The sequence below is a fragment of the Phocoena phocoena genome, chromosome 18 (genome assembly GCF_963924675.1).
Source record: "Phocoena phocoena chromosome 18, mPhoPho1.1, whole genome shotgun sequence".
In the NCBI taxonomy this organism is placed as follows: domain Eukaryota; kingdom Metazoa; phylum Chordata; class Mammalia; order Artiodactyla; family Phocoenidae; genus Phocoena; species Phocoena phocoena.
Window position 1 is genome coordinate 77,853,747 of NC_089236.1, and position 257,173 is coordinate 78,110,919.

The window sequence follows — 257,173 nt, forward strand, 5'->3', positions numbered from 1 at the left end:
TTACTTCCAAAGCCGGAGGTGAGAGAGTAGAGCCTGGGGACCCCAGGGTGTTAGAACTAAGCGGGATACAGGGAGATGAGCCTGGGGGATTCAAAAGGTACTTTTTATTCTCTTCAACACTTTTCCTCCAATTAGCAGGTTGAAGCTCCAGTTTGGATAACATACACATCCCTGTTCCCTCATTCCAACACTTTGGTCTTCAAATCCTCCTTCACCCTCCTTTGCACTGGATTCTCGTCTCAAACAGGAAATAGCCATAAGGATAAGAATTAAGCATTGTGAAAAAATAACGGATGGCTCAGAACATCTTACATGTCTCAGCTACTACAAAGTCCTGAAATGTTCAACAAAGAAAACCATGAGTAGTTCTATATTCACGACAACTACTATTACGGTTGCACATTTGGCCCCTGTCCCGATAAGCAGACCAAGTATGTAAGCAAACAATTCACAAAAGAGGAAACATGCACACGGGTGACAAACATGTAGGAAAATGTTTGCCCTCACTGCACATTAAAATATAGAGATAAGCACTGACTTTTATCTGTAACATCAGAAAAGTTAAGAGAGAGAGATTGCCTTCTGTTGGGAATGCACAGAGTTGTAAATATCTGAAGATTGAAGCCCTCTTGGAGTGCAGTTTTGCAATATATATGGACAGCCTGAAAAAGCCATACATTTTCACTAGTGAATTCTACTTCTGGGAATCTACGCTAAGGAAATAACCCAAAATTCAGAAAAGGTATTATGCAAGAAGATTTCTATCACAGCATGGTTTGCCGTAGCGAAAAATTCAAAACAACTTGCCTAACCAGGGTTAATTCAAATACTACAACCCGTGAGTGATTTTCAGAATATTTCATAGCTGGCTTCTTCAAGTAGGGCATGGCTGTTAGAAAGGATGCCTGGCTGACCAGCATGGACCCCAGCCTGATGCTCTACTGGCGTCCACGCGTAGAGTATCAGATTTGTACCTCTGAGCCTAGGAGTTATAGCTTTTTTTCCCCTTCTTTGTGCCTTATTTTATTTTTCCAATTTTCTATAAATAGAATTATGTTTATAGTCAGAGAGACAAAAATGAATTGGCCTCAGTGGCACAGTTCTAAAATTTCAAATCTCTTCCTTTGTCTGTCCCAGGACGTCCATGGGATACCAACTTCCAGCCTAACCGGAGTGTGTTAATCAATTTTTATGCCTATTGGTGGAACAGTCTGGAAAACATTATACACAGTTAAAATAATCAAGGGCACTGTTTTTACTCTTGTGTTTGATGTCATGATACTGTCCCCCATTGCTGGGCTAACATTTAGATATTTGGAAACTGTATTTAGGAGATGAGGCTAACTTGTTTTTTTTAAATCAAAAATGTTATTGAAATAACCGTAGATTCGCTTGCAGTTGTTACAAATAATGGGGACAGAGCCCCGTACCCTTCCCCCACTGGTAACATCTTTCAAAACTATAGCACAAAATCACAGCCAGGATATTGACACTGACACGATCCACTGATCTTACTCAGATTTCCCCAACTTTACTTGTTTGTGTGCGTACTCGGTTCTATACAATTTATCACATGTGCACGCACGCATATCCACCACCCGTCTAGACACAGAGCCTTCCATCACCTCAAACATAAACATAAAACCAGGTTACCCATTTACATTAAATTATCAACAACATATTTGCCAGAAAATCGACAACTTTGCAAAACTTCTTTTACAAGCTGGAGCTGTGGGCAACCACACAAGCTTATTTATTATGCCTGCAACACAAGGGGTGAGGCATGAGACCTGCCAGGAGAAAGCTCTTCAGAAGGGTCACTGAACGACCTCACCCTCCACTGCTCCCCCCTCACCTGCCCGTTGTGTTTTTTAATCTCAAATGAATCAAAAATTATAGTTCAAGGAGACAACTACCCTAGTTAGTCCAACGTCTCAGTAAGGTAGAAAGCAATGATAAATTGGCAGCCTCCTTGTATGGAGGTGCATGTCCACTTGGTAAGCATCTCAGACCTAGTAACCAATGGGTTCGTGGCAAAGATGTAGAAGACATAAGAGACTTCACCTGCGTGCTTACTACATTCTTGGGGTTCAGTGTCTCTTGTCCTGAGTGTTTGATATCTTTTTTATATAAATTAATTTATTTTATTTATGTTATTTTTGGCTGCGTTGGGTCTTCGTTGCCACGTGCGAGCTTCCTCTAGCTGCGGTGAGCGGGGGCTACTCTTCGTTGTGGTGCGCGGGCTTCTCATTGCAGTGGCTTCTCTTGTTGCGGAGCACGGGCTCTAGGCATGCGGGCTTCAGTAGTCGCAGCACGCGGGCTCAGTAGTTGTGGCTCGCGGGCTCCAGAGTGCAGGCTCAGTAGTTGTGGCGCACAGGCTTGGTTGCTCCGAGGCATGTGGGATCTTCCTGGACCAGGGATTGAACCCTGTCCTCTGCATTGGCAGGAGGATTCTTAACCACTGCGCTACCAGTGAAGACCTGTTTGACCTTATTTTATCACGTATGCCAAACTTCTAACTCAGAAAGATAAGACGTAAGAAGATGATGGTGTTGCTGCTTTGTTCCCCAGACACGTACATTTCCTTTTGCTTCAGAGGAGATTACAGCCTCTCTGGACAGGAGAGAATACACTGCCTGGTGCCCCGAGTACGATTACATGCAACTAAATCGCAGACATTAAAGTAATATATCTTCCTTTGTGTGGAAACCAAACCCATCGCACAGTCGAGGTCCCGAGGAAAGGCAGGGTGCATGGTGGGGATGGGAGGAGGGAAGAAGGAAGGGGGCAGGTTTGATGGACGGGTGTATTTTTTTTTCCCTTCACCAGAAATTAAAGAAAAGAAAGGGAAAAGCCATGAACCTGTTGTTTCCTCTATCGCTCGTCATTGCCAATCATTAAATCCTGTTGTAAAAGTGTGTCCCTGGGGTAAATCTACCTCAAAACTAAAAATTGCCTGGATAAAACCATGCAGATTCAGAGTTTGAAAGATAAAATGCCTAAAATGTGATTTCAGAATTATTGACGACAATCTCCTGCAAAAATGTACATGAAATGAGAAGAAGGGAGAATTTTAATTACTTCACGGACAGTTTATGGCTTGTTTTCTAAAGCCAAAGGTTGGCCTTCGGGTGATGTCATCAAGAAAGGGAAAGGCCCTTCTTGCAATAGAAACCTACTCACTTCATACATATCCTTTCCCCCCCAAAAGACAGACAATAAGTAAACTGAGGTAGAAAATTTCAATAACCCAGCACCAGATATCAAAATTCCAAAATGGAAGCATGCCAACATTAAAATCTAACTCACCACTTTTAGAGAACATGATCAGTGTTGGAATGAATGGCAGCCTCTCTCTGAGGACACTTAAAACATGTTTCAACAGATCGAGGCAGCAGGGAACAGGACGGGACGCCCCTCAAGGCCAGTGCCAGCATGACGGGGGACCTTGCCAAGACCCAAGCTTCATGTGGCAGGCGGCAGGGAGCCTCCCCACCAACAAACTTAACAATTCCCAACAAATGTAACTTCTCAAGAACAGCCCTCCACCATGTTTCCCTGACCCGGAATGTATTCACCTACCACTCATTGTTGCAAATGCATTTTGAGGTTAAACAAAACAAAACACAAATACATACTCGATTTATTGCTTTCCCCAAGGAAAGTCTAAATCCAAATATATTCTCTTGATAATTATTCACTTTCTTTATTCATTATATATAGATAAAGGGAACTTCGCTTTCTAAGTGTCACGTTATGTCAAGAAAAAGAGATTGTTTAGAAAGAAATAAAAAGAAAGGAAAGGAAAAATAAACAGCTAGAGTCTGAGAACTGCTGGTTCAAGATTAAAAGAAGTTAGAACCTTTTCTAAAAATAGCAAGATACTCCGGTTTTGTGATTTCAAGTCAAACAGTTTGACATTGGCCCTTGGCGCTATTAATATTCCACATGCCAAGAAATTTGATAAATGGTGTCCTTTGCTCTTAAGGGGACAGATTTTTTTCTCAGTATATATATTCATCCACATGTAAGCTAGCTGCGGATTTCAAGCCACAATAAATTCAACTCAGTACTTTGAGACATGAAGCACATTCGTCTGAGGTTTCTAGGAATTGAATTTAAATCAAATATTGCATAAACAGCGGCAGAATTTCACTTCAAACCCTTCTCTCATCAAGCTTTATTCTTACAAAGTCAAGTGCAAATATTTACCGCGTTTTATAAAGTTCAAAGGTTCTTGAGTAGAGAGAGACTTCAGATAAACAGTTTTATTTACCTCGCTCAGTTTCATTAGGGGCTACCCCTCTTTGCTACTTCTGTAGGTTGTAAGGTTACTGTGATGGTTAATTTTATGTATCAGTTTGGCTAGGGAATAGCAGTCATTTATTTGATCAATTGCTGTGTGAAGGTATGTTGTAGATGTGCTGTATAGCTACAGGGATTGCTATGTGAAGGTATGTTGTAGATCTGATTGCTCTGTGAAGGTATGTTGTAGATGTGCTGTATAGCTACAGGGATTGCTATGTGAAGGTATGTTGTAGATCTGATTGCTCTGTGAAGGTATGTTGTAGATGTGCTGTATAGCTACAGGGATTGCTATGTGAAGGTATGTTGTAGATCTGATTGCTCTGTGAAGGTATGTTGTAGATGTGCTGTATAGCTACGGGGATTGCTCTGTGAAGGTATGTTGTAGATGTGCTGTATAGGTATGTTATTTCCCCCTGCTCTGATTCTGTGCAAGGGGAATTCAGGTTGGCCAATTAACTGTCTCGTCATTGAATTCGACTTAAAGCACAATTTCCAAGGCTCTAGAGATAAGGCAACCCTACATCTCGGGCCGTCGTGCTGTTGTCCTGGCATCCGTCTGGTTTTGTATGTTGGCTTTCTCCAGAGTGTGCTGGTTTGGAAGGGAATGTCCATGGTTACCCTAGAATACCCACTCGGTGGGACATGGTGGAAATAGAGGGGGAGGAAATTGATCAAATGCAAAAACTCAAAAAACTAACAGCAGTGCCTGAGGGATGCCCAGAGTCTTCCTCTGACGCAGGCATTCACACGAGAGTAAGAAGAGAGGCGAGGCCAGGAGGGCCCAAGCTCTGCAATGGAGAGAGAGCCTGGGAGCCTGGGAGCACGACTTAGCTCCACGAGCAGAGTGACCGACGGTGGATCTAGTTCCTGCTGTGAATTGAAATTGTGCCAACCAACACGATGTTTCCTTCCAGGTCTCCTCCCGTTGACCTGCACACAGAAGATTCCAAGCCCCCCCGAGGAGGCAAGCCCTCCCCAGCTCTGGCCTCTGGAGTCTGACCACAGCGTGTTCTTGGCCTCTGTTTCCTGGACTCCCGGAGCCCCAAGAAGTTTCCAGACATGCGGACTAATCAGGAAAATGATAACGTCCTGGTCAGAGTGACCTGAAGAACATGAGATGAGAACTGTTACCTAAGGACAACTGCAACATCTAACTGGAGCCTTTTTTCAGAGTAGACCCAGAATGATTTTTCTAAATAATATGTAAATAAAACCGACAGATGGGTTTTTACAGCACCTCTAACCGCATACACATGCACACTGCTCTAAATCACTTTTTTCTCATGCAGCTCAATATCAAAAAAAAATCAAACAGGGGCTTCCCTGGTGGCGCAGTGGTTGAGAGTCCGCCTGCCGATGCAGGGGACATGGGTTCGTGCCCCGGTCCGGGAATATCCCACATGCCGCGGAGCGGCTGGACCCGTGAGCCATGGCCGCTGAGCCTGCGCGTCCGGAGCCTGTGTTCCGCAACGGGAGAGGCCACAGCGGTGAGAGGTCCGCGTACCGCAAAAAAAAAAAAAAAAAAAAAGTGCTCAACAGCATCTGGTAATCAAGTAATAGACATTGCAAAGACCTTTACCTCTGCACAACCCTCTCTTCCACCGGGAAGCTCAGCCAACGGTTTGCAAGAAGGTATTGACCACGGAGCAAATTGTCATTCATGTGGCAGTGACGGAATCAAGTGGTTCATGCAAGTGTCCCTCCATGCTGACACTCTGGGCGGGAAACCTAGCCCCTGGATCACTGGAATTTGTCACAGAAGGAATTTGTAGAGTTGTCCCTCCTGTATATTCAGGCCATTTCTCTCCTCCAATATCAGCTTTAATTTACACGCAGGAGTGGTTAACAGTGAGGAATTATGGGGTTAGGGCACTTCTCCTCAGCAGGGCAGCTGCTAGTCAACACGAGCAAGAAATACCAAACCTGTTCTAGAATCAACACTGGAAGTCGCTCCGAAACCCCCGCGCCTGGGCCAGACTTCCCGTGCCTGCAGATCCTTGTCCATGTCTGAGTCATTCAGCTTCTCCAGGAAAACAGGACCTGAGAGATAGACGGTAGATAGATTAGATCGATAGATACATAGATGATAGACAGATAGATAGGTAGATAGGTAGAAGATACATAGATGATAGATGATAGATTAGATAGATAGATACATAGATGATAGATAGGTAGATTAGATAGATACATAGATGACAGATAGATAGGTAGATAAATAGAGATAGATAAATAGGTAGATGATAGGTAGGTAGGTAGGTAGATAGATACGTAGATACATAGATGATAGATTAGATAGATACATAGATGATAGATAGATAGATAGATAGATGATAGATAGATAGATGATAGATAGGTAGATGATAGATAGGTGACAGAGAGTTAAAGGAATTGCTCACGTGACTGTGGGAAGCTGGAATCTGAAATTCATAGCGCAGCCAGCAGGCAGGAGTTAATGCAACAGTACAGAGGCAGATTCTTCTCCTGGGGAAACCATGGGTTTTGCCCTGCGGGCCTTTAACTGTTGAGATGAGATCCACCCACATTATGGAAGCCAATCTCCTTTGCTAAAAGGCAGTGGACTGTAGCTATACAGCACATCTACAACATACCTTCACACAGCAATTGATCAAATAAATGACTGCTATACCCTAGCCAAATTGATACATAAAATTAACCATCACAGTAACCTTACAACCTACAGAAGTGGCAAAGAGGGGTAGCACCTAATAAAATAAATCCAAGGACCATCTTAGGAAATACCAGGAAACAAAATTCAGTTTTCATGCAATTGATAGCATTTGCTAAAATTGTGAGGCCTGCAAACTAAGAGAACTCAGAGAAAATCCATTTAGGAAGATTCCTCACGGGCATGGGGAAATCTTAAGCTTCATCATGAGAAAATGCTAGGACTCAGGGTAAAGTCCTAAGACACTTCCTTTAGATAAAGTGGAGTCTAGGTCAGCATAGAGGCTGGTTCAGGAATAGAGACTTGGATTCTGAGTCTCCAAGAGAATAGAAAAGATCTTGCAAGGGATACTGCCTATTTGACATGATCATTATTCTCAACAGGAGGAAATGGATAATGTTTTCTGGCTACAGGTTTTTTGTAGCATCAATACATGCTTTAAAAGTTCAACAACAGGGCTTCCCTGGTGGCGCAGTGGTTGAGAGCCCGCCTGCCGATGCAGGAGACACAGGTTCGTGCCCCGGTCCGGGAAGATCCCACGTGCCGTGGAGCGGCTGGGCCCGTGAGCCATGGCCGCTGAGCCTGCGCGTCCGGAGCCTGTGCTCTGCAACGGGAGAGGCTGCAACAGTGAGAGGCCCACGTACCGCAAAAAAAAAAAAAAAGTTCAACAACACTTCCAAGTCTGTGATTGCCTTTGTTCCTAGACAAAACCTGTGAGAACGTAACCCTGGTGTGTGTCATGACAGCTGTCGTATCCATGAAGATGTCCCCAACATCATACAGATGTAACTGTGTCGTAGGGACCTGAGCCCATGTCTTCTGAGTCTGCAACCAGCTCTTTCTCTCCTGTGCCCAAAGGATGCATGATGCAGCGCCCACCAGGCAGAGGGTAGGGCATTGCCTAGGCAACAGTCCATATAAACAAGTTTTAAAGGGACTGGCTTTAAGTTTCCTGGCAAGAAATACAAAAGGCCGTTAACATATAAAAAAGCACTTAACCTTGCTGGTCATCAAAGAAACTCGAATTAAAACAAGCTTCCCCTTTTGAAATTGACAAGATGCAGGTCTTTGTCTGGTGTTTATAGGCCCAGTCACTGCCTGGAAAGTCACGTTCAGGACTGTCCATCACTTTTTCCATAACAACATTTCATCCAAAGCTTCTTGCGCTCGTCGTGATTTGGTGTCAAACAAGGCTTATTCCTGCGTCTAAATTCATCTAAAAAAGCAAGGGAGGAAGGGAAGAATTTCAGTCATCTAAAGGGACACAGAACATAATAACCCGAGTTGCAGTTGACCCCCACGCCCCGCCTCCCCGCCCCCCCCACCCCGGACCCCCACACCCCCGCCCCCGCGCCAGTCTCCTGGGAAACATTATCAAAAACAGAACTGTTGTTTTGCTGTCTTCTGATGATGGGGAGACAGGGACCGCAGCACAGCAAGAATGAGAATCTATTCCTCACTCTAACTATTTTTAAGGTTGATATAGTATCACTATTCAGCTAGAAAGAATACATAAAAATGTGCAATTATGTGTGAGCTGTAAACAAGAAGCCAACCTGAAATTGAGGGATCTCGCTGGGTCCCTGAGTTGCAACCTTCCTCCAGCCCCTAACTATGCTGCCCAGGCTCTCTGGTCTGCGATAATATTAATTTGAGGATCCCACCAAGGTAATGATGTCCTTAGCAAACGGAAAACCGATGTCAACCACATCCCACCACTCACAACAGGGCTACCGCACTCCTTAAACTATCCACGGGGAGAGAAAAAAGAAGAAAATGAGCGATGTGTTTGTTGGGGGCTTTTTTTTTGCAAGTAACAAAATATGACCAATATAACAGGGAAAAAAGAGGTGGGAGAACAGAATTAAACTAGCTTTAAAAATATAGTATCAGGGGCTTCCCTGGTGGCACAGTGGTTGAGAGTCCGCCTGCCGATGCAGGGGACACGGGTTCGTGCCCCACTCCGGGAAGATCCCAACTGCTGCGGAGCGGCTGGGCCCGTGAGCCATGGCCGCTGAGCCTGCGCGTCCGGAGCCTGTGCTCTGCAACGGGAAAGGCCACAACGGTGAGAGGCCCACGTACCGCAAAAAAAAAAAAAATACATATATATATATAGACTGACAATAAAATATGTAAAGATTCTAAACATCCTAAAGGAACTTTAAATTGCAATGAGAGGAATTTCAATCTATAATTAAATTTCAATCTATAATTTCAATCTACCAGATTGAAAAAATAAATAGCTTGATAAACGAAATCTTTAGTAAAGCTGGAAATAAACAAACACCTTAATACTTTGGAAGAACTGGCTGCAGTCCCTCTGTTGGGCAATTCACAGCAGCGCTCAACTACAGAAAACGCACATCGCTTTGTCCTAGCAATTCTACTTCCAAAACTACATCAGCTACACGAACAAGTACGTGTATCCACACTCCACGATGATCCTGCGGCATTCTTTGAAACTGGGGAAACAATTTGAAACAGGCTAAGTTCTCATGAATATATGTCTGTTAGATTTATTACAGAATATCCTCCCAAAGAATGTCATTCAGTCTTTTCAAAGGATGAGACATGGAGAACAGTCTAAGTGACATTACATGGGGCGGGGGGAGGCAAATTGCAGAAGAGAATGCATAGTTTAATGACATTTGAGTAAAAATTTCTGGAAGGATGCACCAAAAAATGTCCACAGGGGTTACAGAAAGGGGAAATTTCACTTTTTACTTTGTGCCGTTCAGGAACACTTGGAATTTTGCCCACAAGCATGCATACGTTATTTTACAATAAGAAACTAACTTACTTAAAAATTAGAAAAACTAAACTCAAACAGTAAGATAGTCCTTGTACACTGTTATATTTTAACATTCTGAATTTAGAGAAGTGGCTTGGCTTGGAAAAGATAAAGAGTGAAAGAGCCCATTTGACATGATAATTTTAGGAGAATCCCTTGTTAAATGGGATTTAACTACGCTATAAAGCTGAAGTGTAGTATTTCCCTAACATGCTGTGTTCCACCACACGAGCAAAGCTTTACTTCCCAATTTACGTTAGAGCTCGCTACTACTGCGAAAAGGTGTCTGTCAGTTATCAACTGACAATAAATAACCAAGAACTTATTTTACCACCTTACCTTAAATTTGACATTACCATTCCCCCTTTTAAAAATTGCAGGGCTTCCCTGGTGGCGCAGTGGTTGAGAGTCCGCCTGCCGATGCAGGGGACACGGGTTCGTGCCCCGGTCCGGGAAGATCCCACATGCCGCGGAGCGGCTGGGCCCGTGAGCCATGGCCGCTGAGCCTGCGCGTCCGGAGCCTGTGCTCCGCAACGGGAGAGGCCACGACACTGAGAGGCCCGCGTACCGCAAAAAAAAAAAAAAAAAAAAAAACAGAAAAAAATTTGCAACTCTTCACATTTCTTTTATTTTGTCAAATGCGCATCTTTTATCCAAAGCCAGGTTAGAAGGCAAAGCCGAATTTTCTTCTGTGCAAAGTATATCCAGACGAGCTGAGCAGCTGTCTTGTCGATTTCTGTGATGAGAAGCTAGTTCATTGCTCCTAGACGTGAAGGTCTGTTCCTAAGCTAGTTAGCCCATGACACTGCACTTCTTAAGAAATACGAAGCATTCAAGTGGTGCCTGTGGTTCCTCATAGGAATAGGAGAGCAGCATCTCTTTCAGATAGCTATCCTCTCTTGCGTTTCCTGCTCGTAGCTGGAGCTCACTCCGCAATCCACCCCCTACTTTGAAACTTGGATTAATTCATTATTTATCTTCCCTCCATTTGTCCACTTTTCCATTTCTTCTTTTCAAAATAGAGTTTAAAGCAGAGGAAATGGAAAATAGGAGAAATATCTCCACTGATGACCCAACTCACCTCTTATAAGAAATCAATTACAAATTATTTAGGCAATTAAAAATATGAAACACTATTTTGGCGGTATCCATCAACTATGACTGGCTTGCAAAGTTTTACTGGAGATCGAAGAGCTCAGAGAATGTTCCGTGTGGAGCTCATTAATATGCCCACTGTCCTGTCCCAAGGGAGAAACATCTCCAGGAAAGGGACTCTGAAATGGCCCTCCTTCCCTCCCACACTCCTGCCCCCAGGATGAGAACAATGATAAAAAGCAGTAGGCTACAGGAGTAACACTTCTTTTTAAAGTTGCAGATATCTCATAAAGTAGTTTTAATTATGGGCTTAAAAAGGACTTGGGCACTTATTTTTTTCTCCAGTGATTTGGGGAAATGAAAATATGCTTTTCTATTTGGCAGAGGTACAGAGTGTGAAATGAAGCGTAATTGCTTTGACATTTGAAATTGTATTTGCCTGGGAAGACACAGATGAGAAAGGACAGACCGTTGAGCATGCCCCATGTCAAAGAAACGGGTTCATGAAGCCGAAACACCTCCCGATTCCACGTGAAGTTGGGGGCTGGCAGCATGAGTGCCTCCTGGTCTGGAGCCCAGGAGAGAGGAGCTGTGACAATCCTTTCACAATTCCCCGCAGTGTGGAAAAATATCGTTCAATTTTTACGATAAGGAAAGACCCTTCCCGCTACATTAAATTGGCAAATTTTTCACGCCGTTAAACAAATACTCCTAAAAGCCATGAGCACTTTTGTTATTACTCAGCAGCTCTGAGGGCAGAGCAAGCTTATCTATTCACATGGTCACTTGTTCTATCTCGACCACCTCCCGTGTTAATCTCTTCCTCTCTTTTAGTCCTTCAAGCTTTGATCGTGGTCCTTGGTGATTGCTTTCTTAGTAACTGAAACTCTGCTAACACAGTGGTGCAAGGTATCTCTTTCTTTCTCTCTTCCTGCAAACTCTCGGGGCTTTGCCTGCCCAGTGGACTTGGCTATTCCTCATTGCCTATTCCTCCGTCCTCTTCCAGCACCTCTTCCCTTCTGAAAGGATCTGCAGAAGCCTTCGGTATCCACGTTTCATAAGAGCCAACCCCGTAGTCACCCACAGCAAAGGTTCAGGACCACGAACAGTTACTTTCATCCAGGTGGCAGCCCCTAACCCCCCAACCATACAATTTCCTGCTCCGGAAGTGTGCCCCCCTCCCAGACCTTCAGATGCTCCCCAATAAAGAGTGCTTGGAGATCAAATAAGTATGGGAAACATTCCGTATTACATCCTCCACATTTATTTATTTATTTATTGAAGTATAGTTAATTTACAATGTGTTCATTTCTGGTGTGCCGCTAAGGGACTCAGATATATATGAATACATATATATATTCTTCTCCAGGTAGCTTGTGGTTCCTCTTCCCAGTGGAAAGTCAGAGACAGAGGTCAAGAGGCCAGCATCTTGGAAGAGCTGGTAGTGCAGATCAAGCGGGACCACATTCTTTTATCCCTTCCCTTCTACTCAGGCTACGAGCCTATAAAGATGAGATCTCACTGTCATCCAGCCAAGCGTAGATGGGAAGATGTCCCAGAGAGGGTAGAAAAATCTGAGGTTCCCGAATCCAAGGCCACGAGTCTCCTCACTAGAAGCCCCAGAGCCAGGGAGTGTTCCAGGTGTGCCCGGGCTGGGGGGGGGGGGGGGGGGGGGCGGAGGTGGACTTCCCAGGCGGCAGAGGGCTCCCTGGGAGGAAGCCCAAGGAGGTCCTCTGCTCCCCCAGAGCCGGGGCTCCCGCGGCACTGGCCCCTGAGGGGCTGCAGCAGCGGCCTGGTGCTTGAACAGGCATCTGAGTCCCCTGGAGCCTGGCTGCAACACGGCTCACACGGCCCCGCCCTGGAGTCTCTGCTTCAGGGGGTCGGGGCGGGGCCTGAGGATCTGCATGTCTTACAAGCCCCCGGGGTGCCGATGCGCTGGTCTGGGGACCATGCCTTGGGTGGCCCCGGTGACCCGGTAGCCATGCGTGCCCTTCCCCTTTCCTCACCTCTCTCACCTCCAGGCCAGGCATCCGCCCCCTCCGCTCCACCCTTTTCTTCCACGTGATTTGCTCTCTCCACCCCATTCTGGGCTCGCTGCTGGTGCACTTTCCCGGAAAGCCTTTCCCGACTCCACTAGTGCAGCGGAGGGACCCCCTTCCCTGACCCCCTCCCAGACCGCCCGGCACGCTGGGGGACGCCTGCTCGCTGGTCATTAGAGCTCACGTCGCCCGCTCGCCGCAGCGTCTCCTGCTTCGGCAGGGTCTGTCTGCCACATACGACAGATTCGATAAACATTGGTTGAATCCATGAGCAGATCATCTCGCTGGAGACCACCCCTGAGAAGAGGGCTCAGGGGGTCCTGCTGGAGACCACTCCCCGTGGTCCTGCGGCTTCTCCATTCCCCCCACTGGGGCCCCTCCTAAGACTGATTCCTCACTCTCCCCAGCTGAGCCTCAAAGCTTGCAGCGCAGCCAAACACGGGGCAGTGCAGGCGGGCTGACCTTTGTCTGAATGGGGACACCTCTTAATCATTCATTCCGGGATCGAAGACATACAGCAGGGCCGCCCTCCACCACCTCACTGTTCTACTGTCATCCCCATCGGGCTTCTCTCCACCGAGGGCCTCTTTGGCACAGGTCTCCATCCGTGAAATGGTCAGCTGTGGCCAGGCCAACAGAGCCATGGAGTAGAACACAGTAGCCCATGATGAGGGGAGCGCATGGCCGGGACTCGGGGACCCTGAGCTGGTGTGTAACCAGCACGGGCTGTCTGTCTCCTGTAAAACACACTAGGCTCGCTAACAAGGAGATCAGTTTGGGGAACCACACAGGCTCCATCCAATAAAACTTCCTAGAGTATTGGTGTCTTAGCCCATCGGGGCTCCTATAGCAAAATTCCCAGGCTGGGTGGCTTATAAACAACAGAGATTTATTTCTCACAGTTGTGGAGGCTGGAAATCTCAGATCAGGGTGCCGGCATGGTTGGGGTCTCGGAGCCTCTTCTGGGTTACAGACCTCCGCCTTCTGGGTCCCCGAATGGTGGAAGGGCAGGGAGCTCCCTGGGGTCTCATTTCTAAGGATTCAAATCCCTTCATGAGGGCTGAACCCTCATGAGCCAATCCCCTCCCAAAGGCCCCCCATCTCCTAACACCATCACCCTGCGCGTAAGATTTTCAACCTGTGAATCTGCGGGGAGACTGAAACGTTCAGACCATAGCAGCTGGGAGATCAGGGAGTCAGGGAAGACGGCAGTCCTGAGGGACTCCTCCTGAAAGAGCAGTTGATTTGGAGAACGTCCCTCAGGGAACCCCGAAGAGGGGCTGTCGGAAAGCCTGGGTCTTATGTCACAGCAAAGGGCTTGAGAGTCTAGATTTCGTATGGGGGCAAAACAGTGGCAAACGGGAGTTAAGTGGAGGAAGAAAATGAACCTGCCTTTTCAACACATTGGCTGCATACTTGCCCAGAAATAGGAGAGAGGTTCACCTCACCCATCTGTCTCCTCCTGCACGGAATACCCTCTATCCTAGCACCTATATTGGGACCATTCAAATACACTTGAAAAAGCAGCCTTGGGGCCAAGTCATCTTTTGCTACCTTGTTTGTCTGGGGAAATTTGTTCCAAAGTCCAACCAGCAGACCTGAACGTGAGCTGTGTGTTGTCACCCTCCTGTGAATGGGAGCTGTCTGGGAAGGAGAAAATTGATCTGACCCCCGTGAAGAAAACAATCTGGTCTAGTTCCTTGCAGGCAGCGATCGGAATGGTTAGTGTTTTAAATAAGACAGGGACAAGAATGACTCCATTTAAGACTTCAGAGAAAAGAAAAATGTTTCTTTTCAAGAAACAACAGCCATATGTGCATAATAAATGGTACATACTGATCATTCGACAGGAAAAAAATAAAGACTAAGAAAGTCAGTCCAGAGTTCCCAAGAAAGACTAATTATAGAGACTTTAAGCCATTGAACTCCAGATCAAAGCCCAGAGTCTTCTGATAAGACCGTGTACTTATTAATAGAACACAGTGTCATCCACCTATTTTTAGCTCAGGAACCGGAATACTTTCAGTGTCACGTGATCAGACTGTGACACAGGTGGCCCGAAATTAGGGCAGGTTCTGTTTTCCTCTCCTTGGGAGCAGAGTGCTAGGTTTGCTTGGGAAAAATAAGAGCTCCTCCTTTTGAGCAATGAGTTCTCTTTTTTTTTTCATCTCTGAGACCATATTTTGTGTTGTATATAGACAGCTATGTGTGATTCAACAGGGCCTTCCAAGCTTAAGAATATACACAACTTCTTCACATATGTATTCAAACATAAACTTTCAGACTACAAATGTCAGCACACTGTGTGTTTAGAACGCCCCTGAGTAGATCCGTACTGCTGTTGTAACGAACGCGGTAATTTGTTAGACAGTACAAATTTATTATGTTACAGTTCCAGAACTCAGAAGTTGAAGGTGGGTCTTCCTGGGCTAAAATCAAGGCAGGACCGTGTTCCTTCTAGAAGCGCTAGGCGAGAATCTGCTTCCTGGCCTTATCCAGTTTCTAGAAGCCACCACACTACCTGGGTCCTGCCCCATCCTCTCTTCACAGCAGCCAATCCCCTCTCACGCATCATCTCTCTGGTTCTCTGCCCGTGGGAAAGGTTCTCAGATTTTAAGGAATCCTGGGATCACTTTGTGTCCACCCAGCTCATCCAGAATGATCTCAGACCCTGATGTTAATCACACCTGCGAGGTCCCTTTGCCATGCAGGGTAACGTGCTCACAGGTTACAAGGTTTCAGGTGTAGACATCTGGGGGGGGCATTATTCTACCTAGTGCAGCCACTATAAAATTTCTACTCATGTCCCCCCTCACCAGTCTAAAATGAGCACGTGTTTTCTTTCATTATCGAGGAAACTGTCAAGTTGTCAATGATCTATACTCTGGGAGGAACATATCTAATCCCACTATTGCTCTATTTTTAACAGGAAGGGTTAGGAGTAGTGCCTGTTCAGAGAACTTTAAATTGACAAGAGCCAGGAAGGAAGCCCGTGGCTCCCTTCTTGCGGAATCCAAGAGCCTGCACTGGTGCGCTCCTGTTGCAGGATTTCACACTGGCCAGCAACCCTCTCAGCATTCCCAGGCACGATCCCACTTCGTGAAACCTTGGCCCCCTAACTTCCGTGGCACAAGCCCTTGTGTCTCTTTCATATTGTGCTCCTCCTCTCTCTTCAGGCTCTTTCACCAATGACTGACCCAATGGTTTCAGGAAGACATCACTTGGTCCTACTCAGTCTTGGGCATTTATTTCCCTTGGTGATTCCATCCACCATGTTTCAACTACCGTTGACACGGCGATGACACTTGATCTTCAGCCCATGTCCTCCCTGGATCTCCACACTGAAACGTCACATGTCCTTTTGCTGTACATGCACCCTGACATCTTTCAGGGTCTGATGTTATAGGTCCAAATGGGACTTTTTCTCTACTCCTTACTCAAAAATTTATTCTAGCTTTTGTACTCTCAGTCTTGGCTGGTAATATCACTATCATACAGCAACATACCAGACACAAAAAACTTCCTGTCAACCCAGACCCCTCTCTCTCCTAAAATAAACATTTCTAATAAGTCTGTAAAATCTGCCTGTTCTCTCTGAGAAGTATCTTTCAAATCCAGCCTCTCCTTTCCTTGAAAAGACTCACGACATGAAAAATGGACACATGAAGAAAGCCCTCCTCGTTTCCCAGGTAATGGTCAAGTTCATGACCTGTCCGGAGGCCAGGGTGGAATTCTCTTACGGTTGCTACAAGGCAATTACTTGCCATAATTCTGAAGTTCCACAGAATGAAAATGCCCAAGATATACCAATGCGAATGTGCTATCAGAATGCCATTTCTACTGCCAAGGCATATTTATATCAACAGGAGTCATGATTAGAGCACAGAATGTTTTAAAATAGACTTTAGGAAGAATCAGTTGTAAATGCAGAAGCCGTACAACTACAGTGTAATCCCTACCATCAAAAACACCCATCACCTGGAGTGGGGTTTTTGTTTCTTTGCAAAAATATGCTTACTCGTGAGGCATTTGAAACAGCTCAGTGAATGCAACTCTGCTTTTAGAAATCACGGTGCTTTTCACAGCCGTCCAACAATTAAGTGTCATCAGGCGTTGAGTATTTGGGTCACTAAACTGTGTTCCGGTCAAGCACTCGGCGAACCTGCTGGTGTCACAGAAAGCTTTGGGTCCTCCTTACACTGATGAGCTGTCTGATGTGACAGCTCCATTAGAATTTCCGAATTTCCTGGGCCGTTCTGGGTCTGGTAAACCGTGTTACTGACATCAGCCTGCATTCGCTGCAAATAGGCTCTTATAACCTGATGGGCCACAGTTGTCTCCTCTACATTGAAAACAAAACAAAAACAAGAATGCCTCATTAATGAAGACCGATTTTGACATTTTCTGTACGCATCTTACACAACTTGACAAGAGCTCTTTCATCGACAATTTGGTATCCTATTGCATTCATGTCGGTGTATTGAATAATCTGATAAAATGCTAATTCCATTCTGAGGTCTTATAACAGTTTGTCCTTAGCATCACATCTATTTCATTGTCAACTGGCATGATTTGAAGATATTACTTTGAAAAACCTACACATTAATTCCCAAGAGTTCCAAAACTTGTGATTATTTGATAATGAGATAGATTAGTCCTGTCATCCTAATGATATTTTTTCAATAAGTAAAAAGTCTCCAACTATGCATTTCATTATTTTACTACTTTCTTCAACCTGTTTTCAGATTTATCAGCAACTCTTTTCTACAAAATATTGCAAAGCTAAAGTGGTTTCTGATGCATTTTGTTTCATTTTTTAAAAATCAGGCCTTTTTTTTTTTACAATAAAAGAGATGCCTTGTATGTTGAATTACACTTCTCCACTATAGAACATTCAAAATGAATTGTCTTTATTTAACTATAAAAATAATGCATTCATATGGTTTTGAAAGTACACATTTTTATCTTTCATTTCTTTGGTGCTTTCTATTATAATTTTTTAAACAACACATTTAACTGATGCTTTAGGCAATGTCAATTGGATAATCGCTTTGCTGCTTAATGAGGTTTATATTAGGGTATAATATTTACATTCTACTCTGTAATCTTTGATACATCACTTACACTTTATCTAAAAGACTATGTTAAAACTAAAACACTATAAACAGCATTTGCGATATTAGGGTCATAGAAGCATCGCCTCTGCAGAAATGAATGGGGGGAATCAGACTCTTGGGGCAGGAAGTGTCATCAGTACATCACCAAGCCAATGCCACTTGTCAGAGAAGGACCCATTCACCAAACTTTTGGGGGAACCATCACTTAAATGAATTTATACGCTTGTTTCACTCCTTGGTTTCCTGTCTGTGGAGGGCAGCAGAGCCTCAGTTTTTTTCCCCTTTGGATGGGGTCTCAGTAGGTTGTAACCGACCATGCAGACTCCCCTGGCTGCTGACGGGATGTCAGCAGTGTGGAATTCCCATCCAGGTCACCTCCCCAGAGCGTGGCATGGAAACCTGCAGCCTCTTTCATGGCCACCAGGAGTGACGTAACAAAAGGTGCTCCATCCTGGACGACGTTTTGACTGCGGCTCTTGATCGGGTACTTGTGGATCAGAAACTTCGTAGACCCTCCACAGGAAACTTGACTCTGCCTGTTCACTCAGCACGGTTTGGGTCTTACCCCCTGGCTCTCCCCACTCAGGACACCTGCCTGACCATGACTGAAGTGGTTACTTCAGTAAAAGTGCTGTGGGGTTATCAAGGGTCATTTGTGCTTTCCTGTGAGGAGGAACCAGGCAGCTCCAAGAACAGGACCTCACCGCGGCCACCAGGGACTAGCTAATGTCACCAGCCCCCGGGCAGGGGGCTTGCACCTGGATTCCACCTGGCCGCTCTGTGTGCCCAGAGCAGGGGACGAGCCAGCCGTGTGCCACCGTACGTCCTCCCTCACTGGTACCCGATGCTTCACAATTCCTTCCTCCTTGTATTTACCAAGTTTAAGGTAAAGAACCCCATTCAGATGCCATGAAGTTGAAACATCTGCCCAGCTCCCTTCTGCACAGTCGGGATCCAAGCGAAAACTTCGGGTATTTCCAGGGAAACTAACTCTTATTTCCACGTTTTTCTTCCCCCCAAGTAAAATGAGAAAATGTGCCGTTTGTGATGGGAGAAGTTGAGAAGGACTAAAATCATCACCATCACTAAGAGCCCAGGAGCAACGCTGCCCTAATACCCTAGGTCACGCGCGCTCGACACTGAGCCTGAGCCCCGCCTCTCCCGCACACGCCGTCACAGGACGTAGGAGTCCACGCAGGCCAGTGCCCTTGCCCTTCGGCCTGTCATCTTCCAACCAGAGCAGAGAAGAGTGGTTTGGGTTAGGGTTTTGATAGATTCCTCCTCCCAGAGAAGTTTCTCTCCTCTGGGTCTCCTGGCAGGACCCAGAAAGCTGGGCAATCAGCGCTCCTTTGCAGAGACAGCTGCCCTTGTGGGTGCTTTGCAGACCCATCACGTCACAACTAACAGGTGTCCTTAATGTCTCATCGTGTGGGCCCCCCACCCCGGGGAGCCTTGGCCTCCAGGCCCCCGTGCGAGGCGGCTGGGACGTCCCCCTGCACACAGCTGCTTTGTGTCAGAGCAGTTCCAGGGTCAAGGGCTGATCACTGATGACTCTCACATCTCTCTCTCATCTGTCTGTCGATCTATCTATCTATCTGTCTATCTATCTACCTACCTGTCTACCTCTCTATCTGTCTATCCATCTCTCTGTCTGTTCATCTGTCTATCTATCCATCTGTCTATCTCTACCATCTATCTATCTATCTACCTACCTACCTATCTATCTACCTATCCATCTGTCTATCCATCTCTCTGTCTGTCTGTTCATCCATCTATCTATCCATCTATCTCTACCACCTATCTATTTATCTATCTATATCTATCCATCTCTCTGTCCGTCCATCTATCTATCCATCCATCTATTCATCTATCTATCCGTCCATCTATCTATCTCTACTATCTATCTATTTATCTATCTATCTATCTACCTACCTACCTATCCATCTCTCTGTCTGTCTGTCCATCTATCTATCTATCCATCCATCTATTCATCTCTCTATCTATCCATCTATCTGTCCATCTATCTCTACCATCCATCTATCTATCTCTATCTATTCATCTACTTAATTTCTCACATTCCTTCATTCATGCCACATCTTAGAATTTAATTCTCTTTTACCGATCAACTGAATATCACTTCCAGCCAGTGATGACCAACAGTGTTGCAAACATGATTAGCCATGGACTCATAACTACCCTAATAAAATAAAATAATCTGGCGAAACTAATTTTGCCTTATCCTGACATCTCCAACTCAGCCCAACTCTAGACGGTTCCACAGAAGAACCTCAAAGATGACTAAGGTTTTCTGAGGAGAAATTAGACAATGAGATTAAACTATTTCGTCTGGAAATAAAAGTTATGAGGCTGCTTCATATCTTCAAGCATCATGAAACCTTTTATCTTGGCTTCTGTGGAAGACAGACGCGAGGAAATGAGCTTATGTGGTAGTCTGCAGAGGAGAGCAGTCACAGCGCAGAAGAGGGGGTCAGGACAGAAAGGGCAGTGCCCGGAGAAATTTCTGCTCTCGCTCTGCCTCGTTTCTTTTCACTGGCTAGTTCTAAAACCATGACGTTCATACAGGCTTATATTGTGTATTTTCCAGACACAAACTAATTAATGTGTTTGTGTGTACATGTTACCTCCGTCAACAGACACAATGGCGCTGCATCCTATAATACACTGTTGTGCGGGAGATTTCCCCTTTACCAGCATGACTCGGGTGTCTTTACAGCATACGTAGACCCGCCCCATCACAAGAAAGCTTAGACATTCTCCGTGGGTGTGTCCTCACTGAGTTCACCAGAGCTCCACTGGACCACCCGACCGACGGGGTTTCCATCTCGTATAGAACTCATGCCCATACCACTGCACACATACATGAGTGTGTCCGCGAAATAATTTCCAGAAACGAATCAATTCTTAGGAAGGAACTTGTTGGATAAAAAACAGTGTATTTTTAACCCCTTATGGTTTTGAATAAATACTTACATCTTTGGGCTGATAGTTATCAATAAATAAACAGGCGTGCTCACACTTGAGCGGGCAGCCCACCACGCGGAGGCCTCGTTACACGTGGGTTGCTGGCTCTCAGCTCCTCAGAATTGCTGGTCTGGAAGGTCTGGTCTGGGGCTCTAGAATCTGTGTCCGTAACAAGGTCCCCAGTGACGCTGTTGCTGCTGGTCTGAAGACCACACTTTGCGAACCACCGAATCAAACCATCAACTTGCTTTCGAGAGAAGGGAGACATTGTCTGACCTCTGGGAGCCAGAGTTGGTACCCTTTCTTTTCTGAATGTGCTGGGACCATAACCTGCATCTCAGGCTTCCCTGGACTGTCCCTGCCAGGGTGAACGGGCAGACAGGTCCCTCAGAGAGGCTGGCTAGCCCCCCGTCCACTGCACCGCACCCAGAACTCTTGCCTCCCAAGCCACCCTACCGGCACCTGCCTTTTCAGAGGGCAGCCTCGATGCCGACGGCTTCCAGGGGCATATAGCATGTCCTCTGGGCATTTTCCCTCCCATCATTTTAATGATGCCCAAGACAGATAACGCCAACCTTCACCACCACCAAAGTCTTGCCCTGACACACAGTTATCCTGTTATTTTAGGATGACCTTTCCCTACTATATGGCAGGAAAACTTCACTTAGGGCCCTCTTCAACTTTACATTAAAAGCTCTCTCGGGGGGCTTCCCTGGTGGCGCAGTGGTTGAGAATCTGCCTGCCAATGCAGGAGACACGGGTTCGAGCCCTGGTCTGGGAAGATCCCACATGCCGCGGAGCAACTGGGCCCGTGAGCCACAACTACTGAGCCTGCGCGTCTGGAGCCTGTGCTCCGCAACAAGAGAGATTGCGACAGTGAGAGGCCCGCGCACCGCGATGAAGAGTGGCCCCCACTCGCCACGACTAGAGAAAGCCCTCGCACAGAAATGAAGACCCAACACAGCCAAAAACTTTAAAATAAATAAATAAAATATTTTTAAAAGAGAAAAAAAGCTCTCTCGGGGGTGGCCAGGCATGCAGTCACTACGAGATTAGACTCCACGGTGTACCGGCTTGTTTGCATCTGCTGGATGCTGTGTTTTAAACTGAAGGACCAGAGCTGAGGGGCTGGGGGAAGACATGAGCCCCGTCTCCCGGGACCCAGAGCCTCTGGGGCATTTGCCTCTTAGACACTCACCAGGGTGGGTCAGAGGATGTCAACCCAAAGCAGCTCCATGAAAAAGGTCACAGCTGCTCACACTGACACTTAACGAGAAGAACACGTCCCTGGAATTCAGCTGTTGAGTCCTGGGCTCCAGGCCAGGCTCTGGTCCTTTCCAAGACCTGACTGTGGAGTCCCTTGTGTGATTTCTGCTCAGTTTCTCCAGGTGGCAATCACCGTGGAGCCTGACAAACTTGGAAGGACTTCCGCATGCATGGTTTCCTTCACTCTGTGTCTTAGGAGCACACCAGACCTTGGATTGTTTATCACCAACACTGGAATCATATTTTCGCTCGTGGGAACCTCATGGCACCCTGTGAGAGAGGGACTGTCATTGTCATCCCATTTTAGAGATGCAGTGACTGAAGTTGGAAGAGGTTGGATGACTTTTTTTGAGGAAACTCAGCTGGAAAGCAGAAGAGAATCCTTTCTAAACCCAAGTTCCAGGCTTTTCCGTCACTCTGGTCCATGGGCTTCCTTTATTTCTGTTACTGAGTGAGGTGACTCGTAAGTGGCTGATATTCATTAAGTGCTTCTGTATGCCAGGTGACACGGTAAGAAATTTTACAGAGATTACCTCTGGGTACCAACTTCCAAGACAGGTGCTACTGGTGTTACCATTTTACAGATGACTACACTGAGGCCTGCATGGGGGAACTCACTTGCCTATTGCCATGAAGCTGGCGGTGATGGAACCAAGGTTCCAGACTCAGCAGTCTGTCCTCAGAGGCCCCGTTTTCCGGCAGTTTCAGGTCCTGGGATCGTGAGCTTTATGACAAGTGCTTCTGCGTTCATTACCAGCCCTCTTCCTATCTGCGAGGCTGGCTTTTTTGAGAAAACAGCATTCATTGTCGACACATGATGTCCCTGTCGGTCAGTGGACTTACTGCTCCTGTTCCGTGATTGGGGCTGATCTGTCTCCACCACAGCAATAGTACTTGGCAAACTCATCACAGAAGTGACACCTACATTAAAGATGTCAGGTCAAGAGGAAAGCATGGGGGTGCCAGGTTGTCTGTGGAGTGGTCACCCCAGGGAGAGGATTGAGGGCTGAGGTTGAAAAGAGCAGCCTTTGTTCAAAAATGCTCTGGAGCTTACAGCACAGCTGGGAGTCCGCGCGGGGCGGGAGACTTACCCCCAGCGCCTGACGTCAGGAGGGAGCAGGGATCACATGGCCTCAGCTTTGCCCGACGATGAGGCTCCATCGTGAGGAGACGGGGTGTGCCCAAGAGGCCTCGCTGACTCTGAGGACAGTCTTTGCATTTTGGGGTGCAGAGAGGCTAGGCGGGATTCCTGACCACACTCTTGGAGAGTAAGGCGCTGGGTGCCCTGAGACAAGGGGCTGCAGTGGGATCTGGGCCCTGGGTCAGCTCCCAGAGACAGGCAGCTGACCTCTACGGGGGAAGCAGAGTGACCCCACTTACACCCCTTCAAGCCCTCCTGATGGGATGCCAGACTTCTGAGGGTCTCTGAGAAACTGGAACTGAGCTGGACCCCAAATCAGACTCTATGCCTGGGCAGCAGGAAGCCAGCTGAGGGACTGGGGCTGCTCCAAAGGGGTCTTCCAGCAGCTCAGGAATGTCCTCGGGACCCCAGGGTGCAAGCTGCTGGGCAGCTCCCCAGATAGGATTTCTTTCATTTGTATCATTTATTGCATTATTATTGAACGAAAGCATTGTTCAATAACAGACTGGATAATAATCTTCAGTGATGCATGGGAATTCCCTGGTAGTCCAGTGGTTAAGACTCCACGCTTTCTCTGCCGAGGGCATGGGTTCAATCCCTGGTCAGAGAACTAAGATCCCTCAAGCCACGAGGCTCGACCAAAAAAAAAAAAAAAAAAAAATCAACCTATAAAAAAAAAAGCAGTAATCTTCAGTAATGCATAATCTCTAGGCCTCACAATCTGGCCAGCTTAAGTGTTATTGGTTAAAATGTATCCCCCAAAAAGCAATGCTCAGAGCCCAAACCTGGTTCCGGTGACTGTGACCTTATATGGAAATAGGGTCTTTGCAGAGGTCATCAACCTCAGTGGAAGTCATACTGGATTAGAAAGGACTCTGATCCAGTGACTGGTGGCCTTATTAGGAGAGGGACGCGTGGACACAGACACGGAGACGAGGCCGAGTGATGACAGCAGCAGAGGCTGGAGCGATGCCACCGCTGGCTGAGGAACGCCGAGGTTGCCCGCGCCTGCAGCAGCTGAGAGGCGGGGAAGTCCTTCCCGGCACCTCCCGCGGTGCACGGGCCTGCAGACACCTCGATTTCAGGCTTCTCCCCTCCAGAACCGCAGGACAGTGAAGGTCTCTGGTTTTAAGCTGCCCCTTCTGCGGCCGCGTTTCAGCGGCCCCAGGAAGCTGAGGCAGTGCTATCAGCCTCGTTTTCCGAACGACGACAGTGAGGCCCAGAACATTCGGTCGCTCCGCACAGAGGTGGCCCTGCCAGTCTGGCCCCAAGGCCTTTGTCCCATTGCAGGGCCCTGACTCTGCCGTCCACCCAAGAATGGCCCAGATCCACCAGAGTTTCCTATGCGTCTGTGCCCCCAGGCTGGCTCCCAGCCAGCGCCGAGGGGTCACTCTACCACAGGACCTCAGCCTTCCCAGAGGCAGCTGGAGGTGGCGGGGCCGGGCAGCTCCTGTGTCACTGGGCCCGGCACACCCGCTGCGGGCACTGCAGGGTCAAGGGTGGTGCCACACGCCCTGATTGAGTTGTTGGCATGTCTGGCACCGCAGTGACTCTCTGTGGATACCGGTGAGTCACCAAGGAGGGTGCCCCCCTTCCTGTGTCAGGGTCATGGCCGGGGGCAGGGCAGTGGGTCTCAGTGACAGGGTCCCCTAATCCAGGGCTGGCACCCCGGTCAGCACCCCACGTGGCTCTGACAGGCTGGTGCCCTGCGGCCCGGGCGGGTCGGTCACGAGACGTGAAACCACAGTTGGCACTGACCCGGGGCCCGGGCAGCCCAGAGCTGCCACCCACCGACCTTCAGAGAGAGCGTGGGCCCCCTCAGGGACGGGCCGGACCTGGGGTGTGTGTGTGCGCGCACGTGAGAGAGCGTGTGTGCCTGCACGTGTGTGTGTCTCACTCCACTGGGGCGTCTGAGGGCTCACAAGCCACAGTCCATCGCTCACAGCTTGGAGTCTGCAGGGGCGGGGAGCTCTCGGGGGTCGCTTTGGTAAGAACGTGAGTCCCATCACGGGGCAGGCGCTGGACCCTCACGGCACGTCTCATTTTAATCTCCCCCCAGAGGCCCCGCCTCCAAATGCCGTCCCGCGGGGGTGAGGATTCCAACACGGGAATTTGTGGGCACACAAGCTTCCTTATCCCAATGGTGAGCGTGTTCGTGTGTGCATGTGCACGTGTGTGTGCGTGAGCGCGAGCGTGCGGCGGGGCGGGCCGTGGACGGCAGGGGGACGGGGCAGAAGGCCTGAGCGCCCAGGAGGGCAGTGACCCGCCCGCTCCTCTGCAGAGCCATCCTCCTGGGAAAGGGCCTGTGTTTGGCGGGGACGGTGCCCTGCTTGACTCGGAGTGTGCTGCCACCTAGTGCCTGTCTGGCAGAAGGACAGCCTCCTGAGAGCATCTCCCTCTGACCTGGTGGACGGCCAGCTGGCTCTGGTCCTGAGTGTTTGGTCTCTGGGCTCCGACAAGGAAGGACACATCGCAGCAGGCAGGGGTCGATGGGAGCTGAGAGCCCAAGCCCACCCTCGGAAGCCCCCTCTGTGACATTCATCCCCAAACCAGGGTCCTCAGCCCCCCGCTGTGAGCGGGGCCCTGATGGGTCCAGGCATCAGAGGGCGAGGACCGAGCCCGGCCTCCTTTGCCGTGGGCGTCCCCACTGACCCTCCCGGAGATCGGTTCCCCTCCAGCAACGTCACTTGTCATCAAGAATCCAGCAAATTCTCTGAAAGTCAGTGAAACGTCACTGTGCTGCTTTGTCTGGAGCTGCTGTGTGACATTCTCACCCTCCACAAATGCGCGTGGAAATTACCGGAGCCTTTTATGGGAATAAGGAAGTGTACTAAGCGCCTTCCCCCTAGGGGATCCCCTCGGGGTCCCAGGGCTCTGCCTGCAGACGAGTTCCCCAACCTCTGGGGTCACTCATCCACTTTCTACTTTGCTCCAATTCCAAGCAAATTGCATTGTATCATTTTCAAATCTAATTAATTCCGAAAGCACACTTCTCCATGCCTCCTCAGACAGTGCTTACAATGTCCTTTGATGCCTTATCACTATTATTCTTTGTTTAAAAACAGTCTGTTCAGGTTTTTTTCTTGTATGCCACAGGACAGCATTTAGGACGTCATTGACAGTACGCAGGGTTACACCGTGATCCGAACACGTGGCAGGACTATAGCTGAGTGATTCAGATTCCCAGAGGGGGCTCCGTGGCCGCCGTGAAAGCATCCTTGTCCCTCAGCTCAGTCCTGTGCTCCGGGCCAGCCCCCCGGCCTTCCTTCTTTGGTGGAGACAACCGGTGGACCCCGGCCCTGTCCCGCATGACGGATGAAGCCTGTCAGACACGTGAGGAGGGCTGCGAGGCCAGCCACCAGCCTGCACTTTCCAAGCACAGCAAGCCCCAGTCCAGGGCCCCTGCCAGGCCCTGCTTCCCTAATCGCTACCTTTTCCACACACTGAGTGTCCCCAGCCCCGAGCTCTTAGCTCTGACGCTGGGGTCGGGGCGTCTGATGTCACTAAACTAAATAAGACAAAAACCACAGGGAAGCGAAAAGTCACCAGGTGTTTGGACTCTTCAAACAGATGGGAAAATACTGTGAGGAAGGGACCCTTGTCAATACGAGGTCTTCTTAGTATGACAGTGATAAAACAGAACGCTTTGGAAAAAGAGCAAATAAAATAAGTCAAACCCTCCTTATGTCCTTTTCAAAGTTACAGTCTAAGACTGCAGGGTCTGGGATGTCATGTTAACAGATGGAAGGGTCAGACCTGCCACAAAGACCAGAAGAGTGGAAGGTCCAGGCGGACGTCTCTCTGTCCACAGTCCCTCCCCTCCTCCCTTCCCAAATCCTCCCAGACGTGCCTTTGCTAGTCAAAATTGAACATGTTGCTTTCCTTCTTAAAAAACTATGGTATGTCCCTAATTTCTGAATCTATAGGCCTTCGCAGGCTGTATTAGTTATCAACTGCTGTGTAAAAAATCACAAAACTTACTGCTTCAAACCGCAATCACTTGTTATCTCATGGTTTCCATGGGCCCAGGAATTCAATAAGCTTTTAGCCAGGTGTGGTTTAGAAAGTAGGTGTGTTTTTATTCAGGTTTGGTGAGACCAACAGATCAGGGGGCAACCACCAATGAAAAGATAGTTTGTTACACTCTCAGATCCCAAGAGGAGGGGCACCCCTCACGCTGCCACCAATGGCACTCCACACGGGGCCATGCAGGGAAGCAGCAGGAGGCCCTCCCCAGACACCGGATCTGCTGGCACCTTGATCTTGGACTTCCAGCCTCCAGAACTGTGAGACATAACATTTCTGTTGTTTATAAGCCGCCCAGTCTATATTACGTTATAGTAGCCGAAATGGACTAAGACATCTGCTGTCTCTAGGAATCAGCCGACCCTGGGAAGGGCAGCGTCTCCAGTATCAGCAAGACCCCAGATGTCAAAACATCAAGAAATACAGAAAATAAATGGTAAGATTAATAGGGGTGTTTCTGGCTCACGGCTCAAGGGAGCTGGAGGGCCCTTTTTAATGTCATTCCCACGGCTGTTGGCTGGAGGCCTCAGTTCCCGTCACGTGGGTGTCTCCACAGGGTTGTCTGAGTGTCTTCACAACATACATCTGGCTTCCCCCAGAATGAGTGTCCCAGAGAAAGAGCAGAGAGGAACCATAGGGCCTTTTCATGACCTTGTCTCCCAAATCACACACCATTACTCCCACCTGCTCCTCTATGTCAGAAACAAATCTCGGAGTCCAGCCCACTCTCAAGGGGAGGGTGATTAAACTCCACCTCCTTAAGGGAAGGGCTTCAAAGAACCTGTGGATGTATTTTAAACCCGCCACACAGGCCATTTCTATTCTGTCCCCCTTCCCGACCTTCGACCCCATCCCTTGCTTTTCCACCAAGGGCTCACATCAGAGGCACCTGGGGAGTTTTTCCAAATCCACGTGCCCAGGATGCTCCAGTTCAAACATCCAGAGGAGGGGTCCCGCTAGCCTCCTGGGGAAAGTGCCCACGTGACTTGGATGCACCCCTGACCGTGAAAACTGCCCTGCAGCCTCACGACGTGTCTGCCACTGCCCCACGTGCTGTGCACCCTGGCACTTCCGTGCACTCCAGGGGCAGCTTTCTCGGCCAGCAGACCCTTTGTCCTCGTCTCTCTGGGGAATACTATCCTCGTCCTCACCCAGCTGCAGGGCCATGGGCTACCGGAACCCTTCTCAGAGCCCTCGTCTGGCACAAGGAATTGCTCCCTTATCAATTTTCCCAGATCTCTCTGGACACACCTCCAGTGCGGTCCAGAGCACCGGATGGTAGCATCAGAGTGTGTGTGCTTTTCTTTCCAGCCAGATGGGGGGCTCCTACAGGGACACACATTTATAATCCTGTCCCCAGCATCTGTCCCCTGGGGGTGGCGGAATTATGTTGGGGAAATGAATAATGAAAGGAATAAAGAACGGTCAGTCTCTGAAAGCACCTCTGAGAGGTGTTTGGGGAGCGGCAGCTTCCCTTCCTCGATGGTAGCTGAGTCCTCCAGACACTCAACGTCCTGCAATTACGAGCTTCTGTAAAGATCTGATATAAACTTTCCCAGCGATGGTTTGTTCTGATCCAGGGTGTTTGTTCCCTTGTCCTCAAATGTGCTCGTCTCAATTCTCCTGGCGACTTGCACCCTTTTTGTCTTCCAGCTCGGTCAACCCCCTACTGCCCCCACCAGGCTTACCTTCCCTTAGACATTCTCTGGTCCAGGCCCATGTCGTGAGTCTCTGAAGCCCCACCAGCCGTGGGATGATTTATCCTTCCTTAGGGAGTGTCTCCTATTGCTATCTGGTTGCTTTATGTGCTTGTCTGATTTCCCAACTGTCCCATAAACCCTTGAGAGCAGGGCTGGGTCTTCTACCCATTTTGTCCTCCACACATGCATGTCGGCTTATACTCAGTCTCCAGCAATTGTGTGTGGATTGACGGATGTTTCTAGCAGCTCCACCTCTTAGATAACATCTTCCTGCTGTGTAAAGGGGTGATTCCAACTGCATAGAGTTCCTGCCATTTCTCAATAAAAACGTAGATACAGGTTGTCCTAGGTGTGGCATCCAGGTTGTAGGAAGTGACGGGCTCACTGTGTTCTGAACTGGCTGGACCGCACCCTGAGTCACGCGTTTGGTTCTAGGTGCCATCGGGGAAGGTTAAAGGACCCGAGATAGTTCAGGTAGTGGCTCCCATTTCTCTTTTTAAAAGGAGAACATGTTTTTATGTCCATTATTCCTTCAAGTGCATCCCACCATGAGGCAGGCAGGGCAGGACTATTTCTTCTTTAGCAAATAAAGAGACAGAGTAAGGGGCTTGCTCAGGTCATAACTGGACGCCCCCCTTTGCTTCACTCACAGCGGCCTCTATTTGACCTGAAGAAAAGCTATCAGAAGGAAGACATTTGCGCTGTCCACAGAGACTTGAAGTACATCCTAGAGAACAGACTTGTGGAAGGGGGGTGGGGGAGGGATGGGTTGGGAGTTTGGGATCAGCAGATGCAAATTATTAGCTATAAGGTGGATAAACAACAAAGACCTACTGTAGAGCACAGGGAACTCTATTCAACATCCTGTGATAAACCATAAGGGAAAAGAATATAAAAAAAGAATATATATGTATAACTGAGTCACTTTGCGGTACAGCAGAAATTAACACAACATTGTAAATCAACTATACTTCAATTTTTTAAAAAAGATACTTGAAGGATGTCCAAGTAAACAGTGAGGAACAGGTGTGTCCCGTGTTCCGTAGGGCATAACCAGCATCAGAAAGGTACACGGCCAAGGTTGACCAACAGAAGGAAAACATTCTAAAACCTTGATTTGACTAACGATGAGCTAAGCTGCTTCATAGCCAAGGGAGTTGACTGACATTTTTAGCATTGAAGTAGACGTTACCTTCAGATCACCCATTAGAAGTCCTACAAATGCAATCGAAGAAAAGCAACTGGGTCTCATCCAAATCTTCAATTTTGTGCAAACGGCAGAATGTTTGGAATTCAAGAAGCTTTCCTTCTTTACAGAATCCCGTGGACAACTGAAACAGTTCCTTCCTTTGTATGACGGTTAATTTGTATTAGCATAAAACATGCCTACATACATTTGCTGGTGTCTACTGTACGTTGCATGAACACACATGTTTGTGACAATAAAGTTGACTGTTTTTCCTTTCATGTTTGTTTTCTATTCTGTTTTTTTTATTTTGCGGCGTGTAATTGGAAAAGAGGGGGCAAGCACAAAAGATCTAAGAAAAACTGGGGGCATTTTTAATGAAACATTTTTATCTGTTTCATTTTGTCTTTATGTATTTTTCTGACATCCCCTGATGATTTGTCAGCTGAAAACATGCTCTTTTGTGGACCACAGCTCAGAGCTCTTAAGGCAGGTAGGATCTCAGGTCTCACCCATCACCAGAACCTGTAGTTTTACGGTTTGATCAACAAAGATTCCTTTCTAACTTATAAAGTGGTGATTCTCAAAATATGTCCACAGCCCACCTATAGGCAAAGAATGCCTTTCTGAGAAGCTGAGAACTAACCCTTTCTTTAGTCATTATGGGCAAATGATGCATAGGTATGTAGATACTCTCTTGCCTTAAGACTGAGGACAAATCACCAGTAATCTAACGAGAGGAAATGAAGAGTTACTTCAATGGAAATTCACTAATTAAAGTTCCCACATTTCTAGAGTGCCCTGAAGATACCGCTTCAGCGTTTAACTAAAAATTCTGGGTGTCATGTCATGTTTGACTTGCTTTAGAGTTTAGGCAAATGATAAGGATTCCACCATTTTTCAAAAACGAGGCCCTGTTATGAGTGGTTCAATTGTCGCTATTTTTGCTTTTAAATGATCACATTTCACTTAATTATAGATTTGTTTGTGGGGACTTTTTTAACTCTAGAGTGGTTAGTGATTTGAAGTTGCATTAAAAATATTTTTAGCATATAATTTTCCAATCTGGACAGGACGAATTTAGTTCTTACAGGCTGTATCCACTGGCCTCACTGTGAAAATAGTTGAATATTTCATCGCCCGCCCCACAGAAGCAAAGACAAACACAACAACACTTTGTTATTATCAGCGAAATCCTTTTCTTCTGGAAAATGGAGATGTGCGAATAGGCAAACTGTGTTGAACGTTTTGAGAACAGCTCTCTAGGCTACACCCAACTCTCCCAACCCGCCCCTGTCTGCCCCCAGGTTTACAGTGAAACTTAGTGAAGACTCTCATATGTCCCTGTTCTCCGTGATTCTGTAGAAATGAGGGCAAAATCACAGAACAGTGGAGGATGGTTTTACCATCCATTTCACGTCACACACCGGTGCGTAAGCCTTGCCCGGTGCCGGGTCACCCACCTGCGATGCCCAGCAGTGCTGAAGGATGCTGTACGGAGATGTTGGCACATTGTGACACGGTGTTCCCTTGCTTTCCCAAAAGCAGCGAGCCAGGTCCATGGGCTCTGTGGTGGACAGGATGACGACGTCCACATCCTAGTCCCAGGAACCCATCAACGTGTTCCCTTCCCTACCAAAGGGCTATTAAGATTGAAAAATGCAATTAGGATGACTAACCAGTTGAAGTTAAAATAGGGAGATTATTACAGGGTTATCTTGAGGGGCTCAATGTAATCATAAGGGTTTTTTAAAGTGGAGGAAGGAGACAAGAGGAGAGAGTAGGAAGGAGCTGTGACCACAGCGACAGGACCAGAGTGATGAGATGCAAAACACAAAAACAGAAGAACCCAATGGGCATTGCTGAGAAGTTGGAGGATGGGGTTACAAGCCAGGGAGCGTGGCGGCCTCTAGAGGCTGGAAAGAGCAAGGACACGTATTCCCCACCGGCGCCTCCAGGGAGGTACCAGCCCTGCCTGGACCCGGACCTCAGCCCGGGGAGACCCAGGTATGACCTCTGACCTGCGGGTCTGTAAGATACTAACCTTGTGTTGCTCTAAGCCACTAAGTCTGTGGTGATTTGTTACAGCAGCCGTGGGAAGCTAATACAGGCCCTGGCCGTGGGAAATATTGTTTTCTGAGATCCTTGGTAGACAAAGGGCTTGCAAAACGGGGACGAAAACACACGGAAAGATGGAGCAAATTTTATCAAGATTACCTTGATTTTTTAAATAAGGAAAGCTTGTGTGCACTGAATTAATCCCTTTGTACTCTACTCCCCTATTTCATCCCTGGCTAAGAAAACTCACCTCTGCGTGTGTGTGTGTGTGTGTGTGTGCGTGCACGTGTGTGTGTTCACTCATTCCCTCAACTAGTACACATGTATTTAGAGCAGTCTATGAACACGAAACTGGAGTCAAGGAACTTTTTTAAAACAAAAGATAAGACGGACCCGTTCCTCAAATAATTCATAGTTTAAAGAAGGAGGAAAAGTGATGTGCGTGATAAATGTCACAGTGCGAAGGCAACTGGGGAGTATCACAGCATGACATGCCTGGGGGGTGTCTCAGTGTGATGTGGCTGTGAGTTTAATTTAATTTGAATTTACGTTAAAAACTCTACACACCAAGGTTAAATTAAAAGTTTTTAAACCATAAGAAAAATCAAAGACAAAGCTAAACTAATAAAAATATTTGCAGTTTTTATCCCAGAACTTCTCAAAAATCACCTGAATGAAACAAAAACTAAGCACCCCATAGATAGTTACACAAATGACAAGAACCACTGTTTCAAGAAGAAAAAAAAATCAAAGCATCCTTTAATGTATTAAAAGGTGCTCAACCTCACTCATAACCTCATAATGAGAGAAACGAAAACAGGCACTTTTCACCTGTAGACATTTCTAGAAAGCTTAATCATACATTCGGTTGGAGGCTGAGACATCGTCGTGAGCATCGCTGGCGGGAACTGCAGTCTGGACCCTCGTGAAGGGAAGATTCACACCATCGGGCGGAATTTCGAACACTGGTGCTCTGTGACCCAGAAATCAATTTCTAGGAAGTTACTTTGCGGATATACTTGCCAGGGTTATTTATGGCAGGATTTTTGGTAACAGTAAAGTGTTAGAAAAACAGCCCAAAAGTCCATAAACAGGGGACTAGCTAAAATGAGTGTGACGCCTCCGTATAACGACGTGTGCAACTGTAAGGAAGAACGGAGAGGTCTCCGTGCGGTGGTGCTCCGGGATCGCCAAGGGAATAAACTCATAGTAAAAGAAGCTACGCTCAGAAGTGCGCATACTATGAAAACTCTTGTTTTAAAAAAGAAAGAAAACTATACACATGGTTTTTGTTTTCTTTCCTATGCATACACAAACGCTGGAAGCATATAAGCGGTAATGATAGACTTTTCCTGGGGTGATGGCGAGACAGCAGGAGCAGGATGTGGGAAGATGGGTCAGGAGAGAGGCTCCTCAGTGATTCTCTTTTTATATATTTTTAAATCATGTGAATATGTTACTTATTCAAACATTTACTGAATAGATTTTTTTTTTTTTTGCGGTACGCGGGCCTCTCACTGCCGTGGCCTCTCCCGTTGCGGAGCACGGGCTCCGGACGCGCAGGCTCAGCGGCCATGGCTCACGGGCCCAGCCGCTCCGCGGCATGTGGGATCTTCCCAGACCGGGGCACGAACCCGTGTCTCCTGCACCGGCAGGCGGACTCTCAACCACTGCGCCACCAGGGAAGCCCCTAAATAGATTTTTTAATACAGGTGAAACAAGTTTCTCTAGCTCTCATCCGAGCCCTGCGACCTCTGTAAAGATGGGGCACTCTGTAGCTCTGCTGTTTCCCTGGTGATATGTTAGTAAAAGCAGTGTCCACGGAGCACGTGTTGTGTACCAGGCAGGGGGCCCAGCAGTCTGTGTTATGCCACTTCCTCCATGGTTATTAGATTACATTAGATTAGATTAGATTAGATTAGAATGTCCATTTCACAGGGGAACGTACTGAGGCCTGGACAGGCTGAGAGATGGCCCCAAGCTCACAGCGAGTTAACACAGAGCAGGGGTTCAGACCCAGATCCCCATCACTCCAAGGCCTCATCCACAGGCTGCCGTGGTGCCCCACCTTCCCCCGGATCCCTGGCGCAGTGGGACCCTCCATCAAGGGGGTTTACTGTGCTTTGAGGACGAGTGATCCCCAGAGAAGGTGGCATAGAGGAGACACGTGGCGGTGAGGTGTCTGGGAGATCCACACTCAATCAGCTCCTCTGGAACATTCTAGGTGACGTTTGAGGTTGTTTTTGTGAAAATTAGCAGAAACCCATCTCAGAAAGGCTCTTTCTCCCTGGCATGTTGCCACCAGACTGGGCTCCTTGGAAACTGCTCTGCGTCCCCAAGCATTTGTGGATCACAGAGGACAACAGTCTTCCAGGCAGGGCGGGCGTATTCAATAACCCACATGGGAGTGTTCCAGGGCTGCCGGAACAAAGTTGCACCAACGGGGGCTTCAAACCACAGAACTTGATTCCAGCCTGGTTCTGGCGTCCAGGAGTCTAAAATCAAGGTGTCAGCGGGGCAGTGAGCCCTCCGAGGCTCTAGGTAGGAGCCTTCCTCCCTCTTCCAGCCTCTAGTGGTCGTGGTGTTCCTTGCCTTATAGACGCATCTCGCCACCCTCCGCCTCGTGGTCCCGTGGCGTTCTCCCCGCGTGACTCAGTCCTCACGTGGTGCTTCTTCTTCCAAGGACACCAGTCGTATTAGGCTAGTACCCAGCCTACTCTATTATGACCTCAGCTTATCTCATTACACCTGCAATGACCCTATTCCAGATAAGGTCACAGTCACAGGTAACCAGATTTAGGTTGTGAACATATCTCTATGGGGAGACACTATTCAAGCCATAATAATAGGACATAATCAGGGAGCGGGAAGTTCTGTGCAGCTGTTTTAGACTAGAGTCTGTGAAACTGAGGCATTAAGTTACTGCTTCACTGTCTGTAGTGCTAATTTTCAAGAACATATAGATTGGGTGAGGTATTGGACAAGAAGCCTTCCATCATGCAACTGGCGGGCAAGGATTCAAATTTTCCCCACAAAAGCTGAAAAGAAACTGAACTACAGTTGTGAATCCAATGGCCAGTATAAAGTAGACTCAGGGGAACCAGTAAGTCATGAGGGAGAGAGGCTCGGGCGCCCAGCTAGGGGCGGGAAGGCCACCAGGGCATGTGTCCCCCCAGGCCACTGAGACTCCTGGGAGACCACATTTCCTAAGGAAACTGAAAGGCAAGGGTGAGCTTGACGGTCACAAGGACTCTGCAGGGAGTCTGGCCTTGGACACACACCCTGGCATAACCCACAGTCACACGGTTGGGTCTTAGAGAAAAAAATGCTTCAGTAGAAACTGCAAGAGCTCTGCCAGGAAAGGGTCTGTAAATGCAGGGGACAAACAGCCCAGCGTTGGAGGCCTTCTAAGGAGGCTTTGACTCCTGGAGGCCTCAGGACCTCGGGATGGTGCCTGCTAGGAGACCTTTCATGGATACAGCCTATGCTGGTTGCTATTTAGAATCTCTGACAAAGGGCAGCTGTTTTAAGGTCGACAGCACCTCTTCAGCTTCACCAGATCCCTCCTCGACCAGAAGTTGCTGGTGGGACCCATGAATGCCCAGCTGAGACAGGGGACCCCCCCCTCTCACGCACAGCGGTCCGCCCGTCTGCCCTCTCTCCTCTCAGCAGATGTCGTACAGGGGGCTCGTGCAGGAGCGGGCAGCCAGGAGGGACATGGAAACAAAGGAAGGGGGAGAATGCTCTCCCAGTGTCCCCAGTGGAAGCTGGTAGCTCTTTTCCTGTGGGTAGGACATTTATCAATGACGTGGTTTGTTTCTGGTGTCATCGGGGTGATGCCTCACCCAGCCCATTGTGAGCCTTTCCTGATTCTGTCTGTCAGAGAGGGCGCTTTGCTTTGTGAGTTCCAAGAAAGGGACTTACCAAAACTGTCTTGAAACACAACTCCTCTGTAAGTTTTCTTTGTGTGGTGTCTATGTATCAACCCCCGTGCGTGTTCTCCGGCCTCAGAATCAGGCTTAAAAGGATAGAAACCCATGTCCTCTGGGTAGCATCTCTTTGCTTAGAATGGTGGCCACAGCATGGTGGCCTTCCAAGGTGGTGACACCCACAACAGAGCATCAGGGAGACCCATCTGGGCCTGCCAGGACCTGCGATGGACAAAAATTTCCCAGGAAATTCAGAATTTGTCGCCTGGTTCCCGTGTGCAGGAGTTGGTGAGGTCGGTGATCACCGGAACCTGGGAAAACCACCATCCTGCCTCACAGTTTTCCACGGAGCAGACGTCACCTCCCACAATTCAGGAAAACGCCTTTTGTTGCAACGGACGAGGCTGATTGTGTGGAGACTGCGTGTCTGACAAAGACGTCACGTCTGAGCTGTGTGGGTCCCGGGCCACCCCCATTTCTGGAAGCGTCTCTGAGTACAGATGAATCACTGGGTGCCCGGGAGCGGGGCCGTCCACTTGCCTGGTCCAGGGGCCAAGCTGATCTGCTGAAACCTTTCACAATAGCTGGGCCAGTTGCCCAAATGATGCTGTCAATTCGCTCTTAAGACCCCACTTCAAAGAGGGAGCTCCGATGGGGATAATTGAAAGGGAGAGCCATGTGGGAACGGGGAGGGCTGCTGAGCTGTTGCCCAGAGGATGAGTATTAACAGGGCACCTATCACCCAGACGACAGCACATGACGCTCACACTGGCTCCTTCTGAAAGGAACAATGAGGCATGAGTGTGTGTGTGTGTGTGTGTGTGGTTATTTTCAGCAGCCTCGCAGAAGGAAATGATGAGCCAGGAGCTGGAGCCCCGGCTCCTTGCCTTCTCTGGGGAGCACTCGAACTTGAGGGCCAGTTTCTGCAGCCAGACCCCCTGTTCTAAGGGCCCCACCCCTGAGAACTGAATTCCCACCTTGCTGTCCTGACTCACCCACCCTTTACAGAACAGGCTCACCCAGAACTCCGCTCTGTGCACAGAAAACCCTGTATCAGTCAGTTTGTGCTGTGTAACAAAAGGATTCTAAAAATCTCAGAGGCTTCTACGAGCTCGTTTTCCTTGCTCACGGCCCACAGGGGCCTGAGAGGTTCTACTCCATCGTGGATCAGCTGGGCTGGGTTCAGTCTGATCCACATGGTCAGCATCACTGATGGGCAGCTCCCTGAGTCACCTCTCCTCCTGGCAAAGTCAGGAGAGCAGGAGGGGTGAGCAGAAGCACGAGGTGCCCCTTGAGTCCTTGCTGCAGAGCAGGACGAATACCACCATGAAGGAGGCCCGCCCACTGAAGTGGGAGGGTCCTGCATGGTCCCCAGGGACGCATTTAGTCCAGGGATGGAGTGAGGACTTGGGGGCAGGGATGGAATCAGCCTCATGACAGAGGGAATAAAGGGGAGGGTGCCCTGAATAACCGCGAGAACTTGACCTCCTGCAGACGCCTTCCTCACTAAGGCAACGCCAGCCTGCCAGCTGAGCCTCCCTAGAACCTAGATTCTGCCCTTCAAACCACTTACAGCACAACTGCTTTGGCCCTGAGACGCCTGTGTTTGTCCTATTACCTGAGTTCCTAACACCCTGAGATACGGGGCTGATGAACTCACGTGCAAGGTTCCTTGTGCGCACACGGGTGTGTCCCAGTTCCCTTGAGGGCGTACTTGACACCTGACGCTGTCCTGAGCAGTGCAGAGCCCATGCCAAAGTCCTCCTTACACCCAGACACCCGACCCCGACACCCTGGACTCCCAGACACAAAAAGACATCACTTCTCCTTTGGAGATGCAAACAGGAACATCGGAATTCAGCAGGAAGCCACAGCCACACCAGAAAATCTCGATTCTGTGTCCTCCTCAGTCATTTTAACAAGTAAGCATAGAAACCACCAAGAAAGTGGATAATGAGGTGCATTTTCTTTTTTCTTTTTTTTCTTTCCTCACAAAAGCATCTACCTACTTGTTTGAACAAAATAAGCCATAAGGACAGACAGAAATGGTCACATCTGACTTTATGAAAGTGATTAAGCCTTTAAAACTCTCCCTAGAAAACCACCCAAGCCTTTCAGAATTGCCATCTCCCAGTGTCCACATTCCTGGAGGCCGCCAGCCCCTTGGTTTGAAGCCCCCTTGGGATTTTCTAGTGCCGTCAACAAGCGTCATGGCGGAGGGGCGGCAGGCCAGGCTGGTGGAAGGGCACATTCTCTGTTTAATTAGAACAAGTCAGGACCGTCTCACGGAGGGAACAAGGCTCGGGTTCCCTAAAGCCCCCTCCACATCAGCCTCCTTCTCCCCGAGCGTTCAGTTGCCATTAGCAGAGCCAGACGAGAATAGAAACCTCACAGAGACTCTGTCTTGTTTTGCTGGGACATTTCAGCATATTCTCATGGATCTTTCAAAGGAACACAATTATCTGATCCTTCTTAGGGGCAATTAAACTGTGGAAGGAAGGGCACCTCCTGCCTCAGCCCCCGGAGCCTGTCCTTCTGAATCACATGTTAATCACATGTTATGGTTAAACCGTAAACACACTCCAGGGAACCTTCCCAGGAGCAGCTGTGCCCTGTGCAGTGTGGAAGGGATGACATAGGCCCCCAGCTTCCCCAGCACCCCCTGTCCCTCTGGAGGGGTCTTCTCAATGTATTCCTAGTTGCAAATACAGGAGAAGGTGGGCCACCCCACTCAGGGTTATTTCCCAGTCCTGGAAATGGAAGGGAGCAGAGATGCTGAAACAGTAGCCAAAGACTTGTGGGTCCCCTGAAATGGCCACCAATCCTGGTGAGGGTTGACCCTCCCGAATATGGAGGGTGATCTCACTTTGAATGGCTCCTGGGGTCACAGGGGTCTTTCTTGGGTAGACAACCGGCTTCCTAAAAAAAGGAGGATTGTTTGCACAGAGGGAAGTCATAGTCTTAACACTGTACTCTGTCTGTCTCCCTGGGAAGTCCAAGGAATTGGGCCAAGTCTTCACCTGAGCCGGAAAATGTCAGACCTAATGCCAGGAGATGGATGGTCGGCCCTCAGCACGTGGTTTGCTGGGCGATCTCTGGACCATCTCTTTGCCTCTCTGTAAAGGTGACACAGAGGCCACCATTGACCTGGTTCAGTTGTTGTAAAGCTTAAATGAGATGGTGTAGACAAAACACATATTACGTACCTGTCACGTAGTAGGAACTTGGTAATGCTAGCCATGGAGTACATTGTGATCTGAGAGCTTCCCTTCCCAACACGAAGGCTGAGTTATCCACATTCATCACTCAAGACAGAGCAGAAAGAAATCTAGGCTACTTGTTGAGACTAACCAAGTCTGCTCACAAGGAAAGTCACAATTTGTCCTCAGTCAACAACTCCGTAAATATTATTTCCACAGAGGGTTAAAGTTTGGGTTTGAGGAGTGAGTGGTAGCTTTGCTCATTCAGGTGGCTTTTAAAAAGCAGGATGGGGAAGCAGGCTTCATTCAGCCATATGCTTCTCAAGGACAAACATACCAAGCAGGGCCAAGGAGCCTCCCCTGACGTCCATTCTTCAGACAACAGACAACCAGATAGCTCTCCTGGTAGCATTTTCCAGGCAAGAGTCCCAAGCTTTCCTGGACCTCATTCTCACCCTCCTCAAGGAATCAGGATGGAATTACCTCTTCTTTTCTGGACACTGGCCATCCCCAGCGCCAGCTATAAACAGAAGCAGCCTGTCTGAGGGAAGGGCCCTCTCCTTAAAAACTAAACCACCCCAAATCATAGACCTCTTTTCTAAAACAATAAAAAAAATATAGGCAAGGTCTTGATGGAACTATCCCCCCCACCGCCCACTGAAAAAATAGGACGTTTAACTTCAACGAACAAGAATAACTCTGGTCTCAAGCGGTCACAACATAGAACTTTTATATTTTTTATTTTTCAACTTTCAGTCTGGCCTCTGTGGTTGTGTTGCCTGCAATGCAACCCCGGGGTTAAATCAAAACTCTTGACCTTTCACATAAAGGCAATTGCCATGCTGTCAAAGTGTAACTAATAAATGGAACCATTATTTGGAGGGTTTCCAGTTCTGATGAGCAGCAAGACTGTTTCAGAAAATCTATAGCAGAGACCAGTACAACTGTAACTTAAACTTGTGTGGTGTTCAATACAAAGTCGTCTCCAAAACTATTGCAGTTTTCCAGCAATAACCTACCTCCGATACAGGACTGCCCGCAAGTGGATACACGTATCAGATCTGTTTCCTGTCCAGTGTAGTTTTTAAAAATACACTTGCCAACATTTGAAAGCAGCATAAAGTCCTTCCCAACGGTAAAAACAAAATCATCCATGTCGTTGGGCCAAAGCTTTGACATTTTAAAAATCATTACAGCGAAAAATAAACTCAACCTATAACATGAGCTACTGTTAGAAATCTTGTGCGAAAGATGCGTCAAATAGAGAATGCTAAAGACCACTTGCTAAAATGAAATCGTTTTCCTTGGGCATCAGTATGGCTTGAATTGTATCCCCCCCCAAATTTTATGTTGAAGCCCTAACCCCCGGTACCTCAGAAGGCACCCTTATTTGGAAACGGGGCCGTCGCAGATGTAATTAGTTGACATGAGGTCACCCTGCAGTAGGGTGGCCCTAATTCAAGGGCTGGAACCTTTACAAGAGCAGAAGAACATCCTGGGACAACAGAGGCAGGGATCTGAGTGAGGCACCTACGGGCGAAGGGCAGGCAGCCAGCCCCACAAGTGCGATGAAAGGTCAAGAAGGATTCGTCCAGAACAGCCCCAGACAGAGCACAGCCCTACTGACTCCAACACCTCGATTTCAGACCTCTGGCTTCCAGAACGGTGAGAATGTAAATTCCTGCTGTTTTAAGGTGCCCAATTGCTGTGCTGTGTCCCAGCAGCCCCAGGAAACCAACACAGGCATATACATGGCATCAATATCATGGAAGGCTTGGGTCTCCAGGCTCTAGACATGAACCAGCTCTTAAGTATACTTTCCTGGCGGCGCCCTGGGCACTCTTGGGCTGGGGTGGTTGCAGGGGGGAGGTGCGTCTGCTTCTGCTGCCCCTTCAGCACTTCCTTCTACAACATCTTCTGCCCTCTGAGCATCCTCGCTGCCTTCCCTCTGGGCTCTGACAGAGCGGGCTGGAGTGGTTGACATTTCCGGCTCTGCAGATCTGCCCATCTTCTGAGCAGTCTAAGTCCCAGCAGGACCTGGATTTCCCTTGGTTGGTCCTGAGCTACCCAGGGAGTGTGGTCTCTGCCATTCTCTTTTCCATGTCCCCAAACGGTCACTGTGATGCAGACTGTCCTCCCTCTGCCCTCCTCCCCCTCCCACCAACACACACATGGGGCAACACAGCTGCATTCTACAGGTGTGCTTCTGCATCCCAGGAGCACCTCCGTGAGAGTGAACAGCTCTGTCCCCTATCACTCCCCCCCACTCCCCTTGGTGCTACTTCAAAAGATGTATTGCATTTGCCTGTTTCTACTTGCACGTCATGTGTTCAGGCTGGACACGTTCATACATGAGATACATTTCTACTCTACCATTTTCTCAACCAAACAGGACCAGGCTGAAGTCAACTTTGGCCCATCCATGCCTAATCTTAAGCAAATCCCAGCCGTGAAACAGCTGGTAAGTATATAAGCAAAAACAACTTGTTAAAGGATATTCCAAAAGTGTGCACACATGTGTGCACACACACACACTCCACTGAAGATGATTTAAAACTGGGGGTACAGAGAGACACTTAAAAATTATTAGTACAAGGTAAATTTAGTGGAAAATCTGTAATAAATTCTATACTTAATTTCCTATAGAAACTCAGTATCAAATCTGTGCCCCCTTCCGTGTGCACCTGTACAGAATTGGAGGTGACTCAGCTCCAGCTGCTGTAACAAAGGACCACAGTCTCAGCAGCTTAAATGACAGACGTTGATTTCTCAGGTTCGGAGGCTGGAAGTGCGAGGCCAGGGGCCGGCACAGTTGGGTTCTGGTGAGGGTTCTCCTCCCAGCCTGCAGACGGTCACCTTCTCCCTGTGCTCACAGGCCTCTCCCTGGGCTCAGCTGGCACACAGAGAGTGCTCTCCCTTCCTCTTATAAGGCACCAATCCCGTCGGATCAGGCCCCACCTTGACCTCATTTAATCCTAATACCTTCTTACAGGCCCATGTCCAGCACAATCACATTGGGGTAGGGGCTTTGGCCTAGGAATTTGAGCAGGGACACAGCTCAACCCTCAGCAGGGGATGCCCAGTGTTTTGTGGCCTTTTAAAATTACCCAATTGTTGCTGCTTCTGATGCCCTCCAGCCTTCATTTCAGCCTTTGGTGGTCCCGGGAGATGCAGGCAGACTGATGACCTAAAGGAAGGTTTACCAACGGACTGTTTGCCAGGGAGGGGGCAGTAACATTTAGTGCAATAGATGGGGTCACCGGCCTGAGCACTGGGAACACAGGGAAGGGGGTGGTGCCCACAGTCCTAAAGCAGCCCTAGGGTACGAGAAGGCTGTGGCAGCAGCTGCAAACTTTATAGAGAAATGCAGCCCCCAATGCTCCCTGTTGGGGCTGAGGAGACACTGGCCCTCCTTCTCCCCCTGCCCTCCCATCTCCTGCCTGGCCTGCACTGGCCCACCAACAGAAGCCAGGGCCCGGAGGGTGTGTGTCTGCCGCCCGGGGAACAGAGCAGATGGGAGGCTGGAGATGGTCCACAGGGGCAAACAACGGAATCCTGCAGGGGATGCATTTCTAAAACTCCCCTTATCGTCTGTGGAACGAGGCGATGGCTTAGTAAGCTGAGGGCACTCCAGAAGCACAGTGGGGATTTTTCATTTACTTCTGGAATTTTGAGCATCTCAGGAAAAGTCCACAGTTCATCACCCTGCATATTACTCAGTAACCGCCGGACTCCAGGAAACGACAAAAGAAGGTTAACCATGCATCTGCTGGAAGGAAGACATCCAAGCAAGCCACTCATCATCGCTTCTCCAGACACCGGCTCATGGGTCAGGTGGGGACCAGGGCCTGGAAGCAGCAAGGGAAGGAGCGGCCCCCTTGGGCCTTGGCGGACAGAGAGCTCAGGAGCCTGTCCCTCTCACAGGAGGCAGGCTGTCACCACACAAATAGGAGCAGAGGGAGTGGGGGGGAGGGACCCCCACTTACACCCCCATCCTGCCAATCACTCAGGCCCCGCAGTGCATCCTCTGTCCACTGCGGTGGGGACCCCTTGAGCACCCTGACCCCTCACATCACCCACTCGGGCAGCCCGGAGCACAGGGAGTCTGCATCACCGAGACCCAGAGAGAGAACCCACCCAGTGCAGGAGAGAAGGCCTGGGGGCTGAGACCCCTTGTGTGGGGCTCCTTCCAGGCTCATTGCGAAGCTCATACACAAGATCGCCATTTAAGCAAATACTGGTGTGAGGGATGCACACACCCTCTCACCCACGATGAAAAATACACCCATTTCACATTTAAGGGATCCTCGACCAGGAGCCTTGAGAGATGAGAAGGCTACTTTCTCAGTGTTCCATGAGTTGGCTTTGCTTCTCTTCTGGGTACTTCCAAAAGGTTCAACAACTTATCAGTGACATAGAGGAATGACTGAGGAGAAAACAAGCCAAGGAAAAGAATTCTAAATATTGGGGAAAACTCTTGGGAATTACAATTTCACTCTTATGTCTAAAAATTTAAACAAGTATTTAAAGTGTCAATAATATTGTAAAGGATTAGGATTATATGGTCTTATTTCTCTGTTAGGATTACATGGTCAATCTTAAACAAATTATTACATAAGGATATTACAGCAGTTAAGGAACAGGGCCACAAATTCTTTCACAGCCTCTGCTCTGTGACTTTGCACTCCCTCCCAGGAGGAGGTAGAGTCCGTTGCCCAGACCATGAATCTGGGGTCGGCCCTGTGATTTCCTTTGGCCAAGGTAACACCAGGGTCTAAGTCTGTCTGGGCTGCTATCACAAAATAGCAGAGACTGGCTTAAAAACAACGGACATTTATCTCTCTCAGTTCTGGAGGTGGAGGTCCAAGATCCAGGCGCTGACAGGTTCGGTGTCTGGTGAGGCCCTGCCTGGTTCACAGCCGGCAGCCTTCTCACTGTGTCCTCCCAGGACGGAAGGGGTGAGGGAGCTGCTGCAGACTCTTCTATAAGGGCACTGATCCCATTTGTGGTGGCTCCACCCTCATGTCCTAATCACCTTCCTAAGGCCCGCCTCCTGATACCATCACACTGGGGTTGAGGTTTCAGCACATGGATTTTGGGGAGACACAAATATTTCCCCATAACAATCAGCCAATGGGGCATCAGCAGAGGCTTGATAAGTGCCTGGGTACTGGGATTCTCTCTCTGGATGCTCTTGGGAGCTCTGATTCAACCACGTGAGTGAGTCAAGGCCAGCCATCAGGAAGGAGAGTAACACATACCTCTGTCCCCAGTCAGCACCACCAGCCATAGGCCAGCTGCAGACGCCTGACTGAGCCCTTCACGGAGCCACCTGAGGAGCCTGGCCCAAACTGCCCACCACAGACTTGTCAGCCAACAGACTGGTCCAGGTCATGTTTGGGATGGTTTGTTACTCAGCCAAAGCTAGCTGACACAGCAGCCATTCTCTTGTTTCCTTGGTGATGGAGCACAACCCAGAGCCTGAATAGGAGAATGAAACACCAAAACTAGACTTCCGTTCTTGATTTTCCCTGGGAGGTGCGAGGTGTGGGAACGTTCTGGGAAATGTCAGAAGTTGTCATGGTGATTTGGGAGATCTGTCAGGATGGGCCTCACTGTGAAAATGAGTTCAAATAGGATTGAAAAATGGATTATTTGAAATTGCCTAGTTATCGGTTTGTTAGTAGCAATAAGATTCTTTCCCCATATAATTGTATTCAATTAAATAGAACTGTCCCATTTGGAAAGGACAAAATTGGGATGAGAGGAGCTATCATTGAAATAAAGTAAAACAGAACAAGATAAAGCATGAGGTAAGGGTTCCGTCTCTGGCTTTGGCAACTTCTATGCTGCTGAATGAATGCCTTAGGAAGTGTGAACAGGCCAGCAGGTGGAGGGGGTCTTTGTGTTTTAAGAGAGACATTCTTTAGTATAATTCAATCGAAGACAATTGGGAAAATGGAAAGGCCATGAAGGCTTATTGTTTTTGTCCCATAAATCTTAAGTTATAAAGCTGGACTCTCAAGGGGTTTAAAATGGACAGTGGCTGTGTTGATTACGTTGGAATTATATCACCCCCAGCTCCCGGATACAGCCTGATTAAGGCATGACTTACTCTGCAGAACTTACTAGAGCACTAATAGCTGCTGGCCTATTTAGGAAATTATTTTGTCTTGACGAGGGCTGGCTGTCCTGGGACACCGTGTCATATGAGCCATCGGGGACCACGCAGTGCTGAGAGGATGCACTCACAGCCTTCTATTTATAACCGGCTTGCTTGCAGCCGCCAAGTGGTGAGAAGTAGATCGCCAAGCATGCTGGGAGGTTTGGGGGTCGTGTTGCTTCTTCTTTAAACTGGCAGGTGGATGGGAGGTGAGCTCCACGTGCAGCCCCAGAGGGCATGGAGGAGGGACCAGGGGCTGTCACGCAGGTGCTCGAGCATCTAATGCAGGTCACATGCTGTTCTAAGCACTTCACACAGGTCAGCCAACGTACCCACAACCCCAGGAAGTTCTCCAGAGGAGGAAACAGAGGGCAGAGTGAGTAAGTAGTTGTCCAAGGTCATTCAGAATTCAAACCCAGGCAGTCTCACTTCCAAGCCTGTACATTACTGCTGACCACAAACAAAAATGAACACAATGAAATATAAATCCAATATTTCAAAGTGAACTCAGTTGCAAATGTACACGAGACGTTTTCAGTTTCCCCCATTGGTCCAAAGCGTGCTCAGGTGAGGTCACTTGTCCTACCCCTGATTGGTGACCTAGGCAGATGTGGACCTTCCGGGGTCCCTCAGTAACAAGGGGAGTCCCATCCTTAGTGGGGAAAAGCCGTCCTGCAGCCCCTCGGCAGCCCACCTGCCCCGGGCCCACTGCCAGGCCACCAAGCTTTCTTCCAACCATCCCGAGATGGGGCTCCATAGATCTGAGAACCCACGAACGCAGCTGGGAAAAAAGCACACGTTTATTTTCAGCAGCCGCTGCTGAAGTGCAGCATTTCTTCCAGTTACAACTAAATCCACGAACCGGGGTAGTATAGTATGATCAGTATCTGCAACCTAGTCACCAATAGAAGAAACAGACATTGTCCCCTTATATTACGACCATTTCAGATATTATGAAACATCACTCATGTTCACCAGTACTTCAGGATGTAATCACACCTGCCTCTACATCATTGATTTAATGTAATAATAAAGAAGTATGGGCATGACTATATCAATTTGTTTTACCATTTTGATAGTAAAAATAGCATTTTGATAGCATTCATTATAATCAGTTTCTTTATAATGCCAAGTATTATTTTACTGTATGCATTTCTAAATGAACATTCCTTTGCTGAGAAGTGCTCCAGGGGCCTCACTGGGCCCCCCCAAAGGGTCCAGAGCACGTAAAACAGACAGACCAGCAAACACGAACTGGTCTGGGGGCACTTGAACAGCAGCTGGGTCTTCCTTCTCCCCCTGAGCTTAGGGTCCTGGTCCCCCAGGGAGGGGACGGCAGCCTTCTGCTGAGTTGCTGCCAGCACGGGCTGTGCCTGGCATCTGCTCTGAGCCTCCTGGGGCCCCTGGGCTGGCTCTCCAGGGGCCCGTGGATGAGTTTCTGTAGCTCCCTCCGTCAGACCCTCCGCCTTCCCCGGAGAGCCAGCTCTGGCCTGTCCTCTTCCACTCCGGCTGTTTCTTTCTCCCCACGGGTGTCTCACAGCTTCTCAGGGCTGGCGCCCCATCCCAGAGGTGGCCCCCTTTGGAAAGGGTCAGAAGAGCTGCAGCCAGCTCCCTTCCCCAGGCCCCTCAGCAAAGCTCACAGCTCCAGGCACAGAAACCTGTGGGCGCAGGTGGTGTCCTGCTGCCGCATGTCACGCTCTGCTCCTCCCCTGGCTCCGAGGGCCCCGGTCCCAGGGTACTGGGATCGAGAGAGGCCTGCTCATCTCTGAGAGGGGTCCACCCCATTGGAAAACTCCCCGGTCTCCTGGCTCCAGGGCAGGGTCTTGGCAGGCGCCTTCTCCTCTCCCAGGGGAGGGGAAAGCACGCCGTCCAGGCTGATGGCCCACCCTCCCCCATCATTCTCATTTTCCTTCTCCCTGGACAGGGTGCAAGTCCGGGGAGGGCAGGGGGAAAGTGGTAGTTGAGGGATCCAGGCTGTTTCAGCTGGATGGGATCTGCCCCCAGGGGTCGGCAGCTGTCTTCAGCATCTGTGACACTGGCCGCCTCTCTTTTCTTCAGTTTGGGCCTCCAGTTCCTAGTGAGGGCAGGGGAAGAATCCCACCCACTGAGCATCCCGCAAAGGCTCAGGAAGGCTCTGGGGAGGCGCCCTCTGCCAGACTTCTCCTGGAAGCGATGCTTCTCTTCCTCACATCCCCAACTTCATTAAGGATTCCAGGAACCCTTGCCCGTTGCAGCGGGAGCCAGGCCCCATCATCCCTGTGCTGGCCAGGTGCAGAGAGACGGCCCTTGACCATGACGGGGTGAAAGACACAGGCAATGTGGACAGGATTTCTTTAAGGACCAAGGACGGCTTCTTACGAGGAAACCACCCAACAACAGTGCAACCAACTTCCAACCGTAATTCTTTGAACACGTGCGTTCTCGGTATATTTTTACCATAACAATTCATATTCACAGACGCTGGTGAAAGAGATCATTTTGTGTATTTAGAATTATTCTCCATTCACTTTTCTCCCTACTTAAATTTTTAAAAAAGCATGAGCCTGGCCATGGATTCCAATTAGTACCTGGTGATTTGTTCCAGGGCAACCTCGTGAAATGCTGAGTGAAAAGGGAGGGGGCTCCTGGAAATTTTAGCCCAGCACCCCGTGAGGTGGGGCATTGCAGTGAGAGGCAGGGTGCCCTCTGCTGTTTGTCCTGGGAATTTCTGCTCAGTTGCAAAAGGTCTGGCTGATAAATATACACTGTCACCCTGAATTGGGTAGCAAAGCCAGTTTCCAAAAATTCTGCAGAATTCTCTCATTTGTATCAAAGAAATAAATATCCCCAGGGCAGAGTGTGCAAAGCTTGTCCCAAGCAGCGATTCAAGTAAATCGTGGTGGGAAACGTTTCTGCCCAAAGGAAGCGGGGGCCATCCACAGGGAAAGGGTGATAAACTACAGGACTGAGTTTCAGAAGTCACCTGCTCCGCTTAAAGCTGCAAGTCTAAAACAGGCACTTCCTGATCGTGGCCGAATGACTCAGTTTCACCATGACTCAGCCCAGCTCCCGGTTGCCCAGGGGGTGGAGAGGGAACAGCAGATGCTGTGCAGTTGGGATGCAGAGCCCCCAGAACGGGCGCAGCTATTTCTGGAGGGTAAATGGGGACGGGGGAGCTCATGCAGGTGCTTGCTCAGGAAGTACAAGTGGGGCGTTAATGAGAGGAAACACTCCCCACTGAGAGGCTGGGGATGGTTCAGAGCCTCCATAACCAACCTCTGTAGGCACCGCCACGCGAGGGGAGAGGCGCCCTCCTGCAGGTGATGCAGGGGAGACGCAGGCTGCCAGCAAACCCAGGAGAGCCCTGCGTCGAGGTGACCCGTCCCCCTGTGCACAGGAGCTGGTCCCCTGCAGGGAAGCAGGTCTCTCCAGCGTTCACCAGCTGCTAAAGCAAACTTATCTCCGGACTGTGCTAGGAAATTGTTTCCCTGTCCCAGGGCTGCATTTTCAACGTGGGGAACAAACGTTAAGCTTTAAACAAATCAGTTGCAAACAAATGTGAGATGCCCTGAGTACCAGGGAAACTGTGACCTTGAGATGGGTGGCCCAGAGGCTGCGGGTCAGTGTGGGGAGCTCGGGTGGCTGCCGCTTTCCATCCCACCTCGCCAGGGCCGGCGTAGAGGCGTAAAGGCAGTCCAGCGGAAAAGGTCCTGGAGTCAGCATCACTCCACGACCTGGTCTGGGAAGGGCTGGCTGGGAGGAGGGCGGCCCGGCGGGTAATGCCGAGGCTGTAAATGGAACTAAGGCTGTTTCTGTATCATTTCAAAGCGGGGGAGAGGCCTCCGCTAGTGGCAGGAGGAGAAAGCTCTTTCAAGCAGCATCGTGAACAGTGGGGCATAGACAGGAAAATTCATTTTCAGAAAAAATAGGCTGGTGAAATATTTCTCTCCATGTCTTAAAGGGAACAGTCTCACGTCTCTGGTGCGATCGGGGTGTGGTTTGGAAGTGGGAGAAGAGCAGACTTGAAATCCTGAAGATCACTGCAAACTCGGTCTCCTTCAGAGCCCTAACTATTACGTATTTCCTGTGTATACGTCTTACCTTGTAAGGAGACGTGGGTTTCACGACGTCTCCTCCAGAGGGGTCAGAGGAGTGCCTGGAGAAGCAAGGGCATGCCGAGTAAATGCTTGATTATGACCTTGACCTTCTCAGTGTGCATCATTTCCTTCTATCAAGCCCACAGGGAGACTGAGGGGAATCAGACAGATGTAACTCAAATGATGCAAAGGGTAGGGAGCCTCTTATGACGCGACTTGTAAGCATCTTAAATCTGGAAAGTTGAAGAGGACAAGAGCTCTGGAGTATGATTTTAACAAAATCCCACGTACTCAAAAGTGACCCTGGGGGACACCTTTCAATACTGCAGAGCAGTAATCTCAGATCTAATCAAACTAAATGCTTTTTTTTTTGCATTATACAAATTAAGTGTAGGGAAACTTCTCATGCAAGTCAAAAGGAGGCCGAAGACAGATGTATCCTCAGAATGACTGAGAGGAAGGTGTGATAGGAAGATGAGAGATGGGAAAGGACCCCCCTGCACCCTTCTGAGGAGGGTCTGTGTGCTGACGCCGCCCGCGGCCGGGATGGACGAGTGATTCCCGGGCCCGCAGCTCCTTGTGCACGTTTCTCACTTAATCTCTCTCTTAACCGTCTTCAAGGGAACTCTCATGACCCCCACTTGTAACCCAACCATCAACCCCACCCCTGCCTATCGTAAAACTATAGTTTTCATATCTATAACCTCATTTGACTCAAGTGACAGGTTTCTTCCGCAATAATTTTTTTAACAGAAAATTTCTTAAGGGCTTGATATTCATTTTCATTTATCCTGTACCTCACCTGGTATCTGGAAAATGGGAAGCACACAGTATATGAATGACGAAGAGGTGGATGGATGGATGAATGGATGGGTGGATGGATGGAAGGATAGATGGATGGAAAGACGAATGGATGGAAGGATGGATGGATGGATGGATGAATGGATGGGTGGATAGATGGATGGAAGGATGGATGGATGGATGGATGGATGGATGGATGGATGGATGGATGGAAGGATGGGTGGATGGATGGACGGAAAGATGAATGGATGGAAGGATGGATGGATGAATGGATGGGTGGATGGATAGATGGAAGGATAGATGGAAGGATGGATGGATGGATGGATGAATGGATGGGTGGATGGAAGGATGGATGGATGGATGGATGGATGGATGGATGGATGAATGGATGGGTGGATGGATGGATGGAAGGATGGATGAAAGGATAGATGGATGGAGAGATGAATGGATGGAAGGATGGATGGATGGATGGGTGGATAGATGGATGGAAGGACGGATAGATGGATGGATGGATGGATGTAAGGATGGATGGATGGATGGAAAGATGGATGGATGGATGGATGGATGAGGGCTGCCTGGATGGACAGATGGGAGGGAAGGGGGGGAGGGATGAAGGAGAAGACGATATTTTTTTTCTTTGCAGTAAATTTCTGTAAATTACACCCAGTCTGAGACTCTCATCGGGAAGAACTACAAAATAAATATGATCTAAATTTGCAAAGCTTACACATTTATTAGTGGCTTGTGCAGTAACTTTTCCTTCGATGTTTCTGTGGCAAAACTAGCAACAAATTAATAAAAGCTTAATTTTTATACAAATAGTTTTATTACAAATTTGAATTTTTAAGAAATACACATTTAAAGAAGTTACACAAAAGGCCTTAGTAGTCTTAAAAACGTTTTGGAGACTTTTAGTAAAATGTCGTTTCAGGCATAGTGGTCCAATCCTGCTCTCCTGCAATGCATCCGCTCCCCTGCTGAAGTCTGAACACAACTCACGAAAAACCAAGGAAGCCGCCTGCATGTGCCTACAGGTAAAAATACTGATATTCTGGTTCGACAGAGTTATTTCTCACACCAGGCTGCAGAATGAGGAATACTCATAAAACGAAGGCCTTTTAGGTTTGTTGCTTTTGAAGTCAAGTCATTCAGTTTGTGATTAGTGTTTAAAACCCTGAAGATGTTTCACACAGAATAAAAACAAGAAGCTCAAAGTACACGTTTTCCTGTAATAGACACCACATCCGTGAAGCCGGGTTTGGTTTTGGCAACACACAATTTTTGGTTTGGAGGTGAACAATGAAAACTGGTGTTTCACATTCAATACCCCAGTGTTTAAAAATCTCTGTTAAAGGACAACACAGGCTTTTCAAGGAAGAAACTATGTAAGCTTTATTTTAACAGTGGAAATGAAACTACAACTTGACCTGCCTAATTGCTGACATCTATATAAATTACTAAAATATATATATATTTCATTTCTGCCTACTTTGGGGACCATCTTTATTCCACAGGAAATCCGGGACTTTTGCAGAAGCAGCTGTAGAGTACCAAACAGAGCGGAAAGACGGAAATTTCTCTTTGGTGGGGCGGTCGGAGGACAGGGCTACTAGGCCCCCGTCCTTCCCTTTGGAGGTTCCAACCATCGGCTTAACACGACTATTATTTGTACAGACTGAGGGACCTGAATTCTGAAACAGTTAGACAGTGATATCAACAGACGTTTCACCTGGGGTGTGAAATGGATCTGTTATAATACAAAAATGCAAACGGGCTTCGCCCAGGTTGGAAGGTCCCACAGCCCTCCTAGCACCCTTTGGTTTTTCTGATGGGTCTCACTTCACACATCAGTGCACTGGACTGTAGAACAGACACATTTTTTATTTCATCAGAAGTGCCATTTGGGACTTCACTACGGGCAGCTTATCGTGGTCGTGGATTCTCCTTCAGCAAGTAGAGGCCAACGAAGCAGGGTGTGTTAGCCATGCAGATTCCTATCAGGCACCTTACAGTTTTCATACTGGACAGTGAGGTACACAGGATATATTTCTAGAGTTCGTTGCTGTTAGAAGGAGGGAAGAGGGCGGAGTAGCACCATGTTGTGAAGTAGCTGAGGGCCGGCTTCGTTATGTTCTCCGCATGCACACTTGACAGCGACTGACATGCGTGCGCAGCTCTCCAGCCTTCAAGGTGGACGGCGTGGGCTTCCTGAAAGGCAGCAGAGAAGTCAGTGTCACCGCGTGGCTCAGGCCAGCTCCTCGGCCCTCCCTCCCATCAGAGATCCCCGAGGAACCAGCCTTCACCCTGCCTCTGAGCGGGTACCGCGCTGGGGGCGTCCCACGGCCTCGGTAACGCCTGCGAGTTGTCATCTGCATCCACCCTCGGGCCAAGGGTACAAGGCCAGTGAGGGCACAGCCAGAGTCACCCATGTCTGTCTGACCCCGAAGTCTCAGCCACTCCCCACCACAGACCCTGCCTCTTCAAACTATAGGTTAACCTTTTGTTTCCTCTTCTCAACTCGGTTACAAACACCCCCAGACTAGGAAGATGTTCTTCTCTGAGACACTTCACACACATCCTAAGTGCTCATTAAATCGTTGCTGAATGCCAGAATGAGCAACAGATCTGGAATAATCAACCAGACCTCAAAATACATTCGTAACTTTTGAAAGTTGTTCACGCAGGTGGTCGGATTAGAGGCCGAAGACAGGGGAAGACATTTAGTGTTCCAGATGCTTCCTTTATCCTAGGAATTCTGTTCTTTGACTATTGGAGAAGTGAAGTCTGAACTAAAATGAGTACTAATCAAATCTCATTCAAATTAAAGTAGCCATGTAATAAGAGTACCTCGTCCTAAAATTGAGGTGGCTTACGTTAGCAACTTTGGTGAAAATCCTAGTGCCCCCAAATTATTTAAATTAATGGGATCTTACCTAGTTTTGTTTAAGAAGGCATTTCAGTTCATTGTACCAGGATGCTGGTTCAGAAAAAAACCCCAGAAAACAAAAAGCCCATTGTTACCTGTTAACCCTATAATGGGCAGCCCCGGGGGCTGGCGCTCATTTCGGTAGCTAATGGTCAAATTCTATCTGGAGAGTTGACGTCAAGTTCCCAGTTGCCTAGAAAGTCTCGTGTGAGCTACTAGAAAGGCACCCGGTAGTTTTTTGAGGCTTAGAAATTTACGAGTAGTGAGAATGTTGCTTCACCTTTATGATCTAAACTAGAAAGAGACAGGGTCACAGCAGAGGTCCACAGAATTCTCTCCGAAAAGGCTTATCTCCAGGGCCGAGAAGCACTTATTTGGGGGACTGAACAGTAAGTAATTGTTCAGCCCCATCGGCGCCCGGCGTCCGCTCCAGCAGGGCTGCAGCTGGTACTAAGTACCGGACAGAGGCCTCATTATGTGTTCCCGTCCAGTACAGACTGGGCCCCGCTCCAAACTAACTTCAAGGTCAACGGCCACTTGGGACCGTTGTTTTAAAGGTGAAATTTTGGTAATGGAAACGAAAGAAGAGGTTCTCCGTATCCATTTCGGCGGCATTTGTGCTGAAATTAATTTTCACGCGCAGGCCTGAAAAACGGTCACTGATAACTCGCAGTATGTACATCCAATTCGGCAACACAAACACCATGAAAACCAAGGCTATTCACTTTCTCTCTCCCTGCTGGTTAAAGGTGCAATGCTTTAAAATGCTCTGTTTGCAGATTTTAGTTGTCTTAATGACGCTGCCGTGGATTCATCTTGAAACACTGACAACTGAACTTTTTTCTCTCAGGGCTCTTCAGCAATGAACGAAGGAAGCCTGTCACCTAAGCTCTGCTTTGAACATGGTCTTCATTATCCGCCCACGTAGAACAGAACCAAATATCTGTTCCTATCCTATCCTACCCTATCCTATCCGTGGAAGAAGCCTTCCTAAGGATTGCTGTAGAACCGTCTTTGGGACTTGGCACCGGTGCACGTGTATGGATCATGGATGATGAAAATAAAAGCCACCGGGGGGTGGGGGGAGGGGGCGAGGGGGGCACTTTACTTGAACATCTGGCCTCTTTCTATCGTGGCAAGCCAAAAGCTGTAAGCGTTTGCATAGTAATTGCAAGTCCCGCGGCCGTGGCACTCGATGAATGGGGCGCTTCTGAACTCTTCCAGACAGGACCCAGGGGAGGCCAGGGCTTGGCCAGAACCTTCCGCTCCGGCGCTGGTGTGCTGCGGGGAAACAGGAGCCGTGAGCCAGAGGTGCCCGCCCACCCCGACGGGCTTCCCGGGCCCCAGGGAAGAGCGGGGATGCTCCCTCCCGGAAAGCCGCCCTCTCTGTCTCCCGAGGCCACCGGGGAACACACTGGCAGCCACACCGCCCCATGGCCTCACGCCGGGCACACCCAGTGCCAGGAATCAGCCGACCGCTCCTCCCGGGGTTGGGGGGGGGGGAGGTGACTGGTCCAGCTTCACCAGCATTTCAACAAACGCTGTCCTCACTGTTTTCTTCTTGGAACACTGAAACCTCTTCTAACTTGGGGCGTGAGATGACAGCCAAAATGTGTGGAGGATGCTGGGACCAACTGATGTGACATCAGACTTTCTAAACGAAATTATACGGGATTATCAAAATCCTTTGTTTGCTACATTAGGTAGCAAAATCCTTTATTATTTGCTACATTAGGTAGCAAAAGCCTTTATTTGCTACATCCTTTATCCATTTTCTTTTCTTTAAGAAGAGAAAACTTAAACAAGAGAAAGAGGGAAAAGAAAGCTACTGTGGTAACTGTTTGTTCAGTTGGGTTGAAGTAGGCTCACCTGTCCTCAGAAACCAAGACGTAAAATGAATGACGTACAAATGGAAGATATGGCAAAACCTCTACAGGACGGCTATTACGGACATAAGAAAAGTGAACTCTGGAATTTTAGAGCCATAAGGGACCTCTGAGGACAAAGCTAACGCCCTTGATTCCCAGATGAGGACCCCAGGATCCCAGAACATTCCAGATCACACTTTCCAGGCAAAGCTGAGATGGGAACAGGCCTCTGGAGGCTGTCAGATCTGAGCCCCTCAGCTTCACCACAAAGCCCCCAGGCTCAGCAGTGATGGGATGCCTGTTCTCCAGAACCTCATCATCTTGGTTTGCTCTTGGTTTTGAGAAATTATGGGCAATCGTTGTTCAGATCCTTGTATGACACCAGGACAAGGGACGGGGAAGTGACAGAGTGCTTTCCTCCATTCTTTACTCCTTGGATCAAGGGCCTCTTCTGTCAAACTGAGACTCCATCTAGTACTTCTTATGATAATGGAGTCGAAAGTCCGATCTGTCTCTGAGTCAAAGTTGTATGCTTACATCATTGCAAGCACCTTGATTTCTCTACACCATAGTTCTAACCTTTCTGGCTTTCTTGATAAAGTAGTCGCCAGGCAGTATTTAGAATTATCAAAACGACTTGCTAAATTTTGTTGTTGCAATTTTCTGGGCCTGTTGAAGAGTCTATATGCGGGATCTTCAACCCAGGAAATCCCACCATCCGACTGGTTAGAATCCAATACACAAGCATGTGAAGAACTGCTTTTCTGGAAACTTCTACACTTGGAATAACTTACAGCAGAAAAACACAGTTAAGAGGCCACTTTCCCTGTCAATCAAATAACAAGGCTAATGTTGATTTGGTGGTCACAGGTACGTACGACCTGGCCACACCTGGGAGTGTGAAGATGGGGCTGGGCTTACAGTGGTGACATGGGAAATGTTTGTGGGGGATCGTCTACCGGGAGTGATTCAGGTGTGGCCTGATCGTCCAAGTTCAGAGCTTCTATGTTTTCAACCAGTACTTTAAACTGAGGCAATAAGAAACTACAACGGGATCTCAAAAGGGTGCTGTGTTTCCTGTTCTAATTGGCTTTTGGGAGAAAGGGAGCATTGGGGGTCTGGCATCCGGGGCAGCTGGGCGGTAGGAGAACAGACTCACATGGGAGGGGTGTGGACCCTCGGGCCCCTGACACCGGCCAGTGCCCCCCCTCTCTTCCTGACTCTAGCTTCTGCTTTGGGGCTTGCAAGCATTTTGGTAAATGTGTGCCCACCACGGGCGTGCCCTCCCCTTCCCCCGGGAGGCGCTGACTCGGAATCTCATCAGGTCACCCAGCTACCTAGGCCCAGAACAGCCAGTCCGTGGAAGAGGAGGGCTCTGAGCCGGAGCTGGATCCCCTGCTGTCCTCTCCCAGGGGAGCAGGCCAGGCTCCTGGAGACGCTTTGCAGGGGGCCCCAGGAGCGAGAGAAAAGAGGTGGGGTGATTGTGGGCAGCTCTTTGGGGGAAATACGGAGTTTCCCCAAACACTTACCATCACAAAGGAGTAGCCAATCCAGAGCGAGGACCAGCCGCTGGGGCACTGCGGGATCTGGATCGTTTGGCTGTGCACAGCCATGACCATGGCCGGAGCCTCACACACAGCACACCTGGAAGGCACGGAGCAGAGATGCTCAGCACAGCCGAGCGGGGCCTCCACCGGCTCGCCCCTTTTCCCGTTATCTGCGCTCTGTCTCGCCACTCCATCTTTCTGACCCAGTGATGTGTTTTACCGAATAGATCAGGTGTCCCCTGCTTGGACTCTGAGGCTTAGGGTCTTCTCACTGGTTTGATAAGCCTGCCTCAGTATTCAAACATTAAGCTCAAAACCAGACCCAACACTTGTCATTTAGCCATCTACTCTGTAGCAGGAAGGAAACTGGAAGGCCAGGTTGTAATAGGGACCATCTCCTGAGGCGCTGGGGCTGCAAGAGACTTTTGTGTTCTCCTTTGTGTATTTCAGTGTCTTCCAGTGTTTCAGCAATGAGTGTGGATTTCAGCAAACACGATGAATGCTCCAGAAAAAGGAGATGGTGCAATCCAAGGGCTAGCGCTTGCGGAACACGGCGACTTGTTTTAAGCCCTGAATCATCTTCCGTGTGAGAACATTTAGTGAATTATAGTAACTAAGACAGATAACAAACCCAGGGCTGGCTGTCCATGTGAGCCTCTTCCGGAGACTCTCTCCAGACCTGGAACCAACAGACCAGTGAGGGGGCTCTGCCCCAGGCCGGACTGGACGTTCCCCAAGCCAGGCTGGCTCGTGCGCAGCCACTGGGACTGCACCCAAGAATAAGTGACAGCAACACACAATGTTCTGACTCAGACCTGCTCTACTAAGCGACCCTTTGATGGTGGGATAATGTTTTGTTGAAAAAAAAAAAAAAATTTAAACATCAGCAGTAAAATAATTATATTCAAGTCACAAACTGAACAGAATGCTAACAATGCTGGTAAATGACTATAAATGGTGTTAATAATTACACCTAGTTATGCCGGAGCATCTGCATGGAAATGGATTAGGAATGTGAAGGGGCCGAAATGAGTCATTCGGTTTCCCGTGTGCGTGTGTGTGTGCGCGCGCTCTTCTCTATTTTATTCACACAAATGCAGATGAATTAAGGGGCTCAGCTAGACAACAGTGACTGAAATTGGCCTTCTACATCTGCCGCCATCTGCCTGCCAGACACAGGAGCAGACATACAGCACAGAGGAAAGTGTTTCATGTCAGGCTCTCTCTGGGCTGGCGGATTCAAGCCGCTGCAGAGAAGTGGTCTGGACCCCGTCCCATGGGTGCTAGGGGACAGAAAATCACAGATTTAACGAGCCAGGAGGTCCCTTCAAATCCATACACTCTCATTCCCCATATTACCTATGAGAGTATGAGACCACAGCTAGTTGTGTCAAAAGGCAGAACTAGAACACAGTTAGAAAATTTTGTCAGGATGACAGCAGAAAAGTTGGTACTTTTTCTGCTTAAGAGGAAGGATTTTGTTATTAACTCCTTCTAAAATTAAGCTTTAGGACGTCCCCAAAAGGGAGACCTCAGAAGGAACCTGTGAGTCCTGAGAAGTCGTCAGAAACCACTAGGTTAAAGTAACCGTGGGACCTGGGCGCTCAGAGACCCAGAGGAATGGGCAGCATTATTACAAAAGGGGATGTGAGGTGTGTGTGCTTTCGGAGCAGTGACTTAAAGGATGTGACTTCTGAGGTCACATCAGACACCGTGCATCTGTGGGTCAGTTAACAGGGAGACGTGAAAACCCCAAAATGGGCAGCGCTGGGGCGTTTAAACAACTCATGGTAACGGGTCCACAGAGAAAAGCAAGTCTCAGACTTGAGGCTTCTCCTGGACCTGTTTCTGGAATGTCCTAAACACATCCCAGAGCCCTGTGTCCCAACCAAATCAAGGTCAATGTCAATTTTATCAAGATGGTAAATAGAAGACAAAAACGAATAATCATTTTCTACCTGTTGTCCAAGGAAAGCTAAACAGAAACACAAAGGTGATTAGCGGTTAGTTCCTGTTCTTGTGTACCCAGCATGGTTCTGAGTGAGAAAACGCAGCACAGCTCAGCCCCCAGGGACCCCGACACACGGGAAGGACATCTGCGTTTTGAAAGGTGCCTCTCTGGACGTTACCAATGACTCTTCCCATTTTAAGACCCGTGAGATAAGTTTTCTTACAGCTCAAAAGAAAAATCTTAGAAAGCTGTCAGGAGATATTTTGAGGTAAAGCCATCAAAAACCTGATTTTTCAGGCTTCCCTGGTGGCGCAGTGGCTGAGAGTCCGCCTGCCGATGCAGGGAACACGGGTTCGTGCCCCGGTCCGGGAAGATCCCACATGCCGCGGAGCGGCTGGGCCCGTGAGCCATGGCCGCTGAGCCTGCGCGTCCGGAGCCTGTGCTCCGCGACGGGAGAGGCCACAGCAGCGAGAGGCCCGTGTACCGCAAAAAAACAAAAAACACCTGATTTTTCCAATAGGCATCTCCCAGCCTTTCTGGTCCAGGTCTACGCGGTACATTCTTTTAACAAGACTGTTCTGTAAGGACCAGCCTTCCACACTCTGGAGCTACGGACCCCATAAGTGACCAGTCCACCCCGAAGTAGCTGGTGACCATCCAGTGACGGGTGGTCACCACACGGGGTGCTGGGCTGCTCCAAGCACCCACCCCGTCCCGCCTCCCCTCTGACTCCAGACACCTCTCAGCCCACATCACTAGTCTTTCTTCCTATTCAAAAGCTGCTATTTCTCTAAAGGAAACATAGAAAAGCTTCCATTCTTCCTCACTCTCACTTTCCTAAGGAAAACTTGTCCTGCCTTGTCATTCTTTTCACCCTTCACTATCTTCGCGTGTAAAAGTGAAATTAGAGACTAGCTTCTCAGTCAAACACGTTCACACCTTTGCCACTGTTCTATTTCTTCTGAGTATAGTTAAGGAAGCAACTTTTAATTAGAAGGAAAGAGGCAAAAGTAGGAAAACCGTGTACTTTTCGGTCACAATCATTTCAAGTTCCCATTTTATTTCCTACCAGGAAGACTCTTGGGGACCTGAAAACATACCCCAGACATTAATTAGTGTGGAAAGCACTTAATTTGGGAAGTCGTTCAAACACATGCAGTCTCAGTGGGTACCACATCACCTCAAGAGTGCAAAGACTGGTGGGGTGGAAGAGTGAGAAAAATCTTAGGATGTACACGTTAACGTGCAGGATACATCAGTATCATCTTTCGTATCTAAAGCACAGACATACAGTATGTCCGTGGTGTCATCATTTCCTGGGGGCCGCCTTACACCCACAGTTAAGCGCCACTGAATTGTACACTTAAAAATGGTTAAGGCGGTAAATTTTATGCTATGTGTTATGTTACTTTATGTTATTGTTTTACTACAATTAAAAAATAAAATTTTTTAAAACATTCCTTGGGGGTGATTCCAAAAACTATATCTTAAAAGACTCCTTAGGGAGATAATTATTTAAGAAGGAAAAAAGCTGCCAAGCTGTTCTAAAGTTTGCCGGGGACTCCAGCGACACTGCTGGTTCATGGCAGGGAAGGCAGCCACCCGGTGAGTCACACAAGATAACACGTCTTGTTCCAAAGCCGGGCCTTATCTCACCAAGGGTTTGCACTAAAAATTTTTAAGAAGATAACCGACTTTTACATCCAATTATTTGTATGGCTGATTTCTGTTACAAAACTCAGGTATCGCAATTAGTAAACGGAATGGCAATAGATCAAATGTTTGGGGGAAAATGGAAAAACACAGTAATAATCTCTGTCCTGGCTGTGAGCTGCTTTTCTTCGTCAATTGTATGTGTGCTCCGATGGGCTGCACTCACCTGCTGATGAAGGGCCTGATGCCCTCCCCGGTGATGGGCGCCATGGACATGGGCATAGGCTCCGGGGTGGACAGCCAGTACGAGTAATCATTTCGGGAGGCAAAGTTGCAGACGTTGTTGATGTTACAGAAGAGGAAGGGCATCGTGCTGAACTTGCGCAGACAGCTGCCCGCCGTGCCTGGGGACGCGGGGAGAAGACATTGCTTATCATTCCCAGCCTGCCTCGACACAGAATGCAAGTGAGCTAGCTAATAAAGACACCTACCCTACCCGTCCGAAGAACCTAGGGGTAGGATAGGAATAAAGACGCAGACCTACTGGAGAACGGACTTGAGGATACGGGGAGGGGGAAGGGTGAGTTTTGACAGGGCGAGAGAGAGTCATGGACATATACACACTACCAAACGTAGTAAGGTAGATAGCTGGGGGGAAGCAGCCGCAAGGCACAGGGATATTAGCTCGGGGCTTTGGGACCGCCTGGAGGGGTGGGAGGGGGAGAGTGGGAGGGAGGGAGACGCAAGAGGGAAGACACATGGGAGCACATGTATATGTATAGCTGATTCACTTTGTTGTAAAGCAGAAACTAACACACCATTGTAAAGCAATTATACCCCAATAAAGATGTTTAAAAAATAAATAAATAAATAAAAATGTTTTGCCAATTACAGAAAGAAGGAAATAAATGTACCAAACAGACTAGTATGATTGGAGATGAGCGTTAAATTCAACGGGAAGTGATCCAGGCCAAAGGGAAACCATCAAGAATTAGCAGGATGAACAGAAACAAAGCAGTTCATCGGTAGAGAGAGACCTTTTCCTGCAACTGAATTCTAGAAGGAACTTAACGTGCAGCTCCTTGTACCACAGCTAGTAACTCACTGGGCCGCGTCTTTCATGAAATGCAGAGCTGTCTTTATATGTGTTTGCAACCTCAGGGAAAGTTAGAGGTGTATAACATTAGAACATAATTTGGTGGAGCAGATCCGGAGAGGGTTAAGAGAAGGATGACAAGCACACAACTCTCTATTGATCTAAACTAATAGAAGGACAGAGGAATTTTGGACAGGATAACGTGGACATTTTTAAAAACAGCAACGGTAAAGCTGCTCTATTTTGTGACTATGAATGCAGACTGTTAAGTGCGTACTCCAGGTACCTTGATCCTACTTGATAATTGGAAGAAGACGTCAAAAGTTTTATTAATTTAAAATTTTCAAAGAGTCACAGCCTTTATGTCTGCCTTTATGTCTGGCTTCCCATTAGTAATATGGGGGCTGTCGGTAAGGATGGCCCACTCGGTAAGGATGGAGGGAAACAGGACTCTTTTCCTTGACTGGGTCTCGGTGACACTCCGAAACGCAGGGGACCAGAGCGGGAACACAGCCCGGCACCACCCAGCGCTGGACACGCGACGTGAAATGAACACACCCATCTGTAGATGCCTCACCCAGGTCCTGGCCGTGCGCCCGCTCATTGCCTTGTACGTAGAGCAGAGAGTACCCATGGTAGAGGATTTTGGTCCCAGGAGGACACTGGGGGTCGTCTATTGTCTGACTGTGCCTGGTCACGAGGAAGCCGTGATCAACAGACGGGGTACCCGGGGGACCCATGGATCCCGGCAACCCATCAGGGCCGGGTGGACCCGGGAAGCCTCTTGGACCTGAAAGACAGCAGAGAAATACGCTTCCTCAGTTACAAACAGGCGAGACTCAGTACAACCACCACCTCCCTCGTGCCACCTCAGCTTCTCCCCTCTGCATCCCACCTGGAGATGTTTTATACGCATGGTGCTTGAGGCAAAGCAGAAGCTCATAAAGTCAGTCCAATGAATAAATGAAATACGTGAAAATATAAATATATGAACAAAGGAAGTAAATGACATGACTCCACGCATGTATTGATGCAGCATTTGGGAGCTCCTCTGAGGGAGGATTATTACAGGATGATTAAAACGACCATCTTTTAAGGTAGCTTCCCAGCCTTAGTGGCCCAAAGCCAGCATATGGAATCAAGGGTGGAAGGAAGCTCCCGTGCAGGGCGTCCTCCTGTCCCCTGGGTGACCACGCTGCCTGCAGGATGCCCACAGGCCTCCTGCTGGGCTGGGCGCTCTGTCTACTTAGTTGCACCCTCAGCCTTTGGCATCCCAGCCACGATGGGATCTCTGAGGTCCTGCTTCTTGGGAAGCAGATCAACTTCAGTCCACGCCAGTCAGTGGCCTTCCAGTACCATCATCCGCTCGCCTTGCCCTTCGCTGAAATGGAGTGTCTCAGCTGCAGACTCTTAGAAAACCAGATAGGGCCGTCCCTACTGGCCTTCTTTCAATAACGTCTGGGAGGCACTGAGCTCTGATCAACATGTCTCCCTACACAGAAAAGAATGATGGCAACCCTTAGCTCCTCTGTAAGATCCTGTTTCTCCTAAGAAACAAACTTCTATGCAAATCTTTCAAGAAACACTTCCTTTTGCAGGTTTCCACGTGCCTGGGCCTAAGGCTTCTAACCCGAAGATGCAGATCGAGGGTAGTGAGGTTGGGACAGCACAGCAAACCTACCAGGAGGTCCAAAGGGTCCTGCCTCTCCTTTCTGGCCAGGGGCCCCATCAAACCCGGGAATACCTGGTGGCCCAGGTAAGCCCACAGATCCTGTCACACCTAAAGAGAGGAGAAAGAATTCATGATCCGGTTGTGGAGAGCAATGAATAGGCCGTATCTGCTTCTTCCCTTTTGAAATGTCTTCTTCGGCCCCCTGAGAGGGACGCACAGGGCCTCGGACTACGGGTGGGAAAGCTTTCCCAGAAAGCCAGAAGGTTAACACACACTGTGCAGACCGACACCCACACGGGGCGCCTCACCTCGGAATTCGGGGTTCTCCCCGGCTCCTTCCTGTTCTTGTTCTTGTTCGGCACACAGTTTGGGGAAAGGCAGTCACATGGGGGTAGGGAGAGATCTGATGCCTTTGCATTTTCTCAGGTGTTTCCCCCCTCTCGGCCACGTTCTGGTGTCTCAGATAATGTTTAGGCACCGGGTTTATTGACGTGGGTAGTTTTTTTGTTTTCATGTGTGTGGTTTATTCCTAGGTGGTTAAAACAAATTTTCATGGATGCTACCTTTCTACTCTAAGTGTTTTCATTCTTCCATCCCCACTCCTCAGCAATAGCTTTGGAAGTAAGGAGTGTTTAGCTCCAATAATCAGAAAGATTCTAGCTTAAGGTGTCCGGGAACCACAGGGATTTGCACAGATCTTGGCCACTTGGGTAGAGCTTTGGGGCCGCCGTGGAGAACACCCAGCCCTACAATTCTGGACTGCTGCTTCCTGCAGTCCCCTATCTCCTGGCCGGGAGAGATGCTTTTCCCATTCCTTTGCCCATGTTTTTCTAAGTGAACATAGACGTACTGAGTTGTGTGATGCCCTAGCTTTTCTTGGATTTCTTTTTCTGACCTTGTTAGGCCTCTTCAGAAACTTCACGTGGTTTTGACATACACTGAAGGAAGGTAGAAAGTCATCTTCAAATACGTGTTTACACAGTCACTGCCCAGAGGCCGTTGTGAGACATGCGGGTGAAGAGGAAACGCCGCCCGGGTCAGCTCCCTCCCGCCTCCACAGCCCTCTGCACAGCGCGGTTATTCCTACCTTGTTGTCCTTTGGGGCCTGGAGGTCCCTGAAGCCCTTTCAGACCTGCGGGGCCCTCAGGACCAGGGAGCCCTGGCTCCCCTTTGATGATGTCGTATGGACCCGGGGGGCCCGGGGGACCAGGAAGACCTGTGGGAATCAGGGCAGCCACTGGTCAATTTCACAGTCCACATTCAGGGCAGAAACAGCTTCCGACGTGAAACCCCATCAAACGCAGCGCTTCTCAAAAGGAGAATCACCATCAAAACCACGAGGGACCAGACCCTCACGACGAGACACACGGGCATCTGCGCGTCTCTATTATCTAACCTAGAATCCTGAGTCCTCGGGACTGGAACAGACCTCGGGGTCACCAGTGTCAAATGTCCACTCAGATCTGGAGGCCCTGATGGACCCCTGACCCAAGGGGAAGCTCATCCCCCTCAAGGAACCACCCCTCACGTGGGGAGCTCCACCAGGTGAAATTAGGACTTTTTTCTCGTACGTATCCGAGATCTGCCTTACTGCACACCAGAACCACTGGTCTTAATCTTTCAGCGCTGAGTAAACGTAAACCTCCTCCTGCCTGACGGGCCCTGAAGTACACAGAGCGGCCACGTGAAGCTGGGGGCCTCGGGTCTACCGCAGCCGCCCTTTCCTCCATTTCCTCGCTCCTCCCACGTTTCCCCATTTATTTTCTCCCCGAACAATCCACTTCTCAGTGCATTCTGGTTGCTCACTCCCTCTCTTGAAACACGGTCTTGAAAACTAAACGCAGCCCTCGAAATAAGCTCTGACCTGCAGAGACCAGGATGGGATGCAGACTCCCTCAGACCACTTCCTTCTAAGACCAGCTGTGTCTCTGGAGCCACTCGGCACGTCTGGCTCCCCGTGGAGAAGCCAAGGCAGCCCCTTTCTTAGAAAGAACTCCATACTGTCCAGCCACAGTTTGTTCAGCCTGCAAGACGGACTTCGTTCCTGATTTTTACAGCTGATTTCCGTCTGCCCTCAGAGCCTGTGAGATTTTTTTTTTTTTTTTTTTGCGGTACGCGGGCCTCTCACTGTTGTGGCCCCTCCCGTTGCGGAGCACAGGCTCCGGACGCGCAGGCTCAGAGGCCATGGCTCACGGGCCCAGCCGCTCCGCGGCACGTGGGATCTTCCCGGACCGGGGCACGAACCCACGTCCCCTGCATCGGCAGGCGGATTCTCAACCACCGCGCCACTAGGGAAGCCCCCTGTGAGATTTTGTCTCTCACCCCTTTCCACTGGATTTATCTCAGACACAGACTTAACAAACTTGACTTTCAGGACAAGTCGTTGGTAAAAATGTCAACTAGATTAGCCAAATATAGGAACCCTACCAAGTGGCCAAAGAATTTTCAACTGCTGTTTTCTAATGACCAAATTCTCTTACCTTTAGTTCCAGGGAAACCTTGGTCTCCTTGGTCACCTTTAACTCCCTGAAGGCCAGGGAGGCCTTTCTGCCCTGGAGGAAAGTAAAACACTGTCTTTGCACAGAATTCCAAACAATAACCGTGTGTGTGTGAATACACACAGTATATACATATATGCACATACACGTACACATATGCTTATGTGTACATATACACAGCTACATACATATACACGTATAATACACGCATACACACACACAGTGAACACATTTCCAATTTATGCATGTGGAAGAAAAGAACATTACTTGTAGTCAGCTATGTAAAACTTTTGATGAAACTCTTCTTTCTAAAACCCAGAGGTCACATTTTTCCAAACATGCAGCAAACCATAAAATGGTCACAACCAGTGGAAGAGCACGTGATTCTGTTTTTGGTCACGATCTGGTTCACACGTGTCCCCAACTAGACCACAAGATGCCTGCAAGCTGAGGACTTGTTGTATTCACCTTTCATTCATATGTACCTGATGCTGCAGTAAAAAAAATCAAAGTGCCTGGAAGCTGGTAGGCACCCAATAAATATTTGCTTCAAACATTAAAAAATTAATGCATGGCCCAAATCCATGACTTCTCATTGAGACGCAAATGATCCACTGATTCTTAGTACGAAAATCAGAATGTCTTTATACTGCTATGCATGGGATTCTACAAACGGGGCAGCCCCCCAGAAATGGCATTTTAATTTGAAGAGAACAGGATCTTGTACTGCAATGCTAGGTCTATCAACAGGAAAGCACCAGGGGCTGCGGCTCTGGTGGCAGGTAAATGTGTCTTCAAGCGGCATCTCCCTTATGTCTTACCTTGAAACCCTGGAACTCCTGGAGGTCCCATATCACCCTTAGCACCTGTAGCTCCTGGAGAGCCACCGACCCCCTAGACACACAAAGAGAACGTCAGTCGGGAACGGCTCGGGAGACACAGGTCCCTCAAGCAACTGGTAGTCAGGAAGTTGGGAACAGCCCCTCCATGTTCTGAAGTAGCTCTGTGAACAAATGTTGCCTGTGGTTGCTTAAAGATGTAAAAAGAATGACAAAACCTGTGTGTGTGCTTAAATTAGGGAGCTGGAAATTGTAGCAACTTGCTTCAGTCACTCTGTCCCTTCTGCTTGTCCGCCTGTGTGGTAAATTCCAGGAGCAGGTGTAAATCTTACATCCCACTGTCCCCACCCCATAGCACGATGCCACGAACAGAGTCGAAACTCCCTAAACATCTGTCATGGCAACATCTCAATCTATCAACACCAAAGAACCTTTCTGGATGACTTTACTCCCAACACTCAACCACAGTGATTTTTCTTTAAAATTAGCTTTGCATCTTTTCTTAAAAGTGCTTTTAAATATGGAAAAAAAAACATAAAAAATACTAAAGAAGGATTCCTTTCCTTTATAATACAGTGATATTTTTGTATTTAAAAAATATTATCTTAATTTCTAGATATTTCAACATAGTTGTTCCTTTCTCAGTATACAAAAAGTTGTAATGTTTCTTTGCTTTACCTTATTTTAAAAAGTGCCATAAGCAAAATTACATGCACAAACATATATCTACATATGTGTACATATAATGCACGTATGTATACATAGAGGTAGACAGACACTGAATGGCACTAGGAATAGGGATATATTTCTATGTTACTGAGGCTTTCTTTTTGCATCATTTGTATACAGATTTTTAAACCCAGGCATTGAACTATAATCTCCAGTAGTATAACGTTTCACTTTTGATGGTTTGTGTAAAACTAGATTGTAAAAAGTTTTGTAATGGTTGCCTATCATGATGCCAGTAAAGATGGCTGATTACTTGCCAGAGAGAAGGGGCTGCTTCAGGGAGGATCTGGCAGTGTAACACACATGAATACACACATACCCACACAAGTATTATCTTATGATCCTTTTCAAAAACAAGACCTGCCAAGGGACAACTCACCGGCATGCCCTGGAATCCTGGGTCTCCCTTGGGCCCTGGAGCCCCAGGAGTGCCCGGCCAGCCTGGGTTTCCCTTGTCACCTTTCAGCCCATCAAGCCCAGGGAGCCCTGGAGGCCCCACGGGTCCCGGAAGCCCTAATGGGAGACACAGAAGTCCCACGTTTGAGGTCAGAGGGTGGTTTTATGTGTAAGTGTCACTGGGCTGTGGTCGTCACCACTGCCACCCAACTGTCCCCAACTGTCTACAACAACATGATTTAAGCAGCATGGGCCCTGAAGACATCCAGGCAGGTCCTAGAAGGAAGAATCTCCTCGACAGGCAGTAAACGTCGGTATAAACACCACAGTCTCAGAGTCAAGTGCCCTGTGGTCTCTGTGCTCAGGGGTGGCTGTGCTGTAGGGCAGCCACCTGTTCATGGGGGAACAGGTGTGACAGGAGGTCGTGCTGGTTTTAAACAACCAGCCACACATGGCGTTTGTGCTCCAGGCCTTTTCAGTAATGGCCTTCTCCCTCTCCCTAATTGCTTGTTCCTTGAAAGAAAGAGCACGAGAAAAGCACTGACCCAATGGAGGCCTAGGTAAAAGGGGCCCAACGTCTTAAGCAGTTTCAATGGTAATAAGTGTTGCAAACTTCTAAATAAAAAGCTCATTTGAGAACTTAATTATTCCAATTTCTTTGATACTTGTGTATGTTTGTGCCCCTGTTTCAGTCCCAGCTCTGAACCTAGTGATACACCCTTACCTGGCAGGCCAGGTTGGCCCTGTGGGCCCCGGTCTCCTTTGCGCCCCTCCACCGCGTGGCCCGGGGTGCCTGGCAATCCCGGCTGTCCCTGTGGCCCCGGAGGACCCATGAATCCTTGTTCTCCTTTGGATCCAGGAATTCCTGGGCTCCCAGCTAAGCCTGGGAAACCCACGTCACCCTTTGAACCTAAACAGTAAAGACAGGTTGAGATCACGGTGAAATGCAGGGAAGAAGAGAAATCCAGTCCACCAAAGAGGAGGGAGGGGCTTCCAGAAGGATCCAGGAGGAAACCGGAGCTGGTGCCCTTCTCTCTCCTTTTTATTAAATAACGTGCCAGACACCCGCCATGGCCCACCTGAGGAAGAGAAAGCTTAGGGTACGAAGAAACTGCAACCATTCTTTACACTTTTTAAAGGTGGTGTTCTATGGCAAAGGCATTTGAATATATGTGCAGACAAGCCTGCAAGGTACGGCACTGCTGAAATCAAGGGCTTGTTCTACCAACAGGTGAATGAATAAACAAACTGTGTTACAGCTACACCATGGAACACGACTCGGCAAGAAAAAGGGATAAACCGTTGACACAACGAACAGCACAGGTGACTCAAATTCCTTATGCTGTGCGAATGAAGTCAGGTGAAAACGTACACGCTGTAGGGTTCCGTGAATGTAGAATTCTAGAAAATACAAGCTAACCTACGGTGCCAGAAAGCAGACCAATGGTTGCTTGGGGGGCAGGTCGCGGTGGGGACAGGAAGGAGCGGGGGGGGGGTGACAAGGCAGCCCAGGAAACTTTTGGGGTGACGATGCATTCACTGTCTTGAATGAGCTGATATTTTCATGGGTGTGTACATATAGCAAGATTTGGCAAATTGTACACTTTAAATATATGCAGTTTATCAGATGTCAGTGGTACCTCAATAAAGCTGTTTTAAACAAATTTTTTTAAGTGAGAGCTTGTAGGAAAAAACCCTGCATGTTGTTTTAAACATATTAGCCCAAACTTGCCAACGAAATGACAAAATTCTAGGATTGCTTCAAGGTTATTAAGAAAAAATAAGGGGAGGAAACAGGGTCACCACCTAGAAGGATGGTTGGGCCCTCCCTGGGATTTCCCCCCACCCCACTTCACAAGGCTATGAATCCGAAACACGCACGCCACGCAGTGGTTTGCCACGAGCCAGTAGAAAGTGGCAATTCGACCGCCCCCGACCCATAATCTATCACCCATGTCCACGTGCTTCCTTGTATCTGCTCGCCCTGCTCTGCCAGTGCCACGTGTATCAGCAGTTAGTTGAAAAGGAAGAACACATTTAGCAAATGTGTTACCTTTCTCTCCTTTGGCCCCTGGAAACCCTGGGAATCCTCTTCCGGGTAGACCTACGAGATAAAGGTAAGAAGTCCCGTTTATCTCTCCTAAAACAGCCGAGCTGCAGGAACAGCACAAAGTAATATCCACTCTTTGCACCGATACCATATACTATTTGCGAAACCCAGAGAAATTAGTCCGTTGCACTTTGCAAGTAAAATTATATCACTACAGTTGTTCTAAGATACCCTTGACTGGATATATATATAATTTAGTACATTTTCCCAAGTACCTTTGAGCCCAGAACCATTACAGCATTTAGGAGAAACGATCTGTACAGATGGGTACTCATTTCCCATTAACGTCTGGAGACTCACCAATTGGCTTTTCTCAGATGACTATCCAACTAACAGCTACTCACAAAGGCAGTGCACAGAGCCAGTGATATTTGGGGCAGCAGACACCAGGGAGTCCACAAATGTGAGTAAGGCGCGTAAGGGAAGATTCAAAGGGGGGAAGTAGGTGTGGAGGCATTTCTTACGAACTATTTTTATGGGAAAATGAATGTACATAATATAAACATAAGGCTCATAGAATGAAAGAAATGAACTTTAGGAAGAGACCAACACTAACAGCCATGGATCCCCCTCCATGTTCCTCCCCAGCACTATTTCCCTCCCTCCATCCCCCTGACTGAGGGCAACCTGTTTCAAACTGTCTGTGTGTCACCCTCTTGCTATATACGAATATTATTACGTATGTGATTGTCATCATCGGAGCCCGCAGCTCACACTTTTGCCCAAGTTGCCGTGCCCCCATCAGTAACAGGAGCAGATTCTGGGGACTGAGAATATTCCCAGGACTGTTCCTCTAAAGAGGGAAAGGCCTGGCAGAGAAGGCAGCGGTCTGGGCTTTCTACGGTGTCTCCTTCACTCACACTGAGAGCTCAGGCCATTTTAAGGGTAGACGCCCATAAGTATTTGTGGAATAAATGAACATCCTCTTTCCCCTTTTCTCATCCAATCCTGCCCCACTTGCCCACATTGTTGCTTAAACAGCTGTAAGGATGTCACTTATGCCCAGCTTACACCCAGCTCCGGTCACTTAGCATGGAATGTAAGTCTCTGGGAGATGTTTACTCCAGAGCAGAGTCTCATTCTGAAAGGGAAATGGGAGCCCAACATACCTGGTTCACCCTTCTCTCCTGCCGACCCTGGGAATCCATCACTGCCGGGCTCCCCTTTCTGGCCGGCCGGGCCCGTGAGACCAGGCGTCCCAGGAAGACCTCAAAGAGAAAGGTCAGATCGGTCAGGCATGGAACCTATCACGGCACCGTGATCTGCATGTAAAATGCACCAATCCTGACATTTTTCCAGGGAGCTGTACCTCCCACCCCCTAGCATGCCCAGCTTCCCCGAGGTTACTCCTGACACCCCTTCAGAAGGGACCCTCATGCGGCAGTAACATCACTGCACAGTGACCCCCTAAAGCTGGTGAGAGTGGAGAGAAAGGACGTCCATCTACCATGCCGAACAGGAAAAGTTTCTAGACCCAATTGGAACTAGCTGTAAAACCAGTTCTAGGTCTAACTGGTGGAAAGACCCCAGAAGTCCCCCTAGACTCAGTTTGTTCATCTGGAAATGGAGGTGTGAGCCCAGCTGGTCATTCAGAGGTCACCCAGCCTTGATGCCCCTTGGCCTCTTCTCCACAGGCCCCCACCTGTGTCCTAAAAAGTGGTCTCTACCTGCTTCTCCTTTGATGCCAGGGACGCCATCCAATCCCGGGAGGCCTTTGTCACCTTTTTCTCCAGGCAACCCAGGGCTTCCTAAAGAAAAACCAAAACACCAGAATTCCCATGACTTTGAGTTTCTCTTTGCCATCCTTGAACCCCGAGCTCAGGAGGAGGCCAGCTCACTTACCTGGATAGCCAACACTCCCTGGTGAGCCTTTGGGGCCCGGAGACCCGGGCATCCCTGGGATCCCACTGCTTCCTTTCTCTCCCTTCTCTCCAGGGCTTCCTGGAAAACCTGCTACCCCTTGGTCTCCCTGTGGGTGAAAATTGGGCCCATTAATGTCATATCTGTCCTTGGACATGCGTCTGGAGGTGCTTTCTGTACACATGGGAGTGCAATGACTATCGCATGGCAGAATTCCACTTCCAGCTTTCGAAGGGGAGACTCAAAGCCCTCTGAAAATGGAGGAAAAACTAGAAACCCAGAGCAAAGAGCAGTTGCCTGTTCTGCTTCTCGTGTTCCTTCTCCATTCCTCCCCATGATAACTTGCTACCCAAGCTCTCAACACGTCTCGGATCCTCCTTGGGGACACAGGCCATGAATAGGAGGGGGAGGCAGGGAGACGTAAAATCAACTGGAGAAACCGTTCTGTGTTATGATTCATCTACTGTGTGGAGATGCTCAGTAAACGTTCCTCCAAAGCCTTTCTGCGGGGATGGGTGGGAGGGGCTTCCGCGGGGATGCTGTTACCTTCTCCCCGGGCCGTCCTGGAATCCCAATGCCAGGTAGACCTGCCTGCCCTTTCTCTCCTTTTGCTCCCTTTTCTCCAGGTGAGCCAGGGATGCCCTGCAGGCCAGGGAGGCCAGGCACACCTTTTTCTCCAGGTATTCCTAGAAACACACACAATTGAAACAGAACGTGTGCTTAGCAGGTGCTCACGTTAAAAATAGGAAAGCGTCTCAACTACCGGCCAAGAATGAGACGGAGGAACACGTATCCCCTCATCTCTCAAGCTGTAAGTGATCCAGGCAGGCGCCAGCCCCCCAGACCACATTAGAACCACGCCAGGAAACGTTCCTCCTGTCTTTTAAAGACAACCACGTTACAAAGGGAGAAAAAATACATTAACCGCTGAGCATGCTTCCTTTCCCAACAGCATTAAACACGGCTTCCATGTCTTTCGTTCCGCAGTCAAACCTCATTATCCGAACGAATCAGAGGGGGCGAGAGGCAGGCCATGGAGAGTAAAAGCGTACCTGCTTCTAGGACGGATGTGGGCAGTCAAACTAATTTATAAATAGGTCCCAGGGAAGCAGGCTTATGCCCGGCCCTGTAACTGACCCTCTGCGGCTGCTGGCTTGGTTGTTAGGGGCAGCTGTGAGTCGGTTGGTGATGCTATTGTAAGGAGAACTTGGATATTAAATTGCAGCCAAGGCCTGGGAGATTACTGCAACAAAGGGAACCCTGGTTGTTTTATTGCAACCAGCATCCGCCTAGCGGCCCAAGAGATTCGTTGCAAAAAGAATCTAAGAAGCCTTACTGCAGCCGCCGGGTGTTTATAGCTCAAGCAAAGTGACAACGCTCCTCGCAAAGACTTGGGAGGAGTGAGGGAGACAGGCTGGCTGCCCTGACTTCCTGCTCCGGGCAAGTTCGAGGAAGCAGTAGCACCTGGACCATCGGGGCCTGAGCCTTCCATCTGCTGCCTCTGCTCTGGTCGCTGTCACCGCCGCCAAAGCTGATGGCAAAGCCTGGGAGGCCAGCTCGGGACCAGGGCGGAGGAGCCCAGGGGATTCTTCTGAGCTAACGTCAAAGGGCTTTACAGGCGCGAGCTGCTTGCGCTGACACAACTGAATGGAGAATTAATCACCTCCTCGATGGATCCAAGTAGAAGGATCACTTGGAGCTAACTGAAAGTTCATAGTGCACAGCCCGTGTTTTATTTTATTAAACTGTGACGAGTTTTGTTTGTTTGCTTGTTTAAGCAATGTCTGGAAGGTCAACCAAATGCCACCATCCCTAGGCAAGAGACCACACAGGATTGAAGATGTGAGTCTGTGTCAAAGACACGTCTCCCTGGATCGCGTCCTCCGTGAAGCGGGTCTCACCCGCAGACTCATCCCACAAGCACCACATGTACAAGCACTGGAAAGGGAACTCCTTTCCTAAACCCCACATACCTGGCAGGCCCATTCCACCAACCGATCCTTTGGGTCCAGGAAGTCCCGGAGCACCTGGGGTCCCACTTATGCCCGGATCACCTTTAGGTCCTAGAATCATAAAGAGAAAAACCCAACAGGTCAACGCCCATGAAAACTGCCAGGTAACCTCTCCCCACACGAGCCCCTGCCGAGCTGGCGACCTTGAACTCCCTTCCATACCTGGCTGCCCAGGGTGTCCTGCCTGGCCGTCCTTTCCAGGCACTCCTGGGGTTCCAGGATCTCCCCGGGATCCTTTATCACCAGTTGGGCCGATTTGTCCTGCATGACACACACACAAAAATAGTGACGACCACGTCTGCTTAAAATAAGACAAACTGTAGAAACACAGGTTGGTCTGACATCACGTGTGAAGAACTGAATAACTCGTTAGACACCTTCTCCCCCCTCCGAAGGTAAACTGTCCTCCGCGTTACCTTTTTCTCCTTGGTCTCCCTTCTGGCCTTTCATGCTGCCCATGTCCACTTTATCCATGGAGCCCGGCTTGCCAGGAAGACCCACATCTCCTTTATCACCCTTGAAGCCAGGGTCTCCCCTGGGTCCCGAGCTGCCCGGGAAGCCGTGGTCCCCTGTAGAAAGAAGAGGAGGCACCGAGTGACACGTGGCCAAGGGCCCCCAAGGCAGTGACGAGTGTGCTGTTCTTTCTGGCCAGTAGAAGCAACTGATAAACAACCTATAAAGAACTAATAGTCTGTCCAAAAGTGGCGTTAAATGGCGAGGGTCCGAGTTACCCAGAAGAATGTGACAGCAGGGAAATGAACAAAAAAGCCATTTTCTAGAATTCATTATTTGCTAATAATTCCAACATAGGAGACTTCACTTATTAAATAATTTATATTTTCTCTCCTTCTCAAATACCTTCACGACATCTGCTCAGTGGCCCCTCAATTCTATCCGAAAGAACAGAATTTTCCTGTTCAACTAAACAAATGACCATTTTTATGTCTCACATTTAAAGTCAACTTCTTTTTTAAAAACAGTATCTGAACCAATTTCAAATATCAAGATAAGTAATAAAAAGTAAGACTTGTAAACTTCCCCTGTTTGCTAATTTGATTCCAAAGACTCAGTTGCTGTGACTGAATCTTCGAATGACTAAAAATACCACCATTTCTCAAAACAAAACAAAAAACCCGAAAACTCTACCATGCCAACAAGGAAACCCGGAAACCTGTCTTCTCTCTGACTTTTCGGCAGGGCACAGCCCTTCATCCCCAGGACCCCTGAGCGCCTCCTGGAAGAGGGGGTCTTCCGGACCCTAGCTTGATCTTCTTTCCCAGGCCTCTTGAAATGAACAATGACCTACGACTCTTGGAGAATTTCCCACAAGGCATCGGGACACCGACATGAGATGGGCTTTTCCGGAGTCACGGCTCCCTACCTTTTTCACCCGGCAATCCTGGCACACCCGCTGGTCCTGGCGAGCCGGGCTGCCCGGGGGTCCCCATGACGCCCATCTCTCCCTTGGGACCTGTGGCCGGATGGAAGGACCGTGAACGCTGATGGCAGATGCCGAGCGAGGGTCATGAACAAGACCAGGTGAGGCGTCTCCCCAGCATCCACTTGGGTGGAGTTCACAGGTCATTTACCTGGGAACCCGGGCTGTCCAGGTGTGCCCTGCTGTCCAGGGAGACCAGGCAGTCCCGACTGTCCTGTCAGGCCGGGGAGCCCCTGAGGCCCTTTGTCTCCTTTGGGGCCCGGCATATCCAGGCCTGGGAATCCGGGGAAGCCCTTCTCTCCTTTCACTCCAGGGGGGCCTGAGGTGGGGAAGAGAAAGGGGGCGTCAGCAGGATCGACAGGGTGTCCTGCAGCATCCTGTACCCTGTTTAACTGTTACTTTCTGTAGAAGGTGTGTAGCCGTGCCCACGTCGGGGGTAGAGGGGAACAGCTTCCACCTTCCCAGATAGTGGTGTTTGGGGCCATCGGTGGGCAAATGACGTCCCAAGACAAAGCCCCGCCTACCTGCCGTGAGCGGTCAGCAATTCCCACCCGGGCCCCTCAGTAGTATTCAGACCTAAGCCCAGCTTCTCCACGGTGTCTCTCCCTCACTGTCCTGCCCTGGTCCAACCTCTCTGTCTCACTTCTAGAATGACTATAAAAGGCAAAGGTAGCTTCCAGACATGAACTCATTTTGTTTAAGTTACCTACAACTTACTAAACCTCTTATGGAAAGATAAGATAGAGATACCGATCCTTCTAAATTAAATGTAAAAGGTAAAGAATATACAATATAAAGGGGAGGTGTCTTTGGCACGTAAACCAAGCTCAGAGGGAGGTGAAGAAAGGCGCCTGTGACCTTACGTGTAAGCAAACAACCAAACCTACAGCCACAGAATAGAACCGACTTTTCCCCCTTTTAGTCACAGATTATGAGTTAGGGAAGGGAACATTCTGGAAGAACGTAGTATCACCTGATGACCCTGGGGGTCCCTGTCCTCCAGGGGGTCCCATAGCTCCAGGAGGGCCTATTCCGGGGACTCCAGAAGCTCCTTTGGGGCCTTGCAATCCAGGAGGTCCCGGGTCACCTGGATGGGGAAGAAATCGTGAATGCACCACATGGGGACACAGCGATGTCAGCACCTACCACCCACTCACGCCGCTCGCCAGGAACCCGTCTAGAATTTTCATCATTCATTCAGCAAACGTTTACTGAGCCCTGATAGGTGCTCTGCGGACACACAATAACAGACCCCGTCCCTACCACAAGCTGGATTTGCCCATAGGAAGTTACCTCTGATTCCCTGAAGGCCTGCAGGGCCGATGGCGCCGTGCTCTCCAGGAACGCCTGGTCCCCCGACGTTTCCCTTCTCTCCAGGGGTGCCGGGGATGCCAGGGAGTCCTGGCAGACCTTTGAGTCCCGGCAGACCAACTCCAGGCTCGCCCTGGAAACCATGAAGCACGGAGAAGCCAGTGACCCTCAGAGCCCGCGATTTCATCAGGCCAAGGGCGTACGTGTTAACCGATGCTGCTGGTGCATTTATAAGAACGGTATTTGTCCCACCTTCCAGTTGGCGAAGCTTCTTCACACCTATTGTTGCCTTTCAATCTCACTACAAGCCGAAAGGGAGGTAATTTTTATTATTTTCTTTTCACAAAGGAGGAAAGCCAAGGCTCCCCCGTTTGGACGGCTTGTCCACAGTCAGAGAGGCAGGAGCTCCTTCCGCTGGGTCTCGGCCCCTCGACTCTGCTGCCCTGAGTCTACACAGCGGGAACAACACCCAGCGTGCTGTGTGGCCAGCGAATGGGTATTAAGAGGTGGAAAGTTCCAGGACTGGAACAGAACTCCATTTACTTCGTTTTTTTGATGAAATGGAAGCTCTCATGTCAAATTAAACGTTTAAAACCTTTTCGTGAATCAAAGGGCTTTGACCCACACAGATGATTAAAAATAAAGGCAGTATCTTGAGGGCCTGCAGGAAGGAGCACACCCCAATTTAAGCACCGACGGGCCGTGTGAAGCAAATCGTGCACATCGTGTCACAGCGCCCCCCCCCACCCCCCGCCGCGGCATCTCTGAAGGCAACAACTTCCAGATGACGACCAGGTGGAGGTGAGCGGGCAGAGGTGTCTTATCCACACGGCCCTGCAGTGAAATTTGCAAACTGGAGGGAACTCAGTCCAAGGGATTTTGAAAAAGCTCAGTATTTAAAATCGTAAACCAAATCCTTAATTCCAGTTCCATTCGGCATCTACTAGCTCGTGAGCCAGTGTTGGAGGCGATCTACATACTGCGGTCACTGACTCACTTTCACACCCAGTGCGGGTCATCAGGGGAAGGTGGGGGTGTGTCACATAAAGAAGGCGTCCTTGGGCTTCCCTGGTGGCGCAGTGGTTGAGGGTCCGCCTGCCGATGCGGGGGACGCGGGTTCGTGCCCCGGTCCGGGAAGATCCCACATGCCACGGAGCGGCTGGGCCCGTGAGCCATGGCCGCTGAGCCTGCGCGTCCGGAGCCTGTGCTCCGCGACGGGAGAGGCCACAGCCGCGAGAGGCCCGCGTGCCGCAAACAAAAAAAAAAAGAAAGAAAGCGTCCGAAGGCCACACGCTCCACGCCAGCCACACGGGGCAGGGACACCTCCTTGGGTCAGGCGTTCCTCAGAAGGAACCTTCCCCGGCATCACCGAGGCCAGCTGCCAGTGTGCACCCCCACCCACCCCCAAGGCGAGGGCAGGGGCTCTGTGCTGGCAAAGGCGCATCTCCTGGCCGTGGCCTTTTCCCAGGCAGGGCAGACGCCTTCTGGCAACTTCAGTTCCTTTCCTTATGATCAGAACGGGAGAGGATCTACCCAACAGTCGCCTGTACTTGCCGAGTGTCAGCAAGCAGCAGAGGGGTGCTCGAGGGCAAAGAGAAACCCGATGTCACACTAGTCCCGGGGTCCCCGACCAGGGCCCTTTGCCCCACGGTGACACTGGGTAACGGCGGTCACACTGGGCATGCACGTCGGGGGTCGGGGCCACAGAGGCTGCGAAAGACCCCACGGTATTCAGGGCAGCCCCACCACGAGGAACTATTGGACCCGAATGTCAGTATCACTGAGGCTGCAGCCCACCCTGCTGGGGGCTGTTAGGTCACTCAGGACAGTGGCTTCCAAACGGCTTTCTCCTTCCACTCGTGATATGACACACACTGTACCAGAGATCCAGGACACACACAGGCAAGAGCCCACCCACAAAGCAGGAACAAGTGATTCTCCCCCAAACAGACACGACCACGTGCTACCCCTTGTACTTTGGAACTTTCCCTGTGATGCTATTTCATTCAAACACAAAACACGCCGACCCAACAAACCATATGAGATTAACAGCCCACAATTTATGGGTCCAATTAATCACAAGGATGAGAAAACAGCAATCCAGAGAACGCTCAGTACCCACCTTTTGGCCAGGCGGACCTGGGTTGCCAGGTAAGCCATTGAAACCTTGGCGACCGGGATTTCCAGGAGGTCCAGTGTCTCCAGGTAAGCCGTCAACACCTGTTTGGAAGAGTCAAAAAAAATCATTCATGTAAAAATACCGTTCCCTGCTTTCTCCACTTCTTTTACACCTGCTCAGATGAACCTGAACAGATTTGAGGGCGCCAAAAAGGAAGATGAGACCATCCTGGTCCAGGGGGAGCCTGGGGGCAGGGTGCGCTCGCAGCGCCGGCCGCCCCTTCCTCTTTCTCCCTCACACCCACCCCCTCCCTTCCTTTGCTTCTAAGCGCTTAGAACTTTCCTTTCCTATCCCCTCCCCACAGATGAACCCAACTAAACCCAACCAAACCAGCATGTGCAGACTGGGAATGGCAATTTAAACTCTGCCAACTCCGAGCGTGGCCCAGAGCATCCCTGTCGCCTGGTTAGAAATCCAGCCTGGATATCCCCACGCAGACCCGCATCTTAACAAGACCCTTCGTGATTCCTGGACACGTTCGAGTCTGAGAAGCACCACGTTAGACCACCTGTTCTCCAACTGCACCACACTGGAGGCACGTGGGGACATTTAGAGACTGGGTCCCGCCTCTGATGGGCTTTCTGACAGCTGCCCACGTGGCTATAAACAGCAGCAAGTGTGAGAGCCGTTGGGCTAGGCTCTCTCTGTGTGATGGAAGGTTGGGGACACGCAGTGATCTGCAAGCTTGCAGAAACACGAACCTGAATCGCCCGTGGTGCAGGGCTGCCGTTTCGAGGGGCCTGACAGACAGTGCACATGACTCCAGGCAGCTTCGTGCGACGTGGGCAAAGGGTCTCTGATTAAGGAGGCCTTCCTCAGCTAAATTCTACCTGCCGTGATGGCAGTGGTCTGGTTCTCCCATGGAACACGCAGGAGGCCTGAGCACTGCCCCCGTGATGCTGCAGGGTCACTGGGGGGCCTTCTGCCCCATGAGCCTGGCAGAAGTGGCCATGAGCGCGGCGGGCATCACACGGCTCCTGGAGAAACAGGCCGCCGTCTCCCGTCCCCGAGCGCGAAGGCCTGCAACCTTGAGAGTGGGCGCGATGCAGAGCCCTAGACAAGAAGCCCGGAGGCTGGACAAGTCTTTAAACTAAGTTTTGGTGAAACGGTGGTCAGACTGGGGTCGGGATGTCGGCCCAAAGGGAAAAGACGTGCCCCTCACTGCTCACAGCCCTTCTGGGCTCTGGACCAAAGTCCCTAATGGCCAGCCTGCATATCAGTCTCCCTGAAAAACTAAGAAAGCAGCAACACGGGTGAAGCTGTCCTCTTTACTTCCCTACAATTTTCAGAGAGAAGTACTGGTTCTGGAACGTCCATGCGTGTGAGGGCCTCTCCCCCAAGAGCAAGGCCCCCCTCATATTCACCGCACCATCCCCCCGCCCTTCCCCCGCCTTCCAGACCAGCCTGGCCCAGGTCCCGGCGGGCTGTGTGCTCCCTTCACGGATGAGAGAGAGACCGCCCTGAGGGTAGGTTGAGGCAAACGTGGCATCTGCCAGATCCCCGGGCAGCTTGGGGTCCTTGAGGTCCCAACCCCTTCCCACCAAACCACTCGGCCGGGAGCACACGTCACCCATCACCTCGGTGACCGGAATCACCAGGCTGCACACCGCACAGCTCTTTCGCTAACTCGCACATGGTGTGTTTACGTCCACCGCCTCTTTTCTCCTAGAATTCACGTGAGGATGAGCCCTTGGTGCTAACCAGCCGGGGACGGGCGCCACCATCGGGGCCCACGCAGGCAGTGGCCTGAGCAAGCAGCCCCCCCAAAGCTGCCTTGTCCTGCGGGGTTACCTTTGGGGCCGGGAGGCCCTGGAAAGCCAATCCCAGGCTGGCCGACTGAACCCTTCTCTCCAGAGAGACCCGGCCTTCCCGGGGTTCCAGGAAAACCTCGGTCACCTGCGGTGAGAAAGACCAATGGTCAGCGTGAGAAAAACGTGAGCACATTTCCCCCACCCCAAGCCTCCAGGTGAACGAGACGCTGAGTACCTTGGGGCCCTTGGAACCCGGGGGACCCCGGAAGTCCTGTTGCTCCAGGGGGACCGGGTAAGGGCATGACCTTTCCTTCTTCACCCTTGGGACCTGAGGAAAAAAAGAGCAAAGGACACAGCGTGAGGGCTGCCGCGTCACATCCTTGCCTGCTCGCCTCCATCTCTTCCTTTTCCTTTTCTAGAATCTCTCACAGAGAGCGCCTCTTCTCCCAAAACGTCCAAAATGACCTAGACGTTTGTTTGACACAAGAATTCTTTAAGCGTCCGAAACAAGGGTCACGAAAAGCTAAAAACTCTACAGCAACCAACAGCGAGATGACCCTGGTATCAATTAATCTGCCTCAAAAAGTCAAAGTCTTTTCACCGTTCTCAGTGGCTCAGACAGGACTGGTTCTAAGTTGCTGTGATGCCCACATCTGGTGGGAAGTTACCTTCACGACGTGCCCCGTGGGTGATATCGTTACCCTAACAGTGAGCTGCATGGTTCTGCGGTATCTCCAGCCCAGGAAAGCCACCTTTTCTATCTCCAAACTGGGAGGTGGAGGTGCAGGCGCAGCCCCGGGTGCCCGTGCCTACGAGATCCACTGGGTGTCAGGATTGAGCTGTTACGAAAGGACCTAAGGGCTCATCTCCACTGAACCTTCACGTACCTTAAAGAACTCAGGATCTGAAGGGCCTCCCAGGGACAGCCAACACTTGCTTTAGCTACAGACTGTGGGAAGCACCAGGGCCTGACCCCAACACATCTTTGCTATCAGCTCCAGCCCTGGGAACAAGGCTTTTATGACCATCAGACTAAACACAGCTCTGGCAGATCAAAGAAGTCGGGTTTCTAATCCCAAAGCTGCCGGGGTCTGGATGGCCAAGCAACCCTCCAGAATGTGGACAGCCGACCGACAGCACTGTCAGCATTGCCTCTTTCGGGAACCTTCTTCCCATGCCGTCAAGACGTATCTGTATGCGTCCCACTGGCTTTTCTGATGGTAGTTTCTGGCCGAGAAAAAGAAACCTGATTCCTTTGTACACGCTGCAAGTGTTCAGATTCCGGAAGCACGAAGAACACTTGAGATGGTGATTTGGGAACGAGGAGTGTGGGGTTAGTGATCAGAGGCCCCTTTCCGAGACCCGGGGTGTTTCTAAGTCAAACCCAGCATTTTCCTGCCCCGAAAGGAGTCGTAAGAGAGAGACGTTCCCGGGTTCCTTGCTAATCAAAGAGCACGCATCAGTGGAGTCCTCACTTAGTGAATAACCAGCGACCACCCAACGATCACAAGAGCCCATCCAGTAAGGCACTGTACTTGGGCCTCCGTCAAGGGCTGCTGACGTGTTCTGTATTACGAAGCTGACAAACCCTACACTGGGTCTTCATAAGGAAATAACAGTTCCCAGTGGGGACAGGAACTGACGGAACTTGGGCTGGATACATGGCTCGGGACAGAATCGGCCAATGTGTGAGAACAAGAAGGCCAGACTGTAATCTCTGCTGAGGCCCTCCTGTCGGAAACCTCGATCTTCCAGCTTCTTAGTTACTATGCTTCTCCAGGCTTACTGGCCACACACCTTTAATCACCCCAAGTCATCTTTCATTCATTTCTACAACTCTTAAGCCATCTTAGTCACAGCACACGTCCTTCTGTCCTCTGTGCCCAGGCCGTTCCTGGCCTCTTCTCCTCCAGGTTTCCTAGGCAATGATGTCAATGTTCCACTTCTTCCCGGAATCATCTTCAACTAATAAGTCACTGACAGTCTACTGTGTGCGGGCCTGGGGACCCCCCCCCACTTTCACTTCCGTCCCTGAAGATAAGCCCGTCGTGAGGACGCAGTGGAGCGCATCCGTGGGAAACCCTCACACAGCCCCCTCCCACGTTCTCCACCAAAGCCCGGGCGGTGGGCTCCAGGAGGGCGGGCGGCCTCTGAGTTGCTTCCTCTCTGTTCGCTTAGCTCAGCGCATGGCACACAGAACCACGTGATAAAACAGTCAACAAACGGCTGGAACTACCCCGAAACTCAACAGCCAAGTCAAAGCAGCTGTGGATGTCAGTGTGTGCACATCAGCGGAGGGGTGAAGAGTAAGTATGTGGCTTGGGATACACAGAAGCCAAAAGGGACCGCTCATCGGGGAGAAACAGAAAACGGGCTCAGGCTGGTGTCACTTCCACACAGAAGGCTGACCTTCTCTGCTGCATATGGCGTACTTATTTATAAGGAAATCACCTAGACCTTCAAGTTCCTGTTATCTAGATCCTACACGCCACTGGCCCATCTCGTAAAGGAAGGAACGAGATACAGAAACGCTCAGGAAAGGTTGCTCAGGTCACATCCCCCTCTCCTGGCAGAACTGAAACCAGACCCACGTCCCCATGTCACTGAGCCCAGGGCTCCTGGCACTTGCGTGCGGCACTGGAGGTCCTCAGGCCTCACCTGGCAGGCCTGGGGACCCGGGGTTTCCCGGAAAGCCCATCTGTCCTTTGTCACCAATGGGGCCAATAGGGCCAAACCCTGGAGGCCCAGGAGGGCCGACGTCACCACGGCTGCCGGGGAATCCAACTCCTCCCGGGGGGCCACGTTCTCCTTTTAATCCTACTGAACCCTGAAGCGAAAAGAGAAAAAGACAAGTTATCAGCAGACATACCAGCACTCCACTCCGCGTCGCATTTTTCCACCACCCGCGGTACAAAAGTGCCGAGTTTAACTAGCTGTGCTACTTATTAACTTCAACCCGCCTGCAGAGGTCACCTTGTAGTTAATAAATGAAACCGGCATTCTCTCCTCTAAGCTGAGCAATTGCCCTCCCAACCCACACAGAAGGAGACACTCCAAAGAGGAAGGCACTTATATCTGGAATCTTCTTTGAAAGGGTGACTTGAACGCCGCTAACTTTAAAATTCACCTCCCGGCCGACATATGGAGGTCTTTTCAGTTCCCCCAGATGCATCAGAAGACACTGACCCCTTATCACCTAATCGTGCAAGTCAGGGCTATCACACCTAGGTTTACAGACTAGTTTTTCCAGTGAACGTGAGACAAGTTCGTTTACGACAAGGACCCCCGCCGAGTGAAAACAGGTCGACGGGAGACCAATTACTCCTTCTTCCATTCTTTGCATATCCATCATCTGTCAAGCGCACGTTCAAAGTCTGGGAATCGACATACCGGGGAGCCTTTGGGGCCGGGCAGACCCGGATGGCCGTCTCTTCCGGGAGAGCCTGCTCTCCCTGGCATCCCGGGCTGGCCTGGGAAACCTGGGTCTCCTTTGTCGCCCTTGAGTCGAATATCGAAGTAAATCTCGCCAGGCTCGCCCTTGGCTCCTGGCTGGCCCATCAGCCCTGGCACACCTTGCGGTCCCTGCGAGAACAAAGCCTTGTGAGGCCGCCACCGAAGACGCCCATCCATAGAGCAAACCAGCAGCAGGGAAATCAGGACGCCACCTTGAAAAGCGGGGACGGGTTTAGAGCTCCCTGTTCCCTGTGTAGGAGCAAAAAAAGCCAGCAGCTCTGTGACAGAGCCCTGAGCTGACCTCACTGGTGTGCTGCCCTTAAAAAGCCTCTAGTGATGGAGACGGGGACAGGGCGGGGGAGTGACGGAGGAGCTCCGGGCCCAGCCCGGAGATCAGTCCTCAGGTAACTTCCTTGTCTCTTACAACTGCTGACATTCCCAAGAACAGGTTGGCTACGGTTGGAAGGGGCTAGATGTGCGATTCCCTGGGCCCAGGAACCAGAGATGGAGGCTGAGAACAGCCACGTTACCTAAGTCTGGTCAGTGCTGAAATCACACAGCTTGCCTTTCACGCTCACAGCCCTAATTCCGGAAGAGATGAGGAGGCCCAGAGCACCCGCAAAGAGGAAAGTCGGGGAAGGGAGCCTCAGGCCAGCTCTGTAACTGGGATGTTGAGCCGTCAGCAGAATAGAATTAACTTTCCCAAGAGACACACGGGAACACTTCTCTGTTCCTGGAAAGGGGAATCTTCAAGGAATGCCCACCCCCTAGATGGCTCCCCCTCCAAGTCCCCTTGAGAGTGGGATTCACCAGGAAGAGGCCCAAGGCTTTAAACAACTGTCTCAGTTACCTGTTCTCTGAGAGAGGGATCTCTTCAACCTCCCCGCTCACCTGGCAGAATTTAAACCCTTGCGGAATTCATGTGGTTTGAATTCCTTTTTGTAAACTCTCTTTGAAACGGTTCTTGGATGTAGGTGAACCACAGTGCGCACACACACACACACACACACACACACACACACACACACACACACACACACACCCCTCTCTGTGTACCTATAATATGTATGCCTCAAACTACTGGACACAGTCGGTCGGAGCTGGCCCTGAGCTGGAAGTGCCCCTTGTGACAGAGGACCCTTCATTCAGAGCTACTCGGGGAAGGAAGGGGGAAGGTACTCAATCTATCGTATTTACTCTAGTCCCACTATCTCCACCAGCCACCCGCCAGGAAGTCTAGCAGAGGACATGGAAAATTCATTATCTGGTTGAAAGCTGCTGTGGTATTTTGTAGCTTTTTCTCTCTAGTCAACATTAGCTCCCGTGCCTCCCTAAGGCCCAGAGAATCTTGGAAGCCCTTCCGCATAGGCCCAGGTGGGCTTCTCCCGTGTTTCCTCGGTGTACTGCATGGTCCTCATTGCTCTATTAGGGACATTTCCTTGCCTTCTGTCTCTCCACTAGCCTTTCAGGGCTGTGAGGGCAGGACCAAGGCTTCCTGTCTTCTCAAACCAGAAGCACCCCTTATGTTATTTTATGTGGATTCTTCACCGCTTAGAAGTATAGTATTTTCTGATACTATGAGCACAGGGTGAGAAAAATACAAGTTTTTATTTTCATACTGATGACCGTGTCAGTCATCGTTTTATTTAAGGGAGAAATCTAGGATTTCTTTGAAAATTGACATTTACAACCCTAGGACATCTCATGTGGATTCTTTGCTGATCCTAAGCGATCCAAGGGTCTTTTGATGTACATGCCCTAGGATAAACGTCAGAGAGTCAGACGCTGCCTTGGAAGTTTACCACTGGCTACATAAATTGGAGAAGATCTGACAACTCGGGCAGTCTGCTTCTAGAAAGTGGTGTCACCATGGGAAAAGTTGGGAGAAGTTCGTTTCCATTAACACAGGTCACTCCCAGTGACCCCAGACCTGCCCGGGGGCTGGGCTTCGTCATCTCAGCCTGGAACCCGCCTCTTGTGGTCTGTCCTCCTTTCCCCAAATCGAACCCTCAGCTTTCAGAGGACGTGTCCCAGAAACGCTACCTAAATCAAATGCAGAATCAGAGCTTTCTTCATTGGCATCTACTTTCCAGTTTGCTCCGCTGGTTTGTGGAGCCTCCTCTAGCCTCCAGCCAAATTCGAAATAAGGGTGCCACATTTTTGAGCTAGTTAAACCATGGAGCTATGATATAGCATCTAATAAAAGGAAAATTATTATCTTCTCTTAGGTTATTTACCCACAGAACAATTTTTAGAAGTGTTCTACCTCTACACCAAGAAAGATGCTCCCTGGACGGACAAGGCATGGGGATTTGCATTTTTTGTTGTACATTTTCTTTGTTTTTTTCTTTATCATGACTTCTCCTCAACCATCCTCCTTCCTCTTTTCTCATTCATATTGGATTTGGGGCTGGGGAGGGGGGCGGGTGTCTGGACTGGGTTCCAGGCAGAGTTGAGGCAGGAAGTATTCCAGGAAGGCTGAGTAGATAAAGACCGTGCCCAGACTATGTCTGTTGCCTTCAAAGTTGTTCCCACTTTGATCCCCACCACAGTCAGAGTTCCCAGCTTTGTGAACTTCCAACTTATTTAGAAATATGTTAAACAATTGCGACTTCTAACTTAGCTCCCCAGGCACCGGGGAAGTTCTGGAAAGCAGAAGCCCATGACTTAACTTCAAAAGGAGAAAACTATTGCTGGATTCCAGCTGTTTCATTCCTATTTCAACTCACTTTTGCCCTGACCTGCTTTTACAGAACCTTCCAGAAATATCTTCTTAAATTACAAATGTTAAAGACCTACAAACAAAAAAGAAGTATCTTCTTAAATTACAAATGTTAAAGACCTACAAACAAAATGTTAAAGACCTACAAACAAAAAAGAATAATGCTACAGATCTGACTTTCCATTTACGACAAAAGAAAAGGAAAAAAGGAATGAAAGAAATTGTAGAAACCGGTTAATGCTTAACAGAACTGAGAAGCACAAAGAAAATAGGAGAACAAAGCCCAAAGGCTTAAAAGCTTTAGAAATAGAGCTGATAACGTGCACAAAAAATAACGTCCTTCAATATTTAAGATTATTACTATAATCTGCTATTCAATGGCTTCTTTTAAAACAACGTAGAAAGGTTAAGAAAATGGTGTTCTGTCTAACAGAAAGGTTTCATGTCCTTGTGATCGAGATATTTCATTTATAGATTTGAAAAAGTGTCTTTGCCATAGATGTTGGTGATAGGAGCTTTCAAATTCTGTACCTGTAAGAAGAAGAAGAAGAAAGGAATAGTTCAAGTTCGTAGAGGAAAATCGGCCAGTTCTGCTTCACTGCCATAGACACCATCAGCGCTGAACTTATTCACTGACAAGCTTTAGATTGTCTGGTGTGAGAATAGATGATTGTGTAAAAAGACAACTCAACAGTGTGGCTGCTAGAGGTGACGCTTGGTGGCACCAGAGACCCTGCGGGAAAGTGACCACCGGCACTCGGTCGTGCTGGAAACAGGTAAGTGGCGACTGGATTCTGACCAGGTGAGAAGAAAGGCAAGCTGGGGTGCAGGTTCTGGATACGATGGTCCTACTCATCCTCAGGTCAATCAGTCAGGAGAGACACGGGGAGTGATTCTAACTGCTCGACAAAGTGATCCTTTACCAGCTCCCAAATAAAGCAGGAGTCCACGTGCAAATGCAGAGATACATGCCTTTGCTGGCTTGCTCGGTGGCAACTTCGAATATGTCTAGGAACTCAGACAGGTTTACTTACAGGCAATCCTTCAAGACCATCCCTGCCGGGTAAACCTCTGTCGCCCTTGGCCCCTGGCTGTCCTGGGAAACCTTTCGCGAGAGACAGAGGAAAGATTCAGCACACTGTTGATGAGACACCTTCTAAGAGCTCAAAACATTGTTACCTTTTCAAGATTCAAAAGTGCAAAGATCTTTATACTAAGTGGATGACGTTTGAAGCAGCTCGAGACAGTAATAACAAAAATGCCCAGGACGGGCTCAGAAGGGGGACGAGTGACCCCCAAACACACACAAGTAACACTGACGCAGAATGGCTACAAACCCCTGCCCGCAAGCCCAGGGGCAACTTAAACCAAAGCAGGCAGGTAACCCCCTCTGAGATAAGGAAATTTGCAGAGCTGTGTGAGCCATATGCTGCTATCCTTTGACGAGGAAATCTTTCCGACACTGAATTTGTAAGTCATCTTGATAATTTTCAACAAAATGGACAAATCCTAGACGTGTGGCTTCACATTCTCATCTCGTGTTTTAGTGCTGATGGAGAAAATCAGGTCAGGGAGTAAGATATGCTTCACTGTGAAGGTTCCAACCCATCGAAGCAAATTCTGACCTGGTCCCTTTCACAGTTGGGGCCTTACCTATTTCTCCGGGGGGTCCCTGTGGCCCTGGGGGCCCACGAAGTCCTGTTGAGTCACAGACGAGACAACTATCTCCTTTTTGACCTAAAAAAGGAGACACGGGGTATTACACAGAACAGGTGAGCAGAATCCCCTAGAGCATAGTGACAGCACAGGAAAGGGAAGAGGAGGCCACCATTTACCTAACACCCGCTCCAGACGTGTCCATCTGCCAGTGGCCGCGTATCCCTGACATGGGGCCCACCCTCCGCCCTCAGCATACATCACAGGTAACCACGGGTGCCCTTCTAAGGAATCCCATCCTTCCGCCCTGCCAAGGCACAGGCCCTGCCTCACTAAAAAGTGATCCAGAACTCCATGTGCCCATCAGCCTGAGATGACTCGACTCTATCATTCTGTCTCTAATTCTAAAACTTCCCATCATCTTTCCCTTTGCTTTTGTATCTTTTAGCCACCTGCACATATAACTCCTGGACTTTAAACCTATGTTCCAGGCTGACAAATGACAGATGGGAGTAAGAAGGTACGAAGTCCAGGGCAAAGACCTGACCTGGCATGGAGGACCCAAGAGGAGAGGGACCCCAGCACATGAAAATGGGAGGAAATGCCTTTCTTTGGAAACTCTAACCTCTTACATCTTGATTTTCAAACTAAGCTAAAAGGCCTTCGAGTGTCTTAGATGTGCATGTGTCCTGAACCTTGAATGTCAGGTTTCTAGGCACAGGTACGGCAAACAGAGAGCAGAGCACACGTGGAGGAGCTGTCACTCAGGGGTCACAGAGGCTGGGTTGTGTGCCCCTCGTCCCCTCACCCTGACCGGCACCCCAGTCCCAGGCACACCCCACACCAGGCCCCAGTGTCGGGAACCAGGGCAGGACAGGAGCGCATCAGTAGGAGGGAAGCACTGTTAGTTGCCTAGTAACCCAGCCAAGCTGCAGGTGCTGTGGGATCCACGGGTGTCTGCTCCTGAGGCTGGAAGTGGACGGCGGGGAGACCTCACACTGCAGTCTGGGCAGGGTGACGGCTCCACTGCAGGAGCGTGACGGCACAGGAAGAAAGAGGCTCCTCTTAGGAGCCGGGGGACGGATGAACACGCCTCTCAGTACAAAGAACCTTCTGACCACTGGCTCCATCACAAAATGGAACAGCCTACCTCAGAAAGCACTAAGCAACTGGTAACTAGGGAGATTCATGAAAAACAAGTGACACGCCAACGGGTGACACAATCCTCCCCGCTTGAATTCTAAGATCACTTTTTCATCTAAGGTTCTGCAACTTACACGGCTGTCAAAATTCTAAGACATTTTCCACGCATTTGAGCTTCAGACTTTGGAAGAGCACAAATTCTTTGCGATCCAAAGCCAGAAATGGGACCCACAGGGATCAGTTTTGGGGGGCCGCCCTCTCTTTGTTCTACTCCCTGGGTATTAAGAGACATATACTGAATAAATATTGGAACATCCTTTGTTTACTCCACTCTAAGACGGCACTGTTTGTGCAGTGATAATCCATCGTTCCCAAGATAGTGAAGGATCAGGATGCGTCCTGCGCTGGCATTACAGACGACACTTGAAAAGTTTAAGATAAAACTCAGAGCCAAGGGTGGAGGTGGTGGATTTGTCAGCTTAGATCTGCTTGCACTGATTACGGAAACTGGGATTGAGGGGTGGTGAGCGTTCTGTATACACACTTGCGATCCGGCTTCAAGGAAAGACGTGCATTCTTGGAGAATGCAATCTCTGACTTTGAACCAAAGGATCGCAGGAAGGGATCAATCTGAGAATTGAATCTGCTGACCCCACAGAGGGTAAAGAACGGACTCTGACTTGAGGGCCCGTCTCCCCCTTGTCTCCCAAGTGACAACTGTCTCTTCAACGCCCAATAATCTCAGCAGAGCTGTCGGGAGACACATCTGAGGCATGGATTTTGAGGGGAGCTTCAAATAATGGAAGATACCACCCATGTCCACTCGAAGCCAGTAAGTATGTAGAAATGTATCACACGCCCAAACAGAATCAGCATTTTTTTTTAAATTAAATCTCTTACCTTTTTCTCCAACTTCGCCTGTCAATCCCGGCTGCCCCACACTTCCGGGAGGACCCTGGTCACCTGGCGGCCCGGGCTGGCATTCCACAATTCCATCTGCAATGGATGTTTAACAATTAGAGGGTCACTCCCACCCAACTGAAGCTATAGGTGTTTTCACCCTCTCTTGATTCAATCCATTACAAAACCAAACTTTATTTAGGTTATTTGGCAAGTATTAGAAATCCAGCTGTGGCCGGCTTTGAAACAATCCTAGTACGTTAACTTGTAAAACATGACCAGCGCACGCAGCATCCATCCGTGCCCCGTCACAAGCCGTCAATGCTAAAATTTCTATTTTACAATTCTAACGTTTATTTCAGCTCATCAGCCCTGTCCTGAAACTGATTTCATGTTATCTTGCAAGGTACACACCATCACCCTTACGTCACAGATTAAGAAACTGAGGCTCAAGAACTTAAATGATTTGTCCACAGAGGTAGGAACCTCTGTGAAGTGAACACAGAGACTTCAGCAACTTTATGCCTTTTCTTCCTCCTGAGCAAACTTACAGCGAAGAACCTTTTATTTTAGAGACAGACTGCCCGTGGGAAAACACCTCTAATTGTTTGTTCCTATTCAATTCTGAGCATCACTGAGGTGCAGAAGCATGAAAATGAACTGCAGTGACGCAAACACCATCCGTTGTGGGTTCTAGTAAAAAAAAAGTATTGTTTTCGAATATACACAGTGATAAGAGTTTATATTTCCTCCTCCAATATGTTTGAAGGAAAATGGCAGAGTGCGTGCCATTGAACGTGAGGCTCTGCGGGCACTGGTCACAACCGTAGCCCGGACATTCACGGCGGCAGCTCCTGCAGCCCCCAGCTCACACGTCAGCTCCACAGGGAAGGACAGAGGGTGAGAAGAATCCCCAGCCTTTTGGGCTTTTCACAAGGGATGCTGGGGCAATGGTGGGTGTGCTCTCCCCAAACACAAAGGCCTAAGAAAGAGCCCAAACTTCTCCGTCTGATGACTTTGTTTAGAGCTCAGAGGAAAAAGTTTCAAGTGTGTAAGAAATGAAGTCCAGGGGATTTTTGTTTGCTTGTTGATGATGTCTTCCTGGGAGCTTCTCTGAATAAAGCACAGGTGAGGAGGAACCCTGGGGTGGCCGTATCTCTGCCCTGGGTCCTCTGGCTCCGGCCGGCTCCTTGGTGACCCCATCGGTCTTGAACAGAGTGGAGTCGTTTTTATGCTTCAAAAAGCTTCTCTAAATTCCTTGCCTGGGAAGAACTCATTCCCAGCCCTGCAAGCCGAGGTGGTTGGACTCCCCGATTCTGGAAACAGGTGCGTGAACACTGACAGGCGTAAAATTATTACTTTCCCAGAACACACCTCCTGCCAGCCTCCTCTCCATCAGAATCCCTACACACCCCTGGTAGGAAGGCAAGTTACCATCCTCATCGAAATGCACTTTAAACAATTTTAAGTCTAAGGCAAGAATACAGGGATGTGTCTGAGGAGTTCTGAAGGGCAAGGTCAGGTTCGACGTTCACACGGTCTGCTCAGGGAGGCTCGGCCGTCGAGGGCGGGGAGAGCTGCAGCCACACGGGACCAGAGCCCAGGAGCGGATAGGGCTGCAGGCGGCTCCACGCTCCCTGCGTAATGGGCAATCGAAGGGTCCCAAGGTGGCGACTCGTTAAGATGCAGCCTCTGTAACGTGCACTGTGTGTGCAAAAATGTGTGTAAAAATCTCATCGATAAATGATCACTCGGCACGCTGTGATTGTGAACCACCTAACTGGCACAGACTGGAAAGGGCAACCCGGAAACCCGGAGGGTACCTATCACAACGTATTGAGCAGACACATCCTACACAATTCACAGCAGGGAGAAGTTCAAGCCTTTCCATGAGATTTGTTCGCATTTCAGAACTGGCAAACTGCGAACACGAAAAAAAGGTTCTAGATCTCCCCGGGGTTGGCTCTCTCGCCATGGTCTTTGCCGATCACTCTTTTTTTTTTTTTTTTTTTTTTTTTTTTTTTTTTGCGGCACGCAGGCCTCTCACTGCTGTGGCCTCTCCCGTTGCGGAGCACAGGCTCCGGACGCGCAGGCTCAGCGGCCACGGCTCACGGGCCCAGCCGCTCCGCGGCATGTGGGATCTTCCCGGCCCAGGGCACGAACCCCTGTCCCCTGCATCGGCAGGCAGACTCTCAACCGCTGTGCCACCGGGGAAGCCCTTTGCCGATCACTCTTATTAAAGCTAGAACCCACGCACGGTCCAGAGCTCTGTCCTCCCTTCCCGGCGTCCTTTCCTCCTGTATTTGTCACCTCCTGCTACCACATAATCTACTGATACTTGTTTACTGTCTCAGAATGCACGCCCCAGGAGGACAGAGTTGTTTTGTGGGCCTTGTCACAGGTCTTAGGGCAGCGCCTGGCGTATCGTAGGCACGCCAATGTTTGTTGAATGAGTAAGTGACCAAGGAATGAACAACAGGTCTGAGGAAATTCACGCTGATCTGTTCCCAGTGAAGATTCACATCTGGAATCACTTGTTCCATCCAGTCCATATCTGGCCTCCCTACGTAGCTTCATCCGTGAGAAGTCCTTTCATGGAGATGGGTCTGCATTCCAGCAAATAAGCCACCCGGCACCTACAGCATGGAGACCCCCTTCCCGTAACCCACACAGGACCCGTGCCTCAGACTCTCGGCTGAGTACATGCTGGAGGTCGGAACTTACGCCCACTGGAACGATTAGTTTAAATCCCCTCAAAGTTTCTTTTATTTTGCATTGCGATTATCTTGGAGTCACAGAGCCCCCTTCACTGAATCAAGAGGTTCCTGTTCTGTGCTCAGCTTTGATAGTGGGCAGACGAGAAAAATCCAGGTAAACTACCATTCAGATTTGAAGTCACTTACAGACAACGCAGCCCCTTCTCCATGTGTGTGTGTGTGTGTGTGTGTGTGTGTGTGTCTTAGTACCAGCTTGTGTCTCTAGATGAACAGAATGTGTTCCTTTCCCAGTAAGAACCCTACAACTCAACTGGTTTGCTTTCTAACTTTAGATGCTGGTTAGGTTGGCCCCTATTCCTCTAAACCAGTTGCATTAGTTCACTCTTCCTTTCTGCAGTGACTAACTTTGCAAAGACAACTAAGTGAGATACGAACAATTCATAAGTTGCTGGACACCCAGCCTCTGGCACTACACCTTCCCCAGCCCAGCTTAGCCCTGCCCCCCATCTGTCCTGGACAGGACACCACGCGAAATGGACCCAGAGGGTACTCACTTGTGTGGCCTGGCTGCCCAGGGGGGCCGGGGGGCCCAGGGGGGCCCGGTAGCCCATCCCTTCCACCTGGTCCGGGCAAGGACACGCCTGGCAAGCCCTGGTCGCCTTTCTCTCCTCTTTCACCGGGGAGGCCGGGGGGACCACTCAGCCCTGGTACCGGGAAGCCTGAAACCAGAACAGAACTCATGGACACAGCACAACACCAAGTGTCATGCCGACAGCACACACTGGTTATGGTCAACTCTGTTCACGGGAAAATGACCATGGCTGAAAGGGGAACTGCTTTGGACAAGTGAGAAACTGCATTTGCTTCTCACCACGTAAATGCTGTTGGGCAAAGGCTCCCTACAAAGTAACTGCAAGGAAAAGGGGCTCATTGTGTAGATATTAACCTCTGTGGATCTCCTTCAGTGCAAATAATGTCCCCAACAGGTTAGAGAGAGTACTTTCCATTTCTGCTTAGAGAATAAAGAAAGGCGTAAGAAATGTCCTTAAACGAAGCAGACGTGGACAGGAGGCAAAGTGGGTGGGAAGCGTGCTGGAATCAGCTAAAAAGCAGAGTCAGGACAAGGGAGACAGCCCTGGGGAAGAGCGCAAAGTCAAGGGGGAGACCAGAGCTGCGCACCGGAAGTCGAGTTAAGCCGCTGTGAGTTTGGAGGGGACAAGATCATAGGGCCCTGTGACAGCCGAGAAGGGTTCTGACCTAGTGCTTGAGACACAGCGGTCCAGTAGGCTGCAGGTGAAGTGACTCTGTGCTCCAGAGAGCAGAGAGCTGGCCTCTGGTCCCAGCATCTGGCCGACAGGTGCAGGGGCGTGAAAACACACGGGTGAGGTGACATGGGAAGAGTCAGGGCAGAAGGAGCCCCGAGGAAGGACGGACAGACCCCCAAACCCCAGAGGTGGACTTGAGTCCCGGGTGAGAGGCTGTTAAGTCGCTGAACCCGCGAGCACCGCACGTAAAAGAACTGGTGGCCATCCGCGTGGGCTCCAGCCCCATCCCCACCCCAAAACTGGTGTGGGAGAAGCAAAGGAAGGATGAAGGATGACCCTCAGAGAGGCAGGGAGGCGGGACCTGAGGCCGAGGGCCTCCGCAGTCAGCAGGGGGTGGGAGCTGGACTGGGGGCGTACAAGGCCAGAGCAGCTTCAAAGACAGTTTCTAAAAACGGCTTAGGACACTAACGGGGTCAGATAGGAGGTTTTAGAAAGTAGAACTGCAAATGTTGCCGCGAGACGTGAGGTAACATGTTCACGAGAACAGCTGGAAGGTCCGGCAAGCTTTACAACCAAGGAGAGGAAAGGGATGGAAAAGAGGGAAAAGGGAGCATTTTAAGGGCAGATGTCAAAATTTTAGCAGAAAGGAGGCACGCAGGGCAGCGAAGGCGGCCTTGAGCCACTGCTGCTGCGATTCTTAGACAGTGGGGCTGGGTCGTCCGGGTGTTGTCTGTTCCAGCAAAAACAAAGGAAGGGGCTCTGGGGGGACTTAAAACTGAAGAACTGTCAGGAAGGGAAAAAAGAAACTGACAAAAAAGAATAAGAAATAAAAATTAAAAATAAAACCAGACTAAACCAAAACCTTCAGTAAGAACTGTGAACACTTCGTGTGGTGTTGATTCCAGCGCACCCGAGGGTTTCAAGCCGAGCACTTGTTACCTCTGCTCTAGGACCTGGGATTACACGCCTGCAGTGCACACAGACAGGCATCTGTACATACAGAGAAGTGCAACTCCCAGCCTCCGATTACACAATCCGTTAGAAATGCAAAACCAGCACAAAACAGCTGCAGACTTAGTACAAGCTCAGTGACGCAGGAGTCCTCCGAGAAGCAAGATTAGAGGTGATTAGATTAGTCAGAAGAGGTTTCAGCCTTGAGTCTGGTCTCAAGCCGAGAAACAAAGGCAGTTCCACACAGGGCAAGGGAGAGCAACGATGCTGGGCTGCGGGTGGAGGTCTCCCGAAAGGCCGACGGTGCCCCTGGGAGCAGCCGGAAGGAGGTGAACAGCAGGGGGATAGATCAGAGGCAGGGAGACGGGGTAACCTGATGAGAGACGTAAGAAGTCCCACCTGTGAAATACATGTTTATAACTACACGTTAACCTGTCATTTACAAAATAAACACTGTCCTAGGAGCACAGGTTGTTTTCAGATCTAGAAAAATGTGTAAGAAAATTGCTAGCCACTGTATGCAAGTATCTAACTAATGCAGGGGATAAACGCGCAGAACAGAAACCGCGTAAAAGGTGTACAAATACTCTAAAAATATAATTTAACAATGCTCACCTGGAGAGCCCGGCGGGCCTTGTATTCCTGGGAAACCTAGAAGGAGGAAGAGAGAGTGGGACAGACTGAGCCTGTTTCACTTGTGGTTTACGTTGTGAACTTCTGTGCTCGTGGGTACCCACAGTCCCGGGACAGGGAGCTCTGAACTTGGGGAGATGCCGCGCCCCTGACACTGCAGAGATGCAGGGAGATGGCTCCTGGAAACCCAGTGAGATTGCAAAAGATGAACTTGAATAGCACTCGGTCACCACGTGGTCCTGCACGGCGCTCAGGTGTTATCAAAACGTGCATGAGGGCAGGACAAAAATGGAAAAAAAGAAAGGACGAGAGGAAAGAAGGGAGGAGGGAGAAGGAGGGAAAGAAAGAGGGAAGGATCTTACCTTTGGGGCCCGGCTCCCCTTTCAACCCTGGAACCCCTGGGTACCCCCGCTCTCCTTTCTCTCCCAAGGGCCCTGTGCCGATCACCTGAATTACAGAAGAAAAGATCATTGCAGGGCATGGCAGGGGACTGTGCTGTATATTACAGCACAGATGAAGAAACAAACACATTTTTTATTATTTCACGACACATGAAAGTAAAGAAGGAATAGTGTGGAAGAGGAAGGGGAGAGGAGAGGGAGGGGAAGAGAGTGGGGAAGGGGAGAGTACTGAAAACATGAAATGGATATTTGGTATTGCCCTCCTTGCAGAGAACTTCGCCAGGCAGCTCTGCTTCCTTTTGTAACCATCTGCTTGGCAGGAGCTTTACCAATGAAGCCAAGTTAGAAACATATTAATTCTGAGGTGTGGGGTATGGAATTTCTCAAAGTCCATGCAAGCTGTAAGAAGAACAGTCTTCTCTGAAGAGTATTATCTGAAAAACTGCCTTAAATTTCCTCAGGCAACATGTAACAGGAACACTCACATTTTTTTTTATTGGAAGAGGTTTTATGCTTCACTTTTTTAAATGGTCAAAAGTGGGGACTTCTTTAAGGTCCTCGTGATATGGGGCAAGAAGCAGGCACCGGGGCCCTCTCTGAAATTTTTCTAATTTCAGCTACCAGTTCACCCCAATTCTGAGTAGCTGAAATTCGAAGACAAGGACCATGCCGAATATCGCCTATTACCCTTAAGATGCAATTCCTCTGCAGCAGTTAAATGATGGGTATTATTAAGGTCTGCTGATGGGGTTAAGGTAAAAAAAGATTATTCAAAGGCAGCTGCTGGATTAGAAATATGGGAAATGGAATCATCTATCGTATGACGTGTTAAACGCATAAGGAGGTCCCATAATACTTTGATCTGGTAATCCTATTTCTGGAAATGCAGCCTAAGGAAGGATTACTCAAATCCCTCACCTAACACACACAGACACACACAGGCACGTACAAACATTCACTACCACGTTGTACCCGTGCAAGAGGGCGGCAAAGAGAACGGTCATATTTCACTGTTTCCAAAAAGAATTGGGGCAAAATGGTTACAATTATCGCACGACGCTCTGAAAACGACCGTTTGAAGATAACTTGAAAACGTGAAGAATGTTCATTTTTAAGAAGAAAAAATGTTACGTACATTGGATTGCAAGTATATAAAAATATGTATACGGACAAGGAGTCAAAAGTTATTTGCAAAAAATAAAAGTTGTTTTGCTAAGACAGTCAGATCATGGATGATCTGTTTCTCCGAGTAGCATTTTCCTTAACAGACCATTATTTTTTTAAGTTTCAAAATGTGTTGCTAATATTCTCATCCATGTGCAACTCTTTTAATTTTAGTGGTCAAAGATATGCAGAAATTGTCCAAATACGATAACAAGTAAATACCAAATGCCACACGATACAAAATATAAATGATCGGTTCAAATTCTGTGTACCCCCTCCATCAAAACGTAATTCTAGGAACACTGTGGAGCATGTGGACAGGCCAGCCCGTCTCTCTCTTTCCCTCTTTTCAAACGATCTCACAGACAGCAAATGTCACTGTTACTCACAATTCCAGGTGGGCCAGGAGGGCCGGCTTCACCTTTGTCTCCCTATAAAAGAAAAATAACTTTACTTGTATTTTTTAATTATAAAGGTTGCCTTGCCAGCAGCAGGGTTGAACTTTCTTTTTTCCTAGAAAAATAGATTGTGCCCACTGTACACTAAGAGGATTGTCCCCTCCTTAGAATCTCTCACTGTGATTAGTCTAAAGTGCTCTGCAACTATTACCACCAAAATCCATACATCTCCCCTTGCTTTGCATAGTGTGACATCCGAAAATTGAGATTTCTACAAAACATAAATGGAAGGCTAATTATCCGCGTTACAAAAGAGCTCATGCTTCTCAGAGAACCTCAACGGAATCATTTGCAAGTTGAATTCGTATATGGTGGGTTTTCTGCTTTTTGTTTTCTTTTATTTTTGGCCACACTTTGCGGCATACAGGGTCTTAGTTCCCCAGCCAGGGATCAAACCCATGCCCCCTGCAGTGGAAGCGTGGAGTCTTAACCACTGGACTGCCCGGGAAATCCCGTACAGTGGTTTTTCAATACAATAAAAAAATAAATGAAATAAAATGACATGAAAGCTTAGGGTGGCTAAAAGTGTTTTCTTAAAGAAATCATTTTATTTGAGGATTTTGGTGTAAGACTGTCTAACTCTGCATTGGAAGTCATGATAAAAGGATACTTATGGTTTTTTCTTTCCCCTTAAAATCCAGCATGACTGGAAAACATTGGATGGATAAATTCTCATCACTTTGAGGCTTAACTTAACCCCTATTAGATGAAAAATTCAAAGAAATCAATCCTTTTGTATCTAATATTCTTATATAAGTATCATAACAACACTTTTAAACACTTCTTTTTTTTTTTTTTTTTTTTGCGGTACGCGGGCCTCTCACTGTCGTGGCCTCTCCCGTTGCGGAGCACAGGCTCCGGACGCGCAGGCTCAGCGGCCATGGCTCAAGGGCCCAGCTGCTCCGCGGCATGGGGGATCCTCCCGGACCGGGGCACGAACCCGCGTCCCCTGCATCGGCAGGCGGACTCTCAACCACTGCGCCACCAGGGAAGTCCCCATAACGACACTTTCAAATGTCCTGATACATGCACATTATTTCACAAATGCACATTTTTCCCCTTTTTTTCCTTTTTTTTTTTCCTTTTAAGCTAAGGCTTTAAAGTCAGGTGTTAAACCAGAATTAGATGTTTTGATTTTTCTAATTTGAATAAAAGAAGAGATTTTAGAAATATCTATGGGAGCTTAAAAAAATCTTAGCTAATATATTCTAAACATATTTACCTTTCCCAATCTACAAGAATTGACTTTCTCATAAAGTTACAGTCTTAGAAAAGGATTTCTCCCTTTGTCACTGGCGTTGATAAACCAACCCTGAGGTCCTCTCCCTACTGTTAAAGATAAATGTTTCAAATCCATTTCTCATTTTAGTAGAAATTTACATTACCTAGTCTCATGATTAAAAGAGAAAAATAAACCAACAATGAGTTTTCTTTGAGTATCCGATTGGCAAATATTTTTTAAAGTTTCATAACAAATAGTTGTCAAATGAAAGGGTCCCAGGGTGATGGAAGTGCAATTCTGGGGGCAATTTTATTGCCTATGACAAAACCTTCCCCAAATTAACCCCAAAATTATACTTTTTAGGAATTTAGGATGGGAGATGATCAGACAAGTGGATAAAGATACTTATAATGAGAAAAATGTGTCAACGATCTACATAACATGCAGTGAAAGGTATGGATATCATAAGTGTTGATGTATCACCACATTTATGGATGTTGAAATATATCCTCATTATGTCATTGAGGGGAAAAGCAAGATATATCAGGCAATACCACTTTTTAAAAATCTCATGTATGTGTGTGTACATGGGACAATTATTAACTCTGACCATTTCTGAGTGGGTAATAGAAAAATTACACAGGCTTTCTTTTCTCCTCTACATGTTTCTGCATTTTCTTTGTTTCATAATCAGGCAAAATTTATCTACTACAAAAAACACATAAAAACTTAAACACGTGAAACATTTTATATTTTTTTCTTTAAAAATTTATGCACAAAACAGAACCACTACTCTGCTTTCTCTTCAGATCGTATAAATCTTTCGCCTTTTAAAACAGAACCACTAGGTTGTGTTTTTCCTCACATGGAGCATACATAAGTTGTATTCTTTGAGTGCATGGTCCTTTATTCTAGAAAAAACCTCTCGGTTGAACAAAATGAAGGCAAAAATTCAAAGTAGGGTCACCACTTACCTTTAAACCCTCTCGGCCTGGGAGTCCTGGGTACCCCGAATCCCCTGGAAACCCCTAAAATGGAACAGAAAGCAACAGCAATCATCAGCAAGTGAGGGTAACAGCTTTGCTTTTACAAAACCACAGAGAAATACTTACCAGACCCCCTTTTTCTCCTTTTTCACCATCTTTTCCCGGTTTTCCCTGTACAATAAAGATGTAAATATTAGTAGAGCATAGATAATAATAATAAGCATGCTCTAACACCAAGGGTCTGAATCAAATACAAGTTACTATGTTGTATGAATCCTCTGGGTGAGTTGGCCATGCTACAGTAACAAATCATGGAAGATACATTAAAGAACTATGAACTAAAAGAGTTACAACAATAGAAGAAGACTTTTCAATTTAAAAAATTGGAGGTTGATTAGCTCCAAATCTTCTAAGACATCATTACGTCTGGCAGCCGAGTCTACACCAGAGACGTTTTCTTACCGGCAAGTGAGTATCTGGCAGACGGTACAGCACTGACTCACTTTAAGAGAAGTTTCCATGCATCGTTTCAGGGTAGAAACTGAACTGCCTCAGCTACTGGAGGTGGGTGGGTCTCCTGTCACTGCACTCAGGCCGCTAGAGGCACCTGAGCATCTGGGCTCTGGACAGAGCTCCCAGCGGGCTTGGGAGGCGGCCGGGAAGGGTGCCTGGTGCTCTGAGCAGGCGGACAGCTGGCTTTCAGTGAGGGGCCAGCAGGGGCCGCTGTCTGGTGGCGGGGGGGGGGCGGAGGAATCATCTGAATAACAAAGGGCCTCAGCCGTCCTGGGGGGCCTTTCTGATGGTGACCACCTCCTTATTCCTGCTCCCAGGGCTTCAGAAAGGCTCTTCAGCAGAGGAGAGCCCCCTACGATCTCTTTCAATCTATGCTCCTATGAACCTGTGATTCTAGGAATGCAGGAGAAATGATTTCACATCAGGAATAAGAGGACTTTGTTTTCTAAACATCTCTATTGGAGTATAATTGCTTTACAATGGTGTGTTAGTTTCTGCTGTGTAACAAAGTGAATCACCTATACGTATACATACATCCCCACATCTCCTCCCTCTGGCGTCTCCCTCCCACCCTCCCTATCCCACCCCTCCAGGTGGTCACAAAGCACCGAGCTGATCTCCCTGTGCTATGCGGCTGCTTCCCACTAGCTACCTATTTTACATTTGGGAGTGTATATATGTCCATGCCACTCTCTCACTTTCGTCCCAGCTTACCCTTCCCCCTCCCCACGTCCTCAAGTCCATTCTCTACAGGACTTTTGAAAGCACTTACTCGGGGTCCTGGTTTTCCGGGTTCACCTTTCTCTCCAACCCCTGGCATCCCCTAAAAGACAAAAAGAGCAAGAGTTAGAGTCATTCGTATATTTAAATAAACTATTAAATTAAGTAAGCATTCCACTGAAGGTGGAACACATTACAGTCTTTTCCACAAAATGATAATGATAAACAAGGTTTCAGTCCTTACCTGAAATCCAGGTTCACCTTTCTGGCCCTAAAATAAGTTTCAAAAAGAGAAAGATTAGCACTATCTAGTGGCTATATCAGTTTTTATATGCTACGTGGAACAGGTAAAAGGGAAAAAACACCTTTTCCTGATATAGTAACCAAGAAATTCACATTGGTCTATAGCATCCACTTCCTGCCATCAACTGGATTATGGATATAAGAAGGGCAGAGTTAATACGTCTGACCCACAGCAACTGCAGCCTCCTTCCACCCTCAGCTCTCTCCCTCCTGTGTCCCAGCCATCCCCTCCCAACCTTGGTGCATTTAAGAAACCCTCACACAGAGGGTCAGCCTCAAACCAGTCTCGCTCCAACCCAGGTCCAGCTGCCTCTGCCCTCAAGAAGCTCACTTTTTATGGGATGGGTGGTCTATAAAAACCTGTTTTCAGGTCAGGGCGAATATAACCAGAGAAACTGAATTTTGACCCAGTCTCTCTTTATGCCTTGGAATCTGTCCACAGTTAGGAAGCTGGCGTTCACTGGACAAAGTCTGTCCCACCTTCTCTCCTTTTGCAGCATACTCTCCTTTCTCTCGAACTTGAGCTTGTCCTGGGACTCCTGGGGGCCCACTGACCCCTTGATCACCCTGTTGATGCAAACATTTGGGATTAATTAGGCATAAAGGTAATTATACAGGGAAGAGAAATGCAGAGGAGGGAAAAGCCCAGAAGAGAACATCTGGTTTGAAAATGTGATTGTACTCTGTTCCAGCCTGTCCTTGCCTCAGCAGAAAATTAAGTTTCAGAAGGAAGATGGTCCACTAAGGATATAAAGCCAGGAGGAGGCTTTCCCACTCAGGGGTCACCCCATAACAACGGAACTTGAACATCTGTACGACAGATGGATGTGTGCATATATGTACAGACCACGCATGGAGACAGACAGCACATGTATACACGCCGGGACACATATGCTGGTCTGTCACATTTGATGGCACGGAGGAAAGGCACACCAGCCGCCTAGTAACACCTGGGAAGAGAGGAGGTCTCTTTACGTAAACCAAAAAGAAGCATCAGGGATCTCTTCCTCAGAATCCTAACTGCTGGGTACAACGGGAAATACAGGAACCCCAGCCATCCCACGACAAAGGAGGTCCAAAAACTTGAACTGCATCAACTGCAGAATCACTTTACTGTGAGGTTTATAAAAAGACTGGGTGGAAATCTGGGGTGGGAAGAGGAAGCCAGCGCTCATCCACTCTGCCCGGACCTCCACTACACTTGGCAGTCGTCTACACTGGCTTGAGCACCTGGGAGCTGGGCCAGGTGCAGCCGCAGTTCCAAGGATGGCCACTTGGTGTCCGTTCCGCGGGTCGGGTCCAGGGAAAGGGGTGGAGAGATCCCCAGAGCATCAGGGACCCACTGCCGGCCTCTCATCCTTTCTCAGCAGGAGGAGGGCTGCCTGCTCTGGCCTGTGCATTCCTGCCTCCAAGGTTCTTTCCCCCCAGCTCTGGTACGATGGCTTTCGTCTTTACAGGGCTTAATATAATGGTTATGCTACTAACAGGTCCTAAATTTGACTTTTTTATAATGAAGTCCAGGTCTGAGAACATTTTGATTGAATGTATGAACAGAGAAGTGGGATAAATGGCCTCACTGCACCGGCAGATCCCACGTAGAGTCACCTCAGGGAATTCCAGCCGTGCCTTCAGGGAAAACACTAACAAACTCAAGAACGTTCCGAGAAGGGTATCCATCGTTATGAGCGTGCAAGAGGAGGCCCGGAGGCAGAAACCTCATCGTGCTTAGAACTGGGATTTTAACCAAGAAAGCTCCCCAAAGCAAACAGCGCTCACCTTGTCACCTTTTGGCCCTTGAAAACTCAAGCCCATTTGCCCCTGTTGATTAAGAAGTAGAATCCGTTATTAGCATTACTTTGTTCAAAATCGTGTAACAAACATGACGTGAAATGCAACAAGATGGTACATTTAAGGCGATAACTTCGTCTCCCAGTGACATAATCCTTTCAAGAAAGTTGTGGTCATGTTGTATTCAATGTCTATAAAAAGGTTTTTTTTAAGTATTATTGAAAAAGAATCCTATAAAAACCTTTTTAAAAAAGTTTAAGATTTTTAGACTCTGGCTTTACAAATCTAAGGAAAAGATCAATGATTCCATAACTAATGGATGGATGGAAGGAAGGATCGATAGATCAACAGATTGACAGATCAACAGATCAGTAGGATAAGTGATGACAGGTTAGGTAGACTGATGGATAGGTGCATAGACAGATGATAAATATATAGACAGGTAAAGAAATTATAATTTCCCAAAACTTTTTAAAGAGATGTAAAAAATGAGTTACAGAAATTTCACGGTAGCCTTATACCAATGTCAAAGAAAGACAAATGAAAAATAATCTTTACCTTTTCACCTGGAGGGCCAGGAGGGCCTGGGGGACCCTGTAGGACAGAGCATTTTAATTAAATATAGTTCACAACCCTGGTAAGTTTTAAATGCTTTTCTGTACTGACGTTATCTTCAGATATCACGGTTAAGGTGATAATTTATTTGTTAAATATTTTTCCTGTGCTATAGAACCGTTAAACTTTGAAAGTAACCAGAAATTAGTTCAGGACAATTATTAACAGGGATGGAAACCCTTCAAAATCTTAGGGGTTGGCCTGTGGAATGCACTGATCTGAGCATCTGCTGGGCTATCAGACGGTGGATGAAACCAGCCAAACCCTTGACAAGCCTTAGCGTTTCTAGTGTGGAAACGCTTGACCACTTTGAAAACTGCTGCCTCTCTTTAAAAGTTAAATGAGTTCCTTAAGCAGGTAGATGGTATGAAGTCCCCCAAGTTCCTGTGTTTGCAACAAAATTTCAGAATGCTTTTTATAATCATTAAAAAGTCCAGGGCAGGGCCTGACTTGTCCATCTCTGAATCCCCTCCTCACAGGATGCGCTCACATCCACACAGCCCCACGAAAAATCAACATGTTGTCCCTGTGGGATGTCTCGGCATGAGGTACCATTAGCATCCTTTTCCCACAGCTCTGGGGATACGTGGACCATAAGTGCCAATCAAACATCCCTTCAGATAGAAGCTCAAATAGATAACTAATAAGAACCTACTGTAGAGCACAGGGAACTCTACTCAGTATTCTGTAATGACCTATATGGAAAAAGAATCTAAAAAAAAAGAGTGGATATACTTGTATGTATAACTGATTCACTTTGCTGTACACCTGAAACTAACACAACACTGTAAATCAACCATACTCTAATAAAATTTTTAAAAAAAGATAGAAGCTCATTCTCACATCCAAATTAAGAGAGATCACCACTGTGTAAAGTTTTCATTCCATTTTATGTGTTTTCACCCCTCACCACAGTTGTTCTCTGAATGCCTCCGAGGGATATTCCCCCCAAACTTACTGGTGGTCCAGTGAATCCCGGGGGGCCAACAGGACCTTGCAGCCCTGGCAGTCCTGGAGAACCCTATAATTCATTGAGAAAGAAAAGAATTAAAATGCAAACCAGGAGGAGACTCGGCATGTGCTCATAATTATTTAGCAAATGCTTACAGGTGTTCCTGGGGGTCCAGGAAATCCTCTTTCACCTTTCAACAGGGTTCCTGGTATATGGCCAAGTATTTCACCTGGATCCCCCTAAGGGATGAAAAATAAGATAAAGTCACAAATACTGATATTTATGCAAAGAGAATGTAAACCTACAGCGTAAGAGGCATGCACTGCTGGTGTGGAACCAGCCCAAGTCTGGGGTTTAGCCTCTGTCCAAGCTTGGAATAAACAGACTGGCCGTCTCCTGGGTTCACATGTCTTAATGACCAGCATTAGGGGGCTGCAACCAGGGCAGAACGTGGAGACCGCTGAACAGAAGGATGTGTGATGCTTCCACGTGACGGGCCCCCAGGCACGAGTTCTAGACAGGGGCCCGGTCTCTGGTCCAAAGGCTATGTGACCACAGGCTGTCCTCACAGCAGAAGGATTATCTTTCAAGAAAAGACCCAGCACGATCATGTTCGGAAAAGCAGTGAGAATATGTTTTAGGTGTCAACGTGGCCAGGCCACAGTATCCAGATACTTGGTTACACACCAGTCTGAGGTTGACGTGAAAGTACTTTTAAATAAGATGGACATTTAAATCAGTAGCTTTGAAGTAAAGCAGATGACCTTCCACGGTGGGGAGCCCACCCCATGGGTTGAAGGCCTTAAGAGAAAAAAGACGGACTCCCATGAGGAAGGCGGACTCTGCCTACAGACAGCCCTTGAACCCGACCGTCGCTCTTCCCTGGGTCTCCAGCCTGAATCCTTGCCCCACGGATTGTGGACTTGCCAGCTCCCACAATCATATAACTCCTTAAAATAAGGAATTTATTTTATCTCAATATATTTAAATTATATTATATATTGAAATATATAATTAAATTAGTATATAACATAATTAAATATTATAATATGTATTATATATTATATAATATAAATCAACATATAATATAATTGATATACAATAACATATTATGTATTATATAATATGTAAAATATATATTTTTAAATTATATCTCCCTCTCTCACTCACTCTATCTATCCTTATATGTGCATGTTGTATACGTATGGCACACACATAATACACAAACATCTCCACGCACGTCCTACTGGTTCTGTTTCTCTGCAGAGTCCTGACGACAGCCCCACCCATGGCTCTGGACGAGGAGTATCAGGGACTCACATCCCATCACTAATATTTCCCATCACACCATGCTTCCCATCACTGCTTATTTCCTATGAAGAAACTGTGCCTAGTGTTGAAACTTTAGGTTCTAAAATTTAAGTCTGTGTATAGGACCTAGGTACTCTTTTAATGTAGCAGAGTTCAGACAAATAGGTTACTAGGCAATCAACCAACCAAAGTGATTCAAAGTAAAGTTACTTTTATGGCATCTGTTTTAAACAGAAGCCTGGAATGAATCCGGTAAAATAAAATAACGCACCTTCATTCCCGGCAACCCTGGCGGCCCCTAGAAAAGAAAAAGTTGGTATCAGTTTTGTTTTTCTCAAAACAACATTAGCATTATGATATGAGGGCAAAAAAGGGAAAAGAAAGGCAATGGAATGAGAAGAGAGAAAGTAGCACCGAAGAAATTCTTACATAACAGCCCAATACTCACAGGATTTCCAGCGAATCCAGGCAAACCCGGAGGCCCCAGAGGCCCTCTCTCACCCTGGGGGGACAGCAGACAGTCACTCTCAAAGGCCGTGCTCCCATCCGTTACCCCATCCTACCCTTCAGGCATGCTTCATTTGTTGGTGAAAATCATTTTCTAAAAATTGTTACAAGCTCTGCTGCTCAGTGCTGCTTCATGACAGAAGAAATATAATATTTGAGAATTTAACTAATAGAGACAAGAATTAATAATAGCATTTTCTTATGTGCTTTAGTAATAGATTATAGGTGAGAAATTTCACGTTTAAGGCAATTTTAGAATAAAAGTCTACTAAATAGAAAGGCACAATGATGTCTTTCCTGAACGTTAAACGTGGGAAAACTGTGTTTCCTCACCAAATAAAGAAAGGTGTAAGACGAGTAACCTTCCAACTGTGGCAATTAAAACTGTGTTCATGGGACAACTTTGCCTGACTTCTCCAGGTGCAAAGTTAGATGAACACGCACCAAGCAGGGAGGCTCCCGGTTCTAAATTTACCTTCGTCCCGTTGCATCCTGGGATACCTGGGGGACCCGGAGGACCATCTTGGCCAGGAATACCCTGCAATTAACAAGGTGAACAAGTAGCCAAATCAGAAAAATCACTGATGTTGCCATAGCTCACATCGAACATCTTATAAAGGAAGCAGGTGCCTTTTATATACATACAGGAAGTCCTGGGTTTCCAGGGTAACCAGATGCTCCTGGGGGTCCCTGTAAGGATGGAGATGAAAACGTTTTCATTGAGCGTGGGAGAACATCATTTCCTTCCACTTGCACCCACCTGGCTGAGGATGTCGGACCCTAATTATTGACATTTGGAACATCGGCCCTAAGCAGACAGGGAGGCATCTTAGGGTCTAGCCCAGGTAGCCAGATGGCCTGGCGTTTCAGTAGCAACTCTTCATCATCAAAAGCTGACGATTAAATAATTCTAAACTCAAGGCTGCACATCCACAAAATAACTCTGCCCTCATCTCATCCTTTGTAATTTCTAGGTGGTAGATAGACAGATAGATAAATTTACATTAAAATCTCAAACAAGCCTTAAAGAAAGAAAAAGAATCTCAAACAGCTGGGAAGTAGAGTGTATGGCATAAATCAGTTCATTGAGGGAAGAAAATCCAAGTTTTTTCTGGCTGAAATCCAGGTATTCTCCATCCCAGACAGTTACAATGTTGTCCCCTATCTTCTGCCCTAAAGACCCAGGAAGGCGGGTTACCGGGCACACTTCCCTTTCCACTAAGTAACAGTAACAGAATTAAAATGTGTACATTTTACAGTGTCTTCCTATTTTTCTGCTTTCAAAGGTCTCCCTGTTTGCACGTCCCAGGAACGGGAGTAGCAAAGAAAGCAGACCGTGAAGACGGAAGAGGGAATGCAGCTCTGAACACGTTACCACTTTTCACATTAAATGAAGACATCTTTCTTCAAAGACCTGTAGGCGTGTCATCCCCCCTCCCCCAATTAAATACGCCTACAGGAATCCTTGAGGAAGGAGAGAGGAGAGAAAACACGTGTACAGAAGACAAGAAGTGAGCAGCTCCAGGGGCAGGACTGGAGGTCGAGGACACGGGTTCCACCCATCCTGGGCCCTCGTGCCCAGGACACATGCTGTCTGGGCTCTGAGCACAGAGGCAGAGGGAGGGGGGGACAGAGGAAGGAGGGCACAGGATGCCCCTCGGGACTGTCTGGGGGTGGGGAGGGTAAAGGGCCCTCCCTGTGGAAGCACCCCTGTATCAGATCCCGCCCACAGTCATTACCAACTTCATGACAATCGTACTCACTCTTGTCCCTTTAGTTCCTGGCAGTCCTGGTTCTCCGGTGTCACCCTGGAACAGACAGACATGCCACAATGACCACTCGTCGCAAAAGCGACACAGATCATCTTAAGTCCACTCCCCCAAGCCCCTGCGCCCACGACAGCCAAGCTCACCTTCTGTCCTGGTGGTCCCTGCGGCCCCTCAGGTCCTTGCATTCCCGGGAACCCGATGACACCTTGTAACCCTGGGAGACCTCTTTCTCCCTGCAGAGGACGAAAGAGCAAGTCAGACCAAGGGCAGGTGGAAGGAGAAATCAGCCTCACTCAGCATCACCCAGCAGCCAGCCTACCATGCGCATCTGAAAAGAGACGCTGCCACCTACGTCCCATCTCAGAGACTTTTCTCTGCTCTTTTTTAGCTCTTTTGAGGGCAGGGATGTTTCACGTGTGACCCCTGGTCCAATGCTTTCTATACACTGTATTCTAAAGGCTAAGTAATTTGTTGGGGAAATAAAATCACAGATAGTTGGGGATTTTTTTTCACTGAATGGCTTATAACCTCATTTGATGAGTGGAATCTTCTTGTTGTTGGCAGACACAGCGCCGAGATTCTGTGAGCAGACATCAGTCAAGGCTCCCCTTTAGGAGGTGTGTAGGCAGAGCTCACAGTGGCAGTTTCAGGGCAAGATGCTGAGACTTTTCTGTGCAGTGAACAGTCTGACGATGGGTTTGCATAAGCATCTCTTAAAAAACTGGGTTTTTTTTTTTTGCAAAGGTAGACTCGAGGTTTAATTACAGTCTCTGCCCTCGAGGAGCAAAAAGAAATAAAATGTATTCTTAACATAATGAATATTATTCAGGATCCACACACGTGGCTGGGATTCTGGCTTTGAGGAGGCCCTTGAAGGATGAAAGGAAAATGAATGTGTGAAGAGACAGGCAAAGACAATTCAGGCTTGATGTCAGAGAATGGAGATCTAGGCCATGTGAGCACAAGACACTAAGAAGAAGAAATACAACGGGGACAAGAACGTGGAGAGATGAGGCGTTACCGTCTGATACTGGAAATAGTTTCCTCTGCAAGCATCAGTGACCCAGTGGCCTGATTAAGGATATTGAGGGAGACGGCCACACTTTTTGCCGTTATGAAATAGCCTAAAATCAGGACAGGAATTCAAGAAAATCTATTCTCTTCACAGTATGTGGACTTCGGTGCAACCTCACAAGGTAAATTGGGTAGATTAAGTAAGCATCTTTAGCCAATTTTCAAAAACAGAAGACATGTCGGAGATTACAGACAGGATTCCTTACTTTCCCTACAGTTATGTTAGTTCAAAGTAAAAAATAAACTGACAAGCTATACATTACATCACATAAACATTTACCACCCAAAATAGCACATCACCAAAAGTTACTTCAAGTTATTCAACGTTGCATAAATGAAAGGACACAGAACCCAAACTTCCAAAGTCATCCTTCTTTCCAAACCACTCGGCCAGTCCCAGAACTTGCTGGTGAATTGTGCGTCTGTTGCATTTTCTGAAATGCAGAAACGTGGTTCTGAACTTCGGTCTCCAATCGCTGGACCTCCACAGATCGTGGGAGTCATTGGAAGTGTAGGAGGCAGGAAGCCAGAAACAGTGTGTGAATAAATGGGAAAGAGATTATTTCAAACTCTAGAGGAGACCAACAGATACTAAATGGAGTAAAGAAAGTTAAGCCCTGCAGTTTGGCCCAGCCCTTTGGACCAGCTGCATCGAGGGATCAACCAGGAAGAACAGATGCTAATATTCCCCAGAGCCCAGCATAGGACTTGACACAGAACACTGGCTCATCCTCCCTGAGGCCCGGGAAAGAAAAACATTCTCAGACCAAGGCTTGTTCAAATGTAAAGTTACTTAAATACATTCATTCTTAACCTAAAATAACAGCAAATACAAATGTACAAAATCCGGATTGTACGCTGACATCATATCAACCTCCTCCCTTGATTCAGATGTGGGAAAATTCTACCCAAAATAGAATTGAACCGCTGGCTAAAAACTGTGAACACTGAACCGAGTATCCTCAAATAACCTGGCATGAGATGCGAAGGAAATACGAAAGGCACGTCAGCAGAAAAGCTTCCTAAGGCATTTGGTGGCATATTTTTAGTACTTAGTTAATATCGGCAGTATCACTAGGAGACCCAGTGCAGATAAGATTTTATAATTCTCATTTTCATCATTGACTGCATGGAGACCCAGAGCCAGATTAGCTGATTTCTACAAGTTTCTCATTGAGTCAGCACTAAAGCCACAAATAGAAATGAGGTCAACCTCTACCTCCGTCCGTGTTTCTTCTAGGTCACTAGAGCAAGCTGGTTCCCAGCAAATATTAAATAGTTCACCCACATCGACTTAGCCCCTTTTATGTCCATTGCACAGATAGGGAAATTGGGATTCTGATGCTTCACTGACGCGTCACATGTCACTGGGTGACCCCTGCGTGCTCCTGGGAACAGGATTCAGAAATCTGAATTCCCAGTCCCGGCTTTCACCACAGGCCCACATTCTTTCCCCAATGTCACCGGAACACTTAAGCAAGCTCCATATCCCAAGAGATTTGAAATTAAGTAGCTAAAGAGGAAGTGACTCCCCCGTGAACATGGCTCTTGCCATCTCGCACATATTTTTTTTTTTAAGTTTCCTAATCTTTTGTTCAGGCAAAAGTACACATGAATAATCTAATATCCCATACCCTGTCCAAGGCTATTCTGGGAACCAGAGTAGAGCACACAGACAGGATAAGCATTTAATCAGCTATACAATTAGCTGGCAAACAGCACACACTGCACATGGGCCCAATTCTTCCTCCGAGCCTTCAGCAAATCTCCACGAGGGTTACGGAAAAAGCAAACAGCTGGGCACATCATGCCGGTCCTTTCTAAGCCAGACTCCACAGTTGTGGCCGCTCGTGCGCTGGGGTTCAAGGCTGAATGGGCAGAGTTAAAATCCCCTAGAAACAGGTCCCCTTAGTCATCTCTTTCCCGTGATGTGCCGGAGGCAAGGTCCAAGACGATATGGCAGCCCAAGTGAGATCCACAACCACTGTTACCACAGCAGCAAGAACTTAAAGTGGAAGATGAGAAAAAGAAGCTTGTGTAATACTACCCAAAATGCTTTGAGGCAACTGCATCTAACGGTTTTATTCTTGAACGCCAGTGCAGTGTGCTGTACTAATTTTTTAAAAGTTTATATACCAACCATGGAAGTGACTATCACTATACCCTCAAATGATGAGATTCAGAATTTGAGGAGAAAAGAACACAACGCTATAGACGAACGAACACAGCCATGGAGAATAATCTTGGCATCAAAATCAGCCATTCTAAATTAGGCATGAAATAGAGTTTCGTGCATGAAGCAACTTACAAATTTTGCATCATCAATTATCTAGAGAAGGGCATACCTTTTTTTAAAAAAAATCCATAAAATGTGGGAATAAAAGAGTTTTTTTTATAATACCCAATTATTTCCCTTCCTCTTAAAATACCTGTAGAAACAAGTTCATGATGGAAATCCAATGCTAGAATATAGTCCCCTTCAAATCTTAGTCAAAAATCCAAATACCAATAAAGCCCTCAGGATGGTGAGGTCGAAATAGTGTGAAGGTTCTAAGGATAATATAGGATAACATCATTAACAACAACAAAAACTGAAATTAACACAAAACGTATCTAGAGTAAGCAGTCTTCAAAGATCTTACTGTCAGAGGCCTGTTATGCTTGTTTCAGTCAAATATTGAATTATTTTTTCAAATAATTTAAAAATAATTATTATTTTATTATTAATAATAATTATTTTTTATATTATTTAAAAATAATATGATCGAGATGGCCTCATCCACCAGAGGGCAGACAGAAGAAGCTAGAAGAACTACAATCCTGCAGCCTGTGGAACAAAAACCACATTCACAGAAAGACAGACAAGATGAAAAGGCAGAGGGCTATGTACCAGATGAAGGAACAAGATAAAACCCCAGAAAAACAACTAAATGAAGTGGGGATAGGCAACCTTCCAGAAAAAGAATTCAGAATAATGACAGTGAAGATGATCCAGGACCTCAGAAAAAGAATGGAGGCAAAGATCGAGAAGATGCAAGAAATGTTTCACAAAGACCTAGAAGAATTATAGAACAAACACCTAGAAGAATTAATCAACAAACAAACAGAGATGAATAATACAATAACTGGAATGAAAAATACACTAGAAGGACTCAATAACAGAATAACTGAGGCAGAAGAACGGATAAGTGACCTGGAAGACAGAATGGTGGAATTCACTGCAACAGAACAGAATAAAAAAAAAAAAAAAGAATGAAAAGAAATGAAGAGAGCCTAAGAGACCTCTGGGACAACATTAAACACAACAACATTTGCATTATAAGGGTCCCAAAAGGAGAAGAGAGAGAGAAAGGACCCGAGAAAATATTTGAAGAGATTATAGTTGAAAACTTCCCTAACATGGGAAAGGAAATGGCCACCCAAGTCCAGGAAGTGCAGAGAGTCCCAGGAGGATAAACCCAAGGAGAAACATGCCAAGACACATAGTGATCAAACTGACAAAAGTTAAAGACAAAGAAAAATTATTGAAAGCAGCAAGGAAAAAACCACAAATAACATACAAGGGAATTCCCATAAGGTTCACAGCTGACTTCTCAGCAGAAACTCTACAAGCCAGAAGGGAGTGGCACGATATATTTAAAGTGATGAAAGGGAAGAACCTACAACCAAGATTATTCTACGCAGCAAGGATCTCATTCAGATTCAACGGAGAAATCAAAAGCTTTACAGAGAAGCAAAATGTAGAGAATTCTTAAAAGCACCACCAAACCAGCTCTACAACAAATGCTAAAGGAACTTCTCTAAGTGGGAAACACAAGAGAAGAAAAGGACCTACAAAAACAAACCCATAACAATTAAGAAAATGGTAATCGGAACATACATATCGATAATTACCTTAAACATGAATGGATTTAAATGCTCCAACCAAAAGACACAGGCTCACTGCATGGATACAAAAACAAGACCCATATATATGCTGTCTACAAGAGACCCACTTCAGACCCAGGGACACGTACAGACTGAAAGTGAGGGGATGGAGAAAGATATTCCATGCAAATGGAAATCAAAAGAAAGCTGGAGTAGCAATACTCATATCAGATAAAATACACTTTAAAATAAAGAATGTTACAAGAGACAAGGAAGGATACTACATAATGATCAAAGGATCAATCCAAGAAGAAGATATAACAATTATAAATATATATGCACCCAACATAGGAGCACCTCAATACATAAGGCAAATGCTAACAGCTATAAAAGCGGAAATCGACAGTAACATAGTAATAGTGGGGGACTTAGACACCTCACTTACACCAGTGGACAGATCATCCAAGCAGAAAATTAATAAGGAAACACAAGCTTTAAATGACACAATGGACCAGACAAATTTAATTGATATTTATAGAACATTCCATCCAAAAACAGCAGATTACACTTTCTTCTCAAGTGCACATGGAACATTCTCCAGGATAGATCACATCTTGGGTCAAGACTCAGTAAATTTAAGAAAATTGAAGTCATATCAAGCATCTTTTCTGACCACAATGCTATGAGATTAGAAATCAATCACAAGGAATAAAAAATAAAAAACACAAACACATGCAGGCTAAACAATACATTACTAAATAACCAAGAGATCACTGAAGAAATCAAAGAGGAAATCAAAAAATACCTGGAGACAAATGACAACGAAAACACGATGATCCAAAACCTATGGGATGCAGCAAAAGCAGTTCTAAGAGGGAAGCTTATAGCAATACAAGCCTGCCTCAAGAAACAAGAAAAATCTCAAGTAAACAATCTAACCTTACACCTAAAGGAACCAGAGAAAGAAGAACAAGCAAAACCCAAAGTTAGTAGAAGGAAAGAAATCATAAACATCAGAGCACAAATATATGAAATAGAAACAAAGAAAACAATAGCAAAGATCAATAAAACTAAAAGCTGGTTCTTTGAGAAGATAAACAAAATTGATAAACCATTAGCCAGACTCATCAAGAAAATGAGGGAGAGGACTCAAATCAATAAAATTAGAAATGAAAAAGGAGAAGTTTACAACGAACACCACAGAAATACAAAGCATCCTAAGAGACTACTACAAGCAACTCTATGCCAGTAAAATGGACAACCCGGAAGAAATGGACAAATGCTTAGAAAGGTATAACCTTCCAAGACTGAACCAGGAAGAAACAGAAAATATGAACAGACCAATCACAAGTAATGAAATTGAAACTGTGATTAAAAATCTTCCAACAAACAAAAGTCCAGCACCAGAAGGCTTCACAAGTGAATTCTAGCAAACATTTAGAGAAAAACTAACACTCATCCTTCTCAAACTCTTCCAAAAAATTGCAGAGGAAGGAACACTCCTAACCTCATTCTATGAGGCCACCATCACCCTGATACCAAAACCAGACAAAGATACTACCAAAAAAGAAAATTACAGACCAATACCACTGATGAATATAGATGCAAAAACCCCCACAAAATACCAGCAAACAGAATCCAACAACACATTAAAAGGATCATACACCATGAACAAGTGGGATTTATGCCAGGAAGGCAAGGATTCTTTAATATATGCAAATCAATCAATGTGATACAGCATATTAACAAACTGAAGAAGAAAAACCATATGATCATCTCATCATATATTGAGATGAATCATCTCAATACAAGCAGAAAAAGCTTTTGAAAAAATTCAACACTCCTTTATGATAAAAACTCTCCAGAAAGTGGGTATAGAGGGAACCTACCTCAACATAATAAAGGCCATATATGACAAACCCACAGCAAACGTCATTCTCAATGGTGAAAAGCTGAAAACAATTCCTCTAAGATCAGGAACAAGACAAGGATGTCCACTCTCGCCACTATTATTCAACATAGTTTTGGAAGTCCTAGCCACGGCAATCAGAGAAGAAAAAGAAATAAAAGGAATATAAATTGGAAAAGAAGAAGTAAAACTGTCACTGTTTGCAGATGGCATGATACTATATACAGAGAATCCTAAAGATGCCACCAGAAAACTACTAGAGCTAATCAATGAATTTGGTAAAGTTGCAGGATACAAAATTAGTGCACAGAAATCTCTTGCATTCCTATACACTAACAACAAAAGATCAGAAAGAGAAATTAAGGAAACAACCCCATTCACCATTGCAACAAAAAGAATAAAATACCTAGGAATAAACCTACCTAAGGAGGTAAAAGTCCTGTACTAAGAAAACTATAAGACACTGATGAAAGAAATCAAAGATGACACAAACAGATGGAGAGATATACCATGTTCCTGGATTGGAAGAATCAATATTGTGAAGATGACTATACTACCCAAGGCAATCTATAGATTCAATACAATCCCTATCAAATTACCAGTGGCATTTTTTACAGAACTAGAACAAAAAAATCTTAAAATTTGTATGGAGACACAAAAGACCCCGAATAGCCAAAGCAGTCTTAAGGGAAAAAAACGGAGCTGGAGGAATCAGACTCCCTGACTTCAGACTATACTACAAAGCTACAGTAATCAAGACAATATGGTACTGGCACAAAAACAGAAATATAGATCAATGGAACAGGAAAGAAAGCCCAGAGAAAAACCTACACACCTATGGTCAACTAATCTATGGCAAAGGAGGCAAGGATATACAATGGAGAAAAGACAGTCTCTTCAATAAGTGGTGCTGGGAAAACTGGACAGCTACATGTAAAACAATGAAATTAGGATACTCCCTAACATCATACACAAAAATAAACTCAAAATGGGTTAGAGACCTAAATGTAAGGCTGGAGATTATAAAACCCTCAGAGAAAAACATAGGACGAACACTCTTTGCCATAAATCACAGCAAGATCTTTTTTGATCCACCTCCTAGAGTAATGGAAATAAAAACAAAAATAAACAAATGGGACCTAATGAAACTTAAAAGCTTTTGCAAAGCAAAGGAAACTACAAACAAGACAAAAAGACAACCCTCAGAATGGGAGAAAATATTTGCAAACGAAATCAACGGACAAAGGATTCATCTCCAAAATATATAAACAGCTCATGCAGCTCAATATTAAAAAAAAAAACCCAATCCAAAAATGGGCAGAAGACCTAAATAGACATTTCTCCAAAGAAGACATACAGATGGCCAAGAAGCGCATGAAAAGCTGCTCAACATCACTAATTATTAGAGAAATGCAAATCAAAACTACAATGAGGTACCACCTCACACCAGTTAGAATGGGCATCATCAGAAAATCTACAAACAACAAACACTGGAGTGGGTGTGGAGGAAAGGGAACCCTCTTGCACTCTTGGTGGAAATATCAATTGATACAGTCACTACGGAGAACAGTATGGAGGGTCCTTAAAAAACTAAAAATAGAACTACCATACGACCCAGCAATCCCATTACTGGGCATATACCCTGAGAAAACCATAATTCAAAAAGAGTCATGTACCACAATGTTCACTGCAGCACTATTTACAACAGCCAGGTCATGGAAGCAACCTAAATGCCCATCAACAGACAAATGGATAGAGAAAATGTGGTACATGTATTCAATGGAATATTACTCAGCCATAAAAAAGAATGAAATTGGGTCATTTGTAGAGACGTGGATGGATCTAGAGACTGTCATACAGTGTGAAGTAAGTCAGAAAGAGGAAAACAGATATCGTATGTTAACACATATATGTGGAAGCTAGAAAAATGGTACACATGAACCGGTTTGCAGGGTAGAAATAGAGACATGGATGTAGACAACAAACATATGGACACCAAGGGGGGAAAGTGTTGGGGGGCGGGTAGTGGTGGATGAATTGGGAGATTGGGATTGACATGTATACACTAATATGTATAAAATAGATAACTAATAAGAACCTGCTGTATAAAAAATAAATAAAATTCAAAAAATTAATAATAATATGATCATTGGTGGTCCAGTGGTAAAAAATCCACCTTCCAATGAAGGGAACGTGCGTTCGATCCCTGGTCGGGGAACTAAGATCCCACATGCCGTGGGGCAACTAAGCCCGCGCGCCACAACTACTGAGCCCACACACCTCAACTTCAAAGCTGCGTGCCACAAACTACAGAGCCTACGCACCCTGGAACCTGCGCACCACACTAGAGAGAAGCCCGTGCGCTGCAACAAAGATCCCGTGTGCTGCAACTGAGACCCGAGCAGCCAAAAAAATAAAAATAAAAAATATATGATCATGGATCTTCACAGCGCACTGACGCCCAAGGAAATATGCTGCCCGAGACCTGGGCCCCCTCTCGACGGGGGACCATCTTGTTGGGCAGAGACGTCTACATGTGCTTGTTCATCCATCAGAAAGCAGAATGCACCCAACAAGGGATGCTGATTGCAGAGATTCTGCAGTTGGGTGTCCATCTCTTGGAAGTAAGTACTTTAAAGGCAGGGATATTTTTTATTCATTCGGTATTTGGCACGAACTTTGAGCTCAGTAAAAGTTGGTAACTGGATGATGAAATAACCAGTAGCATCACATGAACTTAGGATGAGGTAGGATTCTATCTATGTAGCCTAAAAGCTTTAAAACGGAATAAAATACGGTTGCTGGGCAGAAGGGGATCCCAGGCCTCCCCTTCCCAATCCAAAGCCCTGTGGGCACCACGGAGACTGGCTAACATACCACAACTGGCCGAAGAAGCCACAGGGAGAGACAGTGCGGGCAGGACATGATACTGAATCAGCTCTCCCTTTCCGTCATCGGGTGCCTTGAGATTTCCATTTCCAAGCAAAACTGCAAATAATTGATGGGACGAAAGTATTCACATTTGGAGCCAGAGCTCACCAAGCATCCAGTGATGGGGAAACTATTTCAGATGACGGGTCACAGTCAATGGGTGACTTCAAGACTGAGCCAGAAATTCCACAAGTCCAATTCCTTGAGCCCAGCAACAATCAGACATCTGCAGGACCATTTCCTGAATACCAGTACTGCTGGGAAAGTGGTGGGAAGGCTCCGATCAGTGTCACAGGGTCATGGAAAAGCTCTGGGATGAGGCCCCATTGGGCTTCATCCACACCATGCAGCTTGACATTATGGCAGAAATATTGCCACCCGTGCAGAGGAGAGGAGAGGCGGAGGACATACACAACCAGAGCCCTGAAAAGGCCTGGTTTTCCTAAGAAGGAGATGCGAACACTGACTTTCCTCTGCCCCACGAGACATATACCTGGAAGGTTAAAAGAACGTATGTGTCAGTTGAAAGTAGACTACATTTGGGGGAGGGATGGAGTGGGAGTTTGGGGTTGGCTGATGCAAACTCTTACATATAGAATGGATGAACAACAAGGTCCTACCCAGAGCACAGGGAACTCTATTCAATATCCTGAGATAAACCGTAATGGAAAAGAATATTAAAAAGAGTGTATATATATGGATAACTGAATCACTTTGCTGTACACTTGAAAGTAACACAACGCTGTAAATCAACTATACTTCAGTAAAAAAATTAACTACATTTCTTTAAATATAATACTGAAGATTGTTTCACATAATCGCTCTATCATTACTACTGTTTCATGCGTTTAACATTTCAATATTAAACTACGAAAGGGTAAACTAATCATGCATCCAAAGCACGGCTTGATCTTTTTTATCTTCTTCCCCAAAGTCTCATTTTCTCTCTCAAGATTGGGTGATATTTCACTTGATATGGTCAATGTGAGGAATCTTTACATAGCGGTCTCCATTGGAAATGTGGGTATATGCCAAGAGCTTCAGCAATTACACGTGAAGGTGGGGAGAGCTGGGCAATTAAGAGGTTTTTTTCCTAGAAATGAGCTCATTCCCCATCTTTACACATTCAAAGGAAGAGAAGGATCAGAAAAGCAGAAAAGTGTTAAAAAGGATAAAAAGGCTCCTTAATCCCTGACCTTTATGTACTATGAGATCCAGTCTCTTCTCCAGGAGCCTCCTGGACCCACTCTGCCTAAACCACGGAGTTGGTTTGGGCAAGAGGACCCTACGTAGCCTCTCAACACTCCCCCCTTTGACCATCATCAGGCTTGTAGGTAGGGACTTGCTCCCAAGACTTCTGAAGCTGCAGATCATCAGGTTTGTATGAAAAATGGGACAGACACAGAGCCGAGGTTTGGGAAAGGGAGCTTGCTGGTTGTACAGGAAGTAAATGGGAAAGGCTTTCTCTCTCTGCCCACATCTGGACTGCAGCTTTTACACCGGACTTTCCGCCTCAGGCTTCTTGAGCAGAAAAATCCCAGCCCCTGTGGATAAGTCCATCTAATGGATAAGGTCCACCAAGGCCCGGCTGATGTCAGCTTCACACTGCACACTGATACAGCACTTAATGCAGAAGCCTCTCCAAGAGGCCGTGTTCAAGGGTAGATTTCTGTTGGATAAATCCTGATATGGAAACATTATTTGAGCCCACGAGGAATTCTGGCACATTTCTGAGAATTTCAACATTGCCATGAAGGTTGGTTTCTAGAGCTAAGCTCAAATCATATGTAATATAAAACTAGCAGGCTGCCAGTTACGGAGGAGATACACAATAAATATTTCTGATCACTCAACATTTGCAAGAAATAAAACTGATACTTTCCGAGCTACAAAAATCTACTTTGCATATCACCTGGTGAGAAAAAAAATGAATCATAAAGAGTTTTTCACAAAACGCTTTCTAAAGAACCATTCTTCAACCCAAGAATAATTCGAAGGAGTCCTAAGTTCATTCTACTATCAAAAATTTAAAACTCTTCCCCAAACGCCAGCTAAGAGCAAACAAACTGTCCAGCTTCACTGATCCAGTAAAAAAAACTTACTAAAACAACAGGCAAACTTGAGTGCTGACAAATTGTTGGTGGCAAAAAAAACTTAAAAATTTCCAAACATTCTTAGGACTTATAAATAAATTCCAGACCTTTCTCCTTCATTAGAGCCAAGAATCACTTATGCAGGACACACTTTAAAGCTGTAAGCAGTGGCAAATGTTTTCTTCAATCATTTGTCTCTTGGGCTCTTTGTGAAAACTCAGTCTAAAATGCTTTCGTTGTCTTATTCCAAAGCAGTAATCTGTTTAAAATATTTCAAGTATAAATATTTATAGTTATTCCCCCGAAGTAGTCAGCTTCCCAAATTAGCAAGAAGCAAAATATTTTGATAATGTTTTTCCAAAGTCTGGTGGGCGTATTCAGTCCAATTTTGTGTATACATTTCCTGATATAGTTAATCTTTAATCGATAGCTTTGTTCCACTTTAACAAGGGGAGCTTGCTTTCTGGAAAACATGTGTGTTTCTGGGCCTCACGCTCTATTAATACATTCAGATCTCAATGTGAAGGTTCAAACGTCCTGATGGGTTTTCCTGGGGACCCCTGTCCAATAACCCTCCCCCGACATCCGTTATCCTCTGGGCTTCAGCCTAGGTCTTGGCTCCCAACCACCTCACGGGCCCAAACAGTGCCTCAAACGTGTGGGCATCAGTTACCCAACCCACGTCCAGATGGTCGCTGCTCCCTGAAACATCTGTACCCACACGCCACCCTCATGGTCCCCTAGCACCCCAGCACGTCCGTGGAATCTCAGCTAAACATCCCTTCCTTGGGGAAGGACTCCGAAACACAAAGTGATTCAAAGAGAACTTTTACACCTAATTGATCCCATTAAATTAAGAGGCAATAAAGGAGGCATGAGCTTTTGAAACGGCCATGTCCGGAAAGCCCCCAAAGGATCTGATTTTCCCGCCACTAGAGGGCGCAATGGGACCACGCCTTTTTTTTTTTTTTTTTTTTTCCCCAAATCAAAATTCAACCAGGGGACCCTGAAAGCGTTCAGCCTTTTTTCTTAAATATTCATTATCTTAATATATTAATATTAAATATTCAATGCCACTGAAGATATTAGTGCAGGCAGGCACAGCTAAGAGAAATCAGTTTTTTAAGGCTTACAATGCAGAACTCTAAGGGAAAGAAATTTTAATGGGAATTAAAAATGTAATTTAAATTAAATATAAAACTAGTAACCTGAGCGCTGAGGCTATTAAGTGACAGGTAAATGCTGTGACCCTAGAAATAATGTGAATTGTGGATGCTTTTCAGATTGCTTTTTTCACCCATTTTTTTAAACTTAGAGTATTTGAACCTAACAATAATACACGGGAAAAAGTAAATTCAGTTTTCTAAATGACTGGAAATAGTAAATGTTGAAAAACTTAAATCCTATAAAACGTGCATAAAATAGGTACAAATATGGTAGTAAGAAGGTCTCTAAAAACCAATTTCTAAATATCCAACTGCCAGTAAAATTTATATGAAGGATCTACTTTGGTCCTTCTACAAGTTTATAGGAAACATATACTTAAGGTAATTTAATCCATTCTCCTGATTTTTGCCATTTACGAAGGAAAAAAGTCCATCCAAATTTTAACAGCTTCCCTGAAAGATGATGATAACGTTTTGACACAGGGAGCTCTTGAAAATCAAAATCATGAATGTTTTTGCCTAAACCTATTACCTTACGTAGTATAGTATAGACTTGGAAATTGTCTTTTAAAGCAGAAAAGCAGTACAGACATAAAAGGGGCCTGACTGCAGCTTGGAACCTCACTTGTGGTGGCCCTGGAAGGTTGTGTATGTTGCGCACTGCAGGAAGGAGGCTGGGCACTGGCCCAGCAGGGGGGCCTTATCTAAAGTGCCCAGAGCAGCACAAAACCACTCAGAGGCCTAGGAGCTGCTGAGAACCTGTCTGCAAAATTGCACCTTTACTCACCAGCACAAGTGCCTTTTCTGTGTTTTAAAGTTCCATGAGATTTATCAGAAACCTACCTCCTAACTTAAAGATTGTGGGGAAGGAGTGAGATTGCAGGAACATAAATAATTGAAAATGAAATAGCAACAGGAGGTTAGCTGCTTTTTGAGTTCAGACAAGAAAAAATACATTTTTCTCAAAAAGACACTTTGCTTTACGTTCAGTACCTTCAAACCAACGACCCTGAGGTTTAAAGAGACATATTCTATGTTATCAGCAAATTTTAGAAATACCTGTTAGTGCACAATACCTAAATAGTCCTTGGAGGGTTTTGTTACCACAGCTAAGGATGTTATTAACTTGAACTTGAAAATGAATGTGGGTGTGTGACAGGGCCCTGGAAGTGCGTGCGGCCTGAACAAAATTAGGGCACATAAAAGTCAGGAAATGCCACAATCTAGGTCATGGCTCTTTTTTTTTTTAAAGTCTGTGCTAACAGTAAATATGAAAAAATGCAGAACTATCCTGACAATAATGATTATAATTACTAATATAAAAAGCATTCAAGATATTCTTTAGGTTTAACCTTGAGAGAATCTGCCCATCAGGAATTAAGGAAAACAATGTTTTCTTAAAAAATGTGTTAAATGCAAGTATCTATTGAAATTGGGTTTTACGGGTACCCCCCTGCCAGGGGGCATTCTCTGGGCCCTCACACCTAGCACAAGCAGCACACAGTAGGTGCTCACTAAATACCTTCATGAGGAATAAGGAAACACAAAATGTTAAAGATTCCAAAGAAATAATATAAACCTTCCAACAGGGTGCAGGTCTAGGAATTCCATTTTCAAACTTGACTCCAAAAATAGGCATCTCTGCTCTGGGTTAGTGACCGGAGCTTTTGGGAATCCTACTTTCCACGTTCTCACTGTAGACTGATAATGCCATGTGATGGGTAAAGAACTTTGACATAGGAACCGAAAGATTCCCATACTGGCTCCAGCACCAATCGCTTGGACTCTCTGAAAATCCATTCTGCCCTATGTAAGACGGGACCCCCCCCAACCTGCCCCTCTTCCCTATCAGATCTTTTAAGAGTCAGATTTGATGGCGTTTTCAGAGCTACTCTGCACTGCACGGAACACTGAACAACTGCCTACAAACTAAACCCTCCTGACTGTCGTCTATGTAAACACATCTCTTTTGCACTTATCTTTGTTTCTATGTCTATCAGGCCAACTTCATTTCCTAAAACGCCACAGAATATTTTAAAAGGGAATGAAAATGCCGTGTCGTCTCTTTTTTGTTCCTATCGGTCACAACCTGTGAATTATCTCATTCTTGTTTTTGTGGCTAAATTTAACATAGGAAAATAAGAATTTCTTGAGTATTTAAAAAATATGAGATTTTAAAGAAACTCCTCCTTTATCTTATGCACAAGGTGTTTTATTTTTTTCCTTAATGGGTACGTTGGATATTAATTCTGTTCCAGCCCAGGACATTGTATTTACTCTCCCGTGTCAGCCTGAGTCTTTTTGAGGCCAGCACATCACCAGCCGAGACAAAAGAGCTCTGGCACCCTTCTCTTCTTTTTACTCCGTAAAGACCTGAGAATACACATGTGCCTTGATGACCCCAAATGACTTCCTTTCCCTCCAACCAAGTTCCTTGACTGTATCACATGGCTAATATCATTTCCCCCAACATGCTGCAATAATGTCAAGACTTCATTAATCAAGCTCAGAACCTGAAAGATCCAAATAGTTCCAAGGAGGCTAAGACATAACAAATCAATTCTGTCCACACAATACAATACAACATGGGCCAACCTTGAGGTTTCACAAAACACACTGTTAGCCTAACCTCATTAATTAGAAGGAGCCATGGTTGGATCAATACTAATTAATAACCAAATTTGAACCTAATTTCAGTAAACACCGTTAATTCTTTTAAAACATTAAGGAAAGAAAAGAAATTAAGCAAGGAAAGAAATTAAGCAAGATGTCGAAGGGGATTTTTTTGGTCAAGATTGATTTTAAAACTGAATCGATAAGAAAAGCATATAATTGCACAGTCAGTGCAAAATAAGGCTGCATAATTAACACAATAAATAGCTCCTTCTTAAATACTTAAAAATAAGCTTCCCTTCACCTCAATGTTGTCTGGCAACCTGTTTTCAAAAGATAATGTGGGCGTATATTTTTACCGAGGGGTATGGCCAAATTATTAAAAAATTTAAATTAGTAGCATCTTATTCAATGCCATTTTACTATATTTATTATTCAGAGGTATTAAATGTTTGACTTATAAGATAGTTTCTTGCTTTTTTATTTTAAATTACATAATGCCGATAGATTAAAACATTATGCTCTTTGGCTAGGAGCTAAGTTGCAGAAACAGGCATATCACACTACAGTTTGCAAATTAGGCGGTATTAACGTTCTCATAAAAAATAGATGACAGATTGTAGAGTTTTAAAATGTGTGACGTTTTCCCATGTATTCTGTATTTAAATTTACAAAATCAATTTGAAGACAGAAGACCCAATGGGTAAGTGTGTTAGAGAGACCAGACAGACTGGGGGGCGGAGAAGGGGGGATGCTTGAAGGTCAGGCCACACCCATGGGCGATGCCCCCTCTCGCTCCCCACTCTGGGGGTCTGCGGCATCGAACAGAACAACAGGGCCAATTTCTCTTTGGCCAAAGGAGGCTGATCAGTCAAGTATCCTGAAGCGGCCTTCCCTGTCTCCTGCCCCAGATATAAAATTGCCAATTTTGTAAAATTCCTGAGCTCTCACGGGAATTCCAAGCCAATGGGAGCCCACGAGGCATCCCTGAAAGAATAAATAGGTTTCCAAACCCAGTGTTTCTCCACGGGGAGAATCAGCACCTTTTGTGAAGAAATCGATGAAAAGCAGTCATCTAACAGTAGCTCGATACTCCGTGTAAACAGACTGCCATTGATTACTTGGGTCCAGGATTTCAGAATAACAAATATGGTAGCGACCCGGAGCTGGCCCTACATCAGGGTTTATGAAGAGACACACAGAGTCCTGCTCTGTGGATGGAGCTGGAACTCGCCCTGCCCCTCCTGGTTCCCTAAATCTACTCCAGAAGGACAGTCATGCCTGGTGACCTCAGGCTCTGGAAGCCCCCTTCTGGGGTTACCCACCGGGTAAGGGGTCTGGGATTCCAGGAAAGCAGGATGGGGCACAACTATGGAAACAGACACCACTGCCTGCAGGGCTCCACAATCACAGCTGAACATGATCGCTTCTGAGTAGAGGACAAGAGATTTGCTTCTTTTAAAAATAAAATTATTTTATTGATGACTAGTTAGTTGATTTATGATGTTGTGTTAATTTCTACCATACAGCAAAGTGATTCGGTTATACACCTATATATACATTCTTTTTCATATTCTTTTCCATTATGGTTTAGGTTCCTCAAAAAACTAAAAATAGAGTTGCCCTAGGATCCTGCAATCCCACTCCTGGGCATATAACCGGAGAAAACTCTAATTAGAAAAGATACATGCACCCCAGTGTTCACTGCACCACTATTTACAAGATCCAAGACACAGAAGTAATTTGCTTCTGAAATAAGATCACCTACTCTCTTCTAGAATGTCTCCTTAATTATGTGATCGCACACAAGAAACACCTCAGGAGAGGTGCCTGTGTCGGGAGCAGAATAGTTGACAGGATGGAAAACGACGCGTGCGTGTTCCAATCTGTCACGGAGGGAAGCAAATTCCTTTTTTAAAAAACAGAATTTTAAACTCTACTCACTGAGCAGATTACTTTGTTTGAAGCATCCCTGGATGCATAAAATAGCTCTTACGTTCACACCACAGACACCCCTGTTTCTCTCCGTGTTACACCTCAAGTCCTTCCGTGAGGGGTGGGCCTTGCAGGGAACATTGCCCCAGAGGATGAACAGCCTCCAGGTTGGGGAACTTTCATTTTAAATTAAAGATGGACACTTTAGGCTAAGAATATAACGTCATATAAGTAAGTCAGAAAGGACAGGAATGGTTATTCCCACTAATACTCTCATAATTAAAACGTTTCTCCCTCCCTTTTAGCTCTCGGCACTTACCCAGTAATAAGACCCAGAAGATGACCCCTGACCAACTGTCGCTGGGCTGGGGGTGACCATCAGAGCAGTTCTTTCAGAAAGTCAGGATGATTTCAGAAAAGTTATTTCATACCAGCACTGACCTCCTGGCCCCTGGGAAATTTTCACACATGAGATACAGAGAGCTGAATAGATTAGCAAGTGGAAAACACAAAAGCGTGAGGAAAGCAGAAGCCAATCCCCACCATGAACACTTCCCTGCAGGTATCGTGTGATTTTTCAAAACGGAAAACAGGGAGAAAAACCAGCTGGCCAAGGGGACTGAAGAAACGTTAACTTTCACAACAGCAGCCTCGAAAAATGAATGAGGAACGCACAGGAGATAAATGCTGCCGAATCACATCCCCCTCTTCTCCGCATACATCACTGAGACAGCAGCCGACACTGCGGAAATGTCTGCTTGTGAAGTAGGAGCCCGTTATGGCCTGACCTCCCATGCCTCAGATTAAGGGAGCGTTCCAACACTGACTGTGTACCAAAGGCGTCCTGACACTGACTGTGTACCAAAGGTGTCCTGACACTGCGTACCAAAGGTGTCCTGACACTGCGTACCAAAGGCGTCCTGACACTGCATACCAAAGGCGTCCTAACACTCACTGCATACCAAAGGCGTCCTAACACTGCATACCAAAGGCTTCCTGACACTGACTGTGTACCAAAGGGGTCCTGACACTGCATACCAAAGGCTTCCTGACACTGACTGCGTACCAAAGGCGTCCTGACACTGACTGCGTACCAGAGGCGTCCTGACACTGACTGTGTACCAGAGGTGTCCTGACACTGACTGTGTACCAAAGGCATCCTGACACTGCATACCAAAGGCGTCCTGACACTGCATACCAAAGGCTTCCTGACACTGACTGCGTACCAAAGGCGTCCTGACACTGCCTGTGTACCAAAGGTGTCCTGACACTGCGTACCAAAGGCGTCCTGACACTGCATACCAAAGGCTTCCTGACACTGACTGCGTACCAGAGGCGTCCTGACACTGACTGTGTACCAGAGGTGTCCTGACACTGACTGTGTACCAAAGGCGTCCTGACACTGCATACCAAAGGTGTCCTGACATTGCATACCAAAGGCGTCCTAACACTGCATACCAAAGGCTTCCTGACACTGACTGCGTACCGAAGGCGTCCTGACACTGACTGCGTACCAGAGGCGTCCTGACACTGATTGTGTGCCAGAGGTGTCCTGACACTGACTGTGTACCAGAGGCGTCCTGACGCTGCGTACCAAAGGCATCCTGACACTGCGTACCAAAGGCGGCCTGACACTGACTGCGTACCAGAGGCGTCCTGACACTGACTGTGTACCAGAGGCATCCTGACACTGCATACCAAAGGTGCTCTGACACTGCATACCAAAGGTGCTCTGACACTGCATACCAAAGGCATCCTGACACTGCATACCAAAGGCGTCCTGACACTGACTGCATACCAGAGGCATCCTGACACTGTGTACCAGAGGCGTCCTGACACTGACTGCGTACCAGAGGCGTCCTGACACTGCATACCAAAGGCGTCCTGACACTGACTGCATACCAAAGGTGTCCTGACACTGCATACCAAAGGCGTCCTGACACTGACTGCATACCAAAGGTGTCCTGACACTGCATACCAAAGGCGTCCTGACACTCACTGCATTCCAAAGGCATCCTGACACTCACTGCATACCAAAGGCTTCCTGACACTGACTGCGTACCAGAGGCGTCCTGACACTGCCTGTGTACCAAAGGTGTCCTGACACTGCGTACCAAAGGCGTCCTGACACTGCATACCAAAGGCTTCCTGACACTGACTGCGTACCAGAGGCGTCCTGACACTGACTGTGTACCAGAGGTGTCCTGACACTGACTGTGTACCAAAGGCATCCTGACACTGCATACCAAAGGTGTCCTGACACTGCATACCAAAGGCGTCCTGACACTGCATACCAAAGGTGTCCTGACACTGCATACCAAAGGCGTCCTGACACTGCATACCAAAGGCTTCCTGACACTGACTGCGTACCAAAGGCGTCCTGACACTGCCTGTGTACCAAAGGTGTCCTGACACTGCGTACCAAAGGCGTCCTGACACTGCATACCAAAGGCGTCCTGACACTCACTGCATACCAAAGGCGTCCTGACACTGCATACCAAAGGCTTCCTGACACTGCGTACCAGAGGCGTCCTGACACTGATTGTGTACCAGAGGTGTCCTGACACTGACTGTGTACCAAAGGCGTCCTGACACTGCATACCAAAGGTGTCCTGACATTGCATACCAAAGGCGTCCTAACACTGCATACCAAAGGCTTCCTGACACTGACTGCGTACCAAAGGCGTCCTGACACTGACTGCGTACCAGAGGCGTCCTGACACTGATTGTGTGCCAGAGGTGTCCTGACACTGACTGTGTACCAGAGGCGTCCTGACGCTGCGTACCAAAGGCATCCTGACACTGCGTACCAAAGGCGGCCTGACACTGACTGCGTACCAGAGGCGTCCTGACACTGACTGTGTACCAGAGGCATCCTGACACTGCATACCAAAGGTGCTCTGACACTGCATACCAAAGGTGCTCTGACACTGCATACCAAAGGCATCCTGACACTGCATACCAAAGGCGTCCTGACACTGACTGCATACCAGAGGCATCCTGACACTGTGTACCAGAGGCGTCCTGACACTGACTGCGTACCAGAGGCGTCCTGACACTGCATACCAAAGGCGTCCTGACACTGCATACCAAAGGTGTCCTGACACTGCATACCAAAGGCGTCCTGACACTGCATACCAAAGGTGTCCTGACACTGACTGCATACCAAAGGTGTCCTGACACTGCATACCAAAGGCGTCCTGACACTCACTGCATTCCAAAGGCATCCTGACACTCACTGCATACCAAAGGCTTCCTGACACTGACTGCGTACCAAAGGCATCCTGACACTGACTGCATACCAAAGGTGCTCTGACACAGACTGCATATCAAGGTTCCTTTTGGTAAAATTACATTTTACTCTAGAAAGGCCAGCAGTAGCAAAGCTCTAAAGAACCTTCTGGCATCTACAGAGAAGGCCTGAAATCCGAGCTAGCAGACATCCTGATTTGGAAGGTTTTAGAGCTCCGAGCCCATGTCCTCCCTATTGGAGGTTTTCAACTTTAAATCAAAATGCCTAGACTTTTTTTCAGGTGGAGAAACACACCTCAATCACAAGGGCACAGATAAACACAGCTGCCCCGCACTACGTCCTCAGAGGGCAAGTACCTGTGAGGCGTGTCCTGCACCCTGAAAAGCAGCTCAAGATAAACCCCCATCCCCCCTAAAGGCTGGGCTCCCTGGGCGCCCCCCTGAGGCCCACAGTACCTGGGTGTCCCCCCAGACCACTGCTTCCGTAACGAGCACAGCTGCTTCTCACCTTCACGTGGCTGTGGCCCACACCCTGCGGCTCTAACGTCACCCTCCTGACGTGGTCCCTCTGGTGTCCCCGCCCGCTTCCCACAGCACCACATCCCAGAGGAGTCCCAAGCGGCAACCTTCAACACTGCCGATGCAGAAAGAGGAAAAGACCCAGGCTGGAAGCCGGGGCAGGGAGGGTTCCAACGGGACAATAGGGGAGGGCGGTGTTGGGGGTGGGGGGTGTCTAGGTAAAAAGTGTATGTGCACGTGTGTGCATATGCCTGTGTGTGCGTGCCTGTGTGCGTGCCTGTGTGTGTGCATCCTGTGTGCGTGTGCATCCTGTGTGCGTGTGCATCCTGTGTGTGTGCATCCTGTGTGGCATATGCCTTGTGTGCGTGCCTGTGTGTGCGTGCATGCCTGTGTGCGTGCATCCTGTGTGCGTGCATGCCTGTGTGTGTGTGTGCATGCCTGTGTGTGCGTGCATGCCTGTGTGTGTGCATGCCTGTGCACGTGTGTGTGCATGCCCATGTGTGTTTGCACACGCATGCAGGGGAGAGGCTGGGGAGATACAGGGAGGAATGCAGTCCCCAGAGAACGCATCACCAGAGGCATGCCACGGGGCACCGCATAAAGAAACAGGTGCACCTGTGCAGGTGAGCGGAGAAGGCAAACCCGATCACCATGGGGAAGGAGTAGGAATGCCTGGTGGGAGGAACATGAAGGGCAGAACTGTTAAAAAGAAAGGAAGGAGGAGAGTGTGGCATGGCCCGCACAGTGAAGTGCGTGAACCTCACTGGGGAGCCAAGTCTAAGGGCACTGGAGTGTCTTCAGAGCCCTGGGGGCGGAAGAGATCTGCACCCCGAGATCTCAGCTTCAGCTCCCATCCTCAGGGCCCTGGACCCACAAGGGCCTGAAGGACCGAGTCCTCAGCAGAGAGCAGCAATCTAACGTCCATAAAAAAGAGAATCGCTCTGCTTCATTAACCCCAAAACGGACTTCCGAATGTTATTGCTAGCTTTTCTGCAAGTTTCCCCGGCCGTAGATCACTCCTGCCCTGGCAGTCAGGGTGTTCAATTAGCTGTCAAGTCAGGGTCTCCTGCACGAACCGTGCGTCCCACATCCAGAGCGGGTGAGGAGCTCAGGAAGCCAGGACGCCCCCCGGGGGCCTCCTGCGGTGGGAGGTCAAGGCCCCCTGGGCGCGCCCAGGGCTCAGCCTGTGTGGTCCCGAAGCGGAGGAGCCTGCGCTACCCTTTACCAAGTGCCACGGTATTTGGATGCAGACACTAAACCTCGGGGGCTCTGACTCCTTGTCGGGAGGGCCAGGACCCAATGCTCACCACCCGCAGCAGTCGTGGCGGAAGGATTTGTGCAGCACGCCTGTGAAACGCCGTGGGCCCGGAGCAAAGGTGGGACGTCCTGATGTAGAAGAGAAGACATCATTCCGCGGCCTCCTCATCCGGAGACAGACGGCCAGGGAACAAGATGCACCCAGACACCCCCACCCTCGCCTCGGAAATACCCAGCAGCGAGAAGAGACCCCGCTTAAGAAAAGAGTAACCCCCGAGGGCTTCCGGAGAGACACCCATTCCGCCCTTTCATGATTTGGAGTCTCATATGAGGAAGTGAGACGATGCATGGGGGGAGGGGGACAGCTGTCCATGGTAGTTTCCCAAAGTGCCCAATTTTCCACCCCAAATCAGGGCACGCGTGATGAACAACAGGGAACCAAAACTGGAGCCTAATCCACATGTCCTGAGCCTGGTACCTGAACTTCAGGTGTCTGCTCCTGGAAAGTTCAGTTTCCCTTTCCCTGACCCATGACCCCAGCTCAGCTCTGGAGCCCCCGGGGCTCGATCTCACGGCACTGCTTTCTCTCTGCCCTTGGAGCTCACAGCAGAGTGTTCAGCTTGGGGGTTACTGGTGCTGTTACTTGTGTAATGCCTCCCTCTGCCTGGGGCTGTCACATCCTCGAGGACAGGTGCCAACCATCCCCTAAAACTATCGGCTCGCGGCCACGACCAGGCAGAACCTCAACAAGACCCTCGAGATTGGAGTAGGGGGCACATGGATACAAGCAGCTCACTGCATCTATCCTGGATAGCCTGAGCTCCTTTACCAATCTAGGGGAAACCATTGCACAACCAAGCATTTATCCAGACACTACAGACCTCAGAGTTCCCACCAACCAACCTAGAGCCAGGGATTCCTCACCTGCAATCAGTGAACCAACATATGGACGTCACCTGCCGCAATGAGACGCCCGCCCAGAAAAAAATTCTTTGGACAAATCCTCAGGATCTAACAAGACACGTAGGAGAGCTTGCCATCTCTCATTCATGACCAAAAGCATCTTCCAGCTCTTTGCTGGTTGGTCTATAAGCTCGAGGGTCAGCCCAACCCCATATGGATGAAGGTGACCAGAGAGGGACCTTAAACCAGGAAGGATGTCCAGACAGCATTTCAGGGAGGAGTCGAGAATCGTCAGCCCCCCAGGGTGGATTTCCAAGTGAAGAGATCTAGAGCCAGTTGGATTTGGGGCCAGATAAGCGTGCTGCTGCTATAAAACCTCGTGGCTATGGAGGTAGGCTAAGCCACACGTGGATACGGCGTGCAGGGGAACCTTTCCCTTCTCCAAGGGGCTTGCCGAAGGGAAAATAAGACCCAGGGACACCCGTTCCCCACAGCCCACTGGTTCCCTCGTTCCCTGTAAGTCTTCCTTTGTTTAATTACGCATGGTGCCGAGCCACCTTGCAAGGACGAGGGTTCTGTTAATGCCATTTCTGGGGTTGCAGCTCTCCACACCCACACTACGGAACCATCTCGCATCATGACGTGCCGTCTGGAAACACATTTTGAAGGCTCGTGATCTTCTACCCACAAACAGGAGGAAAATCCAACTGTACAGCTCTCCTTTGTCAGGGTCGATGTTGAGTCTTTGATCTTGAATTAACACATACAGCCTCATTTCGCTCCTTCTAAAAGCAAGCTAAATTCCTGCCAGCCAATGTTTGATCAGGATCCTATTTACAAAAAAAATAATTGTTCCATTAAGAGTCAAGATGAGGACTGCCATGGGCCGGCATCTCCGATGACAGCGTCCACTCACACGAGGGGTTCTGTGCTTTAAAAGTCACAGGACATGACATTCCACTCAAGACATTTAATTTCCTAGTACTCCTTCTAAACGTGGAAATGAAATCAACTCACTCTTTTTGAAGTTGAACTGGATGAGGTGCGTTCCAAATACAGTTACAGATCCAAAAACGCAGAATTTTTTATGATGATAGTCTATCGCAAGTTTAACAGGGTCTCAGAAGCACATGGCGAAGGGACAGATTTTTATGTAATGGAGAGAAATAGGAAGATGAGGTGGACCCTGGGGGAGGCGTGGCTCACGGTTCCCCCCATGGTACCCGAGAGGGCATGTTCCAGTGATGTCCAAAGCACAGGGAGATGTCTGTGGTGGGCCTGATGTGAAGGATAAAATAAACTCACTTAGCATGGAGCTGCTTTTAATGGCTTCCCTATGGTATACTGTTGATACTTCACTCTTGGCTTCAAGTATATTTAAAAAAAAAAAACAAAAAACCTTGGTTTTCAAAGAACTACTAAAAAGACAAAAGTAGGTGGATGTGGGAGCCCACACTGATTCTCACGATGATTCTGCCAAATGATGATTCATGTCCAATATGTGGAAATAGGAAATAGGAGACATCTGGAAAAAATCTTGGCATTGCAAGACACCAGAAAAAGCAGGGAGAAGGAAAAGAGTGTGCATTAACCCATATACCCAGCGCACGGGAAGAGGAATATATCATCAGAGCCTGCAGTGGATGCAAGACCCCAAAACGATTAAAGTAGACACTTGGGGTACTGGAATCCATTACATGGCAGAAATAAAATGACACTTCTCAGAGGTTCCCCTTTAAAAATACCTCAAGAAAGGAGAGTTAGCTGGGGGAGGAGAGGAGTTTGGACAATGCTTGTAATTATATGGATGTCAGGAAAAACAGTTAACAACAAAAAGAGGTATTTGAAACATAAGGACAGTGAATAAAGGGAGAGTTGGTTCCCCTAGTGATTCTGGAAATGGATGATAAAATCACAACGTTGACTAGAAATTGGACGATATTTCCAGACAGACCTCCCAAGTGAGTACCTCTCATTTTTCCTCCACCAAAAGCATCCAAAAGCTACAAACAAGCTTCCTAACAATGGTGCTATCATTCTAAAAACATCCTGACATCTCTCTAATATTAGGTGCTGGGAGAACTTCTGTCTCGGTGGAACCAGTCCTCCTTTGTGAACTGAGAAGTTCTCAGCCAGGTAGCTCACCCCTACGGCTTTACCCCTAAAATCTGTCCCCAACTGGACCATCAAGCAAACTCCATCGCCGTATTTATCCCAACTTTAAAACTCACGCTAAAATGACGTGTAACATAAATGACATTTTAAACGACCCAAGGGCTTTTTAGGTACCATACCTTTCACGTGACCCTTTTAGCAACACTGGGAAACTGTAGGTCAAACATCATTTCCCCTTTTCTTAGGAGAATGTGGGCAAATGACTTGATGGAACACACTCAGCTTAGATGGTGGAACGCACGCTAGAACCCTGGCTCTTATTCAACAGAACATCCTTTCCTAAAGGCTGTTCCTGACTTGAGAAATAAAAGGGGTCTGTGATCAGAGGAGTTTGGAAAGCCACATGGGAAAAGCCACCCTTGAAGGTTCTGAAGCTTCTATTAAAGGTTCTGAGGTGTCCCAGGGCGGGACTTTAACCACAGCTCATGTCCCCCACACGTATCTGTCCTTGAAACGCTGCTCCATATTCCATTCCAGAGGACACATCCAAGAACGTCCTCAAGCTGGTCTGAGGACCACGCTTGGGGAAAGAATGAACTGGCCGCCATCGCCCTTTGGGAAATGCTCAAAACAGAACACATAAAAATAAAGAACTCCAATCAGTCTCAAAAATAATACAAGTAGTTTCAAATACACTAAACAAATCTTAATTTTATTAAATAAACCTCCTAATATGTTACATACAAGTAGTAGCACTTTTTTCTGCGTTTTGACTTTATGTATTTCACATCCTAGAAGTAAGAAAATGGAATTTCTTTTTAAATCTACTAGATTTTGAAGTCCTCGCTAATACGAACGTGGTGTGGAGCCTCCCACAGAGTTAGTGCTTAATAAATAAACTATGGTTATTATTCATTCATTATTGTTAGTCCAAATCAGCTAATTTATCCAAAGTTTCAAAGAGTTTACACAAAAATTTTCATTTACTTAAGAAAAAAGTGAAATACCTAGGAAGAAACATGACACCTTCAATATTTAGAACAATGGTTAAATTTAATTTATGGGGAAGAAATTTTCAATGTTCTAATGAAAAATAATAAAGATAATCTCATTCTTCAGTAAGCCTTGAGGTCTCAAATCGATTCTACACAGACACTAAGAATAATAAGAAATGAAAAGAGAATAACCAGTTGATATATAAAGTATAATATACAAAAGCACCCTCTTTCTTCAATTTCCACGTGTAAATTAAAAGAAAAATCAATGAAATAAATATATGTATAAATTGAAGACTGCTGAATTCTCAAAGAATGGCAATAAAATATAGTCCCTGTCTCAAAAAGGAATTTTACTTGAGATTCAATGACAGCTAAGAAAGTCTCCTCTATTTACGATCTCGGAGGAAGTAAGATCCTTTATATTAAAAGTCATGTTAGCTCCGAGGGCATTTCTGGCGAGCGCTGCAATATGGGCAAAAGCAGCCACAGAACAGTAAGACAGCAAATGCCTGAACTCCTCATCGAGGAGGGACTGCAGTGTCTCTGGCAAAGAGCAGCTAACAGAAAACAACGTAAACCGGCACACAACCAGGAAGACTGGAAAAGTCAACCTCTCCTCCTGTATTTACACGTGATTAGATGTACAGAATTCTTTGCACGTACTTTTTTCTTATTTAGCACGTCCTTGAGGAAAAGATACTAAGGAGACTTCTTTTCTGTCTCTAAAAGTAACAACCGAGACAGGCCTGCCGACTGATTCATCCCTCGGCTACTCCAAGTGGGGAGGAAAGAGAAGACACATCTTCCCAGGTGTAGACAAGGCGGACGATCAAGGTGACGACCCTCGTCTTTGTGTCCAGAATGAGTGAGAAACAGGGCCAGATTCGCCTCCTGGGAAATCAAGGCGCCATGCCCAACTTGTAACAAAGACGACTCCCTTGTAACCAGAGTGACGAATTTCCTAGAGGGCAGAGAATACGCCAGGATTTCCTGAAGGAAGGGGCCGGGGAGGTCCTATTCTCACCACGTAGGTACAGTGGCATCTCTTGACATAGGTCTAAGAGGCTCACTTCACTACGCCCTCCCCTCAAGGTTTTACTCTAAACTTTGTATGGAATAAACACCCCCTGAAGGTGGTGCAATGCTGGCTGTTTGGGCTGGGATCCCCCTAATCTGCCTCAGGTGGGGTGAGGCTCAGACTTGGGCAGATGACCTCTGACCTGCTCCACGTCACAGGTGAGGTGGCTCCCTGTGCTTATTTGTTTAACCTCGTGGCGCTCCTCCAGGACAGGACCTGGGAGGTCTGCCCACAGCCCCAAAGGAGTAGGTTCATTTCTTTGGGGTCCTCAGCAATCCGTTCCAGCACCACCCATTTAGAGAAAGGCTTCGGAAGGTCTGCTTTCCTTGGCAAGGTGGCCAGTGGAACAGCATACAGACCTTAGATTCAGTTTTAGAGCAATGGGAGTTTGGTCAAGACTCCAGAATATTCTGAATGACGAGTTCCTCTTGCTGGGCCCTCCCAGATTAGGATCTTCTTATCTTGAAGAATGGAAACTGATTCGTGCTCTGATTAGCACTTGGACCCTGTCGCCTGCCTCTTTTTTTTTTTTTTTTTTTTTTGAGGTACGTGGGCCTCTCACTGTTGTGGCCTCTCCCGTTGCGGAGCACAGGCTCCGGACGCTCAGGCTCAGCGGCCATGGCTCACGGGCCGAGCCACTCCGCGGCATGTGGGATCTTCCCGGACCGGGGCACGAACCCACGTCCCCTGCATCGGCAGGTGGACTCCCAACCACTGCACCACCAGGGAAGCCCCCGCCTGCCTCTTATTTCCTATCAGACAGTAGGCTAGTTCAGGGGCTCTCAATCCAGACTGCTCCCCCCGTTTCCCCAAACCCCAGGAGATATTTGGCCTTAACCTGGAGACATTTCAGTTGTCACAACTGGGGGAGGGAGGGAGCTACTGACATGTGGTGGGTGGAGGCCAGGGATACTGCTAAACATCCTACAGTGCACAGGGCACTCCCCACAGCAAAAAATCATCCCACCCACAACGTCAGTAGTGCCAAAGCTGAGAAGCCCTGAGCTAGTTGGTTTCTTCAACTGTAAAATGGGTAGAATAATAGTAAGCATAAAAAGATTCAGCACCGGGCTTCCCTGGTGGTGCAGTGGTTGAGAGTCCGCCTGCTGATGCAGGGGACACGGGTTTGTGCCCTGGTCCAGGAGGATCCCACATGCCGTGGAGCGGCTGGGCCCGTGAGCCATGGCCGCTGAGCCTGCGCGTCCGGAGCCTGTGCTCCGCAACGGGAGAGGCCACAACAGTGAGAGGCCCGCGTACCGCAAAAAAAAAAAAAAAAAAAGATTCAGCCCTGTGCCTGGCCCAAGGGACACAGTCAGTACACATCAGCCCGTTTCTCTTTCTCACTCTGACCCTCCAAAGCCGGGATGTTTCTGTTCTGGCCGAGATCTGCCGTGTCTAAGCAGGGGTTATAATTCAACGTCAGATGCAGACAGACAGGCTTACATGGAGGTCCGACGTGGGATGCCTGTCGACTGTGTCAAATATACACAGGAGGTAAAGGGCTGGTGAAGCCACAGTCCATCCACCCTAACAAGAGAGAAGCACGCACCAGCGCAGGGCACGAAGCAACATAAGCTTCTCCCCAGATTTCCAGCACCGGAAACGGAATCACTTCAGGCTGGACAGACACCTCCAACTCTTCTAAATCAGAGGGGCTGCGTGTTTTAGACAAGGAGACAGAAATTCCATTTTCAAAGCTCTCTGCTTTGAATGCAGCCTGGGCGGGCACTATCTGACGAGCGAGTATGTAGAGAGGGGCTGTGATTCACAGACAGTCTAATTAGTAAATAAAAGGAGAATGTGTTTCTTCCCCACGTTGTTGGCAAGGATCTGGGTATCGGCAGGTTAAAGTGTTCTGAGGAGCTATGAGACACCTACGCTGTTCTCATCATTCCTTAGAAATACTACAATTCTGCTTCATTAAGATTCTCTGTGCTCCCAAGACTGTGGTTTGGGAAAGTCCCTTTCAAGAGTCACTCTGTTAGGAACCATCAACCCTTTGCCATGGTAGCATTTATCAACAGGCCACAGGGGCTGTTTTCTCTGATCAGTGTAGTTAAATTCAGCATCTATCTTTTTGCAGCTGTGTGACAGATGACCCTATTCTATATCCAAGTGAGTCTGAAGAATTAGTGAACACATGACCTAATTCACCCAGGAGACTGTCCCTTTATTTATGGTCCTAGGCCACTGGGATCACTCCCTTCTCAGGACAACTGTAGCACTTGTTTTCTCTGCTGTTTCTCCTGCAATTTGATCATTTACTCTTAACTTGTTATTTATTTCGTGTGTATATCTCTTACTTCAAGGAAACTTGAAGCGTCCTTCTCTGGACACTGCAAGGGTCACAGAATAGAATGGAAGCTTTACAGAAATGTGGGCTCCTGTGGTTAAAATATGTGAAAGACTTCTTGTGCAAACTCAATTTTTGCCAAGTATCAATGGTTCATTTCCCGGCCTATGGCAGTAACTCCTGGGAATAGGTTGCCTTTCCCACTACCTCAAAAAATTGAGAAAATCAGGTTACTGAGCAAAAGAAGAGCTTAACTTTTGGCCCTTTCTGAGGAGGCATGAATTCAAAACCCTAATCAGTTTAAGGAGACACCATTCCCACACTGCTGAGGCCCCTGGAAAGACACGACATCTCTGTGTACCAGCCCAAACTAATTACCTAGAGAAAACATCTGAAGATCTGCGTGGCCAGCCAGGGAAGTGGGAAAATAAACAAGTCAGCAAAGACTGAAACCCAGCGAAAGGCTCAGCGAGTTTAACTGTTGAACTCAGAATAAGATCCCTAGCCCTATACTGATAACTACGGGATTGTAAAACAACCAATGATCTAATGCATTCATATTTGCTTATGATATCTGGAGAATATAAGACATTCTGTCAATTAATCATATCTCCATGGAACGCAGGACTTTGCCAAAAGGGATTTGGCAATCTATACTGGAGATATTCCGATTTCCATTGGTGGATTCTAAATAGCTAATACGTTCAAGGGATCCTCGAGGGGGCGTTTCTCAGAAACAACGGTTTCCAAAGTTCTCAGGCAGTTGACACTGTCTCAGTTAGGTAATTTGAACTCTCCCTGAGTTATATGGCTTCTATCATCCTATTTTCAAAAGCACGTCAGAATTCGTTTAACTTGTACACATTGGAGAACAGCAAAATAACTCCTATGAGAATCGAAAACAGGCATTAGTAGCTCAAAAAGCAGGCCTGTGATTTGAACCACTCGATGTAAATTCTGTGATGCTCAAGCCTTTATTCATTTATTGCATTTACACCCGATTAGCACGTGCAGGACCCACTTTGAGAACAGTGGTGGCAGATGGAGGAGACCAATTTCTCTTGCTGACGTGCCAACCAAGAATACGTTTCTTTGTTATCTGACCTTGGGATGAGAGAAAGGGAACCAGACTTGAAGTCCCGGCTCAGTCAAGCTCTGGGTGTTTCCCATCGTTAAACTGATTATTTTAACATCACGTCCAAGACAATAAGTGGAAGTTTAAAATTTCCTCTTTCAGTGGGAGGAAGGCCCTCTTCCCGGCTCATGCTATGTGAACCACAGGACCTGAAATATTTATGCTCAAGGCGAGAAAAGACAGAGCTCCGATTTCTGTTTAAAGGTTATAATACTAAATCATTTAGCTAGTCCCCTAAATTTTGAGCGGCCATCTGAATCCATTCATTAATTACAGCCTTGGACTTCCCTGGTGAGAGTCCGCCTGCCGATGCAGGGGACATGGGTTCGTGCCCCGGTCCGGGAAGATCCCACATGCCGCGGAGCGGCTGGGCCCGTGAGCCATGGCCGCTGAGCCTGCACGTCCGGAGCCTGTGCTCCGCAACGGGAGAGGCCCGCGTACCGCAAAAAAAAAAAAAAAAAAATTACAGCCCTTTAAAACACAAATTCAGAATGGTTTAACCCAAAGCTTGCCAGTATTTTATTTTAAATAGTCTTCATTTAATAATAAGGTACAAAACCCAAAGTGGGCAATGGAGCAGACAGTTGAGGGAGCAAGGTCAGGCCAGGAAGGACCACAGAGGTCCTGTGACCTTCCCACCTTGACCTTCCCGTGCCAAAGTGGAAGGCAGGGCCTCCGGTGTATGTTCCTGTATCCCCGATAAGCACAGACCTAGCCTCTGCTGACACACTGGCCACAGCAAGGGCTTCCTCAATTCTCGAATTTGAAAAGAAACACTTAAAGACCCTTTCCTTGTTGGGGTGGGTGTCAGATGCCCCCTGTGAGTGAGATGTGACCTGCCATCTCCAACGATGCTTCGCCAGCTCTGAACTGACATGGGCCAGGTCCCTGTCAAGTCGAGAAGTCAGCCAAAAATATTTGGAAAGCTACACCTGGATAAATCTACCTTGTTACATACAATGGGTAGATTTTTGGTTAAAATTCAAATGAATCAGGCTAGAAAACATAAGACCAGAATAGGAAGTCTGAAAAGCACCAGGGCCTGGGGAAGTGCCACCAGGTCTGCAGCTGATGGAGGGGAGTGGAGATCAAGAAAGCGGGTGGAATGGACACATTCTCTTTACGAGCGAGAAACACCGGCTCTGCCTGAGCCCTGAGGCTTTAAGTTACAAGAAAAGCAGAGTCGTATTGATACAGGTCTCCATTTCCTATTCGTTGAAAGTTCCACTTTTTGTAGTTTGAAGGATTTCTTTGTTAGTTCAGCGTGCTTATAATTCAAGTTAGACACACATACAGAAAAAGAATCTGTGGTATGAACAGACTTGCCTCTCCTCTCAAGGATGCAGCCTGGAACTAGCTAGAAAAACTTCCCAAGTAAGAGGAGGAACAGCACCTGAAGATGAATTATAGTTGATAAAGTTGATGATGAAAGACATAAAAATGTTTCCACATACTTCATTTATTCAAAAACCTATCCAGGTAACACTAGTGCCACCCACTGTCAACATATTTTTTAAAAGAATAATGTTGGTTCTTCAGCAAATAGCTGAAAAGAAATGAAACAATTTTCTGTAAAGTAGAATTTGCTGAATTTCAAAAGTCTGAGTCTGTGGCCCCATATGTCCTACACACAACAGAAGGGAGAGAAGAATTTGCACCCTGGCCCTGCTGAATGACACTTCCAGTCCCAGAAAGCAGGCAGAGGTCCACGGCGGCCCCTCCCTCCGTTCCAGATGGCCCCAGCTGCTGTGGGTCCCACTGACTGGCCAACTGGCCATGCTGTCTCACGGCCCCGCCCAGTTTCCATGGTGACCCCCAGACAGTTACAGGATGCGGCACTGTCCCCGGGTAAGGATCCTCTCTCAAAACAACTGCCTGCCTTCAAGAGAAAATAATCTTTACCCAGATCTGTGATCCTTCAAGTAAGAGAGAGGCAGAGTACTTGCTTAGAAAAAAATATTATAATTTTGCATTTGGGAAACAATAAATAGTTACTGTTTCTGTAAATAAATCGAGACAAGTATGTTATGAACTTACAATTGTTTAAAAATTCTAATTTGAAGAGAAGGCTCTAGAGTTCAATATAAATGTTCTCTTTTTTCAGAAAAAGGCTGAGTTTACTTCTCATTCACTAATTCCAAAGAATGTTATTGACTCAACAGATTTTCTGCCAATATACTTGTTCCTTCTACAGTCAAAAAAGGAAATAAACCAAATCACTGTCTTGACGTTAATTGCCACCAATAATTACAATCTTTGGGGAAGAGCAGTTAAAATTCCTCAAAAATACTGATGAGTCTGGTTTTGCTTCATTTGTACTGCTCTGGGGAAATTACTGAAACGGTAATCAGGCTTTAACACGACTTGCTGGTTATTTGGTTGTTTTAATGTCATTTCTCATGACTTCCACAGTGATGGCAATTCAAGAGAGACTGCTGTCATCGGAGCTTGGGCTACTCACCTTCTGTCCCTTTACGCCATGGCAGTCGCATTTCCCACAGCCAGAGCCAGCACACACACCCTGGAAATAAGAGAAAACATCTTTCAGTAGAAGAACACCTGCAAATTGCAGTCCGGAGCTGAACTGAAATGATTTTGGCATCTTCACCTATTTATGGGTTAGCCCTACCCTTTTCTTATGAGCACGGCTCTCGGGAATTGTTCTAATAGGCTCTCCGTTCAACTTGTTCAACGGTCCATCTCTTTTGCCCTAACAGACAAAACAGCAATCCGGAAGTGGAACACATCAAAGCATCACTCAGTCCAAAAAGTGAAGGCTGTCACACTTTTAGAAATGAACTCTCCATTCCCCATAAAACAACAGCAACCCACTCCTATCTTCAAGGCTATGAAAGTATCGCACTTCTGATTCAGGAGTTTCAGACCTGAGACCACGGGAGATTGGAGTGGCGGGGGAGGAGTCCATGCTTCGTCCCTCACATCCCCAGAGACACAGATACATGCAAAAAAAAAAAAAAAAAAAAAATGTGTAGAAAGGACAAAAAAGAAGCAGCCCAAGCCTTAGAGAACTGATTTTTAATTCAATTAAAGCTGGAATGTTCAATCAAAGAACATTCCACAACAAAATCCTCCTTGTAGTTCATTTCTAACATTTAAATTAATGTTAAAACACAAGATAAAGAATCCAAGTATGTAACACGAGCTGGAGAAGAAGGAAACAACATGTTCAAATGCCCACCGGGTGCAACAAACGATCAGCCACCATCTTATTTAACGAGATACGCGTTACCATCCCCAATTTACAGACGTGAAAACTGAGTTAGGAGTTTTAAATAACACGCCAGGACCAGGTTGAGACGAACTCAACTTCAACTCCCATCATGGAAAACTCCCAGTGCTTTAAAAGACAAACATATCATGGTGCTCAATACATTTGCAATTTCCTTAGAAGAATCCAAATTCCAAACCAAAAGAGACATAGATATTGTGGATAGAATGGAAGAGGGTGTGATAGGAATATTGATAATCTAGCTAATGAGGTTTATTAGTGGCTCGATATTAAGTGTGAGATAAAATGTATATCTAAGTGCTGCTTCCAGCAATACAGTTTCTGGAAAATAAAACCATACCATTAATAATACCGTGATCGTGTGAAGTCTGTTTTTTTTTAACAACGTACTCAAGTCTTAGCTCCCCTGCCTTGGAAATCTTCTGCATAAAACAGCTACATCTGGAGATATTTATTTCATAAAATGAAATCCGAACAAGTGCCTCCAAGACAGTAAGCTGTTCTTAATTTTACATTCTGGAAACGGAGACAATTGACAACAGTCCAAACCGACCCCAGAGATTACAGATCTGTTTCTTTCCCTGACTCATCTTTCAGGCAATTCTCAGCACGCACACTCATAAGCTCCTAACATTGTAGATTGATCCATGTGCATAGTTTTGCTTCAGAATCTGGGTTTGGGTGACCACTCAGAGTTGTCCAAAGAGATGAGGCTAAAATCTCAAACCTGTGCTCCAGAAATTCATCCAAAATGCACAAATATAAAAGGACCAAGGGACTCCGGGGATGAACCTTCCTCAACAATCCCCAGGAAAGGGCTATCTGCTCCCAACCCGGTGCGCATGAAATGTGGATTATATGCCTCTGTTGTGACCCTTATCACATGTTTCTCAGAGTCCTTTGCATGTATGTGTCCCCGGACCCCGGGAGCCCCTGGAGGACAGCCCAGAGCCTCTCACACAGCCTGATACAATTTCACCTGCGACCACATCGGTTGTAAAACCCACAGCAGGAAATAAAGAACATCACTGACTGAACCATGACACACCCCCTCAACTGTTCGATCTACCCCAATTCCTAGTTGTTAAAACATTAATAAACGGGCATCGGAGACAACCCAGTGACACTGGTATGTCAACTCACAACGTATAACTACATCACGGCACTGTGGGAAAATACTCCAAAAAGGAACTCGGCAATGAGTGTGGGACTGCTCCAGATCCCCAGACCAGCCAGGGAAAAGGGGAGGTTCTGGAGGACGCCTGGGCCCCCGGAACCACCCGATACTGCTAGGTTAGCCCCCAGGCCAGGGGAGCGCAACAGGTGCGGCAGCCCCGAGTCACCTGGGCTCCGAGTGGCCTCTTCCTTGCAACTGTCCCATCTCCACAACTTTCCTGCTTCTGAGCCGGTCCAGAAACCCACCTCTGCCCTTTACACTCTGCTGGTTATCCAGAAGGATACCAGAAGCAAAAGTCAATCAGGCCAAGACCCACTGACTTAGGAAATGTCCACCCATCACCCAGGCTTAGCTGGGGGAACCCAACAACAGCCCAGGGTGCTAACGGACTTTTCTAACTACAGTTCAACGACGGCGTCTTCAAAACTTCAGATTAGGTGGGAATCTAATGTCTGAAGCTGAAAATGGCTGTTGGTGATTCTGAGGTTTCCTCTTCTGAAATGCTGATAAAATCTCAGAAGTTCATCTTTATTCAGTTTGAGGGAGGTTATAAAAATGAATTTCCTGGAACTGTTCCCTGAAGCTATTGGTAAATGCCTTAATTCAGGGGTCCCCAACCGCCGGGCCGATGACCGGTACCTGGTCCCCGGCCTGTTAGGAACCGGGCCGCACAGCAGGCGGTGAGGAAAGCTTCATCTGCAGCCCCCCATCGCTCCCATGACCACCTGAGCCATCCCCCCTCCCCTCCCCCAAACCCAACTGTGGAAAAACTGTCTTCCACAAAACCGGTCCCTAGTGCCAAAAAGGGTGGGGACCACTGCCTAAATTGCAGGGGACCCCAGAAAAGAGGTCACAGGGCCCCAACGGTGGATGCTGAGGTCAAATTGTTTCTTGAGCTTTTCCTACAGAAACACACCCAGCGTGTGTGGGTAACAATCCAGCAGTTTTCCCTTGGACAACACTTCAGGTCATGACAACTACTGGGGGAAAATCGGAGATGAGAAAAAGGACTACAGTCTTATTATAGGCCCCATTAAAGGACCCTCCCCCCGCCCCTACCAGCTTACATTAAGCAAAAAAATAAATTCTTAATCCCAGACAAAAGACACTCATGCCTCCTTATCTGCTTTATTCACATAGGAAATTTTATTATCCCTTCTGGCCCTAGAAGACAATTCCAAAGAATTGATCATTCTAAGAAGATCTAAATGATGGTCAAGTTTTCAGAACAAAAGGCATTTTTAGACCATGATTTTTGTTTCACGTTCTGGGTGGCCTAGCATTTTATGTAAATGGCTCTGTTTAAAAAAAACCTAATTTTTAGAATAACAAACAAACATCATGAGAGGCACATTTACTTTGCTAAATGCAATCTACTTTGAGATATCACTCTTCTGGCCCATTACAACTGCTGTCATAGAATGCCCCAGGATGGATATCACCCTGGCATGTAGAGTCATTTTAGCTGTGACTCAGGGGTGCGCGGATAAAAAGGACAACAATGACGTCCCGAGTGTCCTTTTCAATCTGGTGTAATGTCTGGTTTTGAAATAGCTCATTAAATAAAAGCCTTCAGTAGTGCAAGTCTCAACCCTCCGTTATGAATTACTATTTGAAAGGGCGAGTTACTCAGAGTCACGATTTTGCAGGTGACCTAACATGCTAAAGGCCATGCCACAAATTTCATGATTTCCTGAGGAATTACATTCCACGTCCAGACCTCTCAGCAAAACCCAAAGAGAGAAGGCAGCCCCCCTGGCCCCAGTGGCTCCCTCCTGGCTGCATACCCGAGGGAGCGGACAAGTCTGAAGTCTGGAAGCTATTGGGTTCCAGTCAGCTAGCTCCCATCCCATCTGTTCCTAGAACAGGAAGAACTTGTACATTCTGTGAAGTACTGACACTCCACTCTCCCCTCCCCGGAGGGCAAGGTCAAGTAAACCAGCTCAAAGTCCCCAGAGGCAGGCCTGTGCTTCTTTCCGGGAGACGCTCACTTAACCTACAGTCAGGACTGACGAAGTTGGTCATGAAGACAGTCTCCACTTGGAAATGGGGGATGTGGCGAAAGATCCCAAAGGTCAAAAAGTTGTAGGTCTTTTGGTCCATCTTATAGAAGTAGACCATCCCTGGTCCACAGTGACACGGGTCACTCAGACCAGTGAGGGTAAAAGAATCCTAGAAATTTCTCAGGGGGAAAAGCATGTATACCCCTAAACCCATAGAAAAGCTTAATGAAAACCCAATCACACTTGACAGCCAATAATTTACCACGAGAGCATAACAAATTCCCTCCAAATGGAAGCAGACCTGAATTAATAGTATTTGAAACAGAAAAGAATACATCAGTTCTCAATGAAGTCTGTAGGACACACACAACTTCAATAGCAGAGGTCAACTTTAAATGCCCACAAACAGTACAATTGGAAAGGAATGCAAAATGTACAACAAAGTCATCCCTAAATCGAATACCTTTTATATTCTGTACGAGTATTTTTATACCTTTCACGATAGGATAAAACAATGAATGTTATTCACATTTTCTTTCATGCCCCAATTAAAAATTTCCCGAGAGTCAAACCAGCAGAATTAATGCTATAAAGTATGCTAAGTTCCAAAAATTCCCAAAGATTTATGATACACAGTATAGTGCCAAAGACGGAAGGGGAGTGACGAGGGTCAATGCCTTCCATTTGAAATAAAGTCTGTTTCCGGTCTTTCTCTGATCTACAGACTGACAGAAAGCTCTTCCCGACATTACAGTGAGTTCTAGGTGGGGAGGCTCGTTAATTCCATTTAGAGAGAGACTTTTTTAGTTAACCAAGGAAGCCAACTGCCACATTACTCTGTGTGTGTGTGTGTGTGTGTGTGTGTGTGTGTGTGTGTGTGTGTGAGAGAGAGAGAGAGAGAGAGAGAGGGAGGGAGAGAGAGAGAGAGAGAGAGAGAGAGAGAGAGAGGGAGAGGGAGAGTAAGAATGCCCACTCATGCTAATTTGTTAACTGTGACATACCTTCCGCAGGAAAGCATATTTGAAATGAGTTAAACAGAGTGAAGTCCTCAATTGTCTGAATTTTTTCCTGCTTCCGAAGGGAGACAGACCTTTACCATCCCCACTGTAACAATTTCTATGTGTTTCACATCCCGCCAAATAGGGACAAGTGGAGCTCGGCCAAGTCTAAACAGCTTATCTTTCAAATTCCTTTTCACATTCTCTGCGCCGTGCAAAATGTCAAAATAGTTTTGTGGTGATAGGACGATCCCCATTTTCTTCCTGGTCCTAGCCCTTCTTCGGGGAGTCTTGTGAATAATTATCTACCCCACTAAAGAAATATGTAGAGACACAGAAATGTATTTTAGGACTACTAGGGCAGAAATTGGAAGCATGCAGAAACCAAAAGTAGAGCTTCCAGACTCCCCAGGGTCGGGGGTCAAGTGGGAAAACCCTTCTGGAACACGGTGAGGCAGCGTCTCCCGAGCTGAGCATCACACACTGTCTGGTCCCACTCTTGGCACCTGTCCCACAGGTATGCGGGCAGATGTCCATCAAAAGTCATGTCATACACTGTCATCACCGAAACCGCTTCACAACATTTGCCCTTATCACATCCCACTGAAGTGTGGTCTTTTCATTTCTATTATTTTTAATTCTGTATCATTACTCCCAAGATGGTAGTATGGCGAATAAAAGATGACCTCCTCCCCCCCAAAAAAGACTCAATGAGCTCACACTCTTTTTGGAAACTAAAACATCATAAAGAAATAGAGAGTATATATGGGAGATTTTAATATGTATGTCCTAATTCCCATCCTGTTTGTGATTTTTAACTAGGGTATGCTATTTTTGGTAATTCTTGTTTTAAATGTTAATTTACTGCCATGAGGTTCTGCAAAATGGCTGTCTATGCCTCCATGGACCCCCTGCCCAGAGAGGATTGCCCTGAAAGAGAACCTTAAAACTTCTCCAACAGGAGGGGAGGGATGGATTGGGAGCTTGGGATTAGCAGATGCCAACTATTTTGAATAGGATGGATAAACAACAAGGTCCTACTGTATAGCACAGGGAACTCTAGTCAAAATCTAGTAATAACTTATAATGGAAAAGGATATGTATGTATGTGTATAACTAAAGCACTCTGCTATACAGCAGAAATTAACACAACATTGTAAACCAACTCTTCTTCAATAAAATAACTTTTTTTTAAATCACGAAAAAAAAGAAACTTCAACAGGAGAGCACACACTGTATGACCCCACCCCATTAAGATCAAGAACAAATGAAACTATCCACGGTGAGAGTCAGGAGAGTGTTGGCCTCCGGTGGGGTTGCCTAAGAGGTTTCTGGGTGCTGGGAACATTCTCTGCTTGCTCAGGGTGAATGGTAACACGTGGAAAAATTCATTGAGCTGTGAATTTACAATGTTTGCGCTTTGCTGTGCTTTAATAAAAATTTCCTTGAAGGCATGCTCAAGAATGTTTATTGCAACACTCTACGAAGTGGCCCGAACTAGAAACAGCAGAATAAAAACACAGTGGTCTGGATTCACGGAATGAGACCCCTACCCACGGAGGAAGGTCGGCTACGACACAGATGGGTCTCATAGACTTAGTACCGAGCAACCTGGAACCGGGCACAAAAGAACAAGCCAGGAGATTCCGATTATATAAAGTTCAAGATACAGTTGCAGAGTGGTTACCCTAGGGGGCTACTGGTGACTAGAAGAGCACTCAAGGGGCTTCTAGGTTTCCTGAAATGTCCTGGCTCGTGACCTGGCTTCTGATCCACGCACATAAGGGACACTGTGTCTTTATGATTTCACACATTTCTTCAATAAAATCTACCTCTCCCCCAAAAAGTGTGCCTAGGATTTAACAATTAATAACAAGATAAGATAACGAACAAGAACCTACTGGATGGCATGGGGAACTCTACTCAGTGCTCTGTAATGACCTACATGGGAAAAGAATCTAAAAAAGAATGGACACATGTTTATGTATAACTGACTCACTTTGCTGTACACCTGAAACTAACACAACACTGTAAATCAACTATACTCCAATTTAAAAAAAAAAAACAAAAGTCAGGGCTTCCCTGGTGGCGCAGTGGTTGAGAGTCCGCCTGCCGATGCAGGGGACACGGATTCATGCCCCGGTCCGGGAAGATCCCACATGCCGTGGAGCGGCTGGGCCCGTGAGCCATGGCCGCTGAGCCTGCATGTCCGGAGCCTGTGCTCCGCGATGGGAGAGGCCACAGCAGTGAGAGGCCCGCGTACCAAAAAAAAAAACAAAACCAAAGAAATCCAAAACACTATGATGAAGAATTACAGATAATACACATAAAAAATTAAATGAAATATTAACAAGTGTGAACGAATTCCACTAAAGTAAAAGACAAGAAAACCTCATTATTATAGCTACTATTACGTAATGTTTTCTAAAGTTTCTAACCAACAAAACTGTTCATGAAAACAAAAAAAAAATTAATAACAAGATAGAGAGCAAATTATAGCTAAACATTGCAGTATAATAATTTCTTAAAAGCCTACATTTGTACAGCATTTTTGAACTTCCAAAAATATGCTTGGAATTGTGGATTGAAGGGTGACTGATCTCCAAGGAGCTCACAATCCACGTGCTTTCACCTGCATTTACTTGATCGTTATTCTATCATCATCGTTTCTGGGGTTTTTTTTTTTTCGATAAATGTAAGATAGATGTGATTCCAAAGATGTGAAAATAATTTCTCATCCTTAATCCAACAGAAAAGAAGTTAGTTAAGTAAAACAACATTTCTGTTCCGGTCAATCATGGAAAACGTGGAAGCAGAATGTCCCCACTACTTTTTAGACTCACAAAACATTTCTGCTCGAATGTGAAAACAACTACAAGTGTTGATATATTCTTGGCAAAAAAAAAAACAAACAAATGAGCATGAACATTTGAGAAACAAACTGATCTTGGAATACGCAGCATCTCTCGTAGTCTGACTAAGAAATGACTTTGCAGAGCCTGGTGGGCTCCCAGCAAACAACACACGGATATGAGGATGTCTGCTTGACCATTGCCATGGGATGGTAGTTCTGTCCTCCTGTTTCCCGCACCGTACAATTTTGGTGACTCATTTTCATTTCTTTTCTTCCATTTCTCCCACTTGGCGGGGGTGGATGTGGAACGTCCTTGCCTGGGAGCGGGATAAACTAGAGGGAGTGATGACGCAGCCCAGCACTTCTCCTCCAGGTCACTGGTGGTCCTGCTGCAGACAGATGTGACTATAATTAGCTGCCACATGACAGCGGCTCAGATGACTGTGTGTGAAACAAGTTGGTGGGCTGAGGACGTCCACTGGGACCCACGGGTGGAAACGCTGCCTGGAGACGGGAACTGGGCGGGGGCCCCGGGGGCTGCTGACTCACTGGCCTGAAGGACAAATGCGGAGGAGTCCATTGCGGCAAGTTTCTAGCCCAGGGGTCATCCGAATGAGCCAGAATGTTCTCCCAGAGCCACTGACTGCCCTGTCCAAGGCAGGCGTGTGGTCCCAGAGGCTCCCGGCCCTTCATGGGACTCACATTTCCCACCTTCAGAGGGGAAACCTCCCAGCAGGAAGTTTCTGACTTAGCTACTCTCTCCAGGTTCCCTGAACGCTTTTCCCACCTGCCCGTCCTCCCATCCAACTCCCCACGTTCCACCTGGACTCGCCTCGTCCGTCCGAGACTCTTCCTCGAAAGCCACAAACTTGTACTTTCCAGCCACCCTTTGAAGAACAGCACATCTTACCCAGTCTGGCATGAAAAAAAAAAAAGTTGGACTATTTCCTCCAACTGGAAACACGTCAACTCCTCCATCGTGTTGAAGTACGTGGAGCTGTCCCTGCTATCTTTGGTTTTCATCTTTCCTCACTCCCCACCCCAGTCTGGCTCTTTCACTCCGAATTCAGCCTCTCAGCCTGTCCTGGTCCAGCCACTGCCACTCAGTCACCCACCTTCACTGAATTCCGCTTCCAGGTCTGGCCCAGAGTGGGGGTGGGAGCCTCGGCAGGAAGGAAGCAGCCCAGGTGGCCTGTGCCCTTCATTCATTCACACGGAGTCTCAGCATTCCCTGGTACTCATCTTTCACCTGATCCATTATACGATCTTAGCATCCATTGCACACCTGGTATAGGGCAGGTATCCCCCAGCCCCACGATACTAAGAATGCAGAGTTGGGTATCTTAGCGAGAGGGATGAGAAAGTGAGAAACTACAGCTTGAGGCGCCTCACCAGAGAGTGAGAAGAGTCCCACAGACACACAGGCGAGAAGCCCTATGCCCCATCCGAGGGGCTCCGGGATCCCAGGGTAGGTCCCGCTGGAGTGAGAGGGGAGGGCGCCGGCCTGGCCAGAGAGGGCGGACATGGGGAGGGGGCTTTGCTACAGGGCGCTGGGCGGTGGGGGGGGGGGGGGGGGCACAGAGGGACATGCCAGTAGGCAGGACAGAGCCAAAGGGCTTCTCAGAAAGGGAAGTGGCAGGGGAGCTGTGCCCTCCCAGGAAGAGGGAGGGCCGGCGGCGGCTACTGGCAGGTAGGCACGGGTACGAGGTGGCAAAGGGTAAGACGCCAGCTCGTGAAGCAGATGGGGAGTCGGATTTTGAGGCTTCATCACGGCACGTGCAATCTGCCAAGTTTACCACTCAATTTAAAAGCACTTTTTTTTTTTTTTTTTTTAGAGATCATTTCTTTTTTTTTTAACATCTTTATTGGGGTATAATTGCTTTACAATGGTGTGTTAGTTTCTGCTTTACAACAAAGTGAATCAGCTATACATATACATGTGCTCCCATGTGTCTTCCCTCTTGCGTCTCCCTCCCTCCCACTCTCCCCCTCCCACCCCTCCAGGCTGTCCCAAAGCCCCGAGCTAATATCCCTGTGCCTTGCGGCTGCTTCCCCCTAGCTATCTACCTTACTACGTTTGTTAGTGTGTATATGTCCATGACTCTCTCTCGCCCTGTCAAAACTCACCCTTCCCCCTCCCCATATCCTCAAGTCCGTTCTCCAGTAGGTCTGCGTCTTTATCCCTGTCTTACCCCTAGGTTCTTCATGACATTTTTTTCCCTTAAATTCCATATATATGTGTTAGCATACGGTATTTGTCTTTTTCTTTCTGACTTACTTCACTCTGTATGACAGACTCTAGGTCTATCCATCTCATTACAAATAGCTCAATTTCATTTCTTTTTAAGGCTGAGTAATATTCCATTGTGTATATGTGCCACATCTTCTTTATCCATTCGTCCGATGATGGGCGCTTAGGTTCTTTCCATCTCCGGGCTATTGTAAATAGAGCTGCAATGAACATTTTGGTACATGACTCTTTTTGAATTTTGGTTTTCTCAGGGTATATGCCCAGTAGTGGGATTGCTGGGTCATATGGTAATTCTATTTGTAGTTTTTTAAGGAACCTCCATACTGTTCTCCATAGTGGCGGAACCAATTCACATTCCCACCAGCAGTGCAAGAGTGTCCCCTTTTCTCCACACCCTCTCCAGCATTTATTGTTTCTAGATTTTTTGATGATGGCCATTCTGACTGGTGTGAGATGATATCTCATTGTAGTTTTGATTTGCATTTCTCTAATGATTAATGATGTTGAGCATTCTTTCATGTGTTTGTTGGCATTCTGTATATCTTCTTTGGAGAAATGTCTATTTAGGTCTTCTGCCCATTTATGGATGGGGTTGTTTGTGTTTTTGATATTGAGCTGCATGAGCTGCTTGTAAATTTTGGAGATTAATCCTTTGTCAGTTGCTTCATTTGCAAATGTTTTCTCCCATTCTGAGGGTTGTCTTTTGGTCTTGATTATGGTTTCCTTTGCTGAAAAGCACGTTTTTAAGCAGAAGTACAGGGTGCTTTCTGCACATCCATCAGTCTCACTAAATGCGCTTGGAGCAGGAAACATGCAACACAGCGCTTCGGTTAGAACTGCTTTCAAGGGTTGGAGAAGGAAGAGAGAGGAGAGCAGGAAGGACGGGGTGAGAGGAAGGGGCAGGAAGGGAGGAAAGCGGGGGAGGCAGGGGGCGGAGTGTGAAGGGAGAGACCTGGCACTCCAGCCCACCAGGTGCCCGAGGCCTCGTCCCACTTGGATTTGGGTGGGACTCATCAGAGTCGCCCCCTTTGACCACCTTCACCGGGGTCTCCCGCTCTCACCCCTTATGTGAATCCCACATTCACACTGTTTCCTCTGACATCCCCCTTGCGCTCTTAGCAACATCATGTCGACATAGTATCTTAGAAATATCGTTGCCAAGATGTCGCACATCTACAGGAAAGTAGATCTGAGTTAGAGGTTAGACATGGCCCCCTGGCCTTGAGGAACAGCTAAGGTCCCACTCCAGGACCTTTTCTGCATTCTAGCTTCAGAAAACTTCCTCATCAGGTCTAAAATTTTAATCAAAAGAACACAGTGAGCTTCTGATGCTTTTCCTTCTGGGACCCAGGAAATACACCGCAGATATACTACATACACTACATTAAGTAAGAAACTCCAAGCAGCCTAGTCTAACAGGGCACCAGCTCCATTTACTAGACAGCTATCGGCTGGGGGGATTTACGCAGAGTGGTTTTCCCTTCCATAGGACTATCTTTAATAAGATGCCTTGAAGGATCCGCTTGCTCTAGGAAAGCACCGGGGAACTAGCACACAGGCACGAAGATGGCTTTACACTGGGTATGAAAAAGTGGAGTCAATCTTCTGTTTAATCCCATGGTGTTCCACCTCCAGACCCTTTAAGGACCCTATAGTCTGTTAACACACTTAAAATGGAAACATGAAAAGCCTAAGCGACTAGGGAAAGATGACAAGTATGACTGACATACAACTCAAAAACAGAGTTTAACTAAACCAGGGGTAATGGGATTGCCAACTTTTTCTTTTCCTGAAACCATTAAATATTATAAATCACTGCTGATCTCTCCCCAGTTCAGAGACATCACCAACCCCCTCCAGTCTGGGTCTGGAAGGGGATCCAAGTTGTATGACACACCCTCCACCACCATGCTGTCTCTGTTTCCATCTTAACAGGCTACATTCCTCTTCTAAAAAGCGAGCAGGAGGGTTTACCTGGTGGCGCAGTGGTTGAGAGTCCACCTGCCGGGGACACGGGTTCGTGCCCCGGTCCGGGAAGATCCCACATGCCGCAGAGTGGCTGGGCCCGTGAGCCATGGCCGCTGGGCCTGCGCGTCCAGAGCCTGTGCTCCGCAACGGGAGAGGCCACAACAGTGAGAGGTCCGCGTACCCCCCCCAAAAAAAGCGAGCAGGAAATGCTGCTTTTCTGTGGAACTGCAGAATGTGGGATGGCCCAGTTGAACAGGCTGTAACCTCACTCACCCCGTAAGGATTCAATGAGCACTTCCTCTGTGTGGGCACCATCCCCGTACTTGGCAGGAGGAGAGGGGGAGGTGCCCTTGTGGAGCTGGCCATCTACCAGAAGAGCCCTGTGCCCTGCAGCAAGCACCCTAATGCAGGGAGGTGACCAAGCAAACCCCATGAGCCAGCTCTCCAGGGAGGAAAAGTTTGTGGATGCCCAGAGGAGCCCAAGACTGGAGACTCAAGTGACGGTGTTGGAGAAAATCTCGCTGGAGAGGCTGGGAGATCGCAGGCCTTGTGGACCTTGAAGGAAAGTCCAATGCTTTCTCTCCAATAGGCCATTGGGAGCATTGAAAACTTCTGAATGAGGGAGAATTCCTTTCTCTGCATTTTAGTAACATTCTTCTACGGCGTGAAGGAGATTGGAGTGAGGAGCGACTCGGGGGTCAGGAGACTTACCAGGGAGTCTGACAGGAAGGAGGGAGGGCTGAACCCGGCAGCAGCCGGACGGGAAGGAGAGGAAGGACCCAAGGGATAGAGAAGGCAGACCAGTGAGGCCTCAGTGTTAAGTGCAGGAGACGGAGGGGTTTCCAGTGGGCATGTGGACAAACCGTGCTGCCTGCCATTTCAGTAAACAAAGGATGCTGAGGCCACAAAGCCAGCAGCCACTGTAGCCTCCCCACTCCAACTCCACACCAGTGCACCCCGAGGGGATGCAGGATGGAGAAAAACAGGATACTGGCCCCAGAGAGCTAAGGGGCGTATCAAAGGAGTGATTTCAGTAAGCCCAGACTCTTGCATCTTCCCATACATAGAAAAGCACTGAAATCATTAACAAGAGATGCCCGTAATCTCTTGTAACATGTCTGTCTGCAGTTTCTACGATTAGCTGTAATCTCCTCGTGTTCAACGGCATGGTTTTTTCCTTTTTTTTTTTCAGCAAAAACTCCTCTGTATCGAGGCTCCTCCCTGACCTCTCGGGAACAGTCCCTCAGGGCTCTGAGAGGCTGTCTCCCAGGCTATAGTCCTCGGTAAGGTCCCTGAACAAAACATAGTTCTCCACTTTTATGCTGTGCATTTTTTTCAGTGGACAGATGTGATCGGAAGGACAGTGATTCCATCAGTAATAATGGGAAATGGGAGGAAGGAAGGAGAAGGGAAGGGAGAGAAGAAAAGAATGTCACACGTTTGATTTTACGAGAGGAAAAGACAGAGTTTCATTTTCTCGGTTGGTAATTCTACAGATCTCATGGAAAGATCTTAGTCTATTTGATAAACTGCATATCTCATAATCTTCTTTAGATAGCAAACCTTATTTAACTCAAGATTATATTCACTGATGCAAGAGATAATGTAAATCCTTACGCAAGACGTAGCACAGATCCAGCAGGAAGCCCGCAACTTCACTTCAGCCGATCATCCCAACCTCCGCACCATGGAACGTCCAAGCAGAGCTGCTGGCATGAAAGTAAGCTAGCCTGACGTGCGCGTACCGTTCTAGGTGACGTGAGAGATGGGAAACGAGGTTTGTTTTCCTTCCTTCAAGTACATTCTAGTCCAGATGAGGAAAATGCATGTAAAACTAAATGACTTGGAAAGATAATTGCTACCGCGGCTCTGAAAACACAAAGTGCCTGAGAAGGAAAAATGCGTTTGGATGGGATGCTACACCGACGGAAAAGGATGAGAGAGGAAGAAGAGCAGGGACAGGGGAAGAGGAGGCCACCTTGCTGGGGACCCGTTGGACACTGCCTGTGCTTTCTGGTGGTGTGGTAGGTCAACAGCAGCCCGAACTTGGGTGAGATGCCCAAGCCTGGGATGCCTAACATGGGAAAGATGGGAAAGTGCAAAGGGAGGTGAGGAGCACTGAAGAAGCTACGGAGGCTTGGACCCCAGGAGCACAGGCTGGGGCAGTGGACCACACAGACCCCGGCCACACGGTGGAAGGTTTGCAGGCCACTCTAAGGCAACTAGACATCGCGCTCCATGACAGGGAAGCCATACAGTATTTCCAGGAACGAGGACAGAAAAATGGATATTCTTTCTTATGGGACAGAGACTAACCACACTATACATCAAACGAACGTACGCAGTATCAGCTACTTCACGCTACTTCCATTCCACAGAGACTATAAAACACCCTGTTGTGACATCAATCGCAGCTGTTCCGCTTTCTTGTCAGATACGGGACATGATGAGAAAAAGTGTGCATGTGTAGACTAATCCCCGGCAACCAGGATGAAGCCAAAATGTGATTTTCATAACCGCACTCAGCCTCAAATACCACACGCATCGTAAAGCCACTTTTCAAAAATACATGCCAGGATTCAGACTCTTTATAAACGACAGATTCTAAATGCTGCAGTGCAGCTCTGCAAACCCAGAGGACGCACACGCGGAAACATCACCCCCAAAGGATAACATGACTTGATGTGTTAGCTTTAAAATCAGGTCTGAAAACTCACACAAAACATGAACAGAAATTCCACAGAATAAACTCCGTGGAATAAGGAACACCTGACAAGTGTGGCGAGCCCTCTCGCCTCTGACAAAACGTCAGAGATCCACGCAGAAGGCTCTTTGTGACAGACTCCCAGGTCACGTGCACCTCGGAGCAGGGGCTCAACTACAAACTTCAAGTTCATTGGGCTCTTATGGAAGATAACGGACATGGCGGACCAAAAACGCTGCTTTTCAAGAACGAAGTGGCACTTTGAAAGGACCCACCTAAAAACACAAGTGCAACACTTATGGTTAAAAGAAGGAAAATGGGGTAAACCACAGAAGGAAGCGGTGGTTTTCTCAATGACACACTCTGGTATTTACACTGCGGCCACGGAGGTGCCAAGAGACATCTCTGAGGCTGCCTTGAGGCTCTGGGGCCAGCTGCCTGTGGTTAGTGTCTGCAGAGGTACCGTTCCCAAACCACTCGTCCTCACACCACCCCTGAGCAGTCCTACGCCTAACACTTCAGAGACCAATCCTTAAGTTTACCAGCTCCCATTGAAACCAAATGTCAAACTGTTGACAAACAGCTGTCAAACTGTGTGAGAATCCAGAAAACCTTATCTTTTCCAAGAGTGTTTAAGAAAAATATTTAGTAGCCTAAGCCATGCGTAATTTATTATGAATATAAATACGAAATAAATAAAATATGAAAAATATCACTCACTCCATTTCCTCGTGGCTTCGATTTGAATGATACACAAACAGTCCTAGTTTCTTCACGTTTTCGCTGGTACTTCATTAAATATTTATTCCCCCATTTGCTATCATGGAGAGTTTAAGAGATTTGTGAGCATCAAAATATGGTTTCTGATGGCAAAGCACTTGTATAAGCGTGTTAACATCCAGAAATATCTAGAACACGTTTTGCTACCAGTTACAGTGAAGTTTAAATCAAACAAGGAGAATTGGACAGTGAACACGATTCAAAACAAAGATTTTCTGGTGAGGTTTATCGCGTTGGAAACCAGAACCACACCTGTGCTTTTAATAACTACATTTTCACATGTTGATGAAAGCCTTTATGTGCTATAAGGGAGCTAATGCTCTTTCTTTGAAAAGCTTTAGCGTCCTTGCTATAAACTGCCAATTCTAGAGTTCAAATTTCTATGTTAATTTCTAAGTGAAGGTTCATTTATAGAACAGCCCATTATTATTCCCGCACTTGAGGAAACCTGGCATTATTCAAAGGGAAAAGCTAAGGAGAACAGAAAGAGACGACATAGTGCGCATAGGATACAGGGAAGATGTCCTGAATGCAGTGAGCTAGGCCGGCTCTGGAAAGAAACTAAACTAAATATGAATGAGCCAAAAGCCAGTAAAACTATTGAAAAGGAGAACATGGCCAAACAATACATGAAACATGGAACCCTTAAGGGATTAACATCACGATGATGGAATCAGCCAACTCAGGACAACTTGCAATTCAGTCATTTTTACCCTATACACAGTATAACTGACAGTTTAGGGCATCAGTGTGGGTTTTTCTGTGTTAAGATGTGTGATTTGGGCTTCCCTGGTGGCGCAGTGGTTGAGAGTCTGCCTGCCGATGCAGGGGACGCGGGTTCGTGCCCCGGTCCGGGAGGATCCCACGTGCCGCGGAGCGGCTGGGCCCGTGAGCCATGGCCGCTGAGCCTGCGCGTCCGGAGCCTGTGCTCCGCGACGGGAGAGGCCACAACAGTGAGAGGCCCGCGTACCGCAAAAAAAAAAAAAAAAAAAGATGTGTGATTTGACAGGGTAGCCAAATGACCTCCACCTCCAGTTCATTTCATGACTTGCAGATACAATGCCAGGCAATAACTCAATTCTTTTTCTTTACTTATTTCTTGTTGCCAGATTCCAGCACTAACCCCTGTGTCTGTCCAGTCACTGCTCTCTTGAATTAGCAAAGGGACTTTGAGTTGTAAATTAATCTCATGTTAAGAATCAATAACATCCCAATTAAGATATGAATCACAAGGTCTCCAAGCTAATCACAGGTTTCAGTGTGTTGTTTCTAATATAAACTTTGTGGTTGCTGATCTTATTTTCACACACACACACACAAACAGAGCCATTATATGTCTCTGTGTCTGTGTGCATAGACATGAAAATATTCCTTTATGATGATTAAATTATTTAAAATTCTTATTCACTTTTTAAAAAATTAAGTCACAATGTACTTCTACAGAACCCTCAGCTTGGAAATACACTTCTGAAATCAGGCAAACCCCGTTGTTTTGGCCATTAAAAGAAACTGAGATATTGTTTGGATTAGGCTACTCAGAGAATAAATATAAAGGTTTTCACCTACTTAATTATGAATGATTGATGGCCTATGATGTGTTAGGTCCTGTGACACAGCAACTACAAGGATGAAGGAGGTCTTAGCTCACAGAAAAGCCTTTACAGTTGGGCAGTAACAGAGGCACACCCCTTGCCATATATGGGAACATAAACTAAAGGGGTGTGATAAGAATGTACTAGATGTCGTACATCTAAAGCTAAAACAATTCAATCCATAAACATCTGGACGAAATGTACTTTGAAGAGGAGAGTACTACAACTTAAAAATTCCTTTTGCCATCTTGCATCACATATCTTGAAACAGACCGAAAACAATGGGCTACGTTCTTCAAAGGTGAATTTTACGCAGTCTGCGTGACTACTCGTCCACACCATGAATTCGCCACTGAGCACGTGAAACACAAGACTGGATATTTTAATATGAGTGCATATGGCTTAACACTTTTTCACTAGTATCCCCAAATACCCAAACTCCACAGATTAATTTCGACAGTGATATATACTTTGAATCTTTATACCTCAGTCTGTTTCTTCCAGCCACGTGCCTTTCCTCTATTAAAAATACACAGTTGATGTGATGATAAATTAATACCTAAGTTAATAAATACTACTAGTTTTCCAGTCACAGATTTCAATTTTAGATCAACTAGAGCTTTTGATTATCTTACCATACAAAGAAAACTAGTACACTGTGGTTACCGAGCTACGTATTTTTTAAATTCTTAAATCATTAAATACCTTGGAGAAAGTAAAGATTACGTTATGTTCAATATGGTTTGAGTGGTAGATGCATTTAATTGCATTTCATAGCATTAAAAATGGAAAGGGACTTCCCTGGTGGCACAGTGGTTAAGAATCCGCCTGCCAATGCAGGGGACACAGGTTCAAGCCCTGGTCTGGGAAGATCCCACATGCCGCGGAGCAACTAAGCCCGTGCACCACGACTACTGAGCCTGCGCTCTAGAGCCTGCGAGCCACAACTACTGAGCCTGCATGCCACAACTACTAAAGCCCGCGCGCCTAGAGCCCGTGCTCTGCAACAAGAGAAGCCACTGCAATGAGAAGCTCGCGCACCGCAACTAGAGAAAGCCCGCACACAGCAACAAAGACCCAACGCAGCCATAAATAAATAAATAATGGAAAATACACGTAAGATATACGCAGCCTTGATCTATCAACCAAAATATTGGTTCACGGTCACTGGCAACCCTGAGCCCCCAGAGCCCGGAGCAATAATACATCGAAATGCTCCACCTAACATCTGGCGCTGGGCCTCCATCCAGCCCTGGCGGTTCCCTCAGCCCCTGGGGTGAGCCATCACAGACCCGGAGTCTGTTCTGAGGGGTACAGACCTCACCCCACTTTCAGAACCACACACAATTGGATTTTTTCCGTCCTGTTAATTTGTGTATTTTCCCCTTTGAAGGGCATACTCCCCAGATCTTGTTTTCCTTTGGACAAACCATTATTTCCTTTTCCTCCTCCCGCCTCTGCCCAGCCTTCGTTATTTTGTATCGGTTTCAGCTTACGGACCCTAACTAGGTGCTTCCATCAGTGACTGTACCAGTCACTCCTTAGGCTGACACGACCTGTCTCCTTTAGGCTTCGTGCAAATCTAAACAAACTGCTTGAAAGTATTTCACCAACAATACTGCTTTTGAAAAAAGGCTTGTCTACAAAATCTAGGTGGAGTAAAGCACTGGATGGGAAATCTCATTTTAGCTTGAGCAGCTGAAGATCAAAACTGTCCATCTTGGGCTTCCCTGGTGGCGCAGTGGTCGAGAGTCCGCCTGCCCCCGATGCAGGGGACACGGGTTCGTGCCCCGGTCCGGGAGGATCCCACATGCCGCAGAGCAGCTGGGCCCGTGAGCCATGGCCGCTGAGCCTGCGCGTCCGGAGCCTGTGCTCCGCAACGGGAGAGGCCACAACAGTGAGAGGCCCGCGTACCACAAAAAAAAAAAACAAAAAACTGTCCACCTTTCCTCTTCTGTTAGCCTCTGTGGACTAGACAGGAAACTGGCACCACGCGAACTTTTGCCCTTTGAAAATCAGACCCTGTCTTTACTGCAACAGTTCACTATGCAGCCAAGCAGAGGAAAAACTCACGGCCCAGTCACGTGCGAAGCGTTTTCATATTTTAGGGTTCATTAAAAAAAGTGAAAGCAAAAGTTGACTGTGAAGAATGTGTACAGAACGTGATAAAATGGTACACTTTTAAATCAAAACAAGTCAGCCGTTCTGCTAATTTAATGGCCACAGAAACCAGAGGCCAATTACTGCCCATGTACAGGCCCCTCACAGGTAGGGACATAGATCCAAGTGTCACGTTCCCAGGTGGGTCCTTTTTCTCTGTGTGTGACGTGCAGCTGCGTCCAGTCACTCTGAATGCTGCTGCCCTTGTCAGCGGGTCACCAGTCCAGCCAATCTTAAATCTCGGTCCTACACGCTGAAGCCAGGAGTCTCCCTCTCCTCCATGCCTGCATCCCACGTTACTAGGGGTTACCTCTCCGTAGAGGACGGGCCATAACTCACCAAACTCCTATACCCTTAGTCTTCATGTTTAATACAAACCAAGCTTCACCACGGAGAATACAAGACATTCCCAGATGAGCGCAGACTGCGTGCGTCTCACACTGACACAGAGTATTAAGTTTTTCCTGTTTAATGCTTACAGAGTTCCAGTTTTAAATGATGATGCTGGTTGCAGAACTCTGTGCATGTACTTAAAGCCATTGAATTGGACACTCCCAAGCGGTCAAAATGGTAAATTTTATGTTAGGTCTATTTTAACCACAATAAGGAAAACTGTGGAAAAAAAAAGAAAAGTTTTGTCACAAATTCCAGTCTCTCTACTGAAGGCCTCAGTGTTCTACTAGCAACGCTTCCTGCTGAGAATCAGGCCCGTCACAGGAGATAAACTGCCCCCCACAAACCTCCCTGGTTCACTGAGCCCCCTTCACATAACCCACAGAAACCATGGCCTCGACTAGACACTGACAGTCAAGTTCTTGGCTGTTGGGGTCTCATTTCGGAGTTTCTGAAAAAAGTTTTGGTGTTTACTCTCTTTCCACCTACCAGATCTGGGGACCTGCTTGCTTTCTTTCTTATTATTTGGCTACATTCTCTGAAGCACTACCCTTTCTTATGTTCAGGGAAAGAAAAGCCCCAGGACTTCTTTGACGGTCCAGCAGCCCAAGAAGTCCTTAGCCTTGAAATCAAGTGTCTCCTCAAATTCCTCAAAATTTACTTAAGCCTCAACTTTCTTAAGCCAGGTGGGAAGACACAAAGTGTAGGTAGATCGCTCCTCTTAGATCACTCCTAGAAAGCACTGACGCTCCGCTCTGCCGAAGGGCCCAGCATCACACAGGCAGGGAGTGGGGCCTGAGATCCACACCACGGCCCAATCCCAGGGCCCCCGCTCTTCCTACAACAAGCCGCCACCGTCCCGATGGATGACATCAAGAAGGCGGACTTCAAAACAGGCTTGCTTGCCTCCCAAGTAGGTAACTAGGCTACCCCATGGGCAAGTCAATTTGTTTATAGTGAATCACAGAAGTCACTTTCAGAAGCTCCCTATGTGCGCAGAACTTAAGTACAGGATTCTAAGACCTAACCCATCTCCACTCCTCAGTCTGAATTCTATTCTTTATTTGGACAAAATTATGCAGAGATCAACAACCTCTGAGATGCTTTTCGGTCCACAGTCATGCTACTGTACAAAGAAGAGGAAATTCCACATACTTGACCCAAGGGTCCGAGTTTATACAATGGGGAGGAAAGCATAAACAATACGCTTTCAGGGGAAACACGTGTCTCCTGATTCAGCTGCATTAATTAACATCACCTACCTGGAATTTCCAGGTGAAGGGTCTCTGTTTCCAGCTGCCCTTCTAAATATTCCACTCAATCCTAATGACTTCTCCCCGATGAGTCTGTCTCCTGCATGATGCCTTTCTGTCAAGGACTGGGTTCTAAAATCAATGTCTCATTTCAAGCGTTGCCAAGAGTCCACAACACCCCTGCCCAATCCTGGTGCAGACCCCACGAACCCCACCCCCAGACCCCGAGCCTCAGGGAGCTCCCGCCACGGTGAGTGGGCCAGAGGTTTACACTCGAAATTGTGAATCTGAACTTGAACCAAATGACTCAAACTTCTCCCCAGCAGGTAGCTTTCTCTGGCTGAACCCTGTGCGCTCTGCAAACCTGCCTGGAAAGCGTTCATGCAGGAGAGAGCGCTTGATGCCATGCAGCCAAAGACCACGCCACGCATCCTACTGTGCTCCAAGCCAGCGAGCAAACCACCTGGGCAAAGAAAGTGGAAGGTCTCCAGGGAATCTGGGATGACCTCTGACCTCCAGGAATGATACCATATGTGATCTAGCACTTCAAGGTCTGGACCTGCAGTTCAGATGGCAGAACAGAGAGCTCTGTGTGATGAGTATGTGCAGTGAAAGCCACCCAACCACTTCAGGCGTCAAGTGCAAAGCACGTCATCAAGAGAAGCTGGGGCAACTCGCCACCTCGCAACCCACTTTGAAACCTACACTAAAATAAGCAGCTTTGCAGTGCTCCATCATCAACATGGAACCGATGTTATCTCCGAAAGGAATGAAAAAGTAAATTTTGCCCCTTGTGTGGGATCATAAAAGCTTTACCAATGGCATATTTAACGAAAACGTAAAGTTAATAGTTGACACGGTATATTATTTTGCAGATCGTTTCTTATAAATACTTATTAAGGTTATTTTATAAACTGTAAAGAAATGTAAGCATGGGCTGTGTCATGACCACTTAAAAATAAATTCCTAACAATGGATCTAGGAAAACCCAAAATTAAGCAGTTAAGTGTTTACTATTCTCAAAAAAAAAAAAAAAAAAAAAAAAGTAGGGCAGAGCTTTTTCAGTGCCAGCACATCTGTAGAAGCCGCACCAAAAGACAAAGCTCAGAACATCTCATCCCCAGTGTTGCTGGCAGTAAGGTCGGTGCAGCAGCTGTGCGCGCTCGCTGAACAGAGGACTTTCCCCACAGAAAGCTCTCGAATGTGGCCTCCGCCCTCTCTCCAATCAGGAATTCAGCCTGAGCTCGGAGCTGGCACTCAACCTGCGCTTCTCACAAGTCTGGGTTAATTAGTTTCTGAGGTCACAGACCCACAGACTCCGGTCCTTCTTCAGGGGAGGAACTGACATAAAGTAGAATGTGAAGGAGTCGCAAACCATAGCTGTTGAGTTCTCAGTGCTCAGTAACATGCCTGCGGTTCCCGGAGGATCACTCCTTCCATCCCCTGGAAGAACTGAGTCAAATCCCCAGGCTGCGAGGCCTCTGCCTAGAACAGAGGACATAGGGGGGCTAACCCCCCACTACCCTGCAGCCCACCTCCAAGTCCACGTGCCCTGTGATCCCTAAGAAGGTCAGAGGTGGGGTCATGGGGCGAGCAAGAGGGAGGGGGGAGGAGAAAGTAGAAGGTTAAAGCATGTCAGTGGATGCACAGTCACGCCTCACTTTTCTAAACAGATGGAGGAATGGCAACGCTACTCCCATAAATTAATTCTTTCAATCCAAATTATTCATTTTTTATAAACGAAACTGTCTTTACACACTACTTTTGTCCACTGATTCAAATGTGTAATTCTCTCCCTCTCTCTTTGCCTGCCTCTCTCCTCCCTCCCTCCCCCCCTTTCTCTCCCCCCTCCCCACTCCCATGACTCAGGCATTGACAGGGGTCAAGGTCCTCCAGAGCTACAGCTAAGGGGCTGCTGAATCCTGGACCAGAAGAGCCTGGGGGCAGGTGTGGGGTTGTGGGTAAGGTCTCTTGAGTTCTGGGATATCCCTTCTGCACTTTTCCCGTTGTCCCTCCTCTGCCTTCATAGACTTTTCTTCTTCCCCTCCTAGTCAGTGGCTCAACGACCAGCGTGTGCAAGACGCTGGCCCCGCCAAGCACAGCTAGCACTCCAGAAGCAAGGAGGCACCGGGCTTCGCGCCCAAGTCCACCGACGTTGACCTTGAGGGCTCAGGGAGCTTGGCGTCTCCTTCTGGGTTCTCAGCTCCATTCCAGATGCTTCAAGTTCACACTGAAGTCACCTGGGAGCGAGTGAGGTGTGACCTGATTTCCGTTCAGCGAGGTGAAAGTTAGGAAGGTAGAAAATCCCAGGAAGATGAGAGGGAGAAGCCAACGGTGATAAAACGGGGTTTACTTTCCACGTGGGGATTTCATCCTTCTCCTGCCCAGGCAACTGGAGGCTACCAGCAGAGCCACAAAAGGCTGGAGGAGTCCTAAACAGCTAAGAGGGTCAAAGTTGCCCCAGACAGAAGGCCTGGTGAGCTAAGCCAGTGCCAGATGGTGAGACGGTGACATCCTTCACCAAAGTTGTGCAGTTACGGTCTCCGCTGTCAACTCACATTCTGAGCTCAGAAGTGAGGCACGTCTGTGGCTTCACCAAAGGTCACGGTGACCAACACGTGAGCGGCACACGCCCAGGTAAGAAAGAGTGAGGCTGGGAGCCAGCGGAACCGATTTTGAAAACATGGGCACAGCTCAACCACCGATCCTGACAAAGGTGACCACAGGCAACACGGCCCTATCGCCAGCTTTCAGGAAACGCGAATCAGGGAGAGACCGTGTACAGCCTCTACCTCCCTGCACATCCTATAAGGAAATAAGGTGAACCGAAAGGCTTATTTTCTGAATTCCTGTGCGCATTTCTGCAGCGCTTTATCCTGCCAGCAATCTTGGGTTCTGAGAGCTAAACCAGTTACTTTATTTTTTTAATTTAATGTAATTTTTATTTTGTACTGGAGTAGAGTTGATTAACAATGTTGTGTTAGTTTGAGGTGTACAGCGAAGTGATTCAGTTATACACATACATATATCCATTCTTTTTCAGATTCTTTCCCCATCTAGGTAATTACAGAGTGGTGAGCAGAGTTCCCTGCGCTGTGCAGTAGGTCCCTGTTGGTTATCTATTTTATATACAGATGTATGTGTGTCTGTTAATGAACCAGTTCATTTTAAATCAATTTCAGCCAGAGCCACTCTTTATCCCCAGGGAGATTTAGGCTGAACACCAGGGTCAGAAGATGTCACAGGGATTCCTGAGGGTCAACCCAGAAACTGACACGCCTGTCAGGACTGCGCTGGGGGTGCAAGAAGTGTGCCCACCCATCGGCCGGCCTCGGCGCTGAGATAGTCCCGGACCTCCACCTCCGAGGGGTGAGGGAGGCACGCCGAGGGTGATGTTCCTGGCAGCGCACCCAGCAAGCACGGGACTGAGCCGGCAGCCAAGCAGGGACTGCTGCATACCCTAAAGAATGAAGTCATATGCACCGGCCTGCAGCGGGGAAGTCCTACACAGCAAAAGATCGCCACCCAGATAAAGGGCTGAAAGCTATTTCCCGGTTCAGCTCTTTTGCAGCGGAGTCTGGGGATAGCCTGACAGGCTGCGGCATCCACACAGCATCAAGCTCCAGGCAGCGCTCAAGGACTTAGGTGTTGAGTCGACTTTCTCTGCGCTGTACGGTGGACACATCAGGGCCAGCTTCCTGCGCACACCCGTCCCTGTCACCTTGAATCCCGTTGCACGAAAAGCAAGACAAAGCCATCAACCCCAGGATCCCCCCCAAGCCAGCCTGGGGGTCGTGCTAATGGGACCGTGGTCCCTGAGTGGGATGTGGATCAGAAAACATTTAACTGACACTGAATGCATGTGTCACCCTGAACGGGACACTGGCCGTGGGAAATAGCGACAAAGGACAGTATTGGTTAATCGACAAAATTTGAAGATGGACAGGATATTGGTTACAGAATTGTGACACTGTTAAATTTCCTGAATTTAATAAATATACTACATTTAAGTGGAAGAATATCCTTTTTCTTGGATATAAGCCTGATGTGATCAGGGGCTAAGGGGGTGACTTCTACAACTTGCACTCAAAGGGCTCAGCAAAAAGTAACAGTCATAACAATTTGGAGAAAGAGAAAACACGAACGTGGTAAGACGGAAACAATGGATGAATCTAGTTGCAAAGTATTCAGGAGTTAATTTAGATAATCCTTGCAATTTTCTCTGTTTAAATTTTTTAATTCAAAAGTCTTTTTTAAGTAGGATAAAGACATATTAGAAAATTGGAAAGGAAACCCAAATTTTGAAAAGGGTGCAAGGCAGCAGGGCTGCATTCCACCGGGGAACAGTGCACCAAATGGGAAGCACGCCGCTGTGAGCAGCTCGGGATTAGCCACAAAGAAAACCTCGCAGCGAGGGCAGTGGCTGCTGACGAGGGCACAAATGACACAATGTGTCCACGGGAGAAAGGATTTCCGGTCACCCAGCGGGCGAGGCGGCTTCCCTACCATCCACTGCGGTGTCGAGGACCTCGTCTATCTGATGTCCAGTGAGCCCTCCCGGCGGAGAGGGGTGGACGTGCATGCGGGGGATGAGGGGAAAGGATGACTCGTGTCCCAGCTCACAGGTTTGGGTTTGCAGAGAGACGGGGGATGGAGCCACGCCCCTTCAGCATCTCAAGGGGGGACAGAGGGAGGACTTTGGAAAGAGGGTCACTCAGGTCGTTAGGGATTCCCAGCGTAAAAGGATCATCCTTACTACAAGCTCTGGCAACACCTGCAGCATAAAGATGGATGTGTTTTTTCTTTCTTAAATGCTTCCTGAATTACACAGCTGTAATCTGACTGCTCCCGTGCTGTCTTGTGCATCTTCTGTTAGGAAAAACAGAAGCACTTCAGGAATTCTTCCAAAGCATCTCTGCGCCTGCAGCCAGGTTTCTCTGGAGTGGTCCTTATAGGTCCCTAGGCTCTCTCCCTGGCACCAGCAGAAGAAGCCAGCTCCTTGCTCTCCAGGTTTGCAGTGACACACATTTAAGCAGCACTCAGACAAAGAAAACCGATCTACAGCTAAAGCATGAAAGCAATGGAGCTCAATTAGCAAGGAGTAGATAATGTTTATCATAAAGTTTGCAGTATTTCACATTTTCAGATTTCAATGGTTCCCCAAGTCATAGCACTGGAATTGGTTCAAAATAAGACAGATAACAGTCATCGGATGAAAACATAAATCGCCCTGTAAAACACTTAGCGCAATATGTATTAGGTCAGGATCTTCCCTGAAAAGCGCCTGTCACGAAGTTCATACATCTGATGCCAGGAGAAAAGTTCAAAAGACTGCTTCCAAATGCTGACCATATAAGTCACAGTAGCTGGCCCTGGTGACCATACGGAGACACCTGCACGGCAGGGCAGAGGGCAGGTGCTGACCGTGACCTCATTCCAGGTATAGGCACTGCCACCCTACACAGGACAGAGCGGGTGAATTACAAATGGCTCTCCAGTGCCTGTGATGACCTTGAAGCCTGAAGGTCCAGGCTTAAGAGCTTGAACTTGACACAGCATGCAGAAGATGACAGGGACGGTTCGGGCAGGGAGGGGGGCAGAGTGAGATGAGCAGGGGAAGAACTGACGTGACAAGATGTCCTCAGGAAGGAGGCGGGCATCCTCGCCAAGTCAAGTGAGCACTTAACAAAGACGTGTTGAATTAAAGAATGATTGACGTTGGACCTCCCCTAAAGAGTTCAGTGCGGTGTGGCCAGGGAAAAATGATTTTGAGTCTCACAGACTCAGTTAAATATCGGTTGTGCATAACTGGCCAAGTTACTTAACCTCTCTGAACTCCAGCACTCTCGGAGTGAAAATGGGAAGAATCCCTACCTCTTAAGAGAATTGTGACAATTAAATAAGACGACTTACTGAAAACACACCTGGCATGTGGGAGGCTCAACAAATCTTCCTTTCGCTTGTCCTCCAGTGGAGGGTGGGTTAAAGTCAAAGAGGAGGGAACTTGTTTGAAGCAGTGGGAAACGGAAAGTGATCTCAAGGGAGAGGAAAGCAGAATTAGCGCCTCTGACAGCCCAGCAGTGTGTGGTCACTTAGCACAGAAGCCACACCTTCGCACACCCAGTGACCCACCTCAGGGAGCACAGCAGCTGTGAGGCTGGCCCAGACCTGAGTGACTCAGAAAAGGTTCAGTGATACGGAGAGTGTGCTCTATTAAGAAAGGATTGTGCGTAAATTATTTTAGTAAAGGCACTGGTGGCTAACATTTTTTTAATTATTGTAGCACTTTAAGAAAAGCTTCAGAAAATTAGCTCATATCCAGAAAAAGAACTCGTTCCCCGATGTCAGAAAAATAGGACTTTTCTGTCCTCCAGTGCTGAAAGCATATGCAAAAAAAAAAAAAAAAAAAAAAAAAAAAAAAAAAAAAAAAACACCCTTATTTACAAGACAATTTAGTAATATGGGAAACTAGAATAACCAGACTAAAAACCTTAACAAGATCAGCAGAGCCTATATATTTTTCCTGTAGTATAGGGGGGAAACTGTCATAAAAGGCCTTTGAATAATGCTGACAGGTTGGGCCTATAGTTCCCAGGTATTAAGTCAATACAGAATCTAGAAAATGAAGTGCATTTGGAGTTATGAAAATAGCAGTTAGTTCCCTTATTTTACATTTAGTTTATGAATTTACGATGACCAATGTCAGAAACAATTCAGAAATCACAAAGGTAGAGGTAGCTTCTGGAACACACTAGACATTCGGCTGTGTCTATCCACAAGGACTGGCCACAACTCCCAGGCACATGCCATCGTATCACGACATCTGATGGGACATACAGACCAAGGGCAGCCCCAAGCCCTGCAGGGTGAGCGCCAGCTAGCTGCAGGTCCCAGCACGTCCCAATCAGCTTTACTGGATGACACCAACCTCCAGGGGCCTTTGGGGGAGTTTCTGAATTAACTGCACCATAAAGATCATATTTCAGGGTCCAAAACAGAAAGAAAAGAACCACCTTAAATTCCTAGGCTGGGTGGAAGGGTCCTACCATCTCACATACCTAGTAAAATACCTAAAATTTCACTGGGAAACTGGCATTGTAAAGCCAGAAATGCGTAAGTGCTCCAACAGCCGGAAAGCTGTGACCTGATTCTGGGAGATGCCAGAATGAAACCCGACCTGCTGAAGGACAAGTGTTCCTCTTCCCGCCTCCCACACAGCTGCTTGTTGGTTTGGGGTTAAAATACTTGACCCGAACGGGCCAGATGTGGTTGCAATTCACCTGGATTGTGGGAGCGATTGTGAAGCTGCTATAAAGGTGGATGAGATCAGCTTAGGAGCTGAAAATGGTCCCTCTTCTCTACAGAGATAGCAGAGATGGAGAACCAACAGAAAGACACACCTGCCAGAAACAGGTCTGTGGTCATCCCGCACTACTCACTAAGAGTACAGTAAGTATTTCCCCTTTAAAATCATTTTTCATTAATAGCGATGCAATTCTCCTCTCAAAATGTCTTAGATTATGAGGAAGAATAACATGAAAAAATCCGGAATAATTAAGGAGATAACATCAAAACTGGCAAAACAATGGCAGAAGCATCAACTCTGCCATAAATCCCCTGAGGCTATGATGCAAATGAGTTAGAAAGTGAGAGCTGTATTATCTCACCCAGCGTCCACCACAGCCACGGAATGGTCATTTAACGGCCCCACTTCACACAGGCAGAGACTGAGGCTCCGGGCAGGTAAGAGGTGAAACATCCACGCCCAGTTGTTTCCACACGGCCTCCCGGGGAGACACATATATGACACGGCAGAAACTGTGCCCTTATTGGAGATGTCCATTTCTGGAACAGTGGCCACTGACTGCACCACTGGGAAGTCTAGAAGCGATGACAGCACAGTAGCAATGAGCACACCGAGCTCCCACATCTTGGCTTCTAAACACCGCTCCTCAAGGAAAGGAGCCAGAGCTCTTAGGAGGAAAGCTGACTCAGGGCTGGGGGGGAGGGGAGAACGAGAGCCTGGAACACATGTCCTGCATTAAACACAAGACGAATGTGGAACGCTAACTGCCTTTTCTGAAAAGGTTTCTCACAGTACATTTTGGACTTCAAGTTTTGAAACAAATACACTCTCCAAACTCAGAGCAATCTCTGGACACGCCAAGCACGTGTGGGTGCTCAGATCAGCCACAGGTGTGGTATCTGACCTCAAACATCATCTCTCTGTGCTGACAATGCATAAAGGGAAACTTAAAGCAAAGTGAAACCTCTCTCTACTTTTCTCCTTCCTTCAAGAAAAATGCGTGTGTGTTGACAAAATTTTAGATAAGCATAGTTAAGATTTTCAAAATCTTAAGCATGAAGTTAGTAAACGGCAGCCTGAACTAGACCCAGAGAACAAGCGTTTTGAGATCCTAACTTTCAGGTCTTTGGGGTATTATAGGTTCAGTTCATCACTCACTCATTTATGATCTCAACAGATGTCCGCTTAACCCCTACTCCCGCTGCCATTGTTGTTCAAGTACTAGAATGGAGGATTGAGGTTGACGAGGTCCCAGCTACCAGGGGATGTATACTTAGAAGGACCTAGAAGTCTACTGTGGGTTTGCCTTGACAATCAGTGAAATGACACGATGTGTCTCAAAACACCTTGCTAACTGCCGAGTACGTTCTGCAGCTCCATCCACAGCACTTCGAAGATAACAAGCTTTCTCGCCAACTTGAAATCCCTGCTAGGTGCTCAATAAATAGCTATTGAATAATTAATAGGATCAGCAAGCCAAAGTTGTTTTAAACCCACCTCTGCTCCCTTGCCTCGAGGCCTCAGTTTAAAGACCAGCCCATAAAAACTCTGAAATCTTCAAAAGATCCTTTCTTCAAGGCGAGGTATATAAACCAAACTTCTGTTCGATTATAAACTCAGATCCCAGAGTTAACTGCTTCATCGGAAAAATGGTTTTAAATGGTCACATGCAACTGAGTTACACAGAAAAGCTAAAGACATACAACTTTTCTTCTCCTTTTTTTTTTTTTTTCTAAAATAACAGACACCAGGGATTGAAAGTTGAGCGTGAGGTCTGTCAGATCGCACCTTCTGGGCTCGAAGTTGGCATGAGCAAAATCAAACTGACCCCAGCGTCCATCAATACCGCATAGATGTGGACCCGCTTTTTAAAGAGTCGAGTGAGACTGAAACTTACCAGGCTACAGAAACTCATCAGCCATTTAAGAGAGACAAAATCTGGACATTCAATTACGGTTTAGTGCACTAAATGATCCCATTTCCCTTAACTTTTCATAAGCTTAAAATTTATTATATTGGAAGGCAGAAAGACCAATAAGCTTTGAGCCAGGCCAAATTAAAAAGTAATTTTTATTGAAAAATTCACTGTTACAACTGTTTTAATTATGCATTTGCTTATTTGTTCAGTGAATACTGAACAAAATATTGCACTAAGTGCTAGGGATAAACAGGAAAATACTAAGCCCTGTCATCAGTGAACATAAAACTGAATGGGGAGAATAAGAAAAGTGGTAATAAAAAATTACAGGGCTTCCCTGGTGGCGCAGTGGTTGCGAGTCTGCCTGCCGATGCAGGGGACGCGGGTTCGTGCCCCGGTCCGGGAGGATCCCACATGCCGTGGGGCGGCTGGGCCCGTCGGCCGTGGCCGCTGAGCCTGTGCGTCCGGAGCCTGTGCTCCGCAACGGGAGAGGCCACGACAGCGAGAGGCCCGCGTATCGCAAAAAAAAAAATTACATTATCATCAGCTAATTGCTACAGTGAAGCATGAACATGGTGGGAAAGGTTTATACTTTTCTTCTCTCATGCACGCAGCTCAAATTTCAATCGAAGCAGGACTGCAAACCATGGCAACAGATGGAGGAGCATGGGGGGATCTTTCCTTCCAAATGTTTCCCGAACCTCAACAGTAGGGATGAAATGCCCATTCTGTTCCAGAAACCCTTGCTAGCAGCCGTAATTGCCACGCATCCTCTGAGAAAGATGACCAGATATTTTAGAGTCAAGCTGACTGTGAACACCCAGCTTTTCTGAGAAAGCTTTCAGCCACTTCCTAGGCCATGAACACCAGGTAGAATCCTGCCATTCCCACTTCTTATTCCAGAACTTCCCGCTGGTCCCTGAGAAAAGTGGTCTAGGTCAGACCCAGCCAGCATGGGCCCCCATCACTTTGAAACTTTCATTTTGCCAAGGATTTGCGATGGGACCTTCTTGGCTATTTATGTTTATAAGAAAAGACACAGACTGGGGTCTGCTGCCTTTCTCTCAATAACGTAGAAAGAGCCAGAACAGATGCGGGCTTATCTCTATACTCCAGACATGAATCGACCCAATTATGATCTAAAATTACAATAAAAACACTGTGATGGGTAATTCTATGTATCAGTTTGAAGGGGTACCCAGACAGCTGGTAAAAGGTTATTGCTGGGTAAGTCTGTGAGGGAGTCTCTGGAGGAAATTAGCATTTGAATCCGTAAACTGAGTAAAGCAGACCACCTCCCCAGTGCAGGTGGGCATCACCCAATCAGTTGAGGGTCTGAATTGAACAAAAAGGCAGAGGAAGGGCAAACTGGCCCTGTCTGCCTGAGCCAAGAGGTCTGTCTTCTCCCGCCCGATGATATCCTCCGGTGCTCCTGGTCCTTGGGCTTCTGGACTCAGACTCGAACCTACAGCCCCACTGGATGTCAGCACTTCCAGCTCCATCTGAGTTACACACGGCCTTCCTGTGCTCCAGCCTGCACATGGCAAATCATGGGACTTCTTGGTCTTGGCAACTGTATGAGCCAGTTCCTAAAGTATCCACCTATCTGTATTTATCTAATACACATCTCTCTGTATATCCTTTTAGTCCTGTTTCTCTGGAGAACCCTGACTAATAGAAATACAGAGAAAATAGGAAATACTGAATCCTTCAGAGCAGAAATATACATACCTATATAAGATTTAGATGTACATGTATAGATGTGTGTGTGTGTGTGTGTGTGTGTGTGTGTATAGATGGGGAACAAGAATAAAAATGATTCCAAGATAATTTTTAGTCATTGTTTTAAATCCAAAACATCTTCAAGTAGATGTGGAACCTTCTTCTCTTGGGATGAACTGCATTTTCTAGTTTACCCTTCAAACGTTTCCCTCTACACCAGAGCTACATAAAAGCACACTGCATGTATTTGACTCTAAATTGTGAAACAACTGAAGAGAGTTTAGTAAAACATCTGCATGGTTGTTTTTTGTTGACCCACGTATTCTGTCGCTTTCTTCCAGAGCCCTGATTCAGTAAATTACCACAGATGCTGACAAGCCTCCTCTCGGCCCCCTAGGGAGCACATCCTGGCCTTCGAGAGGGGTCCTCCTTGGACCGCCAAAGGCCCCCTCTCTGCCGAGGCACTGACACACCCCGAGCACGTTTATCCAGGTTGTTTGGGAGGTTTTGAAATGTTCGCATGACGTTTAACACAAGATAACCCCAAAGGGCATAGATAGTAACTGATTAATACAGTAATATATATGTTCCATTATATTATAATATATATTGTGTTAATAATTGATTCTCAGCTTTAATTAGTATTCACCATACTAGGTGTGTAATATGTGTAATCCATACGGCACAGCGCAAAGCCCTACTGTGGAAAGATACCCAGGGCTTTCATTTGGGATCAGAGATGGCAGACTAGTGGCCCACGGGCCGGACAAGACAGTACATGTCTTGTTCGGCCTGCACCATATTCTAGAATGTTTTGAATGGATATTTTCAAATTGAGACTGTAGGATTCCACCTCCTCCCTAGACTCTTAAAAGCAGGACCATATTGGGCTCCTTTTGCTGGGGTGTGGTGGGCTCCATCCCAATGCCAGCTGTTTACTTAATGACCTCCAGGCTAGGGTATCAATTAACAGGGTTCTAATTGAGCTTAAATGATAGAAATTTTCATTCCAATAAATCCGAACATGTGTTTATGGGAAGGTTCTCCTGGAGCCACATTCCAAGGCAATAAAGCATCTTTAAGGAACTGCCATGCTAGTCTCCCCATATGATCAATGCCAACACATTTCACTTTTGGCTAATTAGCCATTTCTCTGAAACATCACATAACGAACGTATCATTTAAAAGCTAGCCACTGACATACACCATTCTTTCTTCTACATTACTTTTCATTTTCTCCAATCTGTCTTTGCCTGAAATTTCTGATATGATGACTCATCTTTTCTGAACAGCTTTTTATCAGGAACTTCAAGGTCATTTGTATAATAATCCCTCCTGCGAAGTTACCATGGTAAGTTGGGGACCAGGGTACCGGAACCACAGGCACAAACGTCTTTTTTCCTCAATTGTGCAGGGTACCACGCCCCACATGCCAGAGTCTGCGCTCTGTTCTCAAACAACTGGAGCCTTTTAGCTCCTTTTTGCTCTGGGTGATTCATGCCATCCTTGCACATTTGGCCCTTTGACAGGCTTTGTCCTGTCCTCCTTCATCACTTCCTTGACCTAAGTCTTGAATGTTGAACTTTAACTAAGTTCCCCCTAACTTCAACCTAGCAATTTTATTTTCGTAAGATTTCTCGGTATCCATTTGGTTTCATTTCCCCTTAATTCCCACATCGTCTTTTTAAATTGTTAGCACTCACTCTCTCTGCATGACAATCTTCTTTTTCAAACTTTAAACACCATTACTATTTCTCTTTATCAGTATGGTAACTCATCCTAGCATGAGTGCATTTGATGGAAATTATTTTTTTAATTCCTCCATGCTGCCTTCGTTTTCCTTTTACAACTATCACAAGTGGAATTTTAGTTTTCTTATTTCCATCCCCCTCCACAGAGTACATACGTTAACTAATTCAAATACTATTTTTCTCCCAATAATTTAGAAGATCTTAAGAATACGTTTCAAGAGCCACTTACTGTCATGGTAGCTAGATATAAATGATGGTGCAATGAAGAACAGGCATTAAATTTTATGAAAAGGTAAAGGGCCTACGTGTCAGGGGTTTTAGATTCTGCCCACCTTCTTTCAGATCCTGTTTTCCACTTAGCTTTTTCCAGACTTTATTCACAGAACTTTTAGGAGCCCATCTGAGATCTGCCTTCCCTTTACTTTTTTATTCCCTCTCCCTTCCTGTCCTTATCAATTTGATTTTATTTTTATAATCTGGAATCTGAACAGATCTGCGTATGTGTCCACAATCTGAAAGCCCTATGCTTCATATAAGACGCTGGACTCACTAGAAGGGCTTTATGAAATTGCTCTGCAGATGTTTCCTCTCCCATCCGTTCACCCGCTTGTTCTGCATTTTATCCACCCAATGTGTACCCACAAAGTACTGTGTATGGACTTCAAAGTCTTTTTTTTTTCTTTTTTGTGGTACGCGGGCCTCTCACTGCTGTGGCCTCTCCCGTTGCGGAGCACAGGCTCCGGACGCAGCAGGCTCAGCGGCCATGGCTCACGGGCCCAGCCGCTCCGCGGCATGTGGGATCTTCCCGGACCAGGGCACGAACCCGCGTCCCCTGCATCGGCAGGAGGACTCTCAACTACTGTGCCACCAGGGAAGCCCCCGAAGTCTTCTGAAAAAGGTTTTCCTCCTAAAGGATGTCCATTTTCTGCACATAGTAAATATTCAACAAGTTGGTATCATAACTGATTTCTTCGTGGTAATTTCCTCTCTTATTTCCTATGTATTCTTTGGATTTTAAGTGGGAGGAAGGTTGTTAGGGCATCAGATAGGGTTGCAGCTGACGGAAATTCTTTTTCCAACCACCACCCTTGACACTATCCCCTCCTCAATCCACAGATCCATTTGGGGATGTTGGCTACACATTTGCTGTGTGTTATATGTTTCAGAAGCTCTGAGGCATCCTGCTTTTTTTTTTTTTTTTTCTTTTTTCAACCCCAAATTATGTCTTGTCCTATAAAAGGGCTTCCTTTAATCCAGGACTGCTCGGAAAACCAGATCCCTCCCCACCAAACCCCGCCACCCATGACTACCATCCAATAGCCTTCAGCTCTTCTTTCCTAAGCAACAGGATTTGAACCCACATGTTCCTCTATGACTTTTCGTAATTACATTCTCACAAATACCTTGTTATCTGGCTTCAATAATTATACGATTCCAATAAAATTTGTTTTTAAGAATAAAACCATAAATTATTTTATAAAATTGCTGTAGACAATGTTTACGTCCATGCTCCTCCAAATTCATATGTTGGCATCCTAACCCCCCATGCAATGGTACTGGGGAGGGGGGTACTTGGGAGGTGATTAGGTCATGAGGATGGAGCCCCCATGAATGGGACTAGTGCCCTTATGAAAGGACCCCAGAGAGCTCCCTCACCCCTTCTGCCATGTGAGGACACAGCCAGAAGACGGCTGTCTATGGACCAGGAAGCCAGCCTTCAACAGACATGGAATCTGCAGGTACTTGGATTGTGGACTTCCCAGCTTCTGGGACTATGAGAAATAAATTCTGTTTATAAGCCACATGGTCTACGGTATCTTGATACAGCTGCCCAAACTAATACAAAGATCAAGCAGCCAACCCTTTTTGTACCAAGAAAAGAAACTTTTCTTTCACCAAGATACAAGTTACACTTTCTACCTCTCAGATGGTTACTTGGGTTTCCAAATTCCATCTCTCTTTATTTTCCTCTTGTGCAGAAGTTATTTCATTCTCCTCCATTTCCGTTTGCTTCCCTTTCCTTTTACTCCCATCCAACCTAGTCCTTTAAAAAATCTCCTTTCTGCTAGCATATTATCTGTACTTGTTACTCTTGTGTCTGATTTCTTCTTCCTTTTGCAACATTTTGTTGCATTTTTTTTAAGATTTTTTTTTTGATGTGGACCATTTTTTAAAGTCTTTATTGAATTTGTTACAATATTGCTTCTGTTTTATGTTTTGGTTTTTTGGCTGCAAGGAACGTGGGATCTTAGCTCCCCAACCAGGGATCGAACCCACACCTCTGCATTGGAAAGCGAAGTCTTAACCCCTGGACCGACAGGGAAGTCCCCATTTCTGCACCATTTTGGACCAACTAGCACACTGGTTTCTGTCACCCCTGCCAGCGGCATGATGAACATGTGGCTTCTCCTCCTTCCATACTTTTTCCGAGTCACGTGCAGTGAACCACGCACGTTACCTGCGCTGCTCCAGTCCTCTATACAAAGTATTGCAAATGGGGCAACAGGTACTGTCAATCTTCCTACTGCTTTCATGTTTTTAAATGCTTTACTTCATTTGCATTTCTTGCCATTTTCCTAACCAACACGTTCTCAGATACAAGGAAGCCTTGCGAAACTATGTCTCCCTGTATATTTGATATATTTTTCCTTTTTCAATCACCTTTCACCACAGAAGGTGAGGCTTTCCTGACTTCACTCCCACCTCTAGATTTCAACCCCACACTTCTCACCCTTCGCCGGGCTGCCTTCTGCTCCGCCCCCCAAAATGGGCTCATTCACTGAACCCCTACAATCCTCACGTTGAAATGTTTTGACATCATTGAAACAACTCACATTTCCAGATAGATCATCAGTTCCTTGAGTGTGCAAACCATGTAACTCAGTTCCTCATCTCTTGAATTTATGCAGGACACATTCAACTGATTCTCTTGGGGGCTCCAAGGGCCACATACACACCTACAGGTCACAGAAGGAAACCAAAACACGCCAATCTCTTACTACATGGGCCTCGTCTTGCAGGCACTTCCTAGCCTCCGGCACCAGCCACCTTAGAGTGTTCAGCGTGATTCCTTCGGGGAGTGTCCCCCCCAAGACTTCATATGTGTAATTTTGCTACTGTCGTTCAACTTTCTAGCCAGTGCCATTTCAGACTACTCTTTCGTTCTCAGCCACTAACTCTCTTTGCATTATTGTTCAACCAATCTCCCGTTTGCGTATCTCGCCTGGGCTGTCACCGAGAAGGCTACACCACCCTTGCCGGCTGGGCCCACTGTCTTTGTCCGAGTCCTGCCCCCAGCTGCCAGGTTCCCCCAAAGAACTTTCATCATGCTCCTGCTGTAGCGTCTGCCAATTCTAGTTTCTGCACGTTACATAATTGTCTTTGGATCTCCCTTTCTGCTATCCCTTCCCTGTCTTTCTCTTCTGTATTAATATTTTCTCTTCCTCTTGGCAATTTTCCCTTGTAATTTGGAGCTCATTTTTATTTATGAATCCGTTACTAAATGATAAACTTTCCCAGGTATAAATAACTCTGTTTTTTAAAGCTCGACTTTAAAAGAACTGAACGTGTGAATACGTTCAACAAACAAACAGCCGGCAAACTTGCTACACGTTCATTCCGCGCCTTGCTGTGTGATACAGCCAAACTTTCAGACACAACAAAAATGCACACTTGGTGCCCCTTACCCAGCAATGGTCAACCACAAATTTCACGTAAAGGTCAAAAGTGAAATGCCTTTAGGAGTTCCCTCAAAATCTTAAAATAAAAGTCACATTCCAAACTGCATAATTCTCATGAATGCGTCACAAAGTCACCATTATGCTATTGAAAAGGAAGACAATTACATGCTTGTATTACAAGGGAAAATATTCTAAAAATGAGTTATACAGTAAAACCAAGAACCTTCAATTTCTTGCTCACAAATAATGAGTTTGCTTTGGCTTATTATCTCCCGTGGCATGGTCTTGACATATCACACCTCTGTAGACAGAGACCCATCCCACCCCTACATCTGCAGAACTAAATTTGGTGTGTTGACTTTAAAAAAAAAAAAAAAGTTACCTCTCAAAATGCACTTTCCAGGGCTTCCCCTGTGGCGCAGTGGTTGAGAGTCCGCCTGCCGATGCAGGGGACACGGGTTCGTGCCCCGTGTGGGAAGATCCCACATGCCGCGGAGCGGCTGGGCCCGTGAGCCACGGCCGCTGAGCCTGCATGTCCGGAGCCTGTGCTCCGCAATGGGAGAGGCCATGACAGTGAGAGGCCCGCGTACCGCAAAAAAAAAAAAAAAAAAAAAAAAATGCACTTTCCAGTTAGCCAAATGCGCCTCTCTCATCCCTGCCCTATCCTGAGAACTTGGAATCATGTCGATAATACTTAAACATAAACCTATAGGTGAATTCCCTTCCTTTTTAAGATATAGTTTTCCTCATATTCTTTTCTTTAATAAATATACTCTATAAAATATGGCCGAAATATCCAGCTGAAGGTTTTGCTCTCTTCTATTCTCCCCCTGCCCAATATAATTATCTATTTAGATCGCTATACTAAACATTGTTTGCTTTAGGAATGACCCAGTTCTTTTGGATCAGTAAAAGAGAAGGGCTTTTTCTCCCTCCCCAGCTAAGCGTCCCATTTTTTTTTAACCACCTGGATGTAAAAGCAACTCTCCAGCATCGAACTTTTCCAGTAAACAGAATATCCTTCAGCCAGGGACCTCGCCAATGCCTCTGACAGCATCAAGTGGTCTGTGTGGCCACCAAACATGTACGATACTCTCCCTGGAGTCCTTCTCCTGGGATAACAGCTGTGAAAGGCAACATTGTCATGTGATGACAAGGCTCTAGGAAGGGTTACCCTGTCTCCTACAGCTGGAATTACTATCTTTCCAAACAAAACGTGAGAAAAAGGAACGTGGAGCATTTTTCAACTTTCCAAAAAGTACTCTGTGCTCCTTGAAGCTCAGTTTACGACACTGTTTCAAAATGTTTTATTAACATTAGTTAATCCTTTAGCCCCTTGAGAACGACCAAAGGAAACAGCGGATCAGCAGTAGACTGAAAACAAGCAGATTACTCAGAAATGCGATGAAGCAGAAGCGGCAGTGCTTATCTGCCGTGATACCGAGAGTGAGGTTTCAGTAAAAAAGTAGGAGGCCTCTATTTCCAACGTGTGGGTTCATACGGAAACTCGATTTCATCAAAGATCTGTACATTAGTCAAGAAGACTAGGACATCCAGATTTGGGTAAACCCAAATCACAGTGTTCTCGGCAGCGGGTGGGTTGCAACATACACACCTCTACTGTCTGGAACATTTAGCTACTTTCAGCCAAAGACTTCTGTAAAATAAGGGACTCTTCTTATTGTCTTGTGTCACGGCAGTTTACCCATCCGCCAGTTGTGTCATTTCCCATCACGTGCTGGTAAAAACCCCTCCATTCCCTCCATCTGCCTCACAGGCAACAAATGAGTCCCGCCGACGCTTCTTTCCTCTTTGAGTATTACCGCTCTCCAACTCTAAGCTGTTCACCCGAGCCTCCTAAACGCCATCCTCCCCCCATCCCAGTCCAAGTCCACAGGCCCTGTGCTCTTTTCCAATGCAGATCCACTAGATAAACAATGGCAAGTAGGTTTCATCTCAAATGTCAATTCCTGCCAGTCAAAGGCGGCTGCTGGGGGCTTTGAATTGGGAAGAATTCCGAGGCCTTGCCCAAGATCACCTAGGAGGGCTGTGCTTCTCCTAGCAGTGCAGACCGCCCCAGGGTGCGCACCTGACCTCACGGGTCACGCGTGGTGCACCTGCCGAAGCAGGACCACTGGGTAGGCAGACGCAGGTGCGTCTGTGCTGGCTTCTGGGCGCCACGAGCAGCTCTCACGAGCTTCCTGCTGAGAACTCCCTCTGGGGAAGTTCCCTGGTGTGTGATTTCTGCAGTTCCGTCCTGTACTCTCTTTTGAAGATAAGAGCATCATCCACCTCCAGCCTCCCTACCCCTCTCCACGTTTCAAACACCAAAGGTCATCCTGATCAGCTCCAGGTGCCCTCCAGGGTCCTGAGGCATCAGTCACCTCCAGGCATAAAGACATGAATTGACTTAAATGGCACCGTGTGCACGTGTTTGCCTTGTAAGTGTGTCCTGGGACACCTGCTGACGCTAACAGTACATCTACTAGTACTACTACTAATACATCTGCCGCTACTACTACGTCTACAGGCACTACTGCTGCTGCTACCGCTACATCTGCTGAGACTACTACCACTATTACTTCTACTAATACATCTACCAATACACCTGCTAATCCTCTTGCTGCTACAGCTGCTACTACAAGAGCAGCTGATTGAAGCTACCATTCGTTGGTCGCATCCTCCATCCAGGTGTGGTGCTAGATGCTCTGTGTGTGAATGGGACCCCAGCCTCTTACTGCACAGAAGGCAAAGGTGCCAACACTGATCCCCAGCATGTGTGAGAGTGAGTCTGGAGAGGCCATGGAAGGAGGGAAGGGCCCGGATACAGGAATGACTGAACGAGAGATGCTCAGGGAGCAGGAAGGTTAACAAAGCAAGGGTGGAGGTGACTCCGAGGCAGTGTCTGCACACGCAGGGTAAGGGGACCTAATGTTGCAGGAGAGACTGGGGCAGATCACTGTCTACTTTATTCACAGGAGGTGTTTACAACTGACGGGTGCGGGGAGGGGCCATAAGGCAGACTAGGGGATCTCGGAGGGCAAAGAAGAAATGACGGCACCTGAAGTGCTGACAACCAGCCATCGGGCCCAGACAGCAAGGGGCCTGCCCTGGGGGTGACGGTGGTGAGACACAGGGAGTTTGGGGCGAAGCGGCAGGGAACGGGAGAGACATCAAGGGGTCATCCTAGGACATCCATCCTGAGTGAGGCTGGAGGCGGGAACAGTCCCCAGAGAAACAGGGTGTAACAGTAACACAGACAAGGGGCTGTAGCCAGCTGCCTGGGATACACGGCAGATGTCCAGGACAGGCTCATCCCAGTACCCTGAGGGCCAGGTCGGCAGCCTGGTGACCCCACTAGGGCCCTGAAGCTGGCTGACACTCTGCTCCCAGACCCCGAACGTTAAGTGGCCACAGCCTCAGCTCTCGGGACCTGCGGCCCCTCTGTGTTGCAGGGGACAGACACACAGGCACAGAAAACTAGGTACCGAGCTGGGACAGCTGGAGTCTGGCCTGGCCTGGGGCCAGCCCAACAGTAACCTCTCAAATGTTCCCTCTTTCCAGGTGCCCACGGCGAAGAGTGGGTGCTTCCTACCGTCTCTCAAGCCACTGGACCCCGAGCTCACCCCATCGTGACCGAGTCCAACAGGCTTTGTTTCTGGGAAGAACCCCACTTTATATTTTACATTAGTTCAAAGCTCTCCTTCGAAACGAGTCTGGAAACAACTCAAAACTCCAGAAAATTCAGGAGTGGCATTTGGAAAACTCCAGGCGGAGGGTGGGGAAAGGCGTGCTGAAGGGTTGTTGATCTTCCATCTTCCCTCACCCCAAAGGCCACCCACCTAGGAAGAGGCGAGCAGGCTGTCTGCCCCTCCACCCCACACCGGATGTAAACGTGTGCTTTCAAGGCCGAGGAAGGGACAATGGTGCAGAGGTGTCCTTTTTCCGACTACATGTCTACAGGGAGAGAACACTCTCATTTGCTTTCATCCACCTTTCGACAACAGTAACAGAATTCCTCCAGGCTCGGGGACGTCTCAGCCGCAAGCCAGACAACACGGGGTCCCCTCCCAGAGGCAAGGCCGGCACGTTGGAGATCTAGTCCAAACTGAGGTGCAGCTGCAGATCTGCATAATCCCCAGCCCTGTGTCTACACAGGAGCCAGTCCTATTAACACCTTACCTGCCTGGAGGTCCCCGCTTCCTCTCCAAACGAGAAAGCACCCTGGAGCAGAGGCTCTCTTGTTCCCATGGAACACAGAACAAATGGAGTTTACATCTGGGTTCATACTGCACTCGTGGAACTTTTCTCCGGAGGCCAGGTGGCTGGCCACCGTGACCTGCCACCTGGGTGGACACCTGACGCTGCCACGGTGTCCAGAATGAAGTCAGGATGTCCTTGGGAGCTGGCACCAAGGTGACCTCGCACGGAGGGCCTGGCTCGAGTTCAAGGACGCGACCTTGGAAATCAAACGCACCCCCTATGGGGCGGCGGGGTGGGGGGGGGGCGCTTACGAGCTGCTCACAGGGAGGAAGTGCAGAAAAGCTCCATGCAGCTGCGCCCAGAGAAAAGCTTCCTTTCGGGCACTGATGTAGGAGCTACAGCACCTGCGATCCAGGAGTGTCAACTATTTCCAGACTCAGAAGAGCTGCTAAGGACTCAAGAAAGCCCACTTGTAGCCCTGGACCGCTAGACCTGCGCCCCACGTTTGACGATGCTGGCGACATAGGAAGATGTGCCTAACAGACAGACCTGTCAGCGCTTAGGAAAGAGTGCCCGGGTTAAGAGATTTGCAGATTTTTATCTCTTGCAACCAAAATCTGTTTAAAGATGACCTAACCACGAGGTACAGAGTGTGACAGACAGAACTGTTCCCACTTCACTGTGTCAATTTTTATTGTGGAGTGTGTGTGTTTTCTTTGCACAAAAATAATACATCACAAAAACGTGAGCTCGTTTGATGTATTTGAAAGAAAATAACGATGGATCTAAATGCAGAATTGCATGGAGAATACACACAGCCACCCATCAGGGGCTCAATACTAACATCACAGCTCCTTCTAGGTGGATAATTCGAGAAGCAAAGCAGCAGGAGATGCACATAACGCCACAGGCTGCCTGCCCCTCGCGGGGTGGACTCATCACAGACCACCTCTTCTTTCCGAATCTTCCAACAACTGGTTCTGCCAATTTTATCCTCCGCGATGCAGTGCGTGTGGATATTCGTCCCCACACGTGCACAGGCGGGCACATCACAAGCTCAGACACGGGGACTGACCGACTGTGTCCAGGCTCCCCAGAGGGAACCCGATCCGTGCGGCTAAAGTTTTAACATGAAAATGTCACTGCACTGTTTAAATTTATGTCCAAGACATAATTACTTTTCTGCTTTAACCTCTTAATCAGAACATCTAATGACCCACGAGATGTTTATATTATACTGGAGTTTTCCTTAAAAGGCAACACAGCCCATAACATTCTTCACAGGCTCCCCAGGCCGCCTGGTTCCTTCTGCTTCCTGGACTCCGGCTTTACCCTCAAACTGCACACCCTGACCCCCCGCGTGGCCACTTCCTGAGAGCGCCTGCGGCTGCTGCCCTGCGTGTGGTTCCCTCTCTCTGGCGTCCTCTCCCGGAATCACCTCCATCCCACTCAAGACCCCATTCACACCTCAGAACCCTAGCGCCCCGATGGGTGGCACCCAGTCCCCCCTGCACCCCACATTGCTTTTAATTTAATTAATTTATTTATTTTTGGCTGTGTTGGGTCTTCGTTTCTGTGCGAGGGCTTTCTCTAGTTGCGGCGAGCGGGGGCCACTCTTCATCGCAGTGCGCGGGCCTCTCACTGTCGCGGCCTCTCCTGTTGCGGAGCACAGGCTCCAGACACGCAGGCTCAGTAGTTGTGGCTCACGGGCCTAGTTGCTCCGCGGCATGTGGGACCTTCCCAGACCAGGGCTCGAACCCGTGTCCCCTGCGTTGGCAGGCAGATTCTCAACCACTGCGCCACCAGGGAAGCCCCACCCCCTTTTTTTTACATCACCTTCCCGTGACCTTGGACACTTTTCTGATCTCTATCAGGGCTGGTCAGTGGACAACGGAAGGGGTCACCGTGCAGTGGCGGGAACTCATGGTAATCAGGCTTCCCCAGGTTCAGGTCTCTGGGCTCTCGGACAAGCACCGAAGTGGGTGAATCAGTCCATCTGGAGCTCGTACACAGAGAAGCAAATGGCTGTGCTTGCCTTTCCCCAAGGACAATGGCCACCCCTGCCTGTCCAAGAATCCTGGTGGCATCTCCCTCCTGATATCAAATAGCAAACACTGTATGGTATCACTTACATGTGGAATCTAACACGGAACACGAATGAACCTATTTGTGAAACAGAAACAAACTCACAGACATAGAAAACAAACTTCTGGTTACCAAAGGGGAAAGGGGGAGGGAGGGATAAATTAAGAGTCTGGGATTAGCGGATACAAACTGCTACATATATGATAGGTAAACAACACGGACCTACTGTAGAGCACAGGGAACTACATTCAATATCCTGTAATCAACCATAATGGAAAAGAACATGAAAAAGAATATATGTACATATATGTTTATATATATAACTGAATCACTGTGCTGTACACCAGAAACTAACACAACATTGTAAATCAACTCTACTCCAAATAAAAAAAATTATGTCTCTGAACCCTGCCTTCATGCCTTTTCTCCTAGGAAAAGCCTCACTGACGCTTATTGGGTCCAGCAGTTAAAATCTGCTTGTCTCTTCGACTATCTCCACATTTTACATCCAATTCTTCCAAATTTTTGATTTTATCTCTTATATCCTTCAGCATCTCTCAGCACTGAAGAATTTGCTTTGTTCCTCAAGATTAGGTGGAAAGCTTTAACCGCGTAATCTCCTCAGAACCCGGCTGCCCACACAACTTATCTTCCAGATCAGGACGCTGCCGGGAGGGAATGATCACGATGAGGTAATCATTAATGATTACGCTGAGGTCACAGGCACGGCTCAGCGGCCCCCCGCACACCCGATTCTCTGCCCCATGTGGCTGATGGGAAAAGCTACACCTCGTGGGTCTCTGTATCCCGCATGCCCCAAGCAGGTGCCGAGAGTTAGGAGGACTTTCAGTAAGTGTGCAGTACTTCCTGGGTCACTAGGTCCTCCGCACACCTCACGAGCACGCACGCCGCCGTGTTTGCTCAGAAAGGTCTCTCGCTCTTGTCTCCACTCCCAGAGCTCTGAACTGGGCTCTTGCCTTTACCCCAGCCTCTGCAGATGAACAAATTCTAGATTCATCTCCAAATTTCAATGGCTCCAGCGTGGCCGTGGCAATCAACTAGCCTATCAGCCAACACCGGCTGGGCACCTGATCCATGTGACGCTGCTGCCACTGTCCTGGATGCTGAGAAGCACAGAGAAACTGAAATGCAGCTGAGAAGATGGGATCTGCACACATGCGAAGGCAGCTAGCGGTTCCAGGAAATGAGAGGTAAATGCCAAGCATCCCATCTAGACAGTAAGATGAATGTTCACTACAGTGGTCCTCCTGCATCAACTTTCCCATCACCCTCAGAAGTGCCTGCATCCTGCCTGCTGCTAAGAGCCACATCTTTGGAGACATTGCCGAACTCAGTGCTATTCTCATTCACTGCCATGTTCAAGGCCTTTTTCTTTGATCAATCTTTTTCAACAGGTCTTACTATAAAAATCCACTACCAAGTCCCTCTAGCGCAATAGCCTGTGGCATATATCTCTGTGATAGTCTGAAATATGCTTCAGGCATTGCCTCCTTAAAAATGCACTGTGCACAGACACAGAAAACAAACCTATGGCTACCGAAGGGCAAAGGGATAAATTAGGAGCTTGGGATTAACAGATAAACACTACTTTACATAAAATCAACAACAAGGTTCTACTGTATAACACAGGTGACTATATTCAATATCTTGTAATAACCTACAATGGAAAAGAATCTGAAAAAGAGTACATACATATATATAGATAGATAGATAGCTGTATCACTTTGCTCTACATCAGAAACTAACACACTGTAAACTAGCTCTACTTCAATTTTCGAAATGCACTGCGGAGACTCATTTAATATGCACGTGATTTCAAGAGTCGTCCCCCTCCTTCACCAAGTACAGAGGCCATTCTGTGGCCTGGAGTGGACAACAGTTTCTTTTTTTTAACTTGTAAGCTGAATTTATTTTTTTAATTTCGATTATATTTTTTCCACCTTTATTGAGATATAATTGGCAGACAACATTGTAGAAATTTAAAGTATACAAATGTGCTGATTTGATACTAGGATATATCACAAAATGATTACTGGACTATAATTTCTGGAATCTAGTCTAATCTGGGGATGGGCATCGCAAACCCCTCCATGTAGTTTTCTTACGCAGGGCCTGACACAGCGGGTACCACCTGCGTGGCCCCAGGTATGGGAGACAGGTACTCAGAGGTGATTCTGGCAGGTAGGCAGGCAGGACCAGTGGGCCATCAGAGACAGTCTCCCCACGGAGAGGGTCAGGAGAAACACAACTGTGCATCGATGTTCCCAGCATGTGAGATAACCACTGGGTAACCTCACTTAGTAGCTAAAGATGACACACCTCCTACTCACGGGTCGACTCTGTGATTGTGGGAGAAGAAGTTATTGAATTATTGCTATAAAAAAATCTCAGTTCTTCCCATCTCGACCCCTTCTCCAGAGCTTCTCCTCCTCCAAGTATCTGTGGTCACTCTCCTTCCACTGCTGATAAATGCTGGACTCCACTGAGGTTAACTCCATCATAGGACACACCAGGGCCAACAAGATGGGCGCAGAGCCCAAGTCCTGCCTTTTCTGTCACGCTCGCCACCCAGGCCCACAGCGGGGGCTGGCCCACTTGTGAAAGCTAGCCAAGGCCCAAACTCTAAAGAAATAAGACCAAAAGAGTATAAAACTGTGCATGTAAAGAAACATCTGCATGCCGGGGACACGGGTTCGAGCCCTGGTCCAGGAAGATGCCGCAGAGCAACTAAGCCCGTGCGCCACAACTACTGAGCCTGCGCTCTAGAGCCTGTGAGCCACAACTACTGAGCCCGCGTGCCGCAACTACTGAAGCCCACGCGCCTAGAGCCCGTGCTCCGCAACAAGAGAAGCCACTGCAATGAGAAGCCGACACACCGCAACGAAGAGTAGCCCCCGCTCGCCGCAACTAGAGAAAGCCCGTGCGCAGCAACAAAGACCCAACGCAGTCAAAAATAAATAAATAAAAGAAAAAAATAGATTAAAAAAAGGAAACATCCGCTTTGTACGTCCTCGGGCTGCAAAGCTGATGGCTCTCATGTGTCATGGCTCTGACTCTGGGCAAAATGGATAAAACAACATACAAGGTAGTGGCTGGTGCATCTACCTGCTGGGCTGTTGATAATGAGAACATCAACCTAATAGTTTTGCTTTGCCACGAACAGCTTTCAAGTTAATAATACTGCGTTCTCTCAAATTACACAGCTGCGTACCATCCAGGACTAGAACAAGCTGCTTTAAAGTCTGGACTCGTTTCTAGTAGTTACTACTGTCCACCATCTGTCATCCTGACTTGAGGTCATCAGTGATTCTGCTCCAATATGGCAGATACGGCTCCGATCTGGCCGGTCGTATGTTAACACGATGCTTGGTCCTACGGGAAACCTCGGCGGACCTTACCTCCTCTTTGCTGGCTGACACTTTATTTATGAAGAGCACGGCCAATTAAAGAATTAAGCGTAGTCTGGATCATTTCTCTCATTATTTCCTACCAAAAAGGCTCTGACATTTCATCAGAGATTTTTACACATCTTTCCCCCACATTAATAGCTTTTCACGGTTGCAAGATAATATGGGACATGTCCTGCCAATCGCCTAGGACAGCTGGCCAACACATTTTACCCAGAACTTTGACCTACGTTTTCTTTTTAAAGCCACTCAATATTTTCCCAGAAACAGTCTTCATGTTTCTGATTCATTTGTCCCTAATTCACAAATTACATGGGTTTTGCCCAGGAAACCTGGAAAACCTCGGTCCCTGCAACAAGACTAGAATTATGTCCAACAGCATGACTGAGAGAAGAGGGCTCAAGGGCTAACTGTGACCAGAAGTCCTCCAGGTTCGAGCAGGCGCTGAGCCAAAGGATACCCACTCTGCCTTTGTCGGTGCTATTACACAGTCTGTCCCACCGGGGTGGCCATACACAGTGGGGTGGCGTGACTACCATCCCCTTAGGGACTGGAGGTCCTCGGGGTAAGGCCCCGCTCAAAGCACCCCCCTTTCTGACTGCCTGCCTCTTCAGCCAGGGTCTTGCTGACTTGGCCACACAGCAATGCAACTGTAAGGCAAAGGACAATAGTCTTGCATCGTCACTGTTGTGACACATGCCATTCTCATCAAAATGCCTGGAAGTCAAGAACACTGTAGAAACACATTTGCTTTGTGAAGTCTCCATCGTTACATCTGGTATTTCCACATCTGATGCCTTTGTCTACCCTAAATCCAAGTTGTTTTCCCGTGGCCAGCCTTGCATAATTCCCAGGGCAGAGAGGAGAACCCAGCTAATTCATTTCCCACCCTAGAGATATTTCAAAATTCCTAATTTCTAAATAAACGGAACAACCCTGAATGTCTGCCAGCCTCGTGAATTTGCTATAGAGATACAAAGTAAGTAATAGTTCCTACAAGGAAATTCAGTTCTCTTCCTTATATTTATAACTCTCTTAACCAAGCTGAATTTCTGAGGCTGAGCCATCCCTAAAACTGCCAAGAGGGACATCTTTTAAAATAATTTCTAGTTCAGCATGATCTAAGGCCAAAATTATTTGTATTAATTCCATGCACAACCTTTGAGGGCAGCAATACTTGTCTGTTTTGTTCCACAGCCTGGGTGTACAATAAATACTAATTACATGAGTGAATGTGCCAGTGAAGGGATGAATACCGGTAATTACACTGATATACACACTCTATGTATGGTATGCATATAGCTAATATATGTGTATATTTATATATAGATACATGTATGTATATTTGCATGTGGCTGTTAACTGAAGGCACTTAATATACAAAAGCCCTAACATCCTATAAATGATCATTTGTAAAAATGTACAAATAAGACTCATTTCTTTAAGACACGTAGAGACCCCTGCAAAAAGACTCTTTTAATCAGGATGTATGGGGCGATACCATTCTTAGCCTCCTTGATGGATAAACATCCTCAATCTGTCACATGTTGGGATTTTCCTCTTGCCCTGTCCCACTCTATGGCTTTCTGACCTCCACCTAAGGTGAATTCGAAATGGATCTCACAGCAAACGTTTATATGGCTGGCAGCCCCACCTCTGGTGCCCCTTAGACATTTTCTATCACGGAAAACGTCAGTCCAAGGCAGACAGAGACGCAGCCCCTCCAGCAGAGAATCAAACTCAATGCCACATGTGCTTTCCAGCCCCGGACGGAGCCTCCCCTGGAATCTGTCCTCACATCTGTGCTCATACCCAAACCGCTCGCTGACATCCAGGACCGGCAGACTCAGGAGGGACTGATTAGAAGTGATAAATCGATCACTGAAAGGTGAGCTTGTGGCCTTGAGTCAGACCCATTAAGTGGATGCCTTGGTGGAAAATTACCGGAATCAATGATCAGACTCCAAGAAACGACATGCGTCTGAAAAGTTGAGGAAAGAGAGCCCTGGGAACTCTCCATTTCCCGTGCTAAGGAAGAGATGCTTTTCCCATTTTACCAAGGTCAGGGAGAAAGGTCTCCAGGTTGATTCCAGTTTTGCACAAGTCATATGAAATTATGCTCTTTCCACATTAGTCACTAAGAGGAAGAAATCGATGGACGACAGTACTCTTCCAAGTGGCTATAAATTACCAATGGTCAGAATATCTCACAAAGACTGAAACAGTGGTAACACTGCCACTTCCTATACGAAATCACTACAGTACATTTCATTTCAATTTGCTTTTGTAGGTTTTATTGTTGCCATGCTTCAAAGCCCAGTTTTACATCTAGGAATACTTTAAGGATAGAATTATTCCCTTAAAATATGCAATTAGGGGCTTCCCTGGTGGCGCAGTGGTTGAGAATCTGCCTACTAATGCAGGGGACACGGGTTTGAGCCCTGGTCTGGGAGGATCCCACATGCCACGGAGCAACTAGGCCCGTGAGCCACAACTACCGAGCCTGCGCATCTGGAGCCTGTGCTCCGCAACAAGAGAGGCCACGATAGTGAGAGGCCCGCTCACTGCAATGAAAAGTGGCCCCCGCTCGCCACAACTAGAGAAAGCCCTCACACAGAAACGAAGACCCAACACAGCAAAAATAAATAAATAATTTTTTTAAAAAAAGAGTTAATTACAGTGTGTTGGTTTAAAAAAAAATGCAATTAAAACATATTCAATTAACTTGTGTGTGAACAGCATTACAATCCTAATAATTATCCAAGAAGCTTATCTCATTTTAAGGAATAAAGTGGAAGTAAAAGAAAGATAGTTTTCAGTCTACATAGTTTCAATTACAGATAAATATCAATAATATAATAATGAAATCAATACTACAAGCTAACATTTCTTGGACTAAGGATGTGGCAGTCACTCATGTATGTGCTTTACATGTATTATCACATGTACTATCGTCACAACAAACCTATAAAGAATTAGCTTTATTACCCCTCTTATAGAGATGAGAAAACTGAGGCACAGAGAGGTTGAGTAGGTTGCCCAAGGTCAAACAGCTAGTTGCTGGTAAATCAAGGATTCAAATCCATGAGGTCTGGCTCCAGAGTCTGTGATTGTATGATGTTCTTTCTAGAGTTTCAGAAGCTAAGTGAAAACTTTTGGGGCAAAAAGAGAACAGTGAACGTTTTAATTTTTTAGTGTCATATCTATTACACCGTTATTAAAATTACTCTTACTTTACCTTGGGCGTATATCAGAATACAAAGTATAAGAACAATTTTAACTGTCTGTGTATTTTTTGACCCAGAATGAGTACTCAACACACACTTACTGAATGCAATTTCAAATTATTTTGAATGCCAGAAGACACTGAGCTAAGAACATATTAATTTGTGCTGTGTGCTTAAGTGAATTCTTAGCCTTGCCTGTTTTACTTTCACTGATGTGAAGGAAAAAATGGCACTTTGACCACAAATTTGGCTTCTAGTCTAAAACAATGCCCAAAGTTATGTATGTTTTAAACAAGTTATCCAGTCAAAAGAAAAATACAAATACCTCTGTAACATATTAATGGATAATAACCTCCACGAAAGAAGAGAAAATCTAAGGCCAACAAGAAATAACAGAAAATGATTAATTATAGAAAATTTTCAAGTTTTAAAAGCCTGATTGGTGGACTCTAAGGGAATCGATAATTTCATGAAAAACTTCAGTTCTTCCTGACCTGTTCTGCTGTCTTAAGCACTGGCCTTATCTTGAGTCTGGTTCTCCTTGTGGTTGCAAAGGGGAAGTTGGTTCCCTGGGTCAACTGACCCTCTAAGCCTTGCTCCCAGCAAGCTGGAGCCACAGAGACAAATCCTTCACATGAAGCACAGAATGCAAGTCTTTCCTTTTAGTCTGATTGGGCCCACTCAGGTCATGTGTCTACGTCTAAATCAGTAGGAAACTCTAGGAGAAATCCATTTATGGATTAACCAGACTCCATCTCTGGAGCTGGGAATGAACTCATCTTCCCTTTCATGATAGGAAGTGGTGGGAAGCTGAACAAAATTGAGTTCCTGACAGAAAAAAAAAAAACAGAGGAAATGGAAGCTGGTTAGGTTTTGAAAACCTGAAGTTTTCAAAATGATAAATGATGTGGATTTAAGTGGAAGAGACATTTTTTCTGCCTTTAATAAATATATAATGTATACGTTAAAAGAAAAAAGAGGTTTTAAAAGCCTGAATTCCAGAATCAAGAAATACAATTTTTATTATTTTCTGGTATTTAGGAAAACAAATTTTAATGATTACTAAGGCGTCCAATAGCTGTTTGTTCAGAGTTACTTTAACAAACTGTTGTTAGCATAATGTTTACACGCACAGATGTTTGTTAAAGATAAGGTGTGAATGAGGGATGAATCGAGAAGATTGCTGCTCATCCCGTGTGATAAAGAGTGCGTCACCCCCAGCTTATCAGCGACTGGGGCCGATCCTGGACCAGGTCTGCGTACTTATCCGAAATACACGGACCCAGGGGCTGCACTACCCATATTGTAGTATTTTTCCCCATCACTAACCCATCTTCCTGCTTTGGCAAGTTCATCTTAATTTTACAGGCCATTTCCTGACCAAAAATTACGAGTTATCTTAAACCGCTAACCCCAAGTGGTCTATAATCTCCAGGAAATGGATTTGGCCATAAGAAGACACAAAATAGGAATCCTTCATTCAGGGGCCCAGGAGGCCAAGGCTCAGAGGAGGTGGGCGAGGGTGGGCACTGCAAGAAGGTGAAGGCACACCCTGGGGGTCCTACTCACAAACCTGAGTGGGTTCTGGCTCGACCAGCCTCTACGCAAACACCGAGCCCACCATCAGCAGATGCCAAGGTGAGGATGGAGAACCTTAAAGATGGAAAAACTCTGACATACAGTGGATCGTCCTGAGAACACCCACGTCCCATGTCTTGATGGGGACGGGAGGACCACAGAGGACAAGGGTCTTCTCCGGGCTCCAGCTGTCCCCATTTCCCATCGGCCACGCCCTCTCCTCCAGCATCCTGGCGCCCCACACGCCTGCATCAGGACCTTCCCACTCCTAACCCCCGCAAATAGCACCACAGGGCTGGAAGGGCTGCAGTAACAACAACCAACAAGGAAAAGGGAACATCAGACGCAGGAGAGTCATTTTAAATACAAAGGCTCAGCTTCTGCTTGAGTGCGGACCACTCTCCCAGAGCAGCATGTCTAGAGCTCACATCTATCAAGCGGCTGCCCCTGTAAGTGAAGAGAATGGACGAGATCTGTGGTCCCCGGACCTCCACCACCAGCACCGGCCGTTGGAAATGCGATTCTCAGGTGCACCCGCACCCCTAATCAGAGAAGCCGGGAAGGGGGCCGGGCGTCTGTGTCCCACCCACCGCTCCAGGGGATTCTGCTGTGAGCTTCAGTTCCAGACCCACTACTCTGGCGGCCTTCTGTGTTTCTCCAGCCTCAAGATGCCCTGATGATATAATTACTTTGCTATTTATTCCTCAGAATTTGCTCATTTAACGAGCACGCAGCCAGCACGGTATAAACGCTTTACAAACGTCAGCTCGTTTACTCCTCATGCCTGTCCTGGAATCGAGGCACTACTGCTGTCCCCATTTTACAGACGACAAAAGGCGGACAGAGAGAGAAGTAAGTTGACACGTCCACACAGCTGTAAGAGGCAGAGCTGGGATTCAAAGCAGCACCCGTGTGCTCCCATGAAGTGCCTGCCACCCAACGTGGGCAGAGTGTGTCGCTGGGCTATGTTCCTCTCTGGATGTATTTGAAACACTGCAATCGTCTTTCCAGGAGTTTAATGCATACTTCATAGAGAAATAGGCATTTCTTTCGCCTGGCTTATTTTAGAGTTCTTGGAGTTAGGCTGAATTCTCCCACAGTATACAATGACTTCTATTTAAGACACATAGTTAGATCAAGTATTTTCCAAATGGACACTGCAAACAAAAATGGACCAAGCTATAATTATGCAGCCTTTTTCCCTAATAAAACTTTGCACATTATAGGTAATAATGATAATAATATCTCCTTAACTCAAGCTTTAATGCAAGAACAGTCTGGACCTGGCGAATAAGTCTCGCGCAACTCTGTAATAACTCCGTGACATTAAAGTTTTATTCTTTAAAAAATGCCAAAACGCAACTCGAAAATCAAAGATAATGAGGAAAAGGAGCTGCTTGTATTTAAAAATGACATTTTAAAGCTGATGCTCTTGGATGATATGGAAATTATGGAAATTAAAACTCTCATGCTCAAGAGAAAGTCATTACTTGCATAAAAGGATAACTGGATTTTAGAATAAACTTTGATTGCTTTTTCTTATTACAAAAATAATATGATTACTCTTTTAAAATAAAGTATTGTTAGAGATGTAGTAGTCAAATCTGCCACTGATTAAAATATACATAAATGTTATTTCCTTAATAGAAATGAAGGAAAAACACCACAATAGTTATCATTGGGCCCATTTGTAACATTCTGAAACAGGAAACCAATGCTGACTTAGCACCCTCAAAGATGCCCTATATGCTAACGGGGGGCTGTTAGGAGTGTCTTTCTCTCTGAAGTGAAGACACAGGCTGCCATGCACCTTGATCCTCTGAGCCTTCTTCAGCTCTATGTGTGTGAGTGGCAGCTGGGAAAAGCTTGTACAAACAGCGCTGGAAACACTGAGTTCCAACTATAAAACCCTGAGTTTTGTTCTTCATAAAGGAATATGCTGATTTTCTAAAGGAATATGCTGATTTTCTAAAGCAAAACTCAGTAAAATTTTTTAACAATTTCAATTAAATGTCAAATACAGGAATATTGTCTCTACATATTCTGTTGAGTTGGACAAGGTTTATTGAATCAGCTCAACTCTGTGTGAGTGACTCTACCATGGGTCTCCAACTGTCAGAAAATTTGGTGAAATGGGAACAGGGCAACTGACATCACATTGGCCTCTCCCAGGTCACAGCCAGCATCTCTTGCTGTTATCTGAATTAGAAAGAAATGCACCCAGCACACAAAGACCTGCATCCAGTAATAAACTCCGAAACTCCTAACAAAGTCTTGATGAGCGGGAAAAGATGAGGACACTGGATCATTCTCCTCTACCAGCGAGAGAACCAACACATACGCATGTGACATATTGCCTTAATATCTGACTCGGACGCTTGGCATTTGTCTTTTACTTGACCACAAATCAAGCAAGCTTTAAAACTCAGATGACTTTAAATGTTCTTATGGTGTACAGACTACAAACCAAACCTAGCAAAGCAGGAATATTACTAAGCCACGGAATAAACTATTTACACAAAGAGTTCAGCCTTGTGTATATTTCCAAGTCGTGTTTAGTCTATGGCGGAATATCTGCTCCAAATTCCAAATTAAGAGGAAACACCTTCGTTTGGCATTACTTTCCTTTGTGTTGCCTAAAACTGCTACGGGGTCAGCAACGCAACATAATTTCCGGGAGCAGGCACTCAGCTCCCGCCCAAGCCTCCCCAGGGTCCAGAGAGAAAGTCAGGCAGGATCACTGAACCCACTACAAGTAATTCACGACTTCCCTCCATGCATCAGGTACTCCCCCAGACAGTGGGGGCATTTTTCAAAGAAGTTCTGTCCTCCAGCATCTCAAAATCATCAAGGGTGTTGAACCAACATACACGAGACAATGAGATCCCAGCCACATAGCAGTGATAACAGCTATCGTCTTCTCAGGGTTCACTTGCTTCACGCGTACAACCTCTCTGAACATCTTAAAGGTGTCTGCAGACGTTGTGTTGTCCTCATTTGATGGATCAGGGACCCGAGGCTCAAAGAGATGACACTGCTCCATGGAACACAGAGGTAAGTCCTTCATGACAACTACCCACCCTGCATGCTGGGGAGTATGAAGACGAAGACCAGATAAGTCCATGAACCCACATGGCGAAGGGTATGTAAAGCCAGGCCAAATTAAAACAACAGGAAGATACTACTACACATCCATCAGAGTGGCCAAAATCCAAAGCACTGACAACACCAAATGCTGGCAAGGATGTGGAGCAACAGGAACTCTCATTCATGCTGATGGGAATGCAGAATGGCTCAGCCACTCTGGAAGAGAGTTTGCTGGTTTCTTACAAAGCCAAACATACTCTTACCATATGATCCAGCAGTCGTGCACTTTGGTATCTACCCAAAGGAGTTGAAAACTTAGGTCCACACAAAAAGGTGCACACAGATGTTTACAGAAGCTTTATTCAAAATCAGCCAAAGCTTGGAAGCAACCAAGGTGTCTTTCAGTAGATGAGTGGATAGACTGTGGTCCATGCAGACCACGGAATGGGCTATCAAGCCATGCAAAGACACGGAAGAAATTTAAATGCATATGAATAAGTGAAAGAAGCCAATGGATATGGGGAGGGGGAAGGGTGAGCTGTGACAAAGTGAGAGAGTGGCATGGACATATATACACTCCCAAACGTAGGGTAGATAGCTAGTGGGAAGCAGCCACATAGCACAGGGAGATCAGCTCGGTGCTTTGTGACCGCCTGGAGGGGTGGGATAGGGAGGGTGGGAGGGAGAGACACGCAAGAGGGAAGAGATATGGGAACATATGTATATGTATAACTGATTCACTTTGTTATACAGCAGAAACTAACACACCATTGTAAAGCAATTGTACTCCAATAAAGATGTTAAAAAAAAAAAAGATGCCAATGGGAAAAATCTACATAATGTATGATTCCAGCTGCACGAAAAGGCAAAACTATGGAGACAGTACAAAGAACAATAGTCGGGCTTCCCTGGTGGCGCAGTGGTTGAGAGTCCGCCTGCCGATGCAGGGGACACGGGTTCGTGCCCCGGTCTGGGAAGATCCCACATGCCACGGAGCGGCTGGGCCCGTGAGCCATGGCCGCTGAGCCTGCGCGTCCGGAGCCTGTCCTCCGCAACGGGAGAGGCCACAACAGTGAGAGGCCCGCGTAACGTATAAAAAAAAAAAAAAAAAAAAAAAAAAAGAACAATAGTCGCCAGGGTTTGGGGAGAGATGGGGATGAAGAGGCAGGACCACAGAGGACTTTGGGGGCAGTGAAAATACTCTGTGTGATACTATAATGATGGCTACACGCCATTACACATTTATCCAGACCCAATGATATACAACACTCAGAGTGAACCCTAAGGTAAACTACGGACAGTGGGTCAGTGTAGGTTCACCAGTTGTGACAAACGCACCAACTGGTGGGGGATGCTGATAGTGGGCAAGGCCGTGTTTGTGGGGACACAGGGGGTAGATGGAAAATCTCTGTACCTTCCTCTCAATTTCGCCTTGGCCCTGAAACCGCCCTAAACAGTAGAGTCTTTATTAAAAGTGAACAAATGAAGACCACCCAGCCAAAGAGCGGGAGACTTTTGGTCAGACAGGAGGCAGCCACCGTCAGATGCTGAGCAGAGGAATCACGTGGTCACAGCGGGATCTCTGAAGACAGACTCAGCCCAACGTGAGGAGTGGGCTGGGGAGAAGACAAGGCGGAAAGGGGGGCAGGAGCGGGAGGGCTTCGTGGCGATCCTGGCACAGGGCGAGTAGACCTGGAATGGTGTCGCAGCCACGGGAAGAGACGACCAAGGGGGCTCCGAGGGACAGGTAGAACGGGGAAGGGTGGAATGAGTGCCTGGGTGACGTGAAGGTTAAAAAGGAGGGGAGGGTGAGGCCTCCACATGAAGCCACGGTCTCTGGGTTGAGCATCAGGTAATATTGGGGCATCAACGACCAAAACGGGCCACTTGGGAAGAAGGGGAGTCGGCTGGTGAAAGGTGGCAAGCTCGGTTCTGGACATATTTGCTAAGTGTGCGATCAAAGCAGGACAGCGGAGGCAAGATGTTCTATGGAAACGTGAGGAGACCAGACTGGGGTTCAAGAGAGAGGTGTGGAGTCCCCTTCACGAAATGCTGACAAATCATGGGAGTGGGGAGGGTGGAGAAAAAGAGAAGCCTGCTGGAGCCCAGCCCCGGGGCCCACCCACCCTGAGGGCTCTGGAAGAGGAAGAACAGAGAAGCAGGGAAACAGAAAGCACCCCAAGAAAGAATGATGTCACAGGACTAAGACCAGGAGAACAATGGAGGGAAATACAGGACGGAACCGGTCCCCGCGTGCCGGACTATAAAATGCTAACCCCAGAGTCAATCTTCAGGCGGTAAACTCCTCAAAAGAAACTGACGATTGAACCATTTTCTGGTTCACGTCTCTTTCATTGTGCGCACAAGAATGGGAGGAATATGTCTTTTGTATTGTTCTATAGCTGACATTTCTTAGTGGTTGTTTAATAAGAGCAGAACAATGCCCTGATGATATTATTTTAGGCATTCTATTGTTGCTTTTGCTTATTTGAGCTCAAGAACTCAAAACACCCAATCCGCCTGAGAGACATTTTAATGAGGCTAATGCTTGTCGAGTTTCTGGAACCGTCGCTAGAACAAACATCGTATACCTCATCAAGACAGGTGCTGTAAATTATTCACTGATTGACGCCCCCTCCATCTCTAAAAGGATTTGTTTCAGCGGGTCACCTGTGGGTTCAGTTTGTCTGCAAAATCTCTACCAGTTCTAAACTAGATAACCGAGCTTGTTCAGTGATGGCCATCCTCCCCAGTTCCAAGAAATCCGAAGACAGTCCTGTTAATGGATAATGCAGGGTTTTGTGAATTCCCCCATGCCCTTGCCCCCTGAGGGGAGGTGTTCTCCGTCAGCTCCTAAAGGCACTCCCGCCTACAATCAGTCATCCGTGCTGCAACTCTGCAGACATCCCAATCCACCTGCCACCTCCGGAGGGGGCCTTTGGTTGAGCTGGGGTCTTATCGCCGCTCTCCTAGACCTCCTTGTGTCTCCACCCCTCCCAGGGGAAAGTTCAGATATCACGGCTGTTAGTCATACAAGCAATGGCATCTTGCTACCTCCAAGGAGGGAACCTTAAGGTCTCCTTTACATGCAAAGACAGCCTGATGTGTGAAAGGGCAAAGGAAGAGCTATGCAACCTTCTGAGAATGACGCACATGACAATTCATATGAAAACAAGACGCCAGGTCTATGGTTCCCATTCCTTCCTCAGAGTCAGAGGTGGGATATCCTCCTGGAAGCTTCCTCTGAGCTCCCCAAAGCTAGGTTAGGTGCTCCTATGGCCCTAGGTTTACCCTGACTGTAGTGTTTACCAGCCTGAATTGTATCTGCCTGTTTCCTTCTCAGTACTTCTCAGGAGCCCACAGCCTTCCTGGGGGAGGAGGGTGGGCCCCACTCACTGATGCACGGCCTGGCGGGGGGTGTGGCCTGAAGATGTGCTCAAGGCCCATGTGCGGGATGAAAGCAGGAAGGATGGATGGGGGGTGGGGGAGCAGATCTGCCAGGGAAACTGAGGCAGGTGGTTACCAAGTCCTCTGAAATCACCTGCTTAATCAGAGCAGACACAACATTTAGGATCCTCCGGTCTCTAAACCACACTTGTTCTGTGTGTGTGTGTGTGTGTGTGTGTGTGTGTGACTACACCATTAACACACACACTAATAATTCTCTAAGTGTGCACTCACACACACAGGCTGGGCACACTGTTTCTCCTGGGTGGTATCAGAGGTGCTCTCCCCTTCATCCCCATCCAGCTCCATGCATGAAGAACACGATGATTTAGGTTCTATCTTCACCAAGCTCACTCCTGAAGACTGAGCTGCCACTGGCACTAAGTCAAAAATCACCCTTCTCTCTGAAATTACATTCCCAGCAGAATGCGGTCCACATTCAGATCAGAATTAAGTATCCGTTTGAGTTCCAGGTCATTCAGTCTCAGAATGGTGACTAATGGTCTGGAGATGCCAACACCCTACTCGGGCATCACCACACTTTGGCGGAAGTTCACATTTCTGATCCTGAAAAATAATCTGTGAAGAAGCATCAAACAGACCAGCTGGAGGGGGGAGTTTGGAGGCTGCAGAAGGAAGCATTCATTCAGCTCATGACTGCGTGAGCCAGAACCGAGGACCCTCGATCGTAACACTATGCGCACATTTTTGTCTTGGGTCTGCACCCTATTCCTCCTTCCTTGCCAAAGAAAGCAAAGTTGGGGAGGGGAGTGGGGGGTAGGAGAAAAAAATCACTGGCTTAGAAAATCCACCCACCGGTAAGTGAACAGTATGGCCATGGCAGATATGATCAAATATAAAATCAAACAGCCTTTCATGTGAATTATAATAATAGTAAGTACAATCTCTGTCTGGCACCTAGTAGGTGACCTTTGGGTGTACCAATGCAGGTAACACGGATTCAGATACTCCACAAAAGCGCGTAATCCAAGAATCATTTTTATCGGCTTCTGAATTAGGGTTCGACTGGCAGCACCTTATCATTCAAAATGCATTTTTAAATGACATTCTGCTTGGATCAATATGGAAATTATTTCAACGTTTTGGTATCCCTAACAGCTGCTTTTGGAAGGAGGTAAGCAAAAAAAAAAAAAAAACAACAACAAAAAAGTTACTGATGGTGTGAAAAGTGAGACAAATTTTAAAACTAGCCAGATATTATTTTAAATGGATTTTCTGATACAGCCATAAGTCATGTTCATATTAATAAATTTTCTCTCTCTGAATAAACCAGGGAAAGTATGGCAAAATGATAATACCCATTAAGTCAACTGGTGATCAGAGGGTGTCCACGTGCCAGATCTCTTAAAACATGACATGAGATTTGAAGGATACAGCAGAGCCAGGACAGGGACGTACAAGGAAAGTAAAATAAGCCCAAACTCAACAGTAATGAGTTTGATTTCCCACTCACTGAGGGGCTCATTCTTCAAAGCCCTGGCTATTTGAAAAGCCAGCTCTCATAATTGGCTTTGCTTTGCTAATATCATCGATCAGAAAATCCAAGTCCAAACAGAGTTTCATATTTCCAAATAGAGACCCTTCGCTCATTTCCTTGCCGTCTCTCCTTGGAAATGTTAAATCTCTGGGTCAATAGTTCTGGACCCAAATAAAGTGCTCTAGAGCTGCCTCTTTTGGAAGTATTTTGTCATCGCGACCACAGGGTGTTTAAATAACCGACTAGGGTGCCTGGCTAGCCTCTGGACTGGGAGGGACAATCTGAAGTTAGCTGCTTGTGTCATCATCAGGCCTTTCCATACCTAGTGACACAGCTGCCAGCAAAGAGCCAGACTCTCTACTGCAAGACATGTGTGCATATCACCAGTTTATTCTGGCAAGGAACAGTTAATAATTTATATACAATGAACTGAAGTCAGTGAGCATCATCCTTCCTGAAGAGAAGAACAAAAAACAAACAAAAAAACTAAGCAAAATCAGGGTGTGAAACAAGAGTAAGTGGGAAATGCCGAAAGTAGTAACATCATTTTTAAATATTTGGGGAGGGGGGATGCAAAATGTGTTGAGAAGGCACACCTTCCCGGGGTTTTGTCTGCAAGGCTGTGACACTGGGAAACGGCTGAGGTTTTTACTCCGTCTGAGGGGAAGGAAAAAAGCAAAGAGCACCAGTACATCAGGGACCGTCTAGAGCTGGACGCCTTTACTTGTGCAAACCGAACTCCCAGATCCTTTCCGGGCAAGCGCACAGCCGGAGGAAATGAAAACTAGGAAAACAATCTGTGCACAGAACAATGAGATGGAGTTTCATTTTGGTTTCACACTCAAATATAATGTGGTTATAATTTTTTTACTGTATTAGTCAAAGTCATCGCGTCGAGTATGGAAACGTTTGAAAGCTGCACGACAGAAAAGCTCCTCTGCTGTCCCTTAGCGTGCTGCAGCGACAGCAAAGTCGTGGGAAAGCAAAGATACAGCTGTTTCCAGGCAAACGGCCCAGGACTGTTCAGCATCAACCACCAGAGTCCCCAAAGCTCCAGAGAAACACGCCCAAAGCGACTCCCGGGCACATGTGTGGGGCTCCGAACAGCACGGGGCGCGCGTGTCCGGCCCTCCGGCCCCCGGCCCACTCGGGCGCCCGGGGCAGGTGAAGGCGCCCGACGGCCAGGCGCCCCCGAGGTGCGAGTTCAAATCCCCCTGACTCCCGGGCACCCTCACCCCGCGCGGGGCGCACCAAGTTCTGCTCGCCCGCCCCCGGCCCCGAGGAGTCCCCTGACTCGCCCCTACCCAGCCCACAACAAAGGAGGCTCCCTAATGGATGCGCGATCGCACCCCAGGGGGTCACCGGCGGGGACCGGCCGCGAGAGTGCGCCCGGTTGTGCCGTGCGCGACCCCCGGGCCCGGAGGGCGGCTCCGGCTGGGGACAAAGGGGCCGCGCGGGGCGACGGGGCGCAGGGCGGGACGCCGGGAGCCGAGCCGGCCGGGACTCACCTTCGCGGCGGCCCGGCTGCTCTCCTCGTGGAGCAGGAGGGCGGCGGGCAGCAGGAGCCAGACGCCGAGCCGGGGCCCCATGGTGGCGCGCCCGGGGCGGCGTGGACCGGCGGCGGACGGCGGGGGCCGGCGCCCGGGCTCTTGGGGGCGGCGGCGGGCGGCTCACTCTCGCAGGGCCGGGACTCGAGCGCGGCGCACCGTCCCGGGCGCGGCAGCTCGCGGCGGAGACCTGAGCGCGACCAGGCGAGCTCCCCAATTTGTTGGCGCTGCCCCTCCCCTCAGCGGCGCGGGGCGGGCGGCGCCTCAAAGGGGGAGGACCCTTCGGCGCGGGTAAGAGGCGGCAGGAGCGCGCGGCCGGGGGATTGTGGCCGCCGCGCGCCGGGACGCAGGGCTCCGCGCTCTGTACCCACCGCCGCCGCTGCCCGCCCCGCGCCCCGCGCTCCGCGCTCGCCGACCCGGCGGAGCTCCGAGGGCGGACGCGCGGGCCCGAGGTCGGCCCGGGGAGGCCGAGAGGGCGGCTGCGCTGCTCGTGCCGCAGGCGGCGCTTCTGGAGGGCGGAGACGCGCGGGCGGCAGCCACTGAAGCCGGGCCTGAGGTAAGAGCGGCCCTGGGACGCCGAGTCCCGGGCGGAGGGCAGAGACTCGCGCGCCCCGTGCAGCTCGGGCTGCGCGCCCGGCTCTCGGAGTGGGAAGGGGGAGAGGATGGAGCGGCGGCTGCTGAGCTGCCCCATCCGGGCCTAGGTGGGCAGCCGGCTGCCCTCTCCCCTGCCTCGTCGCGGGGCGGCTCCCGGTCACCGCCGGCAAGAGGCGGGGACGCGCCCCGCTTTCCCTTGTCCCGCAGACGGAGGCGGGCGGCGACGAGGCTCCCTCCCCAGCCGGGCTAAGCCCGCTTTGTCTTGTCTTCCAGGCTAGGAGGGACGGATCGGAGCCCCGAGGGGCCGAACTGGGAGCATGGACCGAGACCAGCGCGCGGCGTCGCGCCCTTCCCCGCGGTGGTAAGCGACTTGCTGCCTATCCCCTGGGTCCCGCGCGCGTGTGCTTTTTGGAATTTCCAACCCGGGGCCGCACACTCATGGCGCTCTTCCCCCCTCTCCCATCCAGGTGGCTACTGCTGGGAGCTGTGACAGTGGGGCTCCTGGCCCAGGGCGTCCTGGCGGTAAGTCCTGGCTCCCGTTCCGGGCCGATTCGCGTGCCGGAGAGAGCGGTGGGGACACCGAGTGGCCTTGCCAGAAGGCCACTCGCGCGTGCGCACCTGAGCGTGTGTCCGTGTGTGTGTGCCTGGGTGTCCCCTGCGCCTCCTAACCAGCCCAGGCTCTGAGAAAGCACGCCTTCCCCGTCCCTCACCCCCGAGAACTCCGGTTTGCCGTTCCTTGGGTCCCCCTTCAATCCTGTGCGTTACTGGCGTCGGCTCTTCCTTGGGAACCAATAATTTAAAACATGGCTCGCGGCATCCTTTCCCCTCGTTAGAGCAAAGCCCGTCGTTAGAAGCAAAGCTCGACCTTAGAATTGAGGCGGTCAGACACGTGGCCCTGGGGCGCCAGGCTTCGGGGGTGAATAGCTTGCGTGGCATCAGAAGCTGGTGTTGGAGGTCCTGCCCTTGGCAGAGTTTTCCGTTCTTTTGAATGAGAGGCTCTGGGGGAATGGGCGGGGCGAGGAGGACCGGGCGACTTTGTACTCCTGGTGTCGCTGAGAGGGAACAATGGCAGAAAACACCGTTTTCTTGCAAGACGCGCTGTGGCCCCGGAAGAGCCAGGATGGGGCTGCTAAGTCTCCCACGGGGACCCTGTTTACCAGGTCCCCCTCCACCCCAGCCCCGCCGTTCAAGGTGACCCTGTCAGCGTTGCCAGGCAGTCCCCGCCTGCTGACTGCACTATGGGATTTTGTACTTGGCAGCAGGAGCCACTCTGGTTGAACTTCGAGTGGCATGGCTGAGCGGTCACAGCTTTTGTTGGGTCCCTTGAGTTGAGGACCCAGATGTTTAAACTGCAGCTGAAGATCCAGGGGACTTACCAGGTGTCCTGGACCCCACCTTCCCTCCCTCTGTCTGATGGAATATGGTGGCACCTGATCTCCCAGGTGGCTCAGTCAAGAGACCACCCCACCCCCCCGACATCCGCACTCTGGGTAGAGTGTACACAGGCACAGTGGGGAGCTGTGTTCACGGTTTGCTTTGAATTCTGTTATTTTCACATTGTTCCATCCTCACATAAAACAAATGAGGATTTTCAAGGCTGTGAGTGAGGAAGTGCTATCCTAGCTTGGGAAAGAACCTCTAGCCTCACTTTTCTGCTGCAATTCAGGGCCCAGATTGGGAATCAGAAGAGGAGTCCATGGACTTTGACCGGAACATTCCAGGCCAAAGTTTTCTTAAAGCTCGGGTCTGTCTCCCTTTCCTTTCCACACGTCCTGGTTTAAGAAGATCAGAGCCTAGAAATTTAAACCAGCCCATTGGCCTTTATGGGTCCTTATGCACACAAGACATACAGGACTTGGCCCAAAGCTGGGAGTCAGGGCAATGCATACGCGCGCGCGCGCGCGCGCGCACACACACGCGCGCGCAGGCTCAGAGAAGGAGGAGGAGGTCCCTGCAAAGGAAAGTGCCCAACCCTATTGAGATTGTGCATTCGTTGTGCTCACTCTCCCATACCCCTTCGTCCCCTAGAACCACTTTTGAGTGTGTGTGTGTGTGTGGTATGTGGGCCTCTCACTGTTGCGGCCTCTCCCCTTGCGGAGCACAGGCTCCGAACGCGCAGGCTCAGCGGCCATGGCTCACAGGCCCAGCCGCTCCACGGCATGTGGGATCTTCCCGGACCGGGACACGAACCCGTGTCCCCTGCATCGGCAGGCGGACTCTCAACCACCGCGCCACCAGGGAAGCCCCTAGAACCACTTTTATAACATCAGTGTTTTCCTTCTGGCATTGATCCTAAAAGTGGTGGAAAAGTGGTGTTCATGTCAGAAGACCTGGGTACTAAAGGCAGCTCTGCCCTGGTCTCATAAATCCTGAGCACGCGTTTCCATACAGTGAACAGAAGAGAATATCCCCCAGCCTGTTACATGTAATATATCCCTGTGCCTTCCTCCAAAGCCTCTTACATGCCACACACTCATCTGAGTCTCTGCTCCCTGATCCTTGGATGAGACCCAGAGCATTTATTGCCTAGCAGTGCTTCTCAGAGGACAGTCCTTGGACCCCTACACTCACCTGGAAAGCCTGGTTAAAAACTCAGACCTCTGATCCACATCTCAAATCTTCTGATTAGACTTTCGGGGGTGGAGCCTGGGACTCTGCATTCCCACTTGATGCTAAAGTTTGGGAACCACTGAGTTAAGAGTATTAGGTTGGAAGGCATTGGAGTCACTTGCCAGTTTATGGCATTTCTAAATCTGCAGATACAAACGTACTTCTGAGTCATTTTACTAGAGACACATCAATACGTATTATTCAACAATCATGGAATTTGTGATGTTCGACAATGGATGTTCCACTTGCTAACTTCTTATTGACCACTGGCTTTAAGAGCTGTTACTCAAGAAATAATGCCTTAATCTTTAACTATATTTACTAAAAAATCTTTCCTCATTGTGGCAAGTCCAGCTGCTGCCCTATTTGTCTGCCACACTCAGGAATCCTGTGTCTTTGCCCGTTTGTGCCAAAGAGTCTTCCGAGGGGTAGGTCAATTCAGTGAAAAGGGCTGCTCGCTGTAGCTTGAAGAGTTTTGTAGCAGCAGCAACAGAAAATGGGTAGCAGAGATGGTAAATAATTATTTAATGAATACTTGCTATGTGCAAATTTTTGCGTCTTAATCCATCTAAGCTTCATAGGAAAACACACCTACCTGAGTAGCTAACATTTATTACCCCCATTTTACAGATAAGAAAACAGGCACAAAGAGTTTAAACACCTTGCCCAAGGTGTCTCTCTTTGTAAGCAGCAGATCTGAACCCAGGCAACTCCCCACTGCTTGGTTTCCCAGGGTCAGAACTGGTATGGTAAGTCAGCTACTGATTTTCAGTAGTTGAGTCTCCTAGCTGTGCTTTCCTTGCTCTGGACAGAGATGGGCAGAACAAAGCCCACCCACTGGTTTCTGGGAAGATGAGTCCCCCTCCCCCTCCTCTACTGCTTTGCTCTATAGAGCAGGAGCCCGGAGCAAGGGAGACCCAGCACGATCTGGTGGCCAGAGGGAGAGAGGATGGCAGCAGTCCCCTGGCAGCCTGGGCTCGGGACCCAAGCGTGGGTACACGCACCCTGGATGTGTGGCACCCTGTCGTCAGGCTGCCTTCCTGCCGCTGCCCGGCCTGAGGGCACGTGAGACAGCCCGTTCTAAATGGCCACCATCCCAGGCTTTGAAGGCAGGTTGCCCCGGGGCTCATGAGCCCCTGTACCGCACTATTGCTTCTTATCTCAAGATGTGGGGCAGCAGCCTTGAAGATCTAAGAGAGCAGCCCTGTGCGATTCTGGGGGGAAGAGAATTCCAGAGAACAGAGACCTTCCTGGAGATCAGATGTGCTATGGGCTGGGCTGACCTCCTGACCTCAGCCGGGGAGAACTTAGATTCTCCAGGTTATGAGGAGGCAGCCAGGAGAGCTGGACACACAGGCCCCGTATGCCCTGGGAGATGGTGGGCTCCAGACTGCCTTCCCACCAGCTCAGATTTCCAGGGCTCCAGGCTCTGGAAGATTCTCTTGCCATTCCTGCATGCTGCCACACCTTTCCCTGCCCCCAAGGAAAGAAAAGAAAAAGAAGGAATATGCTCTTGGTTTTTTTTTTTTGAATTTTACTTAATTTTTTTTTTATACAGCAGGTTCTTATTAGTTATCTATTTCATACACATCAGTGCATACATGTCAATCCCAATCTCCCAGTTCATACCACCACCACCACCACCACCACCACCCGCCACTTTCCCCCCTTGGTGTCCATACGTTTTTTCTTTACATCTGTGTCTCTATTTCTGCCCTGCACACAGGTTCATCTGCACCGTTTTACTAGGTTCCGCATATATGCGTTAATATACGATATTTGTTTTCCCTTTCTGACTTACTTCACTGTGTATGACAGTCTCTAGATCATCCATATCTCTACAGATGACCCAATTTCGTTTCTTTTTATGGCTGAGTGATATTCCATTGTATATATGTACCACATCTTCTTTATCCCTTCGTCTGTCGATGGGCATTTAGGTTGCTTCCATGTCCTGGCTATTGTAAATAGTGCTGCAGTGAACATTGGGGTGCATGTGTCTTTTTGAATTATGGTTTTCTCTGGGTATATGCCCAGTAATGGGATTGCTGGGTCGTATGGTAGTTTTATTTTTAGTTTTTTAAGGAAACTCCATACTGTTCTCCATAGTGGCTGTACCAATTTACATTCCCACCAACAGTGCAAGAGGGTTCCGTTTTCTCCACACCCTCTCCAGCATTTGTTGTTTGTAGATTTTCTGATGATGCCCATTCTAACTGGTGTGAGGTGGTACCTCATTGTAGTTTTGATTTGCATTTCTCTAATAATTAGTGATGTTGAGCAGCTTTTCATGTGCTTCTTGGCCATCTGTATGTCTTCTTTGGAGGAATGTCTGTTTAGGTCTTCTGCCCATTTTTTGATTGGGTTTTTTTTTTTTAATATTGAGCTGCATGAGCTGTTTATATATTTTGGAGATGAATCCTTTGTCCGTTGATTCGTTTGCAAATATTTTCTCCCATTCTGAGGGTTGTCTTTTCGTCTTGTTTGTAGTTTCCTTTGCTTTGCAAAAGCTTTTAAGTTTCATTAGGTCCCATTTGTTTATTTTTGTTTTTATTTCCATTACTCTAGGAGGTGGATCAAAAAAGATCTTGCTGTGATTTATGTCAAAGAGTGTTCTTCCTATGTTTTTCTCTAAGAGTTTCATAGTGGCCGGTCTTACATTTAGGTCTCTAACCCGTTGTGAGTTTATTTTTGTGTATGGTGTTAGGGAGTGTTCTAATTTCATTCTTTCACATGTAGCTATCCAGTTTCCCCAATGCAAAAGAGACTGTCTTTTCTCCATTGTATATCCTTGCCTCCTTTGTCATAGATTAGTTGACCATAGGTGCGTGGATTTATCTCTGGGCTTTCCATCCTGTTCCATTGATCTATATTTCTGTTTTTGTGCCAGTACCATATTGTCTTGATTACCGTAGCTTTGTAGTATAGTCTGAAGTCAGGGAGTCTGATTCCTCCAGCTCCGTTTTTTTCCCTTAAGACCGCTTTGGCTATTTGGGGTCTTTTGTGTCTCCATACAAATTTTAAGATTTTTTTGTTCTAGTTCTGTAAAAAATGCCACTGGTAATTTGATAGGGATTACGTTCAGTCTGCAGATTGCTTTGCGTAGTATAGTCATTTTCACAATATTGATTCTTCCAATCCAGGAACATGGTATATCTCTCCTTCTGTTTGTGTCATCTTTGATTCCTTTCATCAGTGTCTTATAGTTTTCTGAGTACAGGTCTTTTACCTCCTTAGGTAAGTTTATTCCTAGGTATTTTATTCTTTTTGTTGCTATGGTAAATGGGAGTGTTTCCTTAATTTCTCTTTCAGATTTTTCATCATTAGTGTATAGGAATGCAAGAGATTTCTGTGCATTAATTTTGTATCCTGCAACTTTACCAAATTCATTGATTACCTCTGGTAGTTTTCTGGTGGCATCTTTAAGATTCTCTGTGTATAGTATCATGTCATCTGCAAACAGTGACAGTTTTACTTCTTCTTTTCCAATTTGTATTCCTTTTATTTCTTTTTTTTTTTCTCTGATTGCTGTGGCTAAGACTTCCAGAACTATGTTGAATAATAGTGGTGAGAGTGGACATCCTTGTCTTGTTCCTGATCTTAGAGGAAATGCTTTCAGTTTTTCACCATTGAGAATGATGTTTGCTGTGGGTTTGTCGTATATGACCTTTATTATGTTGAGGTGGGTTCCCTCTATGCCCACTTTCTAGAGTGTTTTTATCATAAATGGGTGTTGAATTTTGTCAGAAGCTTTTTCTGCATCTATTGAGATGATCATATGGTTTTTCTCCTTCAATTTGTTAATATGGTGTATCACATTGGTTCATTTGCATATATTGAAGAATCCTTGCATCCCTGGGATAAATCCCACTTGATCATGGTGTATGATCCTTTTAATGTGTTGTTGGATTCTGTTTGCTAGTATTTTGTTGAGGATTTTTGCATCTATATTCATCAGTGATACTGGTCTGTAACTTTCTTTTTTTGTAGTATCTTTGTCTGGTTTTGGTTTCAGGGTGATGGTGGCCTCACCGAATGAGGTTGGGAGTGTTCCTTCCTCTGCAATTTTTTGGAAGAGGTTGAGTAGGATAGGTGTTAGCTCTTCTCTAAATGTTTGATAGAATTCACCCGTGAAGCCATCTGGTCCTAGACTCTTTGTTTGTTGGAAGATTTTTAATCACAGTTTCAATTTCATTACTTTTGATTGGTCTGTTCATATTTTCTATTTCTTCCTGGTTCAGTCTTGGAAGGTTATATCTTTCTAAGCATTTGTCCATTTCTTCTGGGTTGTCCATTTTATTGGCATAGAATTGCCTGTAGTAGTCTCTTAGGATGCTTTGTATTTCTGTGGTGTCTGTTGTAACTTCTCCTTTTTCATTTCTAATTTTATTGATTTGAGTCCTCTCCCTCTAAAAAAGAAGGAATATGTCCTTAAGGTTTTCTCTTCTCCTTCCAATCAGCTTAATGCTAAGTTACGGAAAATGTACGGTGCTCACATGCTTTCCATGCTCGAGTTAAAAGACTCTTAGAGATCAGGTCTTTTGCAGAATTCCCTGGGGCTCTAGTTCGGTTGTTCACAATCTGGGCCCCCAAGAAGCAGGGAAGTATTACAACGTTCCTCCTCTGTTAATGGAAAAACAAGGAAATCTCCAGCTCTCTGGAGGCCCTTAAACTAAGCCTCCCTGCCTGGCTTGTATGGCTTGGCCACAGTCAGTAACACCAGGGATTTGTCATAGCATCACAGAACAGATGCAGGTATAAGGGGGACGGAGGGACCACAGCTCCCCCACTGCCCGTGGGTATATTTAGAACCAGAGGGAGAGGGGGAAAAAAAGTGCAATTCAAGTAAAAAGTTCTAGAACAGAAAACAAAGATTTTGGTAAAATAATAAAAATCAAAGGATTGTCTGTCTTCCTTTGGTGACAGACAAACGGGTGACGCTTCAATTAAGTAAGAGAGAAAATGTGAGAGAAAAACAAAAGTGCGATGGAGATAAACCTGATCGGTGACGATGGTGTAATGAAGATGTCAGTACTTAGGTGGTGGTGGTGGTTTTGGAATGTCTTGTACTTTTAATCTGAAAAGGAGTTTTCAGATTAGGAACCTCTGATCAGAGGACTTGAGAGGAAAATGTGAAGTCAGCCTCCCGCTGTAGCTGGTGGTGTCATCACCGGCGTGGAAGGTGGTAGGCAAGGTTGGGAACCCCGGCCTTGGCTGATTCGGCTCGTAAGCTGGGCATTCTGCCTAGGAGCTGGTGGCCCCCAGGACCGGGGACTGCACAGCAGTGGTGGAGGCAACCAAATGCCACCCCAGCGTGGCTCCTAACTGGCTGGGTGACCCCAGAGCAAGTCACTTAACATTTTGAGGGAGGGTTGGCGTCCGTCTGTGCTGGGATGCTCCGGGCATTCAGTCACCCCGGTGAGTTGGAGAGTCAGAGCTGAGGATGGGGCCCACCCCCCTCAACCTGCCCCAGGCCCGTCCCTGGGCTAGGCCCTCACCACTCCCAGCTGTAAAGCTGGAAGCGGGGTGCTGTTCCAGGCTGGCATTTGGGCTGCTCCAGAGATGACTTAAAAATAAGTATAGGGCTTCCCTGGTGGCGCAGTGGCTGAGAGCCCGCCTGCCAATGCAGGGGACACGGGTTCGTGCCCCGGTCCGGGAAGATCCCACGTGCCGCGGAGCGGCTGGGCCCGTGAGCCATGGCCGCTGAGCCTGCGCGTCTGGAGCCTGTGCTCCGCAGCGGGAGAGGCCCCAATAGTGAGAGGCCCGCGTACCGCAAAAGAAAAAAAAAAAAAAAGTATGCTGCTTGAGGCTTCTTATCTTTGGGGGTGGGGAGCTTCTGTAACCCAGTGAATGATACCTGATCAGCTGGGGCAAGAGGCCAGGCAGGTTATCTGGTGGTCACCTCCTGCCACCACCCTGGTGGCTGCTCCCACCGCCAAGGAGACTCTCCTGGGACAGGCCTGAATGACTCACTAACCTTGATTTCATCGCCCCCCTGGGGCTGTGTGATTTTTTTTTTTATTATCCATGAAAGAAGATTAGAAGGTGTCTAATCTTAGGGAGACTGCGTGGGTTTCTCCAGCCCCCTCCATGCGGTCAGGGAGTGACTTTCAAGGGACATGCGAGCAGCTCCGCCCCACCCACTAGATTCCGAGCCCGCGGGCGCCTGGACCTGGTCTCTGTGTCGGGGTCTCCCATCTCCTGCCGCTCCCGTTGTGCACTGGGTGTTCCGTTCCGACGGGATTCTGCCGCCCTGAACGAGGCTGCCTTCTGAAGCAACAAGTTCTTTTGTAAAAAAAGTGCTCCTCTAAGTGCCGTGCGGTATCCTGAATCGGATCCTGGAAGGGAGAGAGAATATTGGTGGAAACACTGGTGCAATTCTGATAGAGTCTGTGGTTGAGTGAATGTGCTCGTGTTCATTTCTAGTTTTGACAGAATGGGCTGAGGTTGTGTAAGATGTTGACATCACATCATCACGTCTGCCTGAAGGGTTGTATGGGGACTCTCCGAATTCTCTTCGCAACCTTTCAGCAAATATAACTCATTTCAGAATAAAAATCTGCCCTTAGAAGCCATGAATCTGTCACATCTGGCATGCTTGGTCCAGACAGGTGCAGAGCGGGCAGAGAGACAGCGGGCGGCACACTGGGGATCAGCAAAAGGGAGCTCGTGTCCCCATGCTTCGCTCTGATAGAAGAAAGCAAACAAAAGGCACTTCTGTGTCCTTGGAAATCTAGCAGAAGTGGCCCCTGCCTGGGGAAAGGGCTTTTGTTCCCCTAACTTGGGTGGGGTTCTTTATGGGGAGAGGGGAGGGAAGGCGCCCCAATGGAGATTCCACAGCTTGGCGTCTCCGAGGGCCTCCAGGGCTGAGCTACAATGGCCTCCCTCTTCTTGACCGACTGACCGGGGCAGGAACACGGTTGCACAGTTGTTTCCTGAGCTCGAGATGGCACAGCAGGTTTGCAGGATGGTGTCGTCTCCAGGAGGCTTTTACATGCTCACAGCTCTGGCTCACTCGCTAATTTGTCAGGCCAGTGTCCCATCCATAGGGGCTGGCCGTGTGGGAAAGGAAAGCCCACCACCAGCTTCTTGCACGCCTAGGACCCCCAGGGGACAGCAAGGATGAGAAAGTGGCACGTCCGGGGTCCCCAAGCCCCCCTCCACACGCACTCCCTGCATTGCTGCAGGCCGCTGCAGAATTTGGGGTGAGCAGTCTCCAAGTGGCCACAGCTTCTACTGGCTGGGGACAAGGGCCAGGAACAAGGATGGCCAACGGCCAGTGGCTGTCACCTGGCACTTTTGCCTGTGTCACCACCCTGCAGGAACAGAGCAGCCATTGCCAGCTCTGTTTTGCAGCTTCGCCCACGCCCGGTCTCTCTCCTTGAAGTAGCCTGAAGCCCCGTGACCTAAAGGACACCCTGCCCCTGGCCTGTCAGAGGCCTCCCGTAGCCAGTGTCAGAATCCCGCACCCAGCTGGAGCCCCTGTCCCTCGGAAATGAGCCATTGCAGAGGCTAATTAAAGTGCCCTCCCAAAATTACCATTAGAGAGCCAGGACTTTAAGTCATCATCCTTAAGCCCTGTAGACATTAAGCGTTTGTCTTTTCTCACATAATTTTATCCCCACTGGAATCTCTGCCACCACAGCCCAAGGCTTAGGGCACATGACATCTTTCCTCCTGTCTCATTCACGGCTACATCGTAGGATCCAGGGCCTGAAACACAGCAGGCACCCAGTAAAGCACCTGTGCCGTAAATGAGTGAAGGTATAGCAAGCTGAAAGTGCTGAAACAAACCTTCTGGATGAGAAGGACAGTCACGGAACAGCTAGGAAAGATTAGATTAAAATGTCGTTTTTCCCGGTGTGGTTGTTTTTCCCCAATTAAATGCTACCCCCCACTGGCTAAAGCTATCTGTACCTGATGATAAAGGAAGTGCTGATTTGTCTGTGAAAGATTTGCCTTTTTTCCGAGGGATTGTTTCAGGCCCTAAAATTCCTATTTTGCTGTTTTTGCCCCCTTCAGTGATCTCCCATGTGGGAATTACAGAAGAATTACAGACTGATTTTCTGGTACCTGGTGGGAATTACGTAACGGTGTGTTTTTCTGCGTGTTGAGCACTTTTGGGTGTGTGTCTGACTCTGTGGAGTGGTGTGGGCCCCATGAGAGCAGAGGAAAGGGCTTCTGCTTGTGGACACGGTCAAAGACACGTGCTCCCTGGGATGCCTCCCAGGCTGTGGTTTGTCCATTAGAAAAAAAGAGAGGCTATTATCAACAGCTGGGCAATAATTTCAGACTAATGTCAGGAAGGAGTGACACAGGGAATGGGGAGCCCTCTCGCCTCCTCTGCCCTCACCCCTGCCCCTGGCTCCAGGTTGGAGAAAAGGAGGGGTCCCCTGGGAGGGTCTTTGTGGGCTCCCCTGGGATCAACATAAGAAAGAGGAGCCCCTAAGGAAGTTTCTAGCATTTCAGAACCCCAGGAACAGCTAAAATCTCCCACAGGGGAAACACAGCAGGAACTGATCCTAGCCACTGACACACATTAGCCGCTAAACACCCACAGTTCTGTGATTATCCCACTTTACAGATGTGCACACTGAGGCACACAGGTTAGGGCACTTGTTAAGGTCAATAAGGAATAAAGTTGGGAGTGAAGCCCAGGACTGGCTGATTCTGTAGCCTCTGCTCTTAACCATGGTGCTAGGCCAACAAATCCCTAGCCATAGAGTATGTGAGCATACTCAAAATACGCAAAATGTTGGCTATGTAAAATATACATATGTATATTATATGTAAATATATGTATATATTATTTATCTACATGGAATATAGATGGATGGTAGACGGCAGATGATTGACAGAGAAAGATAGATATAGATGATAGATAAATTGATAGATGATAGATGGATAGATAGATAGTAGATGGATGGAGAGATAGATAGACATGGAGATGAGAGAGAGAAATAAAGAACATAGAACACACAAGCGCACACACACGCGCCCTTTGGAGGACCCTAGCTCCTTTCTCCCTAAGGGCTGCCCAGGCAGGAGGAGAAGGACGGTCTCGAGGACGCATCAGGCAGACCTGTTCATTCTGGGGTCCCTCTGCAGAGAGGCTGACCTACAAGTGTGAATGACTAGCGGCTCCCAAACTCTGAGAAACAAAGACTAGAATGGCTGCATGAGGATAGACCCCTGGAGGATGACCAAGGGGGACACACAAGCTGGCCGGGGGGTCTGATCAACAGGACAGAGTCCCCAAACCCTTCTCCTTCTCCGGGTCCTTCTCGAACTCCCAGGCAGGGGAGATGAATGTTCCACAGGCACGTGGGGGGCAGAGGCATGCAAACACAGCATTGTCTCGGCGCAGGTAGAGAGGCTGTTGGAAAATAGTTAGTCCTGACCTGGAGAAAGATTTACTTAAACCCCCTGGGGAGTAAGAGCCCTTCCTAAAATTACTTTAGCTGTGCAGGGGACCCCCGTGGACAGCAGTGTTATGATGACAGGCTCCATTTTTCCTGGACCAGCGCCAGCTTCCCTACCTCGGGGTCTGCTTTCCCTGCTTTGTTTTCTGTTCTGATGTTTTTCACTGGAGTTCCCACTTGCCAGCAGGTAGACAGGCGTGGTCTGTTCAAAAGCATTGGAGCATCTGGGTTGGAGTCCAGTGACCAGGAAAAGCCACTTTTCCTTCTCTATCTCCTTTTCTTCATGTGTCAAACAGGAATGTTAGTATCTGTGTCACAAGTTCACAAGTTCACTGATGTGAAATCCGTTCGCCAAACAACACGTCTCGATTCTGCTAGGACCAGTGTCCACTCACAAGTCATGTACGTCAGTCCTCTCGTGGACTCGGGGCTGTGTCCCAGAGGAGGACAGGCCAGGGGCAGCAAGTGGAATGTTCTGAGCACATGCACGTGTGTGTGTATGCGTATGTTTGTGTGTTCGGGGTAGGAGTATCCAATTGTCTGATGGAATTTTGAAGTAAAACGTGCTGTCCGTGGGGAGCGGGCGGCCCGCAGAGGCCCTACTTTAGAGGAGAGAAGAGCCATTGCGGGCTCTTTGCCGTGACACAGATGCTGTGCGTGTGGCCCTGGGGACAGAGGAGAGGAGGGTCCCTGCTCAGACGGGCCCTCGGGCGGAGGCGGACGTGGCGTGGGCACAGCAGGCCAGCGGGACTGAGGGATGTGGAAGGGGACCATGGGGAAGAAGGTTCTGGTCCTAACACTTCTGGGCGCCACGGGCACTGGACCCTGCCTGGTAGGGAGGAGCTGTAATGCCAGGAGCCTGAGCTGGGGACACGCTCGCTGACGCTCCCGTGTCCACTTGGTGAGATGGGTGCAGGGGAGTCTTCCCAAAGCCTTTGGACAGTTGTTTGTATTTTCTTAAGTTTGAAAAACACCCGCCAAGGGAAGAATGTTAATTTTAATTGAAGTTAGGTCCAGGTGTAACTAAATTATTTCCAGAACAAATGGAAAGACTTACAAACAAAGAACATTTTGTTCGAAGGATTCTGAGACCCAAGTATCATTTAACAAAGCAAGAAAACTCTAGAGGCTTTGGTTTGGCAATGTGGCACAGAAAACACACCACGGAACCTTAGGAGAGGACGTCTTTCTTGAAGGAGCGGAGAGAACCCCCAGCCTTTGCCTAACAGGGCCTCAGCAGTGCTCACTCGCTGCTGTGGTTCCACAGCCAGGATGAACAGGACACACACCCACCCGTTTCCTCCTGAGCGCCCAGGTGAGCAAGGCCGGTGGGTGGCCTCAAACAAGAAGAGTGCGGCTGGAAATTCCAGGGGGAAAATCACCCCCTTCCCTTTCTTCCTTACTTGGTCACGGTCCGAATTGTAACAACCTTCCAAGTTGCAATGAAGGACCAAATACGGGCCTGAGAGACTCTCCTTTCCTATCTGAAAAGCACCTTCCTCTCCTACAGCTCCCACCAGGTCTGGCAGCTTCCCTCCCTGCCCCGCCCCTCCCCTCCAAGACAATCTTAGCTCAGACAGGATTTCCTTCGTCTTAGTCATCAGCTTTTATGGCCCAGCCTCCCCCTTCCCGTTGCAAAACAAGGAATATTAGCAGCGAACAGTCTGAAATGATTTGTAAACCTTACCAGTGCGTGTAGACATCAGTTTTTGTGTCTGCTTGTCAATTTCAAGATGACAGAGGCTGGAAAAATCAATGCGTTTCTTGTTGTGAAGTCGCATGGTGCAGCAGTGATTTTTCAGCTGTCTGCCTTGGCTTTTGTGAAAGTACAGAAGAGCAGACACGTTCATTTTCATTGCAGTACTAAAAAGCTGCAAAGTTTAAAACAAAATGACAATTTGGGCAGAGATCATTCCTGTTTTAAAAGAAGGCTCGTCAAAGGAGGGGTCAGTTCAGCAACCTTTCTGGCTGGTAACGGGTCCGTTTCCCAGCATCACAGAAGAATAGGCCTTCCAGGCATGGTGTGAAGCATTCCTTCAAAGCCTTAACAGATTTCCTGGGGTTTCGAAGGAGAATGCAGTCTTCATATTCTCCCAAGTGATTCTCTGAGGAACCAGAGCAACTCAATTACAGGAAGAGTATGTACGGTTGCCAGGTCTGCTCTTGATTAAAAAGGAAGCCCAGCCAGGTCACTCAGCTGTGGCTGCCTGTGCAGGGAGGAAAGTGTACCCCGACCAGGGAAGGGACCCCTCCATCCAGTTATAAGTGGACACACACACACACCCGTCTCCCCTCCCTCTCTCCCCTCCCAGCAGGAGTTCTTGTATCAGCACATCACTCTCCTTTTCCCCTTGAATCGTTCTTGCCAGGAGATAGAAGACAAAAGCCAGCCTCTCCCAATTCAAGTCAGTGGAGTCCCATCAAAGAAGCTGGGGAGAAAAGAGATACAAATATCTCTTTACAGGTTCTATTTGCCTCTTTTTCACCCCCATTCCAAAATTTCTTCACTGACACCCTGTGCCCTTCTAGATGTAAAACTTTGCTCAAAAGTGGATCTGACAGCAGTTACTTACATGCAGAATTTGCCTGTAGTTTCCTATGAAACCAGTGGACCTCGGCCCGTCAGGAGGTGAGAATGACCCAGGGAGCTTTGTGAAATTGGGAGTGAGCTGCTGCCGGGTTGGGGGTGGGGTGGGGGGGCAGGCATCTGGGTTAAGCAGTGTCTGTCAACCTGGTTGCCGTGGCCGTCACCTGGGGGACGCTCCCGAATGCTGGTGGGGGGCCCAGCCCCGGGGACACCCTCAGGTGACTTAAGGGAATTTCAAACAGTGCTAGCACCTAAAACTAATACATTAAACAATACAGTGACTTGAGGTTCGATGTTTACATTCAGCAAATTTAATTCCATTCTTATTTACTGAAAATATTGCTGGCTGACAAAACTGAATCTAAAAGTCACTGATTATGGCCATACACAAAGACAACCACATGTTTGAGAACCTCAATATGCCAGACACTGAAAACCAGACCGAACAAAATATGTACTAAATAAAACTCTGAGAACCTTTGAAAAGGTGGACACTTCATAGCAGTGTCTAGAAGTGTTTCGTTAATATTTTAAGACAAATGTATCAAAACCTTGGCATGTTATAATTTCAAGTTGCCAATTTTGCCTTAAATTTTGTCAGAAAGTTACAGCTACCTATATTGCCAATGCTGGGTCAGCTTAATTTGACTCACGTTTAATAGGACTTAACATTAAAAGCTCACACTACCCTGAAATATTTTATGTCACAGACGGTGACATTCAGTATTCAAGTGCCGGTGTTTTCGTACTGTCTTTTGGTCAAGTTTCTTTAAACTTTCAATTAATCATTTTTAGGCTTACAAAAATAAATATTTGTCAGAATGTTCAATAAATATTTCACAAACTAGCAGCAAAAAGTATCTAAAATCTGTCGTGTGCAAGTAGTTTTCTTCTCAACTATCATTCCATGGTCCCCAATAAAATTTTAGAATCTAGTTCCTAACACGCTGCGTTCAACAATTTCCAAGAGACAAAATAAGATTGGAAGTTTAAGGACACGCACACAAGACATAGATCTAAAATTCTCTGAACGTGCAATAAAACCAAGTATTTTGTAAAAATTTACGGGCAAAATGTACAAGAGTCTAAATCTGTACTAATTGAAGTAGCGCCGTAACAAATGACCTCAATACCGTCGAGTGCACCTACTTCATAAAGTTTTAGAACAAGGCACAGTTCACTTGAAAATCTGTTGCACTTTGAGAAATTTTTGCCGCCTTATGCCATTGTAAATATTAGTCTATAAAGATCACTATATTCCAGCCACAAAATGAGCACAGAATTCCAAGTGGCAGAGGCATTTTTAGTTGGTGAACAATCACCTTTGGTCAAATTTAGCAGAATACAATGGAAACCTATGCAACTAAAATACGTTAAAACTGCACTATATAGAAATAACGCCTCGTGCAGTGCGGTGCCTATTGCCAACCTGTGTGATCTCAAGAATTTCAGAGTTTGTAGCTACTCTGATTTACAAATTCTACAAGTGTAAAAGCCATTTTAACATTTCAGCACAGCTTAAACAGAAAAATGAGAATCTGCATTAAAATAAAAACCTGCTGCACAACCCCTCCTGCTCACGTCCTCTTGACCACAAAACATCAACACTAGCATGCATGAAAGACCCAAATCCAAGCAGGTCCTTAAAAGGACTGGTCACCGGCATGGTCAGCCATTCTACCACTTCAATTTTATTTACGGCAGGCGTTCAAAACATCTAATTAGATGAAATTTCCCCTAAACACTTTCGTTATCAAAACTTTTAAACTTTTCCTGTAATAATTTGCCCACATCTGCCTAGCTTAGAATTAGTAACCTAAACATTAAAAGAGGAATGGCTGTATTTACTTGCCTTAACTTCGAAGAGTGCTTTGAAACATGTGTGGATGTATTCATACGTGCCACCTCATCATGACTGGAACGGCTTATTTAAAGACTACAAGTGCCCATCCAGGATTGAGTGAGCAACTCAGAACTTCAACTTAGTACAGGCTGCCGCATTAGAAACTAATTCTACCGTAAGGTGTTTTCCTACCCTCTCTGCAAGTACCAAAAAGTCCTAACGCAGGAGACAGCCCAAGATTTTTTCCTTTATAATATTTACAGATGATTTGATGATTCCTGTTAAGTTGTATCACACCTGTGTGCCAAGGTTTGATTTTAGCCCAAGTTCGGTGCATTTATTTTGTCAAAACAATTGAAAACTTGAGCATTACTGAGCCAACAGGACATCATAATGATAAGTTGCCCGGAGTTAGTCACAGTACATTAACGAACAAATGATCCTCAGTCACGAAATTATAAATGCAGTTTGGGATGGGAATAAGCAGAAGGGAAGTTAAACCAAACTACAGCAGTTAAGTCTTCACCCCAACTTCTTAATAGGCTTGTTGATTGTTCCTTTCTTTTCTTCCTTTGGCTTTGAGCTCCCTTGAATTTTCAGGAGAATCACAGCTGGTAATGCAGTGCTAGTTTTTTTCCTTAACATCTTTATTGGAGTATAATTGCTTTACAGTGGTGTGTTGGCTTCTGCTGTGTAACAAAGTGAATCAGCTATACATATACATATATCCCCATATCGCCTCCCTCTTGCGTCTCCCTCCCACCCTCCCTATCCCACCCCTCTAGGTGGTCACAAAGCAGCGAGCTGATCTCCCTGTGCTATGCGGCTGCTTCCCGCTAGCTATCTGTTGTATGTAGTACTAGTTCTTGAAACTACACGATACAGTCTCAGTTACATGTGGTTTCCATATTAGCTTTTTCGAAATGGTGGTTTTGCTGCGAAGCGGACTCAGCTGTGCCACCAGTCAACCCCCGGAGAGCTGTAATTTCCTCCGTATCCATCACTATTGTAGAAGCTTCCATAGCCACGTCCACCACATCCCCTGCTGCTGCCATGACCACGTCGACCCCCGTGGCTGCTGCTTGCACGGCTACTACTAAAGCTAGGACTGCCAGAACTGCTACTTTGTCGATACTCTCGGGCACCAAATCATCCACCCAATCTCTTAGAACGCCCACGACTGCTACGCTTGTAGTGGTGTTCATAAGCCATACTTTCTAACCAAGATGGTGCTTCTCGTTCAGCTCCAACAAGAAGAGCCAACAGATCCTTTGTGATATTTATATTTCTTTCATTCGAAAATGAGGTGGCAAGACCAAGGTTTCCTACGTGTCCTGTACGGCCAATCCGATGTACATATTCCTCAGTATCACTTGGCAAATCAAAATTGATGACATGTTTGACATTTGAAATGTCTGGTCCTCTTGCTGCCACAGCAGTAGCCACTAGAATTGGGCTTTTTCCTGAGCGGAACTGGTGAAGGGCTTCCTCTCTATCTCTCTGTGATCCATCTGCGTGGATGCTGGTACAGGCATATCCTTCATGGTATAAGAAATCCTCCAGAGAATCAGCACCCTTTTTGGTCTCCACAAAAACTAAAGTCAGTGAATCCTTCCCTGTGCATTTAAGAGGTCAAGCAGAAACGACCGTTCATCTGACTGTTCCACCCAAACCACTTTCTGCTCCTCGCCTGATTGGAATTTCATGTTCTAGAAATAAATGACTGACTTTACTCCAGAGGGGGAAGGAAGGAAGATTAGTCATGCTCGCTCTGGATTTTTTTTTTTTTTAAGTCCCCAAAATTCCTTAATTAGGAAGTAAATGCAGTTGAAAAGAGTGTTGACTCCTGCCTAGAAATTCCAGAACAGGGAATGTCTGTCTGCATCACACTGATGCTTCAGATGGATAGAAAGGCCTGCTCCCAGAACAAAGTCGAACCTGGACCATCACTTCTGCTTTGTATTAAAGCCATTTTAACATTGTGAGAGAGCAAAGCCAGAGCAGTGTCTCAGAAGAAAGTAAACTTACTTAAAAGGGGGTGTACATATAAACATACGTTTCCTCCATTTTCAGAATTGTGTATCTCTAGCTACAGTACCTTCAGCAAAATCCTGATCCTTCTAGTTGTTGAGTGAGGACAAAAGACAGGCTGTTTATTCTGCCAACATTTTTGCCTTCGTGTTGCTTTTTCTTCCTGGTTGGGTTTAATTAACTAGAGTCTCTAAGGATAAACAGAGAAAAAAAGGCAGCCTTCATGAGGTTTTTCTTAACTCCTCACATTAAAAAGTTGTCTTAGCTCTCTATACTTGCTAAGCATTTCTTGTGTTAAAAATTAGATCAGGGCTTCGCTGGGGGCGCAGTGGTTGAGAGTCCGCCTGCCGGTGCAGGGGACGCGGGTTCGTGCCCCGGTCCGGGAAGATCCCACATGCCGCGGAGCGGCTGGGCCCGTGAGCCATGGCCGCTGAGCCTGCGCGTCCGGAGCCTGTGCTCCGCAACGGGAGAGGCCACAACAGTGAGAGGCCTGCGTACCGCCAAAAAAAAAATTAGATCAATTTCCTGAAATTAAAAAGTAAAACTTTGACACGTGATTCATACATCACATACACTACAGACGTACAGTGTTTGTAAACTAATCACTTGGAAATGATCTTATTAATGTTACCTCAGGTCTCTTGTATATCTGTCTTGTGCAAACCTCTGTTGATTCTTTTATCCTTTTTTTAAACGGTGATAAAACACACACAACCTGAAATTTACCATTTTAGGCATTTTTAAGTGTACAAGTCAGTAGCTTTAAGAACATTCACGTTGATGTGCAATCTCCATCCATCTCCAGAACTTTCTTCATCATCCCAAAGCTCTGTCCCATTAAACAGTAACTCGCTCTTCCCCCCTCCCAGCTCCTGGTAACCTCTAGTCTCTGTGTCTATGAGTTTGCTTGTTTTAGGGACCTCATGTAAGTGGGGTCATACAGTATGTGTCCTTTTGTGACTGCCTGATCTCACTTAGCGTAATGTCTGGAAGGTTCAGACATGCTGAAGCATGTGTCAGAATTCCCTTCCTTTTTGAGGCTGAATAATGTTCCTGTACTTTTCTAAGGTATTGTTTTCAAGTTCAGCTTTGTTTTCTTGGCTGGTAGGTTTCGGTGGTTAGAGTCAAGTTTAGAAGAAGCAGGTGGGCCCCTTGGCCACGGGGCTTCTGTACTTGGGTCTCTAAGATTGGTCCTCCCACTTCTGCGTGGCTCGCTGGTGGCCCCTCTCCTCTTGACGTGGGTCTTGCTTTCCGGCCGAGGTTGACCACTCCCTGATAGAGTGGGTCCCTCGGTGCACTGTTTCTGACACACTGAGCCCAAGGTCTCATCCTGCCCCAGTCCCCCTCTGCTGAACCTCTCAATCTGAGAGAAGCCAATGGACAAAGGTATCGATCCAGTAAAAACCTGGAGCCAGTCCCCTGGGATCCTGCGGCGGGAGTTTGAGGGCCTTTAGCCACATCAGTAGTTTGAACTGATCCCAAAGACGGGCTCGCTTGAGGCTCACTAGCTGCTCTGAGCTTCTCTTCTGCACTGGGTGGGAGCTGTCAGGATGCTGTAACCTGACACCCAGGAGGAGGAGGGGGTCCCAGAAGCAGCCCCCTGCCAGGGATGGCATCAGGTGTTGGCATAAAGAGCCTCCGGGATGCCTGCACCCATCTTGCTGTGGGTTTTTTTTTCTTTTTTAAGTTAGTGGTGCTAAATACGTCTCTTTAACTCATGCTCATTCCTCTGCAATTGTGAATCGCAGGGTTGAAACGAGTGAGCAGCAGGGAAGCCGAGGGGCCAGCCAGAGGGTCAGAGTCCCAGACAGAAAGTCAGCAGAGGTGGCTCTTGCCGCCTCTGCTGTGCTCGTGATGGGAGGGCAGGCACAGGCGCCGTGGAAGGCTCCTAAGGAAGGAGCGCTTGCTCTTCTGCGAGCCAGAGCCCTGTGAGCTCCAGGGTTACGGTCCTGGGAGCCCAGTATCCAGTGCAGGTCCAGCGTGGGAGCTGGGCTCTGACTCACGGCCCAGACAGACGCCAGCAGGAGGGAAGCAAGCTGGGAAGACGGGAGTCCTGGTCAGAACTGGCACGCAGTGTCTGGGGACTTTCTGTTCAGAATCCCAGCACGAATCACGCTGCTCAGGGGCCAAAGGCACAGCCCAGAGAAACGCGCACCTGCGGCCACTGACGCAGGCTGCTCTCACTCTCCAATCGATTTGAACTGCTGCGTGAAAACTACTGGGGTAGATAGACGATGACGGCTCGTCTGCAAAGTCAAACTAATGCAAAATATGCTTCCTCCGCAAGACAGAGTGCCAGCTGTCTCCTGGCGGCATTCGGCCAGTGAGGTCTGCAGGCTGAGCTGGACTCTTCCCTCAGAGCAGAGGAGGTTGGCCAGTGGCCGCCTTTGTACTTCTGGAAACCCTGTCGAGGGTGAGAATGTGGAAAGTGGACCAGTGGCCAAACCGATGGAACGGGGGGAGGTCATTCAAACCCCTGCTTATCAGGCAAGGTGATAACTGAACTTGGCCCCGTGATGCCCTCCCTACTGGGCCCGGGATCGCGAGGCTTCTGGGGGAAGGGGGCTTCACTGGGAAGTCACCCTCCCCTGGAAACGCCGATCGCTGACACAGAGTCCACAGAAAGCACGTCAGACGCTGCTCTGAGATCCTGGCTAGAGTCGGAAGAGCTGAGCCAGAGCGGCGCTGGGCAGACTGTGTTTGATTCCACAGATTCAGCCTCTACAGGCCTGGCGGGGCCTGGGACTCTGCATTTCTATCCCACTCCCAGGTGACGAGCTACTGCTGGTCCAGAGACCACAGTTTGGGTAGCAAGTCTTAGTTGTCTCTAGGGCCTTGTGATTCTGTTTGCCCTTTGAACAGTCACCTCCTCACCATCAAAAGAACGTACACCCAGGCTTGTTTCCCCGAAAATGTCCCGCCAATCTTCTAAAATGCTGCAAAAAACCACGCTCCACTCGCTCGCTCGCACAGGCAATTTTTGGAAAGCTAGAGATAAGAGAAAGATCGTTTTCATCTGCTGTTCTCTGGAAGGGTTAAGGAATTTCTCTCTTTGCAAAGCATTTTATCTTTTGACATGTTGGGCTGGCTGAGGCCTCCCGGGGTCGTGTCCTGCCTGAGAGCAAGTCTGACCCTGAGCGTTGCAAAAACAGCCTGTTTGGGCAGGGAAGGGGCCGGGAGAAGGGGCATCGTGGCCTATTTCACGAAAGCATATTTATCCCCATAAAAAAAACGGGTCTCCTTAACACCATCAGCTTTAGGTCGTCACTATTTGAACAGTTTAACCCAAAGGGTGTACGTAGCGATCAGAAATCAACACATTTCAGAGTAACTGTTTAGAGCTAAGTGTTAGACACAGAAAACTCTCCTGCGTCATGGAGAGTTTACTTGAAGGCTGTTTCCTGTTGAAACGAAATCGGAAGCACACTGCCTCCACCCACTTCTCTCTCTGAGTTGTTCAAGGAGCTCTGTCCCTCGTGGAATGACACTTGATTTTCCCCAGTGATGGTCAGTCGTGCGTTTGACTGTCTCTGGTTAAAGCATCTACCGAACGGAGTCCTTTGGAAAATTCCATGTAGGGCAAGCGTATATTAGAGATAAGAGCAAAGATTACGTAGGCAGACCTATTAGGCAAATGTCTACAAAGGAAATCATTTTGGAAGATTAGTGAATGGAGGTAGTGAACCCTTGATTTGCACAATGACCGAGGTCCCTCCTGTAGACTTCAATCACGTGGGCCCTTTGTGCATCTTTATTTCCCCTTGGGGCACTGTGTTCCTGGTTTCCTGTCTCCTTCAAGGTACAGAATTTGTACTTTGCATGTGGTGGTTGAGGGGCAGGTGTCCCCTCCCAGAACTTCATTCTGACTGTGACCTTGGGTGAGATCTTCAGGTCCTCCTCTGCGGAATGAGTTTGTAATCCTCCCTCAGCTAGATGCTAAAAGGCCTAAATCCCATAAGGTGCGTAAAGCACCGCATGCAGTGCCTGGTGCAGAATAAACACCCCTACAGGTGCCGTGATTGCTGTCCTCTCCCCTGAACTCAATGATCCCTTGAACTTGACCAGGTCCCTCCTTGCCGCTCTCCCTGGTGACAGCCCCCCTGCGTCCCTGAGTCGTGGAGCCTTGGCACGTAACTCCAAAGGCTTTTCGGTGGAGAGATGCGCCTTCAGTGTCTCTCTCCATCCGCATATGGCAGGCCCCAGGTGTGTCTTAGGTAGGCTGTTCGTGGACATGAGTTACTGGAGTTTTCACTGACCCCGGTTTGCATGGGCCCCTTCTCGGGTTCCTGTGGCCTCCACGACAGGGGTTCCACGGAGACTCGGGCTCTTCCTCAGGCCCGGCTTCTCCCACTCTGTCCCAGACTGCGTCCAGCTGCCTCCTTAGTGATCCTGATTCTTTTGGGTCATGTCCAGGGGGCTCCATCTACATCCAGCGTCTTGATTCCTAATCTGTTCATCAACGTGGCAACAAGAGGATAACACGGTCTTAGCTTGACTGTTGGGTTATTGCTGAAAAATCAGTGAAAGTCACAGCCTCCGATGGCAGCTCGTAAGCCAGCTGTGCCCAAAAGAGCCTGACCGTGGGTAGATAACAAGCTTGGGTTGGAGGTAAAGCCCTGTTCAGTGTAGACCCCTTTTGTGCCCAGAAGCTTAAAGCAACATTCACTTAGTCACTTGTAGAGACTCAGCTTCAGACACCTGTGCCCTTTCCAACACACGTGCGTTCACCCCCGCCTACATCTGCTGCCTCCCAACCTGGGTGGCCCTCTCCCCAGGGACCCCTGTTTCAGCCACTTTGATGGGTTGTCACCTGGAGGGTTCCTGGCATCCACATCTCGACTTCACCAGCCACTCTACATGGGTCAGTTCACTGCCCCCCACTGGCTGGCTTCCGTCCACATGTTCAGGTCCTCACCCCACCTCCCACCCAGGGCTCAGCACACACAGTCACCTTCTCTGCGTAGTGAAGACAGCTTCTCCCCACATCGCTGACCACACTGGATCCCATCCAGAAAACAACTGTTACATCACCACTGCCACCCAGCCAGCCATCCTGGCCCGTCCATCTCAGGGTCAGAAGGGCCCTACGTTTTACATTCGATTCTTGCCATTAAGAGAGAAAGAACTGAGAGTGCCTTAGAGTGGCCCCTCTCAAATGGCACCAGGTGTTTGTTTTTATTTTTTATTGAACATCATAGTTGATTTTTTTACACACATACATATACCTATTCTTTTTCAGATTCTTTTCCCATATAGGTTATTACAGAATATTGAGTAGAGTTCCCTGTGCTATACAGCTGGTCCTTGTCAATTATCTAATTTTTAAGCTCATGTCTCTTTATAATGTTGAGCTGGAGATGGGGTGTTGGAATGAAAAACAAAGAAATCCAGCTTGAAGTAGTTTGCTTTTGTTGTTTCAAGAGAGGAATTCATTCTGTGGGTGTCACTGAAGCGTTAAAGTCCCCCAGCAGCCCTAGAGAAATAGTTCCCCTGCTGTGACCCACACCCAGCTAATTTTGTTTTTATCATTAGTTAAGGCACTGGTTCCGAGGGAAGTTTTAGCCCTTGGACGTCATCTTTTAAATATTTATCCTTTAAAACAAAATTGTGAACATAAACAGCTTTTCGTGGTCACATACACAAAATTATTATTTTCCCATAGACTTAGTAAAGTCTAAATAGATTTTTATAACATTTTCCTAAAATTTTACTTATGAAACAGCATCAGTATTTTATTTTTCTTTTGTTTGTTCTTTTTTTTTTTTTTGCGGTACGCGGGCCTCTCACTGTTGTGGCCTCTCCCGTTGCGGAGCACAGGCTCCGGACGCGCAGGCTCAGCGGCCATGGCTCACGGGCCCAGCCGCTCCGCAGCATGTGGGATCCTCCCGGACTGGGGCACGAACCCGTGTCCCCTGCATCGCCAGGCGGACTCTCAACCACTGCGCCACCAGGGAAGCCCAGCGTCAGTATTTTAAATGATTGTTAGGTGATGGTAGAATGCTAAACTATAGATCATGTTCCATAAACCGCCTTAATCTAGACTAATAATTGTGACTTTGTCTTCGGTAAACTATAGGTAAGAAGTGTTCAGTTAATATGGATAGTCTGAAAAAGTTAATCAGAAGATACTTCATCTGCTTAAGAAAACAAACCTCCTTCAGACACTTCTGAAGCACTCATTTACCTGCACAAAATAATTTGTTCCTGATGAGTGTTATCAGTTTGTTTAAACCACCCCGAAGAACCTCTGTCTGAGGGCCATGACTTCTTAGCTGGATTGTTGACTTGTTTCTTTTTTAAAAAAAAAAAAGTAAAATTTTGTTTCTCTTTTCAGAATTCCTCAAATCAGATATTTTTTCCTGTTCAATCTAATCCTTCCACGTTAAATAAAACTAGTCCAAATTTTCAGTCTGGTTTGACATTGAGGAAGAGCCAAACTAGGCTGATCAAGTTCAGTGGAACAAATGAGGTATAAGCGGAGACTTGCCTGTTAAGCATTTGATTATCTTTTTTCTATTTCATTCCTTTCTTTCATGAAATATGAAAATAAAACACTGGGCTTTCAGAAGAAATTGAAGGTGCAGATGTATAGTTCAACATGCTAACAGCATGTTTAATTCAATGATTGTACCATATGAAAGATGATATAAAAGGAAATTTTCCTTGTGAAGGGGTCATCCTTAGGTGTCAAAGCTCAGAGGCAGGTAAGACCTTAGGGATCAACTAGTCCAGACTCTTCCTCAAGGCAAATTTGGGTCCCAGAGAGGTACAGACACCGGCCTGTAACCACACAGCCAGCTCCTGGTAGAACTGTGAACCCAAGCCCTAGTCAGGTGCCAGCCTTGATAAACTAATGCTGTCACCTAATTTCACTGATTAAGTCATTTTATATGTTAGATCATTTTTTTGAGTAAATTACGTGATTCACTATTTTTAAAGGCTTGTTTTGGAAATGGTGAACAAAACAGTCTACCAAGTCAAACCCATTGATCATCATAGAACCATATCATGCAACAAAGCTCCTACTTCATTGAGATCCCATACTATGGCAAAGATAAATTCTTCTATTTTAGCCCAGTGTGTTTAAAGTCCATAACCAGGTGAAGAGATTAAAAAAACATGCTCATCTGAACAAGATGCGTAAGTAAATTAAATGGAGGAAGTCTAGACCTTTGAACAAGTCGATTGTAACATTACTTCAATCCCTGAGGTATTTGATTTTTTAAACGCTGGTGGTTTGAAAGCCATACTAAATTTAAAGGAGTGTAAGGCACCACATTAACTCTTTCATCACTCTGTACACCTCCAAGAACAATCCCCCATCACTAACATCACCTGGAGTTCACCTGAGTTTTGATTTCTTAAAGTTAGAAAGACTAAATTCTTAAGAATACCTAACTTAGAGAATCCAGAAAGCTGAGATGAGACTCCTGACATACCGAAGGCTTTCTTTTTTTTTTTTTTTTTATGCTTTTTTGGTTTTTGGCTGTGAGGCATGTGGGATCTTAGCTCCCCGACCAGGGATCAAACCCACACCCCCTGCATTGGAAGGCAAAGTCCCAACCACTGGACTGCCAGGGGAGTCCCCCGAAGGCTTTCTTAAAAGTCCTAGACAATAATGGAACCACTAGGAAGGGGCACGGTGGGAATTCATGGTTCTGAAGAGAGAGTACACAGAAAATAATCAACAAGAGGCAGAAGATGTGGTATTTGGAGGGTAGGCGACCTCAGTGTCCCTGGATGCTGCAAAAAAAACCTGCCCTCTTGTCCGTATGCCTGATTATCTTATATATTTCTTATAGTTCTTTTGTAGCCATCATCTCCTTTAATCCTCACGGCAGCCTTGTAAATAGACGGAACAGGTGCTGTCATCTTATTTACCGCTGAAGCGAAGGGGAGCCAGAGGGATTCAGTAACATGCTAATGACGTCACTAGGTTGTGACAGAGCTGGTGTTGGATCCCTCCTTTTTCCTGAAGGGTTTGTCCCGAGCAGATTATTCCAGATTCATGCAGCTCCGTGGACGTATCCATGTGCTATTCCCAATCACCCACTAAAGAAAGAAAGGACTATTACAACCACCATGATGTTGGTAGGAAAAGAGAGCAAAGTGCATAATTCCATAGCGGCTAGAGGAGGAATCTTTAAAACGCACCGAACTATATCTTATGAAGCCGGCTGTTCATCTCTTACTGGCAAAGCCAAGGGTGGCAGATGCACTAAGTATATTGCTTCAACACGGTATGCATTTTATTTTTCTTTAAATACGAAGTGCTCCTTTTTCAAATCTGAGGAGCCCTGTAAGAATTTTCTTGTGAAACGGGATGGATGCTGTGTTTTACCATGAAAGATTTCAAGGCTCTCCGCGGCCCCTTTAACTGCGGGTGACACTTGATTTTGTTTTGCAAAAGCCCCTCTTACGGCTGCTTGACTTCATCTCAAGCAAGCTAAATAAAGGAATTTTCATTATTATAACGGTCACTAAGCAGACAACTGGCGTGTCAGCGTTTAGAAGGGGATGCAGTGTTAGGGCAAGGGTGGAAAGATACTGCTGTAACTCGATGTTTTACTTGAGTGGCTTCATTGTGGACGTGGGTGGCAAGTTGGAATGAAGCTGGGGGGTGGGGGGAGGAACAGTACAACACAGAGCCCTTCTCAGCCACAGTGCCAGCTTGATTGGGCCAAATCCCCTGAAATCTATTGAGACTCCCCATCTGTTTGTTCACAATTCGTCTGAGCAACTCTGAAAACTGCCTGAAACCTCCTCGGGCCAGTATTTCTGGGATTCTCTTATGGTTCAAAGCAAAGTGCATCTCTTTGTTTGCCCAGGTTTCCAGTACTAGCTGTCCACCTCCCTCCTGAAACGCTGCTCTGAGCCACGTGCTTCTGTTTGATCCATTGTAGATGCTGTACCGTATAGGTACCATAGAGCTGGGTGACTTGGCCGAGTTCCTTTGAATTGAAGACCTCCTGTTTGGTGCAATTAGTTTCCAGAACAGCAATTAAGAAGAGTTTTCTCCCAGGAACTGGCAGCAAGGTTTCCTGTCCTGGCCTATTTCGGCTGACTGATTCTTCCCTACATAGTCCGGTAATCAGGCTGTTAGGCTATTTTTGAGTCTTCGCTGCCTGCATTCCTCTACCTTGTGTCTTACACCTTCTGCACTTCTACGTAAAATAGCTACTCACCAAAATGCTATTTCAGTAGTCTGTGGGCGTTCAGGTTCTCTTGGGGTCAGTGATAATTTTTTCTTTCCATATAGCTTTTTAGAAAAGGAAATGTACTGCTACTCTTTTCTTCTAGAAAGATCCCAAAGCTCTTAAATCATCCTCCAAGATCCACTTGAACATTGTATATTGGACCTAAAATACACCTATAAAACCGTGTGATAATGCCAGGCAGTAACGAAGTTAAAATTGCTGCCATTAGACAGTTGGCCTATCAATCAGTATATAGTTCCCAGTTCCTTTGAGACTCATTGTCAAAGTGATGACAAGAACAAGATAACTTGAGAGATAGCAGACCTACCCAGAATCTCCATAATTTCGGCAGCAAGTTTCCATCTTCCTCATTTCAGAGATTTCCATGTTGTTGAAAAGAAGGGCAAGTCATAATTTTCCCTGCTTGTCAATAGTGGGCAAGGCCACCACAGAATTGGAGCTACCGGGCAATCTGCCGGGGTCGGCCGCCTTGAGCCACGAAAACTCAGGCCCGACCCTCATTCATCAGCCCTGACTGGGGTGGTGATGAGAGGGTGGGCGGGGTGTTCCGGCAGACCCCGACAGCTCTCAGATGCAGATCATTTACAACCACAGAGCCCTGTTTCTAAGACTAAGGGCGTAGGAGGAATGAGGCAATACCGCAAAAACGAATTCAGGACAACCAGCAGAAGAATTTGATGTCTTCCATTTACCCTTTGCAATGTTTGTATTTCCCTGATTACTGGGGAGGCCAGGCACGTTTGTGTGTATTTATTGGCCATTTGGATATTATCTCCTGTGATCACAGGTTTGAGAATTGTGCCTGATTTTCTCCTGAATGTCTATATTGGTACTGACTTGGAGCCCTTTATTCTAAATACAAGCCCCTGTTTGGTTACATGCGTTAGAAATACTTTGTTTCACTCTGTGGCTTACTTGTTCTCGCTCTTAATGAAGTCCTTGGATGAGCTGGCACTTCAAAGTTTAATGTAGTCCAGTTTCTCCATCTTTTTATGGTTAGTGCTTTCCCAAACTCGTTAACCCTAAAAGCTTACTAGAGATGCAATCATGTTTATCTGCAAATGATGGCTTCACAACTTCCTTTTTAGTCCTTATATCTTTTCTTTCTTTCTTTTTTCTTGCTTTATTGTACTGTCTAGAATATATTAGCAATATCAAGCCAGGAAGTGCTTTTTAACCCCCAGCGTATTATGTATACTTCACCAGTAGGCTTTGAGATGGATGTTAGAACCCACACAAGCTGTTTTCAGAACCCAAGCTCACCTTTAAAATTATATGATCCCTTTTTCTTGTCTTATTGCCATGGCTAGGACTTCCAAAACTATGTTGAATAAAAGTGGCAAGAGTGGGCATCCTTGTCTTGTTCCTGATCTTAGAGAAAATGCTTTCAGCTTTTCACCATTGAGTATGATGTTAGCTGTGGGTTTGTCATATATGGCCATTATTATGTTGAGGTATGTTCCCTCTAGGCCTACTTTCTGGAGAGTTTTTATCATAAATGGGTGTTGAATTTTATCAAAAGCTTTTTCTGCATCTATTGAGATGATCATATGGTTTTTATTCTTTAATGTGTTAATGTGGTGTATCACATTGATTGATTTGCAGATATTGGAAAGTCCTTGCATCCCTTTGATAAATCCCACTTGCTCATGGTGTGTGATCCTTTCACTGTATTGCTGGAGTTTGTTTGCTAGTATTTTGTTGAGGATTTTTGCATCTATGTTCACTGGTGATACTGGCCTGTGGTTTTCTTTTTTTGCTATATCGTTGTCTGGTTTTGGTATCAGGGTGATGGTAGCCTCATAGAATGAGTTCAGAAGTAGTCCTTCCTCTGCAAATTTTTGGAATAGTTTCGGAAGGATAGGTTCTAAATGCTTGTTAGAATTCACCTGCAAAGCCGTCCGGTCCTGGACTTTTGTTTGCTGGGAGTTTTTAAATTACGGATTCAATTTCAGTACTGGTTATTGGTCTGTCCATACTTTCTATTTCTTCCTGCCTCAGTCTTAGGAGATTGTACCTTTCTAAGAATTTGTCCATTTCTTCTAGGTTGTCCATTTTATTGACCTATGTATAACTGAATCACTTTGCTGTATACCTGAAACTAACACAACATTGTAAATCAACTGCATTTCAATAAAAAAATTTTTTTAATAAGATAAAAAATAAAATTGTATGATACCCAAAATAGCTTACTGGACTATCATATGATAGAAAATACCATAGGAAACCACTTTCCAAGCCCACCTCGCCTTTAATCAGGTTTAGATCAGAGATTCAAATACAGAGAGAAGTAACCTAGGGACAGGGTGATAGTGACAACACCACAAACCAATGCTGTCACTACCGTTGTGAAATAAGCATGACAACTCCCTCTACATGGTGCTTTCTCACGTAGCACTGTTTCCTCTTCTCTCCTCTGTCCTCCTGAGTCTGAATGTTGACTGTGGAATGTTGAATGTTGATGATGTCCCTAAGAAGGCAAGCACTGGCAGACAGAAGGAGAAGGCAAGAAAAGTTGGGCTCACAGAGATGTGTATCTGTCCAGTCTTCTGATCTGTTCACTTTTAATAGAAGAATCCGTTTTTATGTTTGGACCATGTTTTGCCATCCTTAGGAGTGACGTTCTGAAAGGTGAGCAGTGACTCCCCCAGCATCACCTGGTTTCCTGTGTGGCTGGCCTGGAGCGTGTTTGTCACATCAGCAGTGTTCTCAAATGTGTACTTACTTCCAGCAACGGTAAAGTCTAACACGGTGATACTTCCAGAAGCCCAAATTCCATTGGTAGTTATGTAAGTCCTGTCTCTGAGCCAGCAAGAAAGTGTCTGTGAGAGGTTCCAGTGTCCTCGCAGGACCCAACAGGGCTTGCTTCTGGAAAGGATGTGTTCCACCAACTGAAAGAGGTAGAAGGTAGAGGAGCTTGTAGTTATGCCAAAGGTCTACCCATCACCCTAAGAAATTGTTTTGAGAGTCAAAGAAAACCCCCCGCTCTGCACCAGCCGTGCCCACATTCCACCTCTGATTTGTGACCACTCCAGGGGTGTGGCTGCCATTTGATGGTTCCTACTTCTGTAACTTGGAACTGTGTCTCTATGGCAACCCTCCATGTCCTTCTTCTTTGGCCCCATCTGTGGGCAGAAATGTCCTTCACGTCATCCAGAAAGATAACTATTTTTTGTTAATAAGATCCTCTCTGCACTTAGAAGACACGATGACTCTCCACACCCTGTTGCAGCCCTGATCCCCATCCCACGTCCAGCCTGCATGGCTGAGCCCAGGTCCTCCTGATGGGCTTGCAGTGAAACTGGGAACAGCTGAGCCTCCTCCCTTCCTGAGAGGGTGCGTGTTCTTGCACCTGCACACATGTTGGGTCCTCTGTCTCCGCACCTGTCTCTTTTCTAACTCTCTGCGTAGGGAGCAGTGTTTGGAAGCACTTTTCTTCCTCTCCAAACATTTCCCAACTTCTCTAGGATGGGTTGTGACTGAAGTGTCCCAGACAGAACACGCCCCGCTGGTGACAGCGTGGCTCCCCTGAGTGGAGGGAAGGATACCCACGTCTGAGCAGTGCCTGCCTTTTCCTGGAGAACCTCATCACCTGCTCCCGTGTGGCATTGGCACAGCCCTCTGCACTTTTCTACTCGTGCTCCTCTAAGGGAGACTTGTCATAATGATTCTGAGGCCTCTCAACAAATGAATTTCAACTTCTTTTCGTTTTTTCACTCCTCTGGTTTTTTTTTTTCCTTTTTTTTTAACTGTTTATTTTATATTGGAGTATAGTTGATTAACCATGTTGTGTTAGTTTCAGGTGTACAGCAAAGTGATTCAGTTATACATATACATGTGTCTATTCGTTTTCTAATTCTTTTCCCATTTAGGTTATTACAGAACACTGAGCAGAGTTCCTTGTGCTATACGGTAGGTCCTTGTTGGTTATCCCTTTCAGATATAGCAGTGTGTACATGTCAGTCTCAAACTCCTAGTCTATCCCTCCCCCCGCCCCACCCTTCCCTCCTGGTAACCGTAAATTCTTTTTCTAAGTCTGCGTGTCTGTTTCTGTTCTATAAATAAATCCATTTGTATCATTTTTTTTAGATTCCACGTATAAATGGTCTCATACGATATTTCTCTTTCTCTGTCTGACTTACTTCAGTCAGTATGACAGTCTCGAGGTCCATCCATGTCGCTGCAAATGGCATTATTTCATTCTTTTTAATGGCTGCGTAATATTCCGTTGTATACACGCACCGCATCTTCTTTCTCCATTCGTCTGTCGATGGACACTTAGGTTGCTTCCACGTCCTGGCTACTGTAAACAGCGCCGCAGTGAACATTGGGGTGCATGAATTTTGACTTCTTGGTTTGTTTGTCTCAACCCTCCCCCCAACCCTCTGGGCCAGCCTGCTCCCTGATAGCCGTGGACACTCCAGTAAACGGGGGTGAGCTTCTCCCCAGTCCCCGGCACTTTCCCAGCTCCTGCCAACTGTGGATGACCCCTTCCGGGTCTGAATGTCACCCTCCCCTGCCTGGAGGATTCCACCTGCCCACGGAAGCCTCTGGCATATGGCACCCCTCTAGGCTGCTGAGGTTTCCCACTGGGACATGATCACTCCCGTGTCTGAATTCCCTTGCCAGTTTTCTGTACGTTTATTAAGGCACTTAGACAGTCACATCTGCTTTGCCGTATAGTTGTGGTTACAAATAGTTAGGAAGACTTAATGCCGTCCAGGTCGTATCCAGACTTAGACCCTGGGCTAAGTGCCTTACATACCTTAGCTCACGTTACCTCCAGGGTCACTCGGTGAGGTATGAACTAATATATCCTCATGTTACAGGCGGGGAAGCTGAGGCCTGGTAAGTTAGTGAGTGGTGGGGCCTGACTCCCACGCTCACTCCATCTCACCGCCCCCCTGGTCTGAACCTGCCGTGAGTTCAGAGTATGAGGAACTTGGCACGTTGAGTGTGTGTCCCCCAAGTGCCAAGTCCTGCCCGTAGGGGAGGTTAATAAATGCTTATGACACAGATACAGACCTCGTTTCTGTTTGGGGAGCTGAGTAGCATTTGCCATTAGGTTAAGCTGTGGGGTAGATCTTCCTGGGAGCCGGGCAGGGGCCATCACTGCAGACTTTGACATTCAGAGAGAGACCTAGCTTGTGAAGCACTTGTTCATTTGTGGTGTGTTTTTTTGTTTGCCAGGCACCCAGGCGTGGCCTGCATCTAAGCCTTTATGAGCATAATCGCCACATGCATGTCGGAACGTACTTGCGTCGTGTACCCCTGGTTCTGTTCCGAAGAACCACAGGGTCATGACCTGCGTGAGCAGGGAGGCCCATGGCCACGTTCTGTTCACGCGCGTTTTCGGTGTGAGTGGCATCCAGGTTTCACACTTGGGACCCGGTTCCCAAGATGAGGAGCTTGTACCGTTTCCTTGTCCCCACGGCCACGGCTCCCTCCTTCGAGATGTTCATTAGCTAAACAGATTCGTTCCTTGCAGCGTAGATTTATAACCTGGGAAACTTGGGGAAATCTCCGTCCAGAATATTGTGGCGATGGTTAAGAAGATTTGGGTGCATCGCTTAAGAACAAATATTATGCAGCCAACATATTATGAATGTTTTGTTTATGAAGAGCTTCTAGTAGCATGAGGAAATGCTTAACGTTAAGAAAAATGAGAGTGCAAAATTCTACATAAAGCATAATCTCAAAGATGTAGGGAGAAGTGCAAGGGAAAAGGCCACAGGAAAGATGCTGAAATGTCCTCTGCCCAGAACTGGGCCTCTCCGGCCTCCACAGGCCGATCCTGCATGAGCCCGTCCCTAAGACCTGTCCTCATTTGAGGGAGGAGAAAGGTAACCAGCCTGGGACCGAGGGACATGGACCATCCATCTGTCTGTCCCCTGCCTTGTGCTCACTTATATCATGCCCTGCAAAAGTAAGAACGTTGTTAACTCCTGTTAGCAATGCAGTCTGACTTTACCTGTACTCAGTTCCTTTTAAACTATCTTTCCACCTAGAGCTGATAGAAGTGAAAATAAAAACTAGGAAGGTTCACATCTGTGTCTATTCCCAGAGTTTAAAAACAAAAATAAAACAAAAAATCTTTTTCTTTATTTTGGTCTCTTCGCTATTTCAAATTATTTCCTCCTCTACTCTGGGACATTGATATAGAGAATTAAAAGTTGACCGTTTCCTCTTTTCCTGGAAAATATTCGAATGACTCTTTTTGATAACATGTCTGATTGTGTGTCTCAAGCACAGCCAATTTCTTATGAACATGCAGGGAATTATAACAGCGCTACACTTGTGAAGTGGAATATAATGGCACTATTCATGAAAAGGGAGGAATTCCGAGGAAATGGGGAGTGCATATCAAAATGAAGTTGAACAGTAGGTTTTTATAGGCTCCTTAAAAAACACGCCGCATTTTGGAGGACGGCAGAGGAAGCTGGGCTGCCCAGAGCCGCCCTCGGTCGAGGCCCGTCCTGCATTTTATTCCTGGGCGCTGCAGTGAGCCAGCCCAGGGCTGGAGTGGAGTAAAGGGCTAAACACACAACTGGTCCCTTTACTGGGGAAAATGGGTCCCACTTTATCCACGTCAGGTTGTGCTGGAGGAATACAGGCGAGGGGCCTGGATGTCACCAGGCAGCGTCACATCTGCAAACAGCTTGTTGGGAGCTTCCTTCCTGAGGATGTTTGAACATTTTATACACAGAGCCTCGACCCCAAGGACCGTCTGAAACGTCAGTGTCTCGACACACAAAGCCGCTGGAAGCCTCCCAAGATGGCAGTTCATCTCCTGCTTCTTCTGAGCGTCTACGGGGACGCGCCGGCTCCCAGGTGGCACAGAGATGCCTCGTGTGCTCCAGGACACACTCACACTGGTGCCCATGTGGGTTACGGCACAAGTTCCCAGATGTTCCTCTGAAGACCAGTGCTGGGCAGCGATGAAGTTTCAGTGGGCCAAGGAAAGATGAGGGGCAAGAATGAGAAAAGAGGTTATATTTGTACGTGTATGTATGTGACACGCACTCCATGGTTATAATATTTTGCGTACATAGACGCATAACATTTGCTCACTACTCCTACATACGTAAGTTTCTGGTGCGGTGGTGATGCAGCCCTATGGTAATGAGTCCATAGTTCTGGAGTGGAGCGTGGGCACTGGAACTTTTAAAAGCACCCAAGATGATGCAATTCATCAGAAACCACAGGTCTGGTGAAGAAGATGCTGTGCTCTGCTATTTGGAATCATAAAAATGAGATTTAAAATAGGTTGTCCCAACCAAAAATACCCAGTGATGGCCCACAGCTAATGGGCAGCAGAGACACAGGCATAAACAGTGGTCCAGCGGCACCTGCCCTGGCCAGGAGGGAGCTGGTCCCAGGCCCAGGACAACAGGCCAGCGGGCGGGGCTCCAGGCCAGGGATCGGAAGTGGAATTAGATCAGGGGTCAGAAGGGAAACTGCTCGTGGCGGGTCACAGCGGGTTGCCTTGGAACTCCCTTGGCCAGGTCCTGAGTCACAGCCTGTGCTTTTGAAGGCCTGGGCATGGACGTCCGCCACTGGGCCTCACCCTAGTGATCGTAAAGCTCCGCCTCTGTGTGGCCGACCACAGCGGCCCTCCAGGACCGACACTGGTGCTGGTGAGAACTGGAAACGCTTGTGCTCCAGAAGGTACCGTGCTGTGAGTGCTGCGTTCCCAGGACGTTTTTCCGAACAGCTTAGGTAGAGCAAACACTTCAGCTGTTAAAAGTACAGCACTGTCACGGAGCGGCTGGGCCCATGGGCCGTGGCCGCTGAGCCTGCGCGTCCGGAGCCTGTGCTCCGCGACGGGAGAGGCCACAGCAGTGAGAGGCCCGCGTACCGCAAAAAAAAAATAATAATAATACAGCCCTGCTACTTGTGAAGATTAAATTAGCCCACTCGATGAAAATGCTTTGAAAGTAAAGAGCATGATACCAACAGCTTGAAGTTACCATTCTTGTTGTCGCCTTGTTGTTTAATGAGGCTGGTGGCATAATTTTACAGAACTCTAGAACCGCAAGCAACATTTTTCCAAGTGGGCCATCTATCGCTCTAGGGACTGTTTATTGCTAAATTATATCCTAAGACGATTTTTAAAATTTATTTTTATTGAAGTATAGTTAATTTACAATGTTGTGTTAGTTTCAAGTGTACAGCAAAGTAATTCAGTTATACACATATATATATATATATATGTCTGTTCTTTTTCAGATTCTTTTCCGTTATAGGTTATGACAAGACGTTGAGTATAGTTCCCTGTGCTAAGCTGATCTTTAAGTTAGATTTTTTTTCATGAATGCTTACTGAGTCAATTTTATGGGCATTTTATAGTATATAAGCTTTTCATTAGTTGATTTTAATAATTAGAAAACAAGAATCTTCCATAACGTAAGGGAGGAAAGAATACTCAGGCAGTGAAGGCTGGACAGTTAGTCCACAGGAAAAACTCAAGCTGAGGCTCTCGGGAAGGCACCGATGGGAATCTGTTACCGTGAGCTAGTCAGGGGGGCAAGAATGAAATGGAAAACAGATGGGAGGGGTGTATGTGTGTGTACGAGAGAGAGAAAGGGTACATTACTAAGGGCACAGTGACTGAGACAGGATACTAATATTCTAAAACTAAGAGGAAAGACATAGTAAACGTATGTGAGTTGGTAGAACTTTCCCTGAAGAGGACGAAAGCCCGACCCCGTGAGTCCTGCCAGAGCAGGGAGGGAACTGCCCGGCCTCCCAGCCGATGGAAACAATGAGTCTCTGCTGAGAAGCTAAAAGTGGGATCCAGGGGATCATTCATCTGAAAGATGAGGGGGAAAATGCAGAGTAGCCGAGGAAATCCACACACTTTGCGAGCCTGGAAGGGTGATTTGCTTTCCTGAACTGTTAGCCTGAGCTTTGCAAGAGGAAGAAAGCCTTGAGTTTGCTGTCCCCTAAAGACAGGCACTAAGAAAACGTCGGGGGCCACCCCTCCTCCCCAGGGCTGGCCCAACCAGCCCCGAACTCCTGGCTGCAGCTCTAGCTGGGAGATCACGTCGTGTGTTGAATAAGAAGCTGGGTTTTTTGTTTGGGGCTTTGTTTTGTTTTTTTAAATATCTGCAGGACGGTTTTTGGAAGAGCGTATGCCCCATAAAAGGAAGCAAATGGTGCTCTTTCATCCTCATCTGTGAGTCGTGGTTGGCAGCCATGCATCTGCCCACAGCACTGCCAGCCAGCCCTGCACTGCTCCTTCCCCGAGATCGTGGGCGGGGTGGGGGGGGCGATGGGGCGCTAATTTCACATGTTTTTCCTGTTACTGTCTTGTAAGAGCACAGAGGGAGCTCAGAGAGACTTCAGTTACTTATTTTTAAATGGGAGAGTTGGGATTGTTTTTCTACTTTTAGGCAGAAAATCACTGTCTATGGAAAAGAGGACCAAATTCAATCACTGAAGGAGGCTGGGGGAGACCCAGCCTGTTATCACGACGATGAGCATATGAGAGTTCCAGATGCGGGGGAATCAGAATGCATCCAAGTGCTCTGGGGTTTTGCCTACTGCTGTTTAATCTTGGGCAAGTCACCTAGAATCTCTGGAGCACCCAGTTTGCTCGTGAGAAATGGGGTTAGAGGTGGGGTTCCCCTGCATGTGAAGCCTGGCCAGGTCAGTCTTAAACCCGTTAGCTGCTTCCAGCCCTGCCTCTCGGGGTGCTCATCAACCTGCACTCTTTACCAACGCCACCTCCTCTTCCTCTGTTAGACTAAGACATAACAAAAGAGCAGCCAAGAGTAGGTCTTCACTAAGAAAACGCTGGGACTCCCTAGAATTAATTATCTTGTCCGTCGTTTCCAGTTACAAAAATCTGACGTTTGAGCTTGGCATGCCCAGTGCCTGGCATAGTCCTGGTACCGTACCAGGCGATCCGTGGACTTGGTGGGAGGAAAAGTCACTGAAGGAACCCGGGTGGAGGTGCCTCGATGCTACTTGCTGCACACTGAAAGCAGTGACAGTCTGGAGCATTTCAGAAGCATTGCAGACCTGGAACATGGACACAGCATGAAGCTGGCTGAGTAATAACACATCAGATTTCGTTGCTTTTGCGGAAACTCTCCTGACCCGGTATAGAACAGCAGTGCTATTTACCCTGCTTGGACAGAGGTCCATCTTGGCTGTTTATGGGACCATGGGCATGGCTTGAGTCCTTGAGGGTGGGTGAAAGGGGGAGCGGGTGATAAATGGCTCCCTGGTTTAAAGCCTGAGAACCTTGGGCCCAGTGGTCACCCAGAGCCAAAGGCAGCCTCACCTAAGGACATAATTCCGTAGGGCCACAAATCAACCAGCAATTCTCCTGTAAGGTGACTTCTTAATCTAGCAAATCAACCTCTCCAAAGACTTTTCATCCTAAGAAAGTAAAAGGAAGAAGAAGGACAAAGGGGAAGGACCGAAAGACTCGAGGATGGTGGTGATGTAAGAAAAAAATGCTGGGGCTCCTCTCGCGAGATTCAGGCTTGGCACCTCCCACCGACCCTGATCTTGGCGTCTTGTCTCAGTTCCGGGGGCGGCGTCTTTTGAAGAGTGGTCCTGCCAGCCCAGGGCCCCAGAAGTCCAGTCCTCCAGGCCGATTCCAGGAGAAAGCAGAGCACTCTTGTAATTCATGAAGACGTTTTGAGGTACGAAGAATTATAAATGGACAGGGAATATTTAAAACGTTTCAAGGCCACTCTGTCCTTGACTGTTCCCTGTTCTCAAAGCAAACTCCAGCTTCTGCTGCTCCGGTCTGGTGGGTGCGCACACAAGCCCTGATGGTCTTCAGGCCTTTCTCCTGCTGTTTTTGCTATGTGACCCCAGGGACACCACTGGCTGGGATTTCAAAGAACTGCCTGACGTCCTGAATCTATTAGTGTGTTTATGGGTTGCAACCAAGGAGAGGAGGAGTATGGTCTATTAAGGACAAAGACTCCAGAGATGTGAGAGTGGGACTGACTCCAAAGAACCCCAGGTTATTAGATGGACAGCTCACCCTGGCATTTGGAAAGGACTAGAAACATGCTTTCAATCAGGCAGGCAGGTGCATCTAAAGAGTGCAGATAGGCAAGCAAATTTCAAGGTAAGACACAGTAATTCGGGAAGAATGACTTGCCCATTTGTGCCACCGTACTCCCGTGCGATATACTAACCCAGTTAGAGCAGGTATTGTGTGATTAAGTGTTTATTGGTAAGAACTGGTGAGCTCCCAGTCTCCCAAGGGCAGGGGGCCTACCTGTTCCCCTCCGGACCCCTGGTACTCAGCAAGCATGACGGTACTCAGCGAGCACGACAGGCTGTAGGCTCTCAAAGGTGTTTCCAGCAGACGTTTAGTGGTGTCTGTCTGTTGATGAGAACAACTCAGTATTCTCCTGTCCGAGGAGCAGAGCGAGAGTTGTAGGTCTGTGTAGTGGCAGACGGGTTCTAGGTCACCAGACCCATTTCCCGTGTCAGTGTGGATGCCCTTCTTCCCCGTCGGGGGGTGTTTGGACTTGCCCAGCCTCTCCTCATCTCCAGGTCCGTCCTATTGCCATAGTACCGACTCTTCCTGGCTTTTGTTGTGCCGTGGCCCACACTCTGTTTTGAAAGGACAGGAGCATAATAAAAACGGATACGAAAGAAGGGCCAGATGACATCACTGAAAATATTTGAGGAAGTCCACTCTTTTGGATGTTTATAATCTCGGCATGTTAGTTGTTTGTAATATGATAAGAGCACTTTTGATACATGGGGGGGAATTACAGGCCTTTTGGCTCAGACAGTATTCATGAATTTTTATCTTGGACTCATAGTGATGGAAAGAGAATAGGAGGTCTTGGCTTGAGTTCCAGATGACCTTGACTCGCTGGTTGACCTTGGGTACAGCTTTCAGCGTCATTGAGCGGCTTAAATTGTGCCTATGCCAGCTATTCATTGAATTTAAAAAAGAAGAAGAATTCCATTACTAAAGATGAGTTAGTGCAGTAAATTCTCCCTCTCAAAAATCTTAACTCGGAAATTGATAGTACATGGAAATTAAAATTAAAATATCTCCTATCCAAGGTTAATCCCATGAGCTCTGTGTAGATTCAGCCTTCCGTGCTTGCTTTTAGAATGAAAATCTTAAAGCATTCAAATGTCCCCGTGAACAACCATCTCCCTAAGTGGTGAAAATGTTGCCACTTACAGTATCCCTGGATCTGGACTGTGAGTGTGGAGATGGGCTGGTATCTTCCCTCCGTGGGTGAAACAAAGCAAAGGTTAAAGACGTGAAGAGTACGGCCTTCCTGCCACATGCCGGGCACCACGCTAAGCTCACCCCGTTTCCCCCCGACAGCAGCCCCACGAGGTAGGGATGGTAGATTCTACCCGTTTTTCAGATGAGGAGACCGTGGGACGCATGGGATAGGATGATTCTCAAGGCCACAGGACCTCCCTCCAGACAGGGCACCCCTGAGAGTACGTATGTACGTACGATCCATGTACCTACGTTACAGTGGACATTGCATACCTGCCCAGAGTCAGGGCACTTTGGAGGCCTGGGAAGACCCCATCCTCTTGCAGACACCCCAAGTTCAGGATAAGAAGCCTAGATTAACTGTTTCATGCATCAGTATGACAGAACTGGCCCCCAGTCCTTAAAATGTGTGCATGCTACTTCTGAATTAGCCTTACCTCGTTTGGAGGGCAGCTCCAAAACTTGGTCTGAACCGAGTCCAGGGAGATTTACTGTTTGGTGTGGGTCGATATTGCAGTTACTGTCATATGTGGTCCCTGATCGCAGCACAGAACCGTGAGGATAAAAAGCCCAACGGCCTGCTGGGGAGCAAAGGGAAGCGTGGGGCTGAACGTTCCCTCTTGGAATATCCAAGCGGATAATCTGTGCACACGTAACAGCGCTGCCTGCGCCAAGCAGGACTCTCGGCCCCGGGAATGCGGTTCTGCTGTGACTTAGAGATTTTATTCACAGACCTGCCGATGCAAAGAGGAGCCTAAGCTCACAGCGAAGGAATCCTGTCTGGCTGCCGACATGCAAAGGCGTGTCACATGGCTTCTGGAAGCTGCCAGGTGTGGTTACCTCGGCTGGGTACACATAGGAGAATGAGTGAGGCAGAAATTCAGAAATTCTACCCCAGAAGCCAGGCCAGCAGGTACGTAGAGTGGCAGTGATTTTAGAGTGGGCTCTCCACTGGCTCAGAGCCCCGTGACTTTGATCCGGGGGATCATCAAGTTTGCAGAGATGAAGCCGCTCAGATGTAGATGGGAGCCTGCCCAGGCAGACTGCTGGTATGCCTCGCAGAACAGCGCGAACCCACACCTGCCTTGCCTGGACCAGTCCCAGCCAACCAGAACGGAAATCTGATTGTGTTCTGAAAAAGCATTGCTAAGTCTCTTTCCTTCCGTTCTTCTCAGGCTTCCCCCCACCCCAAATTGGTCATGGAGGGAGGGGTTTGGACAGAGCTCTTCGGCTGGGCGTAAATAGCTTCAAGAGACGTAGCCACTTCATTTCTTCAGAACAATGTTAAATATTCGTTTCAGACTCATAGCCAACTCTCACAGCCTAGACATTTCTGTTCATTGCCAGAGACACCAAGAACTGACGGGCTGCGTAAATAGGGCTCAGAGCAGGTAGTGTGTGATGTAACGCCTGCACTAAATGATGTTTTGCTAGACTGTCTCTCATAGCGGGGGAGGGCACAAAAAGAATTGTTCATAAATACTTAGCGCATTTACGCTAAATGTAACATATGAGACTCCTTAGTGTGTGTACACAGAATTCTCGCCTCCAGCTGTAATTACATGGGTGGCCTCTTAAAAGCTCCTGATGAGATGTTTTCCTCACCTTTGAGACAGAACTCTATCCAAGGCTATAAAAACGACTGAATGGCATTAGCCTTCGTCAAAAATAGTCTTTTTTTTTTCTTTCCGGTCGCGCTGCGTGGCAGGCAGGATCTCAGTTCCCCGACCAGGGATGGAACCCAAGCCCCCTGCCGCGGAAGCGCGGAGTCTTAACCGCTGGACTGCGGTTTGGAAGTCCCCAAAATTGTCTTCAGCGTGGCCGCTTCTCCTCTTATTGATCGGCTGAGAACATTGACACCTGGATGAGCAGCGAGAAAGAGAATTTTGCAGTCGGGTCTGTGTAGTTACCTGCATTTTCTCTAACTCCCATCTGCGGGTGGACAGTTGCCGATAAACAGGAGGAGGATGTCCGGGGAGTCAGGTCGGTTGGGACAGGTTGTGTGCACAGTGGGTTGGTTATGTGCATACCGGGTAACAGAGTAGCTGGAGACGCCCGGATGAGCCCAGATGCACAGCCAGCTGCCGGAGAACTCAGCTCCCGCCACGATGCCCGGGTGCCCCACCTCCTCTCTCTCCTGACTCAGCACCCCACCCCGTCCCGAGGCCAGCCCGTTGCCTGGTCCTTCCCAATCTGTGCCCACGTGGCCCCTGTCCTCTCTACTGAGCAGTCTCACCACTTCCTGACACCCGCTTCCATCAAATCACTGGCCTCACTGCTCTGTAAGATAAAGCGCTGCGTTCACTGTAGTATTTCTTCGCTGATCATGAACACGACGCGTCTATTCGACCGTGCTCTGCCTTTTACTGCGATTACGGCTGATGGTATTAGTGCGCTGGTCCCGAGCTGCCAGGTCTGCCTTTGACACTGGCTTTCTCGTACTCCCTGTTGGCTTCCGGTGGCGTTTGGTAGGATGTGAGCATTTTTTAGGCGCAGTCACCTATTATGCTGGGGCAGAGAACGCTGGTACTTACAAAGCACGAGCAGGGCTGAGATGTGGGATCGACACAAGCTTGACTTCCTGTGCCCGAGGGCAAGTGGCTGGTGTGTCTCAGTGTTTGAGGGCGCGGGTCTCGGCTCTGCAGATGGGGAGACGAAGGCAGGAGGGAGAACATTCCGGGCCAGAGGCATGGCTTGCACAAAGGCGTGTTCTCGAGGAGGATGGAGACCCAGAGGTGTTCACGCTCACACGTTTAAAATCCTCGACGTTCCACCACTGCGTGAAAATGTTTTATTAAGCGCTCGGCTGGAGTTGAAAGCAGAAGGAACGGTGGATGGAAAGGAACAGAACTCCCCTTGGCAGGTCTCAGGAGAAGCAAAGCTGGTCCAGGGAAGAGTGGGCGTGTAGGGACCAGAGGATGTGTAGACACAGAGTGGGCTGTATCTTGTAAACGGAGCATGAGGTGGGCTCTAAACTAAAGGGTAACGGCAGAAGGACACAAGTCCCCAGCCTGCCCGGTGCTATGGTCTGAATGTTTGTGCCTCCCCCCGCAGATCCTAACCCCAAGGTGATGGTTTTAGGAGGTGGGGCCTTTGGGAGGCGATGAGGGCGTGAGGGTGGAGCCCCCATGATGGAGATGGACATCCTTGCAATAGGGGCCCACGGAGCTGTCTGCCACATGAGGACATAGCGGGAAGATGCTCTTGGTACAAAAGCAGGAAGCAGGCCCTCACCAGACCCCGAATCTTGCCTTGACCTTGGGCTTCCAGCCTCCAGAACTGTGAGAAATACGTTTCTGCTGTTCAGAAGTTACCCAGCCTGGTGTTTGATTATAGCTTCCTGGATGGACTGAGACGCTGGGCATTAGTGATTCACAAAAACAGGAATGGTGACCGTCTCTATTAAGGATGGAGAAGTCAAGGACGGAGGGAGGGTGACTTCCAGAAACTGGTCTACTGACAGACCCACCAGAGAAGCCCAAACAGCAGTCGAACGATTTCAGGTAGAAGCGTCGTTCCCCCTGGGCTGTGCGTGTGTGTGTGCTCGCTCAGGTGCGCCAGCTACTGCCAGGTGGCTGGCGTGCACACTGGCTCTCAAACTACGCACACCTGTGGCAGCTTCACGGCGGCATCAGGAAGAGGGGCTTTGGCGATGTGCGACCAGACGCCTGAGGCACACCCAGCCTGCCTGGGTCATTGGTCGTTGGTAAGACCGGCAGCGCCCCGGCCATCGTGACCACGGTGCCAGTGTCACAGTGCCAGAGGGCAGTTAAAGGAAACCAAGAGCGGGATGGGTAGTGAGGGGCTTTCGTGGAGGCCTGAATGAGCTGTTTCAAGTGCTGGACGAGAAACAGAACTGGTTCTCACGTGAGACTTTGAGACTGTTTCGTTCGTAAGTCAACATCTAGGGAAGCCCGGACGCGAAGAGGTTCAAGATCAACTTTTGGAATCAAGGGACTAAGCCCTGGTTCAAACTAGATGTCGGCCATAGATTCACAAACATCTCTAAATTTCAAGGAAAATAAATCAGACGTCTTAGGAGCTGAGACCGTGGCCGCCTTGAACATTATGAGAGGCAGCAGGTAATGTGCTGGTGACAAATTCTAGAACATACTCAATAGATGGGAATTAGAAGTGAAAGGGGACCGGCATGCAGATCATCTGGCTGTCAGGTGATGGGAAGAAATACCTTAAAGTGGAGGCGATCTGTGCTTCACATGGGACGTCCTTCGTGCTTCACGACAGAACTACCTGCGTTTCCAGGCGTCCTCTCTTGGCTCTGTACATACTCGTGAGGTCGCCTGTCGGGTCCACTGCCCAGCTGGCCCCCACCCATATGGTCCCTGGTTCCTGACAACAGCTGCACGCCTGTGTCCCTGGCTCTTGGCTGTGTACGTTTCAAGTTTCTGGACCAGATGAGGCCATCTCCAGATCGCCACCAGCCCCTGCTGGAGGAACGGCAGTGATGCCTGGAGTCACGTCAGGTGAAGGCCCTGTGGCTCTGAGGAAGGATGCTGTGAAGGAAGAGGGAGGGGTGCCTCTGGATGGAGTGTGTGTCACCTGCGCTCAGAGCACGCGGGACCAGTGTCAGCACCTGCGCTGGCTCCCACCTGGCCCGGCAGGCCTCCCTCCCTTCCTCGCTAGGGGACACACTGGCGTCCTGCATTCCGTCTCAGGACAGGAGGAGAGGGCCCAGGCGGAGGGTGTGTGACAGGAGACGCCACCCCCTTCCCTGACTCAGCCAGGTGACCCCCTTGCCTTCATCTGCAGGTGGGCCCACCCACACTCTGAGATCATTCTAGCCCTGGGCAGGGTATTTCTAAGGAAGCGTTGGCTGATGCAGCCTGGCTGGGCTTCCACTCCCATTCCTGTGTCTGAGGCTCTGCGCCAGCAGCCAAGCCAAACCTCATCCTCGTGACCCTCAGATGTAACTGGTACCAGAGGCTTCACGACAGACGCCGCTGAATTCTCGCCCCAGGCCTGGGCGGGGTCACAGTTGTCCTCATTTTGTGCAAAGGGCAGTGCGCTTCAGAAGTTAGGCCATCTCTCTGCCTAGGCTCTGCCTTTTGCCGTCTTCTGATGCTCCTGGTCTGTCCATCCCTACTTCCCAACTTTACACACACCCAGCAGCCCTGCCCGGGTGCATCCTCACCATTGAGTGTAGCAGCTCGAATGCGAGCTGTCATTAGCCTGCTGTCAGTGTCATGAGTGTAACTGGTATAGATGGGGAGCGTGTTCTGACCTTCGACCTGCCAGCAGCCCTCTCCGTCCTGTCCGGCTCCTGAGATACTGGGGTTTCTTTCCGTTATCCCTGCCGGTCAGTACCCAAGCCCCAGCGTTAAAGTACGGCTGCCTCTGCTGTCTTGTCAACAGCAAGCTCTATTTGGAGAACACGCCTTGCCTTTGAGCAGCCTGGGAAGAAAGAGGAGGTGAAGAAGTCGGCTACAGGCTCATAAAAACGTGTAAGCGTGCAAGGCTCATAAAAACGTGTAAGCGTGCAAGTATGGGTAGGAGAGCGTGTGGCTCATTTCTGTGACTCAGCTGGGGGCCCCGAACGCAACGCCTCCTGGTCCTGTCTGCCGGGAGGAGCGGTGCCGCCACAGGTGCTCACTCACCTGGGTGAGAGTCCGTGAGCACCTGTGGGACCTGACGACTCCATCCTAAAAGACCTGTGGCCCTTCATCTCCCCTTGCACGACTCATCCTGTCAGGGTTCCGGTTCCCATCCTGCCCTCCTTTCTTCCCCCAGCTCCCAGCCCCAGGAGGACAGATCTCACTGCAGCTCTGTCAGAGATCAGAGTACTTGGTCAGAGTCCACTGGGGTTGTTCATCTAAATGGGCAACCGTTTTGTCCATCAGTTATTCCACTGTCTTTAGCTAGGGACAGTTTGAGGACCATTCTAGAATCAACGCATCTATTTTGGGTGCCCTTGAAATGTTAAACAAAGGCAACCAAATGGGCTGGGTTTCCCACCCAGTTTATTGGGGAGAAGGGTTTTGTTCTGTGTGGAGTGGCTGTGATCTGCACTTCCTCTGCCATATACCCTGTCCTGCTCATACTATGTTGGAATGATTTCCTTAATTTCTAAAGCTGCATGTACGGAAATGGCTTATATTTCCTGTTTTGATAAACTAATAGAACTTTACTGGGAACCTTGTTCCCAAGTTGGCTTTCTCTTTGTTGGCCTCTTTTTAGATTAAAAGGATAATTTTAGAAAGTCCCGCCTGCCCGAAGTTGTGACAAACACTTGTATACATTTTTTTTTCCCTAAAATAGGAAAGATGATTACTTTTTTACAAAAAGGAATGTCTGTCTTTTATGTTAGTCGGAATGGGTTATTCGATAGCCCTCCATACAGGAAGCTTGGGTTGGATGCTGGGGACAATCCAATGGTAAACTATCTGTAAATTCCCTCCAGATTTGCTCTTTTTGGCTGGAGGTATGTTGGCTTAAAAGGCTTTCTTGGACAAGACGTTTCTTGGAACATGTGGAGGACAAAATATTCTTTCTTTGGGGACAAATGAGTTTTGTTCTTGCATCTTCATGTAAATTTGATTAACACTCGTTTCTTCTGTGCAAGTTGAGAACAATGGTGAGCATTTTTTCTTTCATTTATGTGTATTGTATCAACTTTAAAGAGATTCACATCTGCAGAAAGCTGGGCGCACGTCTGTGGATTTGTTCTCTGAACATACAGGGATGGTTCACACTGGTAGTTAAGAAAGAGCTAGTCTTAAAGAGCTTAAGTCATTTGTGTGTATTATTTTCTGGCATCCAAGTGGTTCTTTAAACCTATTTTTAAATGTCCTAAGTATCTGACATGGGGAGAAGTGGCAGTGAGCAGTTCTCTCTGTGTTTGGAAGCGGGGCTGCTCCCCGGACACCTGCACGGGGTACCCACTTTTCACCGGGCTGCCGAGGAAATGCTTTTCCTCTGTGCCCGCCGCTGCGCCATCCCTGATGAAGGCTGTGTGACAGCGGCTCCTCCTGCCGCGAGCGGATTGCTCAAAGAGGATGCGGGACAGCATCAGTGGGACCGGGCGCTCCCTTAATCCTGCACCGCTACCCTTGATCCCTACTGCGACTCTTCCCTGAATTCCAGTGAGAAATGGCAGAGCAGGTCTCTGCAGGCAGCCAGAGAGCCGGTGGCCCAAGGTGGAAAGTCTCTCCTTGAATCTGATAGATGCCTGGTTCAGGAAGCTAGAACCCGGCTTTGCTCAGAACATTACATGACTTTTGTTCTCCCAGAGAAGAAAGACTCCCCGTGGAGTCTAGACCATGCATCTAGGGTGATTTGTTTGCCTGTGGGATGAACTAAAGCCCGTGCAAATAGATGTATTTTTAAATCATTCTATGAGATGGCGCCTCACACCAGTCAGAATGGCCATCATCAAAAAAATCTAGAAACAGTAAATGCTGGAGAGGGTGTGGAGAAAAGGGAACCTTCTTGCACTGTTGGTGGGAATGTAAATTGATACAGACACTATGGAGAACAGTATGGAGGTTCCTTAAAAAACTAAAAATAGAAATACCATATGACCCAGCAATCCCACTACTGGGCATATACCCTGAGAAAACCAGAATTCAAAAGGGTCATGTACCAAAATGTTCATTGCAGCTCTATTTACAATAGCCAGGACATGGAAGCAACCTAAGTGTCCATCATCAGATGAATGGGTAAAAAAGATGTGGCACATATATACAAAGGAATATTACTCAGCCATAAAAAGAAATGAAATTGAGTTATTTGCAGTGAGGTGGATGGATCTAGAGTCTGTCATACAGAGTGAAGTAAGTCAGAAAGAAAAGCAAATACTGTATGCTAACAAATATACATGGAATCCAAAAAAAACGGTCCTGATGAACCTAGTGGCAGGGCAGGAGTAAGGACGCAGATGTAGAGAATGGACTTGAGGACACAGGGGCTTGGGAGGGGGGAAGGGCAAGCTGGGACAAAGTGAGAGAGTGGCATGGACATATATACACTACCAAACGTAAAATAGATAGCTAGTGGGAAGCAGCCGCATAGCACAGGGAGACCAGCTCGGTGCTTTGTGACCACCTAGAGGGGTGGGATAGGGAGGGTGGGAGGGAGACGCAAGAGGGAGGGGATATGGGGATATATGTGTGCATAGGGCTGATTCACTTTGTTGTACAACAGAAACTAACACAGCGTTGTGAAGCAATTATACCCCAATAAAGATGTATAAAAAATTTTTTTAAAAAGTGTAATGATGCCAAGATTCAAACAAGGCTCCAAAGAAAAGAATTCCCATATAGAAAGCTAACCCCAAAAATCTCTTGTTCAGACCGCTCCATGTTGCCCCGGGAAACCATCTGTTGCATTCCATTTGAAGAATATGATCCAGGCTTTCTAGAAAATGTATCCTATGGCCTTACATTGCCAGTTGGCTCCTAAGCATTCCAGGCCCTTTCCAATTCCTAGAATTTCTAATCAGCACAGCAATGCTGGCTACTAATTCGGGACAGGATAAAATTCAGCAAAAAAAAAAAAAAAAAAAAAAAAAAAAGTCTTAAAAGGATGCTTTGAATAAAGAAAAGAGAACTAACATTTTTTGGCACTGCGATTGATTAGAAGCTCAAACTGTGTCCTGGGTGCTCAGAGCCACCCTAATTGTGCCCCAGGGGGCAGGGGGCAAAGGATGTCGAGGGCTGGCCCTCGTCTAGGATGGACATGCCTGGGTCCACATTAGGCAGGGACACAGTGACCCTGCAGGAAGTAGTACTTTTCTTCCACTGAAGAGATGGCTCAGTGGTTTGCAGTTGCCTCATTGTCTGGAAGCAAATTCCCCTTTCCCCATGCCAGCCCGTTAGCCTAGCGCAGTGCTCCAGACTTCACGTGCTTACCTGGAAATCCTGCTAGAAAGCAGGTTCTGAACCGGGAAACCTGGGGCGGGGTCTGCAATCCTAACTAGCACCGGGGCGATGCCGACGCTGCGTCCACACAGCAGGCTGGGGGTAGCGAGGGTGTAGACGAAGCAGCGGCATGTCGGGCGCGATGGATCGCCTCTGACGCTGTGTCTGAGCCCCCGCCTCGAATCAGTCAGCCTCCGTCCTCTCCCCATTCCCCTCCCACTCCACTCCTTCTTCGCCAGTATGGGTTTTCTTCCTATTAATTGTTGCAAGGATTACCTACCCTTCATCTCTTCCAGGTGGAGCTCAGAGGCGTTCCTGGTCTGCTGGGCTTCTTACGTTTATGCTGCTTCTCTCTTACTTCCCAAAGCTTATATTTCACATTGAGTTTTCAAAACTGCTCCTATCAGCTCTGCAACACTTTCTGAGATGTCAAGAGCTTACCGTGATGTCGCAATTCATTGTCCCTTAACTCCACTCAATATTCTGTAATGAACCACGTGGGAAAAGAATCTAAAGGAAAGTGGATATATGTATATGTATAACTGATTCACTGGGCTGTACACCTGAAACTAACACAGCATTGTAAATCAGCCCTATTCCAATAAAAGTTAATTTTTAAAGAATGGAAAATTTCTGTAAAAAAAAGAAATTCACGTCCTTCCCCCGTGTCCCAGCAGGCTAAATTCCTCTACCTTCCCTGGAAGGAGCGGATGAGGCCAGTGGGGCTGGTCTCTAGTCTGGTGGCGGAAGAGGTGGCCGCCAGGATGGGAGTGTCCTCAGTGATGCTCGTTCATCTGCTGCCGGAAGTAGCGGTTCATTCCCCTGGTGCCCCTCCTTCCACAGTTTGGAAGTTAGATCCACGGTCTGAAATGATAACGCATCTTGGTAGCGGCGGAGATGGTTCTTGGTTGAGAAGTAGGGTTCAGGATGTCCCAGGCCATGGGCTGTCTGTCTTGGACGATAAATCAGCAATGAGTTGAAATGGAGTCCTGGCCCGGAAGCAACGTGGGTGCATCCTAAGGGTCATGAGAAGGGTGGGTTCCAATTCGCTCCAGTCCTAGCTGCTCTGAGTCCTGGTGATAACGATGCTGGGCCTGAGGGCTGGTGGCTCCCCGTCTGTCCCCACGGTTCCAGCAGCAGAGGCCTTGGGTTACACGGCGGGAGGTCGGCCTCTCAGTGTGGGCACGTACGGAGGAACGGGGCACAGCACAGCGCAGGAGAAAGGCCGGCGCTCAGTCCTCTCTGTCACCAGGCGTGATTTGACATGTGGGGCTTTCTTCTCTCTTATTCACTCCGGACTACCCCCCTTCTTCATGGCACTTGCCATAATTGAAATGATGTAGGTTTCGTTCTCGTCTACTTGTTTACATGGTCTCTTCCCCGCTGTGTACCCGCGGCCAGCACCGTGCATCACCCAGAGTAAACACTGGAGAAGGAAGGAAGGGAGGGACGGAGGGACGGAGGGAGGAGTGAATTTGCAAAGTGAAAAGGTGGATAAATGATCTCCTTCCAGCTGTCCTATGTGTTTGGAACTGCGGGTTAGGGTCCCTTGGCTGACGCAGTTGAAGGAAAGTGTTTCCCTGAATGCTCCAGGCTGGGAAGTGTGTGGTGAAGGCTCCCCCGGGGCCCGCAGCCTGGGTGGGTTTCTGTGTGACTGTGGGGCAGGAGGAACCCGTGCGTGTTGGATTCGAGCATTCTCCAGGGATGGGAGTCCTTGCGGTTTTCACGGATCTTCAGGATCATTGGTCCTATGGGGCCGTGAGCGCTTGTCTGCGCTGGGATGAAGGGTGTCCAAACCAGGGCGAGCGTTTGGCCTGCTCGGTTGAATAGATGGAGCTGGTCCATGACAGTGAGTCTCCAGGAGCCTCCTGGCCCTGGGAGCTGCATCTCCCACTGAGATACTGGACATTGACCTCGGTGACCTGCAGGGGAGCTCAGGGAGAGCTGCTGCAGGAGTATTGCTCTACACCGTGTGACCGACGGGGATTCAGACTTGAAGTGAGAAACTAATGGAGGATTGAATTGATGTTTCTGAGAGAGCTTGGACCTTTCGGTGAAATCATGCCCTCCTGGAAACTCTGAAGTTAAGGTCTGAGCCAGGGCCAGCTTGTCATCTTGGAGGGTGGGGGGCAGACTCTTGAGGTGGGTGTGAGGTGGGGAGAAAGCTTGTCACCTTCATCAAGGAGCTGACAAGAGGACCACGGTTGGTCTTTGAGTTGCGCTGAGCTGTAAACGCAGGCGTAGACTCAAGGGCTTGGGCTGGGCAGTGGTTGGACTGAGCTTTTTTTGGGGGGGCTGGGGCTGGAACACAGAGGCAGGACCCCACGTAGCACTTCAGACACTCCTCATCCGAGGCCCTCAGGAGCGTATATGTACCTTGAGAATGTTCCAGAGCCCAGGTCCTGTCAGAGGAATGCCAAGGCTCAGCTAGCGACTTGTTCAGACTCTGAGAGATGTCTGGAGCACTTGCCCCGCCCTAGTGAAGTAAATACTTCTGTTCATCCTGGAGACCTGACATTCCAGAAGGAGGTACTTAGGGCTCTTGTCGCTGTTGGAATTCTTATGAGCCCCTCTGTAGGATATGTAAGATGCTGATGGGAAACACGCACAGGAGGGCTGGAGTTTCCATGATGGAAATTGGCTTGTTGGGTGGAGGGCTGCTTCTCAACAAGGTCTCCCTCACCTCCTGTGTCGGGGTATCTGAGCCATGCACACGTGGTTGAAAAGCATTGAGGCCAGGAGCTTTCAAGCCTGTAAGTCTTAGTTCCAAAAGCAGAAAAGTGCTATTGAATTTTGAGCGGGTTGTGAAGAACTCATTGCTATAACTAAATCCAGTGCATGTCCTAAACCTAGAACAGAAAGTCTGTTAGATCGATTTGAAACCATTAAAATCATTTCAACCATTGATTTATATACGGAGATTTGGCAAGTGGCTTTAAAATCAAAATTAAAAATAGCATGTGAAACACCAGATGGGGAATAGGGGTTTATGCTTCACCCTTCAGCCTGGGGAGTCCCCCTACCCTTTCCAAACGACTGGTAAATGAATTATGATTGTGTGAGCCAGGGACACCTTGCCAAGACACCTGTTCACGTCACGGTCGTACGTGATACAGAGTACAAATGCGGCGGCCCATCCGGGTTCCTCTCACTTTGGTGCTCATCCTAACCCATACGCCGATGGCTTGGCATGGAGCTGGTTGTAAAAAAACCAAATATGCAAAATTGTGGGATTTAAAAATGAGCCCCACTGAAGTTAAACACTGAAGCCATAAAAAAAATTGGCAAATACCTTGTATCATATTTGGAGGGCATGAAAGGATTTTATCCATGTTTGCTCTTACATTATGGAGCTTGGGCTGTCCCATTGCCTTAGGACAGAAGGATAACCAAGAGATTCAAAAGGCTTTGGAGGTGCTGGTTTCTTTAAAGGGTTTGAGATTTTCAGATTTTTTTGAATTCTTCAAAGTAGTGACTGATGCCACCGATTTTAGATTAGGTAAAGAATGATAATAAGAACAAAAAATGTGAGACTCTCAAATGAGACCTCTCGGTAGAAAGTAGTTAGCAAAGGAAAGGAATGTATCACCTCTACAGAAAGGACAGTGCATTGCTCATGAGGTCTAAGGTCAACTCTGGCCAGATGGTGTTGAGTCAGGGTTTATTCGTGTGCCCGCTAAGCTTGACCGTCCAGGAAGCCTCGTGCCGGTAGGAGCTGCCGAGGTGGCCAGGCAGCCCCATCTGCACCTTGACGTGAACCTTCGGGAACAGGGAAGATGCCGGCAGATGTGCTAACACAAAAAACAGGCAGAAAACTTCAGAGGGAGTCCCCAAGTGACCCCCTGTTTAGTCACTGAGATAGCTCAGGGGAGGATGGAGTCGCTATGGTGAAATGCGATTTTGTTTAAAGCTGGGATGGGTTCTGCTGTCGGGAAGTGGTGTCTGCTCCGTAAGGCTTGGCAGAGTGCTCACCAGAGCTCACCGCGCCCAGGGTCCCCACCGGATGGGCTCCGTGGGGGCTCCGAACGGTCTGGCCAAGAGTGTCGAGCCAGACGGAGGTTCCCCAGTGACCAGCTGTGCTTACTCGCCCGTCGGGGGTGATGGGGGTGGGAGTGGGCAGGGCCGACACTTGGCTGAGCAGAGAGCGGGGGAGGGCCAATCTGATTGTCATTTCCTACTCAAAGTATTTAGTGCTGTGGACACAGTCTGAAAGGAA

The 257,173-nt window shown here is 47.6% G+C and overlaps 1 protein-coding gene and 1 pseudogene across 1 annotated transcript; both read right to left on the reverse strand.

Moving 5' to 3' along the window:
- Positions 1–52,425: 52,425 nt before the first annotated feature.
- COL4A1 (collagen type IV alpha 1 chain) lies at positions 52,426–203,589 on the reverse strand. The gene is made up of 52 exons (XM_065895891.1): positions 203,509–203,589; positions 142,149–142,208; positions 108,693–108,782; positions 108,544–108,588; positions 107,426–107,470; positions 107,256–107,318; positions 106,722–106,775; positions 106,545–106,571; positions 105,118–105,201; positions 104,969–105,031; positions 103,954–103,989; positions 103,384–103,425; positions 102,088–102,174; positions 101,549–101,575; positions 101,357–101,407; positions 100,198–100,242; positions 100,060–100,113; positions 97,795–97,836; positions 96,203–96,287; positions 95,823–95,858; positions 93,546–93,710; positions 90,275–90,370; positions 88,229–88,312; positions 87,610–87,680; positions 83,791–83,982; positions 83,059–83,227; positions 80,636–80,728; positions 80,441–80,545; positions 78,593–78,690; positions 76,453–76,603; positions 76,133–76,246; positions 75,311–75,478; positions 75,103–75,192; positions 74,138–74,290; positions 73,884–73,982; positions 73,683–73,772; positions 72,256–72,395; positions 71,692–71,818; positions 71,517–71,597; positions 70,959–71,057; positions 69,793–69,843; positions 68,464–68,649; positions 67,723–67,856; positions 66,597–66,669; positions 65,758–65,829; positions 64,365–64,493; positions 63,287–63,385; positions 62,183–62,395; positions 60,736–60,913; positions 56,888–57,002; positions 54,599–54,771; positions 52,426–52,772 (listed from the first exon to the last, which is right to left on the reverse strand). The coding sequence occupies exons 1-52, from the start codon at positions 203,587–203,589 to the stop codon at positions 52,691–52,693; spliced, it is 5,007 nt and encodes a 1,668-aa protein (XP_065751963.1). The 3' UTR covers positions 52,426–52,690.
- Positions 203,590–221,551: 17,962 nt separating this feature from the next.
- Positions 221,552–222,309, reverse strand: LOC136137570 (ATP-dependent RNA helicase DDX3X-like; annotated as a pseudogene).
- Positions 222,310–257,173: the final 34,864 nt, after the last annotated feature.

What these genes read in the sequence shown, in the direction of transcription:
- COL4A1 (XM_065895891.1), bottom strand. Translation starts at nt 203,589, where the DNA reads ATGGGGCCCCGGCTCGGCGTCTGGCTCCTGCTGCCCGCCGCCCTCCTG. An exon ending in CTGGATTCGCTGGAAATCCT is followed by an intron (nt 106,572 to 106,721) that starts GTGAGTATTGGG and finishes TTTCTTTTCTAG; the next exon opens with GGGCCGCCAGGGTTGCCGGG. An exon ending in AGGGGAGCCGGGCCCCAAAG is followed by an intron (nt 95,859 to 96,202) that starts GTAAGATCCTTC and finishes TCCTCCTTCTAG; the next exon opens with GTTTCCCAGGAATACAAGGC.